This window comes from Colossoma macropomum, unplaced genomic scaffold (genome assembly GCF_904425465.1).
Source record: "Colossoma macropomum unplaced genomic scaffold, Colossoma_macropomum, whole genome shotgun sequence".
In the NCBI taxonomy this organism is placed as follows: Eukaryota; Metazoa; Chordata; class Actinopteri; order Characiformes; family Serrasalmidae; genus Colossoma; species Colossoma macropomum.
In genome coordinates, this window is record NW_023494809.1 from 13,971,367 (window position 1) to 14,259,724 (window position 288,358).

General features: G+C 38.5%; 7 protein-coding genes across 17 annotated transcripts; 4 read left to right on the top strand and 3 right to left on the bottom strand.

Annotated features, from left to right (window-relative positions):
- Positions 1-13,082: 13,082 nt before the first annotated feature.
- stx17 (syntaxin 17) lies at positions 13,083-35,594 on the top strand. Its single transcript, XM_036558045.1, has 8 exons — positions 13,083-13,214; positions 14,811-15,015; positions 15,251-15,316; positions 21,342-21,561; positions 22,522-22,631; positions 23,008-23,058; positions 30,015-30,101; positions 34,013-35,594. Exons 2-8 carry the CDS (start codon positions 14,893-14,895, stop codon positions 34,247-34,249), a joined length of 894 nt encoding a protein of 297 aa, XP_036413938.1. The 5' UTR covers positions 13,083-13,214; positions 14,811-14,892; the 3' UTR covers positions 34,250-35,594.
- A 7,828-nt stretch (positions 35,595-43,422) lies between these two features.
- Positions 43,423-67,599, bottom strand: erp44 (endoplasmic reticulum protein 44). 2 transcript variants are annotated; one of them, XM_036558042.1, is made up of 11 exons: positions 67,436-67,599; positions 58,170-58,242; positions 57,350-57,389; positions 56,498-56,613; positions 55,235-55,419; positions 54,965-55,080; positions 54,002-54,176; positions 53,092-53,203; positions 51,087-51,228; positions 49,797-49,899; positions 43,423-44,209 (listed from the first exon to the last, which is right to left on the bottom strand). In XM_036558042.1, exons 1-11 carry the CDS (start codon positions 67,490-67,492, stop codon positions 44,105-44,107), a joined length of 1,224 nt encoding a protein of 407 aa, XP_036413935.1. In that variant the 5' UTR covers positions 67,493-67,599; the 3' UTR covers positions 43,423-44,104. The 2 variants fall into 2 exon arrangements, with proteins under 2 accessions (XP_036413935.1, XP_036413934.1); XM_036558041.1 differs by having other exon boundaries at positions 43,423-44,212.
- invs (inversin) lies at positions 66,461-127,953 on the top strand. Of its 4 annotated transcripts, none has more exons than XM_036558031.1 (18): positions 66,461-66,609; positions 69,114-69,225; positions 87,968-88,073; positions 89,595-89,761; positions 93,712-93,885; positions 98,946-99,113; positions 102,084-102,264; positions 104,422-104,531; positions 105,383-105,554; positions 107,371-107,526; positions 108,576-108,805; positions 109,549-109,655; positions 110,431-110,640; positions 114,352-114,584; positions 115,398-116,076; positions 120,578-120,783; positions 123,207-123,314; positions 124,054-127,953. In XM_036558031.1, the coding sequence occupies exons 2-18, from the start codon at positions 69,223-69,225 to the stop codon at positions 124,170-124,172; spliced, it is 3,129 nt and encodes a 1,042-aa protein (XP_036413924.1). In that variant the 5' UTR covers positions 66,461-66,609; positions 69,114-69,222; the 3' UTR covers positions 124,173-127,953. The 4 variants fall into 4 exon arrangements, with proteins under 4 accessions (XP_036413924.1, XP_036413923.1, XP_036413925.1 ...); XM_036558030.1 differs by lacking the exon at positions 66,461-66,609 and adding an exon at positions 67,763-67,957; XM_036558032.1 differs by lacking the exon at positions 66,461-66,609 and adding an exon at positions 67,763-67,957 and having other exon boundaries at positions 89,598-89,761.
- On the bottom strand, positions 127,949-192,231 carry tex10 (testis expressed 10). Of its 4 annotated transcripts, none has more exons than XM_036558037.1 (16): positions 192,150-192,231; positions 189,886-190,080; positions 181,640-182,148; positions 172,470-172,679; positions 171,935-172,181; positions 170,447-170,559; positions 169,668-169,927; positions 160,703-160,841; positions 159,017-159,186; positions 157,568-157,745; positions 145,986-146,074; positions 143,628-143,761; positions 136,349-136,429; positions 136,067-136,236; positions 133,858-134,068; positions 128,063-128,173 (listed from the first exon to the last, which is right to left on the bottom strand). In XM_036558037.1, exons 2-16 carry the CDS (start codon positions 190,063-190,065, stop codon positions 128,063-128,065), a joined length of 2,802 nt encoding a protein of 933 aa, XP_036413930.1. In that variant the 5' UTR covers positions 190,066-190,080; positions 192,150-192,231. The 4 variants fall into 4 exon arrangements, with proteins under 4 accessions (XP_036413928.1, XP_036413930.1, XP_036413927.1 ...); XM_036558034.1 differs by lacking the exon at positions 192,150-192,231 and adding an exon at positions 190,856-191,084; XM_036558036.1 differs by lacking the exon at positions 192,150-192,231 and adding an exon at positions 190,852-191,084.
- On the top strand, positions 191,345-199,943 carry si:ch211-197h24.6. Its single transcript, XM_036558043.1, has 12 exons — positions 191,345-191,451; positions 191,932-191,995; positions 193,839-193,869; positions 195,129-195,206; positions 195,282-195,421; positions 195,895-196,020; positions 196,656-196,701; positions 196,904-196,978; positions 197,770-198,173; positions 198,408-198,512; positions 199,180-199,276; positions 199,604-199,943. The coding sequence occupies exons 2-12, from the start codon at positions 191,945-191,947 to the stop codon at positions 199,624-199,626; spliced, it is 1,176 nt and encodes a 391-aa protein (XP_036413936.1). The 5' UTR covers positions 191,345-191,451; positions 191,932-191,944; the 3' UTR covers positions 199,627-199,943.
- Positions 199,944-200,545: 602 nt separating this feature from the next.
- On the bottom strand, positions 200,546-202,930 carry rbm12ba (RNA binding motif protein 12Ba). Of its 2 annotated transcripts, none has more exons than XM_036558040.1 (2): positions 202,806-202,930; positions 200,546-202,533 (listed from the first exon to the last, which is right to left on the bottom strand). In XM_036558040.1, the coding sequence occupies exon 2, from the start codon at positions 202,500-202,502 to the stop codon at positions 200,874-200,876; it is 1,629 nt and encodes a 542-aa protein (XP_036413933.1). In that variant the 5' UTR covers positions 202,503-202,533; positions 202,806-202,930; the 3' UTR covers positions 200,546-200,873. The 2 variants fall into 2 exon arrangements, with proteins under 2 accessions (XP_036413933.1, XP_036413931.1); XM_036558038.1 differs by having other exon boundaries at positions 200,553-202,536.
- A 3,077-nt stretch (positions 202,931-206,007) lies between these two features.
- Positions 206,008-263,538, top strand: tmem67 (transmembrane protein 67). Of its 3 annotated transcripts, XM_036558715.1 has the most exons (28): positions 206,008-206,209; positions 208,609-208,697; positions 208,788-208,878; positions 227,166-227,265; positions 228,714-228,783; positions 229,164-229,235; positions 231,565-231,627; positions 235,845-235,999; positions 237,700-237,808; positions 238,309-238,395; positions 240,885-240,950; positions 241,028-241,184; positions 242,066-242,189; positions 245,263-245,368; positions 245,450-245,506; positions 245,593-245,691; positions 247,985-248,083; positions 248,900-248,986; positions 250,254-250,353; positions 250,709-250,848; positions 252,386-252,526; positions 254,565-254,642; positions 256,484-256,600; positions 256,708-256,824; positions 260,081-260,185; positions 260,285-260,387; positions 260,597-260,739; positions 263,144-263,538. In XM_036558715.1, the coding sequence occupies exons 1-28, from the start codon at positions 206,014-206,016 to the stop codon at positions 263,222-263,224; spliced, it is 2,952 nt and encodes a 983-aa protein (XP_036414608.1). In that variant the 5' UTR covers positions 206,008-206,013; the 3' UTR covers positions 263,225-263,538. The 3 variants fall into 3 exon arrangements, with proteins under 3 accessions (XP_036414608.1, XP_036414611.1, XP_036414609.1); XM_036558718.1 differs by lacking the exons at positions 206,008-206,209; positions 208,609-208,697; positions 208,788-208,878 and adding an exon at positions 216,238-216,316; XM_036558716.1 differs by lacking the exons at positions 206,008-206,209; positions 208,609-208,697; positions 208,788-208,878 and adding an exon at positions 222,405-222,502.
- The last annotated feature ends 24,820 nt before the right edge of the window (positions 263,539-288,358 follow it).

Consider the following 288,358-nt stretch of genomic DNA (forward strand, 5'->3'; position numbering starts at 1 on the left):
GCCTGTGTGCAGTATGTGTGTGTGTGTATGAGCATGTCTTCAGGTATTACTGTCCCCTGAGGTCCAATTATCCTCAACACCCTATGTGGTCCCACACATAACTTACATAACCTCTACATTCCTTTCAGTAACCCCCACTCCAAACCCCATTTGAAGGCTCCCTACATACGTACTTCATAACAGAGGCATAAGCATTCAAAACCACATTTTAAAAACAATACTTGAGTATATCTGAACAATGTAAGATGTTTAATGAAGTTCATTGTGTTGACATAAGGGCCCTTAAATTTAACAGATGGACATTTGTTCCATTTATAAAACTGTTATAAAGCATTCTCCCTGAATAATGGAACCTATTAAGCAGAGGCCAGATTAAGAATAACATATATACATTATTCAACTAACGAGTTTCAAAGTCAGAGTTGAAAACATATATTGGACTTTTGAATGACTTGTTTCGATTGCCCCTATACCTTAATTATATATTTTTTTTGATAAAGCTAGTGATTGAATATTCTATTTTGTTACTAACGAAACAATCATACCGTTACCGAAACTTTACCAAATGTTTCAGTAGTGACTGTTTTCAAACACAGCTTTGAACACACATAAAATATAAATAAAAATATAGAAGATTTTATATTAAAATACAGAAAAGTTACTTAAGTGCAGAAAATATTACACACTGATTTTCAGAATATGAGAGACGTTTACTTCAACACGATCTAACAGGCTAAAATGAGGGTCTGCTTATGGACTGAAACTTTTTGTGTTCCAATAGTGACATAAAAATGTGGGACAATATGTTTTTTCATTTAAAAATTAAACTTATGATAAATCTAAATTTTTCAACATCACTTTAAAAGAAACTATAATGATCTTTAAAAAACAATGAAAGATACTAAATTATTTCTACACGTTGGCATTCAGGGGTTGGGGTTTGGGACAGCCACATCCCAATAGAAAGTGCCCTGTAAACATTGATTTTGTGTATATTTACCTTGTTATACTCATTTAATGCCTTAGGTTTAATATCAAAACTATAGTCATTTGATAACATCATAACATAGTCCTTGTAAACATCTAAGATCTGAATACTTAATTTTTTTTAAATAGTTTTTTTTTTTACTCTGGGACCATAGTTTCATCTAGTTCAGTAGAATGATTAGTGTCTATCAGTTCTATGAAAGATGTTGATCCTCAAACTAGAAAGAATGTATCATTGTTGTTTAAGGGCCTCTTTCACAGGCGCCTTTAATTAGGCCTTTGGGAACTTGGGAACAATGCCTTCAGAACAGTGTCGTACAGTGCCCTTTATAATGTTTGGGTTTTTTCTATTTGCCTCTGCGCTCCACAGTTTTAAATTTGTACTCAAACAATTCACATGTGGTTAAAGTATGCATTCACAGATTTTAATAAAGGGTACATTTCAGTTTTACCATGTAGAAATTTCAGCACTTTGTCATGTATAGCACCGCCATTTTAATGTACCATAATGTTTGCAATATAGCACAGGGATGTATGGTACATTAGTCATGTTTAGTACTTTGTTGCATATCCTTTGCATGCAATGGCTGCTTGAAGTCTGAATCTTATAGACATCACCAGAAGTTGAACTTATCTGCACTGCAGAAAATGAGAAGTCAGCTCAACTTAAAATTAGAAGGTTACTGAGTACATACATATGTATATATGTACAGCATTAATTTTCAAAGTTAAAACAATATTTTTTACAGTATGTTAAATATTTAAGGACATAGAAATCAGAGGAATATCAGGAGCTTGCGAGTGGTGCAACGGACTAAGCATTCATCTCCACCTGGAGGTTTTAAATTTGAACCCCAATGTTACCATAGCCAATCATAACTTGGAGTCCAAAAGGAGAAAATGTCTGGTAGGATTTTCTGATGGAAAGAGTCCCAGTTAGTGGAGAAGCTGAGTGAAAAACATAGGTTTTGTATTGTTTACCTCACTGAAAAATAGATATTTTGAGTAATTTTTGACTAAAATAAGAAGTTTGAGTTGGGGAATGCTAGAGTCCTCAAATTCAACTCAAAAGAACAGTGTAATTAATAACCTCATCATCATCAAGTTGAACTCACTTTCATTTTAACAGTGCAGGTATGTTCTTCAGCTCCTACATGTTTCAGGGTATAGTCCATTTAAAATTTTTCTTCAGCATATGAAAGGCATGCTCAGTGGGATTCAGATCAGGTGACTGACTTAGCCAGTTAAGATTCTTCCAGTTTTTAGCTTTAAAATGAAGCACTGTCCAGTGAGTTGAGCTGATGTTCATGCTTCTGTACACCTCAGAATTCATTTTGCTACTCACATCAGCAGTCACATCATCAGTAAAGATAAATGAGCCAGTACATGTGGCAACAGCCATACAAGCCTAGGCCACAACACTCCCACCACCATGTTTTACAGATGAGGTGGTATGTTTTGGAACTTGTGCAGTTCTTTTTTTTACCACCACACAGCTCTTGCCCTCGCACTGATACAAATTAATCTTGGTCTCATCTGTCCTTTTCCAGAACTCTGCAGGCTCTTATAAGTACTTGCTTAGTAAACTGTAACCTGGCCATCCTGTTTTTGTGGCTAACCAGTGGTTTCCATCTTGCAATGGGGCCCGTTCATGAAATCTATGTATAACAATTGTTGTAATTTCTATACGGTAAAACTAAAACATCACTGTGCAAAGAAAAACATGTATCCCCATTTTTTTTTCATCAATTTTTACTTTCCCACATCATTTGAGCACATCAGTTGTCCTTTACATTTTGTGAAAAATTCATGATGAGTGGACCAATAGAAATGCTCCAAATGTATATATATATATATATATATATATACACACATACACACACATACACAGCAGAACTACTGGAGCTTTTAACCCCATGAAAGGCCAGAACCTACCTAGGGGCCCAAAGTTTTACTACACACTTTTATTACCTAAGAAAAACTCAACCAATTTGCACTGAAGTCCCTCTAATTACTGAAAAATAAGCCTTAGTATGTAATAAGCCTGGGATTGTAAAGGGATAACACAATGTCCACTCACTGTCCACACTACTAGACACACCTACTTTGTTTGTCCACCTTGTATATATAAAGTCAGAGACAGTAGCTTATCTGCTGTTGCACAGTTTGTGTTAGCCATCCACTAGTCCATCATCACTGACCACAAGATGCTGCCCACAGGATGCTATTGGCTGGATATTTTTGGTTGGTGGACTATTCTCAGGGCAGCAGTGACAGTGAGGTGTTTAAATATCCACTTGTACAACACACACTAACTGTGTGTGTTGTACAATAAGCTGTTCATGCAAAGGACAATAAGCTGTTCATGCATACTCTAGCATTGCTTTTTAAATACACTATTCAGTGCTAATACATGCATTACAAAGTCCCTATGAAGGTAGCCTTTAAATTTAATATTGGTTATCAGATCATTCATAACAGTTACTGAACACTTGAGCCTAACAACCAAATAATAAGCTTTCAGTGTTGTAGTGTAGTGTTGAGAGGGATGATGGTTTTGGGGGGATTCCATGAACAAGAGTGATCAGATCAGGGCCTCCAGCCCTTGTTAGGCCCTATCGATCCACACTGTGACATTTCACAGACGAGGTACACACACATACACACACCCACACACACACACACACACACACACACACACACACACACACACACACACACACATACATTACAAGCGCATGCATGCACACTGACACATCTGCTCTTTCTCTGTCTTTCTCCATCTCTGTCTCTGTCTTGATACATCAACAGCAAAGCTTCCCCACCCATGCACACACACAAAAACACACACAGTTGCATGCAAACATTTGGCCAAGTGCATGCTCTCACACACCCACTCAGTAAAATGTCATGGTGTTTTTCATCAGAGGTATCACTAACTATAATAGGCTGTGCATCTTAATGTGTGATCAACAACAATCGCGTGTGTTTAACCCTTTAAAGGGCACACTTAAGATTCAGTTTTCAGGCTTAAGACGCAGCAGGCGTATGCAAAAGTTTAAACACCCCCGGTCAAATCACAAGATTTGTTGATTTTCTAAGTGAAAATAACACATCCCCTGCATCTTCTGCAGTGCTAAATATCACATTCCTCTGCAAATTATAGTGCAAAATTTCTACTTATTTGATAAGTTTAAAATATTGTGTATATATATATATATATATAATATATAACTAAATATATACTTGGAAATGCAGAAGTGCAGCACCCGGACGCTTGACGTGTGCATAACAAAAACACAACTGGATGAGCGAGAAATCCGACCGGCACCCTCCGCATTAAAAGCTAGGTTAGGTCAGGGGTCAGCAACCCAAATGTTAAGAAGAGCCATTTTGTCCTTTCAACAAAAATCAAACCACCTTGGGAGCCACAACATCGTATGTCCAATATGTCTCAGTATGTGCTAATGTCCTAGTATAGGCTAAAAATATAAACGAAAACGCAGATTTACTTTGCTCTGCTTTAAACATTAGCTATGGCTGTTTTATTCCCATCTCCTCAGGGGAACTTTCCTCAAAAGTAGAACAGTTTAGAAAAGTAGAACCAACTGAGGTGCTTATAAATGCGAATAAGTCAGTTCATCTCCAAATGTTCATCTTAAATCTCTCTCTTTGCTTTTTTCGCTAGCAACTAGCTAGGTAAGACTCTCTGTGTTGCTATGTGACCTGCATTCTGCATGCCAGGGGTAAAGGGACCTGGATAAGAGCCATGCTATATGCAAGTTGTGTCACACTAAACTAAAATATTTTGGAAATGACAAACATGAGAAACCATATTACTTGTTTCCACCCATTTTCTGTCCAGTTGTACTTGCTGCCAACCAGAGGACCATCCAGCAAGCGTTGCCAAAGCTTCCACCCAACTCGGAAGTGAATTACAAATTCTATCGTAATTTTAATTGCCAAGGATTTGCATCCGTACTCAGTCGTTAAGAACCAGGGCTATTGCTCTATGTTGCACACTTTGAGCTGAGATACAGAGTTCCATCTCAAAGATATTTTACTAACACAGTGACCCCCACACTGCACAACAAAACCAAGACCGAAGTTATAAAATCACTGAAGAAAATGGGTAGGACAGCTGTAACATGTGCTGCGGGGACATCCATTACCACAGGATCTTATGTCACTGTAACAGCACATTTTTTGTCACAGATGAGTGACAGCCTGCCTCTCATGTGCTCCAAACAAGAGCACATAACACATAATAATCATTATGAATCATTACAAATACTTTGCTTTGAAAGTACCAAGTCCTCACACAGTATAGAAAAAAAAATGCTTCAAGATATATATCTGTATATATTACATATATACTAATGTATATTTATATAATGTATTAAGTCTTACCATTAATAACTGGGCAGCTTGGAAGCCTTTGCATTTTAGAACACTTACTGAATAATTCATTATAGCTATTGAATAATACACAGGCAATATATATATATGTATATATATATATATATATATATATATATATATATTTTCAAGAGCTATTATGAATTATGAAATCAGTAAGTGTTCTAAAATGCAAAGGCTTCCAAGCTGCCCAATTATTAATGGTAAGACTTAATACACTGAATATATATATACATTAGTATAATGTATATATTAGTGTACATTAGGTAAGACTTAATATACATTGAATACTAGTTACACCTCCCTTGTTTGTGCAATCATGTCCATTTTATAAGAAACGCATAATATGTAGGTGCACATACTGACTGTAGCCCCTCTGTTGCTACACAGTTTCCTCTACCATGACCATCAATGGAAAGGGACCACCACTGACCACATATCGTTTGGGTGGTGGCCTGGATTAGTTTTTACATATCTCAGTGTAACTGCTGACTTAAGTATGATCTGCCAGTCAGAAATCACCAACCAACAGTGGACGTGCGGTCAGAAACTAACCACTGATGAAGAGCCAGAAATGCATGAAAAGAGATGGGTCTCTAGCTGTATACCAACAAGATAGATGTTTCCAATAAAGTGGCCAGCATGGTCCAATAAACTGATTCACACATACCAGCAGTGTGTGGTCTCTGTGGTGGTACACAGGGCTGAGGGTGACTGATAAATTGTACTAAAAGGATTACAGTCAACAATTTTAAACCTACCAAGGGCACCTATATGGTAGATACTGTTCATCTGATAAAATAAGTAAATACAAAAGAGGCAAACCTTGTAAACCCATTAAGTCCATAAGATTAAACTGAAATAAAGCTAAATTAAAGGCCCAAGATAAAGTATACTTGAGTTCCCCCCAAAAACACATTAGCCTGAAAAATAATATCCCAAATGTACACAGCAACTTTATGCAACAAGTGCAATGCTCAGTAACAATAACAACACAGCACACGGCCATGTCTATTGGTGGACTTTTTTATTATATTGTTTTGAGTTTGATTCAAACTGGGCTAATATGACTAAGGTAAGATAATTATTATTGTCAGATAGCCTTTGCAAATTCCCACTGGATTCAAACCAGATTTGTCACTAATCACCAAAAGAGAAATACCACTATTTTTTCTAATTTTCTGCATAATTAAATGAGTATAGCGCCAAAAAAATTCATTCTGAATGATTTGACATAAAATATTCTGTACTTGAGTAACTAACCGAGTCAGAATTGTTTACACTGGTGGTGATAAGAACCAGACATCCCAAGCATTTAATACCTTTAATACTTCTAAAAGCTACCTCACAAAAACTTTTGTTGCCTATTGCCTGAGATGTTGTTTTATGATTAAAACATTTTTTATCAAATACATGCTGGTTGTAGATATATGTATATGTAAGGCAAAACAACACAGAAAGAAAGCATTTTTCGAGATTATCATTATCAACATTACATATAAAACTCGCAACACATTGCAAGACATTGTATCCCCCTGGTTCTGATCACCACCACTGTAATGAAATCTGAGTCAGTAGGTTTCAATACACCGTTTCACATCAAACCACTGTGAATGATTTCAGTTACAAAATGATTGAATTCTGCAGAAAGTTTGAAAAAGTGGGGAATTCCCCTTTAAAAAACATTACCTCACCATGTAAACCTAACCACTCGAATAAGGCCTCAGTTTGTAATGTAACATATTGACTATAATTCTATTATTATTATTACTATGTTATAATCTTCCAAAATGCTATATTCAGGCTTTGGAAGAAGTCACAGTTATTCTGACACAGAGGCAGGAGGAAGGCAGGCTGGTGAAGCTGTCAGTCAGGGAGCATTCGGATCGATTTGGAGTGACAGGTAGCAGATCCCCCTGGAGTCTTCATTAAGGCCTTCTATTAGAGCAGGATGGGAGGGGCTGATCCACACACACCAACTGTGTGTGTGTGTGAATGTTTGTGTGTGTGTGTGGGGCTCATGTAATATTGATCAGCTGTTAGTGAGTTTGTTGAGAGCGATCAGCAGGGCTGTACTCACACTGTGATGAGTAGCAGCCGAGCTTTAGCACAAGAATGAGTCTGAGCCCTCTCCATATGCAATAAAGAGAGAACACTGACATTAAAAACATAATGAAACTGTCATATAGGCACAAACAAAAGATTACCTCAGAATTAATCATTAATAACATTAAATGACCAAAAATGACAAAATAATTTTTAAAATGTAATGTTCTGAAAGGATTTTTTTCAAATTTCAAACAAAGCCTTTCAGAATGTTTTGATGTGAAATGGTTCAATGTAGATAAGCTTATCAACTTGGATTTTTTACAGTGCTGGTGATAGGAACCAGGGGTCAAATATAACCATTTTATTTACTATTCAAACAACCAGTGAACCTACATAATGTAATGTAATTTTTCTAAATAGGCTAAAAGCTTATAAAACAATGTCTCAGACAGCAGGCAGTATTTGCAACCATTTCAGGCAATAACTTTTTGTGAGGTAGCTTTTAAAGTCAATAAACTCTTTGTACGTCTGGTTCATATCACCACCAATGTGAACAATTCTGACTCTGTACGTTTCTCTAAAAAGGAGCATTTCACATCAAACAATTCTGAATGACTTTGACGATAATGATAACTCTGATTTTTGAAAAATCATTGACATTTCCTTTTAAATGAGTATGATAAGAAACTAGTGTGACTACTAAAATAGAAATGCTTCCATGTGGCATCAAGTAAATTAAAATAATTGTCAGAAATAAACATATACACAGTACTGCAGATCGTCAGGGACGGCCCTTCATTTACTTACATTCCTGCCAAATTATCAATAAATACAAGTCATTCATTTTCAGCATCAGGGAAAAAAACAGAACATTACACAGTCGCCTCAACTAAATATAATATTGTATCGACCTGCTACAGGCTGGTCTCTAGATGCTCGCAAGGCATGATCAATGCTGATGGCCACGTCAGGAGGATCATGGGTAGCGCACACCCTTTGGAAAACGGACTATTTGTGCTGTCTATGTTGTTGTCCATCCGCATTATTCTGTGTTGGGGGTTGTAGGTTGTTAGTGTGTTTTGTGTATCAGGGTTTGAGCTCCCCCATGAGTTCAGTGCTTTGCATGTGCTGTTCTGCTGGTGTTCAATAAAAGAACACTTCTCGCAGCACAGTCATGGCCTCCCCTGTGTTTTACTTTGCGCCGACACCACAAAATCTAATTTTTCAGTGTGTAGTGTGTCCACACTTTGCCTTCATATTTTTTGTCCAGCCTTCATTCTTTCCAGGAGACTTACTTTCAGTTTTGCAAGGAAATCTGCAGGGATATTTTCTCCACACCTCCAAAGTTCAGCCTTAGAAGTTGGTTGCATGCTTCACGTAATCCCAATTACAAATTTAGACTCACCATACTCCACATTTGAGATGTCCAGTGTTGGTGGTCTAGTGCAAATTTCCTTTTCTCAGTAACAGCTTTGTGGCAGCATCCTTTCAGACTCATAGTGTTGATTTGTCTTCTCAGAGTGAAAGGATAAATTGAAACACCTGTGGATTTTTTCAGATCTGAAGCAAGAGTGGAGCTTGATTTTCTCCTCTCTCAAAGGTGAATTTGGGGTTACTCGACATTTAACAACATTTAACATACCAATAGTAGAGCAAGAACCACTGATAGTTCACATGATGTAGGGAAGGAGAGAACACAATTCCCCCAGAACATTGATATTTCTCAGAGGTTCAAATTGCTGGGGTCAAATTGACCCCAAGAATAAAAGACGTCAGTAAATTTGAGGATGATCATTTTTTGAGCTTCAGTTTTTTGACTTTCCCTTTTGTTATGCAAGTAGATGATTTTATATCTAATCTCCTCTGTCAGATCTCCTGGAAAATGAATAATTAAATAACGAAACAAACACACAAAAAACACAACAAAAATATTAACTACAGTAGTATTCCCCCCATGTTACTCTACTCTTTACTACTTTCAATGATTTTCCCTCCCACGCTTTTCACTGCTGTAACTGTAATGTCAGTTGCGCTATGATATTTATGCTGTTCTCTGACAGATTGTATCTTTATCCCAAAAAGGGTTTCACTTGAGGGGGCGTGAAGTTAGATAAGGTTAATAGGATGGTCCCTCCTCAAAAGCTTGCGGTGCTACCCCTGCAGGCCGGGACTCCCCCAACGGGGCAGAAGAGAGTGAGGGGGCAGCACTAGTGTGAGCGGGGGTGGGGCGCTGACAGACCGAACCTGGATGAGCACGCCATGGCCTTTCTGATCAGACCTCTGTGGCACAAGCTGAGGTTGACGTCCTCAGACTGTCTCCTTAAAAGATCTTTTCGTTGCAGCCACAGGCACTTTCAGTTTTTCCATCCGCCTACTTCTTCGTTCTCTCTGTCTGTCTGTCTGTCTGTATCTCTCTCTTTCTGTTTGCTCTTTTGCTGTTTTGTTGATCTTTGGACAGGTTGTTTTTGTTCTATGTCACACATGAGACATAATTAATTAATTTATTTATTTGTTTCGTCTGGAGGCTGATATAGCTGTTTTGGGCAGGTTCTGATCACCTGATAAAGCGACAGTTCTGCTACTAATCACAGTTACACAAAGTTCTTCTTACCTCGAATAGAGTTAAAGGGGAATATCAACCAGGTTTGTTTACATCTTAACAATGCAGAGTTACATTGTTAAGATGTAAACAAAGTCATGCAAAGTGGTTTGATGTGAAAGGCTCTGCTCTAGAGAAACTTAGTGAGTCACAGTGGTGATGATGGGAACCAGACGTCCAAAGAGTTTAATGCCTTTAAAAGTTTCATGACAGAAATGTATTACATGAAAGAGTTATGAATACCCTGCCTGATGCCTAAGACATTGTTTTATGACAGTTTTGAGACTAAATTTTAGCTTAAAATGCATTTTTTCAATCCATTCATGGCAGAGAGCTGCATCCAAGGTGTTGTAGCCAAAAAAGTCCCCAACGAAAACTTATTGTTTCAGATTTACTACTATTTTACCATCATCAACATTACATATAAAAAAGATTTGTGTAGGTTCATTGGAGGTTTTGGATAGTAAATTAAATGACCAATTTGTGTTGTAAACGTTGTGATCTTTGGTTCCTATCACCTCCACTTTAAAGCCCTAAAACCAAAAACCAGCCAATTGGTTCCATCTTAGTGATTGAATTATGCAGAAATTCTGGAAAATGGGTGGAATTCCCCTGTAAGTAATCTTGAATAGACTTGCTTATGTGATATACTGTTGTATATTAAAATGGATAAAGGTACTTAATAGCGAGAATTCCCTACTTTTGTGCATTTGTAAGTTATTGTGCAAATGTTACTTAACACCTCATCACTGTCTGAGGCAAGCGTGAGATGATTTAGGTGTGAACTCGGCACGTTGCTAAAATTTGCAATTCACTTCCTCACTCTTTACATGTACAGTTTCGTGGTAGTTGCTACTGGCTTTACTACTCTTGGGGCAGTTGCAGCAGGACCTGTGGCACAGCGGCTAGGCCCCCAGGTAGAAAAAGACAAAATGGCGAAAGCCTATAGCATCCTTGCTGTTTAACATCATGAGGAGAAAGAGGCTGAATAGCTGAGCTGGCAAAGTAGAAACGTTTGGACAGCAAGATTACATAGGAAAAACTTTCAGCCATCTTCCTATAGATAATATTCGCAAAAAAAGCGTCCCTCAGCCATATTATTGACATTCTGTCAGCATGATGTGTTTGAGCAGTCAGTGCCCACTAATTAAATGAGGATATTTAAAAAAATATATTTTGATCTGTACAAAACTTTTGTTATCTTTGAGTCCCACAATACTGTATCCAGACTTCTATAATAATCCTTCTTTTTATTTTTGTAGTCTGAGAAAATCTTAGGTCTTGGTGACTCAAACTCAACTACTACAAAGTGTTGGTCTCGACTCAGATTCGATGTGTCCAGGTCTCGACCTTGACTGCAACATAAATTCACATTATGAAGTGTCTGATGAGGTCACATGCAAAAATGTCAAGGTCTCCTACTTAGGCCTTGACCACAGCAAAAACCTCACATGCAAATCATGCCCCTTGGCCCACCCACATGAATGTCTGTACCTATTTTGAATAACCTTTCAGTACAAACTACAGAGTGCCTGTGAAATAAATGAGTAATAATAGTGGTGCATCAGTCTGTTTGTAAACCATGAGTGTCTATGTGTCTATGGTGTAGGTGCAGTGGTTTGACACATACAAGGAGGTTTATGAAACCTATCTGCACTGTGGCTTCTCTTGTGTGGGTGATGCCTTTGTAGGTTACTTGCTTGCAAGTGGTGGTTGTGTACGTCTCTCTTTTCTTATATCTGTGTTTGTCTGCGTGTGTGTGTGTGTGTGTGTGTGTGTGTGTGTGTGTGGCTGGAAACTAAACCCATACTGCCAGAGCTTTTCAAGAAGCCCTAGGGAGCACCAGAAATAAAGTGTGCGTGTGAGAGAGGCAGAGAGAAATAGAGAGAGAGAAAGAGAGAGAGACTGAGAGAGCACAGCAGGTTTTGGTTGGAGCTCAGTTCACACATGTGGTTAATCTGCTGGTGTTCTCTTAAGCCGGAAACACTGATCACTAGGGCCCAGAGGGAGGAGCAGGTGTGTGTTTGTGTGAGAGTGTGTTTGCTTGCGTGTGTGTGCGTGTATGTGTGCGTATTCATAAAATCTGTGTCATTATTTCAAACCCTGCCATGATATTCAGTAGATATGTTTATTATTACAATGACATTTACTTTTATTAATGTTGACAGGGTACACAACAATATCTCACTTGTCTGGTATAAACAACAATACCGTAACTAATTTAATAGTTGACCTATAACTTTCTATCATGCATAACACTCTTTAATTAACTCCTCATACCCTGGTATAAAAATGTCTGTAAAAATAATAGTGATAATAACAATCTGCAATGCTGCTTAAAGGGCCTATATCATGGGAAACCAAAGTCCTCTCACTTTTATGAGATAAAAGAGTTTGATGTAGTACATAGCCATTTTTAATTCACTGATTTTGTGATGCCATGGAAAACAGAATATGTATATTGATTCACCTGTTGAACCTACAGCAGTTTACCAGTGCCCATTTATGTGGAAGATATAAGGAGTGTTTCAGCCAAACTGCATCTTGACTGAAGCACAATACAGGGCAGCCAATTAGAACAAAGATCATTTACGTATGGAATCTTTACATATAGCCTTAGAGTTAATTTAATCGTTTTATCTTTTATTAAATAAGTTTGTTTGAATATGTAAACAATTGTAAAATTTTAAAATGCATCTTTCACCTCCCAGTCCATACAGTCTACATGTGAAATGAAATGTCAAAAACCAGCATATTTACATGTAGCCACCTATACATCCTACAGCAATTTAGCCCCGCCCATTTTATTTACATATGTCAGTCTTTAAGGCACAGTAACAAAAACAGTTTAATTCTGAGGAATAAAGAGAGTTGGAAAAAAAGTCATGCACAAATGAATTATGACTGTTTTTTATACATAAAACCACAAGTGGATCTCGGGGGAGAAAATAAAGTAAAAGAAAAAAAAACAGTATGACGTGAGACTTTAAAACACTTTCTTCATTTTGGTTCCACAGCGGGATTCGTTCCTCTGTATTGCCGGACAGATTTCAGCGACGCACAAGGAAGAAGGTGAAAAATGTTTACAAACAGAAAGTTGCGGACGTCCACAGAAAATAATTAAATAAATTAGTTGTTTTGCGCCGAAATTGCCTGTTAGGTAAGAAAATGTGTTTCGGTAGTGCCAGAGGGGCAGAATGTTGTTTTATTTTCAGGTTAGATTCTCTTCTCTGTGAGGAATAGCACTCCAATGTAACAGCTACATTAGTTAGCAAGCTAAAATGAAATAGTTGTGGAATCAGCCCCAACAGCTGGACCGAAGTCACGTGCTTTGAACGTTATTGTTTATTAAAGATAGACATCTGAAGTGCTGTGATGTACTGTGAAATCATTAGAAGGGTTTAGACTTGGGGTCCCTAAAGAATGTTTTAGTAGAAAATATGTTATTCAGTTCTAATGGATTTCATAATCAGGATTTCTCAGTTAACTAGCTAGTTAGCTAGGTTAGCAAACTAACCTACGTTACTCAAACCCAGAGTTAAGTCTGTCCGACAGAAGGAAAGGTAGTGGACATATCTGTTGGACAGTCAGCGTTTTCGGCTAGTCGTCTAGGTTACTGACAAATTTAAGGAATCCAGTTTTGTGAAATACGTAGTCCCCTTCTAAAGGGGAATTCCACCGATTTTTCAAAATCTTTGTATAACTAAATGGTTAAGATGTAAACAAAGTCATTCAAAGTGATTTGATTTGAAATGCTCTGTTCTAGAGAAACTTCCCGAGTCAGAATTGTTCACAGTGATGGTGATAGGAACCAGACGTCTGAAGCGTTTAAAGTCTCTAAAAAGCTCCCTCACAGAAAGTTATTACATTTTATGGTTACGAAGATGCTGTCTGATGTCTGAGAAATTGTTTTAACGGAAGGATTTGGCCTAAAACATATATGTTTAAAAGCCAGTCGTAGCGGAGGGCTACATGCAGGACATTGTGAGGCAAACTAGTCCCCCTTCCAGATTTACCACTGTGATACTATTATCAAGATTACATATATCATAACAAACGTGAGGGTTCACTGGAGTTTTGGAATAGTAAATAAAATAGCAATTTTTATGTTGTGTACATATTGATCCCTCGTTTCTATCACTGCCACTGTAAAACATTGGCCAGTTTCACTACAATGAATCATTTCACAGCAACTTACTGACTAAATTATGTAGATGTTTGAAAAAAATAAGTGGAATTTCCCTTTAAGTAAGAACTTTGTCAAACATCCCTTTGTTGAACTAGTTGTAAATCTAGGAAATCTAACTGTTTTCAACTGGTAACTGGCTCTGTGCTTGTGAAAATAAAGGGACAATATTTTATCATGTGTCTCACAGCTCACTAACGCCAACGGGTTTTACCCAAACAGTCCATTTGCTCAGGGGCCCTAAGCAAATGCTTGATAGAAAGAAACCTGCTAATGGAGCTAGCTATAATTTTCCCTTCAGGAAAGAGAACCAGATGGAAAGAAATCAAATTATAGTCTGGTTAAAACAATCACTAAAGGTTGAGAACTTATAAAACTTTGAGACTTTGCATGAATCTTTTAAGGACTTTTAGCCTGATTATGTCACAGCTTATGATGAATAACAGTTAAAGTAACTGAGTGAACTGCTTCTCTTTTCATATTCACAGGACAATTCAGATGTGTATGCTAATGATCTGTCTCTTTCAGTGTCTCAAGCATTTTGCCTGGTCTTTTTCTCTTTCTTTCTAGCCAGTAGAGGTACAGTAAGTGTGTGCATATGGAAAGTGGACAATGATTGTGTTGTGGAGCCTGTAAAAGGTCATCATTTAACATGGCAGATGAGGTGGGCAAACTGCCACTCCGACGTCTGGAGCCCCCCATCCAGAAATTCATCAAAGTCGTGATTCCCACTGATCTGGAGCGCCTCCATCAGCACCAGCACAACATAGAAAAGGTAATCATATCTCCCTCGCACTAATGCCCGGTATACGTGGCCATTGCTTCTAAAACAAGACAAAATGTTCAGTGGTCAAAAAAAAGAAGAGGCTCTCTTTCAAGAGCAGGCAAGAGTACTTGGGATATGTGGTAGGTCATGTCTGCAGTTTACGGCCTAAATAATCAAAATCACCTGATGCATTTTTGTACAAGTGATTGTTTATTGGTGTGTTCACTATGGGTTCTCTGTTCAGTTCCAGAGAAGTGGCAAGTGGGACAGACTGCACCAGGAGCATATCAACGCCAGCCGGACTGTTCAGGTATGATTGCATAAGCACATTGCTTTTTCAGCACAACTACATAACACACAACAGCTCAATCACACAGCCTGCTCAATGCACCAACACAGTTTGGAGCAGCCAGAAAAGTTGCGATGTAAACTAAAAGATCGGCATAAGATCTGAGAAAAGCATTATTTAATGGGTTGACATATGTATTATTATTCCGAATTCAGTTCTGATCTTATAAGCAACTCTGAATCTAAGCCATTTTTCTCTACAGAAAAAATGAATGGCATTTTTGAAAATTGCCACAGTCACACCTTGTGGCAAACAGAACTGTTGCAAAGCCAATCCACAATGCCTATTGTTCCCAAATTACCCTGCTGTTGTAGATGTGACATAAGTTGGACATTACTGACCCCACTCCCACACCACAGCATGCAGCAGTGAGAAACATTTTCAGAAGTTAACAAGTGGTTGATGTCTACAGTGTGGAACTATTTTAATGTGGAAAATGAAAACAGCCTAACAGCAACTAACATTTGCAGTTCAAGCGTTTCACCTTGTTTAAGCTAGCCACCTTTCATTAACACACAGTTAAACTAGTCACCTTAAAATGTAAGTTCATGATTATTACAGACTTAGCCTGGTAAGGGATGCAGCACCTAAAGAGTTTTTTGCATATGTTAAAATAACAAAATATGAAAATGGTATATCCAAGACTTCATAATCCATGTCAGTCCAGATTATGTGATACTGTGCTTACTGTTGAACAATGATCATTTTGATTGAGAGATACTTGCACTTTTAAGTTTCCTGTGTTGGACCTAAGTTGGGCGGGGCTACTTGTAGAGTCTGATGCCAGGTTGTCCTCTCACCAGTCAGAATTAGGTCACATTTTGCATCAACTACTTTTTGCTACAGCCGCTTCCTACACAAACCAAAGTCTTAATCTGAGTGAGAAAACAGTACGCAGATAGAGCTTTTCCATCTCTCCCTTTTTTGGAAAGTTTGGAAAGTTCTTCCTGCATAATTTGTTGGCTAGTCAATGATTTAATGTCTATCATAACCAACTAGCCACAGTACTATTATATAAATGCTAACAGTGTTTGCGTGATGTTTTGGGCAAATTAACACCATTAACACTTACCACCACAGTTACCGTAGTCCCTTTGGTTACGTGTAGATGTACCTCCTTATTTTGATGTCACTTTGATTCTCAGGTTGATTCTCATTCTCAATTTCTGCCAAAAAAACAAATGCTTAAAAAAATGAACCAATCGTCAACTACTACTAAATGTCAGCTCTGTCTCTACAGTATCTGTGTGTATCCATTTTAGTCCTTTAACAAATATTCTATTTGCAGTCCAATGTGGTTAGACATTGTATTCTTTGTCATGTTGCCATCACCTTATGATGCTTCACCAAAGATGCAGACACATATTTGGAATCATATGACCACTAGTATGGCCTTCTCAGGCTATGGATATCTTGAGAAAAAGGACAGCATTGTTCGGCCATTAGCAAGTAGTATGAACTCTATGGACTGAATTCCTATTGTGCAAGCTGGATATAGAGCAAAGTTGTGTGATGTGCAGAAAGCCTCCAGACGTACAAGGCAGGAAAACAAGGTGTCTAACTCTCTCTTTCTAACTCTGCTGTCACAAAAGAAAAAGAAAGACTTTCATCTTTTCTTGATCGCTGTGGAGGTATTGTTGGTAACTTCGGTCCCTGGTGTGTTGCTTGGTGTGTGTGTGTGAGTATGTGATGTTACTGTGATGCCTTTTCTCTTAGAAATGGTCCAGACAGGCATGTAACTCAGTGTTAATGTCTCTTAGAATCTGCTCGAGGTGCTCAGGGGACTGTGTTTTGGGCTATGACCTTGGCACCTGGTCTTTTTTCCCCGGAGACCCCAGAGAGCTTTCCGGTGTCCATCACTGTAGGGTGTGTGCGCATGAATGTGTGTGTGTGTCAGTGTGACATAGATGGCTGACAATACACTGAGCCAAGGAAGATACAGTTTAAGTGCCTCTCCAGAGAGAGAGGGAGGAAATGGAGTTCTCATCACATACACACATAAAAGAAAAGGGGAGAGGAAAAGAAAGGGAAGTGTTGGGTTTTTACCTTTTGACCCCTGGTCGTGATTTTTGCCTATAAGTCTTTTTCTTAAGTGAGATATATAGTGACATATTTTTGTGAACACTATGGGTCAGATGTACATACGAGTGTAGGCACAGCATAACATATACCTCAAAGCAACCACAATATGATATGAGCAAAACAGGCTGTAAAAAACATTCTTTATTGCTGGTAATACTTTGTGTAGCCTTCCTTTGCAAAGAGAACACATCCCATGCGATGTGAGACCATTACTTTGTAAAAACTCTGCTTTTTAGCTCATCACACAGATTTTGTATGGGGTTTAGGTCAGGGGACTGGGATGGCATGGCAGAACCTTGATTCTATGATCAGTAAACCATTTTGTGTTGATGTTGAGGCATGCTTTGGTTCATTTTCCTGCTGGAAGATCCAGCCACAGCCCTGTTTAAGTTTCCTGGCTGAGGCAGTCAGGTTTTTTAATATCTGGTGGTCTGAAGAAGGTGTCCAAGGCCTTTGAAAAAAGAAACAGCATCACAGATCCACCACCATACTTCACAATGGGGATGAGGTACTTTTCTGCATGGCTATCTTTGTGTCCATGCCAAATCCACCTTTGGTGTTTGTTGTCATATGCACTATTTTGGTGTTATCTGACCAGAGAACATGGTCTGGCAAACTGTACTTGAGTTTGTTGGTCCTTCGCAGCAGAGGCTTTCTTTCCATTAAACTTGTGCTTATGTACGTGGCATCTGATTGTGGTTGGGAGATGTTCTGACACCAAGACCTAATTAATATCTGCAGTTCCCCAGCTGTGCTCCTTGGAGATTCTATGGCCACTTGAACCATCCTCTTAACTGTGCTTGGGGTCTCTACAGATATACATCGTCTTCCTGGCAGATTCTTAACATCTCCAGTTGCTTTAAACTTCTTAATTGTTGCCCTGATATGAAATGGGCATTTTCAACTGTTCAGCTATTTTCTTGTTGCCATTTTCAGATTTTTCCTGAACAACCCTCTTTTACACATCATTGCTGTATTCTGTATAGTGATGGATGTCATAGCTGAGTATTTAAGTGTTCCAAATTGCTCAGGTGAACTTTAAAACATAAAATATGAATGGGGCTATACTTCAGTTAGATTTCACTCATATGAATTTCTAGGGGTGCATTTTACATCATGAATGCATATTTTGCGCTAAATTTTCTGAAATATTGTCACTCTGTTGATAAATATTCTTTTAGCATGATATTGGAAGTGCAATATCTTATCAGCTGCAGTATCTGCACCCATTTTTGGTACAACCCACCATGTTTTGCCTGTTTCTCCCTCAGTGCATGAGGTAGAGAATTGCATTTGGCATGTTACCATCCCCTTAAACTACATGCTAAGGCTCATGCACCAGTTTTGTACAAACCGTGGGCAGAACGCTTGCAATTTGCACTTGAAACTGCCACGAAAAGCTTAGTACATCAGACCCTGAATGTACATTACGTTATTGAAGATATACAAAAGACAGAACTTTTGTTGGTCATTATAATAGGGCTTTGTTTGTCTTAGATTATGCACCACATGCTTATTCAGAGGCTTCAATGAGCGCACTGGAGTGTAACTGTTTGATTGGCCTGCTGCTGACCTTTGACCCTTGGTCTGAGGCTGATGAATTGATCTGTAATCCCCACAATGTTGCTCACACAGCCAGTATATGTGTGTAAAGAAGAAATAGCATGGAAGCATTTCTATAGCTGATGAGTTGACATTTTATGACCCCATTGTGGTTGATGGTGCACTCTCAGGAAAAAAGGTATTAAACTGTCACTGGGGCGGTATTCCTCTTGTCACTGGGGTGGTACCCTCAAAGGTACAAATTCAATACCTTTAGTTAGGGAGCATAATTGAACCACATTTAATTGCAATTATTTTTTTTTAAGTTGTTTTGACTCCACGTACCTTGTCTTTTCTCTAGCCTTTTTATTTTATTGTTCTGTTTTGAAACTTTAGGTCATGAATTGGTACAAATATGTACCTATTTTCTGGGAAAATACTTAAAATCAATGTTATTCCTTTGAGGGTACATTTGTGTTGTTTGTGCCTTGACAAACGAAAAGTATATCTGCACAGTATCTTTATTCTGACAGTGTGATGACTCACTGTCTTCTACATCGTTTTTTTTTTTCCCTTCAGTGCAACAAAAGAAATATCTTCACTGTTTCAGATCTACCCCGCGACCCAAAAGGATAAGCATATTAGAAAAGACATTAGAAAATGTGTTTTCTAATACACATTAGAAAACGTGTGTGTGTCACTAGGACTGTAGTCAAGATCACCAAGACTATGACTCGTTGAGATCAAGTCAAGACCAAGTCTAAAGAGGACCAAGACCAAGTCAAGGACAGTGAGAGTGAGACTGAGTCGAGATTTAGACCCAGTTTTGTTTTTTTGTTTTTAGCTTAATTGTATGGTGGAGTAATTTTAAATTGAGCAAGACTTCTACAGAGTCACAACAGAAGTGGAGTTTCATTTTCATGCTATAATGAAAATAACTACTTTCATTTCATGCTATAATGTTTAGATGAAATGATACAGTTGTATAATGATATAGTTATATAATGAATTACATTCAGGTTCCATTTATATTCTATATTGACAAGTGTATTGACAGAGTTGACAGAGAAAAATGGGTCTGTTTTTACACAAAACACAATGGCATGTACAAAAACAGCTTTAATATGATTTTATTTAAATCCTAATAAAATGTCTTCTCTTCAACTTAAAAACACAATGTGGCTTTTTTCCTGATCCAGTTGGCTAAATTAAACTCAAACAGACACAATTTTTTTTCAATGTTTTTGAGTTCCTTAAGTACTTCAGTTTGCATTGGTGATAATTAAAAGAAAGAAAATAGTAAGTAATGTAAGCTTTATTCAGCCAGTAGAAAAAAAGTCAGATTTGAATACTGCAGCACTAGTAGTCACTGATTATGCCAGGGCTCGGCAACCCAAATGAGAAAAGCCATTTTGTCCTTTCACCAAAAATCAAACCACCTTGGGAGCCACAACATTTTATGTCCATTTTGCCATCTTGACTGTAAATATGTCTCAGTATGCACTAATGTACTAGTACAGGCTAAAAATATAATATAAACGAAAACACAGACTTACTTTGCTCTGCTTTGAGCTTTAGCACAGCTATAGCTGCTTTTCTCACATCTCTGGCAGGAAACTTTTCTGCAAAAGTAGAATAATTTCTACTTAGAATGTCTCTCAACGTTTGAGTTTTTAAGAGCCATTTGATTTGCCTGAGGTGTCAGAATGTAACTGCTGCACCATTTAAGGTGGAACAGGACAATTCAAACAAGAAGCTGGTGACTTCAGCTTCGCGACTTTTTAGTGTTTGACAGTTTCTCGTTGCAGATTAAATGTATCAGGAAACCAACTGAGTTGCAGTTTGTAATTATGTAATTTTCCATTCCTCTCTAAATTATTAATGTTCGTCTTAAATCTTTCTCCTTGCCTTTGTCACTAGCTACTAGCTAGGCGAGACTATTGTCCAGGTCACCAGCAGTCTGTGCACTAATCTTCAGGGTTAAAGGGTAAATTGGCAGTTATAAATTAACTCCAGCGTTAAGACCATTTATTGTTAAAACTGTGTTAGAATGATCAGCAGAGCTTTATTTTACTGCAAAGGAGGATTATGTTTACCTAGAAGTCTAATTCTACTCTGGAGCCACAACAGTGCAGTAGAAGAGCCACATGCGGGTCCGGTGCTACGTGTTGCCGACCCCTGGATTAGGGCGTTGCTTACATCTTTAACCACTGGTTGCATTTCATACATTTTTCACAAGTTCAAGCTAGCTAACTTTCAAACCAGGTTTCAGATCTCAAAGCATTTGAATTTCGCAAGTGGGAAATCTGAGAAGGATATTGCCTTTTTCATGTTCCTTCTCTCTCTCCGTCTCTCTCTGCAGCAATTGCGCTCTAACCTGAAGGAGATGGAGAAGTTATGTGGGCGTGTCCACAGCACAGACGCCCCAGCGCTGGAGAAGCTTGTCCAGCCAATCAGAGAGCGTGCCTCAGCTGCTGCTCAGAACTTCCTTCGCCTTCACTCCGACTCGATCAGTCATTTAGGGCCATGCCCACAGCAGCCAGTCACTACTGAAGTGCACAGTGCCTCCAATACTGCTTACAGTGAGTACACGTGTGTGCAGAAGGGAACTCTCAGAGCCTTCTAGTCCTGCAGAGAAAGTCTAAATGTCTTCTATGAAATAAAAATGACATTTCTGCAATGTTTAGTTCAGTTTTATTTAATGTGATCATCGTACTTTAAACTCTGCAAATAATGTAGTACAACTCACTTATTTCATTGTTACGTTTTGGTTGGAAAAACCAAAACTGGCATATTGCTTAGTCAGGACTCTTTTTTCCCCTCTGTGGTTTCTGGGTAGATACAACCAAGGTCTAGGCCATCTGGAAGACTGAGGTACATCACTGACTATGAATATGAGTACAAGTCTAATCAGGTTTCAGTCCGATGCTAGAAAACATGCTAGAGGCAGCTCTGTGCAGGGTTCCCTGCTGAAAGAGTCAATGTAGAACTGCTACAAGGTAACATATATAGTTGCTGTCCACAGAAAAACCCATATCTCCAGAAAGGTAACAGAAGAGTGTCTTTACTTTTAATATAAATACATTTTGGAGCAGTGGTCTATTTATCATGAAACTTTTACACAATGTAAGGGGCAGCTGCTGTGTTCAGATGTTGTAGAAAAATAAAAATTGCAAAAAATTATGAAACTTATTTTTTGGACAATGACAATATGTCAATGTGTGTAACAATCTCCAAATAAAATATGGAATGTCTTTTACAAGCTTCCGATGTCCGTCTTTAATCTGGAACGGCCCATAAATGTTAACGTGAATCGCCGGTAGCTTAGTGCTAACATACTATAAGAATCCTGTATAGGTGGTATCAGCATTATCGTGGAGTTTTCCTCGTTTCAACATTTATGGCCTGAACTGAAGGCCTAGCAGTAATACTCATAGTTTGTCACTGAGTGTGATGATGTATGTGTTGGGGGAAACCATTGTGTACACTGTATAGAGGGTGAATTTTTTTTTTTTACTTAAGGAATTTGTGAAATGTTTCAGGTGATCCAGATGTGGGTAGGGCTGAGTCGCCGGTTACGCAAGCTCAACTTTTTCTACCTGCAATCCCACCTGAACAAAATGCTGCAGAGTCTTGGGACTCTTTGGAGGGGGTACTACACACACCCACACATCCACACTTACAAAGCTATGTAGTGCTGCAGAAAAACAATATTATTGCTGCTGCTCTATGAAAAACTTTTTTTGTTTGTATTTTTGTTAAAAATCATGAGCTCTTTATATTGTGGTCCTTAAAATCCATTAACAGCCATTCAGTTAGATGACTAGTTCAATCTAAAATGTTATTGTTGTTAACAGTGAATAAAAATTGTATAGCCAACAATTAGCATCACCAGTGACATCATGCTACCTGGTGGCTACTACATTCCAGTTATCATTAGCCACATTAGCATGTTTGGTCAAGCTTTTCCGTTAACATCTGTATCTCACTATAATGTTAATGTGTGCGTTTGTGTGTGGTCCCTCTAGGATCTATTGGAGTTGAATGGTTTAGTGAATGAATTCTCCTGTCTTGTGCATGTGAGTATCACACCCTTTAAATTGTGTGTCAGGATTTTTAAATAGGTGTGTGTGTGTTTTATAGAGTGTGTGCAATGTGTGTGTTTGTGCGAGGTGTGTGTGAGGGAGAGAGAAGCAGTTGATAAAGTGCAGTGACAGAAATGCTAAGGGTTTGCGAGGGCTGTCAGACAGACAGCCTGTTGTCTTCTTAGAGCCAACAAGGAGGTATTGATCCCATCATTGCCTGTGTGTGTATGAATGTGTGTGTGTGTGTGTGTGTGTGTGTGTGTGTGTGTGTGTGTGTGTCTGTGTCTGTGTGATTGAGCAGAGACACAGACGTCAGTGACAGACTGTCAGCCTTGCGCTAACCAGCAAGGATTAATGAGAATCTAGAAGATCTACCCACCATTATTACACACACACACACACACACACACACACACACACACACACACACACAACAAAACCTGTTTATAATGCAGTGTCAGGACGTGGGTTAATAGGACGTGTCCCATAAATACAGTATGTACCGCTATACCTTAATTATGTTTATTTTATTAAAACAAACGATTGAACATTCCATTTTATCACTACCAAACCAGTTAGAACATTATTGAAACTTTACCAGATGTTTCAGTAGAGTTTTGGTAGTGATGATTTTAGCTGAATTTGATTGTAACTCCAAAATGTTAGGTAATACATGACTAGCAAACACAACTTTGAACAGTTGTACACACATAAAATCAAATTTTTAATTAAAACACAAGAAAACTTTACTTATTTGCAGAAAATATGTGTTTTGGTAGCGACAGTTCTTAAATTTACACACTGAGTTTAAGACTCATTTACTTTAAAACAATGGGATCTAACTGTTTACCATGTGGCCATGAGGCACAGGGATGCAGTCTCACTTCCTGCTCTAAAGTGCAGGGGTGTGGCTAAATTGAGGCTCCCCCTATGGACTAAAACTCTTTGCATTTTTTGGGCCAGCATTTTTAAGGTTGAAGGTTTTTGATGAGTCTAAATCTTTAAGCCTCACTTTAAAAGAAATCCAAAAGATCTTAAAAGAAATCGACCCCCCAACCCAAAAAAATTATTAGAAAAAAAAAATGTTATGGCACCTTTTATACACATTTGATATTGTATGTTTTACTTTTTTCCAATATGTTATGTACTAAATTTTGTTTGGTCCCTGTAGGGGAAGGGGTTAACTATATAATCAACAGAAAATAATATATATATATATATATAATATATATATATATATATATATATATATATATATATATATATATATACACACACATTATGGTAAGCCAATATTTCATGAACTTTGACATATAAAGAATGAACTTTGATATATATGGAATGAACCTTGATATATATGGAATGAACATTGATATATACACCAATCAGGCATAACATTATGACCACCTCCTTTTTTCTACGCTCATTGTCCATTTTATCAGCTCCACTTACTATATAGGTGCACTTTGTAGTTCTACAATTACAGACACTAGTCCATCTGTTTCTCTGCATACTTTGTTTGTGTTTGGTAACCATCAGAAGAAAGAGTACGGCTAGGAGTGACCTACCTCAATTGTCAGTTGCTTTTCAAGTGATATCGGCCTCATCTGACTATTCTTCTGCACCATGTCAAATTATGTATATATTGAAGATCCACCCATCTGTGGCTTCACATCCTATATCAGCCACTCTGAGATCTCTCTATCTAAGGGATCACTGTGTATACATACTGGTCACTTTATCAGAATCCCCTTCCTTTAAGCTTCACCTGGAGTTTGTTAATGCCCATTTGTGTTAGCCATCCTCAAGCCCTTCAACAGTGACTCTCATTCAATATATATCAATGTTCATTCCATATTTCCTGTTTGGCTTATAATGTGTGTGTGTGTGTAATATATATATATATATATATATATATATATATATATATATATATATATATATATATTATTAAGAATGCATGCAAACTTTATACCTAACCTTAATCTTGACTTCGTTAACCAAAAGGAAAAGGTTTTGCTCTTTCACTTTACAAAAGCTAGAAAAACTTCTAGCTTTTGTAAAATATTACAATTACAGATCATTTTGTTGGTTCTGACTTTTTAGGCAGTTCTCTGGATTTTGCTGTGAAAATGTATGGAAAAAAAGTCACACACACACATGTTTGTCTTGCATTATTTGTGAGGACTTGATTTCCTGTATTACAGTAGCCAAGTAATACTACATCTAAACCTGACCATTACCTTAACCCCATTATCCAAAAGACAGTTTTCTCTTTAAGTTTTTCCCAAAAAAGTGATTTGTAGTGACAACAACATGTGCTTAAGTGAGGCTCAGCAGAATGTCCTTACTTGTGCAAAACTGTCATATTGTCCTATCATTGTGAGGACATGTGGTCCTCACAGGAATAGCAAGACGAGCACACCATCCTTACTCACATCGTAGAGATTTCCGTTTGAATTGAAGCTTTATGTTGGTTATGTCTGATGTGGGCTTTAGGAGGGGAAAGCTAGTGTGTTTTCCACGTATTGAGGCAAACACTCATGGTGAACGGTTAAATCATGGGATTAAAAGTCTGTCAGCTTCTGTTTATTCTGTCATAACTGAGTGGAAACTCGCTTTGAGGCTGACGTACAACACTGCGGCCGCTGACGACAAGCTAACGGATGCATTCGGAGATAATTTGTTAACATGGACATTCAGTAACCTCTTTTTTAAGATACAGTATTTATTTGCTGAGGCAATATACCCTATGTGCACACAGTTTGGAATCAGTTCATTCAATAACATAAGAAAAGCATGAAATTATTCTAATGTGGTAATCCTGTGCCACTTCACACGGTCGTTACAGCTGGAAACTAGAATAAAACCTACATAATTATATATGTGTTCAAATTGAGAATTGATTGTAGATGATTATAAAATACCTGAGACATTTAAATAGCATGAGGAACAATGTCATAAATAAAGTTCCAATTTAATAATATCCAAAATGCCTTGTATTTCAAGGGGCGATCAATTCGCATGGCAGATAACTTGATGAAACATTATTGTCAACAGATAGTTACAGTAGATTATTTAACATGTTAAAGAGGAAATCCACCGATTGCATAAATTGTAGTAAATTGATGTAAACAGTCTTTTTGTGAATTAAATGAAGTTATTAAAGGGGTATAACAACATTTTGCATTTTTTTTTGCATTATTAAGTGGTTAAGATGTAACAAGATCAAAGAGTGGTGTGATGTGAAATGTTTCATTACAGATACCATTGTCTGAAAAATGTAATGCTTCTAAAAACTACATCACAGAAAGTTAATACATGAAATGGTAACAAATACACTGTCTGATGCATGAGACATTGATTTATGGTAGTTTTGAGAGAGTATTTTGGCCTAAAATATATATATATATTTGAATCCGTTCATGGAAGAGAGGTACCTGCATGGCATTATAAGGCAAAGTTATAAGGCGCAGTGTATAATTCTCAAACTGTAAGTTTCTCTACAATGATGCAGTGATGCACATCAAACCACACCAAATGACTTTGTTTACATCTTAACTATTAATTTATGCAAAAAGTTAGAAAAAAATGATGGAATTCTTTCTAACCTACTTCTTGTCATTCTCAAAATACTTAAAAAAATTTACTAAAACATCTAAAAATACCTTTTGGTGTCAGGATTAAATTATTTAAATCTATATTGTATATTAAATAACAACTAGAAGCAATACCAGTTTTTTTTAAAACAAAAATTTTGACCCTAGAGGTTCTCCTGAGTGTTACTCAATCCAGACACTGCTGATCAACACACAGTCCTGAGAGAGAGAGAGAGAGAGAGAGAGAGAGAGAGAGAGAGAGAGAGAGAGAGAGAGAGAGAGAGAGAGAGAGAGGAGAGGGGACAAATTAGTTTTTGCTGCAGTACAGATTTTGTATTAGCTTGATTTAGTTGTGGTTACAGTATGGACAAAGTCATGTTATCGTTATTATTATGCCACAAGACACTTTTCTGAATATTCCATGAGCATCGTCAGTACTTCTAACATACGTAACAAATGCATCTATCATAAAAAAGACTTAGACCAAGACTTAGACTAGACTAGAAAGGCTGTAAACAACAACAACAACTAATGCAATTTAATATAATTGCTTAAACTGCAAGTATGTGATTGGATGTCAACCCATTAAGCCGTTATCTTTTATTTTCTTGTTCTTAATATTTGTTTTTAACCAATTGATTGATGTTTTTTCTTTCCTTCTTAAAGAGCTATTAGAATTGTATTTACTGTTGTTAAATGTAGCACTGCTGTTGCTGGGGCAATTTATCCATTCCAGCTTTACTTTCCATTCTCCAACCTCAGACAACACACTGTAATACGTATTGTGTGTCAGAGTTGTCTTTGAGTGATGTTGTATTTGTGCAATTTCGCCCACCCTTTGTTACGTCTTTAACACCTGCATGTATGAGTGTGATGTAGGTGTGTTTGGGTGGTACAAAACAGTTCAGTGATGTGTGTATTTAGGTGTTAGGACTGATGTTGGCATTTTTATGACAGAAAAGGTGGGTGTATGCGTGTATACACTGGTGTGTAAATTTGTAATGCATCTGTGGGTTCCTTTTCCAAGTTCTATCAGTCACTGTAAAATATTTTACCCATGGGGCTGTGCAGCAGAGAGAGATATTTACCAGCACAATGTTTATGCTTGCAGTTACACAGACACACACTGGTATTGGTCTCACAGTACTTGTGAGGACTTCTATTGATTTCTGTATCTGTCAAATAATACTACATCTAAACCTAACCCTAACCTTAAGCTCCGTAACTAAACGTAACACTAACCTTAAGCTCAGTAACTAAACCTAATCCTAACTTTAAAATCAGTAACTAAATCTAAACCTAACCCTAACCTTAACTTCAGTCACCAACCCTAACCTTAAGCTTAGTAAATAACCCTAAACCCAACCCTAACCTTAAGCTCAGTGACTAAACTTAAACATAACCCTACCCTAACTTCAGTTACCAAATCTAACTCTAACCCTAACCTTAACTTCAGATACCAATCCTAACTGTAACTTCAGTTACGAAACCTAAACCTAACCCTAACCTTAACCTCAACAATTAAACCTAAACCTAACCTTAACCTCACTAACTAAACCTTAACCTAACCTTAACCTCAGTAACTAAACCTAACCTTAACCTTAATAACTACACATAAACTTAACCATAACCTTAACTTCAGTTACCAAACCTAAACCTAACCCTAACTTTAGTTACCTACACCTAAACCTAACCCTAACATTAACATCAGTAACTAAACCTAAACCTAAAGTTAATGTCAGTCACTAAACTTAAACCTAACCCTAGCTATAACTTCAGTTACCAAACTTAAACCTAACCGTAAACTTAGATGCCTACACCTAAACCTAACCCTAACCTTAACATAAGTGACCAAACCTAAACCTAACCCTAACCTTAATCTTAGTATCCTAAAGGCACTCTCATTACTGTTTTAATTTTTGCAAAAATGTTGCATTTATGGTGAAACCAGCACATTTTCTAGTGATATTTTACCCAGGCAGAACATTATGTATAGAGCCATACTTTATGTAGAAACACAAGATCTGATAACTTGTGCCAATTATCCGTTTAACTAGCACAAACCTTTTGGGAATTACCAAAAAAGAAATCTGAAAGTAATGTTAGTATTTCTTTTTTTATTCAGACGTATTGTGATGCAAAACGGCAGTATGCCTCGTATTGGGAAATTTGCGTATCGTTCCACCTCTGCTCACCGCAAACACACCGCTTTACCAAACACACATCAATAATCTCTGAAATTCATATGAATATACACACACACACACACACACACACACACACACACACACACAATGAATAAGGGTGAGCACCAGGAATACCAGGATAGAGAGTTGATGCAGATTTCTCCAGCTGGCTCTGTGTGTGTGTGTTTGATTTCTGTGTGCAGTGCTTACTTTGAGCTCACACTGATTTAGACAGAGAGACAGCTGCCACTCTTTGAATATTTCATAAGCTTCCGACCGACCACCCAGTTGCCCCCGACGACAAGCCCCCAGCCCCCTGCCCCCTCAAACAAGAAGCTCTGCCCCCTCCTATCTCTCCTTCTGCCCCAGTACACAGCCTTACCCTACTCAAACCGCACCACCCATAAACGAGCAGCCTAATCCCACACTCAAATAAAAGTTTTGTTACTTAAAGGGGAATTCCACTGATTTTTCAAAATTTTGGCATAACTAAATCGATAAGCTGTAAACAGAGTCATTCAGAGTGGTCTGATGTGAAATGCTTCATTCTACAGAAACCCATACAGTCATAATTGTTCACAGTGGTGTTGATAGAAACCAGAAGTCTAAAGTGTTCAAGGCCTCTAAAAGCTCCCTAACAGAAAGTTATTACGTGAAATGGTTATGAATATGTTGCCTGGTGCCCAAAACATATTTTTAAAATCCATTCTTGGCGCAGAGGTACATGTAGGGTGTTATAAGGCAAAAGGGAAAAAAATCTTTTTTCAGTATCACTATTTTAACATTAACAACATTACCTATAAAACCTCAGAGACATGTGCAGGTTCACTGGTCATTTTAGATGTGGGTTTGCCCACTCAGTGTGCATATGCTGTTTCTCAGCCATTTCTAGGCCCAGATCAAAAGGCAGTTTTTAATAGGAAGTCCATATTAGTAAGTAGCTACTTTACCCACTCCATGGCCTTTTGAACACCCCATGCCTCTTGAAAATTTTTAACAGTTTGACCACTGGTCAAAATTCATATAAAAATGATATTTATAGCTTTTGTTAGCGGTGGCACTAACTGCAAGCTCTATCTCTTATCCTGTAAGTGTGTGCCTGTGGGTGACGTGTTACATGCCAGTGTGTAGCCAAAGTCCATAACTTTCTCTTCTCTTGTCTTAGGCTCAGCAGGAGAAGATTGACAGCATCGAGGCGAACGTTAGCGTAGCGGCAGCTAACGTGGAGGAGGGGACACAGAGCCTGGGGAAGGTAAGAGGGAGCGAGGGGAGTCCTGCTGGGGAATCGATTCCACTCTAGCCCCCTGCTTCAGCCAGGGCCTAGCCGCACCATCGGCCCATTGATCCACATCAGCGCGCAAGGAAACGGCAATTAAGAGCATAAGGAGAGCTAGTGAGGGAGAGGGAGAGAGGGAAAGAGACAGACAGACACAGAGAGAGAGAATGAGAGGGAAGGAGAGAGAGAGACAGTTAGCAGGGGTGGTAAAAGGCATGCAGCGGAGGGAATCGATGTGTGTTGTGTTGGCCCCTTGCAGAGAGTCGATGAGTGTGCGACTGTGTGAGTGAACAGAGGGCTTAAGGGTGTAAAAGAGAGTCTATAGCTGGCTTTTGAGCTCCAGCTGGGGGTTCAATATACACACACTCAAACACTCAGACACACTCACACACACACTGTGGAGTTCTGAGTAAAGGAAGGGTAAAGCGCAGAGGCAGGGTATATGGTTTGTGTGTGTGTTGTATTGATCTAGTTAGATTTGAAATGTTTCTGGGTGTACTTGATGCAGTTCCATTGAGCACTCTGTTTCTGTGTAGAAAGTGGCCTTACCAATGTCTTTACTGAAAAGAACAGAGGGAAGTCATCACACACACACACACACACACGCACACACGCACAAACTTGTTTTTATACTATGTCGGGGTCATACATATGTCCCATACATATCGCTACATGCATTTTCAAATTTTGTCAAAAAGTGAAAAATGGACAAAATGGACAAAAATATGAGGTTTTCTTCCGACAGCAGCGATATATACGCTACATATGGACTTTTTTTATTACTATATAGACAGTATTGTGCAAAAGTCTTAAGCACCTGACAAAAAGTCATTTATCAAAGCAGTATGCATTTCTTGCTCAGAAAAAAAAGAATAAAAACAAACAACCTTAATACAAAAAATATTGATTTTATGTCAATTGTATATCAATGCTTTCATTTAACCATTTCCAAACCTCTCCATGGTGAAGCCCAGTATTATATTTATCATCCAGTACTAGTTTAGCTGATCAGTGTTTCATTTTGTTAAATCAGGTGTGCTGATGGAACCAAACCTGTGCTCTTAAAACTAGCTCACAACATCTCAACATTTTTTACTTTTTACTGCATCAATGTTTGTATTTATCCTAATGTTATAGTATGTTGTAGCAAGCCACAAAACTTAGCATTTAGATAAATGGTTTACAAAAATTTGTTTGTGTTATATTGATGGGACATGTCGTTAAAAAAAAAAAAAAATATGTATGAGAAAAAAAAACATACATGAGACATTATCATTAGATAAAGGTACTTGCGTGTATATACATACATACATGTCACTGTTGTCGGAACATAACCTCGTATCTCCAAAATGATAACTTTACTGGTTCCATTGACTTACATTAAAAGTAAAGTATGTTTTTTCATATTCTTGTAAAGTTATCATTTTGGAGATACAAGGTTTGTTCTGAGAGTTGTGACATGTATGTATGTATGTATGTATATATCACTGTTGTCGGAAGAAAACCTTGTATCTCCAAAATGGTAACTTTACAGGAAAAGGAAAAAACATACTTTACTTATAATGTAAGTCAATGGAACCATGGTCCATTCATTATGAAATTTACACATAATGTAAAGGGCAACAGGTATTTTCAATGTCAAAAACTGAAAAACGTCAAAAATGGAGATGCGAGGTTTTCTTCTGACAACAGTGATATGCAAGTACCTTTATGTAATGATAATGTCCCATATATATGTAAGAACCTATGTGTAAAATGTGTGTGTATATATATATATATATATAAAATGACATGTCCCATCAATATAAAAAAAACAGATTTTTATAAACCCTTTATCTAGGCGGTAAGAGTGTTGTGGCTTGTTAAAACATACTATAACATTTGAATAAATACAAACAGACATTAATGCAGTAAAAAGTAAAAGTGTTGAGATGTTGTGAGCTAGTTTTAAGAGCACAGGGTTGGTTCCAGGTGTCTCCTTGATGCCCCCAGGTGCATAGATTTGTCTCATCAGCACACTGAAACACTGATCAGCTAAACTAGGTACTGGATGATAACTATAATACTGGGCTTCATCAAGGAGATTTTTGGAAATGGTTAAATGAAAGCATTGATATACAATTTACATAAAATCAGTAATTTTTGATTTAAGGTTGTTTGTTTTTATTCTTTTTTTTCTGAGCAAGAAATGCATACTGCCTCAATAAATTACTTTTTGTCAGTTGTTTAAGACTTTTGCACAGTACTGTACATATAGTAATAATAAGGTCCATATGAAGTGTATATATCGCTGCTGTCGTAAGAAAACCTTGTATCTCCATTTTTGTCATTTTTCACTTTTTGACATAATTTGAAATGCATGTTGCTCTTTACATTTTGTATAAATTTCAGGAAGAATGGACCACAAGAAATTAAATTACTTGGAAAAAAGAAGTCATCATTTTGGAGATACAAGGTTTTCTTCCAACAACAACGATATGTAATATGTTATAATAAGACAATATTTGCAAGCCTAATCCTAAACCTAATGCTAACTGTAACCTCGATAAGCCAAAAGAAATCATTTTACCCTTTCAGGTAGCTTTTATAAAAAAAACACATTTTACAAGGTCCTTACAAAATTGTCCTTGTAAATCTACCCTGACATTGTAGGGTAACCCTGTTTGCTGTTAATTTTTGTCATGAAATTATAGAAAAAACAAACACGCCCAGACTCTGCCTACTTCTTAGGATGCTGGCTCAGGACTATCAGGGCTACATCTCAATTCTTCATGCCATACCTATTCTTTCTTTCTCTCTCTCTCTCTCTCTCTCTCTCTCTCTCTCTCTCTCTCTCTCTCTCTCTCTCTGCTGGTGGCGTGGATAATTAAGCGCTTCTGAAGATGGTGAGATGAGAGAAAGAGAGAAAGATGAGAGGAGCAGAAAGGTGCCGTTTGATGGGCGGCCCTGCCTTTAAAGTTAACTATCTTAATAAAATCTGTGTTGTGTTGTGTTGTTTGTCCTTCCTCTAATTAAAGGGTGTTTTGGCTAAAGTAGCCTCACGTTTCACCCAGTATGCCCCAGTTTGATCTGCAGGCATCAATTTGGGAGCTGTTTTATTGTAATTGAAATAGTGTGTGTGCATTGTGTTATCAGAAAAAAACAGCATATGAACTGTCTGACAATCACATACAGTTTCTGGTTGACTTGTATTGATGCCCCCCACCCTAGCTCACACATACACACCTTTACATAACAGCTTACTTTCAGTTATTTTCTGGTGAACATGAATCACTCGTTTATTTATAGTACTGTGAAAAAGTCAGAGACCACCCTTCATGTATTAATTTCTAGTCAAAACAGCCATTAAGTGCAAGTAATTCAAGACACAAGATAATTCATTTGCATAATGAAGGGGACAGTCAAAAGAAAAATAAAGTGAAAAGAAAATAAGTGAGAAAAGAGAAAATGGGAGTTTTCAGGCTTTTTGCACATCACTGGTAAAAAGTTTGGAATCAATGTTTCAGTAATACAACACCAGTTTTGTATGATGCTCATTGCCTGTAAAACACTAAGTAACATTAGATTAAACACAACTAAACATTAAAGCAGTAAATTATGTATAAATAAATGAAGAAATAATAAATAGTAAATAAAAATGTTAGTGTTTTGTTTTTCAAACAGATAAACTTCCCCTTATCATTTTCTCAGATTTCTTTTGCAAAGTACTGTAACTTGACAAGAACTATTATTAATAGGTAATCACAGCATATCATTTAACAACCACAGTATATCATTTAAAATAATGATTCCACACTTTTGAACGGTAGTGTACTGTGATGTGTGCAGCCTGTAGTGTAGCATGTCTCATAATAACATTTCTTGTGTCCCTCTCTGCATCTCTGTAGGCGGCACGCTCAAGCCTGGCAGTGTTACCTGTAGCGGGGGCAGTGGTGGGGACTGTTTTGGCTGGTCCGTTGGGGCTTCTGGCTGGGTTTAAAGTGGCTGGGGTGGCGGCCGCTGTCGGGGGTGGTCTGCTGGGCTTTGCTGGGGGCAACCTCATCCAGCGCAAGAAGAAAGAAAGAGTGGAGCTCCACCTTCAACAGCTCAACAACACTAAAGATGGACATGAACATGTGCAATAACACACAAACACACCTGGAGTGTGTGGAGTCGCATACATACACAAACTAACTGCAGCACATTTTAACCCCTTAAACTGCACACTTCAGTTCTTCTCTTTCATAACAACATGATCCTGCATAATCATTTCATAATAGTTAGCAAATAATTGTAGTAGTCACTGAATAATAAGTCTTAAGGTTTACTTTTTTGGTGTATTTTATTTTCTTCTCCAAGTGCCACTTATGCCATTTTTGTGGTTTTATGTACCAAAAAAAACATTTTTGCATGACCATTTTCCAACTTCTCTATATCCCTTACAACTAAGCAGGCTGCTTTTTTCACGGTGCCTTTAAGGCTGATATATGAAAATGTCCTCTGCTCTGATCGGCTGCCCTGTTGTTCTTCATTCAAGAAGCAATTCAGACTGAAACACTTCTAGCTTTAGTGCAAATGGTTGGAGCTCAAGTGCTGTAGGTTGAATAGGCGGATATATGCAAATGTATTGGTTTTTCTGACATCACGAAAATTATTAATTCAAATTGGGACATTTTTGCAGCTTAATTTCCATATGTTGACCATATGAACTGGAGAATGATCAGTACTTTTTGAAACTGTAACAGTGTTTACATACTATCATACTGAACATCATTGTTTTTCCCATGATATTGGCACTTTAAGGCTAAGGTTAATTTAACTGTATGATAATCAGTGTAGTTTAAGGGGTTAAACTGCAAAACAACCTCTACACACATTTACACTGCAGAAAGTGGACTTGCTTTTGATTTTTACTGCTTATCTCTATTATACCGCCTTAAATAGTCGACCGTTTTTGCGCCAAAGCAAAAACCACCGCTCGTTTCTCTTTCTGCATCCTAACGGGTGTGTTTTAGTACCTCTGTATTGATGTGACTGTTGGTCAAAGCATTTGTGCGTTTACTGTGGCCATGGGCCACGTGATTTATCGGAGCACATTTTAAACGACAGTAAACAAAGTCCACGTCTCTTTTATTGATCCAGCGAGCTGTGGCAGTTTGCACAGATGCCAGGCTTTCACTGGGGTGTCTTGTGGGTCTTAGTGGGGTTATAAGTGATATGTATAAGACTGATCGTAAGACTGGGAGTGTACACTGTAATATGTGTGCCTGTGCGCTTATACGTAGGCAACACCGTAGTTTAAGTTAAAGAAATTATAATAATATTCTGTTTTTTTTGTCAGGTATTGTTGAGGAGGCAGAATGGTCTCCAGTCTCCTTTCTGATAGGACAGATTTTCTTCTAAGCACAAAGCTACAATAAAGGTGGTTTTTGGGGGAGGCTATTATTGGTTTCATTCTTGATCGAATAAATATGCAGCAAGTGAATCATCTTTAATTGGTCGGCTCCAATTGCATTTTAGAATGGCCATTCAGATAGGAACTGAGTTTGCTCTTGTATTATTCCACACTAACTCACCTACAGCCTAAAAAGTCATGTTTTGGATGAAGCAAATTGAACATGTAAAAAAAAAAAAAACGCATGCTATTTTAAAGAACTGCTCCAAGTAGGTTTTTTCTGTTATGAATTGTTAAAGTTTCCCCTATCAGGCTCTAAACTGCTTTCTAAATATTGAGTTAAACTGCTTAGATTTTCTAACTGACTGAAAATAAGCTTTTTGTGTTGGAAATAAGCTGAAATTCTAGCTGAGTATAAATTCAATACTAAGAATAATATTTTATTTCATTTCATGTTAATAAATTGCCACAAAAGGTTTCTTTACTGGAAGGGTATCAGAGCAGTATTATTCTTAGGGGCAGATTTACTAGAAGAGGTGCTGATAACAGTCTGTCAACTTTTTGCACTGGTGGGGGAGGCCAGTTTATACATGCAATTTTGTAATTAACTTGTGACCAATGCATTTTGTATGAAAACCCATTTCTGGTTATGTTTCAGTTTCAAATTGTGACTCAGTAAGTGAAAATAATGACTTTTCTCAAGATTTTGACATAGTAAGTCAAAAATAGTCATTACTTATGGAGAAAGTATGCAATTATTTTTGAGAAAATAAGACATTACTTCAATGTGACGAATCAGAAATTTAAAAAAAAAAGTAATTTTAACATCCTGTTTTGAAACTTATGTGTAGGTGAAGTGATTAGCTGAATTTAAGTTTTGTGTCGAGTGCATTTGGAAAATAACTGATATTGTAAAATCCACTGAGCACACCCTGGTTGTTTGGGGACTGTGTGATTTTAAACTTGTGTTGAGCATAACATCTCAGCAATTTTCAGTGCATCTAAGGCTGTGACATTTTTGCTGTAGAAGCCAGGGTGCACACAATATAGCGGGTAGCTTTAGTAATGCAGGGGTTGCACAGCCAAAAGAATTTAAATACATGCTTTTAGGAGTTGTTTAGAAAACTCAAATCAAATCAAACTATTATTTAAGCAAAACCTGTCTTATGACACTTTGATAGCATTGTGAAATTTATCTGAAGTGTTAGGAAATAGTAGTTTAAAACATTGTTTTCTTTTTAGACTTTTTATTTCCTTATCAAATTGAGAATAATGTGACATAGCAGGCTTTCATAAACGTTTTTGTTTTTCCATCAAAAGTGAAGAAAAGAGTTTGAAACACTCTCTCCAAGCATCAAAAATGAGACAAGCTTTTACATTTACAGCATTTAGCAGATGCTCTTTTCTCAGGCATTAAACAACACTTAGTCAGTATTTACTATCAGTCTTAGTTACTCCTCTCAGTATTTCGCGTTTTGAAAGGGAAACTCCTATAAATATGAAATGAAGCAAAAGCACAAAAGATCAGCGAACGCTCTTTTGATCTATATATGATTGCTGAAGGGCTGTTAAGCAAATCACAAACACCAAAAAAATAGGGTGTAAGGTGGTGCAAAACGTTAGCAAATAGCTAGTTTAAAAAATTTTGGAAGCAGTTAAACTCAAGATTTAAGGTTTGGTTTAGTATCTGATGGGGAAACGTGAAAAAGTAATAACTAAAAAACTTTGGAGCACAGTTTTGAAATTTTGCATGCTTGCAAGAATAAAATTTTAGTTTAAAGAGTTCAGCAAATAGTCATATGCAGAAGCTTGAACAAATTTTAGTGCACAATTTCTATATTATTTGCTAAGGTTAAGATATTGATAAGAAATAAAACATTAAATATAAAACGTGCCATAATATTTGCATTGGCCACGTTTTATGCTTTATTTTTTTCTAGTTTTAAATTAAACAAATAAATAGTAACGGTGGTTGAAACTGTGTACTTAATTTCACCTAGAAAATCAATGAAACGTAATTTGACCCCAACTTTTGCATATGACCATATTGGTACATGTTCAGATGTATACCATAATATCTGATTATACTGTTGAGTATGTGATCTCTGCAGACCCACAAATTATTGTACCATTACAATATTCAACAGTTCATGTGTCATTGCTGCTGTCCAGCCTACTATATTTCACATACTTCTGTGGTGTTTAGAAGATGGCTGGAATACGTCCTTTAAAACAGCTTTATGTAGATATTTTTATTTAAACTTAATGATCCTTATGAGATCTTTATTAATTCATTTGAAGATATTAATGCAGTGACCATGATGTGACCATAGTTCTTTTTCTTGTTTATATATCGACTTTCCATTTACTTTTCAAAGGAGCCATTGCCTTATGCAAAATTGCCAAAGTTTTTTTCTATTCCTCAATCATTTATCTTGTACTACCAACAACATCACTGAACTGTGGATCTAAAAGCTTGTTTAAGTTTACATGTAGCTTCCTTAAGGCTTTGACAGCAGAGGCCACCGAGAAGGCAAATCTAATACAGAAATCAATTCACTGTGGGGCCTCCTTGTGCACAAACAAGATTTAAATGTTATTTGATCAGAGTCCTGTAGGACTGCTGGAAAAGCTGAACAGTAACCTATTGTGCTTTATTGATTCTCATTTTTAGCCTTAACTACTGAGAATATAATATGTTATTCCCTATTGCACAACACTGGCTGGTTTGAGTGCTTATTTTTTCTTTGCTAAGCTGAGCTGCTGGCTGTAGAACACATAAGGATGCAATGATAACTGCAAATGGATTCTCAAGTAGTCAATATGGTGGATAATCCTGCACTGTCTGTCAAAGGTTTGGGGATACTTAGCTTTTCAAAAGCTTCTGTTAAGAAACTAAGTACAGAGCTCTTTGTCACTGTACTTAAGTATAATTCTGGAAGATTTGTACATAAGTATTATTTGAATTGAATACTTTTACTCAATTATATTTCCAAGAGACTGCTTACATTTTCATTTTGACCTTGAAAGTACTCATTACAAATCTCAAAGGAGAAAGTGTCCACAACTATGCTAATTTCTCTTTGTATGAGGACTAGAACTGCCAATTAGTCGCCACACTGCTGCGTCACACAACAAAGAAAACTTTTAATTTTTATTGAAAACATTTGGGAATGGGATTTGGTAGGCACAGAGTTAAGGCGGAGATGTTTGTTTTTTTCTGTGTTACAACAAAAATATCCATATGAATAGATACAGTCAGGTCCATAAATATTTGGATGTCAACAAAGTTGTTATTTACATTGCTTTCTGACACAGCAAATTGTGGAAAGTGCAGAATTTCAGCTTTAATTTTAGGGTATGCACATTAAAATCAGGTGCGCAGTGTAGGAATTACTACCATTTTCATACATAACCCCCCATTTGTAGGGGCTCAAAAGTAATTAGACAATTGCTCAGCTGTTCCATTGCAAGGTGTGTCATTCCCTTATTTCACTTTCAAGTAAGCAGATAAGAGTTGATGTCAAGTGTGGTATTTGCATTTGGAATCTGTTGCTGTTAACTCCCAATATGAAGTCCAAAGAGCTCTCACTGCCAGTAAATCAAGCCATCATTACATCAAAACATCAAAACTAACCCATCAGAGAGATAGTAAAAACACCAGGTGTGGCCAAATCAACTATTTGGTCCATTCTTAAAAAGAAAGAACACGCTGGTGAGCTCAGAAACAACCAAAAGGCCCAGAAGACCATGGAAAACAACTGTGGTGGACAATAGTTGGCCAGATCAAGATCACCCTCCAGGAGGTAGGCTTATCTGTGTCGAAGTCAGCAATCAAGAGAAGACTTTACCAGCGTAAACACAGAGGGTTTACCACAAGATGTAAACCATTGATAAACCTCAAAAACAGGAAGATCAGATTAGAATTTGGAACAACATCTTATGAACAGATGAGACCAAGATCAACGAGATGAGGAAATGAAGAAGGAAAGAAACTGTTCATGATCCAATGCATAGCACCTCATCATCTATGGCTGCCAGTGGAACTGGTTCCCTTGTATTTATTGATGAGGTGACTACTGACAAAAGCAGCAGGATGAATTCTCATTGAACAGCACTTGGATGGACAGTGACCCAAAGCATACTGCGAAAGCAACCCAAGGCTTTTTTAGGGCAAAGAAGTGGAATGTTCTGCGATGGCCAATTCAATCAGCTGACCTTAATTTCACTTACTGAAGGCTAAACTGGAGGTCAATGAACAAGCAGGAACTGAAGATAGTAGCAGAGCATTACCAGGGAATTATCAAAAATGACAATTTATGTTTACTTTTGAGCACCTACAAATAGGAGGCTGTGTGTGAAAATGGTTGTAATTCCTTTAGTATAAATTTGGATATAAATACCCTCAAATTAAAGCTGAACGTCTGCTCTCATTTAGCTCGTATTCATTGTTTATTGTTTAACTCCAATATGCTGTCTCAGACAGATAAAATGATAGTAAAATAACAGAGTTTCTCAATATGGCTTTTAACCCAAGCTTGTATTAAATATGATTTGATTTTTATTTACTGATCATCCTAACATATGGTATGCCTGAGATATAAAACCCCTTCTTTTTTACTTGTTACATTCAGAGAAGTCCTAATGATTTCTGGGAACTAAAAATGCATGTCTGTAATTTTCAGTTCATTTTCATTCAAATGAATCATGCTTGTTTTTAAACTCTGTAAGAATTACAGTACTACTCTTCTTTAATTGTTAAGCATAAAATGAAAACAAAAAGGTTAAATTCTTGAAATGCTGAGCATTGATGATATGTTGGTAAATATAGCTAAGCAAGCTTTCTTATTGGTTAGGACTTCAGGAGCTAAAGAGAAGTCCTAATGTGTTTGAATAACCAATCACAAAGTGAGAGATAAATCAACCTATCATGTATCGATTTCCAGTTGTCTGAACCAATTTTATGAGGGAAAAAAAATGTCATTTTAGGCTTTCTGGAAGTCTTAGAAACGTCACTGACTGAATATGAATAGTAGTTTAATCAGAGGTTTGTTAGAAATGGAAAACAGCGGCGGCAGCTCTATACCAGACCTCTATACTTAAAAAATCACTTTGGAAACATATCGCTGTTGTTGAAAGAAAACCTACTTTACTTTTAATGTAAGTCAGTGGAACCACACCTTTTTTCCCCCGCAGGTCATTTTGGGCCATTTCTTTTGGTCCATTCTTCATGAAATTTATACACAATGTAGAGGGCAACAGGTATTTTCAAATTATGTCAAAAACTAAAAAAGGACAAAAATTGAGATACGAGGTTTTCCTCCAACAGCAGCGATATGCTAATGTGTCTGTTACATCTTTGAGTAAAACATAGAATGTGTTTTAGAAGCCTCAGATGTCTGTGTTTAATCTTTTTCCAACCCATTTTAAACAGTGCAGTAGTTGCATTCTGGTGCCAATGAATTTTCCATTCCACCTGGTCCCTAAATGTGCCTGATGTAACTGCTTCACCATGTAAGGTGGAATGGAAAATCGAATATGAAGCTATCTTCAGCCTTGTCAGAAATTGTTAATGCGAATCGCCGCTAGCTTAGCACTAACAAACTAGTAGAATCCTATTCGGTCGTTAGCGGAAGTTAGCATCATTGTTAAGGTGGGCTTTGGGCGAGTTTTAACATATATTGCCTGAAAAGAAGGCCTAGCTTTAATAGTTATGGTTCACCACTGATATTTTTTAAAGAGGAATAAAATGTGTTTTCCATTATACATCAGCTGTTATTTGCAAAAACGTATCAAAAATTGTTACAAATGAATATTTCTAACATTCAAATTTTGAAGTGAAACTCGTACATTAATAATACTCATATCAGTTTAGTTTCACTGTATTTCTTTCTTCCGTGGTTCATTATTGATCAAGTTTTCTTTGTTACTTTGCAGTAACATTAATAAGCTGTTCAAATTTCACAATTTTTCTGTGAAAACCACAAAACTGAACAGGCAGCTAACAGTGAAATTTCTATCTTGGGAATATTAACACACACCACATTTTTTTGCCCTAACTCACACCTTTTAGCTGTTTAAAGCTTTTAATAAGTGCTTCAACCAAAATACTTTTTTTCATACCAAGAAAGACACTTTGATGAACATAAAGCTTTATGTTTTACAAAAAATACCCAAAATATTAGCAAATGTTTTACTTACTTACCAACAGTAACTATAACAGAAGAAAATTAAATTCAGCTTCTTCTATTACTGTTTAACTTCATCACGTGTAAAGCACTTTTAGCTGCCACTGGCATATACAATCACAGAAAAAAAGGCATGAAACTGGGGTGGTACCCTCAAGGGTACATCTGAGTACCTTTGGTCAGGGAGCATAGTCGTACCATAATCCATTGAAATTTGAGTCGAGTTGTTTTGACTCCACAGGGCCTGTCTTGTCTCTAGACTTTATTTTATTGTTCTGTTTTAAAGCATTAGGTTATGAAAAGGTACAAATATGTACTTTTTGACTGGGAAAAACTTATTTAAGGTACACAGTTGGGCCTTAAAACCACTGTTGTACCTTTGAGGGTACATTTACATTGTACATTAATGAACTAAAAACGTACCTGCACAGCACCTTTATTTCTAACAGTGTAGTGCTGTACAAATAAATTATTACTGATTTTACTTACTACTTTATTTACTTAATCAAAAAGTAACCATGAAAATTGAACACTACTCCAAAAATGTCAAAAGAAAGCAGGGTCACCTATCTCTTGACAGGTAGGCCATTATTTCAACACTTGGATGTTTTCTTTTGAAAGCGAGAGATATTTATTTTGATTTTTTTTTTTGACATGCAAAGCAGCACATGACCCCAGCCTGGGGGCATGTTGTTTTTTGGGGGGTATTTAGGGGAGAGCCCCATAGAGACACAAGGCCTGGACTGAGCTACAAAAGCCAGCCCCCACGCCTTCCTCCTAACAAGCGCAGGACTTCCCCTGCGCCCCAGTGAGAGTGTGTATGTGTAAGTGCAGACGAGTGACTGCGTGAGATAACACGTGTGTCTCTGACTGCTTGGAAGGGGGAAAGTCCCAGCCAAAACACTGGACCAGGTCACGTCCGTGTCCCAGACACCACACACTTTCCATGTTCACACTTACATGCGCGCGCTTGATGGAAAAGGTGGCAGACCATCTAGCACTCTGTGGCGTGCATATGATATCATCACAAGTTGTGATGTCATGGGTTTCTGATGTGGGCAGGATGATGTCAAGAAACATCCGTAAGGCTATTCATTTAAACGCCCACTTCTTGTGATTTCCACTTTCCCTTAAAGTGGTCGTCGGATATGAATCTCACCAAATAAGAGGAAAAAAAAAGTCCAACTTCGAAAACGTTCCTCAATGTACCTACAAGTGCTGGGTAAAGCATGAGTCATTGTTTCCTAGTCGACTTCCTGCCACGCTTAGGTTCACTCCTTGTTCTTTAACCTTAAACCTAAATTGCTTTTGGGGAGCAAAAAGAAAACCTTGCCAAACGTGCTAGCCCATGACAACTATGTTACTGTGCCAAAGTTTGGACTCAATGTTTTTAATAATATAAAATAAATGAAGTTGCAGATACATGTGTAACTTTGCTGTCCAAATGAAACCTTTTATCCACATAACTGCAGACCACTTCTATTGTTCCATTTATCCTGACAGTTCTATATTTAAATACATATTGTCAAAATTATTCTATATAAAATAAATTACTTTTAGAATTAATATAAGTGATTTTGAAACTTTTGAATGGTAGTGTATTTGTAAACAGCTTGTTTAAAGAAAAATGTATTAAGACAGTAAGCAAGAAAAAAAAGTCTTTATATATAAATACCCTTCATATAAAACACGACACATTTAAATCTTGTAAAATCTTTTCTTTAATTTACCTTCCTGGTTTCCATTCCCCCTCTGAGATGACCAATTTACAAACAACCTGTCCCTCTAAACCCCACCCCTGAGAAAACCCCACCCTCTAACCACTGATCACTGTGGAATGGGCTGATATGAGACTACCAAATCTGGATCGTAACGAGTGAAGTCTGGAACCCCACAGTACACAAGAATACAGACTAATAAACACACGTACCAAGGCACTCTCACGCACTCTCACGCACTACTGAGGACTGAAGTTGGGGACCACAGGTTGACTGCAGAGTCATCTGGAAGCTAAATTTTCCATGATTTCACATGTCGGCACAGGAGATCCAAACTGGTTTGAGCGTGTGGACCCCAACAGGGGGGACCATCAATATTTCTGTATTTCTCTTCCTACAAAAAAAAAAAGTGGATAAACAAAAACCTAAGGGTCGACAAAAAAAAAAATCCATATTTAATTTAGACGAGACTGACCCGCAGAGCACATACATATTTACAAGCTCCAAAAGTAAAAGTAAAAACAATCTTCCACTTTCTTTCCCTGTCCCACCAAAAAATCTTCAGATATTCTCCTTCTCTCACTTTTTTTTTTATCCAAAATAAAACTTATGAAAATAGAGGTGATGCAGCAGCAGTGCTGGCTGCGTGGGTTCTGGGCTGGGTGATGATACGGTAGCATTGCTGTTGTTAGTTGGAGGTCACAGTTCGTCCCTGTCCCTGAGGATGGTATAACGTGTCTCGCTGGGGGCCAGCTTCTGGAAGGAACTTTCTGGAGGACTACTGGCTGCTTCTTTGTTCTCCTCCTGCTGGAAGATGAACATCATATATGCACAAAACATCAATTGCTTGAAGGTAGTTCAACACTTAGAAAGGCTACGCTACCATTACAAGCTTTACACTATGTCCTAACAGTAGGGCTGTGCAATAAATTGTATTTTTATCAGTATCGCAATATGAGTTTTCACGATAAACACATTATTAAGGGTTGTGATGACAGAACAGATCATATGACCAAAATAGTAGTAATGAGAATTGTCACAACAAATGTTCATTATTATAATACTCCAAAACAGGAGTGCTTGAACCTGATTATGTTGCAGTGTTGTTAAGGTGAGGCAGAGATAGCATGGCTGTATCACTAACTAGGCTAACTTTCTAGATTAAGAAACCATGAAAACGTATTTCTCTGACAACGTTTGACCAACATGTTGGCACACTGTCCACTGGTATTACCTCATGTAGAAGACAATGAGTCCTCACCAGCATCTCACGTAACACTTGTTAGCTTTGTTATCTCTTTAGCTCATCTGTAGACGCAGCCTCTATTACTCATCAAACACGAAAAACCTATGGTTCTTCCTTGGCTGTTTTTGAATAATAAAACATGTTTCTCTGCCAGCCCCTGCATTTTGTGGAACACCAGTGCTAGAAAGATAAGCCTACATTATTTTCAGTCTTATTTTCTTACAGTTACCCAGTTAAAAAGTTCACAAACTCTTACAAAAACTCAAATATGAAAATTAGCCAGAATGCACATCCCTAACATCAAGTTAGAAAATTGTGCAGTGTATGTGTGATGCCCAGATCCAATCTCTCTGCCTCGACAGTACAGATTACAAATAGCACAGGAATGAAAAAACAACAAAAGTAACATTTTTTTCCCACTGAACGTAATAAAAATTAACAATAAATCAAGTGAAAACTTTACCTATTTTAAAAATGTTTTTGACCAGTTAATAATATTATTAATTTTGGAAGAGCATGGATTATGAACTCATTTTGACTAGCTCTGACCAGTTACTAACATTTCATTTCAGTTCATTTTTGTAGAATCAGGGATTAAAAACATAATTCTTCATTCAAGTTTTCCTCTGCAAGAAAACAAAGTCAACGTGTTAATTTGCCAACTTTGTAGCCTTTTTGACCACAGATGTACGGCAGCCCTTTGACCACTGCTGACCGAATCTTTCTTTTTTTTCTTCTGTTTTTGCCCCAGTAGCACCAGGATAATGTGGGGACCCTCCTTCTCTATTTAGCTATTTATTATTTGTACTCTTTTATACTTTTTAATTGATTTATTATTTTATTTTCTCCTCTTATTTTCCTTTGTCCCCCCCATTCTCGTGAATAAATTACAGATCCGTCAACTAATGCTCCTGGTGTAATTACACAGCTTAAGCTTAACTGATAATAATGGTTTTGTCATTGTTGCTTGCTCACGTCGCTGGGTGTTTTACTTGTTTCACACGTTACCGCTTGCACGCTTTGGCCATTCATACATACTGCGCTTACACTGCACAGCGGTATAGCATGCAAGTTCTACAAACATGCTTCTACCAAATGGTTAGACCATGATACTTCTGAAAACCTTGACACTTCTGTTTAACCTTGACAGCTTTCTGGCTTGTGATTGGGCAATTGTTTCAAGCCTGGTAGATCTGCCGGAAGTTGTTTACGCAGCAAAAAAATGTTCAGCTAGGATGTTAATTCCTTGATTAATGATTCATGTTCGTGTCTGTGTGAACACATCTGACACCAAGCATGCACACATGCATGTTCAATAAAGTGAACTGCAAACTAGGAGAGTGGCAGTGGTTAGCATGAGCTATTAGCATGGCAAGCATGACAAGACCTCTGCTCACCACAGAACATCGACTGTGGCTAACCAAAGCACTGACACAAGTTGAGCAGCTGGTGCTGAAGGGACAGAAAAGGTGAAATTAAACCCGTTTTTGGTGTTTGGAACTGCAGCTTGATCAGCTAAATGGACATTAGCTTAGCGAGGAGGCTACAGACCTGAACAGCCCAAACACTTCCGCACAGGGTTAATTTTGACTAAGCGGCGCTCTGCTGAAGTTTAGCCAATAAAAACGAACGTCGGAGAGAGCTAAAATTGAGCACAGCCTTGGTTCCAGCTAACTGATGCTAAAATGACACCCATTTAGAGGATTTCTAAGAGCGTGAAGTTGATTGACTAGGAAGAAACTGAAATCGATCATGTACTGTGGCGTGTAGCCATTGCTGAGCTACAATCATGCTTAAGTCCACTGCGCTCCAATCCTGAAAGTTCCAAACACTTGAAACAATTGTTTTCAATGGAGATACACTAGCGCCAATGCACAACGACTCCAAGCACTGGTCAGTTTCTCAGTGTATCACAGTGCTCCACTCAGCACTTTGTCGTTACTATGTTAAATTAAAGCTACATTGAGATCACAGAAAGCCACAGGAGATAACGTGGCTAAAATCTACACACAGAAAGGCAGTCAGTTTTTTTTAGATAAACAGATGTCAGCTAACATTACAGCTTGGTTTTTTCAGCACACTAACAGAGAGCTGTTAGGGAAGTAGTGAACTGATGCCAAGCGTGATTCATGATGATGAATGTTTTGTTTCATTAAATGTAAGTAATTAAATGTTACCAGCAAATATCATATGTTTAAATTACTGTCCCTCCCACTCGTGTGCAAAGCTGAAGTGATCAGCAAAAGAGTTAGTTTTGCTTCTCCAGAATTGTGTTTATATTTCATATCACACACCATATACACTCCTGTATATATATAAATATATATCTTTAGGCACCTCACGATTCGATTCGAACACGATTCAGAGGGCTGCGATGCAATTATAAAACGATTAGCGATGCATCCTTTTTTTCTATACACCATTTCTATTTTCCTACTGTCTGAGGACTTGGTAGTTTTAAAACAAAGTATTTGTAATGATCCATAATGCATTTACGCCCAATATCCTTTTTAATAAAACAAATGGAAGTGATGTGGCAAGTGAACTAGAAGGCTCTCATTCACTGCTCGTTTGGAGATGCTGCTGCCACTCATCTGCGTTAAAATGCGCCGTCTCGTGATGGGGGGGTGGGGGGTGCGAAAGACTGCAGGTCACGTAGCAACAAGGTTTTGCCAAGCTAGTAGCGAACGAAAAGGAAAAGAGAAAGACAGACGAACATTTGGAGATTAATGGACTTATTCGCATTTATAAGCATTTATTACATTCGGCGCCTCAGTCAGAATTTAAGGTGGAACCGGAAAGTTCAGCAAGAAGCTGGCGAATGAGAAGCGACTTCAGCCTCATAAAACAGCCAAACCCTGAGAGACATTTCACAAGAAACTATTCAACTTTTGAGGAAAAGTTTTCTGGCGGAGATGGAAGAAAAGCAGCTATAGCTGAAGCTTAAAGCAGAGCAGAGTAAATCTGCATTTTCATTTATATTGTTTAGTCTATACTAGAGCATTATCACATACTGACACATACTGGACATTAAATATTGTGGCTCCCAAGCTGGTTTGATTTTTGTTGAGAGGACAAAATGGCTCTTCTTATCATTTGTGTTGTGATACCTGACCTAATCTGGCTTTTAATGCAGAGGCTGCCGGTCGGATTTCTCACTTATCCCGCTGTGTTTTTGTTATGTGCCGCCACAGACTGTCCGGGCGCTGCACTTACCCACTTCCAAGTTCCGCCCTTTGCGTTCTGTGAACATTACGTTATAAATTAAATATTTAGAAAATCGATTTTTGACATTTATGAATCGATTCAGAATCGTCTACGTCTGCATCGCGATGCATCTAAGAATCGATTTTTTCCCGCACCCCTAAGATATAGATATATATATATATATATATATATATACACACATATATATACACACACACACAAACAAGGTGATGGCTGTAGTGAGCTTCACCCTGCGGTAGGCATCACATGACCACGGTAATGCGATCGTCACAGCTCTAGTCACATGGCTGCATACTGGCTATATATCCAACCTAGAACCAAATACACATCTGATTTCAGCCACAACCATACATTCAGAACTTACAGAACTCAACCATGCTCAAATCGACCCAAGTCTCAATAGTCCTCCAAGTTGGTGTTTTGAGGACTCTCCAGTCTAAGTGTATGCAATTCCACAGATGTCAGTGAATTCAGCACTGGCATTTCATTTACATATTAGTCCTAATTAAATGAAGTCTTCATCCGTTCCATTAGGCCCGGGTGCTTTTTCCAGAGCTTTTGACAGAATGATGTGCTGAGCTTCAGTTTGACGTCTGGTCTCACCAAATAGCTTTCTTTGATCGCACCAAAGAAGATGCAAATGACTGCAAAATATCATCTAAAGGGGTGCAGGTACTACAGATAGCGATTATAACCCTTTGATGACGGTTCAAATAGGAAGCTATCTAATAGTCACTGAAAGAAAAACCCACGTGTGTTTATGCTTTAATGCATGAAAGGTCAGTCCATTTTGTAATTTGTAACCCTTAGAAGTTGGTTATCGCTTGCGATAAAAGCATGTTGTAATTTTTAGAATATTTCTTACTCATAGCTCATGACTATCAATTTCCATGGAACTTCTAGAAAAGTGCAGATTGTAAAATTTAAGTCTATAATTTTTTTAATTTATAACATTTGTGTTTGTGAGTAGAAGAGGTATTTAGTTTGAATTTGACTGAAGTTAGTGTTGTGTTGTCTTCTTTTGAGGACAAAAAACTATCCTTTGGCATGTTCTTGTCATTTCCTGACCTCGAAACAATGTCGTAAAATGACGAAACTGCAGACTATGATATGTTACAGAATGCAAATATGCTTCTTGGCTAAGTAGTTATGTAAAAATGTAATTGCAAAATTACATTTGGTTGCTGTCGGGGCAAAACCTCTCTCCGTGTTTTTCTATAATTTATTTCTTTTAACAGATAATTTGAAAATAACAGCTGGTCTTTACCTTGTGTTAAAATGTCATGATGAATGGGCCATCAGAAATGGTAAAATTTATTTGGAAAGGAATCTTATTCTATTGAGTCACATTCAAAGTTGTTTTTTCATTCTCCTGTAAAGTTAATTAAGTTCGGAATATGAGATTTTGTCCCGACAGTGACCATACAGTAGAACAGCAAGAGACAACAACAATTTTAGATTTCTAAAGGTTAATGAATAATGTAATGTATAAAAACAAAATGTATAACAATACAATGTAAGACCTTATGCATAACACAATACACATCAGACCCTCAGGTCAACCCCCATTGGTAGAGAGATGGCACTGTTTCGTCATCGGGCCAATATCCAAGCCAGAATTTTCTGCAGATATCAGCCCGACAACAACGACATGTATCAAGGCAAAAAGAACAAATCAGATCCAATCCTGTAACAAATGTAGCTTAAACTCTAGCCCTCACTTATACTATGTGTTGTGATGTTAGCTGTGTATTTCATCCTGTGAGCTTACAGACTGTTTGAGTAGTTTAAACATCATAGCCCACTTTTACAAGCTCACCTAAAGTGAATTAGCTTAGAAAAATACTTGAAAGAAAATTTGGTATTGTGCCACCTCTACCCTTCAGTTAACCCATCCAAGCCTGGTTTATCTCTGACCTGTCCTGGGGTGCTATCTGTGGGGTCAGGACCATGGTGGAATTCTCTATGCAACTTTCCAGAGTGAAGGTCCAACACAAACTGCCTCAGTTTTCCAGGAACCCTAAAAAACACATGGGACAGACAAACATGCACAATCATGTCTTTGTCTGAAAGCCAGTTAGACGAGCAAACAGACAAAAATAAAAGTAAACTTGATGAGCGGCTTTATTGCTTAGATAAGTGATCGGGTAAGAGCTGGGGAAAGCTGGGCAGTCTCCAGAACCACGCGTCTCTAACGAGATAATGACATTGTCTGTCTTGCCGCAGACGCCATGGTAACTCAAACTCCTGGCCAGTCAAACATCAAAGACTGGAAAGATGTGGGCTGATAACACTGTGATTGGATAATGGAATACATAACACAGCGATTGGTTAATAAAACACGGCGTGTGCTGAATTACAATGCTTTCTGGAGCAGCACTGCCTTTAGAGTATAAATATAACATAAATGGCACAAATACTCAGCCCAAATATCTTACATATAGTCAGGTTTTCCATTTGAAAATGTCAGTTGCTCTTTACATTTCATTATGAATGAGCCAATAGAAATGGTCCAAAATTACTTAGACTAAAATTAGGGCTGGGTAGTATAACAATATTTATCGTTACTGTGACAAATTACATCACAATGTCACAATAAGCTTTTCTGAGAATATCGTGGATTTCATTAGTACTTATAAACATTTCCCAACTGCATGTCTGATTACAATAAGAGTATATTTAGTCCTGTTTAACTGGATTTAGTGCAGCACAGTGTGAAATGTTGAATATAAATCATTAAATACATAGACTTTGATAGTATTTTATAAATGTGACACTACTTTATCTTTTCCAATTGATCACATGATATGATATATTTTTTCTGACATCATGTATCATGAAAAGTTCTGAAAGTGTCATGATATTAAATTTTTTCATATTGGCCACCTCAAACTAAAATCTCATTACACTGACATACATTAAAGTTAAGACCGTTTCCATTTCAGAGATACAAGTTTTGCTACAAGAGAATTAATATACTTCTGCAGTAATGACATGGATTTACACATGAACGTGTGTGTGTGGGTGTATAAAATATATATATATTAGATGGTTTGAGGGTGAAGGCATAATTAGTGTTTAATTGTTAGGTGTCTGGTACAGCAGATAACCCATGGGGACGTGAAGGGGGGGCCGTAATTATTCTCTAAATGATACTGACTCATGCATAAGCATACATAAGCTTAATTAAAATATGTGGATACTTACGAGAGGTCGGCGAAATCTGGGAAGACATACATGTGGCGGAAACTATCAATGGCAATGACAGGGCAGTCGGCAGGAGTCTTCTGGATGTGCAACAGAGGATGCCGGAACTTATCACAATCAGCATGCAAGAAATTTATAGAGCCTGAGAGTGACAGAGAGAGACAGAGAGAACACACTGTTAAAAAACATATAGGCAAAATAATACTGTCTATTTACAGATGAGTGACAATCTAAAGCAAAAACTAACAAAGTCTTTTAGGCTACATTTACACAGCAGGGAAAAGTGGCCTAAATCGGATCTTTTTCTTCATCTGTGTGCCAGTGTGAACAGTCAAAAACGCACTGAATCTGACATACTGAAATCAGATACGTATCCGATATGCGGCAATGCGACTCAGTCTGAACAGCCAGATCGGTATTCCTGCGACTTTTACCTCAATCCAACCCGATATTCGTCATAATTTTGCGCTGCTGAGACCTCATAAACATTTAGGCTGATGTTTCCGTACCAAAAATTAGACAAAACTTATCTAAACCGCTCTGTATTCGAAGAGATTTTGAAAGAAATGGCCGAACGCGACCGCAGAAGAGCGAGGCTACAGCGTCAAATAACAGTTAAAAGTCTGAAAGCAGAGTTTAAAGAATCCTATGACATGAACCAAAGAAGTGACCATGGATGAATAATGTGTCCTTTTTATGGTGAGCTAGAACACATCCTGGGTGAGGAGCCGAGCTGTCAGCCATCGGAAGTTCATGATTGCTCCTGTGATGCTGGCGAAGATGAAACTGAAAGCTCTGGGAGCGACTGCCGTTCGTTCGTCAGTCATCATGATTGTTTACCTCTGGATGAACGAGTCATGTGAAGCAACATGAAGCACTGTTCTTTTGCGCATGCGAGTCAGTTTAGGAGCTGATCTGTTCAGACTAATGTCACATATAGGTCACATTTAAAAAGATAATGTGAACAGCCAAACAAAAAAAACAGATTTGGTGAGAAAATCAGATTTGGGCCACTTTTACCTGCTGTGAGAACGTAGCCTTAAGTAAGCTGCTGGACCACCACGATCTACCAGAACAATGCAAAATAGAGGACTCGTGTACTTCTGCCACCTCTGCTAAAGCCTAAGAACGGGTCTACATTACACGATTCTTTGGCCGATTTTAAGCCCGATCTGCCCCCAGCTCTCACTGTATCAACGTTTCTCAGCCCCATATTAATCCCCAGTGTGCACTTTCGCTGCACAGAAAAGCACAAACTGGTCTGTTCCTGTAAATTTAGCTTTGTTGTGTCATGTGATTTCTGAGGACATGTGGGAGTTTAAGTTCTTATTTGTAGCCCAAACTCATGGAGTGTGTTATACTCTCTCTTTGCCTTGTGGTCTAGTGTGAGTGCCCTAACGATAAAAAGACAAGAAATTCAGAGTCAAACTGAAGTTAAGTTTGTGATGCTCTCCGTTTTAGAAATCTGGTAAGATTTTTAAAGTCGTGTTGTGTACGCCCAGCCTAAGTCAGTTAAAGTCTGAAATGAGTTTTCAACTAATTCTGCAGGAAGATCCATATATACAGGTTTGTGTTTTGTAATTTACCGTTAGCAGAATGGTGAAGTTACTTGCTCTCTACACAGGAAAACATGGTTTAAGCCCAGCGCAGTGAAGCTCTTGTTGGGCTTCTAATACTACATTCTCCAATCTAATGACGTCACTTTGGCGCTGCGTTAGCTAATTTGATCCAGTCAGTCATCGCAAGAACAGCATTCAGAAACTGTTATTAACGATAAATAATACATAACACAGCAGAATTTTTTTTTGTGTCAGCCTAAAGGTGTTAACTGTTGTAACGCTAGGATTATAAATCAACTTTTTTTTTTCCCTTATAACCTCTGCCTGCTGTCTGAGCCCTGTGCATTTGCACCCCTCTCTCCATGCCCATGGTTTGACCCTTGAACCTGTGACCCCGTGTGTGCCCTCCTCTCCATGCCTGCTGTTTGACCACTGTGTGTACACACCCTTCTCGCTGATCAGCTGGCGAGCCACCTCGTGTTGGAACTTCTCCAGACTGTCCGTGTCATCCTTCTGATGGAAGAGAATTAGGAATGGAATGCCCTCTTCTGTCAGCTCCTGCAAACATACACAAAAAACTCAGTTTACTACCGAGGTTAAATATATCTTGCAGACTTTTTAAAGAGGTATGTGACTTGAGTTGATCTGTGGGTTGTCTAGAAGTGTGTCTCCCTATCCACTTGCTAAGTGACACCAAAAAGAAGCTTAAAGCTGTATGCTGGATCTAAGAAAATGTGCTAAATCTGAAGAAAGTCACATATTAGGAGTGTAAACACTGTGATTCAACTTCAGGCTTGCGGCGACTGATGATGGTATCAGGAATCGCTGATAGACTGCATCTACTGTGACTGCTACCAAGCCAGATGATTTGAATGTCTGAAAACACACTGTCTGTGGCTTTATAATGGACAAAATGAAAGCATGTGCAATTTGTTTTCTTTTAACATGAAGTCCATGTCCTGTATCAGTCCTGATACATGTCCGGCTTCAGAACATTCCATGTCAGTTTCAGGCAGTGTGAGGTACCACTTGTTAAACTGTGGTGAAACTGTCGATTTCATAATTTCCTGAAGTATCGCAATTAAGTCAAATGGTTGAGATGTACATCCCTACCACAACCCACCAATGCTGCACACACACAAACACAGCGTTAAGAGTGTGGGAAAAGTACACTAAAGAAAAAGGGCCTTTTCTCATGCTAATGAATCACTGTACAGCTGGACAGCTAACAAGCATGAAATGTTTAACATGAGAAAGAACCGATGGAAAAAAATAACACACTGTACAAACTAAACCCTAAAAATACATGTTAACAAGTGTGACCAAAAAGAGAGAAAGATACAGAAGGGATTTTACCTCTCCATTCTCAAAAGTGATCTCTCGGACGAGGGGTACACACTTGTCCTGTGCCCAGGCGTAAATGAGGTCAAAATTTGTTAGTGAACCCAGGTAGACCATGTCAGGAACACTCTCTCCTATTGGCTTGTAGATAACATTATCACCACTGAACCTCTCAGGCTTAGACACCTCACTGAAAGAGAAAAAAAGAACAAAAAAGGCAATAAATATTCTACCAATCACATCTAGGGCCATCGCAATTACTTCATTAAATAAATTAAAAGAAAAAAATTATTGGTTATAATTTTCCAATGTTTTGTTAGAAAATTTGCATGATGATAGAGCACTAGGAGAATTTAAAATGTGATTCTCCATGTGATGTGATGATCTGATTACCCAAGTGCATGTAAACACATTGATCAGATTACTGACAAAATCAGATTTTCTGCAGTTATCGGATTTTTAAGTGCATGTAAACACACTCATCATAACAAGTAAAATGTAAAACACAAGCCATAATTTTTGCACATGCCAAATTTTATGTTAATTTTTTCTTGATACGTTAAAATCAGAAAATAAATGGTAATTGTGCATTAAAATGTGCAGACGTGTGTTCCTTGTTAAGGATGTGTACTTATTTTTACTTAGACAATCAACAAAAACGTAAATTTGACCAGATGTGCTCAAACTTTATATTAAAATGTATATAGCTTTTAACTTAATTTTTTATTATTCAATAAAGCACTACTGGGTCCATATTCAGCTTTTCAGAACAGAAATGCTGTTCTAGTATCTGTTACTGTCCATAAGGTCAGAGTAAACTAGAAGAGATTCTGATCGTAAATCAGATAGTTATTTTAGCCATATTACCAAGCTCAATTCGTACCAACATAATCGTAATATGGTATAGCATCCAAATCATGCAACCCTACTGATCTTTTAGCTTTCATCAAGAAAAAAATTATATCTGCGCTCTCTTACCCAAACGCTGCCATGAAGACACAGTCATCTCTCAGGATGTTGGCTACTTTTTCGTAAGTATGGTAATTGTCCGAGTTCTTCTGCTCAAAGTAGCCTATAATGGTTCGTCTCGTTCTCTGTGTATGGGAGGGGGGGGGGAATCTGGTTGGTGTTGCATTTATGCAGTAAAAATCAGCTACTGGTGTTCACTTTTTAATAGGAGTTCAATTTTATTCGAGCGGGAATAGGCAGCTCCTGGAGCGCATGTGTGTGTGAGTGGTGTCAACTCACATCTATTTTGTTGACCTCCTCCAGGCTCTGGATCTCTGAGATAGGGTCCACTTGCTGCTGGCGGATGAAGTCGGCGATGGCAGTCACTGATCTCTGACCTCTGTATTCCCTTTTCATCATCATGCCATTTCTAAAGAGCTTCAGAGTGGGGTACTTGCTTATCCTGTAGCGCTGTGCTATATCAGCTAGAGAGGAAACATTTGCACATTACACCAACATTCAATTCAACTTAACTTCTATAGCACTTGCACAGTGAAAAAGTTTGTGTCCCAAAACAGTTGTCCAGAAATGTGGATCCAGATCTGTAACAAGTGTTGTGTCATGTTTTCCTGCCAAGGTGCTCAAGAGTACTGTTGGACCACCGGGTTGAAAGGAGACAGTGGCAGGTCTCATATGCACTGGAGGAAGTGGCACAATCACCTCATGTACTATACTGTTTGTGTTGACTTGTGACAAACACAAAGGTAGTGACCTACATTGGGAATTGGTAATAAGAAAAATAAAAAAGGGACAATAAAATGGTCTTCTACCCATGTTTGCTTTGTGTGACTAAACAAGGACACATGACGATTTATCAAGGAGACATGTATTTAGCTTTGTTCAGTTGTTTGTATATAGGAAATTTCAGAGAAAGGGCTGAACTGCTGTGGGATCTTTGAGGCTGAATGCATAGTATGAGAGAAAAAGAAAAGAGAAATTGAGAAATGGGGGAGGGGGCAAGAGAAAGAAGAGGGAAAAAACATGAAAGCAAACCCCATACCGGGGGTTAAATACTGCAAAGCTCATGGGGTGGAATCTAGCGCGCTCTCTCTCTCTCTCTCGCGCGCGCGCGCTCTCTCGCTCTCTCTCTCTCTCTCTCTCTCTCTCTCTCTCTCTCTCTCTCTCTCTCTCTCTCTCTCTCTCTCTCTCTCTCTCTCTCTCGCGCGCGCGCTCTCTCTCTCTCTCTCTCTCTCTCTCTCTCGTGCGCGCGCGCGCTCTCTCTCTCTCTCTCTCACGCGCTCTCTCTCTCTCTCTCACGCGCTCTCTCTCTCTCTCTCTCTCACGCGCTCTCTCTCTCTCTCACACACAGACACACAGACACACACACAGTTGGGTATCTTTGAGCTGCGTTTGCTTCACAGAAGATGCAGTTTTGTCATTAAACCATCAAACACTTTACAGGTCATCAATAATTCTGTTTAATTTATATGAAAGGCTAAGCTGATGTGTGTGTGTGTGTGTGTGTGTGTGTGTGTGTGTGTGTGTGCGTGTGAGTATACTCACTATGCTGGTCGCAGTCCACCCGGGCAAACACCACCTGTGTTGCCTCTGGAAACTCCTCCCTCACCACATTAGAAGCTTCTTCAAAGATAGGGTGCAGCATCTGACTGAACCGACACCTAAACACACACACACACACACACTTTAGACCATCAAAGCTTTGGACAAACGAGAAATACATATACATGCTCATAAGCACAGCATAAGAAGCAATTATCTACACCCACACACATATTTGTATTACTATACTTGTCAGGGTCTAAATAAACCTAACACTGACCCAAAACCAAACCCTTATGAAAACAGTACCTTTAAAGCGATACACAATTTTCATCTTACCCTAAATGTAGTGGATCAGCCAAGACATGAATTCATTAGTTTGGTGCCAGAACTATGAGGCTAATGTGGCAAACAAATAAGAGAAGCTTATGGCTACCAATTAGCACCACGCATACTGCATGCATAAATCATCACATTCGCTTCAAAAGGAGTTGTTCAGTAATCTTGAGTAGAATTGCTTGTGTGTGTGTGCCTAAATAGACAAAGGGGCAGACAAAATTCAGGCTTCAGAGTAGCTGCTGCTATTTGTTTTTAGCCATGCCATATACTTTAGTCCATTTTTAAAGAAAGACGATCTGTAATATATTTTCTTTACTGGTCAAACTGCACTTTTGGCTAAACTATTGCTTTAAACTTAAGCTGAAACCTACCTTCAGCCATAACCCATAAATAAAACCTTCTTAATTTCTTCTAAAACTGGAATTGTTTGGGCCTAGTTATATTTGGAATATGAGAAGTACAGAAGGAAGTGCACAGTCAGACACACAAACTCAAGTAACTTGGGGATGAACTCACCAGTCTGCATAGAAGTTGACTAAAGCCACCCCGGCATTATCTGTGGAAGAACAAGTTTAATTTGAGTTAAACTGCTGTAGTGACAGAGTGCCACAAAACAACCTGCTGATTTGCTACGTCTAACAACCGCATGTGAGTGACTTGCATACACAATGAAGCTGTAAAAATGCAACAATTCTAAATTTCTTCCATCATTTTAAAAGGTTACAAGGTTTAAAACAAATTAAATAAAACAATAAAATTACACATTAATTTCTTTCCAAAATAAAATTCTCAGTTTATTTTTAAACAGAAAAACAGTGGTACATTGGCTGCTGTCATGTTTGTATAATATCAGCATATTTTTAAACATAATTCTCAATCATACCAAATCAGAGATGTGAATTTTGGCAAATTCTAGTCAGTGATTAATAGTTACCTGGTAAGCCTATAATTAAGAACATGACTCATCAAATATCAGTGATAAAATAGACTGTTCTGGTTCTAAAACATGACTGTTTGAGCCACATTTTTAAAGCCATAATTAAACCAGGCATAGCCAGGCATAAGTGTGTACATGAAGTACATGAAATATCCCCTACATAAGAACCCTGTTCTGTTTAAAACGAGGTGTTGACAACTTTTAATATGTTCTTGATTACATGACAGAAAACTAAAAGGTTGACGAAATGCCTGGATATATTTATTTTAATGTGCTGTTAAAAGTGCTATAGCATGTTCTAGCAAGTTCTAAAGTTATGTTTATCACTCATAACTAGCTGAAGTTAAGACAACCACAATTTACACTCTTGAACCACACACACACATAGGCCAAACTTACTAAGTATGTCATCGATGTTTCCTGCATCCAGACTGGTAATCTCTCCCCGCACTGGAGTGTACAGTCCGGTTACCTGGCAAGCAAAGACAAAACACAGGAAATGACATCTTCCCTAGCCTTATAATTATAATGTTCGACTGCAGCACTTCTGCTTTTGTGACAATCTTAGAGTGTACAAAATTAAACATCTACTTGAGCTGGATCATGCTAATACAAGTTGCTGGCTATTCTTGTTCGGTGCTAAAAGGCTCACAAAGGGTTCTCATGTAAAGGTAAATGTAAAGACGAAATATTTGATATTTGATATCACATATCAAAATACCAAAAAATGCACTGAATCTTGTACTCAACTCAACATCATATATCCTAAATCAAATCACAAGCAGGCTTGTGCATCATACAGCAGCGACATCAAAACATCCATTGTGGGTTGAGAGTCGGACTGCATTCCACAACGTGGGTGTCTTTGCTGAATTTGTAGACAAGATGATATTTTATTAATATATTGATAAAGCAAAATATGCTTTTCTAGAACAATGAGTAACTGCATGTTTCACTACAAAGAGAGCATAATTAGGCCTGTTTAACTGGATATAGTGCAGTTCACAGATTTAAAATAGCTCATTTTACAGCTCAGTGGAAGAAATACTGGGTCAATATTGGCAGTTTCGATAGTCTCGTATAATAGTCACTATACTCATAGTAACAGTATTTTTAAATTTGGCACTACTGGTGCATTTAGTCTGTTCTAAATTATCAAACAAAATATTTAAAAAAATATCAAAACAAAATATTGTGATGTGCATCCTATATCATTTTGCAAATGTTATTTTTGTTTACTCATGATAGTTTTTAGTTAAAAGTTTTTGCTGCACTAAATCCAATTAAATAGGACTAATTATGCTGTCTTTGTGATCAAAAATGCATTTTTAAGTACTGACTATATTGACAATATTCTCAGAAAAGCATACTGCGATGTACTTTATCACAATAACGATAAATATTGTCATACTGACCAGCCCTACGCACTACAAAACTACCATTCTGAACAAAAAAAAAATAAAAAATTTAACATGTATACATAGGAAGAAAAATTAACACTTTCAGTCAGTAGTAAAAGCCACTTTCAACCATTACTCTGATTAAATAAGTAAAAATAAGCATTCTGATTTAAAGTGGAGTTCAAATAAGCTATTACGCTCACTTGGAAAAAGAAACACTGTGCATCCAACAATAAAGAACACCTTGTGTATCTTTTGCATGGTGTTAGAAAAGACGAACTACATGGTGAAACTGATAAAATAATTTAACTGTTGCCAATAAGGACGTGCACCCGTTCTAACTCACTTAAATGAGTGGCTTTCTTTTTTTAGGCCTCATACCAGGCTCCTTAGTGGAATATATTATAGCCCGTTACCATCACCTCATTCAATGACCTACTATTATTAGAGGATCAGTACCACAAAGAAATTCGTATGTGTATGTCAGGCGCAGGTACACCACATGCAAATCTACCACTGTGACCCATGAATTTTATGTCTTCCCATGCAAATTATTGATGAATGAAAGAAAAGTTAAGCCATCTCACAGCTTATGTGTTGCCCATTTGTGTTAATTTATCTTTCTTAAATTTGCTGACCACTTGTATATAGAGATGAAACGATATTAAAATTTCATATCACGATTATCATGACCAAAATTATCACGATTATCGGTATTATCGCGATATTGTTCAAATGTGTTGAAAAGTAAAATAAATAAAAAAATAAATACTGATACACAAACTGAAACTTGTTTCACCAACTTTTATATTAACACAAATAGAATTGGCAGCAATATGCACTTTTTGTTTGCATAAACATAAAAAAATATGGTCAATACATTTTTAGTATTACTTTTGTATTACTTACAATACTTGTAATACTCTGTTAACAAAAGAATAGCAAGTGTATTATTATTACTGTTATTATTCTTATTATTACTGTTGTAATTATTTTTTTATTATTATTATTGTTATTATTATTATTATTATTATTAATTACAATAACTAGGGATTTCCCTGCATAGAGAATTAAATCTCGACCAACTCTGAGGTGGGTCTTAATGGAAAATTACTACTTCTAAGAAGTGTTGCAGTCGGGGGATTTCTGTCCGAACTGCAATTGCAGCATTATTGTGCCGTTGTGGCGCTGAACCCCTAATCAATACAGTGCACCAGGAAAAACAGCCAAAATCACAGAGGAATTACATGACCGCGCTGTGAGCTGCAGACAGTGTAGAACTCACACAGTGCGTCTCCACCTGTTGAGCTGCTTCTCTAAAAGCATTTTAAAACTAAAACATAACTTAAAATTAACATGCATCTGTGCTGCGGCAGAAACACTCCTAAAGTTTAATCTCTGAAACTGCTTTTCCTAAAAGCGGCACACAGCGTTTACTCAAGGTCCCGTCTCAAAGCACACTATCTTCCCTATGTAGTGCACTTTGTGGATCATGAAATAGCAAATCCTTCACCCAAAGAGTGCATGAAATGTTCGACTAAGTCATCTATAATCAACATTAACAACAGGTTACAAATTCCCTATTTAAAACTCAACTGCTTGTTAATGATGTTCGTGTTTGAACAGTAGCGCCCTCCGTAGGGGACACTGAGTGATTTGAGACGGTGTTATTCTCTTCTCAGACAGTAAACACTGCAAGCGAGAAGAGAAAGGGGAGCTGTGCAGATTGAACTTCTGCAGCGTCTTGTTAACTCAGAGCTCATTTTGGAGACTCTGCTCCACAGAAATGTGTTAAAAGCTTTAGTATTGATTCACAGTACTCAAAGCTTCATTTTTTATTATTAACGAACCATAAACATAAGTTAAACCACACAAACCGTGACATTTCTTCTATTTCGAAGTCTCCACAGACTTCTCCGTTAAAGTTAACCTTGCATTCTTGCAAGTAGCGGGTGGTGGTTGCGAAGATGACTCGGTAAGGTTTGATGTGTTGCCCCCTTTCGCCGCTATTTTCTTTCGGCCTGTTCTGCAGACAGGGTAGTCATCTTCAATTAGCTTTCCTTCTGCACCATTATAAACCCAAAACATGACCAAACGTCAGACTTGGTCTTCTTAGAAGGCTGAAATATCTCGGAATCTCCGAGTTTTTCCACACAGCGGTAATCGACCGCGGTTTTAACGATACTTTAAAGTTCAAACGGTACTACTAACCGTCATTAATTCTACCGCGGTTTACCGTGAAACCGGTAACCGTTTCAACTCTACTTGTATAAAGCATCAGACAACTTAAAAACCACTGTGCTCTCCCTTACTTTTACTATCATTACAGAATTATTACAAAAATAAACAACAAAGCAATTAGAAGCTAAATTCACAATTATCAGTCAGTTTAATTTGACAGTTGTCACCTATAAGTGGCCAAATGCTCATTGTTTCGCAAGCACTGTAACATCATCCCTGAGCTGATGCCTTTCAGAAGTGTTGTAGATGATGAATGTCTAAGAAGATAAGTCCACAGACGGTGTGTGCAATCAAGTAACATCCGACTTAAGAATATGGTTTAAGTACACTAACGTATAAAGTTACTTTCAAATGTACAAATGTAGTCAATTTCATTGGACCAAACCACTCTGTGAAACTCTTTACTCTTCTATCCTCTGAACCCACTTCCTGAATTACACCAAGTTCAAAAATAACTTATTTTCTAACCTACCCAAAAGCAGCTCCTCTAAATGAGTGTGTAAGCTTGCCAGATTCTAGAAGAAACCTAGGATCCTGGTGAGTGAAGTGAAAACTCTAAACTAGGTTTAGTTTGCACTTCGCAAACATAGCAATATTTGCATTTCAGTTCAGAACTCAACAGGCACAAGGAAAAGCTACATTTTTAAAATCTAACAACATCCTTAGAAACACAGAGAGAGCAGTATGATTACTCCACTCTTCGGAAATCAGCTCAAAGTTGGTGCAAATTCCAGGGCCAAGCTATAACATAGCTGCTACTGTCAACCTTGAAGTATTCGTATGAGACCACTTCATAGTACTGCAAACCATTTCTATAAGATCACATTTGTTTCCTTAGTATAACAGTTGATGTTTCCTAGTTTTGGATACAGTGAAGTTTTGCATCAGTTAAGCTCCTCATTTAAATAACACTTTGGTTTGATTTACCTGGAATTCGAATGCAGGCATAATGTGTGAGGATGTGTGCAATGGATGACAGGTACTTTTCTAAACAAGATAGTTTGCTTAAGGATAGGTCCAAATTTGCTTAAGGAAAGTCTGCATGTTGGGCAGACTATCTGGCTGGGTGGCTGAATCTCCACTTACATACCAAACTGGTAACCATCACACTACAAATCCTAATCATTAAGGTAATTCAATGAATTAGCAAGTATAGCATAGCAGTTCATTATAATTCAACATGCACAATGGCCAAAAGTATGTGGACACCATTTCAAATTTGTAGATTTGTTTATTTCAGTCACATCCACCACTAAGAGGTGTATACAATCAGCATATGGCCATACAACCTCCACTGACAAGCATTAGGATTAGAATGGGTTTTAATGAATCTCAGAGACTTTCGACATGGATGCATCATACAGATGCAACCTCTCTGTCAAGTCAGTTAGCACTGCTATATCCAGCAACTGTAAGTTCTGTTATGAAGCCGAGTCATCTAGAAGGCCTAAGATCACCATGTGCAATGCCAAGACTCAAGCAGTAGATACGTTCTCAGGAGTGAAGGATCACACTTCACCATCTTGCAGTCTGACGGACTAATCTGGGTTTGGTGGATGCTGGACAATGCTACCTGCACAAATGAACAGTGCAAACTTGATAGTTTGGTAGACAAGGAATAATGATCTGGGGCTGCTTTTCATGGTTTAGGCTGGTCCCCTTAGTTCCAGCAAAGGGAAACCATAAAACATGGAAAAAAACAACTTTATGGCAACAGTTTGGAGAAGGCCCTTCCCTGTTTCAGCATGACCACAAAGCAAAGTCCATAAAGAAATGGACTGTAGAATCTGGTGTAAAAGAACTTGACTGGCCTGCACAGAGCACTGACCTCAGTCTCATTCAGCACCTTTGGGATGAACTGGAACACCAAGTGTGAACCAGGCCGTACTGCCCAACATCAGTAACGCTCTTGTGGCTAAACTGAAGTGAATCTCTATATTCCAAAACCTAGTGGAAAGCCTTCTCAAACAGGTTGAAGCTGTATAAACGCGATAAAACGATAACGATAATTATCACGATATAACTTCCTCGATAGAGCGATATGACATGTTCGATAAATGTTCGATATAATACACCATTCTCACACTTCCACGTTCTAGCGAAAGCCTTGGTGGCGTTTTCTACTACAAGGAAAGCGACACTACTCTGCTGTCGCCAGGAGAGGGCGCACTTCCGAGTTTTTCTACATGATTTGAGAGGGAGGAGGCCACGAGTAAGATGAGTCTTTAGCAACGGCTGAAACGCGGAGTTATACATTCCCTGTTTGAGTGGAGCGACCGGCGATCTGATCTCCTGTGACCGAGTCTGAGTGAGGAGGTCAGTGGTGTAACTGTACTGTCCTACAGTGAACTCACCTCTTTCCGTACATCCTAACAACTTTAGCAGCGATAAATCAAAATCCTCACAACTACAGCGCTGTTGCAGCGCTCAGTCATATTTAGTATTAGTGCATTCCCAAGCAACAAAAGTGAAAGAAAGAAGTGAGTTCATGTAAATTACAGCCCTGATTTAAACGAAAGTAAACTGAGGAAGCTGTGAGGCATTGGAGAGCGGGAGAGCGCTAGTTTTCCAGGCTAGCTGTTTTTAGCAGCTGGCTAACTTGAAGCAGCGCTCCGTCACTGCACAACACGGAGAATTGATGATACTGTAGATCAGACAAGACACAAAAGCACCGCTTTCAGTTTAAATGTACCTAAAAGGAGGACTCTGTTTGTCTGGCGTTGATATTTTGTGGTTCACCCCTTAAACTACTACGATAGTATAGAGAAATCCAGTCGTTGCTAGCTGGTGTCTGAATACTGTGATATCATTTGTAGCGGGGTAGCCGAGCGCTCGTCACCAGCTAAAATAATCTGTTTTCTTTCTTAAATTATGACTATACAAAATAGCCATGCTTTTCCAGCTGGTAAAAACAGCTCACCAGACACTTTCTCCCACTCTCCCATGACAGATCTGTGAAATGTTCCACTGTTTGGCGAGTGTTTGTTTTGATCCGACCATAAAGGATAGTTTAAAACAGCAGTTAACCACCCAGGAGCAAAAATCAGCCTTCAAACTTGAAAGAAATAATGATTAGACATTTATCGCGGTATGTATCGATATCGAACGATATGAATTTTGCTTATCGTGATAACATTTTTGGCCATATCGCCCAGCTCTAGCTCATGAGCACATACGGATGTGATGTTTGGGTATTATGTATTTATCTATGACCTATGTGAAACAAGGCCAAGTGCCTCAATGTGTTCCTAAGCTGAGAGTGAGACTGCTAACCCTGTAAGAAAAGGCCTACCAAAAAGCATCTAAACAATCAGAAAAAACAGATTCTAACACACAAACAGTCTGCGAGCCATATGGCCAGCCCAGCCATAGTGTTGGCAGGCAGTGAACAGCACTGCTTAAATTCATCAGCTAATCTCACAGTGCGCTCAACCCTCCTACTGTCACCAAAACATAACACAACTACATATGAGCTGATCCCTGGCCTAATCCACAATCCGTATAACATGGCACACTTCCACAACCAGTCCCCTCAAGATATTCACACAGCAAGAAGGGCAACAATCCTCCATCTCAAACTGCCACTGTCCGCATAAACATAAGGTAAAAGCATAATAAGGGTGGTTAATGAGTTGTTACTGAAATCAGGCGTGGGTGGTATACCGGTTCATCCAGTATACTGGTTGAAATTCTTCCTCAGTTTTCATCACCATTATACCTGTATGCTACAAATAAGCAATGTCACATACAAGCAGTGCACACCATGCTAACCTTAGCCTGTTTAGCCAAAAGGCTGAATTTCAGTCACAGTTTCAAGTAAAAATGAAAATGCTGCCTAGTCTGTTGCATCTGAAGTAGTCCACTTTGTTTTCAAGACAGTGGACGTAAAGGAATTGCCAGTTTTCAAAGTTAACCTTAGTCTATCACAAACACCAGAGTACTTCCCCTTGTACCGTCAACTCGGTCAGCTGCATCAGACGAAGCTGCTGTGGACCAGCTGGTACCGACCTATGAAGGTGTAACAACTCCAGCAGTCTCTGATGGTTGGAGACAGAAATGTACGGGACGCACGTATGAGACAAATGACTTGAGAAACAAATAGCAAGTGAATAAGAAGCCAACTTCAGCTTTGCAGAAAGTAAGACTTGAATGCAACACAAAGCATATCAGAAAGCAATCTCATCCTTGGTTTATCTATATATTGTTCAGTACGAGGGGGGCTGTGGGACCGAAAAAGCTCTGTGAAATATGCAGGCCAAAAAGTTTTAACAAAAGACTGCAAGGTAGTGATATGGGTGGTATCCTCTCATTCCAATGCAAAAGTAACACCACTGTGATCATCTGTCCCAGAATCAGATTTGTCTCTTATTTACAATGACCTTGCTAACAGGGACAAATCTTAGATCAACACTTCTCTTAGAAACTTTATGGTCCTAGTCTCTTGCAGTATCATCACTACTTATAGTGCAATGTATTCATTCTACTTGCTGTTTTGTTATTTTTCTGCAAAGACGTCAAGCAGCAAGCGTAAAAGTGATACTGTGTACAGTACAGATGGGCAGGGAGTGGTTCCATAGGTGTCAGTGATAACACAAGCAAGCAAGCATGCAAGCACGTCCAACAGGTCAGCGTTTCTGGTGTTCTAGCCAGCACTTGTCCATCCTTAATGGTTGAGATGAAAATGGTAAGAGGCAGAGAGTTACTGATAATGAGAGACTTCCATGCCCACCGTTCAGACCAACAAAAAGCCAGTACACATGTATACAGATACACAGCAAAAAAGGGATATTGTGAATCCTCATGTTTCACATCATATGTTTTAAATAACCAAATTAAATAAACGTATTCTACAGCATGCTTCAAATGAATAGGAGCCTTTAAAACTGTACTGCATTGGCAGCAAGGCCCATGCTGACTTTACTTCACGCTGCAAAGAGCAAGCAAGTTCCGGGTTGCCAGCCAATAGGATTCGGCCACAACAGAGAACTCCACCAATAGGCGTCTTCTTTGCGGGCACGAAAGGCATCCCAAAATAACCCCATATAAACTTGTTATGCTGAATTGTACATTTGATAGTTACACAGTTACTGTTGTAGCGAATACTGGAAAAAATTACAGAACCTAACAGTTAAAATGACTTTCTCCGCTGAATGAAGAAGACGCCCGGAAGAAAGTTTTATAGTTGCTGTTTCTGCCAGGTAATGTTTCTCGGCTAAATGCCGACACTCAGTTTTCGTTCTTGCTGACATTTTCGCCCTGTATGGCAGAAGCAGCAAGACATTAATGAACGTTTACTGCCTTTAAACCCACTTAGTTTACTATTAGAAATATCTACTTCGTTAATGCAGTCTTGTCTTGAGCCGGCGTAGCTAACTGGGTTACATGTTACTGATTTTCATCCTCGAAAACGGCTTCGGTTTTGCAAATACTCTACCACTGCAAGGTAACAGCAAGTCCCTGTTTATTTGCTAGCGACACAATTGGAATAAATTACAAACGTTTTGAAAAATAATGCTCCTACTTCACTTTAAACCAATACGAATAGCTAAACAATTTAGCTAGCAAGCTAGCTTAGCTAGTTAGCTAGCCAATGTCCCGCCTCTTTGTGAAACTTGCGTTAAGTTACTCATAGACAGAATCAATATTAGTTGGATAAGTGACTTCACTAACGCTAGCTATCTTGCTGGCTTTAAATGCCTTAGCAAGTAAGTTATCCGCCACAGTCCACTGTGGCTAAGTTAACTGGTTAGCAAAACTGAATAATGCTTACTGCAGCTAATTTACTAGCAGAAGACCTTCAAAGACCGCGAGAAATTATATGCAGCCCATGAGCTGAAGGATGTTACTTTGCAGCTAAGCTGTATAAAAAACGCCAGTTTACATTAAATCGCTGTTACTTCGCACCAAGCCTTGACATCCATCTAACTCTTGGCTAGCGTTCGATGCTAGCTCGCTAGCATGACTTTCTACAGAAAAAGAAGTCGCTATACTCGCCAAAGTGCACTTTATTTTGCTGCAACTTACCAGGAGTAAGGTAAAGTAGTGGAGTTCGTGGGCGGGCATAAATGAAGTTAATTTCATCGTACAGTGGAGCTGATTGAGGTTATGATGTTCCTAAATGTTCCCAGTCTCTCGACACCACCTCCTCTCCTCTGCTGCAAGGAAACGGCGGACGGTTCGCACAGCCGACTTCGGCACGAAGCGTGAACCCCCCCCGGCTGCGCGAACGTAATTATGGGAAGTGAAGTCAGTCAAACACGGTTTCTCAGTCGACGAGGCGAAATGAAAACTACAAATACCAGACAACATCGCGACGCGGATCTTGTAGTTCTAGCTACGGTCCTTGTAGTTTTTAAACATGCGAGTCTCCAGATGTGTTTGCGGCAAGAAGAAAAGTTTCAGTTGTCTGTATTTGACTGTATCACTTTTTCAGAACTGCGAGAAAACTGTTATACAGTGCCGAGCTTGCGATTCTTTTACAGCTCGCCGTGTAGTGCGTGATATCCAATGGCGATAATTAACGGACTGTATTGCATCTTGAATGAGGTGAGTTGCATCACCGTTCTGGGAGTTATGCTCTTTTCAAGACGAACTTTCTGTTGACTTCTTTGTTGACGTTTATTGACATTTTCAGATTAAAAAGTTGTGTAAGTTTCAGAATCCGTGTTTACGGAGCTGCCTGTGAACGGTTATTGTGCAAGGCTGCTAATTTTCCTAGCTAAAGCTGTGATTCATTGTGGACTTAACAGCAAAACAACAACATCCGTGAAAACGAAGCCCGAATTCAGTAAATGTTAGTAGACGTATAGAATATAGTGATTATTTTCATATAGACTGTAAATTTTAATGTGTTACATCTGATTAGTAGTAGCAATGATGTAACGTAGATATTTTTGGGACATCAGCTGATGTGAGAGAGAGATGGGTGATATGGGACACGTTATAGGCCCTGCAAAAGATATTCTTTAGTTGAATTTCCCCCTAAACCTTACTTTTTTCTGATTTATTGGGCCTATTTACAGCATTTTGCTTATTTAGAAAGAATGTGCTACCTAGCATGGCTCAGAATACCTGAATCCACTGTAATCCACAGAACCTCAGGAAGATTAGAATGAAGTAATTAATTGCTGCTTTATTTGTAAAGTGTGTACTTTTTGTAAAAAGAGTACTTTCTTTTCTAGCTGTATACCTTTTTGCAGTAATGTACTGTTATACTTATGTACTATAAAATAATAATGACATGACTGTCTGTTGGCAATGTTCAGTCTTACAATTCTCTTAGAATTTACTGCTTTCTTTTCTTGCATTTATTGACCTCTTAAACCCTAAGGGCTTGTATATGGGCCCACAACTTACATTAGTTTCATTGTAGGTACTAAATATTTCATAACAGTTACAGAATAATAAGTCTTTTATTTAAATAACTGAATAGTAAGCCATGGTCCAAGCAGTAACAAAGGAAAAAATATTCAGTGCACATTGAAGAAAAAAATGAAATTGTTTTATCACTAATTATGAGGACGTCCAATATAATTTTGACCCTAAATGCCCTTTAATGGTCAAGCAGAGCACTGTAATTTGTGACCATTCATTTGTGAAAGCACAATGCAGTCAGTCTGATCTGGCATGCGGCTTTTGGCAGGCTAGTTCGGAGCAGGTGGTTGGTGCTCGGTGTGTGAGTGATCCGCTCTCTCTCCCGCAGGACAGTGCAACAGAGCTGCCAGGGGCACCTGCAGCGATTCTTGGCCCAGCGAGGGTGCTTTGAGTTGGACAACATCTGCTGAGGCCTCCCCTTTTTTCTGGACAACACCATGGTAAGAGCCAAACACCATCAAGCTCAGTTGGGGCTTTTGAAGAAATGGTCTGTAAGGGATGGTTTTTCCATCCAACTGAGTCAAACAAAAATTTAAACTATGTTCTAAATTAACTATTCAAACTGAATATGTTTTGTTAACTGTGAATAAGGGGAGTCATTTATTAAAATAAGCCTGCAAAGGAATAAGATACCCACCTAAAGGTGGCCACAGAAGGTGTGGCCTAAAGATCAGTGCCAGACTCCCTAACTTATGCAGTGATACATTGCGGACTACATAACAACAGCGTGTTTAATGAGCAACCCTAGGATTGTAGTGATCAGTGTCATATAAGTTGTTGACTCACACCTCAGATTGTTTAACACTCTGATAAGTAGCGTATTCAGGTTTTATTGGATATCAGGTACTATGGGACAGGATTCAGGTTTGATCCTTGCTCCTCATGGACACAGTTGGACACATGGGGAGGGGAAGTGGGTGGCATGGTTACGTGATTGAGAATAGAGCTGTCATAATTACTCAGTCAAACTCCATTTAGAAAATAACTGAATAAAATTTACCTTTTTGATTAACTGTTAATGACTAGTCAGCAATTTCCATGATAGCGATGCATTTTAAAATCTCCTACTGGTCTTTCAACCATTAATATGCATTTTTGCCAAATGGTGTTTTTATTTTTTAATATTATGACTTTTTAAAGCCTTCCTTGTTTATCCACTTTCCAACAAAGTATTCTGCAATCTTTGAAAAGTGATGCATGGTTTGTTAAGTCCATTTTCATTGTTTGGCCTAACTCTGATTAGCCAACTAATTGTTAAATTCTAATATAATCTGTACTGACAGTGCAAATCAATAATTTAACATTCTCACAACTTGCTGGTGACTCTGCACAGTCATACGCGTCTGAGGATTCATAGGTGGATCTTTGGAGAAATATCTATGGCACTGGATAGACTATGACTAAATTTAGAGATGTGTATGTGTAATCGAGCACTCTGTTAACCATTCCAGGTGCCACTACTCAAATACTGAGATCACTGTTTGGCTATTCGTTATGCATCATCATGGAACATTAGGGAGAAAATATACAGGCGAACAATTTAGTGAAACACATTCATTTAAGTTTTAACAGGAATGTAAAGTGTGACGGTTTTGCTGACACGTCCAATTAAGAAAGTATATTGTATTATGCTTTGCTACAGTGAAGCATTAGTACCTTAAAGTCAACTTAAAATCTAACATTTCTTATCTTGTTAGTTCATGTCCCTGGTGATATTAAGCATCATACCATACCATTTAAAAGACAAAATGTTTGTTTTCCTGTAACCTTTGATTGAAAACAACTTCGAAAACACTGGGCACCTGGTTTATTGTTTTCTGCCTGCTTGAGAAGCAGATGGAACCATCATAATAACGACGATTTACAGTTAAATTTTTAATTTGGTCGTTTGATGCATTCAAGTCTAACGCATCTAATTTGGCTAATGGCCATCTGGCTTACTAGTTGCCTTTGCTCAACGCTAGTTCTGCTGACATTAAATAACATAGTGCGCTTTTCTGGGCTCGTGCAAATCTCTGCACAAAATCATTTGGAGAATCAAAGCTGATATTTGTCTCGTTGATTGTGAAGAACGCACACAAAGACTAAATTGTAATAGCATAAGTATTAGTTTCCTAATTATATCATGTCACCTTAGTGAACTCTCTGCATTGGTATAATTCTAAGACTAGAAACTAAAACATCAACATACCATTCTAGTTTACATTGTGGAGCATGTTCTGGTCATGTAATAGCCCTAGAACCCTGGAAGCATAAAGAATTTGCTAAATTGTTGTTAGCATTAGCTGCAAGTGTTACTAAAGACAGAGGAGATAGCCCTTGAGCACCTTAAGGCTTTTGAAGTACCAGGAAAGCGGAATATAGTGTGGTAGGCGTATTAAAGTGCCTGTCAAAATAGCACCACCATTGCCACCATTGTAGGAGCATCAGGATGCTGGGAACTAAAGAGTTTTCTGCATTGCCATGTACTGGGATTCCATTCTGACTATTACCATGGTATTAATATTGGATGAAGTGTGGGCTAAGTGAGTGTTTCTTTGGGAAGTTTAGCTGTCTCCAGGGTTAAACAGGCTGTTAATAATTAATGAGCTGATGATTTTTCTATGGTTGTGTAAGCAAGTTAATAGAATAATGCAATAACACACTTACTGACTGTGTAGATAGAAGAATGTGTAAGCATGTGTTTGGAAAATAATATGATTTATATGTGTGTAACGGGTCATGAATAACACGCTCAAACACACATACACCCTGCACAGTGACTATCTTCAGGTGTAGCTGTTGCATATCCTTCTAGATTAGCCCTCTGACCATCTCTCTTCTTGCTGTCATTGATTTTCTGTTTGTTTTTCAATCACATTATTTCCCGTGTGCGGTGCTGCAGCCCCCGGCTAAATGGCCCTTCACTTTCTAATTGGACATTTAATTAGATCACAGATTTGGCCCAATTAGGTGCTGTTGGGGGTAAGGGGTTTGCCTGGGGGTTGTGTGCATTAGCGCATGTGTCCCTCTATGTGTGTTTCTGCATGTGTGGACAGAAGAGTGGAAACAAAAAGAGAAATGTCTCACTCTAGGCTGGCTCATTATAGATGGTAGACAGGGGGTTTGCCATATTATCCCTCCCTCCCAACCAAAGCTCCTAGTGGCCTGTTCAAGCAGCCGCCTCGTTGTTGGCCATGGGGGATGGTCTAAGTGCAGCCAGAGTTAAAATCAATGCAGCGCTACCTCCTTCCTATCACGCTTCCTTCGTTATAGATCAGCCATTGATTGTGTTCCGTCATTGAGATTTGAGGCTCTGTCAATCATAGTGGTTAAACAAATGCAATAACGCACACAGCTGTCATATAAGTGGATTGGCTTTCATGCTACAAGGAAGCAGGTTTAGGCTTTGTTCTCACTGCTGGGAAAATCAAGTTTATTTCTTAGATCTGGCTTTTTAAACTGGCTGTTCAAATTTCAAGTTACAAGTTATAACAAGCTGTACCAGTAATATTCAGAGGCAGACTTCCAAGTTCAAATCTTTAATGAAGCATTCACTGTAAACTACAGCATACAAAGTAACATATCCAGATATCCGACTTGAATAAGAATTGGAGCCACCTGCAAACGCGGTTTGAATATGACTTTTTATTATTTTATGTGGCTTTTGCTGTTCAAACTGCAGAAAATCTGTCCTGCTCAAATCGGATATGCCGAAAAATCAGATTTGAGCTGCCTGTCTGAATAGGGGCCTAGTATTTTTAGAACATATTTTGAGTGTGGCCTAAAAATTTAATTAGTGTTTTTACAGATTGTGTCACTTAGGACTTGTTCAGATAGGCAGCTCAAATCAGATTTTTTTGGATTGGAGCAGGATAGATTTTCTGCAGTCTGACTGGCTAAAAGCCACATGAAATTTTTTTGATATGTGATTCAGATAAGGTTATGTTTGACTGGTCAGATCAGATTTCTTGTGCTTTTTAGTCATTCGGGGCATGGCTGTTTAGCACAAAAAAAGTCAGTGGTGCATGCTCACATTTTACAGCTTAGACACAGAGAGTCAAAGCTTTTAACAGCCATTTATGTAATATATGCTTTATATGTTATATAATATACTTCTAGTGCATATATCCACTTCAAATTTACACACATACTGTCTTTTGAGTTTGTGTTTAAAAATATGCACAAAGAATTACTAATTACCTAAGCTTAAATAAACATATGTTAAAAAGTGTAATTTATATTGAAAAAAGGATTCTGACACCACAAAGTAATACCGTTAGTGCTTTTCACTGTGAGTATGATATTCTTTGGATCATACGCACAACTCTTTTTCTCCAAACATGATGAGGTAAATTTTTGCCAGAGAGTTCTATTTTTGTTTTGTCTGACCAAAAAAAGGTTTATGATTTGTGTAAATGCTCATGTGCAAATTTTAGACAAGCATGTGTTCTTATCTTTTAATGGAGGAGTTTTGTGTGGGATGTAGTAATGGAGGTGATTCTGGTGCAGTTCATTGTTTATTGTTGTCTGTGTAACTTTAGTTTCTGCTGCTTTCAGGTAGTCCTGCAACTCTGTGACTGCTGGCTTCTCTCCTCTTTACCATTTGTATGAGAAATCTTGCATGACGCAGCAATCCGGGGACAATTAGTTGTGGTGCTGTGAACTTTTAAATTGCATATTATTGAGTCACTTGTACTGACAGGGATATTTAAGATTTTTGCTCCAGCTCTGTAGCTTTTTGTCATTGAATATTGTTGTCCCTAAGAACTTTAGGAAGCTCTTTTACTTTCACGCACTGCTTGTTGTGTTAAATCTTCACAACCAGTGACCACGATTTTTGGTTGTGCTAATGAATACATTTCCTTTTTCAGATTTATGAGTAAATGTCAAAAGACATGGTCTTGAAAATTGAAAGGTATGTATGCACTGGAACTATATTGGTAACACTTTACATTAAGGGTCGCTAATTAATCATTAAATATATAATAATCAACTATCAGTTTCCCATTATTTAGTTATTAGTTAACTCTTCATTAAGCATTAGCTATTACGTAGTAATTGATTAAGCACTTATCAATTAGTAATTAAGTACACTGTTAGTTGATAAGTTAGTCGTTAGTTTGTGGCTTACTTACTCATTATCTGTGTGCTAACTGCTGCTTATTACATTGTTAATTAACTAATAAGTATTTTTCTTCATATAAAGAAGTAACGTGATAACTTACTAGCACCTATGTGTTAATCCCGCTAATTATCTGTTAATTAACTTTCCATCACCTCCATATATTCAGTTGCTTCACTTTTCTTACTTTGGTTCTTGTTCATTAAAGATGCTTATGGTCACATCTGACCGTAAGATGAGCGCACAGAAATTCATGGACGGTTTTGTTATTCATCACGTTCATCTTGGCATATCTGTACTCATATCTGGTAGGAGTGCATGTAAATTTGGGCATAAATGCTGGATATGTGGCTAATTAACCAAAACTATTATCAACATAATCTGTAATTGCAAAAATAAGAACAACAATAGAAAATATCAATAATACTAATTTGTGTGCATGACAGTCCGGTACAAAAGTAGATGTACTTACTCTACATGCACATTGATATAAACAAGTGCTGCAACTATTTCATGTTCCATTTAAAGACACATTACACTGTGCTTTTGTTGTCATACACTGCAATAATACAGCGTTTATTTTAGGGAATTAATTACACTAAACAATCACTCTACTATGTTAACGACACTGAGAGTATTTAGTTTTATTTCACATTTTATTTTTTCCAGTTGTTTTCATTTTAATACTATTAAGTTTGGTCAGCAGGGGAGGAGTGCACTCACTGCTGGACATCAAACTCCGCCCATGAGCACGGCCATTAGCTTTCATGCCAAACACTGCCGTTTTATTGGCTGGCTACTGAAACATCTGCATGAATTAGTGTGTGCTTCATGTAAATGATATGTAAATGAGGTGCTGGTAGGCTGGTTTCATGCACTGAAGCTGATTTATCATTTATGCTCAAATCTCCACTTGTTTCCACATCGTACAAAATTGTTATGAATCAGACGCAGAGCAGTTCATACCGTATAAAAGGCAAGAAAAAGGTGTTTTTTTACGTAACTTTGATGATTAATGGCCATTAGATCTTTACATTTTGACCATTAATTACTTCTTAAATTCCACTTAATCAACCATTCATTGCTTCTTAAATTCCTCTTACTTAACCATTAATTACTGCTTTGGTGTCCCTCCAAGTAAAGTGACAACACAAAATCAGTAATTAATGGTTAAGTAAGAGGAATTTAAGAAGTAATTAATGGTCAAAATGTAAAGATCTAATGGCAATCTTGTCATGATAGTGCACGAAAACTAACATATGTCTGTTGTAGCTCAGTATTTGAGCATTATAGTTCACTGCTAATGCTTAATCCGGACGTAATCGCGACTCTTTGTGAAAAGGGCCCATGGCCATTAGATCTTTACAATAAAATGGTAAAATTGTACAATTAAATTCCTCTTACTTAACCATTAATTACTGCTTTTGTGTCCCTCCAAGTAAAGTGACAACACAAAAGCAGTAATTAATGATTAAGTAAGAGGAATTTAAGAAGCAATCAATTGTTGATTAAGTGGAATTTAAGAAGCAATGAATATGTTAGTTTTTGTGCACTATCATGACAAAAGGAAGTGAATGGAAGCACTGATTTAACTGTAAACACAGCTAAAATGCTGTGTGTGGTGTAGCCCTGCTTACTGCTGCTGCAGCTGCTCACATCAAGCAGTGTCTCTGTAGTTGTACAACATGCCAGTGATTTCTGTAATATTTTTGTTTTCAAAAGAAATTAAAGTTCTTCTGTGTAGTATGAATTTGGTAGACGTTGTTTAGCTGTAGCTAGCTAGCAACGCTAGAAGCCATTTCTAACTGCAGCTGTACTCCCAAAATAAGGAAGCTAGTTAGCTTTCATTAGCTGCTGCCACCAGCCGTCTGTGACACATTTAGCTACATGATGGCAGCGACTTCTGGCATAAAAACAAACAAAAACTTTTACATGTAAAGTCTATTTGATAGACATCGTTTAAACTGTATTAGCTTACGGTAGGCTAGCAGGCTACAGTCGCTAATTAGCTAGCCTACCATTAGCAGTTTGAGGAGCACCAGCTTCGTATGAGCATCAAACTTTAAAGCTAAGTTAGCTCTAACACTAGCTATGTTAGCGATGTGCCAAACAGCATTATTCTTATAGTTTCATGGCAATTTTTGAAGCAGCACTTTCACTGCTCAGTCAAAAACGCGACTCCTAGCTGAAAAAAAACATCTGAAAAAGCTGCTTCATGTTAGCCGGGCTAGTTTGGTTAGCAGTAGCTAAGTCTATAACATTCATGCTACATATAAAAGTTCTTCTTTCTTTTGAAAACAGAATATTACCGAAATCGCTGGCATGTTATACAAAGACACAGAGACAGCTTGATGTGAAGCAGCTGCAGCAGAACTGCAGTAAAAACAACATAACCTACAGCATTTTAGCTCTGTTTACAGTTAAATCAGAGCTTCCGTCCACTTCTTACTCTCACTGTCACAACCGTGCAGGAAAACTAAAATACAGCTGTTGTAGCTCAGTGTTTGAGCGTTACAGTTCACTACTAAACATTTTGACATCGCGTCTGCAGTAGCTATATGGAGAGGAAGTGAGTTTTACCCTGCTAATGCTTAAACCGGAAGTAATCACGAATGTGATTTCTTGTGAAAAGGGCCCATTAATCATCAAAGTTACGTAAAAAAGAACACCTTTTTCTTGCCTTTTATACGTTATGAACTGCTCTGCGTCTGATTCATAACAATTTTGTACGATGTGGAAACAAGTGGAGATTTGAGCATAAATGATAAATCAGCTTCAGTGCATGAAACCAGCCTACCAGCACCTCATTTACATATCATTTACATGAAGCACACACTAATTCATGCAGATGTTTCAGTAGCCAGCCAATAAAACGGCAGTGTTTGGCATGAAAGCTAATGGCCGTGCTCATGGGCGGAGTTTGATGTCCAGCAGTGAGTGCACTCCTCCCCTGCTGACCAAACTTAATAGTATTAAAATGAAAACAACTGGAAAAAATAAAATGTGAAATAAAACTAAATATTCTCAGTGTCGTTAACATAGTAGAGTGATTGTTTAGTGTAATTAATTCCCTAAAATAAACGCTGTATTATTGCAGTGTATGACAACAAAAGCACAGTGTAATGTGTCTTTAAATGGAACATGAAATAGTTGCAGCACTTGTTTATATCAATGTGCATGTAGAGTAAGTACATCTACTTTTGTACCGGACTGTCATGCACACAAATTAGTATTATTGATATTTTCTATTGTTGTTCTTATTTTTGCAATTACAGATTATGTTGATAATAGTTTTGGTTAATTAGCCACATATCCAGCATTTATGCCCAAATTTACATGCACTCCTACCAGATATGAGTACAGATATGCCAAGATGAACGTGATGAATAACAAAACCGTCCATGAATTTCTGTGCGCTCATCTTACGGTCAGATGTGACCATAAGCATCTTTAATGAACCAAAGTGAGAAAAGTGAAGGAACTGAATATATGGAGGTGATGGAAAGTTAATTAACAGATAATTAGCGGGATTAACACATAAGTACTAGTAAGTTATCACGTTAGTTCTTTATATGAAGAAAAATACTTATTAGTTAATTAACAATGTAATAAGCAGCAGTTAGCACACAGATAATGAGTAAATAAGCCACAAACTAACGACAAACTAACTTATCAACTAACAGTGTACTTAATTACTAATTGATAAGTGCTTAATCAATTACTAAGTAATAGCTAATGCTTAATGAAGAGTTAACTGATTACTAAATAATGGGAAACTAATAGTTGATTATTATATATTTAATGATTGATTAGCGACCCTTAATGTAAAGTGTTACCATATTAAATAACGAAAACAAAAATGTCCAAATACTAGGGTTCCCTCACAGTTATAAAAATGCATTAGTGAATCAGTAATGTGACATGGTTAAAGATTGGCCTGCATTGTTTTGACTAAAACAATTGTGTTGGGTCATGTTTATGTTGGGTAATGTCAGTCCCTTGATTCATTAAAGCACCTGCAGAAACACTCATCTGATGTCAGTAAAGAAACACTTTGATGGTTTAGAGTGCCTATTGCATGTTGCTGCCTCCTGCTATGTAAATATTGCAAAATATAGCAATATCCTAATAATTATTAGCAAAGAACATATATTGCAGCCTTAGACAAACGTTTTGTGGTTTTGTTGTAGAATAACAGCACGTTTTGTGTTCACCACACACATTTTAGAGAAGCATAAGTGCTGGGCCAGATTGCCTAGCATGAAAGCATATGGTTGTTTATGGTTCCTACATTCAGTGCTGCGACACACATCACTTTCAATGATATCACCCATGATCTCCTCTGACATGCATTACTCAGTCTTACCTGCGGCCATTTTCACTTCCTTTTGCTCTTTTCATGGGTTTCTGATTTCAGTCTCATTTTCAACCTGTACAGTACTTGCTTTTTTTAAAACATAAATTGAAAACTAGATAGAAACCCAAAACTTCTCACTTCCTTTGATAGTCTCCATATTTGCCTTAGCAGTGTGCTGTACTGACACTGTAAGGCATACTTTCATCTTAAAGCAGCGGCGAACTGTGGCTATAGTGCTAGGCCTTCGGTTCCATAAATGTCAAAATTCAGTCGAAAAAACAAGAAAACCCACCTCTATGATAAGTCTAATTTCTACTAGCGCCCTAATGAGGTTCCTATAATAGAATGTAGCCGTAAGTTAACACTAGTACAGACAATATTAAGCACAGATATCTACAGTTTGTAAAAGACATTCATAAATATTCATTTAGTCATTTGCAGGCAGGTTTGGTAGGTTCCACAAGATCTAAAACCAAATAATGATTCAGTTTGCCATACAAATGGGTGAAACTACCCATCACATATTCTCAAACAGCCTAAACTGAGAACTCTTTGTTAACAAACACATATTTGATGGCATGGGGCACAGTTCCTACATGTATTTTCTCTTGTTCTGGCTGCTGCTGATTCTAAGTCAAAAGTATTTGAAGTTTCTCATAAGTTAGAGATGTGCTTGAGCTTTAAGCTTCTTCAGTTTTAATCTGGAGCAACAATGCTCAGTGCACTAGATGGTACATTTCAAATTCAGGCTGGGTGAGTTTACAGTTTATCCAAGGATGGAACCTAAAGTTGAACATATCAAAAACTCAGAAAAGAAGGCGGTCACACAAAATCCAGAATTTTTTCAAGGAACTAACATCGGGTGCCACAAGTTTAATTTCACCTACTTGTTTGCTTGGTTGAGGGAAAAACCCAAGGGTCTTTCTAAAAGTCTAAAAGTAGATAAAATATAATGTTTTTAGCTATTCAATGTGCTTTCATCCACTTTTTGCAGAAAACAATGTCTTATTGTCTCAGAAACCTCATAAGCAAGTCTATTTGGGATTACTTAGCAAGGTTTGAGGCAAATGTGTGATAATTTAGACATGCAGTTTGAACGGTGCTAATTGGTGTGTGATTTAAGCCTACATTACTTGTTGGCTACATTACTTTATTGTAGATCCACTGCAGAACTAAAGAAGCAAACATCTGACACCAAGCATATCAGCTGCGTTTGGGTTAAGGGAAAACTGTGAATTAGATTTTTTGCCAAACCATTACTATAAGTAAAGTATTTAAGAATATTACTGAGATGAATAATTATAAAAATTAATATTATCAAGGGTTACACAAAAGAATGTTTCCCCTTAAATTTTTTACATTATTATGTAAGTTTGTCACAGTATTTGTCACAAGTGTACAATTGTACCTTATCAAATACTAGTCTGTTATAGGTTGCATAAAACATCTTAACCAATTTCTCATTATAATGTGAAGCTTTATAATTTTATCATACACCACTGTGGCAAGTAAGAACAAGACTTGATCTCGGTGGTAACAGGCAGTGAGGAATAAGGCCTCAGTGCTATTGGAGAGCCCCAGACGTGCCTCAGAAAACACACAAGGGATCCACAATTATATGCCCAAACATATGTTTCACAGAGACAGCACTAGAGTATATCACGTGCTTGGTTTCACCTGGCTTCCTCGCAGCAGTGCTAAAGTGTCACCTGAGACACATTACAGCATTATCACTCTCTCCCCTAAACAGAGCTCTATGCATGTTGATACAGACGATGAACAGCTAAATGTTTGGAAAGCAAAGTTATTACTAGCAGTAGTGAAAATGGTGAGATTTTATATGAATAATTTCTCACTCATAGCTCATTGAAGAATGCAGATAAATTCTGTCGCAAATACTAGTTCTAAACCTTCAATTATTACCACATTTGTGTTTGTAAGTAGAAAAGATATAGATATATTTTACTGTGATCTGAATTTATTGGAAGGTTGTCTTGTTTTCCTCATATTGTTGTCAGTTTTTAACATCAAAACAGATGAAAACATTGTGCAACTACAAGATTTAACCTGGCGTACATAATTTTGATAGAATCTCTATGTAAATCTGTTTGTAAGTATTGTGTTGTTACTTTTGTAAGCACATTTAAATAGAATAGCAAAGAACAGAAACTTTAGACTTATGTTTAATTTTGTCATGTTTAAGAAGTCTGTTTGATCTGATTGACAGCTTTGGAGTGGTTTAATTGCATTACTTAACCCAGTGGAGGCCACACCTCTTTTACCTGAGGGGCCTGTTTGTCGCAATGCATTATGGGAAGCCATGACTAATGAGGCGCATGGCGATCATGTTGCTCAGAATCTATTTCTCAGTGGATCAGATCCTCCAAGGAGGGAATGCTAAAGATTGGTCCTTTGAGATCAAGGTGGATGCTCATTGCTCAGATTTTAGTTCTCATGTGATTAGGCATCTGTGTGGGTTTAGGGCTACTAAACCCCTGGGCTAGACACAGAAAACTACTAAAAGTGCTCAGGCAGTGACAGGTGGTTTAAGCTATGTGCTGCCAAAAGTGACATAAGCACACAGCAAAAATGACAATTTGTTTGATCTGTATATACACACACACATATATATATATCTGTATACACACACACACACACACACACATATACACACATTTATATATATATATATATGTATATATATATATATATATATATATATATATATATAAACTCTATATCAATTTATTATGTACACCTCTTTGTCCATTCAGCGCTAGTTACCATATAGGTGCACTTTGTAGTGCTACTATTACAGATTGTAGTCCATCTGTAGTCCATACTTTGTTAGCCCCCTTTCACCCTGCTCTTCAATGGTCAGGACCCCCACAGGACCAATTTGGGTAGTGGACCAATTTCAGTACTGCAGTGACACGGACGTGGTGGTAGCATGTTAGTGTGTGTTGGGCTGGTGTGAGTGGATCAGACATAAGAGTTTTTAAACACTTACTGTCCACTCTGTTAGACACACCTACTTGTTGGTCCACCTTCTAGATGTAAAATCAGAGATATTAGCGGTGCACTTTGTGTTAGTCATCCTCTAGTCCAGGGGTCAGCAACATGTGGTGCCACGTACTGCTCTTTCAGCAGAATTACATTTGTAGGTAAAAATAAAATAATCCTCTTTTGCAGTAATATAATGCTTTGCAGAAAAATAAAGCTTTGCTGAGCATTCTAACACAGTTAAAAAAACAGATTTTTATCAATAAATGGTCTCAAACGCTAGAATCAACCGTAAAACTGCTAATTCACCAACCTTTACCAACCCTGAAGATTAGCGTGCTGGTGACATAGCAATGTAGATAACAATGTTGGCTAGCTAATAGCTAATGAAATGGCAAAGAAGAAAAAGATTTAAGACGAGCATCGAGAATTTAGAGACTTATTTGCATGTATATGTGCTCTAGCTGGTTTCCCACAAGAAAGTAAAACCTGCAAAAAAGAGAATGTTGAGACACCATTCTGCTTTTACCGAAGAAGTATCCTTCCAAAGATCTGAAGAAAAGCTGAGCTAAACCTTAAAGGAGAGCAAAGTATGTCCACATTAAAATGGACAAACACACACACACACACACACACACACACGCACACACACACACATATAATAAATTTGTTGGTCCTCATTTTTATCTATTTTTTGCATACAAGAAGGTAATTTTTTTTTCTCACAATGAGCAAAAAGACACACACACACACACACACACACACACACACACACACACACACACACACAGATAATCCTCTCCACTCAACTTCTGACCCTACAGTGGTTCTTCATTATTCTCTCTTTCTCTCTAAATCCTGACTCAGCTGGTTGATCCTTAAGATGCTGGTGGGGAGTCACTTGGCAGAGCCAGACAGCCTGGATGGTTGCCACACATACACACACACATGGTCGTACACGTACACCATGCCTCCTTCTTTTGTCTGCCGATCATGTGAATCTGTTGTGCAAAATTTTGCCTTTGTTTAGATAGTGTTGCTTCTAAAACATGAAAAGGTTTCATGTTAAGGCTAAGTGTTGCTCTTGGTATGGAAAGGTGCAAAAAAAGATTTATGAATATTTTAAACTGGTAATGAAGTAATTCACACTCGTTTACAGATAACTTTCATTAGAGGAGACAGTTGTATTGTTTCCTAATTGTTGGTCTATTAAATGGAATAGGCTAATGGTGAAAATTGCTTGATTATTTACAAAGACGTCTTGGTGTTTATGGACACGGCATGGCAGATTAGAAGCGCATACTGCCAAGCTTTTCATTTATATGTGAGTTTGTGTGTGTGTGTGTGTGTATTGCAGCCTGAAGGAAATTGGGAAAAGCTTGTGGTCGATATGAACGAAGTCTCCATAAAAAGCTTGTCACGGAAAATCACTTCCCACGCAATGGCAGGCACACACACCTAACTAACACACACACACACACACACACACACACACACACACAGCTCATTCTTCACACACTCACCTCTCTCTCAGAGGTATCCCCTGCTGTCTTTTTTCCACGCCATGATTCCAAAAGCCCAGAGCATGTGTTTGTGTGTGCGTCTGTGATGTCTTATTTCCTCAGTGAAAGAATTCAAAGTCACATAAAGCTGAATTATAGTGTATCAGACATCATTTAAAGGCTTTCATCAGAAATCACACACGCACACGCTACTGAAGTAGCTATAACTCTGAAGAGTTTTATGAGTCGGCATTAACTGCAAGTAACTAACCCCAATTACCCCCTCATGAGGAGCGTGAGAACAGTGTGGCTAATTACTTTAGTGTGTGTCAGAGAAAATGAGGGAAAGAGAGAGCGAGAGAGTGCCAAAAGGAAATCAAATGGATGAATATGTCTGAACTTTTTGTTAATGTTTAGAACAAGACGTTGGTGGGTTTAATGTTGCTGGCCCGGTTGAAGGCAAATATGTTTAAATGTTTTTTGTTTGTTCTAACTTCAGTTAAGAGTAATTTCAAGTTGGGTTCAGTACATTCCTAATTAATCAAATTCAGAATCATTTTCAAATTTTGCCTTTTGAGATGATTTACAATGGGTACAGTACTTTTCTAATTATTCCATTTCAAAATAATTTAGGTTATGTTCAGTTTTTCTTAATTATTAATCCAAATCATCACCATTTAGGCTGAATACAGTACTTTCCTAATTAATCCAACTCAAGATCATTTATATTTGGTTCGGTACTTTCCTAATGTGACAAATCAACAGAAACCAGATGCTCACGGATAAAAAGGACAATATCAGGTTTACTTTCAGAATCGCAATCCAGAAACGTAGTCCAGTAACAGGCACGGGTCAAATCCAGCAAACCCAGCAGAAGTGTTATGATGAGCATAACACCAGACAAACAAACACAAAGGGGTAAGGCAAAAGACGTAGTTGTAGAGGCAGGCAAAAGGTCAAAACACGAATCAAAACACAGTCCAGCAAAAGTATAAAGGGATCGAGCAAAAAGGCAGAGTCAAAAAACCAAGCAAACGGTCAAAAACAGGATACAAACAATAATGAAGAACGCTCAGTAGTTTACGGAGAAGTAATACCTCGCAACTAGACATAACTAAAGCCCGGGCTTATGAACTAAACTACGAGTCATATGACTGCACACACAGGTGATACACATTAGTATTCGGGTGACTGAGAGCGCTGATAGGAGCGTGATAGAGAGTCAGAAGTCATGTGATTCCCCGAAGCATTCTGGGTAATGGAGTCCGAGCCGTATTTCGGTTCTGAGGGAAGTATCTCAGTCATGTGATCTCCCAGAGGAGTCTGGGAGATGGAGTCCATGTTTCTATGAGAACATGCCGGATGCGTGACACCTAATTAAAGCAATTCAAGATAATACTGGTTCAGTACTTTCACAATTAATTTAAGATAATTTAGTCTGGATTCAGTACTTTCCTAATAATCTAATTCGAGAACATTTGAGTTCAGTACTTGTGAACAACTTTTTTTTTTTTTTACTACTAAACAAAAAACAAGATGTACAACGATAACACAAATACAAATAAATGCCCCCCGATCTACCTCCCTCGCCCTGTCCACCCTCAGTTGGTATCCACACAACAAAGTTTACATAGAAAGAAAAGATAAAGATAAAGAAAAGTTCAACTCAAGATCATTTAAGTTGGGATCAGTTCCTTCCTGATTAATCCAATTCGAGATCATTTACTTTGGGTTTAGTACTTTCATAAAGAATCCAACTCAAGATCGTTTAGGTTGTGTTCAGTCCTTTCCCAGTCCAATTTAAGATAATTTTGGTCATTATCTTATAGGGGTGGGAATCTCTAGACACCTCACGATTTGATTTGATTACGATTCAGAGGGCTGCGATGTGATTATAAAACGATTATCGATGCATCTCAATGCATCTTTTTTTTCTATATAGCATTTATATTTTCTCACTGTGTGAGCTCAAGTTTCGAGTTCAAGTTTCAAGTTTATTTGTCATTTGCACAACATGTCAGGACATTTATGCATTGAAATGCGTGTGGTGAGGCTCAGGTAATCACTCTACAGAAAGTAAATAAGTAAAAATAAAAATACAAGAAAAACCAACTGAAATATATTAAATATACACAGAATATACACAGAATATATACAGAATATAGAGACAGTATACATTTTAAAGTGACTAAGTGACTCGGTGTTATTGTTATTTAAAGTGACTTGGAACTTTTAAAGCAAAGTATTTGTAATGATCCATAATGAATTTACTTCCAATATGTTTTTTTATAAAACAAATGGAAGTGATGTGGCAAGTGAACTGGAAGGCTCTCTCATTCAGTGCTCTTGTTTGGAGCACGAGATGCTGCTGCCACTCATCTGCGATAAAATGTGCAGTTACGGTGAAATAAGATCCAGTGGTGATGGATGTCCACGCAGCACATGTTACAGCTATTCTACCCGTTTTCTTTAGTGATTTTATAACTTCGTTGTAGAGACGGGGGCAGGGATCGCTGTGTCAGTAAAATATCTTCTAGAGGGGACGTGTGCAACATAGCGCGAAAGCCCTGTTTCGCAACGACTGAGAACCGGCATGCAGACTGCAGGTCACATAGAAGCGATGTGTTATTCGCATTTATAAGCAGCATAGTTGGTTTCCTGGTATGTTAAATCTGCAACAAGAGACTGTCACACACTAAAAAGTGGTGAAGCTGAAGTCAGCTTCTCTTTCGAATTGTCCCGTTCCACCTTAAATGGTGCCGCATTTACATTCGGCGCCTCAGTTAGAATTTAAGGTAGAACGGGTAAATTAAACACAAATTTTGGGTTGGGTTTAGTACTTTTCTAATTTATCCAGTTCAAGACCATTTACATTTGCTGTAGTACTTTCCTCATTAATTAATTTAAGGTAATATAAGTTTGGTTCAGTACTTTTATAAGTTATTCAAGATATTTCACCTTGATTTCAGTACTTTCCTGATAATCCAATTTGAGATCACTTAGGTTGGATGTAGTATTTGTTTCTAATGAATCTAATTCTAGCATAGAAAAAACAAAACCACCTACACAGTTTAATTTTTGTTTATTTAAGGCAGGCTTTTTTTCCAGAATGGGTGTGGGGTAAGTGTCATATGTGATGACCAACGCATAGGCTATAGCCCTCTGCTACTGACTCACTATGCTTCAGTGCCCAAGCATGGATTCAAACTAGAAGCAGCAGCAGATTTCCTCTTGCCCGTTGAGTCGCTAACTGCAGAGTTACCAGACCTGCCCCAGTCTGTGTACACACTCTCAGTACTTCACTGGAATCATTCAGTGTGTGTGTGTGTGTGTGTGTGTGTGTGTGTGAGCAGGCAAGTGAAATAGATTTTTTTTAATACTCTTGCATTATTAATAATCATGAATAATAAATGAGGTGGGTGGGGATCTGCCCCCTACCTACTACTTCCTGTCTGAGGATTACCAGGCTCTTCCTGTCTGAGGATTTAGGCTGTCTCAGCTGTGTGTATGTTGGTTCATGAGTGTTCTCGGTCATACCTCCTTAACAAAAACAGAACCATTATCAAAGTCATTAAACTTGCACTGTAGTATTTGGCTTTAGAGTGGAATGTGTGAAATCTGATGCTAATTGCTTGTGTGTATGTGCGTGCATGTGTGTTGGTTCCTAAATGTTTGCTGCCAGACACCCTGTCCAAAAATAGAAGCATTATTATAGGGCCTGTTTACACTTTGCATTTAAATGCGTTTTGGTGAAGAAATTACTTTCGGATCTTGCTTGATTGCATGAAAAGCCAGGTGTAAACATCCTCGGGATGCATTGTGATTGGATTACCATCAGATCACTCAAACCACATTAGATTAGAGATGGATCTTGACCACATGAGTGTAAATAGAATGTGTTTTTTTGTTAGCCATATACAGTGATTGGAAATACTACTGCTGAACACTGACTAGAAAGTGAGAGAATAAACAATAAAATGTAAGGTGGAGGGCACGCAAGTCTGAAGTTACACCTAAACAAAGACCCTTCATGCTCTCTGGGCTGATAAAAGTGTCCAAGCCAAGCTTGTCAACTCATATCATTACAGGGAAAAGAGCAAACTAAACTAAAACATTAACAATGCAAATTTTTATGCAGGATAAGTAAAATCGGATTTCTTCTAGTCACACTGGGGACACATAGTAATCCAGCCAAGGCTTTATCCAGATATAATCAAGACATAAAACACATGTTAATGCAAGATGAAAAAAGGCTTAAAGTCTTAAAATTTGCATGGTAGTATTTGCCTTTAGAGTGGAAAGTGTGAAATCTGATGCTAAGTGCTTGTATGTGTGTGTGTGTGTGTGTGTTCTTTTCATTCAGGACAAAACTGTTCTGACTGTGTAGGAGAGCCATATAAAAATGAGCTAATATACAATGAACAGTAATTCCCTGACTTCATAAAGTGTTTCAGAACTAAAGCTCTGTTTCCTTTGTAAAAACTGATTTCTTTTTGGCTACTGAGGTCAGTTTAGCGAAAGGGTTTTTCAATTTCATATTACATGGAGGCACACTCTATGTTGCTACAATACAATCCACAATTTTAGCCCTCTCAATCAAATATAATTTTAAAGTGGCGTTTTAAGTAGCACCTTCAGCACCTTTAGCAGACTATGGTGGACGGTACTCACAGAAGGCCTAATCAACAAGCAGGAAGTTATTAAGCGCAATAGCAATGTGAAAAATACCTTGACAGTTCCCCTCGAGAGCCTCCACTGTAACAAAAATCTGCAGATTGAACCATTGACTGTCTTGACATATATGTATGAGATATATGGTGTATGCATTCATTGAAATCACTAATGAAAAATGGAAACTGCATTCACTCTATGGAAATCACATTATTTTCATGTTCAGGTTCATGTTCACCTTGCATTCACACAATAAAAAATGATGTTATTGAATTATTGAAAATTACAAATACATTCTGATGAAGCTTATATGGCCACTTATGTAGCTCTAACAAAGCTCTACCTCTGTTTTTTAAATGGAAAAATCTTTCTTTACAGTCACATTTGAGCAAATAAGACAATCGTTTAATCACAATTAACTTTACAAAATAATGAGATTAATCACGATTAATTATTTTAATCATTTGACAGCCCTACCTACATGTAAAAAAAGTACTGCATGCCCAGGCACTGTATAAAAACAAGTGTGTTTGTGTGTGTTCAAGGCAACCCAGCAGTCCCTGAAGTCGTCCGGATCCACCACTTTAAGCTCTCAGGTGCATGCAGCAGCTGTAAATGGAGACAGGAGCTCCTTACAGAAGCTGATAACAGGTACTCACATATACAGTTGTGTGCAAAAGTTTGGGCATCCCTGGTCAAATGACGTTTTGTAGATTTTCTTAGTGAGATAAGTACACATCCTCTATAGAGAACATACATATGCACTTTTAAACACACAGTTGCTGTTTATTTGCTGAAATTAAGATATTGGGAAAAAATAAAGTCTAAGATGTGGCCTGAGCAAAATTTATGGCACATTTCAGATTTCTTTTTTTTCCAATTTGTTAAACTCAAATAAATAGAAATTGTGCACAAAATATTCATATTGTTAATTTTATAAGTTTGTTGTTCACCTATAAAATTGCCAAAATATGTAATTTGAACAGAAGTGTTCAAACTTTGCATACGACTGTAGTACCTTGGACAAACTGATAAAGGTATATACTAGATAAAGATATAGGTAAAAAAAATGCATGAGTGCATCATGATGCTTCAGTCTGAAGGCAGTGATTCAACTGCATTGATTATGGAATGTAAATGAAGTACACTACAGTTCAAAAGTTTGGAATTATTATCAACAGTATTGAACCAGACAAGTGCATAACATGATTCTAATAGGTTAGTCCTGGGTTAGTTTGCAAGTTTTTTAATAATTAATAAGACAATTGAAAGCTTAAAACATTTTAAATACAGTCGTATCCAAAAGTTTGATCACCCCAGTCAAATTACATATTTTTGCTGAGTTAAATGTATTGGAAAAAGGCAAAACATAAAATATAAAACATGCCATAACTTTTATGAATGTCACATATTGTGTTACATACTACATATTATGTATATGTTACTTTTTTTTACCTATATGTTCAATTCAACAAGTAAGCAGTAAATGTTTGTTAAAATGTGTATAAATGTGTTCCTTGTAGATGATCTGCTAACTTAGAAAATCTACAAGGTGTGTAATTTGATTAGCACCTACATTTTTGCATGTGACTGTACTACAGAATGATGAACAGAGCCGTAGATGATACTGAAATGACTGATAAAGCTGTATAGCCCTGAGAAGTCACAATAAAATTGATATCTAGAATTAATCATAGAATTAAAAAATGGAGATCTGACATCAAAGCAGATGTCTTCATGGAAAAATTAATGTAAATAGGTCTTGTTCACAAAAATTCTTGAAATAATGAATGAAACGTATACCTTTTGGTGAATATTTTGTAAAATGTAATTCCACATAAGTTATAACAGTACATAAAATAACAAAATTTGTTAATACTGATATATATGTTGATTCCAAACTTTTGAACGCTAATGAGTGTGCTCATTTTTTGCCAAAATAAAATGATCAGGCTATTTTCAAGTGTAAAAGCATAATGATAATGCATATGCTTGTTTTGGACCAAAATAAAATTATTATTATGGCTTTTTTCAAGTGTAAAAATACAATAAAAAAGCTTCAGTATTCCACTAATGTGTAAACAGTTCCTCCTGTAACGTTTGTGTATTTTATAAATTGTAAATTGAATTGAATTATGGTGAAACTTGAGTTGATGCTTTGAATCTCTGCAGCAGAGCCATGTCTGAGAGACAGTGAAGACCAATTTGGGAGGACCCCACTGATGTACTGCGTTCTGGCTGACCGCTTGGACTGTGCTGAGACATTACTGAAGGCGGGAGCTTCCGTCAACAAAGCTGACCACAGCAAGAGAACCGCACTGCACCTTGCTGCACAGAAGGTGACGTACATAAGCAAGCACAGACACATTCTGCCTCCTTTTACACCCACGTTTCATTCCCACCATCCTTTTGATTAGTAGGGGTCCAAGCACCAAAGTCACTGAAACCGTCTTGTATTTGTTAGGATACTTGTTGACACAACCCACGGCACACTGGCCTACTGAATGACTGATGCTGAAGAACTCTTTGAATGAGGGCCTACTGCCCCCTAGTGTTTACATTGTTCTACCTCTCTTTTGGGTCTCTAAGAGTTGTAATGAGTGTCACCACCTCACAATAGCCAGTTTTGACATGTCTAGGTGTCAGCAACATTACAGGTTGGGGGCTAGTGAAGATTATAAATAAAACTTATAATATGACATCTGGAAGTCATATTATGGGGAGGGCATTGAAGGGGTGGGGGGGAGGCAGAGAGAGAGAAAAAGAAAGAGAAAGAGAGACATGGTGAAGGGGAGGGGTTGATGTGTACCACTCTGACATCTAGATCAATAAGTGCTGTAGCTCAGGGATTAACACACTAATTGGGCTGAGAATAGAGACTGAGAACCCTGACACACACGCACACACTTCTCTCCTCAGAATGTTTTACATAGCACTAAGCAGGCTAGAGAGTATACCTAGTCAGAAGGGAGGTATGTTACACACTCTTATGCAAATAAACATACACAAACATTACATACAGTACTATGCAAAAGTCAGATACCCTTTGTTTATTGAATTTACAGTAAAAACAGTATGAATTAGTATGAGTTCATATTCATTTCAGTGTCAGAAAGAAAAGCAGAAAACGTTTAACAGAAGGCATCAACAGTTAAATATAATATCAGCTTTTTCAGGTTTTGAGTATGTCCACACTTTGCCTTTATTACAGCTTTCATTGTTTTTGGGAGATTGCTTTTAAAAGAAATCTGTAGGGATATGTTTCCACACTTCCAAAGTTCAGTCTTAGACGTTTTTCTTTTCTGCTTTTCACGATCCAAGAAATTTCAATTGCAAATTTAGACTTATCAGTCCATAAAACTTACACCACATCTCAGTTGTCTGGTTTCGGTGTTCTGCAAATGTTTTTCTTCTTTTGTCCATTTCCTTTTCTTAGTACTAGCTTTTGGACAGCTACACATACTTTCAGACCCATAGAATAAGTTATCACAGTGGAAGAATAAGCAAAAACACCTGGACAGAAAGATGAAAGCTTTAAGTGCAGTTTGTCTGATGGGGACAGTTATGATAATCTGCCATGTGTTGCACAGTTGTTAGGGGTCCCATTTTCTTTTTAGCTTTTACCAATTTTTTGAACTCCAGTTTTGGCAGCTCCTGTTTTTTCCCACTTATTCTAAGTTTTCTTCCCTCTTCTGTATGCAAGTGTATTGTCCCATATCTCATCTCTTCAGAAATATCTGCTGAAAAGGTTGCCCTTAATGGCCATTTTGACTATAAATTAAAAAAATAAATGAAATGCAGTCTCTTTTGCACTTGTGCACATTGAGAATTGCTGAATGAAGTTCATTTTCAGTTCCTTTTCTGTAGCATTTTGTTTACTCTGCTCACTAATTATGTGTAACAGTGCTAGACACACCCACACAAAATTAAAAAAGTGCCTATTCCAAACCGCTTACATATGCATACATATGAAATACACTGGAAAAAAGCATTCAACATATATAATGGAATTAATAGGCAATTAAAGGCCATTAATGAGCCGAGTGTACACTCACATATGTGTATCTGCGCGTATGATATAAATCATAGGCATCTCCACGTACACATGCTTATTTATACATAATCAAATAGCATAATTGAAAACATATGTTTAATTACAAGTAAAAAAAGCAGTTGCAGACAAAATACCTGCTTATTTTAAACATTCTAAGAGCTAGAGGTAAACTCTCTTAGTATTGCGATAATAATTAAAGGTCTTTTATCCAAAAATTGGTAATAATTATCTGGATTTAAAAAACTGAATATGAAATGATTTTCTCTGCAGGGATGTTTTTCCACTCCTCCAAAGTTCAGTCTTAGAAGTTGGTCACATTTTCTGCTTTTCAGAATTAAAGTAATACCAATCACATTCAGTGATGTTGAGGTCTGGTCTCTGGACTGGGCTTATCTGACATTTAAGTGACATTGTACTTAGTATGTATTAAATTGACTATAATTTTCTTTAATCCTAAACCAGGTCCTAACCCTAACACTAACCTTAATTTCAATCTAAAACCTAAACTTAAACTTCACACTGGTCCTAATCCAAACCCTAACCCTAGATAATCAATTAAGGCTTAGATAGTTTGTACAGATTGTCTACTGGGAGCTATCCAAATAAAGTGGGACCTGATTATCTCCTGAAAAGTCTCTGACTTTTTTTTTTATTTTATATGTAATCTAATAGACATTATATAAAATATAAACTCTATAGACTTAAAAAAAACAGTGATCTTCAGTATGACTGGGTAAAGGGTTTGATAACGATATAAATGCTAATGCAGATTTTAACACTTGACTTTAGTACTGATGCTTAAGTGAATTTCTTTAAATTACTAACCAAAAGTGTGTGTGGCTTAAGCCAGAAATGAATCTGAGGGGCTGAAAGTGAGTGTATTTAATGACCACAGTGGATTTCAGACTAATTCTGTATTATTTGATCTGCGATAAAACCAAATAAGTTTAAACATGCAGAAATTTATTTGGCAAATACAGACAAAAATATTCTATCAACATGTTCTCAAAACTATGTGACTTAGGCACTTGTTCCAGAGAACCCAGAGTGCCTCTGAGAGAATCAGCCTGCACCCATCTGTCATTAATCATTTTTGCTCAGAACAGAGGGAAGATATTAAAATATTGTAATAATATCACATATTTTAGAAATACATTGCTAATAATTGATAATTACATACAGGCAGTGGATTTTTTTCTTTATGATTATCAGCGGCCCTTTTTTCAAAACAGCCTAAAAAGTGGTTTGTTCTTTGTGTACCTTCAGAATTTCCTCCTGTTTTATGAAGATACTTCTAATTGTATTTAACGTCCTGTGTGTTAGTTTTTTGCAAAGTACAGGGTGGTAACGAGACTGCAGTAAGGTATTTCTGTCCGTTGGTTTTAGTGTTTCAATCCATATCAAATGTAATGGAATCAGCAATCAACAACCAAAAGTGTTAGTCATGTTCTGATCCACATCAAATAAAAAAAACACACATCAGTATAACAGCTTTAGAATGCAATATGTTGTACAAAGGTTATCATTGTAAATGTGTTTTTGTGAAAAAAACAAACAAGCTCAGAGCAAATGTTGCTACCCTATAATCTTAAAAATAAAGGTGCTAGAAAGGATTCTTTGGAGTGATGTCATAGAAGAACCACTTTCGGTTCCCTAGAGAATCTTTCAATTGATGGGTTTTAAATGAGTAACAGACAGACAGACAAGGAAAATGACAAAAAAGAAGAAAATCAAGGAAAGGGGCTTTAAAATGTAATGCTACATTGTGTGTGTGAGCTATTATTTATTGATTTTTTTCCCTTCCCTTCCAATATTATGAGCAGCCATAATTGTACATAATAATATTCTAAAGATGTAAAGTACAAAGTAATAAAGTAAAAAAATCTACACTCATAGTCTTTAGATGAATGTGGCTTCCAAAATGATGAAGCTTAAAAGTTATAGAGCCAGATTCCCAGACCCACATTGAGTTTAATCCTAGACTAAAAGGAATTTCCAATAGTGAAACACCACTGACACTTCAGTTTAGTCCAAGACTAGGCTTAATCCATGTCTGGGAATCCGGCACATAACATCTGATAAAATCTTTCAGATATAAAGTAAGGTCCTCCCCAACAGGCCTAATGTCATATTCACCATAATTAGACAAAAGCTCAGTTAGTGAGTCAGTACCCACTATGATGGTCATGTGGGTTGACATGCCAAACTTCTTGTATGTGCGTGTCTGTTTTTCAGGGCAATGTTCGTTTCATGAAGTTGCTGCTGTCACGGCATGCTGATTGGCTGTTAAAGGATCTGGAGGAAATGACACCGCTGCACTTGGCCACAAGGCACTCCAGCTCCAAACCGCTCTCGCTTCTCCTCAAGCATATGGCACCTGGAGAGGTGGACACTCAGGACAGGAACAAAGTAATACAAACTCACACAACGTACACTGCCGAGTAAGGGTTGACCAATTATCGGCATGGCCCAACTTTTGTCATTTTTCTGATAATCAAAATCAGGAATTTACCTTGTTTTCTTGCTGATAAAAAGCTCTTATGTGATGCATGCACATCTATAACGCAACCACTGCTGACAGACTCTCCGGGCTAAATGTCCTGCCCACAGCCTTCCTGGATTGGTCAAAACAAGTCCCACACACAATGCTATGAATTGGCTAAATCCGGAATCACGTATTACGTGAAACCAAACACTCCTTTTTGGCACCTCCATGTTAGTAAGATACCCAGGCAACGAGCTGCATGTTTACTGTATAGTAGCAGATCTTTATAGTAACAGACAATGATTAACAATGAAATAATGATTAGTAATAATGAGAGAAACATTCAGTAGGCTTTGGCACTGGTGCCATCTAAATACAGCTGCACATCTCACTTCTTAGCTTGAATCAAAACCTGTCTCATTTGATCTTAAAATTGGTTATGCGCTTGACGGGGGAGCTATTTATTTACTTAATTATTTTTCATTTGAATGGTTTTAACCCCTTAACAAGCCATTATTACACACTTCTGTAACCGAAGAATAGCTCCTTTAGTTTGCACTAAAGTCCTTGTAGTTACTGAATAATAAGCCTTTGTATGAAATAATCCTGGAACAGTAAGGGATTAAAGAGCTATTAAATTGTAATTAAATTGTAACATAAAAATGCCATTTATAAATTTGTTCCCTTATTTTCTCTTAGCAAATCAACAAACCGTTGAATTTGACTATATATTTAAACTTTTGCATACATGTATGTTTAATGTTAGTGTTTCATTAAGCATTATGATCTAGGGCTAGCCCAAATTTGAATAGTTCTGTGGGCTCTTACAGCCAAATTAGTCAGGTGTGGGGTGAAGTTTACTTTAGACACTCTAGCCAGCGACCCTTTAGGCCACAGGCCATGACTGACTTAACTCAACTTGGCCTGCATTTCGCCGGCAGTGCTGCTTTTCATGATGAAATGAAAAAAAAAGGCAAACTATGCGAATAAAAACTAGAAGAAGTAAATAAAAACAGCTAAAACTAAATCTAAAACAGTCATTTTAATGCATTACACACTTTGCGTCTAGATACGTGACTAATAAACACTGTACACTGTTTACTGTACAAGTGATTGAAGCAGCTAAAAAAGCCTGTATTTGACCTAGAGTGCTAAAATGGTGGATTCTATCAAAGCAACACACAGCATGCGAGCAGATGTGCTTCAGTCTGACTGTTTATACACAGTTGCCAACTACTGCACATATTTTGGACTGTAGTAACGAACATAGGTCAAATCACAGTTATTATGAAATGTAGGTATAATTGTTTTTAAGGGTGATCTTGAGAAGATGCATTAATGTATTTGAAGCCTATGAAATGATGAAATGCTATAATCCAACAATAAACAAGAGTTTCCAGAACTGTTATGGGACTCCTAACAACCATGCAAGACATACTAGACCACCAAAACTGTCACCATCAGAGAAACAGTACTTAAAGGTTTCATCTTTAATATGTAGAAGAAAGTCAACCTTCATTCTTACTTCAGATCTGAAAAATCCACAGGCTCTATAGTATGAGTCTGTAAGGATGTGTAGCCGCCAAGAAGCCATCACTATGGATAAAGAGAAGATGAATATTTGCAAATCAAGCAATTTTGCAAATCAAGATGCTGCTGATGTTCTCAGAACAATAGAATGACCACCCCAGAGCCCAGAACAGAATATTGTTGAATGTGTTTGGGATCCGTTACTTGGATCGTAAGAAACAGAAAAAGCAACCAACTTCTCAGACTAGACTTTGGAGGTGTGGAAAAATATCCCTACAGATTTCTTTGAAAAACTGAAAGCAAGTCCACTGAAAAGGTGGATACACTAAATGCTAAAAAGATTTATATTTTTAGAATGAGCGTTCGAGTACCCATTCAGAAATGCTAAATGAAATGCTGCTCTGGCCAGCCCTATAACATTCACTTAATGTTCATTTTGTGTAGGCATTGCGTTCCTATAATTTTTCACATTATCAACTTCAAATTTATGGCATGAATATCAGATCCATATATTGGTTACCCTTTTCTTGTCTACTGATATTGCAATCGGTCTAGGAAAATGCAAATCAGTCATCCCTCACTGCCAGCAACTCCACATACAAATGTTGTTGGTAGGAGCCAGAGGTGAATATGAGGTCAACTCGCATGTGTGTTCGTGTGTCTGGCTAAATGGGTGTGTGTGCAGTAAAACAGCAGGAGTTTGCCGTACTCTCTGATGTTGCTCTTGAGGATATGAGGCCCATTTAAATAGTCTAATAAAATATATTTTCTCAGAGCCACTGCCTAACAGAGAGCTCGCCAGGCGCCTGCTAGGCTTAGGGTCTCCGTTTTAACCTTGTGTGTGTGTGTATATGTGTGTGTATGTATGTGTGTGAGGTCACTCTTTGGTACGGGTGTTTCCAAGGATGAACCCCTCAAATCAGTTGACTATGTTGGTGCTCAACAAACAGTTTTTTTTTCCATGCAAAGGACAGAAATGGTATCATGGTAACCGTAGATGTTGTTTCATTGTCCACAGTAATAGTGCTATTGAAGGTTTGCAGCCGTAGTAATTAGCTGTAATAGTGGTAGCAGTATTAGTAATTCGGAGAGCACGTCCCGGTGGGGGAAAACAAACCTGTGTTTAACCAAACTGTTTACAGTAATGCAATCCAGACTGATTTCCACTCAAAGGCTTGTTTTGCGGAAAACATAAAGATGGGAATGTTTCTATGTTAGCAATTTTGGGAAAATTCAGAGCTAAATCGGTGCTTTTATCACATACCACAGAGAAAATGGTGCACGGATTTCTAAAATAGCCTTTGTATAGCTTATTAAAACATTGACTTTATACAGTACTGTACAAACGTCAGAGACCATGTTTCGTTTGTTTAATATCCAGGCAAAACAGCAATTAAGGATAAGTTATTCAAAAGAAATTTCTGAGGAAATTAGATACACGACAGTGCACTTATATATGGAGGTTGAAAGTCAAAGGAATGTAAAAAAAACAAAAGTTTCCAAAAATATTAAAAATGCGGGAGTCTCTTTTGAGACTATGCAAGACGTCACCATTAGGCAAACAGTACTTTCATCGTTTTGAAACAGATGTTTCTGTCTATCATTCCACTGTGAGAAGACAACTCAACACTGTGGGTTTGAAAGGATGTGTAGCTGTCAAGAAGCTGTCACCGTGGTAAAAGAAAAGAAGAAAATTTGAATAATTATGTACTATAAAATGTGGTATATCATTTTCTGTTAAATATATTTTCAGCTTTTTTTTTCACATAATGGTCATTTTGACTAGAAATTAAAAATGCATGTGAAGTCTCTGACTTTTGCACAGTACTGGGGTGTAATGATTCACAAAATAGTCTTGAAAAATCTATCTAATTCCTTTCACCACCACTATGAACAATACTGACTCGGAAAGTTTCTTTGGAACTTTAACATCAGATCACTCCAAATGACTTTGTTAACATGTTTACCACTGAATTATGCACAAATTAATAGATAAGATAATAGATAATATAGATAATAAAATGGGTTATAGCACTTTCTGTACCTTTTCAGAGGTAATTGCTGCTTTTCTCAGAGCCTCATGCTTTCCTGGGAAACACTGGTATCAAGCCATCCAGATTAACAGACCACATGCAGCTTTATTCACTTTGGCTCCAATTACTGTAAACATTCACCCCAGTCTACTTTCTGATGAGCCGCGCACATACAGCGGCTCCTCATACTCGCCATCATTTACCATCTCATTCCACAGACAAGCACTGTTATTAAGGCTTTTAAGAGTGTGTGCGTGTGTTGCGGTTACATGAGCGTTCCCCTGGCTACATGGAGGAGTTGAGGATGTTGTTCTTAAGCTCTTATCTGGATCTGTTGGTTTTGTAAAAATGTGATAAGCAGAATCGTGAGTTCTCATGATAATGCTGCTTTCCCAACCAATTGCAAAAAATAGTTCTACTTTGTCTGGCCTTATGTGCCTGCTGGCTGTTTGTTGACAGATTTTCAATTTGTGAGATATGAGGTCTTTCAACTTGTTGGTCAGTTAATGTTAACATGATGTGACAAGACAGAAGCTTTCTTTAACTTCAGCATCACACAGCTGTTCGCTGGCGGTGACACTACATTGAAAAAAGTGTTGCTTTGAATTGATTTGATTTAAATCTGTGCATTGGTTCGTAATAGTTCGTAATCTTTGAGTGTACTTGAAACTTGCTGAATTTTCCTAGAAAAAGCAGTCCCTTTTGACACTTTTTTGTAAAGCCTTCTTTTCTCTTTAATTGCTGTACCTAAATATATGTATTTATTACACCTCCTAAAGAAAACAATGAGAAAAGTACATTTTATCATATATAAATCCAAAACAGTTCATTTTCTTGGACGTTTTTATGCAGTTTCAATCAGAACAAGCTACAGATGTCATGTAAATAAAATAAGTTTGCTACATTGACACAGTCTTTTTCACTAATTATATATTTTTTTGGTGTAATACATTTTTATGTATTGAGTCCTTAAACAACATAGATTTGTATTGAATTAATTTTGGTTTGCATTGACTTGCTTGACTTTTCTGTGACTATTACAACTAACCCCTCAGCCTGTTACAGTCAGCCCCCGTAAGTTTGTAGTCCTACCACTTTTGGCTGAATTGTTCATAAACATTAGGTGCAGGATAATTGTATAAGAACTACTAATCTTGCTCAAATACTTCAAAATTACTTATTAGTGGAAAAAAAAACAAAGTGTTAGGATCTGCCCTTGCCTGACTTTTCTAATGTTCTGCTCAACCATTTGGTAGAGCACATTTTGAGTCACTGTATATGCCACAAAGTGCCATCTATTCCATTGCTTTTTTCTTGGTGAGGACATTAAAGGGCTAATGTAACTTAGTGAGAAAAAGGCACAGATTAAATAAGCTTTGATATTGATTGTAGTGTGTGGATATGTTTGTGTGTCTCCACAGCAGACAGCGTTGCACTGGAGTGCATTCTACAACCACCCTGAGCATGTGAAGCTGCTGATCAAACACGACTCAAACATTGGAATCCCTGACAGCGAAGGCAAAATCCCTCTGCACTGGGCTGCTCACAACAAACACCCTAATGCCACACACACTGTGCGCTGCATTCTGGTGAGAACACACACACCCGTTTTTTAGACATGCAGACAATCTGTATCTGCACACTGTGCACGGGCAGTTTGGTGCCTGCAACATCTGCTCATTGTACCCACAGAATATCATCAAAAGTTTATTCATTTGTATTAAATTGTGTTTTTATATAAACAAACAAACAGACTAATATTCATTTTTTTTATAAATAAAATCAACTTCCAGAGCCCAAAACCTTGAGCCTAGTTAATCATAATAGTCCTAAAAGAAACATTTGTTGAATTATCAAGTGTACACAATTTTCCACATACCTCAGATGTTGATCAGCCAAAACATGCTTTAGTACAGATTTTCTTAGAGATCAAGACTCAGAAGTAAATCCTGCTGACAGTGTACTAGCGAGACTGGTGTTTAAAGAGACATATGAGGAGCGGGGATCAAAACTATAAAGCATACTTTACTTATAGCTGTACAGAAGCATTTTTTCTGATGTGGAACAAAATCACACTCTCCGCTGTAGCACTACTCGATCCAAGGTAACTAATTTTAACCTAGCTAGCTAATGTACGTCATTTAAAATTAGCTATATTTCAACTGTTAAGGTACATTGCACTCATTTACACTGACACTACTACTATGTAGGTTACTCATTATGATACTGTATCGGTATCAGCACTGAAAAACATGTACTCTTACTCAGTCTGAAAAAAATGGTATTAAAGCATCCCTAGTTTGAATGTTGGCTCACATATCTTGTCTATCAGTTTTGTTTCGAAAAGAAAATGTGGCTGGTGGATTTGGTCAGAAAACACCTCTAATACAGTAGATTCAAAACTGAAAAAAATATTAACATGAATTAAAATACTGTAGATAAAAGGACAAAGCATTAATCTGAATATGTCAGTCACCACAGTGCAATGGAAATACATTCTCTGTGTCCAACGAAAAAAACTCCAAAACGGTAACTTAAAAGGAGAGGCCAACAACATTGTTTACTTTTAATGTAAGTTAATGTAAAGACATTTTATTCCAAACACTATTGGAGCATTTCTATAGGCCCATTCATCATGAAATTTTCACACAAAATATAGAGATGCACTATATAGACAAAAGTGTGAGGACACCTACACATTGCACCTACAGGAGCTTTTCATAGCATTAATATGGAGTTGAAATCTGTCTTTGTCCAAAATGTCTTTGTGTACTGAAGTATTAAGATTTCCCTTCAATGGAACTAAGGGCCTAGGCCAACCCCTGAAAAACAACTCTGAACTCTGAAAAACAAACAAACTCCACCAAACTTTACAATTAGCACAATGCAGTCAGGCAGGAAAAACGTTCTCCTGGCATTCACCAAACCCATACTCGTCCATCAGACTGCCAGATAGAGAAGCGTCATATCTGGCGTTACATCACTCCCCCTGACGCTTGGCATTGTACATTTAGATCTTAGGTTTATGTGTAGCTGCACAGTCTTGGAAACTTATTTTGTGAAGGTCCTTCCAAGCAGTTCTTTTGCTGATGTTGATACCAGAGGCAATTTGGAACTCTTTAGTGAATGATTCAACAGGTACTCTGCGTCCCTGCTCTGTGAGTTTGCGTGGTCTACCGCTTCGTGGCTAGGTTGTTGTTGCTTCTACATGCTTCCATTTCACAATAACCGCACTTACAGAAAAGGACAGGGGCAGATCTAGCAGGACAGAAATTTCACAAACTGGCTTGTGCCAGAGGTGACATCCTATGATAGTGCCACATTTAAAGTCACTGAGCTCATCAGTATGAACCATTCTACTACCAGTGTTTGTCTATCGAGACTGCAAGGTTATATGCTTAATTTTATCCACCTGTTAGTAATGGGTGTGACTGAAACACCTCAACTCAAAAATTAGAAGGGGTGTCCCAATATAGTGTATTTCTAAAAGAAGATACTTGTATTGCATTTGTCCATGATTATCTGCTTGCAGTTACAAAATGAGAAGTGTTTTAGCTTGACCAAAATTTCTTGAGTAATCTACAGTCTAATTAGTAATTTAATTAAATCAAGTTGTGAGGCACCAATAGCACCCTGTGCTGATAATGACACTTGATGATAATTGATCATGCTAAATAAACGCAACACACTAGTAGGCCAGCCACAATAAATTTTTGCACCATAACATTTTGTCTTTTTTCCAACAATGTAGGCTTATAAATATTAACAGTGTAGACCAGGGGTGTCCAATCTTATCCACAAAGGGCCGGTGTGGGTGCAGGTTTTCGTTCCACACAAGAAGAGCACACCTGATTTCACTCATTTAATCAGTCAGTCTCAGTCTTTAAACAACTGAGCATGTGTCCTCCTGCTTTGTTGCAGTTGAAACCTCCAGCCACAGATAAGATTGGACACTCCTTGTATAAACTCATAAAAATGCTATGTTCAATGATTATGTCTAAACACACCTGGCAATATTCATGGCAATCACTGCTAACATTCAGAGCTACATAGATAAATTTGATTAAAACAGGAAAAAACTAGAGTATAGGCTATTGAAAACAGTAATAATTTAATGATAATATGACTATAAGAAAAGTTTGGAAGTCAGTGTTTTTAAGAATATAAAACCAATGTGTAAAATGATGCTAATATGTAGAAAAAAACTAGAAATTTTTAATAAAATCATAAATGTAAGCGATTCCAAAGTTTTGAACAGTAATATAGCTGTGTCACTTGTGCACACAGTTAAGTAACATTCCACAAAAAAGAATCCACAATTTACTGGATGACCTTCTTTAATGTCCCTTCTGTGTGAGCACTGCTTAGCTGGAAAGCACAAACCAGCAGTAAATTAAAGGTAACATGACTTTGCCTTTGGGATAAGGAAATGAATTCCAAAAATGTTACTCCCTATTTATAAAAGTAGCACGGATTTCTTTTTTATTCTTTTTGCCAGCTACAGAGTGTCTGCCTAAAAACACAGCTCCCTCTCAGCTTACTGTGTGTCCGTATTGTAGGAAGCCGCTCCCACTGAGTCTCTGTTGAACTGGCAAGACTATGAGGGTCGCACACCGCTACACTTCGCAGTGGCTGATGGGAATGAGGCGGTGGTTGAGGTTCTGACATCATACGACGGCTGCAACGTTACAGCTTATGACAATCTGTTCAGAACACCCCTGCACTGGGCAGCGCTGTTGGGTACGCAGCCTTTTAAGTGGATTGTTTTAAAGGGCCCATTTTGTGATGTTTACTATAGCCCATTTTATTATGTTTATCATGTAAACACTGTTAATGTTGTAAATGTCCTGTAAATGTCCTGTTCACTTACCAGTCAATACATTCCAAATATGGAAGCTAATCTGCAAAACCAGACTATTTTTGAATGTCACAACCATGACCATATTGACACATGCCTATTTAGCATGCCCCACCCATTCACATGGAATCAGGAGCATTGCTACTGCAGCTGGTCTGTGGCTGAGATATTGGAGTTTTAAAGTGTGGGAGGAAAATATTAAACATTGTTCTGTTCCTGGCTGTTGGAAAGCAAATGTATCATTGCAATTTTCCAAATGATCCAAACATCCAAAAAAAGTAGCAGAAATTTATTTTTTTCCAAAGTCCCTAAGGAATTTCAGCCTAGTTTGTTCCATACATTGAGGCACAATATACACTGGTGAGCCAAAACATTATGACCACTCACAAATGACGAGTGGTGTTGATTATCTCATAACAATGCCACATGTCAAGGTCTAGGATACTTAAGACAGTAAGCAAACTGTCGGCTTATATAGTCAGCGTATTGGATGTGGGAGAAATGGGCAGGCATGAAGACCTGAGCAACTTTGAGAAGGGCCAAATCGTTATGACCAGACAACTAAGTTGGAGCATCTCTGAAACTGTGAGGCTTGTGGGGAGCTCCCAGTCGGCAGTGGGGAGCCCTTACTGACAGTAGCCTGAGGAGTGACAAACCACAAATCGGTGACAAGGTCTTGGGTGCCCTCATTGATAAGCAAGGGCAGTGAAGGCTATCCAGTCTGGTTCAAACCAACAGAATAGCTATTGTGGCACAAGTCAGAAAAATTCTTGATCATGGTTTCGGGAGGATTGTGTCACAACACAGTGCATCACACCCTGCTGCATGTGGAGTGCCCATGCTAACCCCTGCAATGGACACGCGAGCTGAAACTGGACCTTGGAACAATGAAAGAAGGTGGCCAGGTGAGATGAGTCCCATTTTCTGTAACATCATGTGGTTATATGTGTGAACTGTTTACCTGGGGTTGTGATGGCACCAAGACACACAGTGAGAAGATGACCAGCTTCTCACTGTGAAAAAAGTGAGAGTGTTCTGCTGGGAAACCCTGGGTCCTGGCATTCATGCAGGTGTCAATTTGACACATGCTGCCTAAACATCATTGTGAACCAGGCACACCCCTTCATGGTAATGGTATTCCCTGATCCAGTGGGCTCTGTCAGCAAGATAATACACCCTGCCACATTGCACACATTGTTCAGGAATGGTTTGAGGAACATGACGAAGAGTTCAAGGTGTTGCCCAGGCTTCCGCCAATCTATGGTGGCTCCACCTTGCAATTTAAAGGATCTGTTGCCAACGTCCTGGTGCCGGATACCACAGGGCATCTTCGGAGGTCTTGTAGAATCCATGCCGTCTTCAGGTTGGAGCTGTTTTGGAAGCACGTGGAGGACTAACAGCATATTATGCACATGGTCATAATGCTTTGGCTCATTGCTCATACATGTTGTTTCAGTCTTTAAAGCACAGCAACAAAAATCTGTTTTTTTCTTAGAGAACAAGTGGCTTGAAAATCTAGTCACGAATTATTATGACTGTGTTTTTGGTATGTAAAACATGTAAATGTTATAAGCCTACTAAAGAGCAAAACAGAAAAATGCAGAACATTGGCACTTTAAACTGTGTCTGTGTGGTCATTTTTCACAGTAGTTAGCACTTTTATTGTCATATACATGGTCTCAACTCCATCTGTCATGAGTTATGCAATGGCATCTGGATCCAGTAGAATTTCACTGTCGAATTAAGTGCAGCCATCTCAGATTCGCTGTGCCCATCCATGCGTGATGGAAGAAAGTTTGACTCACAGCATATATAACCATATATTTGAAAAAACTTCTCTTTATTCAGACTACAGAGACTGATTGTATTTTAGTGGTGTAATATGGCCAGACATTACTTTCACCTGGTGTTTTCTGGCCACCTTTACATCAGCAGCACTGATTGAGCAGTGTTTTCTGGCCACCTTTACATCAGCAGCACTGATTGAGTTGACTTGCATGAGTGTAAACCTCATTGTATTGAATGGTTGTGTTTTTAAGGCCACGCACGGATTGTTCACATGCTGCTTGAGAGGAACAAGTCAGGCATGATTCCATCAGACAGCCAGGGAGCCACACCACTGCACTATGGAGCTCAGAGCAACTATGCTGTAAGACATACATGTGTATAAGATGCATTTCACATTTTCAAACTTAAACATGAACAAACCACTTCTTACATATAGTGTTGTGCAAATGTTCATTTATTTCATTTATTTCTATATATATATATATATATATATATATATAAAATATTTACCAGATAATTTCCCAGAAGCTTCAAAAACTAAATATTATTTCATTTGTTTTTGCCTTTATTATAGCTTATAGATATTTTTCTACACCTCAAAAGTTCAGTCTTAGAGGTTTTTTGTGTTTCCTGTTTCTTAAGTAATCCAAACACATTCAGTGATGTTGAGGTCTGCACTCTGGGGTGGTCAATCCGTTGTTCTGAAAACACCAGCAGCTTCTTTGTTTGATTTGCAAATGTTCTTCCTTTTTATCTATGTTCTTTTCTCAGTAATGGCTTCTTAATGGCTACACATCCTTTCAGACCCATAGCATTGTGTTGTCTTCTTACAATGGAACGATGGACATAACACTTTAAGATTGTTTCAGATCTGAAGCAAGAGTTGAGTCTCTCAGAGATGAAAGCTTTAAGTACTGTTTTACTGATGGTGGCAGTTTTGGTGGTCTACCATAGTCTTGCATGGTTTTTAATCATTTTTATGAACTCCAGTTTTTGAAGCTCCTATTTTTCCACTTCTCCTTTGACTTTCCCCTTTCTTATGCAAGTATATCATCATATATATAATCTCCTCAGAAATATCTGCTGAACAAGGAGTAACGTGCATAATGGCAGTTTTGACTGAAAGTTAATTTTAAAAAAGAGTGGTCTCTGAGTTTTGCACAGGCCTATAATCAGAGATTATTTTCATTTTCAACACCCCCTCCCCAATAGGACACGGTGGCAGTGTTTTTGAAGCACCCCTCAGTCCGAGATGAGCCTGATCTGGAGGGCAGGACAGCTTTTATGTGGGCTGCTGGGAAGGGCAGCGATGATGTCATCAAAACCATGCTGGAACTTAAGGAAGAACTGGACATAAACATGGCTGATAAGTATGGAGGAACAGGTGAGAGTAGAAAAGCACCTCTGCATACGTAGTTTAGGGCTGAACGATATTGGAGATTATTTTAGGCTTTTGCTATAAATATTGCAATATTTGAAAAGGAATTAAAAATTTACCCAGATGAGGTATTCCCAAACATGGCTAAATATCACAAAGCAATATAAAAGGTACATTTAGAGGAGGAGTTAAAGCAGTAGTTCAGTATTCTTTGAAGAGCATTACCAGGGGTGACCAGTCTTGCCTGCAAAGTGCTAGTGTGGCTGCAGGATTTCATTCTGACTAAGGCTGTAATGGTCATAAAGCTGACAAGTAAATAATTGCAGTTAATGGTTTAATTGTCTTTTTAATTCATTGTGTGCAACGATTAAAGAAGCCTTCTCTTATTCCTAGATATGTTTACTCAAACAATTGTCTTCAAATGTCTTCTTGAGAGTTAAAATGTACACAAAAAATATTCATTCTGCCAGCATACATGCTAGAATTATCTACATTATTTAACAAATAAACAAACATTACTTGCACTACTCCTTAAACAGCTTAGAGCACAACGTTAGAAATTTTCATGAGTTCCACAAGTATCACAGTGAATGCATTTACACATTCAATTCACATTCTGTTAGTTGCAGCATATTATGACCATGAAATTTAAGGACTGTGGAAAATGATTGCAGTCAACTTGAATAATTGCAATCATGACAAACTGTTCTTTTGTTCCTTGTCTCATATGCTTTATATCATGACATAGTACAATGTTGGATACATTTCCAGTTTAATTGGACGAGTTAACTTCTCATTAGGCAGTGATTTCTCAGTCCGCTTGGCAGATAAGGGGAGTAAACAACAGTCATGCTAATATTTGGGGCGCTAGGTTCATAGGTTTGGTCACATTTCATGTTTTGTTGATTTTTAAGTGATAATAACACATTCTCTACAGCAGGGTTTCTCAACCTGTGGACCACAGACCACCATCAGACCGTAAAGCACCCTGCGTTGGTCCACGCGTCTGTACTCTGAAGAAGAAGTAGTTCATAGTGGGCCAGTAACCTCACGTTTTTGTCATAATTTGAAAATGCCTGTTGGTCTTTACATTGTATATAAACTTCATGAAGAAAAGAAATGGCCCAAAATGACTTGGAAAGATGCATGGTTCCATTGTCTTACATTAAAAGTGTAGTAGGTTTTTTCCTTTTCCTGTGAGGTGATCATTTTGGAGATATGAGTTTTTTTTCCGACAACAGCGACATATCAAGTTAAGTTTATTATAATTATCTTTGATTGTGATGATGCTAATCCAAAATCTGGTGAGTGGACTGTGGTTTGGCCATTTTAAAGTAATCACAATAACCCTCGAAATTAAGGAGAAATCTCAAGAACAAAGGCAGTGGAGTATTTTCAGTGCAAACGCAATGTACTGCAGCTGCAAATCACAGTCCACATCTAGCTCATACATTACTGTTCTTTTTGCCTTTTCCCCCTTTTTTAACATCTTGGCAAATATATGTGTTTTTTAATGTTTTTTTAACATCACTGCAAATTTTGGTTTCTGTGATTGAATTGAACTGGACAATCTGATCTTTTTCAGACCCTGATTCTCAGGATTTCAGTATAAGCGCTTAAGAAAAAGAAAATTGTATTTAAAAAGTTGATTTTAGTTTTCCTGCAGGCTGCTAAGCTTTGTAGTTATAAACAGGTGGGCCTTGGGTGGAAAAGGTTGAGAACCCCTGCACTACAGAGAACACACTTCAGTACAATTACTGTTTATTTGCTGAATTTAACATATTGGTTAACAATGATATATTTGTGTGGCATGTTTGTGTAGCGCTTCATGCGGCAGCACTCTCAGGCCATGTTTCCACTGTGCGGTTGTTGCTGGAAAAGGGAGCCATGGTGGACCCTCTGGATGTCATGAAACACACTCCCCTGTTCCGTGCCTGTGAGATGGGCCACCGTGATGTCATTCTTACACTCATTAAAGGTCTATATGTGTACTAAAACACAAATTGAGCAATTTGGTGGCTGTAGAGGTCACAGTTAAATGCATACCTTACCTAGTGATTCATGACCTCATTTCCTTGCCTCTACTTTTTTGTCTGCTTTATTGTTACCGTTCAAAATTTCATCATTTTCAATAATCTAAAACCAATTTGTTAAAGATACATGTATAAAATGATTCTATTATTGTGCTAGTTCTCCAAACTGTAAAAAAAGTCTTAGGCATAGCACTGTGTTAAAACTACCTACACCATGTGGAGGTTGTCCTTTACCCTGATAAGCTCTTGCTAAGAGCTGTTTACCTACTTCAAAGTCTTGCTATATTGTAGCCACTAAGATGGTGAACAATTTAAAGCTGCACTATGTAAGATTTTTTTTTTTTGTAAAAATGAAGGATTTAAAATTTAGAAACGTTCAAATTTCATTAGTGTTACGTCATACGCCTCTACATATTAACATCACACACACAGGCTCAGAAAGAAGTTCTGGCTCAGTGTTTAGGTCTCAAATGCATAATCATAAGTATACTCAAGAAATTATGATAAAAATTGTAAATATTTCACTTACACCCTCAGAAGACACGTCCTTCTCCAAGTTTTGGCTGAGTTCCATTTGAGTTCTCTTTGACTCAACAGATTCATCCATTCAGGGAAGGGGTCCAAATTCTACTTGAACCTGTTTCACTACATAAAATATCTGATTCATTTTATACCACATTATAGTATACTATTTATCAGTTTCCCTAAAAATCTTTCCAAAAAACTTGACATATTAAATAAGACATTTTAATATGTAGCTGATAGTATTTCAATCTACACTGTTATTATTGCATAAAACAACAGCAATTGTTAATATGACAAGTCATATTACAACAGTGACATTTTATTGTGTTATTTTGTTAAGGTTTCTGACAGTTTTACACTATCATGGCTTTGCAGAACAGTTGTTGTTAAATAATGACTCAAGGTATAAATATGTAAAGAAACACCAACATGTAAGGGTTAACGCCTGTGCCTGTGTCTTATTTTTCAGGTGGGGCGCGTGTTGACTTGGTGGACATAGATGGCCACTCTGCACTGCACTGGGCAGCGCTGGGCGGCAATGCGGAGGTGTGCGAGGTACTGATGGAGAACGGGATCAGTCCAAACTTGCAAGATCAGGCCGGCAGAACACCACTGCAGTGTGCTGCCTACGCCGGCTACATCAACTGCATGGCCCTGCTCATTCAACACAACGCTGACCCCAACATCCAGGACAAGGAGGTAGACCTCTGAGCCATGCACAAACACTGCAGACTAGTCTCTAGTAGTCAGCTTTCCTTGTCTGAAGGATTTAGAGCTTACTGCAAAAACAATACAGGGTGTCAAGAAATTCAGAGAGATGTAGATTTTATAACCGATTTCACAAAGCTTCACAAATGTAATATCTTCTGATATTTTTTTATTGAATTTTCTCAAAAATTCACGCTGCACACTCTTGTTTGACTGTGTTTGAGCATATTCTAACACACAAAATGCCTTTTCATTTCTAGTGAACGCCATACTTCAACCTGAAGAAAACATTAAAAATTAAACTTGGTTAGTTTTTACACATTTTGTTCCAATTTGAGATCATTTGAGGGAGAATTGGCTATGTTATTAGACTACGAAATGATGTCAGTTTTTTTGGGACACCCTGTATAACTAAAAAAAAATTCCAGTAGTACTTGTGAAGTATTGATAATCCAAAATAATATTCAGGCATAACAACAATGTGCAGTTACCCAAGTGTTTTTCAACACTCACTCTAACCTTAAACTTAACCACAGGCCAAAAGTTAACCATAACCCTTGTGCTAATCCTAACCCATGTCTTAGGCTGTCAATACAGAGTTTCATCAAATCAATTCAAGTAAATGACGATAAGCTATAGCACACTATCAAAATGTGATCCGTAATGCGCAATTGCTTTAAGGTACTTTGAGGTAGATCATAGTGAACAGATGATTTCTGTTTTTGTTTGGTAAGGGGAGGACTGCGCTACACTGGTCATGCAACAATGGTTATCTGGATGCTGTAAAGCTTCTTCTGGGATGTGGAGCTTTCCCCAACCATATGGAGCATACAGAAGAGAGGTAATACACAGCACTATGCTTACGCATGCACAGATTTATTATGTATTGCTCAGTGGCAAACCATGACTATTCAAGCTAGGCTCTTAGTTTGGGCCATAAATGTCAAAACATCTCTACAATAATGTTAATTTCTGCTAGTGTCCGATTCTACTAGTATTTCTAATAGTATGTTTGTCCTAAGCTAACACTGATGATTAAACACAGACATTTGAAGCTTGCAAAATACATTCCATATGCTTACTCAGAAGCTTGTAACAGACATTAACATATATTTTCCTTGTATGTGTCAATTTTACAGCAACTCTTTCAGTCCTTTTTTACTCCAAGAGCTGCCGTAGGGCTGCTGCTGTTTCTAACAAACAACTAAAACTTGGTTAGAATCCAACTCCCATTCACAGTTAGTGATTTTTTTTTCATAAAATTTACAGCCATTGAGGGCTAACAAAACAAAAATGCAGAGAAACAGAGAGACTGTAGTCTGTAATGAAGAACCAGAAAGTGCACCTACATGTTAAAAGGATCTGATAAAATGGACAATGAAGTGGCCGGTCAGTGTATATGTATCTGAGGCAAGTATATGATGATATGATTTAGCTATACATTTAGCACAGTGCTAATTGGTGGGCTATAAGCTTCCATTACTTGTCCCAGTACTTGCATTTGGGGTTAGAGGACAATTGTGAAAATTAGATTTTTGGCCAAACTATTCCTTTAGTGTATTGTAAAACATTATATGCAATAATGAAACGGTGCCCACATGGGGATGTGTGTATAGGTACACTCCTCTGGACTATGCTTTGCTGGGAGAGCATCAAGAGGTCACTCAGTTCCTGCTGGAGCACGGAGCCATGTCCATTGCTGCCATCCAGGACATTGCTGCCTCCACCATTCAGGCCCTCTACAAAGGCTACAAGGTCCGCCGAGCCTTCAGGGAGCGCAAAAACCTCCTCATGAGACATGAGCAGCTCCGCAAAGATGCAGCCAAGTGAGACCCGCACACATACACACAGACCTGGCAAGATTTAAAGAAATGCTTTAACCAGAAATCAAATTTAAATTTTATTATCCCTCAACCTAAGGACATGCTTGATGTCCAAAGGAGGGGGGAAACTTTGGGAGGAATTCAAACATAAAATTAGGTAAACAAAGTGCACCTGCAGTTACAGCTACCATATTGACATAAAAATATTTTGTGCATTTAGTGCAAATTTTATGAACTTCATATTGGTGGGTGAGGGTGGGGGAGATATGACTAAAAATTAATATCATGATACTTCAAAATTGAGCGGCACGGTGGCGCAGTGGGTAGCGCTGTCGCCTCACAGCAAGAAGGGCCTGGGTTTGATTCCTGGCCGGGTGACCAGGGTCATTTCTGTGTGGAGTGTATGTTCTCCCCGTGTCTGCGTGGGTTTCCTCCGGGTACTCCGGTTTCCTCCCACAGTCCAAAAACATGCAGTCAGGCCAATTGGACGTGCTAAATTGCCCCTAGGTGTGAGTGTGTGTGTGAATGTGTATGTCTGTCTGTCTGTCTGCCCTGCGATGGACTGGTGACCCGTCCAGGGTGTATCCTGCCTTCTGCCCAATGACAGCTGGGATAGGCTCCAGCACCCCACCGCGACCCAGAAGGATAACGGTTTAGATGATGGATGGATGGATGGATACTTCAAAATTTTCATGATACACAATATACATCACAATATTTAGTTTTTTTCTGAGATGTAATAGGTTGGAACAGACAAAATAGAGCATGTAGGGCCAAATATCAAATACTATAGTATTGCCTATAAACTTACAAGTACAGTTTTTTGTACTTGTAAGTTTTTTATTCAGTGTTTTACAAACTGTAAGTACTGATGATATCCACAATATTCTCTGAAAAGTATATTGTGATGTAATTTATTATGAAGTAGTTAATCAGACTGATGTTCGTAACATACAAACAAACTTAGTTTGTCACTCCTTGGAGTAAAAAGTTAAAGAAAAACAGAAACTATTGCTATGGGAAATTTTTGAAAAAGTATCTCTCAAATATATTCACAAATAATGAAGACTATACATTTTGTGACAGTCGCCCCCAAAAAAAAGTTTGCATAATTTCAAAAAGTGACACCGCCACCCCTCCACCGCCCCTTTGCACCAACGCTTATTGCGATCCAATATGTGGTGATTTGCCAAATCACTGTCTGTATCATCACGTTTGCCATATTTTCCTATTTCTCTCACATCAGTGGTGTTCACACTGTATGACAAACTGTTACCTATAGAAATGTGCAAAAGTACATTGCATAGCTAAATGCTTTAGAAGCAGCCATCTTCTTCACTTTTATTCTTTTTTTTGTACGTAATTTGGCTGAACCATCAGTTTAAGAGGACATGACAAAGGTTTTAGCTACATTTCAATTTGTAAAGGAGCGGAAAGAATGATGTGTTAAATGCTAGAACAGATAGTAGACTGCTTAACATGATTAATGGTTTGTATATATGGATATTGGATCGAGTTTAATATGCGAATATTTGCTCGGCGCATGCTCATTAATCTGCCTGTCTGATGCGCAGTATGATCAAGTGTTACCATCAATTTCTTACTGCCAATAGAGAGAGCAAGAGAGAGCGGTAGGGAGAGAGAGAAACTGATAGAAAGAGAGAGAGAGATTCTCTCCTATTAACTGGGTAGCGTTCAGCTGCTTCATGTGACATTTAGAATCTGTCAGCCTACAGGATGAATGAATACACACACACACACACACACACACACACACACACACAAAAATTTTCTCTTTCTACACACACACACACACACACACACACACACACACACACTACTGAGCACAGTCTCCAGCTTCTCTTTCAAAGGAATTAGCTCTCCATCATATAAAGCATCTGAAATTTTCGAAGTGTCGTTAAAGATAATTGAAGGGGTCATATCATGGAAAAACTATTTTTCCTTGCTTTCGTGTTCTGTGTAAAATTTCACCCTTCACTCTCCAGTCTAGTTCATGCATGGAAGCTAAGCTGCAACAACAGTCCTTTTTGGATTTGTGGTTATATGAATGTCACAGCCATGAATACATTTAAATATGGCCGCCCATTCAGTGATAAAGATTGCAGCAAATGACTCATTGCAGCCTTCCAAAGTATTGCAGTGAAGTAAATTTTTTCCAACGTATATAAGTATTTAACAGATTGACTGCTTTTTGATGAGTGTTAAAACAGGGCACTCAGTTCATATACATCAGTCTTACAAGCACAGTAACAATAACAGCTTGTTTAATTCTAAGATATAAGAGAGACTGAAAACATATAATGCATTATATGGCCAAAAGTATGTAGACAGCTATTGTGTATTATTGCGTTCAGGTGTTTAAGCCACACCCATGTGGCCGCAGGAATGTGCAATCTCCATAGACAAACACTGGCAGTAGAATGGGTCGTACTGAAGAGCTCAGTGACTTTAAACATGGCACTGTCATAGGATAGCACCTTTGCCACAAGTCGGTTCGTGAAATTTCCGCCCTGCTAGATCTGCCCCAGTCAACTGTAAGTGCTATTATTATGAAATGGAAGCATCAAGGAGCAACAACAGCTCATTCACAAAGTGACACACCATGCAAACTCACAAAGTGGAGCCACCAAGTGGTGTAGTACGTAGTACATAAAAATTGCCTATCCTCTGTTGCATCTGGAAGCAATATCAGCAGAAGAACTGTGTTTCAGGGCCTTCATGAAATGGGCTACTTTGGTCAAGCAGCTAAATACAAGCCTAAGAGTGTGTAAAGTATGCTGCTATCAGACTGTGGAGCAGTTGAAATGGGTTCTCTGAAGTGTTGAATCATATTTCACTATCTGGCAGTCTGATGGCAGTCTGGGTTTGCAGATGCCAGGAGAAAGCTACCTGCTGCAGTGCATAGTGTCAGCAGTAAAGTTCCTGTTCCAGCATGACTGTGCCCCTGTGCACAAAGCGAGGTTTATGAAGACGTGGTGTGCAGACACTGGAGAGGAGGAACGCCAGTGGTCTGCACAGAGCCCATTGAACACTTTTAGGATGACCTGGAACATTGTTTGTGAGGCAGGCCTTCATGTCCAACATCAGTGCCTGAACTCACAAATGCTCTGTTGACTAAACGGGCACAGATTCCCACAGATACCCACAGATACTCCAAAATCTTGTGGAAAGCCTTGCTATAAGACTGAAGACTGTCATAGCTGCAAAGAAGGGGGCAACTCTATATTTATATCCTTGGTTTTGAATTGGGATCTTCAACAATCTCATATAGATGTGTTGGTCAGGTGTCCACATATGTTTGGCCATGTAGTATAATTACTACCATTTTGATACCACACCAGCGTTATTAAGCTGACTTCAGGGCAAAAATACAAAATAAATATAGAATATGGTTGAATTTAGCATTAGCGTTATGCTTTAGGTTTGTAACATTTTTTTTACTTTTTAGAAGCATCTATCAAAAGTGGTGCATCAAGAATGGTTAAGGCAGAAGTAGGGGTTAGGTACAAGTTAGGTTTAGGGAAAAGGTAAAGATTATGCTTGGAATAGTAAAATAGTTTGGAACACTAACATTTAAGGCAGTGCTTGGTCCTCACAAGTATAATAAAAGTTGAGTGTGTGTGTGTGTGTTTATGTGAATATATGTATGTTTTCTGTTTAAACTGTTGATCGGAGGTTTCCATCTGTTTGTAGGAAGAGGGAAGAGGAGCGTCGGCGTGAGGCAGAACAGCAGCTTTCGTTGGCTGAAGCAGAACTGCAAGAACAGATGTCATTCGTGCAAGTGGGAGGCAAAAGACCATCACTGGTAGAGACAGAGCACAACATAGAGGTTCAGGAACCGGTGATGCCTAAAGGTCTCAAACCTAGAAAACCATCAAAAGTACATCATAGCCAAATCAGGACAGACAAAAAGCAAAAACATAAAGGTATGTAGTTTGCACACATTATGCTTATAGTACATGTGTAACTGTTGGTACATTTACATTCATAGTTAAAAGGAATCTTTCAATAAATGGAATATTTTCAATAAAACAGTTTGGTTACAGATTGATGTATAATCATTCTAATAGGCTAGTCCTGTGCAATTTCATAGGTTTCAAGTAATTCATAGGATGCTATGATTCAAAAAAAGACATTTTAGAATGATGAATGGAGCTGTAGATGATGCTAACATGACTGAAAGTGGTATGGTCGAAGTAGTGGGCAGTATGGCCAAAGATGTATATCATAGGAGAATTAATACTTGTGATGGTTTTGGTGTATATATCACAGTATATACTGTGTAGATTTTCAAATAATTTCATTTTTGGGTGTTTAAGTAAACCAATTTTGTAAGTTAACAGTGGCTTATTATACTGGAACATCCCTTCATTTTTTTAAGAGACATTTTAACAACTAATGTAAATCTAAAATAATATTATTGTGCAAAACAGTAAAAACAAAACTGAACAATACATAGATAAACCTATGTAAACATTGCATTCTAACATTAGCCAAGCAGGCCTGACAAAAAAAAAAAGAGTGCCAAATTTTGGTTCACATCTGAATTTTTACACTTTAAAAAAAAAAAAAACAATAAAGTTTGTAAGGTAAAACATCAAATCTTCTGTTTTTGTACTGTTTTCAATTTAATACAAATCAAATTGAATTTACTAATCACTGCTTTGTGTTTTAGTAATTCCAAACTTTTTAGCTGTGTTACACATATGTGATAAGACCATTTACATTTGCTTTTTCAGAGCACAGGCCAGAGACTGAAACACCAGAAACCCCTCACCTCTCAGTGACTCTAACCCCACCAGTAACCTCTCTGGGTGTAAAACACAGTTCAGACACAAAGACAGTGGTTTGTGAGTCTGAAGAGTGTATAACCAGGCGTGAGCGTCATTCTCCTGCTGGTTCCAGCAGGCCGGGCAGTGCCAGGCCAGCACACACAGGGTCCCAGTCAGCACCTGGACCCACAGAAACCACCCTAGCTCCCAGAAATACTGCCCACTCCAGACCCAGGACTTCGGGGAGTCACTCCAGAGCTTCTTCAGCAGCCTGTTCAAAAGCACCTCATACTGCATCCACCGAGAGCTCCACAGAAACCCACTCCAAACCTGTATCCAGAAGGAGCTGTTCAGCTGCAGCTGTCCAGCAACCCAGCAGCTTGGGTTTTACGGAGAAGCCATACAGGACCAAGAGACAGAAGGAGAGAAGGACTGATAAAGAGAAGGAGAAAGACACAGGGACTGAGAGAGAAGGAGAAAAAGTTGTGGAAAGAGATAAAAACAAAGGCACAAGACCTGAAACAGAGAAAGGGAGACGGAAAGAGAGTGAGAAAAAGAAACAAGTAGAAAAAGAAAGGGAACATAAGAGAAAAAGTCTCTACCAAAAGAATCAGGCAGCAAGGATAATACAGACAGCATGGAGGAGGTATGTTTTATTTACAAATTTTATATATCAACCATTTGTAAAGATTTAAAGGAATAGAGAAAAAAATCTAATTTATATCATTTTTTTTTATTTACACACACCCAAATTAAGTATATTAGACTTCACTAGTCTACTATGTTTGCTGTTTAAAATTTGCTTTGTTAATTTTGCACCGAAGCTACAAGGTGAATGTGGCTAACAAGTAAACAAAAGCCACCAATTTGCGTTGTACAAACAGTTATTAATTAATCTCAAATAGAGTTATTTATGTGGTTTACGACACTATATAAAATTGTTTGCAAAGACATCTGTCAAACTACATGTTCAGTTGATTTTCTAAGTGAAATTAAGTTAACTCATTCTCTTTGGGGAACAAACTTAAATATAGCATTTTTCTGCACATTTTAGTTAACAATTTCTGTTTATTTGCCAGGTTTGCCACGAAAAAAAAAATTCTAATTGCCATAACTTTTGTACATGGCTATTTTTTCCCCCAAAACTAAGGAAGCAAACTTTGGAGACCAAACATGTCTTGGCTGACTGACTACATTTAGAGTAAGGGGAACACTGTGAAAATGAAATTTTTCATGAAATATTCTTTCAGCGAAAGTTAGACAGTAGGAATTGATCCATAAAGAAACCTTACTTAAAGACAGAATTAAGACAGTATAGCTTAGACAAAGTATGAGTGTGGTTATGTGCCTGGTGCTGTGGATATACTCTTATAATGTGAGTGCCCATATGTTTCCCACATGTGCCCTCTTTAACTGTGGTCTGGCACCCTGCCCACCTGCACAACACTTTGGACGGGGTTTTAGCCGAGGAGGGGTCTGTCTGTGTATATGTGTATATTTGGTATATGGTTAAGTGGCTAAAAGTTTAAGCTGTTAGGCTAAGCTGTGCTTACTGATGGCTTTATCAAAACACTTCTTTAAGTACCCCTTGAGCACACCAGAAACAAAAATATGCCCCCACACAATTGATTAGAACAAACAGTTTATCACCAAATACATGTTAAACCATAAATCGAACAATAGCAGTGCTAAGGAGAACATAGTGGAGCTGATTATGCTAGTGGTAGTGTAGCAGGGTTAAAATTTAACATGTTGGATTCTTTCTGTCACTCCAACACCAGCCACTCACTCAACTTCACTCACTCAGATTTGAGTCTTTATGCTCTAAATTTGCAGAGGCTGAACCTGAATTCTCTAACATAAGCGGAAATGGCAGTCCTCTGCTTTTTTTCTGGAAAAGCACAAGGCCTAATTTGGTAAATCTATTTAGACCTTGTAAGTTCTGAGCCAAGCTTGACGCCAGCACAGTCTGGATATTTGTTGGCTTGCCAGTTAATCAAATGTGTGCTACTTTGTCCGGCTTCAGTTCATTTTTCTTGTATAAAACAATGGAAACTGCTATCAGTAAAGCTGATTTGACATGAGTAAGCCTGCTTTGGCTAGCTAAGTAAAGTCTTGGAGATTCAGCAGTTGTTTAGATTGTCAATAAAGTATTTATGATGGGCCAAGGTCTGAGAAATGACACTCCATGCTATTTTCAGTTATTTTACTTATTTTAAAAGAACAGTATACAGGGATGTATTAGTCGATTATCATATACTTCTTCTACAATATTTAATCTTTTCATATCGTTTCTGTTTGATGATGTAAGAAAATGAGTAACATTATCTGTCCACTATGTCCTCAAAATAGCAATCTGTTCAGGGTATTCAGTATTTCCTCTGCTTACTCCCATTCACCCCTGGGGAGGGTCTCTGGTTGCGGATTGTCTACTTCTTGGACAGCTCTACACATCATATTTGACAGTTTATTAAATAGATGTGGAACATAAATCCAATAGCATTGTAATTGTAATCTGCACCATTATTTATCTATTTTTAGCTAAAAGCTAACTGCTAACTGATGTCCAGACATCTCAAACAAGTCATTAGCATTAGTGTAGGTAGCACATTTAGGTCTGTAACTTTTGGTATATAAACTCACCGAGCACTTTATTAGGAACACTATACTAATACTGGGTAGAGCCTTCCTTTGCTCTCAAAACAGCCAGAATTCTTCGTGGCATGAATTCCACAAGATGTTGGAAACATGCCTTTGAGATTCTTGTCCGTGTTGACATGAATGCAACAGCTCTTGATTTTTCAGGTGCACTTTCATGCTGCAAATTACCTGTTTTACCACATCCCAAAGGTATTCTGTTGGATTCAGATCTGGAGAGTGGGAAGGCCTCTGAAGAACACTGGACTCATTGTCATGTTCATGGAACCAGTTTGAGACAACCGTTGCTTTGTGACATGGTGCATAATTATGCTGGAAGTTGCCATTAGAAGATGGGTAAAATGTGACCATGGCAGGAAGGTGCACATGGTCAGCAACATTACTCATATAGGCTGTGGTGTTCAAGCAATGATTGATTGGTATTAACGGGTCCAAACTGTGCCAAGAAAACATTCCCCACACCCTTACACCACCTCCATCAGCCTGGACTGTTGACACAAGGCAGGTTGGATTTGTGGATTTATGCTACTGGTGCCAAATTCTAACCCTGCCATCTGTATGCCTCAGCAGAAATCAAGATTCATCAGACCAGGGTACATTTTTTCCAGTCTTCAACTGTCTAGTTTTGGTGAGCCTGTGCTCACTGCAGCCTCAGTTTTCTGTTTCTTGGCTGACAGAAGTGGAACCCACGTGGTCTTCTGCTGTTGTAGCCCATCCATCTCGAGGTTCGACTTGTTGTGCATTCTGAGATTTTCTGTTCACCACAATTGAGTGGTTATCTGAGGTGCCGTAGCATTTCTGTCAGCTCGAACCAGTCTGGCAATTCTCCCTTGACCCCCCTTTTATTAAGATGCCGTTTGCGTCTGCATAACAGCCGCTCATTGGATGTTTTTGCCTTATTGCACCATTCTAAGTAAACTCTAGACACTATTTTGCATGAAAATCCCAGGAGATCAGCAGTTTCATTAATACTCAAACAAGCCCATCTGGCACCAACAATCATGCCATGGTCAGAATCACAGAGACCACATTTTTTCCCTATTCTGATGGTTGACGTGAACAATACCTGAATCTGTTCGTCAGTATCTGCATAATTATATGCACTGCACTGCTGCCACATTATGGGTTGATTAGATAATTGCATGAATGAATAGGTGTACAGGTGTTCCTAAAAAGTGCTAGGTGAGTGTAAGCATTTAATTAAAAGTACATACAAGTATAAAACTAAGCTGCTATGTGGCACCCCATGAAAAGCTTTTTCATGCGTGTAAACTTTGTACTGTGGGAACACATTGAATTAATAACAATTTACATAATCATTTTGTTGTTGTTATGAAAAGTTTTTATGTTGTGACTTTAACAAAACAAAAACAAAGAGACAAACAAGTGGGCAACAGACAATCAAAACAAAACAAGGGACAGATACAGGTTTTCATATGCATATTAAACATAAGACTACAATAATGACATTTAAAAACGATTTTATTGGTGAATCACCATTGGCATTGTACAACCGAAAAAATTCCAAAAAAGTTGCGACACTGTGCAAAATGTAAATGAAAACGTGCAAATCATTTAAACTCTGTATTTGTTTGAAAATATTACAAAGACAACATATCAAATGTTGAAATTGGGTTTCTGTTTACTGTTTTTTGAAAAAGATATGCCCATTTTGATTTTAATGGTAGCAACACATTCCAAAAAAGTTGGGACGGGGCAACAAAAGACTGGTAAAGTTGTGTAATGCTAAAAAAAACAGTAGTCAACCAGTACTAGCTAGCCATGATCTTTGGGCACTCAGGTGGCACTGCATTAAAAACAGACATGATTCTGTAGTGGAAATCACTTGCATGGACTCAGGAACACTTCTGAAGACCAGTGTCTGTGAACACAGTTTATCACTGCATCCTTAAATGCAAGTTAAAACTCTGCTATGCAAAGAAGAAATCATATATAAATAGGACCCAGAAACACAGGTGAAATCATATATCAAGTAAGAATTGGAAAACATTTCACTTTCTAAACTACAGCAATTGGTCTCCTCAGTTCCCAAACGCTCACAGAGTTTTGTTAATAGAAGGCTTGATGCGACACAGTGGTAAACATGCCCCTGTCCCAACTTTTTTGGAACGTGTTGCTGTCATCAAATTCTAAATGTGCATATATTTTTCAAAAAACAGCAAAATTTTTGTTTTAGCATTTGATATGTTGTCTTTGTACTATTTTTTTTTAAAATAAATATAGTGTTTAAATGATATGCACATCATTGCATTTTGTTTTCATTTACATTTTGCACAGCATCCTAACTTTTTTGGAAATGGGGTTGTAGTTTAGTCCAAGACTAGGCTTAATTCATGTCAAAACAAGAGCGCATAGCCCAGATTCAGTCCACTGTGTTACTTGCTTTGCAGAATGACTACATTTGTATTTGTTGATGCGCTTGTGTGGGCAAAGTTTTCTTAAATTTGTCCCCCTATTCTTTTTTTCAGGTCCTCTGTTCAGAGACGCCTGAGGGAAGTGCTATGTGGAGGTGTAAAAAGGGCAGAGCCTGCAGAGGTCATTGCCATTCTGATTCAGATTTTATGGGACCAACCAGTCCGTATTGATCTCACTGACCAGAAAACCATTTCTGTAGTGCAGTCACCGTCTATCAAGGCTGCGGGGAAGAAAAGCTCAGTGCTACAAAATATCTATGGTGAGTCTCCGTATGTGGTCAGTATCACAGTATGTATGCTGAATCAAGATGTGAATCCTTACATCAGAATATCTATGATTAAGTATTTATTTGTTTAGAGATAATATCAGTGGATGCGTTCTTTGATAGAAAAAATACTAGCAAAGAAGGAGCACTTGTTCTTGCTCTATTAAAAAAGAATGTTAAATAATTGATCATGCACTGAAAGTACTCTTGTCTCTCACCTCAGAATTTAAAGAACTTCACATACTTGCTACAAGCCAATGCTTATGTATTTCATGAAAAATTTAATCGCCAATTCCTTGCAGTGAGGTTATGTCAGAGTAATTTAGCCAGTGGTCTGTTGGGCACTTTGTAGCTGGACAAAATGAACTTGAAGTTAATCAGTGGTCACATGATGCTGATGACTTTGGTATGAGAATGATGACCTTGGTGAAAAGAGGGGACCAAAAGAAAAATTTGTATTTTTTAAAATATCCTTTTTGAATATACAGTTCATTTCCGACAACAGTCTTTTTCAATATAGAAGTTATTTAAGAAAAGCAACCAGTATTGTTTGCCAAAGCATTTTTGGTCTATTTTCCTATGCCACAGGCAAATTCTTCTTCAATTCTTGAGAAATTACTGCAAGTAATCTATATAGTTAAAATCATTTTTTAAAATTTGGATGTTTATGACACAAATATTGCAAATATTACCAGAATACAGGCAAGCGATAATGACAAGGAATTTAGCATACTGTTGTCAAACACTGAGCCACCCACAGTCAGGCAATGCTGTGTTTTTTTTTTAAATAATTGTCTGACCTGTCACTGAGGCTATCTGACCTATTTCCTATATTACACATTGTGTGACCCTTTGTCCCTCCTCTGTTGTCCATGAGTGACTTGAGTTCCAGCTTTTTTTTTTTTTCCTATGATCTATACCATTTCAAATTATTTAATTTAGGGCACCTGAATAAAGAAATTGAATAGAAAACAGTATTAATTTGCATGAATGTTTAATTTATATGTCAAAATATTTGTAGCCTCTAATAATAATACTAATAACAGTTTAAACAAAGCAGTAGCATCTGCCTTTGAACTGGTGAGTGCAAATGATTATTAGACACGACAGAACAGATCAAATGTGGATGTCATTCTGCTGAGCTACAAAATGTGCATACAAACTCATCTTCAGCAAGATAGCTGAAATGTTGCTTAATTCTAGCTAATGATTGCTACAGCTAGCGCTAACATGACTACACCAATGCTAGCTTGTCAGTATCTTTATAATGAAAATCTAAGTAAATTATATATATATAATATATATATAATTATATATATATATATAATATATATATAATTATATGTAAATTATATACTTAATATCTTATGTAATAAGTTAAAGAAGGCCTTTTGACCCAGGTCTAGGGGGTCTTCTAACCCTAACGGTCTAAATTTACACTTTCACTGCAAAAAGTACAAAAAATCTAAATATATCATGTAGTACTTTATGGAAAACATTTGAGTGGAAAAACACAGCAAAATAACGCCCCAAAGCACACATACTTATCAATCAAAGAAGCTGCTGGTGTTCTAAAAACAATGGATTGGCCACCTCAGAGTCTAGACCTCAGTATCATAGTAAGTGTGAACTACTTGGATTGTGAGAAGCACAAAATGTAATCTTCTAAGGCTGAACTTTGGTGATGTGGAAAACTATACCCGCAGACTTCTTTGAAAAACTGAAAGTAGGTCTCCTGAAAATGATGGTAGCTATTCTATAATCTGAACAATTTGATTTTTTTCTGAAAAAATGGAGAACTTGTACTTTAAAATTAAATAAATGAAAGGGTGGTGTCTGACTTTCTACCATATAATTGCTCATAAGTCAGGACATTACTCATTTTGCGAAGAGTAGGAATATGATGCTTAATGAAAAATCTCTGCCCTGTGTACTGTGCTAAAGAGCATGTGTAGGTTGATTTCTGAGACCAATCTTTAGACGTTCCATAAATACAGTCCAGGTGTTGCATTTTGATGCAGCATTCCACCATCTTATAATCTCACACACTTTCATATCAGTAGATAAGGTAGAGTTTCGACCCAGTTAATGCAACTGACCTTCACAGACATGAACAGGTGATGATGGCTGAGCAAGGTAGAGACACACACACACTTTCTCTCTGCCCCTCTTCCCTGACAGTCGCTCTGCTTTGAAAAGTTCATCGCTGTCAGATGGAATGTCGAGCTGTCTTCTTGTGCACACACACCTTCCCAGTCTAGCACAACTCTAACGCTCAGTCAAATTGGGAACACACACATACACAAACATGGATCTTCTTCTGTATTTGCATAATGCCTCACAAGTGTGCCACATGTAAGTGCATTTGCGTAAGACCTTTTTTATATGGCCCCATATCTGGACTTTATCCTATACAGGTGGAGCCCAGGCCAAAAGGGGGCGCTCTCTCAGAACCGTGTCTGCTCTTAATACACACAGCCAGAGTCAACTATTGCTGGACCTATCACTCAAGACCAACAAACAACGTGAGTGGAAATTTACATAAGTACACAAGTACACAAAATATAACAGTCTCTGTTTTCAAGCAACTGTGGCGATGAGTTTTCTTCCTAAAGTAGTCTTTGCCAGTTCCACCCACAAGCTTGGTCTCCCCCAGTTACATGATGCTACCAAGCTGCGAGGTAAAAGGCTAGCACATGCTTTCTCTGAGAAATGTGTATTGCCACTGCATCTTTTCAAACTGAACATCATTGGATAGTGCATCACATTTGGAGGAGAATGCTAACAGCCAATGCTGTTATGTCAGCTGTGTTATGTGTAATGAATATGAATATCTGATGAAGCTGACAGGTTTATTGCTATTATTGATGGAGAAGATGTAATAGAAGTAACCAGCAAGATCTGAGGTTTAACAGTATTTATGAATTTGGGCTCACTATTTCCTGAACAACAGGTTGCCCTTTTTTGTGTTATAACTACTTAATAGTAATTTGTAAGATTGTTATGACTGAATGAATGACCTTTCATAAACTCCATGTAAACCATTCACAAACCCTTCATAAGGGTTGTATTATTGTAAAGTGGTACTGGTTATCTGCATAGCCAAAACAGTTAAAATGCCCATTTTTGCTGCCCAGATGTCATTGTGGCTGATAATGAGGCTCATTCTTTTCTCACTATCTATATCATTTTTTGAAACAGCTTCATTTGATGTGAATATGTTATGACTTACAGGCTTTCTGTGTATGTTTGTTCTCCCCTCAGTGAGCGGTATGGAGTGTGTGCACGTGCTGGACTCTTTGAGCCAAGCCAAGCAGTTTTCCTATCACTTACGGCCTCAGAGTACCAGCAGCCAGAGCAGTCACAACAGAACCAAGGAATGAAAGACCCTCCCCCATCGTACACACATCACACAGTGTACCCAGTAACTGGACTACATACACTAAACATATACACAAAACGACTGAGCAACCCATTACCACATTCCGCTACTACAAACTGAAACCAACAACTGACATGCAAACATTAAACCCACAAAATGATCCTGAAAATCATACATACCTGCTTATTTATATATCTGGGACAGGAAACAGGTTCTTGGGCCGGATGTTGAAGGACAGACCTCAATGTTATGTCAAGTTACCTAAACCCTTTACAAATTGCAAAAGCAGACATTTGAACAAGAACTGTGATGCACTTTTATTTAAAACTGTAATGAAAAAATAGCTTTCAGTACTCCATGTTTCCAGCTACTGTTATAGAATGTATCAACTGTTAATCATTAATCACAATTTTGATATCACAGAAGGCTGCGATATGCAAATAAGTTAACTGTGTGCTGTGAACATCCTGACCAAACACAATTCAGTTCCACAATTCCACAAGGTATCCAACAGTATTGATTCACCACTGCATTTGTAATATAAAGTACTGTGCAAAAGTCAGAGCCCACCTTTCATTTAATTAATTTCAAAACAGCAGAGTTATTCATTTTTCAGGAGACATTTCTGACAATATAAGCCACTTGCATAAGGAATGGGAAGGTCATAGAAAAGTAACTGAAAAAAAAACAGGAATTCCTAAAACTCAAAAAGCGCCACAGTCACCAACAATTAAACAGTACTTGAAGCATTCACCTTTGAGGAGATCAAGCTCCACTCTTGCTTCAGATCTGAAAAAATCCACAGGAGTTTCTGTTCATCCTTCCACTGTGAGAAGACAACTCAACACTACGGGTCTGAAAGGATGTGTAGTTGTCAAGAAGTGGTTACTGAGAAAAGGAAATAGATAAAAGAGGAAAATTTGCAAATCTAAACAAAGAAGCTGCTGGTGTTCTCAGAACAACTGGACTGAACAGCCCAGAGTCCAGACCTCAACATCACTGAATGTGTTTAGGTTTGGAGAAATATCCCTAAAGATATATTTGGAAACTGAAAACAAGTCTCCCAAAAACAAATGGAAGCTATAATAAAGGCAAAGGACACACTAAACACTGTTTTATAGATGTATGTAAATAAAGTTGTTGAGGCTTCTGTTTAATTTTCTGTGAGACGTTTTCTGTTTTTGTTCCCGACAATGAAAAATGAATAACTTGTACATAGAAATTAAAAAGTAAAGGGTGGTCTCTGATTTCTGCACAATAAAATATTGCAAGGTGTATCGCAATCACAGTATGGAGCAATGGACAAGTAAGCTATGCACCCAGTCATCCAGCTATTAAATTTTTAAATTGCATGTGCAAACAGACATATACTGATCACATTTTCAGTGTTACTCTTAACCAACTGAGACTAAGATGGAACATGGCCAGCATCCAGATTTCTATGCCAAACCTCTGTTGCCACTGACGACCACATAGGTTAAAGGTTAAGCCCACAAACACAGCATATGCATGAGATAACCTTTCGTTCTGTCATCGTCAGGTTATACACCTGTCCTAGAGGTGACATACTCCTGATATAACAAGTCCACCTGCATGGGAGCGCTCACTACACACCAAGATGCTAAAACACGACCTGCAGGCTATGCATACAATTGGAAACAGGCGGAATATAATAACCACCAGTGGAAGTCACGCCAGTTTCTTGCTCTACAATAGATACTTCGCAAAACCTTTTTTTTAAATTTAATATTTGAAATTGCATGCAGCCTTGCTTGTATCTTGGCTCCATGTTCACTGAGAACACAAAATGTGTCTCATATGTTTTATTTATATCTTTAATTCTATTTACACATATTGTTCACATTTTCATTCTGTGCCCTTATTTATTCTACATATGCTTCTTTTTTGTTTATCGTCTTTTTATTATTCGAGGACAGGTACTGCATTTTAAGAGCTTTTTGTAATGTTGGTTTTTCATATGTGCCATAATGGTGAATGATATACAAGGATAAGTACAGACTTTTAAAGGAATACTCCAGCAGGATTCAATCTAATCTCCATATGTTGCATCTGTATCATACTGTCAGTTACCACAGACAAGCGTTTTTACATGTGTTCCTGTACATAGTAAAGGGATTGAAGACCTGTTGACTGAAAACATAGTAGAAGTCAATCACTTATAATATAAAAAAAACTGACATGAAAAAGAGGCCTAAAGACCCAAATAGAATACAGGACATTCAAAAATACAATCCATATGGTTGCCAGGAGTGGAATTGACTTGAGGGTACTTAATAATATAATAATAAAAATAAATACATGAAAAACATGACCCACATTTACAATAGAATGCTTCAGCTTCACCTGGGCATTGACTTAAATTGTATATGTGTTTTTTATATTATTGTCTATGGTTATCATACATTGGAGTATTTTTAAGAGCTTTTTATCATGTTGGTTTTCCCAATACTGCCTTTTAAAAGAATACTCCAGTAGTATTCAACAGGATCTCTATATGTTGCTTCTTGTATGGACATAGACAATAATTTTGACGTTTCCCTGTACATAATAAATGGACTGAAATATTGACTCAAAAAGGTGCTAAAGCATTTGCCCATTCGCTTCTCTTATTAAAAAAAACTGACACGAAAAAGGCTTAAAGACCCAAACAGGATACAAGATATTCTGGAGAAACACTATCCATATGGTCACATTTGATGGCTTGACAGCACATAATAATAATCATAAACTTGAAATGCACATATAATAGAAGGCTTCATATATACAAAAAGAGAACTCAGAACTGCTAATAGAATGGATCACTCTAGGGCAGCTGCACATGAGTCTAAGATACCCAATGCCCAATGTCCGCTAGAGGGTTATAAAGCCCCCCTGCGCTGGGCTGTGGAGCAGTGGAACTGCATTCTCTAAAGTGATGGAGCAACATTCATTACCTTTTGGGATGAGTTGGAGTGATCCAGATCTAATCCTCGAACATTAGTGTTTGACCTCACAAATGCTCTTGTGGCTGAATGCAAACAAATCCTCACAGCAGTGTACCAACATTTAGAGTAACGCCTTCCCAGAAGACTGCAGCAAAGGGAGATGGGCAGGTGTCTAAAAACTTTTGGACATACAGTGTGCATGTTGTAAATGTGTTTCGAGACAGCTTTGCTGTTCTGTTTCTAAGCACAGGTAAATTATCTGTGGTAATTAAACATTAGGGCATTTCTTTAAGAGCTTATTATCAGGTTGATTTTCCAGATGTGTGTCATAAGGGTGCCCAATACACATGGATGTGTACAACATTTTGTGGTCTTTTTCTATTGGCCATTTTTTGACATACATGCCATAGTGAAACAGTGCAAGATACCTCATACTGGACGTAAAGGAAAGGAACCGTTGGTGTTTGAGCTGGAAGCTTTGTAGGCCTTCAGCAAAGCAGCCACCATGGATAATATGAAAGGCTCAGTCACTCACAACACTTCCACAAGACCAAAAACATGCCACTTCATCAACCTCATAACAGTTTTAAGGTTTTCATCTGGTCAATAAACATTTCTAGTCAGTCTACAGCAACCCCCTTAAAGCAACCATTTTTTTTGTCATTGTATACTCTGAGGATCATTAAAAGGAAACTGCTGGGAAGGTTTGGTCGTTGAGCTGTTGCTAAGCAATCATTAGCACGTCGCTTGTGTATTACTATTTTAACCTGTATGAGTAAACACTTATTTTTTTGCTAATAAAGAAAAAAAGAAAGAAATCAGGAACGCTGTATTGAAGTAATTATCACAACAGGTTTATTTTTTTTCCCTATGTTTAAAAAAAATGTGAAAATCAGAAGAGTAGAATAAAGAGACTGAGAGGAAAAACACTGAATCCCAGTGCTGCTTAGTAGATGTCCCTGGTGGCCATGTTGGCTCGGTGAGTGGACATGGTCACACTGTAGCAGTAAAGCAGGTCGGTCAGCCACTGCTCCCGAGTCTCACCGCCAGAGAAGCGCTGTGAAAAACACACAACACCATTTCAGACACTGAATTCAGTTCAATTACTACAATTTTTGTGCAATTTTTGTAATGTATTTAAATTTGTTGTTTAAAGTGGGATGTTTTGGTGCAGTTAGCTCTGATTAAGGTTGATTTAGACTTCCATAAACATATCCGAAAAAAGATAGAGATGCAGAGAAGGGCTTTAAAAGTAATCACAGCAAACAAAAGATGCAGCACCTTAAGTCTCAACTACATATTTTGTGAGTCTACGGTGCAGTGCGTGAAGCAAATGCTAATTAGTTGAGCAGGGAACTGGTGTTGGAGTTGTGTCCAAGATTCAAAACCATATGATAAAAACATTAATAAAAACCTTGCTAAAAATATTGCTAAAATGTAGAGATGTAACGATACACAAATTGCACAATACATATTGTCATTTTTGCATCACAATGTGATACATTTTCAATGCAGAATTACAAAAGAAACTTTCGTTTTGGTTCTGTTTTTTTTGGTAATTCCTTTTTTTTTTTGAATTCCCAATGTCCCAAAAACAACACTGATTGTTAAAGGGACAACTACAATAAGTATTTTGTTTCAAAAATAATATAACCAAAGTGCAAGATAAATATTTTGGTAAGCATGTATTTTTATGGCTCATAATAATAAAAGCAAACAAAAAAATGTGTAGACTATAAGGCTACATCTCTAAATGGGCTTTATAATGTCAGTAACTTGCATTTCTGCGTGTGAAAGAAGGAATCTTCTAACATGGCTCAACTGCAGATTCCAGGATTCTCTACAACCAAGTAGTGGTGCAAATTGGAAGCTATACGGATTGAGCTATTTCTTTTGCCAGTTCAGGAGCAGCTGTTTAAATTCTGTGCGAAGAAGTAGCCGCTGCGTCTTGTGTATTCTCCTCGAGGCTGAAGTTGGCTTCCTGTTTGCCAACTTGTTATTCAGATTTTCCGTTCCACCTTAAATGGGCCATCAACAACATGTAACTGCTGTGTGATTGAAAGTGGAATGGAAAATTAAAAAGCTGGCAAATAAGAAGCTAAATTTGGCTTCACGTTTTCTTCTTGCTCCAGTAACTGACACATTTGGGTGATGTCACAAATTAGTTAGTACACTTAAGGTATTAACTATTAAGGTATCTGATGCCTGTGTTAAGAAATGTCAGCACGCTGTCACTGTTTAAGCTACCACAAGTAATAAGCTACCAGAAGTTATACTTTCAATAAGCTCAGTATAATACAAGTCCACTAATGTGAGAAATAGCAGATATATTTCAGCTTCTAAAGCTAAGAAGTTACACAACAGGTACAACCAAACAGCTTCAGTAAACACATGCCTGTGTAACAGAAAAGTAGGTTACAGGTACAGGTGACAAAGTTGTACATGTTGTGGTGTACCTAGCACCAAGTGCAGTAAGCAACTTTTCTCCAGTACATTAATTCCCTCTATTAACTGGTATTTTGATTTATGGTTATGCTCTGCATGCCACAAAGGCAAGAAAACAGGTAGTTACTATGTAATGTTTCCACAGTATTAGAGGACTTATCTGTAAACATACCACTTAATATGGAATAAATTACTGGAGTAAAGGTACTTACTCTGTCTTGCTCTGTACTTCTCTACTGCATATGCATATATTTACTGAAGCAGTTTGTGGTACCACTATTTTGTAACTTATATATACCTTTAAAATTAGTTACTCTGTACTTACATACTGAACTTGCAAAGTATGCACCAAGTATTTATTGTAAGTACGACATTCACCCTTTATCTACTACTGCCTAAAAGCACTTTTGGACCGCTTCTATTTGCCCTTTCAATATTTCAGAAAATAATAAGGGCAGCTGGTGGTTTCAAGTGATGTAAAAATAATAATAATTAAAATCAGCAAATTTGGAGATGCAAGTAGTGTACCTGAATAGGATCCCTATTTGCCTTTAAGTGTAACTACTGAGCAAATCAGCTGTTTTTGTTTTAGTGTCCAAATCATAATATGGAATTCTGGAGTGATTTTGGGACACTATAATCTATAACTCCATTTCCAAAAAAGTTGGGATGCTGTGTAAAATGTAAATAAAAACAAAATGCAATGATATGCAAATCATGTAAACCCTATATTTCCTTGAAAGTAGTACAGAAACAACAAATCAAATGTTGAAACTGAGAAATGTTATGTTTTTTTGAAAAACATATGTCCATTCTGAATTTGATGCCAACAACACGTTCCAAAAAAGTTGGGACGGGGGCATGTTTACCACTGTGTTTCATCACCTCTTCTTTTAACAACACTCTGTAAGCGTTTGGGAACTGAGGAGAACAACTGCTGTAGTTTTGAAAGTTTGAATATTTTCCCATTCTTGTTTGATACAGGATTTCAGCTGCTCAACAGTTTGGGGTCTCCTTTGTTGTATTTTTCATTTCATAATGCGCCAAATGTTTTCAGTGGTGACAGGTCTGGACTGCAGGCAGGTCAGTTTAACACCCGGACTCTTTCAATACAGAGCCATGCTGTTGTAATACATGCAGAATGTGCTTTTACGTTGACTTGCTAAAATAATCAAGGCCTTCCCTGAAAAAGACAGCATATGTTGCCAAAATATGTATATATCGTTCAGTATTAATGGTGCCTTCACAGATGGCACCTATGCCATGTGCACTAATGCACCTCTATAGCATCATGAATATTAGCTTTTGATTACTAGCCTAGTGGCCTTTAGCCCGGAGGACACAGTGTCCATGATTTCCAAAAAGGCTAGCAAAAACTGTTTTTTGGCCTTGTCCCTTGCATACAGAGATTTCTCCAGATTCTCTGAATCTTTTAATGTTACTATGTACCGTAGATAATGAAATCTCCAAGTTCTTTGCTATTTTATGTTGAGAAACGTTACACTTGAATTGTTGCACTATTTGATCGTGCAGTCTTTCACAGAGTGGTGAGCCCCTCCTCATCTTTACTTCTGAAAGACTCAGCCTCTCTGGGATGCTCTTTTTATACCCAATCATGTTATGGACCTGTTGCCAATTAACCACCAGGTGTTTTAAGCATTACACAATTTTACCAGCCTTTTGTTGCTCCTGTACCAACTATTTTGGAATGTGCTGTTGGCATAAAACTCAAAATGGGCATATATTTTTCAAAAAACAATAAAATTTGTCAGTTTCAGCATTTTATTTTTTTTTGTCTTTGTACTGTTTTCAATGAAATATAGGGTTTAAATTATTTGCACATAATTGTATTTTGTTTTTATTTACATTTTGCACAGCGTCCCAACTTTTTTGGAAATGGGATTGTACTACAATGCACTCATCATTTGTAGTGAACACTGTAGACCACATCATCAACTGGGTGTGTACCAATGTACACTGCAAGTGTCTTGTCGCTAAGCAACTATCTGCTGGGCCGCTGAGACAAAAATTAAAAATTTTCAAAAACTCTCAAAACACTGTTTAAAAAAAAACAAAAAAAAAACAGCAGCTCTGTATAAATAAAAAACAAAGACCCTAATGCTGTTCATCATACAACAAGAATACTGACTGCTGACCTGCTGACTTATGCACCAAGAATTGAATGTGAAGTTTTATTTAATTATTTTATCTTTGCCCTGTGCACTTTTCAACATGTCACCTGTGTGTACTACGAATAAGAAGCTAACTTCAGTCTTGCAGTTTACTGATACTGATGCAGGATGATGATGAGAAAGAGTCTATATTAATTTATTTGATCCATGCATTTTTCCTACTATTTAGTAAACTGAATAGTTTACTGTAGCGCAGTACTGATGAGGGGGTAGGGATCCATTTCAGTCAAAATGAAGGTTTTACCAACAGAGACTGTATCACTAAGGTTACCAGAATTTATCTGGAATTTGGTTACCTATTCAGAGAAAAAGGAATTCCATTCTTGGAAACAAAATATCCTGGATATAAGTGCATTTTTTAATTCAAAGTTTGAACTGTATCTTTTTGTCAAACCATTTATATACAAAGAACAGGAGTGATTAGTTCAGATTACCCTCAACAGTCGCTGTTGATGACCTGTTTAGGCACTAGCACTTCAATGTGTTACCTGAAAGGATAAACATCTGTCTAACTTAGACTGCATCATGAGCACAGCTACCCATCTAACAAATTCAGTAAAAAATTGAGGCACTGATGAAATGTCCAGGTATTTTACAGGGCTAAGGTAGCAACCACATACTCCAAAATGGATCAAAACTAAATAGAAGGTGTCCTCTTCTATTATGACAATGAATATTTAGCTTCTTCTATCCATTCTCTCTTTACTACAGTGCAACATAATACATTTCCAGGGAAGGAAACAAACTGCTGTTTCTAGGTTTCTTCTGTGTACATACCTAAATTAGTTTTTACTCAGGTGAAAGATGTTCAGTTATTGTACCAGATTTGTACAAATTTGGTTTCTCCTTGTTTTAAAAGTAGCAGCAATTTTGTTCAACTGGTTGCAAGGAAGTCTTAAAATGGTTGACAGCTTGTAAGTGTAAAGACATGCCATTAAGAAGTGGTTAAGTGAAGGAAGAAAATGTGTATTTAATAGTTTTAAATGTTTAAAGACTTTGAGTACAATTATTATTAATTTTAAATGATTGTATTGACATATACAGTGATTCTATATTATGGTGCCATGCCTGCTATGTCTTATCTGCTGCCTAATATTGGATTTGTTTAGGTCAGGAACCACAATGTAAATAATTATTTAGACTTTGTGTTATCCCTGACTGTTTCTGTTTTTAATATATGCATTGCCTCTTTTGAAGTGTGGTGAATGCTGTTTAAAAATATGAAATGGTCTAATAAAAAAAAATCATTCAATAAATCAAAGTTAGCATGATAAGCGATTATAGCTGACTAATTTGACAGTTAATTGATCTTACCATTGAATAGCCTACTTCATAATGTAGCTCACAGAGCCACACTGCTGAAGGGACACAGTGCACATTCACTCTCCTGTTTGCTAAGCCAGTTAGCCTATCACAGAAACGTACGCTAAATATTACATGCAGCATCATCAGACTCTCATAGCTGACAGCTACCCCGATGCCTGATTTTTACCATAAAGCATAACTGATGCTTTATAAATAACTGGGTTGGTCAGAAGGGTGGCCATGCTTCATTACTTTATTCCTTCCACTCCTCAACTTTGCCTCTGGCTAGGTCTCCCCGATCACACAATGCTACCAGGGCGAACTGCCACTAATGGAACATCACTGCAGCATCAACGCACTTGGAGGAGAATGCTAAATGTCAGTTCTGTTGCATGAGCTAACAGATGTCCACATTGGCTTGCATTGTGCTGAGTGATGGGGGAGACTTAAGATCTCTTGAAGAATGCTTCCTATTGTACATTTACATTTACATTTACGGCATTTGGCAGATGCTCTCATCCAGAGCGACTTACAATTTGATCATTTTACACAGGTAGGCGAAGGTAGTATTAGGAGTCTTGCCCAAGGACTTTTAATGATATAGTGTAGGGTGCTTGCCCAGGCAGGGGATCAAACCCCAGTCTGCAGCGTAAAAGGCAAAGGTGTTAACTACTACATTATACCAACCACTACATGTACATGTCAAAGTTATGTCCAAGCACACTGGATCTGCAGAGCACATCTGTAAACATGCAGATGCAGAAGTATACATCAGCCTTTAAGCGCACAGCTGTACTACCGTCAGGTCCTGTATGATGGTTTGCAGCAGGACGCTGTTGGCAGCCATGTGGTTGCGGAGCTGCGTGTGCTGTAGGAGCAGAGAGAGGATCTGAGCCAGTAGGGGGAGCTCCGACTCGGACAGCTCACACACACGCAGAGACTGCAGCACCAACCGCAGCAGCCGAGGCACCGTGCTCAGCGCAGCGAAACATGCTTCCCAAACTGCATCCCTGTGGAGCAGACCAGAACATTTGTAAAAAAAAATAAAAATAAAAATAAAAAAAAAAGGGTCAAAACAACAGCTAGATTTCAGGATGAGCATTGAATAGCCTTTTTGTTCAACATCTTGCAGCACTTCGCCACATCTGTCATCCAGGTAATTGTGCGCTCAGTCAGGACGACCGGAATCGAATATACGCAACTGTCCCTTTATTCAAAATGTAGTCAATCAGCCAAGACGTTTTGTGTTTAAAGTTTGCTTCTTCAGTTTGGCACTGGAGGTACAAGGCCAACGTAACAAGATGTTTATACAGTTCTTTACGGCAAGATTCAGGCATACAGTTTACATGATGCTAACTGATGGGGTATAAAGTAGGCATGGGTGATATCTAAAAACCATTAGAACAATATGTTCAACTATATCGCCCCTTTCGATATGATATGAGTGGCTGGCGTTAATTGTACCACTCTCATCTACAGAATCTGGTAAGAGAGCATTCATGTAAAACTTATGAAAATTATTCTCATGGAACAACTTTCAGCTGAGTGCTTAAATACAACAACTCTTACCTTTGAGTCAGTTGAAAATACTTTTAAACAATTTGGTCAATGAGAGTTGTATATGTAATACTATGTAATTTCTGCCTGTGTTATTTATTTTGTTTGTTCTAATTGTCTAGTTGATTTTGATATTTTGTTTTTGTTATTATTAATGTTTACCATATTATTGTAAGGTATTTTTAATATATGTTGTACAGTGCCCCACTGTAAGTGAGACCTAGGTCTCAGTGGGCTAACCTGCCCCTGTATAAATAAAAGTGATAATGATAATACTAAAAAGTATATGCTCTTGCTAAACATTGACTGTCTTACTAAAATTCTTTACTAAAAATCACACATTACATTATAGATTTAATTTTTAATATTTAATAATGTTACTGCAGAAGTGCATTCATGAGCTTCTTCTGGTACAGATTCAAGGCGACTTGCAGGCAACTAACCATCGGGACACTGTACATGAAATACTGCAAATTTTTTATGACCGTAAATCACAAGCGGCCGAGACAGTTGGGAATTCATAATAACTCAATATTTTAAGGTTATTAAACATTGTGCATATATATTATTTAACATCATTTGGTACCTTTGTCTGATTCTGTTTCCCAGCCGTAGACGGGGATCAGAAGGACTTTCTCTACTTTTAAAGTTCCAGGGCTAGAGCTAACTTAGCTGCTCTATGGTAATATCCATTCACTTTAGCATGGCTGTTTTACTGCAGTAAGTGTTACTGAACCAAGCTAAGGTTTCAAAGCATATAAGTTTGAGTTCTTGCTGCTTATCTGCTCCATACAGTCATATGCAAAAGTTTCAGCACCCCGGTAAAATGACATTTTGCTGATTTTCAAAGTAACACAAACTCTATAGAGAACACACTTTTGCACATTTTAATGCTTTATTACTATTTATTTGCTGAATTTTACATAATGGGGAAAAAATAAAACATAAATACAAGTATGTTATGGCACATTTTATAATTTAAAAATAAATAAATAAATAAAAAAATTGTGCACAAAAAACGCAGAAAAAAAAATCATACAGTCATACATTTTTTTTTTGTTACTTTTTTGCAACTTGACAACTCCACTTACCTTTGCATTGTATTGAAGTTTCCTGATGAATGGACAATTAGAAAGAAAGAACTTGGAAAGAAATTTTGAATTACAATTTGAGATTGTTTTTTCTTTCTGCTGTAATGTCACCATTTTAGGTTTTGTTTCGACAGCAGCAGTATTTAAATTTGTTCCCCGTAGAGGATGTTTTTTATGTGTTTATCATGTAATTTAACCAGAAATGTTACAAATTTTGCATACAACTGTATAAATATGTATAAAAATCTGATTCTAATACAGAAAATGTATAATGTGGGTCTTAATCTTCCATATAGGTTAATTATTAAATGAAATGTCTGTGATTATTATGTGCATAAGTGGACGTGGGTGCGGACAAACCTTTTTCGGGCGCTTTGCTCAAGCTGCAGCAGCAGACTGAGCATGCTCAGACAGCAGTCGGACAGGAAGTGGAGGAGTGTGTCGCTGGGCAGGAAGTTGAGGTCCAGCAGGCGTGGAACACACCTTAGAACTGCAGCACACACACAGTCTGGCACCACCACCAGCCCACACTGTAGATGAGCATACAGACAGTCAGTTAAAAGAGTCAAAACAGACACTGTGTGGAACATTTTAGACATCCTTTGATGTCATTATCAACCAGTCATTCACAGTTTCACTCACAAGGTTCTTGGCAATGGCATTCTGTAGTATTTCAAAGCACTGTGTCCGCGAGCCCAAAGTTCCCAAGCAGTGACACACCTCCTGTAGAAAGACACAGTGGAGACATAATTAGCATTAATCATGAACCGTAAACTTTTTAGCTTGTAAGGACAAATACAGTAAAGATAAAAACATAAGCCTGCGTTTTAGGCATGCACTTTTGTGCAATGCTGATTGGTGTACAGAAGTGTTTTTGGCAGCTTCTATGATCCTCATAGTTCCAGTGTAGATTTGGGGGAAAAAAATCTAATTTTAACCAATATTGCGACTGCAATTTAAATTTGATTATTTTCTATGACTTAAGCCCCAGAACTTTGCTTTGCCAAGAAGACCACTACATCTATTCAGCTATTCTCAACAACATGACAAATATTGGGACCCAACTTTGTGGATATACAAACAATGATGCCTGGTTGAATAATTTAGCAATAGAACACTCGAGGTCATGTGTTATCGCAAAATAACATCACGGCTGTGATGATCTACGGCACTTGCCTTCGTGATGACACATAACCCTGTGTGTTCTATTGCTTTTATACAACAGTTAAATAAATCAAATAAGAAATAAATAAATTGGGCAGTGAACGTGGCATTTAATATGTTTTAATGTTAGCAATTCCTTCTGCCAAATTATAGTTCCTTAACAAGCAGCTTGTTGCTATGTCAGAATAATGAACTCTGCTCACTCGCTGCACCGCCAGCAGTTCATTCTCCAGCTCCTTACACTAAATTCCAAAACTGTCATTACCACTGAGCAAGCAAGTCGACAGCTGTTACAGAAGAACGGTGTAGTCTCATCTTCAGAGTCTGACCAAATCGGCTGTAGGTCAAATGTTGTCTTTAAAGTATCCATTTTCTGTTTGTGCGCAAAGTAAGAAGTAAAACGTTCAAATGACTTTAGCGTCTCCTACAGCTGTGAAAGTAATTTCTTAGCAACTAAGTTTTTAAAATTTCTAAAATTTAAAAGTTAAGATGTTGAATAATGTAGGATATGCAGTGGTATGCAAATGTTGTATAGTACTCTTGGTTAAGTGACATGTTTTGTTGACTTTCTAAGTGAAAATAAGTTAACACATTCTCCAGCAAACATAAATGACATTTTTGCACATTTTAATTGCAAAATTTCAACATACTTGCTTAGTTTAACATACTTTGCATAACAGACCACATTTCCTGTTTTTTTTTTCCTGTTTTTTTCTTTTTTCCCAGTATGTTAAAAGGTAGCAAATAAACAATTGCAGTCGTTCAAATTGCGATATTGATGCAAAAATTGATAAACGGTTCAGCCCTACTATAGCGCTATTTAAAAAAGTCAGATGGAAACAGATGTACTGAATGTAGACACATCTAGCACAGCACAGAAACCTCTGACAAAAGAAAAGCCTTCAGAGAACAAAAGGCTACCTACACAACAGCTCACAGTGACGGGCTTAAAGGGTTACCTAGTCACTGATACCCGTTTGTGGTAATGAAAGTTGATGTTGGACAGATTAGCAATGGCGCGTCGCTCTCTCAACTGATATTTTATGAGCACAAACAATAAATAAGTGTGTGTGTGTGTACGTGTGAAATCAAAGTGCTAATAGCATTAGAGAGGATTGGATTAAACAGATGAAGGCAGATGCGAATGTCATTCAGAGCAGGTTATTATCAGACATTAATCAAACTAACCATGTTAACACACATTACACACAGTTTAGATTAGATACGTCTGATTGGCAATAAAGGAGTGGACCCCCAGCAGACACACAGACACACACACACACACACACACCTGCTATTTTAAAACCTAATTAGATCCTAATTACCCAGCTTAAAACCTGAAAAACAGCGTAAAGCAACGATTTCTTTAAGTGTTCATTTACCCCATTAGACTCAGGGTGTCATCTCGAAATGTGTGAAAATTAAAAAAACAGAGATAATATACATACAAATGCATGAAAGAAAATATTCCAAATTTTCAGCACTGTAAAAAAAAAAAAAATAATAAAAAATATTTTCTTGCTTTCCATCTCTATTGATTTTCAAATTTTATATTAATTATTTCTTACTCAAAGATCTTGGAAACAAAACAGAGCAATTCTGTTGAAAGTTCGGATACTAAGATTTCAATCAACAGCAAATTTATTGTTTGGGAGCAGTTTTTTTATTACTACATTTGAATTCAATGAGAAACAGTGCACATAGAAACAAAAAAGATCTTTTAAATTTTTTGTCGCATTTTCGTAATTTCTTGACATTGAAAAGTCGGAAGTGCAGACCTGAACCTGTTGAGATAGAATGTAAATCGAATGTAATTCATTACTCAACTCTCTATTTAATTAACTAATGCAATATTTAATTGTGTTTAAACAGCACAGCAAATCAACAGTGATAACTCTAGACTTCGAAAAGTAAACCAACAAAATAAAACAGATTTTCAGATGGTTCTTTTTATTATTTAGCTTTCACATTTTTAAACTGTGAACAAGATAGAATTCAAAAAGCAGGAAGATGTGGTTACGTAAAGTGATATCTAATTACTTAATGCAATCGAGTAGCCTAAGCTATAATTCCTATTAGCATTAGTCATAGCCTGTTAGCTAATAGTGATGATCTTATGAAATGAATGCAAGTGAAAAAAATGATTTAAAGAGGTGTTTCATGCTTTTTTATATAACAAAACCATTTGGAGGCACACTTGCTTTAGAAAAAAATTATATTATTGACATGCTAAACAAAGGCTCAATTCACTGATGTGGGTGTAAACACGTCCTCATTGATTAAACCAAAAGTCACAATGTTCACTGACCACTGACTTGATTAACAACTAAACTCTACCAAGTTGCCCTTATTGCAATTATGATTATTTATCTTAGCTCACTGAAACAAGCAGATAATTTTTTTCTTTCAACTTTCAATCAATACCACATTAGTGTTAGTAAGTAGAAGAGGAGATGATTTATTTTGATTTCAATTTAATGAAGTTACTGTTGTGTGCACGGTCTTGTTTGACAGAAAGAAATGGAAAAAAGAAAAGACAAAAGTGCACAACTTAATCCGCTAACAGAGAATGTAAATGTATTTATTTATTTATCTACTTATTTATTACACATACTGTAAAAAAAGTGTTGAAGTACTGTGAAATTACTGGTTAATACCCACTTATTGTTTTTTTTTAAAGGTTACATGGATGTAAATAAACTATACATATACTGTATTTTAATGCTGCTGCTGTCAATTTACAGAAACAAATTGTACATTCAAAAAATAAACGATCACCTTTATTTCACATTTGCTTTTATTTTATTGGTTGTTGCTGTTATTATTATAGTAAAATACTGCATATCAAAATACCTAGTTGAAACTGCTGAATTACAGTAAAAAGCTGTATTATTAAGAAATCAAATGACTGAAATTCTACAGATTTTTACCATCACTGATAAAATTTCTTTTACTCTTAATTAATAGTTTTATTTTCTGGCACACCTTTTTACCACTTTTTACAGGCTTTTTTTCTCAATTCATTAATTAAGTTGATATGTTATTACATTTAAACAGTATAGCACGACAACAGTAATACCTTTAGACTTCCAAAGGTTAAACAAATTAAAACATATATTTTAAAATATACATTTAAAATCCATAATGCTTAGGTAACTACGTAATTAAATATGTAACTGTGTCCTTACATTTGAATATTATAGCTAAAGACTTGTAAGGCTCAAACTAAACAAATAAACAAGATCGGAACTGGCCAAGATTGGAAGCACTCCAAATACAGAATTTATTATTTTGATTTTGGTTGATCTGTGTTGCAATTTTATAATGTAAATAATGTGAATCGGGGAGGTGAATGTGTTTGAATGCTGCTGCTAAATAATCATGCTAAATAGCCAGTCGCTTTTACTTTTGATTTAGCACTTTATTTGATTCACAAATTTACCATAACATTTTGTCCCACAAAAAAAAATGTTGGAAATGTAGCTAATAGAAAGTACTAATGCTTTAAAGTGTTTTAGGTTGTGTTTAGGATTCAAATAAAAAACTAAATATTTTACTGTTTTTATTTTTAACCGGATGACCAAAAGATACACACGTTGTAATGTATTATTTCATCTCCATAAAGTAAAGCTGTGGCTTCCTGAAAAGTTTAGCGAAAGTTTTTCAAGAGAGATGCTATGAGGGTATTTCTCAGAAAACGATAAAAAAATAAAACACTAAATTAGTCTGCACTTGATATTGAAAGTGTTTGTGTGTGCCTGTGTGTAGAATCACATGCTTTTCCTCATTAAGGCCCATTATTCTCCATCAGTCTCACCTGTTGGCATTAACTCCCCTCCCCGCGTCACCCCTCATTACCATATCCGCGCCGATTCTAGCCACACGCGCACGCTGATTGACTCGGACATAGAAATGAAAGTCTAGGCGTAATTGTACAGAAGAATTAGCAAGCTGTGTGTATATATGTGTGTGTGAGTGAGAGAGAGAGTTGGGGGAGAGAGAAAGGAGGGGATTGAGACAGAGTCCCTAGCCTGAGGGCACGGTTTTGTTGGGTTTTAATTTCCGTGTAAAATGTCAGGCAGTGATGGTGTCCGCTGGCTGGCATTAGCATTTCGCTTTAGCCGCCGGCGCTCTGATAACCAGCCCTTATTGAAATATGGAGCCACCTACACCGGTACGCCGCGATAAACCTTCCCCCCACCTTGCAGAAACTAGCCCTCTCCAGAGGGAACTAAAAACACTTGCGTGCATGTGGAATACAAACGCAAGGTGGTCAGAGAACGGCAATAATCACACGGTGTGTTTGTGGGGGAGACCATGGGTGGTTAAGGTAATTAACAGAAGTGAGAGGTCAACAAGCATGAGAGCTTTTTAAGGATATGGTTGAGAATATGATTGACAGAAATGAGGACTTGATTTGCTAACTGCTGAAGTGAGGAAGGAAAACATTTCTGATAGAAGGAAAGAGGAAGACTATCACCTCAGCCTAATGGTTTAGAAATATGATGTATTTTTTATTTTGTTTGGAGCGATCACAATTAATGAATTAAAAATGTATTTTGTTGGTTTTCTAAATGAAAATAAGTTAACACATCCCCTGTAGGGAACAAACTTAAGGCATTTATTTCTGCTAATTTGAGTACACAGTTACTATTTTTTGTTTAAAAAACAAAAACAAAATATAAAATGTGCTATAACCTTTGCACAGGCTACATGCTATGCTTTATTTTTCCTAACATGTATCCAAATATATCCAAACTAAACAATAATTGTGTATAAAAATTTGCAGAAGTGTGTTCTCTGTTGAGGATGTGTGCTTATTTTCACTGAGATAATCAACATGTAATTTGACCTGGGGCGCCCATACCTCTGCAACGAGACCTTCTCAAAGGATCATCGAAGACTAGTTGGCGGTATTTAGGGTTTTCTGATAACAGTCAAATCGCAGACCGAAAATTCTCCACAACAGGGAGCTATTAGCACTCAATTTGATTTTGTGTGCGTCACTGAAAAGGAGGAAACCCACACCAGCACCACATTAAGATGCTCGTATGTTTGCAGTTAGAAATTGCTTGTATATAAAATAGCACATAGAGCCTAGCAAAAAGGCCAACAGGCTCCTTCAATAATATGCAGTGTCAAGCTTTGAGTTAAATTATTTTCTGAATGATGGTAAGACTGTAAAACTACAACGTTACATCTGTCAAATAAGTATGTATACCTCTGTTAGCTCAGCATAACATCTCAAATTCCATAAATGCAGCAGAAATTGACAAGAGTTGTGGCTACTTATAAAATGAAGGTTTTAGCACACTGCTATATAATGATGTGGGTGGTTGTGCCACATTCATAATTACATGATTATTTTGTAAACCAACTTTCCTGCTGTTTTCCAAAGAAGACCAGGAAAGCTTTCCACAAGATTTTGGACTTGGCTGCAGACTTGGCAGTCCAATTCTTTATTGACCTCATTTTGGGCACCGGGGCACAGTCATGTTGAAAAGTAAACGGCTTTCCCAAACTCATCCCCAGTGTTACTGTACACTGTAGCATTAAAGTGTCCTTCACTGGAACAAAGGGACCCAGCCCAAATCCTGGAGAACAGTGTCAGACCATTATCCCACCTCGATCAAACTTTACACAGTCGGCACTAAGCATTCACATAGCCAGTTTTTCTGGAATCCACCATCCATAATCACACATTAGACTGCCACGGTGATTCAACACTCCAGTGTGTTTCCACAGCAGGTGTGCTTTATACCACTTTAGCTGACACTTTGTTTGGGTGCATAAAGGCTTGTGTGCGGCTGCTTGGCCATGGAAACCTAACACATGAAGCTCAGTTCTTGTGCTGATGTTGATTCCAAAAGCAGTTTGGAAATGTTGCAACCGAAAACACATGACTACGTGCTATGCACTTCAGGATTCCCATTCGGTGAGCTTTTGTGGCTACCATTTTGAGGCTGAGCTGCTGTGCTCCTAGATGACAAACTCCACAATAACAGCACTTACAGTTGACCAGTGTAGCACTAGCAGGGCAGAAATCTGACCAACTGACTTGAATTTGGCATCCGATGACAACGCCATGTTGGAATTGAAGTCAGTGAGCTCCTCCGTGTATCTGGAGTCTACAGACATTGCACCTGTTAGCAATCCACTAATTAAAAGGGTTTTCAGAGAGTCCTTCTTTGGAATTGGAATAATAACTGGTAGATTATTTGATTTCTTCTACAATCGAAAGCCCTAATTTTTTTCACTTCATGATTTTTCCCTTCTCGCCAAATGACACAGTGCAGTCTTAATGGCAGCAGGGATGGGCTGGCCATCAGTGGGTGAGAGAGAGAGAGAGAGAGAGAGACTGTGTGTGTGTGTGTGTGTGTGTGTGTGTGTGTGTGTGTGTGTGTGTGTGTGTGTGTGTGTGTGTGTGTGTATGTATGCTGTGGCCGATTCGGCATGCTGAGCTGGCACTGAGTAGGAACAATTAATCCCGGCCTTGACTGACCAGTGTGGAGTATCAGAGGGATTATGAGAGAGGGGCTCATTGAAATGATGGAAAAATAAAGGGAGAGAGAGAGAGAGAGAGAGAGAGAGAGAGAGAGAGAGAGAGAGAGAGAGAGAGAGAGAGAGAGGGAGGGAGAGAGAGAGAGAGAGAGAGAGAGAGAGAGAGAGAGAGAGAGAGGGAGAGAGAGAGAGAGAGAGAGAGAGAGAGAAACAGAGAGAGAGAGAGGGAGAGAGAGAGGGGGAACACAATGTTCACCTCAACCACGTCCCAGTGGTGTGTGAACTGCTCAAGTGGGGTGCTGAACACACTGAGGGGTGAGAGAGCTGAGGAGGCCAGCAGGCCTTCTTCATCTGCCTGCTGGAGCACTCTCAGACTTTCAGAGGAGAAACCTGAGAGAGAGAGAGAGAGAGAGAGAGAGAGATAAGTAGAGGCACAGGCCACATATGATGTTAATTGTTTTCAGAAAATAAACAGTAATTGTGCATTAAAATGTGCAGAAGTGTGTTCTCTGTTGAGGATGCATTAACTTTTCACATTAACTTTAATTTTCACTTGGGAAAATGAACGAAACATGTAATTTGACCAGGGCAAATTACATTTAAAATACTATTTAATTGGGCAGCAAGCATTTATTTGCTCAGAAAAAAAATACTTAATTTACAATAAATACAAATTATATTAATACAACAAGAAGTGATTTTATGTATATCAATATGTTTAGCCATTTCCAAACCTCTCCTCACAGTATCCTGGTATTATGTGTAATTATCATGAAATACCTACTTTAGTTAATCAGTGCTTCAGTTTGTTAAATCAAATGTGCTGGTGAAGAAATTTAACAAATCCTTGTGATATCTGTCCAGCAGAAATCTGGAACCAAACTTGGTCTTCCAACTTCATGATTTTTTACTCAAGACATTTTGTTACCTTTTATGATACATATATATTAGGGGTGGATAAGAAGGCAAAAATATTATATCATGATACTTAGTATATCATGATATTTAGTTTTGCTCATACTTTTATTAAAATGTAACGTACACAAAAGACCCTCTAGTGATATACATATATAGATATATATATATATATATATATATACACACACACACCATAATAATAATGCTACAATGATTTTCATTCAATGTTTTATAAACTGCACTGAAATATATCTAATTAAACAGGCCTAATTATGCTTACTTTCTAATAATACGTAGTCAGAGTTCTTTAAGTACTGACAATGTGCTCAGAAAAGCGTTATCACAATAACAGCAAAAAATCATCATATTGCCCACCCTACTTTGTTTGGTTCATTCATCATGAAATTAACACACAATGTGAAAGGCAACAAGTATTTTTAAATTATGTCAAAAACTGAATAACGACAAAAATAGATATACAAGGTTTTGTTCCAACAGCAGTGATACATACACACATATACTTTGTGCACTGGGGCACAGTCATGCTGGAACAGAAAAGGGTCTTCCCCAAACGGTTCACACAAAGTTGGAAGCATACAATTGTCCAAAATGTCTTGGTATGCTGAAGCATTAAAATTTCCCTTCACAGGGACTGAGGGGCCTAGGTCAACCCCTGAACAAGAACCCCATAGCATTATCCCTCCTCCACCAAACTTTACAGTTGGCACAATGCAGTCAGGCAATTAATGTTCTCCTGGCATTTGCCAAACCCAGACTCGTCCATCAGACTGCCATCTAACGCTTGGCATTGTGCTTGGTGATATAAGGCTTGCAAGTTGCTGTTCGGCGATAGAAACCCATGCCATGAAGCTCCTGGCGCACAGTTTTTGTGTTGATGTTAATGCTAGAAAAGGTTTGGAACTCTGCAGTTACTGAGTCAGCAGAGCGTTGGTGACTTTTATCCACTATGTGCCTCAGCACTCAGCGACCTGCTCTGTAACTTTATGTGGTCTGCTACTTCATGGCTGAGTTGCTGTGGTTCCTAAATGCTTTTCAATAATACCACTCACAGTTGATCGTGGAATGTCGATGAGGGAATAAATTTCAAACTGACTTGTTGCAACAGTGGCATCATATTACAGTACCGTGTTCGAATTCGGTGAGCACTTTAGAGTGACCCATTCCTTCACTAATGTTTGTAATTGTTTGTGCTGATTTTATACACCTGTGGCAATGGGACTAAATGAAACACCTGAATTCAATGATTAAGAGGTGTGTCCCAATACTTTTGACCATATATAGAGAGTGTGTCTGTGTGTGTGTGTTTTTACACACACATCTCAGCACTGTCATATCAAAACCTCCTAACTGTATTTTGGTTTTTATTTCTTTAAACCATTTAGAAACATGAACATTTGATAAATATATGAGGTTTTGATAAAGCAGTGATGTACATACTTCTGTCTGAATCTCTCCCTCTCTATTTATCTAGAGAAAGAAAAAATGAAAAAGATTTCAGCCTGAATGTTCAGAGTATTCAGGTGTACACCTGGATGCATTTTACAAAGTGTGTCTGCACTCAAGTTTGTTTCTTAATTCACTTTTTGGCACAACTATTAATGAAACAACTGCCAAGAGACTCCCAACAATTTATGACTGAGTTTGTGTTTGTGTCTGTGTGTGCGTATGTGTGCACCTGTCAGAGTGGAGAAGAGGAAACTAAGGTAATCCACGTCCCTCACTGGCACATCCTGTGAACTGCTCAACCAGCCACTTAGAGGAGACCTGCAGAAGACCACACAGACACACACATAAATTACTGCGCAGTGGTCCAGCACTGATCTGCTCTCCCATTACAATGTGCCACACTGTACCTGTGTGCATGCGCGTGCAGTGAGAATGTCACTCTAAAAATACCAGAAACCTGAGCTGGGCCATTTCCTCTCAGAACAATCCTCTACCTCACACACACACTCAGCCTTAATATAAAAACGTTCACACACGGCCGCCTCCCTATGACTTCAGACACAAATCAATGCATAGAATCCTTATCCTCATGTTACCTCTGGAGCAGTGGTCAGAACTATTTATAATAGGCATAACCTCAACCTCGTCTGGCAGGTAAAGGGAGTCATGGCCTCAATCTCTCTTTTAGGGCCTAAAATTCATTAGTTTCATCTCATTTTAAATGTTTATAGTGTAGTGTATTTACTACATTAACATAATCTCTGAGCACAGCATTTTAATAGCCTTCATTGCTAGTGCTAAAAAGCCTGCTTTGTTAACTTTTATCTGATACCAAAGAAAAAGGCTAACTTATCGACTATTTTCCAGCTAATGGCAAAGCTTCAGCCCCCAGTCTCTCAAAAACAAAGTTTTAACAAATGTTAAGTGTCCTTATATGGCCAAAAGTACGTGGACACCTGACCACAGGGGCGTCGCCATTTATTTAAGTTGGAAAAGATTTGTGCTTAATACACTATAAAGAAACAGATGTTCTGTTTGCCAACTTCAGCCATTTTTGATACATTTTCTGCCTAGTGGTACTCATTAGGGGCCATTAAAAACATCCTGCTGGTGAAGCATACTCCCAGACCCTTATTCATAAATCTCTAGTGACGTCTCTGCCTGACCATCACACCTATACAAGCCTGCTGGACATCCCATTCAAAAACCATGGGCATTAATATAGAGTTTGCCCCCACCCCAGCTAAACCAGCCTCAAATCTTGTAAAAAGCGTTTCCACAAGATTTTAGAGTGTGTCTGTGGGAATTTGTTCCCATTCAGTCAAAAGGCTTGGCTGACGTCATCTTCCATTTCTTGATTTGCATTACAATTAGGGGTGGGGGGGGGGATCTATTCTTAGATGCATTGCGATGCGGACGTGGACGACTCTGAATCGATTCACAAATGTCAAAAATCTATTTTCTAAATTTTAATTGATTACATAATGTTGACGGAACACAAAATGCGGAACTTTGCAAAGTGCGGAAGTGCAGCGCCCGACAGTCTGTGGCGGGCACACTACATTAAAAGCTAGTAAGGGGCCGGCAACCCAAATGTTAATGAGTCATTTTGTCTTTTGAACAAAAATCAAACCACCTTGGGAGCCACAACATTTTAATTCCATTTTACCATCTTGGCTGTGCATGTGTCTCAGTACGTGCTGTTGTCCTAGCATAGGCTAAAAATGTAATACAAATAAAAACACAAACTTACTTTGCTCTGCTTTAAGCTTTAGCTCAGCTGTAGCCAATTTTCTTGCGTCACCAGCTGGAAACTTTTCCACAAAAGTAGAACAGTTTCTTGTAAAATATTACATGTTCCCACCCATTTTCCACCCATTGCAGTTGCTGCCAACCAGAGGACCAGAGGACCATCGATCAAGTGATGTCAGAGCTTCCACCCAACTCAGACAGGACGAAGTGAATTACAAGCTCTATTGCAACTTTTATTGCCAAGGATTTGCATCCGTTCTCAGTCATTGAAAACCAGGGCTTTCACGGTATGTTGCACACTTTGGAGCCGAGATACAGCGTGCCGTCTTGAAGATATTTTACTGACACAGCAACCCCCACACTCTACAACGACACCAAACCGTTAAAAGTTACAGAATACGCTGTAATCTGCTGCGTGGACACCCATTGCCACAAGATCTTATTTCACCATAACTGCACATTTTATCGCAGATGAGTGGCAGCTCATGTGCTCTAAACAAGAGTAGTGAATGAGAGCCTTCCAGTTGCCACATCACTTCCATTTGATTTATTAATAAAAGATACTGGAAGTAAATTCATTATGGATCATTACAAATACTGTGCTTTAAAAGTTCCAAGTTGTCACACAGTGAGAAAAAAAGAAAAAAGAAAAAAAGACGCATTGATAATCTTTTATAATCGCATCGCAGCCCTCTGAATTGTAATCGAATCGAATTGTGAGGTGCCTAGAGATTCCCACCCCTAACTACAATACAGTAAAACTTTAAATACCAAGAATAGTCAAAATCTTAAAAACTGCTCTTGATTTGCCCCAAACAATGAGTAAGCGTCAGCTGATGACCTGCTAAAGAGAATGAAATGAAGTCCCAAAATTCATTGCCATGTTATCACCACAGCTGGTATGTGGGTCAGTCCCATAACTAAGTTTTGCACCTTAAACTGATCTTGAATGAATAAAAAAGGTGCATTTCTTATAACTTACACTTTTTGGATTTTAGATGTTGGCTTATTGCTAGTGAAATAAGATGGGCCCAGAGTACAGTGCAATGGCAATAAAATAGCACATCTAGGTGCATTGTTCACTCTCATGTTCTTTCAAGTAAATTTATCAAGAACATTCGTCCCACTGTCTCAGCTCAGTGCCTACCATTTTTTGGCCACAAAAAATATTTTTTAACAAGCCACGAAACAAATCAAGCTGGTAATTATTGCCAAAGTTCCTGTGTGCTTCTCAAAGCAAACCAAGGTCAACTGTCATAATGTTCCTTCCATATTAATTGGCTGCTGTTTTGGCTTGAGGAGAAAATTAAGCAACACTAAATTTTACAGTCATGTCAATCAAGCCTCAGGTGTCTTGAGTTCCCTAGAACACCGCTTGCTCAGCTCTGTCCTGCACTCTCTCAGAGCGTTAATGCTAAGCTGAACCGCAGGGGAAGGAGCTGGGGAACACTCAGCATCTCGTTCTGACTAAACACTGGGAATGTCCTGATCAAGTTTTTGTCCCAATCCTAACAAGATTCAATTGATACTGAGCATCCACCATTACTGAGTCTTATATGTTGGCAGATAACATTGCCAACAGGGCACATTTACTGTACAGTGATGTTAGTAAACCCAATAAGATATGCTAGGCTAGGCTAGGCCAACTGCTTTAAAAGTCTAGACTAACATCACACATATTTAATATATACTGTGTGGCACACTACTGATTTTGGACGATTTTGAGAAGCTTGTACATAAAACACGAAAAGAACAGTCTACTACATCCCCTTTGCTTTGAAAATGGCATTATTCTGTACAATACTGGAAGAAGTTCTTTTCATTCACATGGAGCTAGTTTTGCATTTTGATGAAAGGTGACTAGCTTAACCTCAGTCAAAACAGATATGACAACTGGCTGTTGGGCTGTCATCTCTTTCCACTTTGCTATTTCCACACTGCAGACATTCAAAGGGCTCATATCATGGAAAACTGCATTTTACTCCCTTTTCTTCAAATAAGAGAGATTGATGCAGTGGGTAAACATTGTTTAAGCTCCAAAATGTACACTCCCTATTCCATACAGTCCAAAAAACAGCCCATTTTGAATTCACTGTTTCAGTGAGGTCATGAATAGAAACACATTTACATATATCCACATATTTAACCTACAGCAGTTTAGCCCCACCACACTCATTCAGAAGTTACACGGAGTGCTTTCTTAAACGAGACACAATACAGGACAGCCAATCAGATCAGAGGTCATTTACATAAATCAAGTCTTAACAATGTAAAGTCATGTAAAGTCATGTAAAATGACTGTTTTGGGCATATAAAACCACACAAACGTTAGAAGCGGACAAAGTAATGTCCGTTATGTGACCACTATGACAATGGTATAAAAGGTTACAGCTTTAAGAAAGAATCAGAACTGCATCAAACTTGATGTGATCTTAAATCAGAAACCGTACTGTACAATCTTATGCAAAAGTTTGAGAACCCTCAGTCAAAGGTAATAAGCCCTCCGGACAAAAAATTAGTCTCCTTGTGTGTTTAAGGTGGCAACTAATTTTTTGTCCAGGTAGTATGTGAATAAAAATCGCTTTGCTTCCAGATAAGAATTGCTTCTAGAAGTCAACAGAGGTCCTTCACAACCAATTTCTGAAAGAACGCTCCGCAGGGAAGCGGATCACAAGTCATGAAACACATCGGCGGTCCCTGTCCAGTCAGTTTCGTCTACGTTTCTAGTTTCAAACTTCCTGTAGACTGGCATTTTTGCCACTGCTGGTTGACCCTTATGACTGTATGCTTCGATACCCCTGCAGGGTAAGGAGCTGCTTCCTTCACCCTATGGCCTTTGGCACGCCCAAATGCAATCACTCCTTTTTGCCAATCATTAACATCTGCTTTGCGACCCATTTTCCACACATAAAACGAGACTGTACCACCTGTTCTCAATCTATGAATCCCGTCGCACACCCCACAGGTATTTATAGCCTGTTCATCCTTGTGCAATACCATCTGCAGGAGCCTGAAGTTAATTGAGTTGATAAGCTAACACATCCTCCACAGGGACCAGCATAAATGTGGCTTTTTTTGCAACGTTTAATGCTCAATTTCTAATGATTTGCATGATTTGAAAAAAACATATTTGAAAAAATAAATCTTTCTCTCTATGAAAATTCAGGAAATAAGCAGTACCGGTGCATATTCTCACTTAGAAAACGAAAAAGTAACCAGGGTGCCAAAACTTTTACATACAACTGTATCAAATGGTCTCAGAGGTAGTTGAGCATTTTCCCTATTTGATAGGTGGGGAGGGGTGGTGGGGTGAAAGGTGAAACATGATATTATTTGTTAATATTATTTTTGTCTGCCCACTGGTGCACCATGATGCAATCAAAAGTCAGATGTTTTCAAGTCAGATACATTTTGATGGAAGATAACAGGGAAAAACAGGAATTCTGCCTTTTAAATAGTATTATAATTTCTGCTTAATGTGACATGAACTAACATAACTAAGGTGTTAAAAAAAGCTTTTCTTTTTTTTATTTCAGGTTGACTTTAATACAGCCCAAAGCAATCCAATAAAATAAGCTTTGATCAGACTTAAGACGTCACCAAGCTGGTGGTTTCATGTCCATATCTGCGTATTTGCTGTCAGACTGAAGTGCCAATGGCGAGATAATGTAAGAACTTTCCTCTTCAGAGTCATACTTTTGTGTAAATGAAATGGGACCTGAGGCTGCTGGGGTGCGTATGTATGCCCATGCGAATGTGTGGCGGCCATTCAAGGACAATCTGTTGATTCTCATGCTGTTTCCCCTCAAACCGCATTATTTGTGACTTGCTGATGTGGGTCAGTGTCGGGCCGATAAATCACTTTCATTCAGTTTCTCTTGTGATGGTAGGACAAGCATGCGGACGGTTTACATAACGTTCTGACTGGCAAATATCCCATCAGTCATCAGGGGAGGGGTGGGGGGTCATAAAAGAACCTCTTACGCATGCACACACTCACATACACACACAGTCCCTGGGTAAGTCATCAGTCTCTCACACAAATTTGTTCAGTTAACCAAAAGACTGCGCAATGTGCACAGATAATGAGTTCTGTTTATTGAACGACAGATTTGATCGTAAAATGGGCACACAATAATTTTTATATAAAATGTACACAAACAAGCTTGCGCTCCTGTCTTTGTGATGCTTTTCCACTGACGTCTGTGTTACTGTAGCTAAAATGCAGCTGCTACACCTGACCCCAACCTCAACCTCAGGAACCAATAGGAAACAAAGAGCCAAATACATGGACACTAGCAGGGTTGGACTGGGAACTGAATTCAGCCTTGGACTTTTGTCTAGACCAGCCCACTACACCCAAATCTCTGCAATTTCGGTGGATTTTTCAGAACTGTCTCCATCATCTGTGCACTGGGAGAGCATTAGCAAAGCGACATTAGTGAGATCTTACAGGCTGATTAATGGGGCGGTTAAAGTGGCAGCTACATGTATACAACACTTTATGCATACATATCTCTACACATTAGCATCAAATCATTACTTTATGCCAATGAAGCACAATTATATGAGATTCTACAAAGGAGTCAAGAAATTTGTTCAATTATTCTACTCTATTTCTATATGTTAAAACAATTCAAACAATCCCAATCCACATTTTACTGATTTTGTGTACATGCTATGTATAAAAAACTATGTTTTTTTGGCTTTTGCTAATTCTTAGATGTGTCTCTTTTTCCTCCCAAAAGACTGGACTTAATGAATGACCAATTGAGTTCATCTGCACACCAACAACAAGCGATTATTGCTTCATACTTAGTCAACTGTGAAAAATCCTTCTTTTGAACATCAACTGTGATCAGATATTGCAAAAGCAGGGCCGCAAGCTGGATATACTGCCTGCGTTCGGCACGTATATCATCTATTGGAAACAGCTGACAAACTTAAATATTCAGCAGAAAACATGACGTCTGAACACACAGGTGTAGCGGGCGGACCAAAAAGGACAAGTGTAGTGGAAATGGGGCAGACTCAGATTAGTAGATTGTGTGAGCATGCACACATTTCATGTAACAATAAATCAATACTGCAATTACAATGTTGGCCAAAAGTTTTTTGGGAAAGTTGCTTAGATACTTTTAGATTTCAAAAATAGTATGTTAATATGGTGCTTAATATGTTAAGTATCAAGTAAGACAAAAAATATGTTAGGTGGCTGGTTAGCTTATCTGTATAAATCGTGGATATTTTAGACAGTTACTTTATTTATTCAATTTCCAGGCAAAACAGCCATGAAAATATTTATTTTACAGCAGATATTTCTGAAGAAATTAAATAAGATAATCTGCCTGTATAATGAAGGATAAAGTAAAACGAAAATAAGTGAGACACAGAAGTGCAAGACCTGGTGACCAACAAAACTGTCAACACCAGATAAACAGGATCTAAAGCTTTCATCTTTCAGAGAAAATTGAGCTCCACTCTCCACTGGTTCAGATCTGAAAAAAAAACACAGGTGTTTCTGTCCATTCTTCCACTGTGAGCAGACAAATCAACACTATGGGTCTGAAAGGATGTGTAGCTTTCAAGAACCTGTTACTGAGTATAGAAAAAAAGGCAAAACAGAAGAAAATTTGCAGATCAAACAAGGAAGCTGCTGATATTCTCATAACAATAGATTGGCCACCCCAGAGTCCAGACCTCAACATCACTGACAGTGTATGCTATTTCTTGCACGTGAGAAGCTGTCAACTTTTAAGACTAAACTTTGGCAAAAAAGGAAAAATATCCCTGCAGATTTCTTTGAAAAATTGAAAGCAAGAGTCTCTAAAAGAATGGAAGCTGTAATGAAGACAAAGGATGGACATGAAATACTGGAAAAAGTGATCATCATATATAATTATATTATACTATAACTGAAAAGTGGTCTCTGACTTTTGCACAGTACTGTACATGTTGCTACAAAGTCATATGCATTAGCGCGTTTTATGTCACGGAAAAGGCACTAAGCATTGAACACAGAACTACTGCTACTCAAGTTATTCTCAGCAGTTTGAAGTATCAAGTTTTCTGTGTTTCTTTCTAGTAATATGGCGGTCAGTGTAAGACAGGGGGTCTGATTTACCCAGGACACACTATAAATCACCAATCCCTAGTGTGTCTCAGTATGTGAAAGTGCTAGCTGCTATGAAAAGAGCAATGCTGCCCCCTATTGGCTAACCAGAACTCTACCCGTAGCAGTTACCTCCGGTGCCCTCTTCTCTATCTGTCTCTCTATCCTTCCTCCTGTTGAGCAAACAGAGAGCCCAGAGGAACCAAAGTGTACGAAACACACACACGCACAGACTTGGACGCTATGTCACACAATCACTGTGTGTTCTCACACAGTGCTCCCGTTAGGATTTGAAGGAAAACCACAAATAAAAGAGTGGCTTTAGGCTAGTGTCTAAAAACCACAGTGGTGCCACAGCATGTCTCACAGATGCAGTGTCTTTCTCTCTCTCTCTCATTCTCACACAAACACACACACACACCCACACACACACCCACACACACGCATACAGCCCTGAGGCCCACAGCATGAGATGAAGTTCACAATATCACCTGTCAATCATTCGCTGCTCAATTCAACATCCATAAAACCCGAAATAACACATTTAAAAACAGCACCTTCAATTTAGCAGTCTTTGAGAAATATGAAGATATCGAAGACATAAATCTTCATGTTTGTGTGTACAGGGGCTGCCAATTGGTGTCAGAAATTTAATTAAAAATCTCCCCCAATTTCTGTCAAATATTCACATACAGTACTGTGCAAAAGTCAGAGAGATCACCTTTTAATTAATGTAATGTCTAGTCAAAATGGCCATTAAGTACAAGTCATTTTTCAGGGTCAGGAAAAAAGCAGGAAAAAATTTAACAAAATTACACATAAGCCTCAACAACAGTAAGAAATTTACTATATAAAGGCAATTCACTTTTTGCTTTTATTACAGGAGTCTTTTCAGGTGACTTGCTTTCAGGATATTTTTCCACATCTCCAAAGCACAGTCTTAGACGTCAGTTGACCTTCTGCTTCTTACAATCCACATAATTCCAAATACTATTCTCTATTTTCTTCTTGTATTTTCTTATTTCCAGTTTAAAGCTACTTCTGCAGTAAGAGACTTTCTTTGCTCTTGCTTTCGTTTACACAGCCACTCACGGAGTGTGATATCACTCACCTGGGAGATTTCATGGAGAATTCCTTTTCTCTGTAACAGTTCTTGACAGCTACACAACCTTTCCGACTTAAAGTGTTGTCTTCTCACAGTGGAAGGATGAACAGAAGCACCTGTGGATTTTTCATATCTGAAGCAGCTTGATTTTCTCCTCTCTCTCAAAGATGAAAGCTTTAAGCACTGTTTATCTGACAGTGACAATTATGGTGGTCTACCAGGTTGTTGTTGAGTCTGTTTCACTTTGCCCTTCATTATGTAAGTGGATTATCATCTATCTGATCCCCGCAGAAATATCTCCTGGGCCATTTTACATGCACATGAGAAAGAACTGTTTAAGGCAGCTAAGGTGTGTTTGGGTAGTTACTTGTGTGAATGTTAGTGTCTCTTTAAAGAGGAACATAATAATGTCAGTGAGATCTTTAGGAACAGCTTCTGTTGGAGGACACAGCTGTGACTGAGTGGTTTTAAGATTAGAAGGATGGAAAATTTAATGTGGCAGTAGGGTGCAGAGTGGACAAATGATATACGGATATATTTAATATTATACTTAGTGTTGGAGCGTTTGTGTAGTTTCTTGTTAAATATACGTTCGTTTCCTGTTTTTTTTCCCCTGACACTGAAAATTGAATAACTTGTACTTAAGCGTTGTTTTGACTGGAAATTAAATAATTCAAGGGTGGTCTCTGACTTTTGCACAGTTTTATATAGTCAAAATATTGCAAGAAGATAGCTTAACTGCAGTTAACACCATTTTCTATGACTATGTTTTGGTACCTAAATCTCAAAGTGAGCAATATGGCAATATTTTATCGTATTTTTTTAAAAAAGTAAAACTAAAACTATAGTATATGTATGGTATATGGATACTGTCAGTACTTAAAAGAATACTCATCAACTGCACATTTGGTTAGAAAGATCTCAGTTAACTGGATTCACTGCGGTGCAGTATGTAAAACGTTACATAAAATCATAGTGCTTGAAGTTTTTGGTGGTATTTTTAACATGTGGCACTGCTGGTACATTCTGTCTTTTCAAACATATCAAACCTTATAAAAATAAAACATTGTAATATATTTTGTGTACCATGAAAATATTAAGTACCATCATACTACATTGTTGCCATATTGCCCACCCCTAATTTTAAATTTCAAGCATTCTTTAAAGCTCACAATGTTATAAACCAGTGGTTCTCCATTTGAAGGTTCAAGATGGTTGTTTAGGCTTATTCTTTTCAGATCTTTCACGGGGTTGTCATGCTCTGCGAGTGGCTGTGAAAATGAAAGGAAGAGCAAAGAAAGTCTCTAACTAGCCACTGCAGAGGTAGCTTTAAACATTCAAACTGACATTTTCTATTTTTTCACTGAATTTGCCAAATATTAACAGCGCTGATATGTACGAACTGTTCAGGGCCATGTATCTGGGATACACAATATTTTGTTTGTTAATAAATATCATAATATCGGCTTTTACAATACTGATATTGCAGAAGGCTACAAAAAATACCAGATGAGTTTGTAACTGTTTCTGCACAAGACTCAACAAACATCAATTATGTGGCTTAGGATTACACAGGCCACGTGTTATTAATACATTAATACTGCAATGGCAATATGTAGCAGTACTGTATTGTACAATCCCTCTGTGTACGTGTGTATGTGTGGGTACAGGTAGAGTCTGTACATGTAATAAAGTGGATAATAAAAGTGAAGGTAACATACAGTACCTACTGCTGTATGACCTCGGCTTCACTAAACAATGACTAGTGCTATGTTACGCTTCATTACGGCAAATTGCTGCTAATGGCAAACGGTCACGGCCAATCAGACTTAAGAGGGGGAACTAGCCAGCCTCTGATCATGTTCTATAGTGCTAGGCCCAGCTCTGATTGGCTAAATTGTTTGATTCTATTAAAAGCGTAAACTCGCCGACTGCCGTCTCCTCCTGGTCGCCACGAGCGACAGACAGATGTTCTAAGCGCAGATAGTCACACCTGTCTGAGTTTGTGCATGTGTACACATCTTGTGACTGTGTGGACATGTGTAGCAAATCCCCAAGACAAAATGGGGATGACTGTCAGTAACATGGATTCAGGAAGGATCTCCAGAGCTAGCTGAGCATTTTCTCTGGGTAGGTGGGAGTGGTGAACATGATGTTGTAGGTTCATATTAATTTTCCCTGCCTACCTTGTTTGGCATGGATCAATCAAATTCTTCCATTAGCTTGGTTGGTTTTGACAGGTGTGAACACTCCACTAGTGCACAGGTACAGGCCAAAATATTGGGTCTCGGTCTTCAATAGCACCTTGGTTCAGTTCATGGTGTGCACCACACAAGCATCAGAGAGGTATTCAGTTTTTAACTTTGGGACATTCTTGTAAGCAATTTATACTTGTTAACTGCACTTTTAAAATGTGGAAACATATACCAGCTCAGCTTGGGCGCCTGACATCCCGCTTATTGACAGCAGTGCACGTCACACTAGCGTGGTGCTACACAGCATGTATTTTCCAAGGAGTGCCCCACCATACTGGATTAACAGAATTATGCAAAGAAACAGAAGGACAGTGTGTAAATGTAGAACTACAAAATGTACCTAAATGGTAAGTGGACCTGATAAAATAAACAAGGCAGGTGTGCCTAATAAAGTGACCAGTGACTAAAGTGATCAGTGAGATTTAAAGAGAAGGAACACTAGTGAACTTTAAACATAGACAACACATCACAAAGCAACCAAGTCTTTGGCGTATGGTTAAACTGAAGAGCAGAGTTAAGCCCTCATGTTACAGGCTGCACATCACAGTGTTTGTCCTGACAGAGATGTGTGTGTTTAAGTGCTATACCTCAGGTGTACGGTGCGGATGAGCGTGGCGGCTAGGCTCGTTGAGACTCTGCCAGCGTTGCAAACTTGACTGAGGCAGGCCAGGACATCAGTGGGAAAAGCAGGCAGGAAGTAGAGAATCTGAACCAATCGCTGCTGCTGCTCCACCGGCAATACCACAACACAGCCCTCGTGAGGATCTACACACACACACACACACACACACACACACACACACACACACACACACACACACACACACACGTTAATATTCAGTTCAAAGATTAAATGCGGAATATTCAGTGAAAAGAAAGGAAAGAGCTCCCCTGTCTGGTAGCTTTGCAAAACTACTACTATTAGTAAGTAGAAGGAAGTGTGTGTGTGTGTGTCTGTGTGTGTATAAAGCTAAGAGAGAGAGTGTTCTCCCCCTGTAAGTGATCACAGAGAGACAGACATTATTAGCTGCTGACGCACTCTGCTGATGTCACCAGGGCTCTGGCATACAATGGAGTGCTGTGCTCTCGAAACATGAAACTACAGACAGCTTATATCACCCAGACACACACACATTCAGAGGGAGACACAGACACTCGGACTCTCACACACACTCTGAGCAAGATACCAACACTGAGACTCAGACTTGCTCTCTCTCACAGACATACATGCACACACACTATGACAAGGGGCCCATATGTATTATACTGTCATAGTCCAAAAAAAAAAACCTCAAATTCAATTTTCATTTTACTACATAATTGAACACAGCAGCTGCCCTGTACATTGTGTTAAAATTTCATTCTGAATCAAATCACTTGGAATAGAATATCTTTACATTAGAAGTTAACAACGTTTTTGCCTTTCCATGTAAGGTTTCTATTTTGGAGATGTGTTTTTATTTCTATTTTTTGGACAGCAATATATGCAAAAGCCTAAATGAAATAATCATAATAATAACAAAAATAATAATATTTCAGAACTGCAACATCTGAACATGGTGTACGTACTTCTCTTATTGTTTACTTTAGAAGGCTTAGCTGTAACACTGCGTTATAACAAACCCCACCATGTAAAGGCTGTACTTTAACCTGGCTAGCTATCACTGCAAGTGGATTACACGCTTTAAAATGGTGCCACCACAGCGATGAATAAAACAATATAGGTGTAAATTCTGTGACTTACACACAACTCAGTTGTGAAAAACAAAAAGTTACTTTTATGATACAAAACAGTCATCAGGTCTTGAGAAACATCTATCTGACTGTTGTCAAAATTTTCAGTTGGAAGTTGCTATGAGAATACAAGGAGATGATTAAAAGCACGTTCCACCTGAAGCTGTTCAACTACATGATATATCTATGTGACACGAAACCACTGTACGTGCTTGGAAGGGTAAAAAAAAAGAGAGAAAAAGAAAAAATAATTTAAAAGAGAGAGAGCAAATTAAGAGTGTCTGGAGGGTGTATGTGATTACCATAAAGGCTGCATGCATGTGTCTGCAGACTGAGCAGCAGGTCTTTGTGGCCCCATGCTGCGGCTGACTGCACTGTCTGCAGGAGCTGCCCTGAAAGTTGGGGATTACGACTGCCCAACTGCACTAACTGTACGGGCAATGAAGCCAACCAACGAGCCAAAATCCTGCTCCTGAGAGAGAGAGAGTGAGAGATTGACACTTGAGAAAAATGCTATAGAGTAAATATATAAAGATTAAATATATAAAGTATATAGTAAAATGCAGGTGTGTCTATTCTTACCTGCAAATGGCCGGTGTCACTGCAGGTTTTCACTCCAAACAAGCAGAACACCTGATTCCAGTTCTTTAATCAACTGGTTTCAGTCAAACAACTGATTGTGTGATCTCCTGCTTTGCAGGAATGAAAACTGCAGTTACACCAGCCCTTTGCGAAAAAGACTGGATACCCCTGATCTAACAGCACAAACACCACTAAACTAAAAAACACAACTAACTAATGCAAATTTGAGGCCTACTTTGTAATTCATGTTCAAATACAGGTGGACAATATGGTAATATTTTACAATTATCATGAATATCATCAATATCCTGGATATTGTCAGTATTTAAAGAACACGGACCAAATCCATGTTTTGTTAAAAAGAGAGTACAATTAATCCTGTTTAACTGGATTAGGCGCAGCCGGAATGTAATATGCTAAACAAAAAGTACTGTACTCAGGGTTATTGATGGCACTGCTAGTGCACTGCGTGTATCAATATATCGTGATACTCATCGTGAAATGTAAAAATGTCTTTAAATATAGTGATATAATATTTTTACCACAACGCCCGCCCCTTTGTTCAAGCTCCACTTATGATATCTCTGGTCCTGGTACTGGAGCTGCTTATGGTTCAGTCACTGCTCACATTATTGTGGGGGTGATATGAACATAACTAGTACTTCTATTTAAAAGGAAACTGTGAAGAACTTTCATAATTGATAAAGCATCCTTAACAGTACAGCACTTCCTATAACTGTCACCAGTCGTGTAAGGAAATACAGTACTATGGTATGTTGTGGATTTTGTCAGGACAACTTACATCTAAAGTAAAAATAAATCAGCTCCATACACTGGTAGCGGCAGAAAATGAATACGCAATTTCATTGAAGATTAAGGCTTCACAAAACAAGAAAAGCATTAAATCAGAGTTAGTCCCAGGGAGTAACTAAAAATCACAAAAAAAAACAACAAAAAAACCTTTTCTACATCTCTACTAAACTTTTCCCAACACTTTCTTTGCCCCTCCCATTTTAGACACCAATACTTCTTCAATACTATAACCCTACTAGTCATTAAGTCTAATCAGCATTTTGGACCATATGCAGCTTTATCTTAAAAATTCTTCAGTCTCATTCACTAGCTTCCAACATCTCATTTTCAAAAAAGCTTGGCTTATTTCCAACTGATGTATAAAAACAAAGAACAGTTCACTGAGGCCAAGATTTTAATGTTTAGACTGTCTAAATTCCATTTAAATATCCAAGCTGCTCACCTCATAATCTTATAGACTCTGCCTTACAAAGAACACAGAAACCTACTTCACAGAAACATTGAATATTATAGAGAATTATAGGAAATATAGAAAATCCTCCAAGGGTACCCTCTCTATACCTGAGATGTTCAAAAACAGTGTGTGTGCATACCTGGCGATATGAGGCTGCTTCTGATGTTCCTGTATGTAGAGTTGGCTAAAGAAACGCAGCAGAAGGGTGCGGACAGTCAGGCCCAAGTTCTTCTGCTGATACTGAATATAGACAGCCTGCAGCAGCTCCTCCGTCACCACTAGAGAGACACACAAGCGCAATTTACATCCAACACTTCACAAATCCATTAGCTGATGGTAAAACACAAAGTTAAGAACTATAATAACGACTTCCGGTTGGCTATGGGCTTGAGAATGGCCGTGTAACTCGAGGGCTCCCCGACAATTTGAAAATACAACATGGAAAAAGTGACCTTCGAATTATGAATAAGGGCGTTGTCACCAGAAGCAGGAGTACTGTGCATTCGACCCAGAATACTGAAACAATGATGCAACAAACTAGCCGAAGCAGTTCTCCAGAACTTGAGCAACATGGCGCCAATGGGTCAAACTTGAGAAAATACTGGATGAAATTAGAGACTTTAGACGCGACAACAATCAACAGCACGCTGATATTAAACAGGAGCTAACCAAGACGAACAGGAGACTGGATGAGGCATTGAGGAAAGTGAACAAAGAATGTGCACTGTAGAAACTGTATTAAACGGGTGCTAAAACAGCAAGCTAATCTTGAAGCAAAACTGACTGACCAAGAAGGGTGCTCGCGCAGGGACAACATTAGAATCTATGGCATCCCTGAAGATGTGGAAGGAGGCTGCATGGTGAGTTTCTTAGAGACCCTCCTGAAAAACCAACTTGACCTTCCAGACGACACAGAAATGAAACCTCGCTCAATCGTTGCAAAATTTCTGAGTTATTGAATGAAGGAAGATGTACTTCGGAGAGCCAGGCAAAAGAAAGAAAATTTTCTACAACAACAGAAGCAACTATGTTGACCACGACTACCCCCTGAAATCCTCAAAAAATGCACGGAATATGCCAAGGAAGAGGAAGGGTGCTGAAAGTCAGGAAAATAAAGTTTAAAACACCCTTTCCAGCTAAACTGTGAGTCTTCTACAAGGATGGGTCTCAGCAGTGCAGCGGAGGCCACAAAGGATATGATCAAGCGAGTATTTCAAGTAAAGGTGGTGGAATCACCCCCTGCACTGAAGGATGATATTGAAAGCCTGTCTTTCTGGCAATTCATTGAGAAACGGAGTGGCCAAGGGAAAGGTAGACTACAGAACCAATCGGAGGAAGATCCACTTCCCCATTACAAAGAGAAACTGCAGAGTTTCAGACGGAGGTCACCACTGCGTGAGTGACTGAGTTATACTCCTGTGCGTTGGTTTTCCCACTTGACAGTACATATGTCGGGATTTTCTCTTTTCGTGGTAAAAACTGGACAGTTGAACAGTAAAGTTGTGCTGTTCTCCTCAAGGGTCCTCTCTCTAACAATTGTCCTACACCAAACACTCAGAAGGTTCTTTTAAAACCAACCTCAACACTGGAAGTCATTGTGTTGACAGAGATTGTGTGGTTAACGATGTTCTCATTTATGTCTTTGTTAGGTTATATTGCTTTATTGTTCATGAAAGCTAAAGGGGAGATGCTTAATAGTTTATTTTGACAAAAACAGTGTTTCAGAGAAGGGGTGTTTACGATATTATAGAGGACACTTAATGACTAACACAGAATTGAAAGTCATTTCTTTTAATGTTAATGGAGTACTCAACCTTACTAAGAGGAGCAAAATTTTGACCAAAATGAAGAAAGAAGGAGCATCAATTGTTTTTTGCAGGAAACCCACTTGAGTGCTTCTGAACATGAGAAACTAAAACGAATGGGATTTTCAAAAATCTCTTTTTCCTCATATAAATCTGGTCACAGGAGGGGTGTGGCTATATTAATATCTCACCATATCCCCATTGAACAATTTACGGAAATTAAAGACAAGGAAGGGAGGTTCATTTTACTTTCTGGAAGAATAGAGGGTGTTGAATTAACATTATTGAACGTATATGCTCCCCCGGGTAGCAACCTTAAGTTTTACCAGAAAATGTCTGGACTAATGGCTGATGCATCAGGTATTTTGATATGTGGAGGAGGCTGGAATATTCATCTCAATCCGAAATTTGATTTGACAAACACATTCCAAAGAATAACACTACTGCACAAAAAAAAAGAAAATGTTAATGGAGGAAACTGGAATAGTGGATCTTTGGAGGGACTGTTATCCAACTGGGCGTGACTACACTCATTATTCATTCCCCAACTTGGTGTATTCAAGAATTGATTACTTTTTTATTTATAAAAGAGACAGACACAAAATACTACGATGTGATATAGGTAATATTGACCTCTGATCATGCACCGATTTCATTGTCTACACTGCTTAATAATAGACCTAGAAATAGAACATGGAGAATAAACGCAAGTATTCTCAACAGTCCCCAGTTCAAAGAGCAAATGAAACAAGAAATAAAAATACTTCTAGAAGAAAATGATAATGGTGAAGTTGAACCTGAGATCTTATGGCATGCTTTAAAGGCAGTTATTAGAGGCAATATTATTAGTTACTGTGCTCTTAAAAAAAGATACAGCAAATGAAACTAGTAGAATTGAATGTTAAAAGATTTAGAGATTAAACAAAGAAAAACAAGACCCATATATCATGTCAGAAATTTTTAAAATTAGGAATGAAATAAATATATTATACACTCAAGAAATAGAAAAAAAGATTTACTAGTCAGAAATATTATGAATCAGGGAACAAACTACAAAAACACCGGGCAGACAATACTATATATAAAATAAGAGACCCCAAATCGAAAAATGTGCTATACAAATGGGATGAAATTCAAACCTCCTTTAAAAAAATACTGTGAAAAACTATATACACAACCACATTCCGAGGATGGGGAACAGATTGACGCATTCCTTAACTCCTGCCAACTACCTACTCTAACAGAAGAACAAAACAGAGATTTAAAAGCTAAGATAACAGCAGAGGAGCTAAATGCAGCTATTTCACGTCTTAGGTCAAATAAATCTCCCAGTACAGATGGATTTACAGCTGAATGGAGTTTTTCGGGCAGAGTTATTACCAAATCTTCTTTCAGCTTGCAATTATGCATTGACTCAAGGGAAAATGCCCCCATCATGGAGTGAGGCAATTATTACTGTTATCCCTAAGGAAGGAAAAGATGTACTCGAATGCGGATCATATTGACCAATTTCAGTTCTTAACGTGGATTATAAATTATATGCAAGTGTTGTAGCCAAACAACTTGAGAAGATTCTCCCCCAGATTATAAGTTATGACCGAACAGGGTTTATTCAACATAGACAAACACATGATAATATAAGACGTACCTTGCATATTGTTAATTATATAAAACAGCACAATCTGGAAGCCTCTCTGATAAGTCTAGATGCAGAAAAAGCTTTTGACCCAGTAAGTTGGAAGTATCTAGTCTTAAATAGGTTTGGGTTTCATGAAGAAGTTATCCAAAGTATCCAAGCACTGTATAATAGACCAACCAAATAAAAATAAATGGTAATTTGTCCGATACTATTATTTTGGAACATGGAACGAGACAAAGTTGCCCTCTGTCTTCCTCTCTTTTTGCTTTGTACATAGAGCCTTTGGCCCAATGGATACGACAAGAGCCCTTGATAAAAGGTATTACCATAAAGGGTGATGAACACAAACTGGCGCTATATACAGACGATGTCTTATTGTTTTTGAGTGAGCCCTCTGGTTCATTCACTGAGTCAATGAAAGTGATCGAACTTTACAGTGTATTCTCAGGATACAAGTTAAATGTTCAGAAAACTCAAGTTTTGACGTTTAATTATAATCCCCCAAAGTACCTTAGACAAAAATATCATTTTAGGTGGGATTACAATTCATTAAAATATTTAGGAGTTAATCTACCCAAAGACCTTTCTAAATTGTCAGAGATTAATTTTGGACCCCTTATTGCTAAGATTAAAACTGATATTCAAAGATGGAGCTTGATTCCTTTTCTTAGCCCCAACTCAAGGGTTGAATCTATAAAAATGAATGTGCTTCCATGTCTCTTTTTTCTATTTCAAGCACTCCCCATCGAAATCCCTCCCATTTTTTCAGAATGGGATAAAATCATTTCAAGGTACATATGGTAGGGACGGAAGCCAAGAATAAGATTTCGGACTTTGCAGCTTCCAAAGGACAGTGGAGGCATGGGTTTATCCAATTTCAAAAAGTACTACTTTGCAGCTCAGACAAGACCCTTAATTCTCACATGCAACCCTGCTTACTAAGCAAGATGGATGGATATAAAATCGTCACTGATAAAGAATCCCCCTATCCAGGCAATAATAGGAAACAGTGAGACATCATAGAAAATCTCTGGATTAAAAACCCAATTAAAAATTTGGACTAAAGTAGTAAAAGAATACAATTTAAGTGAAATGCTGAAAGTAATTAGATGGTGCACCTATGACTCTGAGTTCATACCAAATAAGCTGGATAGTAGGTTCAAAATTTGGCTGACAAAGGGTATAACAGTGTATTGCAATATTATGGAATGAAGCAGATTGAGAGATTTTCAGTCTCTAAAATAAACATATAACCTTGAAAATCAGGACTTTTACCGTTATCTTCAATTACGACATAATTTTGATAAAACAATTAAAGATGATATACTCAACAGTATTAATGATGAAATACTAAATTTGTTTATCAGAGCTTATCAGTCTGAGGCTCACAAAAGAATCATATCCAAAATGTATAAAGGCTTAAGTGTAAAGGATGGAAGTTCAACAGAGTATGTAAAGCAAAAAATGAGAAAAAGAGACCAGTATTACCATTTCAAGAGAAATATGGATTAAGATATGTGAACTTCAGTGGAAATGTACTAATTCACATATTTGGAGAGAATTTGGGTGGAAGTGTGCTACTCGATTTTTTATTACCCTGTAGCAGGACGTGTGGGGAGCGGGAAGCCGGTCACTGGCATGTATTTTGGGAATGCTCAATATTAAGATGTTTTTGGACAGAGTTGCACAAAGTACTGAAAAATATATTTAGTTTAGAATTTCCCTGTAAATTTGATACACTTTTTCTAGGGGTACTGGGTTTTGATGTGGCAAGATCGGACAAATATTTATGGAATATTCTATTAATTGCAAATAAAAAAGTTATAACAAGGAAGTGGCTGTCTCCTGATCCTCCTACACTGGATGACTGGATAAACCTGGTCAATGAAATATATCTAATGGAAAAAATTACTTTTTCTATTAGTCTGAAGATGACAAAATTTGTAAAATTCTGGTTAAAATGGGTCAACTATATAAAGTCTGTAAGACTAGAGTTTGTAGAGGTACAATGTGAGTGAGTACTCCCTTACTTTTTTTTTTCCCTCCCCCTTCTCCTTACCTGACCCTTTTATTTTATTACCCCAAGGCATCTTCTCAGGTTTTAATGTATATAGTTATTTGTTTACTTTTACAGAATGTCAAAAAGAAGGGGAAAAAAAGATTTTTTAAAGAATAAAAAAGACGGAGAGATATAGATCACAAGGTGTATGTAAAGATATATAATTGGAAATTAACATGTGCATGGAATTGTATGTTGTCATCGCATGCTTTCGAATGTCTCCCCTGGAAAAAATACAATAAAAACAAAAACACTATAATAACGACAAGATGTACACAATTTCCTATAAAGCTAGGTATCATTATTATTAAGTGCCGTCAGGTCATGTCTGACTCCTGGCGGCCACATGGAAAGTGTTTCTCCAGAATATCTTGTCATCTGTTTGGGTCTTCATGCTTTTCAATGGCTCGTTCATGATTCCTCTGATCTATCTTGTTGCTGGTCATCCTCTTCTTCTTTTACCTTCAACTCTTATAAGCATAATGATCTTTTCTAATGAACTGGTTCTTCTCAGACTAGGTCCAAAACTAGAGAGCTTCAGTTTGGTTATCTGGGCCTTGAGTGAGAGGTGAGGCTTGATTTGCTCGAGGATCCATTTGTTTGTTTTCTTTTCCATTCAGCGTACTCTCAAAAGTCTTCACCAACACCTAAATTCAAAGGCATCTGTATTTTTCCTGTCTTGCCTGTTTACTGTCCATCTTTCACATCCATAAAGAACCACAGAGAATACTAAAGACTGGACAATTCTGATCTTTGTTTGCAGAGGCAAATCACTCAAGTTCTTAAAGTCTTCAACCTCCTTCGTTTTGCTGAGTGCCAATCTGTGTCGCATTTCTTGAGTGTTGGATCCTCTGTTATTGATAATTGTTCCAAGTAGGCAAAAGCTGTCCACCATTTCCACATCTTCTCCATCAATGGTCAAGTTTGCAGTCTTTCTCGTTGTCATAACTTAAGTCTCTTCATTTTAAGCTATCTTTTCCCATTCTTTAACCTTCCTTACAAGAGCTTGCAGGTCTTCCAGATTTTCCTGTAGAGCTGTTTTAGCAGCATGTAGCATTCTACTATAGTAGCTTAGCAGGTTGCAGCTTCACCACAACATAGGCTCATTCTGGCTCACTGAAGTTTTACTGATGCAATTTTTTAGGATGAAGACTCAAATTTGAGCAGGTAAACCTGTATATTTGTGTGTGGAGCTGTTAGCTTAAGCTATATGTAACACATATCAACATTAGCACCAGAAGCAGTAGCTTAGTGAAAAGGCCTAAACAGCTTTCCACACGAGCATGAAGGTATATTCCGGCTCACTGAAGCCTTACTGATAAAATAAAGACTCAAATCTGGGCATGTAAACCTATGTTTTTATGTGTGGAAGTTTAACTTAAGCTACTTTCAGTTAATATCGTTGTTAGCACCAGAGACTAACATCAGAAACTGATGTTGCACTGAGGCAAATCTGAGTGAGTGAAATCGAGGGACTGGTGCCAGAGTGACAGAAAGACTGAATCTTTCTGGTTATTAAACTTACAAGGGAACTTTATTTCTGCTGTCTCTTCTTTTTATACACAGAGACCGGACAGGATGTAGAAACGGAGTGGCAAGGCAGCACTTAAAATTTGCATAGTCATGCATACATAGACCTTTGCATTCTTACTGATTGTTTAGGTTTAGGGATGCTCCTATGCTATTTTTGTAGTTTGTTGGGCATAACAGTAAATAAAATATTTACAATTTATTATTCAATATTTTTGTATTTTAAATTATGACTTTAAGGGTACTTTAACAAGATGGCTACAACTGTTTTTAGCTATGCAATGTACTTTTGCCCATTCTTTTGTCTATTTATATATAGAGCTGGGCGATATGGCCAAAAATGTTATCACGATAAACAAAATTCATATCGTTCGATATCGATATCGTGTTTTAAACTATCCTTTATGTTCAGAACATGACGAACACTCGCCAAACAGTGGAACATTTCACAAATCTGTCATGGGAGAGTGGGAGAAAGTGTCTGGTGAGCTGTTTTTGCCAGCTGGAAAAGCATGGCTATTTTGTAATAGTCACAATTTAAGAAAGAAAACAGATTATTTTTAGCTCGGCTACCCCGTTACAAATGACATAACAGTATTCAAACACCAGCTAGCAACGACTGGATTTCTCTATACTATCGTAGTAGTTTAAGGGTTGAACCGCAAAATATCAATGCCAGACAAACAGATTCCTCCTTTTAGGTAGGTTTAAACTGAACGCGGTGATTTCGTGTCTTGTTTGATCTTGAGTATCATCAATTCTCCGTGTTTTGCCGGAGCGCTGCTTCAAGTTAGCCAGCTGCTAAAAACAGCTAGCCTGGAAAGATAGCGCTCTCCAATGCCTCACAGCTTCCTCAGTTTACTTTCGTATAAATCAGGGCTGTAATTTACATGAACTCACTTCTTCCTTTCACTTTCGTTGCTTGGGAATGCACTCATACTAAATTATGACTGTCCGAGTGCTGCAACAGCGCTGTAGTTGTGAGGATTGTGATTGTGAATTAACGCTGCTAAAGTTGGTTAGGATGTACAGAAAGAGGTGAGTTCGCTGTAGGACAATATAGTTACACCACTGATCTCGTCACTCACACTCGGTCACAGGAGAACAGGTCGCCGGTCGCTCCACTCAAACAGGGAATGTATAACTCCGCGTTTCAGCCATTGCTAAAGACTCATCTTACTCGTGGCCCCCTCCCTCTCTAATCATGTTGAAAAACTCGGAAGTGCGCCCTCTCCTGGCGACAGCGGAGTAGTGACGCTTTCCTTGCAGTAGAAAACGCCACGAAGGCTTTCGCTAGAACGTGGAAGTGTGAGAATGGTGTATTATATCGAACATGTCGTATCGCTCTATCGAGGAAAAGTTATATCGCGATAATTATCATTATCATTTTAGCGCCCAGCCCTGTTTATATAGATAACAGATGTACTACTGTGGGGCTTCTGAGTGGTGCAACCATCTAAGCCAAAAGTCTTCAAATCCATTTGAAGCTCTGGATTTTGCAGTCACTGGTAGCTGTGACACTAGGTGGCCAAGCAGTTACATCAACAGTTTACTCAACTGTGAATACAAAATCCAGAACTGGAAAGTGGATTTAAGATCTTGATTTAAAGACCTCTCGTTCTTATAAAAAGGAGATTGAGAGTTTGATCCGTGGTGATGCCCCAGCCACCTGTAACCAGGAGTCTAACAGATCATAATTTGCCTCACTCTATTTGGGTTCTCTCAACTGCCAATTCAGAGGAAGTATGTGCTAGATTTCACCATCACAGCTTCATATGACAGGAGGAGACCTAGCTAGCGGCAGGGAAACGGTTATGACTCAAGTGCAGGAATCCAAAAAAAAAAAATAAAAAAATAAATAAAATGATCATCCATGGTCAGCAACTACATGAGCAAGTCTATTTGTGATTCAACTCAACAAGATTTGATGCAAGGGTGTGATGATTTATGCAAAGGTGTGATAATTTAGACAGATTGCATGATGCTAAATGATTCCTGTGAGCTTCCACCTGATGCAGCTATATGTGTCAGAGTGCAAAACTATAGAAGCATTATAATCTGAGAGTCTCACCACGGCTTCTCTGGGTGACGATCATCCTCCAGACCACCTCCAGCAGAGCAGCCAGGTGCTTAGAGCTCAGCTTGCCCCCACTGGACAGAGTGTCTGTGACAAAAGCTCGGATTGGCCCAAGCCAGTCGGCGTCCTGGCCAGCGACGTGGTCCCGTCCCCTCAGGCTTAGCGTCACCATCACCTGACACAGCATGACATTCAGAGCCAGTGGTTCCACATTTCCCCCAGCAACAGCACAACCCACCACCTGCTGCCGGCTCCTACACCAAAACAGATTCAGCTTCTGTTAGGCTGAGCTTATGATAGGTATCAGGGCATCAGACCAAGTATAAACCAAAACACAGTATATACTATATATATATATATATATATATATATATATATATATATATATATACACACATATATATATATATACACATATATATATATATATATATATATATATATATATATATATATATATATATATATATATAAAAACACAAAGTAGTCTTCTATCAGAACGCAAGATACTTTCCCCACCAAAGCACCTGGATTAATAGATGTAGTAAGTGTGAGGGTCACTGGAAGGCTATTCTGTTTTCAAATTTGTTATCAAATTTATTGAATATTATCAAATATTTGTTGCAGCCTTAACAAAAAACTGTATTTACATCCTTTCTAACCTTTATAAGACAAGGAAAACAAACAAAACAGAACCCAAGTTAAGGCTTTGGGCTTTTGAAACTCAGGCTTGCAGCAATACAGCTGTTGGAAAAACTAAAAAAAATTCTCACCTCTTCACGTCAGTTTTCTTCTTGTGTCGGACCACTTCCAGCTGACTGTATGGAAAGTTCTTCATGAAGTGCTGCGTGAAGTCGCTCAGATATGAGTTCCGAAACCAGGCGTCCTACATAGAAAGAGACGGACTTCACATGATTGTGTGTGCATGCAGCGCATGTTTTTTCCATCCTTTGTATGCTGTCAAAAGTATGGGGATATCTTGACTTCCATTGCTTCACTTTCAGTGTTACTTTTGAATTAACTAAGAAAAAAAAAGGTTCTGTTAACCTTTGTTACCATAAAACGGCTATGTGCTTTTTTCTTTGGAAACTTTGCCACACTCAGCTTCATGTTCATCAAAGTGACTTTCCAGGTACGCTTTACCTAAATAATGGGGACTTTAAGAAATGGCAGCAGCAGGTAAAAAGTGTGCTGATCTGCATGTGTGCATACAGAGTTGGGCAAAATACTTTAAGAAAACAGTAATGGCTAAATACTGAGTAACGCATTCAGTGTATTCCGTTGCAATATAAAAGAACAACATATTCAAAATTCATTTAGAATATATTTAGAATAAATACTGCTAAGGCACATGGTTGGCAGTTTTCTTCATGTAATTCTTCTGTCAATATATATATATATATATATATGGAATAGTTGTTTTTTCTTAATTTACAAGGTTCCTTTTTTCCTTTCACCTGCATTAGCTCACCGCTGCTCCCATAATCCCTCGAGGAGCATAAGTCCAGAACAACACTGATGCTAACAGTTTGAGTGCTTAAAAGTGCTAAGAATTTTATATGTGTAAGCTTTGTCATTTGTCCCAAAGTAGGACTGTCAGTTGTCAGTTTTTGCAAGAAAACAGACAGCTTTCCACTTAAGTATTGCAAACTAACAAAGAAATCATGCTCATGTATTAAAAACACTAGGTGTCCCCAAACGTTTGACAGGTAACATAATGTGAAACACCCCGTTCTAGAGAAACTTATGACAAGACGTCTGAATAGTTTAGTGCCTCAAAGAGCTACATCATATAACGGTATTTCATTAAACGGTTTCAAATATGCTAGTTAATGCCTGAGACACTGTTTTACAAAAGTTTTCAGATAAGATTTTGGCCTAAAATATATTTATAAAAACACATTCATTGCGGGGAAGCGCATAGATTGCGCTGTAAGGCAGAACAGCACCCAAAGAAAACTTATTTTACCATCAACAACATTGTATATAAAAGCTCAGAAAACATGTAGATTCACTGGATAGCATCATTTTGGACAACAAATAACAGACAACAAATAATAGACATGACAATCACTGGTTCCAATAACCACCACTGAAAAGAAATCAGAGTTGGTAGTTTTCTCTAGACTGGAGCATTTCACAACAAATTACTCTGAAAGGCATTGCTTACATCTTAACCACTGAATTAAAAAGAGCAAAATCGGTAGAATTCCCTTTTGAACTGGATCTGGTAGTACTGTGGTGGTTGTGTGGGTACGTACAAGCATATCCTGCTGGTCCCTCTGAGGTACCAGTCGGCGCAGAAGCTGCAGTATTGTGAGGATCTGGAACATGAGCGCCATGGCCTCCTCTGTAAGCAGGTGGCTGCTGTCAGCCTGGGCTCTGTCTCCACCCATGGCCTCCACCCACACCTCCAAAAGCAGTGGCACCAGAGTCCCTGCAAAGCCCTGTACTGTCTCTGCTGAGCACAGACCCTCACTCAGTCCAGCCCCAGGCTCTGAATCTGGCCTGCAAAGAAACAGCATAATCAGCGACTGAAGGACAAAGATCCAAATCAAACACTGAAACATTCATTCTCATCCTCCAATATGTAGCACTGAAGAAAAAAGCAGAATCATGTGGAGGCAACATCCAAAGCCATATGTGGGTGTGTAGTGGTTACAAAAGGACCGATATGGAGTCAATAAAGACTAAAATAAATGGTTATGTAGTAATCTGATGTAGTTTACTGGGGGAATCCAATGCACTATAAATGTCAGCTTTGTATGCAACTGATAACATTACACCTAAGCGGACCTTAGCCGATAGGTGGAATGCAGCGTGGGCTTGGCCCCGGAATTCTCAAACACTCTGATTCCTCCTTTACTGAAGATCTGCTCCTCCCAGCTGACTTCCACTGGTGTGACAACTCCTTTCTCTCCGCTCCACAACCCAATTCCACCACCACATGCCACTCCATCTTCCGTAGGCCTCTCCTCCACCACAGCCTGAAGAAAGTGGCCTAACCTGAAGACACCAAAATTTCACACACAGACACAGACACAGACACACACACACAGACACACACACACACATTAAAGCCTAGAACCATGTTGGCTTAAAGTGATAGCTAAGTAAAAAACAAACAAACCAAAAAAAAATTCCCTTTGCCTAAAATGTAGTTGATTAAAAAAATATGTTTGGGGTGCAAAGTAAGGCTAATGTAGCTATCAAATAATGAAAGTTTATACCATTTAGCACTGTACAAACTGCATAGAGTGAGGGCAAGTCAACAACCACTTACCACACTGATCAGCGCCTAGCTTCCCAAAAGCATCTTAGTTTTAAGATCATCTTAACTATTAGAGAGAGTGTTCAGTTTGATGCTCCCTCCACCGTTTAGGAATCATCTCTGTGCTAAGAAGCTTATTTTCTTATGTATGAATAGGGATGGGGGGAAAAATCGATTCTTAGATGCACTGCGATGCGGACATAAACATTTCTGAATCGATTCGCAAATGTCAAAAATCGATTTTCTAAATTTTAAATTATAACCTAATGTTGACAGTGTTGGAAGTGCAGCGTCCGGACAGTCTCTGGCATGCACATAACAAAAACACCACTGGATGAGCGAGAACTCTGCATTAAAAGCTAGGTCAGGTCAGGAGTCAACAACCCAAATGTTAAGAAGAGCCATTTTGTCCTTTCAACAAAAATCAGACCACCTTGGGAGCAACAACATTTTACGTCCCATATGTCTCAGTATGTGCTAATGTCCTAGTATAGACTAAAAAATATAAATGAAAATGCAGACTTATTTTACTCTGCTTTAAGCTTTAGCTTTAGCCGCTTTCCTCCCATTTCCGATAGGAAAGTTTTCCTCAAAAGTAGAGCAGCTTATTGTAAAATGTCTCTCAACGTTCGACTGTTTTACGAGGCCGAAGTCAGCTTCTTATACGCCAGCTTCTTGTTTGAATTTTTCCATTCCACCTTAAATTCTGACTGAGGCGCCGAATGTAAATGCGGCACCATTTAAGGTGGAACGGGAGAAATAGAAAGAGAAGCTTCATCTTCGCAACTTTTTAGTGTTTGAGAGTCTTTCATTGCAGATTTAACATACTAGGAAACCACCTGCAGTGCTTATAAATGTGAGCAAGTCCATTCATCTCCAAATGTTCATCTTACATACATCTCTTTGCCTTTTCGTTAGCTGCTAGCTAGGCAAGAGTGTGTTGCTATGTGACCTGCAGTCTGCACACCAGTTCTCAGTCATTGAGAACCAGGGCTTTCGCGCTATGTTGCACACGTTCCGTCTTGAAGATATTTTACTGACACAGCGATGCCCACTCTCTGCAACGAGACCAAAACCGAAGTTATAAAATCACTAAAGAAAACAAGTAGGACAGCTGTAACATGTGCTGCGTGGACATCCATTGCCACTGGATCTTATGTCACCATAACAACGCATTTTATCACAGATGAGCGGCAGCCAGAGTCTCATGTGCTCTAAACAAAAGCAGTGAATGAGAGCCTTCTAGTTCACTTGCTTCCATTTGTTTTATCAATAAAAGATATTGGAAGTAGAGCTGGGCGATATGGCCAAAAATGTTATCACGATAAACAAAATTCATATCGTTCGATATCGATACATACCGCGATAAATGTCAAATCATTATTTCTTTCAAGTTTGAAGGCTGATTTTTGCTCCTGGGTAGTTAATTGCTGTTTTATCCTTTATGGTCAGAACACGACGAACACTCGCCAAACAGTGGAACATTTCACAAATCTGTCATGGGAGAGTGGGAGAAAGTGTCTGGTGAGCTGTTTTTGCCAGCTGGAAAAGCATGGCTATTTTGTAATAGTCACAATTTAAGAAAGAAAACAGATTATTTTTAGCTGGTGACGAGCGCTCGGCTACCCCGTTACAAATGACATCACAGTATTCAAACACCAGCTAGCGACGACTGGATTTCTCTATACTATCGTAGTAGTTTAAGTGGTGAACCGCAAAATATCTAACACCAGACAAACGGAGCAGTGCTTTTGTGTCGTGTTTGATCTACAGTATTATCAATTCTCCGTGTTGTGGAGTGACGGAGCGCTGCTTCAAGTTAGCCAGCTGCTGAAAACAGCTAGCCTGGAAAGCTAGCGCTCTCCCGCTCTCCAATGCCTCACAGCTTCCTCGGTTTACTTTTGTTTAAATCAGGGCTGTAATTTACATGAACCCACTTCTTTCTTTCACTTTCGTTGCTCGGGAATGCACTAATACTACCGTATGACTGTCCGAGCGCTGTAACAGTTCTGGAGTTGTGAGGATTGTGATTGTGATTTAACGCCGCTAAAGTTGGTTAGGATGTTAGGAAAGAGGTGAGTTCGCTGTAGGACAGTATAATAACACCACTGATCTCGTCACTCACACTCGGTCACAGGAGAACAGATCGGCGGTCGCTCCACTCAGACAGGGAATGTATAACTCCGCGTTTCAGCCATTGCTAAAGACTCATCTTACTCGTGGCCCCCTCCCTCTCTAATCATGTAGAAAAACTCGGAAGTGCGCCCTCTCCTGGCGACAGCAGAGTAGTGTCGCTTTCCTTGCAGTAGAAAATACCACCAAGGCTTTCGCTAGAACGTGCAAGTGTGAGAGTGATGTATTATATCGAACATTTATCGAACATGACGTATCGCTCTATCAAGGAAAAGTTATATCGCGATAATTATCGCCCAGCTCTAATTGGAAGTAAATTCATTACGGATCATTACAAATACTTTGCTTTAAAAGTACCAAGTCGTAACACAGTGAGAAAATAGAAATCCTGTATAGAAAAAAAAAAAAGATGCAGCAAGATGCATCGATAATCGTTTTATAATCGCAACCGCAGCCCTCTGAATCATAATCTAATCGAATCGTGAGGTGCCTAGAGATTCCCACCCCTAATTATGAAATAGACTTGCTTAGAAAACACTTAACCAAGTCCAGCAGACATACCAACCCAAGTCTATTTAACAACCAGATGTGGTCTGAGGTAGAGCTGGGCGATATGGCCAAAAACGTTCTCACGATAAACAAAATTCATATCGTTAGATATCGATACATATCGCGATAAATGTCAACTCATGATTTCTTTCATGTTTGAAGGCTGATTTTGCTCCTGGGTGGTTAATTGTCGTTTTAAACTATCACTTATGGTCCAATCATGACAAACACTCTACAAACAGTGGAACATTTCACTAATCTGTCATGGGACAGTGGGAGAAAGTTTCTGAGCTGTTTTTATCAGCTGGAAAAGCACAGCTGCAATTTTTGTAATAGTCATGATTTAAGAAAGAAAACAGATTATTTTTAGCTGTCTGGTGACGAGCACTCGGCTACCCCGTTACAAATGCTAAACAAGTGGCCAACAACAGTGCTAAACTCTTTAGTTTCTCAACAACGTCAACTCGGTTCGGTAGGTCACTGCTGTCACTCCTACCACATCCATGTCAGAGCATATCACAGTATTCAGACACCAGCTAGCGACGACTGGGTTTCTCTATGCTACTGTAGTAGTTTAAGGGGTGAACCGCAGTATATCTGACGTTCGCTGTGTAAAAGCATTATCTGCAGTGTGAATCTCTCACACCAGACAAACAGAGTCCTCCTTTTAGGTATGTTTATAATAAAAGCGGTGATTTTGTGTCTTGTTTGATCTACCGTATCATCAATCCACCGTGTTTTGCCGGAACGCTGCTTCAAGTTAGCCAGCAGCTAAAAACAGCTAGCCTGGAAAGATAACGTTAGTGCTCTCCCGCTCTCCAATGCCTCACAGCTTCCTCAGTTTACTTTCGAACATGAACCCACTTCTTTCTTTCACTTTCACAGGAGAACAGATCACCGATAACATCCACTCAGACAGGGAATGTATAACTCCGCGTTTCAGCCGTTGCTAAAGCATATTTGGCGACCCTTTTTTTTACTCGTGGCCCCCTCCCTCTCTAATCAAGTCAAAAAACTCGGAAGTGCGCCCTCTCCTGGCGACAGCAGAGTAGTGTCGCTTTCCTTGCAGTAGAAAACGCCACCAGGGCTTTCGCTAAAAGGGAAATGTGTGAGGGAAATGTGTGTATATTTAAGCATGATGTTTGTACAGCTGCACAAATGGTGAAGTATATGCTGCTATTTCTTGATAGCCACATCTACCTTGAACACCCAGTGCAAAACTAGAGAAGCAAACTTTGGACTACTTTTGAGCTAAGAGAAATGTACATATGTGATTTATGTAGATAGCGCTGTTGCCTCACAGCAAGAAGGGCCAGGGTTCAATTCCCGGCCGGACGACCAGGGACCCCTTCTGTGTGGAGTTTGCATGTTCTCCCCATGTCTGCATGGGTTTCCTCCAGGTACTGCAGTTTCCTCCCACAGTCCAAAGACATGTGGCTAAGCCAACTGCTTATGCTAAATTGCCGCTAGGCGTGTGTATAAGTGTATAGGTCTGTCTGTCTGGCCTGCGACAGACTGGTGACCTGTCCAAGGTGTTTCCTGCCTGCCGCCCAATAACCACTGGGATAGGCTCCAGCTCCCCCACGACCCAGAAAGATAAGCGGCTAAGAAAATGGGTGTGTGATTGTTAGCTATCATTGTAATTATTTGCTAAACTAGCCCTTCTAATTAAAAATTCAGCTACATTAAGGTGATTGTACATTGATATAGGTGTTGAATTGGGCTGCAACAAACAACTAATTTGATAGTCAAATAATCTATCGATTACTGAAATGAATAATTGATTATTCGGATTATGAATAACTACATTACCAAATAACTCTTATCCAGCTACCAGCTTTTAAATTTAGCTTGAGATTGTTTTATGCACTTGCAAACTAACAATGAAGACAACAAATATTAAATAACTTACTCAAAAATTCACAGTTTTAATGAACTTTCCTGCTTATACAAAAGATAAAATATTTTTTCCTGTCAAAATTTAAAACCAATGGATGTGCAAAGTAAATTTTACAATCACAGGTCTGTTTTGAAATTGAGGGATGTCAACATCTCTCCGTGCTTTTGAGAGAGGCTCACTCTCCTCTGAGGGCAGATATTCCGCTGCAGAGAAGATGCACTCTGGTGGAGTGGAGGGTAAAGTGGCAAACGTCTGTGGCAAACTTGTTCTCTATCCACAGTTAAATGGATGATTGTGTAAACATTTCATTTCAGCGGTTACCCTTCATCCAGCTGCCCTGTATGTTTGCTGAGAACATGATCTCCTGAAACTGTTTGCAAGTGGAGCCGAACGTTCGCAGAGAACAGAAAACTGTTGCCAGTCGTTTTCCTGTGTTTACTGAATTTGAACGTACCAGTGGCCTAGGGCTGGGCGATAAAACGATAACGATAAGTATCGCGATATAACTTTTCCTCGACAGAGCGATAAGACAGGTTCGATAAATGTTCGATATAATACACCATTCTCACACTTCCACGTTTTAGCGAAAGCCCTGGTGGCGTTTTCTACTGCAAGGAAAGTGACACTACTCTGCTGTCGCCAGGAGAGGGCACACTTCTGAATTTTTCGACTTGATTAGAGAGGGAGGGGGCCACGAGTAAAAAAAGGGTCGCCAAATATACTTTAGCAACGGCTGAAACGCGGAGTTATACATTCCCTATCTGAGTGGATGTTATTGGCGATCTGTTCTTCTGTGACCGAGTGTGAGTGACAAGGTCAGTGGTGTAACTGTACTGTCCTACAGCGAACTCACCTCTTTCCATGCATCCTGACAACTTTAGCGGTGTTAAATCACGTCTGCAGCGCCGTGTTACAGCGCGAAACCGTCATATTTTAGTATTAGTGCATTCTCGAGCAACGAAAGTAAAAGAAAGAAGTGGGTTCATGTTCGAAAGTAAACTGAGGAAGCTGTGAGGCATTGGAGAGCGGGAGAGCGCTATCTTTCCAGGCTAGCTGTTTTTAGCTGCTGGCTAACTTGAAGCAGCTCTCCGGCAAAACACGGAGAATTGATGATACTCAAGATCAAACAAGACACAAAATCACCGCTTTCATTTTAAACATACCTAAAAGGAGGACTCTGTTTGTCTGGTGCGAGAGATTCACACTGCAGATAATGCTTTTACACAGCGAACGTCAGATATACTGCGGTTCACCCCTTAAACTACTGCGATAGAGAAATCCAGTCGTCGCTAGCTGGTGTCTGAATACTGTGATATGCTCTGACATGGATGTGGTAGGAGTGACAGCAGTGACCTACCGAACCGAGTTGACGTTGTTGAGAAACTAAAGAGTTTAGCACTGTTGTTGGCCACTTGTTTAGCATTTGTAATGGGGTAGCCAAGTGCTCGTCACCAGACAGCTAAAAATAATGTTTTTTTTATTCTTAAATCATGACTATTACAAAAATTGCAGCTGTGCATTTCAAGCTGATAAAAACAGCTCAGAAACTTTCTCCCACTCTTCCAAGACAGATTTGTGAAATGTTCCGTTTGCCGAGCGTTTGTCATGATCGGACCATAAGTGATGGTTTAAAACCACAGTTAACCACCCAGGAGCAAAATCAGCCTTCAAACGTGAAAGAAATCATGATTTGACATTTATCGTGATATGTATCGATATCGAACGATACGAATTTTGTTTATCGTGATAACGTTTTTGGCCATATCGCCCAGCTCTACAGTGGCCTTGACAATGATACGATGTTCAAAACTGTAAATGTTATCTGGAAAGTGAACAGGGTTACTGTGAATAATAGCTACTTGCTTCTCTGTTCCAACTCCATTAACGATTCAAGAGAACATGCATTTCGAAATAAAAAATGTTACAGCTCATAACACGAAGTAGGACAGCTAAGTAGCTAGTTAGCACAACAATCGCTGAGTCTCAAACCACTCACTTCTGTACTTCAAATACTACACTAATGAGTGCACTTCTAATGGTATATGCGCTATTTTAACACATTATTTAGTGTGTCAGTATGTTGTTTGGGACGAGGCGTATCTTACCAAGATGAGTCTTCTTCATCCAGTGAGGCGACACATTTCCTCTTCAGAAGCTCCAAGGATGTGCTCTCATGCCAGCTAAGGTGTTTAGTGTGAAGTGCTCGCACACTTTTGAGAATTTTGTTCCTGAGGCTGCCGTCGTTCTATGGTTAACTCTCCAGTAAGAGGTAATGTCAAACATTCCTAGTGAGCGCAAAAATGCGCAATGACCTCACCAACTAATCGACTACTTAATTAGTTGCCAATTTGGTCGTCGATTGTAGTCGCCTAAGTCGAATAATCATTGCACCCCTATTGGGCACACACAGCTTGTACACCGATCAGCCAAAACATAATGACCACCTGCCTAATATACTGTTGGCCATCTGCATGCCACCAAAACAGCTCTGCTGAAGCATGGACTTTTCAAGACCTCTGAGGGTGTCCTATGGTATCTGGCACCAAGACATCAGCAGCAGATCCTTTTAGTTGCAAGATGGAGCCACCGCAGATCAGATTTCTTGTTTAGGCACATCCTAAACTTGGGAAATTTGAAGGCCACGGCAACACTTTGAACGCTTCTTCATGTTCCTTAAATGATTCCCAAACAATGTGTGCAGAGTGGCAGGACATATTCTCGTGAAAGCGGCCACTGCCACTGGGGAATACCATTGCCATGGAGAGGTGTACCTGGTCCACAATGATGTTTAGGTACGTGGCACATATCTAATTGAGGCCCACATGAATGCCTGGACCCAGGGTTTCCAAGCAGAACACTGCCCAGAGCATCACACACCCTCAACCGTCTTGTCTTCTTCCCACAGTGCATCCTGATGCCATCACTTCCCCAGGTAAAGTCACTCACATACCTGGCTGTCCACATGATGTAAAAGAAAACGTGACTCATCAGAACAGGTCACCTTCCTCCATTGCTCCAAAATCCAGTTCCAATGCTCACGTGCCCATCGTAGGCACTTTTGATGGTGGACAGGGGTTTGCATGGGCACTCCAACCAGTCTGCAGCTACAAAGCCCCATGCTTAGCAGTTCTATAACACAATACTCCTGAATTAAAAATTCTGGTGACTTGCGTGACAACACAGTGGTGCAGTGGATAGCACTCACAGCAAGAAGGGTCTGGGTTTGATTCCCGGCTGGGCGACCAGAATCCTTTCTGAGTTTGTATGTTCTACCCGTGTCTGTGTGGGTTTCCTCCGGGTACTCCGGGTTCCTCCCAAAAACGTATCGATGAGTCTTGTTGCCAGTTGTTTGTCCCTCCTTAGTCCACTTGTGCTCACCACTGCTGACTGGGAGCACGCCACACGCCTTGCCATTTCGGAGATGCTCCAACCCAGTCATCTGGCCAATTTAGCCCTTGTCAAAGTCGCTGAAGTCTTCATGCCTGTTCATTTCTCCAGCATCCAGCACATTGATCATGAGAACCGAGTGTTCACTTCCTGTCTAAGTTATCCCAGACCCTGACATGCGTTGTTATGAGATAATCAGCGGTATTCGCTTCATTCATGATCATTGGCGTCTCTATAGAAAATGCCTGCCAACAGAATGAGACACTCTGGAGAATATGAACCTAATGTTCAACATGTCCAAGCATTAGCTAGAGCAGGATAAAGCCCTCCAGCACTGGTTGGTGGTGCAGTGCAGCTGCATTCTCTGGAGTGATGGAGCACCATCCAATATCTTTAGGATTAGACAGAGTGATGCAGAACTAATCATCCAGCATCAGTACCTGAATGCCCTTGTGGCTGAATGCAATCAAATCCTCACAGCAATGTTCAAATATCTAGTGGAAAATCTTTTTAAAAGAGGAAAGACCATTACTGCAGCAAAGGGAGACTAATAAGATCCTTGATTTCAGAAGAAACATTGAATGAGAAGGTGTCTAACTTTTGAACATATATTTTCATTTTGCTCAGTGCATTATTTGCAATGCATGTTGTATGTTTTGTTGCTCTAATCAGCTTGCAGCAAAACATAATGAAAAATAAATAAAAAAGAAATCTGTTTTCTGTTACCTGAGCAGGACAGTGAGTCTCCACTGCTGTGCTGTTACAGAGCGGCTGGTTGTAATGGACAGAGCGTAGTTCCTCTTCCCTGTTCTGTCCCCCTTAGTCCCACCTAATCGCCTCTGTGAGATAAGCTCCAGGAAGTTGGTCAGCAGCACCGTGTGCCTCTGGGACAGCAGGGTAGGATAGTGTTCCAGCAGCACATCAAGCACCCGCAGGGCGTCCTCCTGGATGCCCGCTGAGATGTGGGTCATGGCACATGTGAGGTGGGCACTAAGGAGGGGGAAGAAGGGCGCCACACGTTCGGCAGGGATGCACTGAGCCACAAAACGGAGGAGACGCACCGCCGCCGCCCGCACTGCAGCATCCTTGTCTGTGAAGAGCGCAGCCACTTCGGTCAGCACAACAGACGCGTGCTGCTCTACCAAAGAAGGGTTTGCAGAAAGCAGCTCCCGCAATCCCACCAGAGCCCCCTGCTTCACATTGCTGTTGTAGTGGTGCAGCTGGGACAGCAGGTCCTGAAAGACAGAATATTAGGATGGCTTTACAGGCTGAAACTTTCATGCAACTTTAGTGTTTCGAAACCTACATGAAACTAAATCCGTCTTGTGGTGCATAACATAAAGCGTCCTGCAACTCATTTGATACTCAGCCGCAGCCATGAAACAAGTGGTTTTTTTTTTTACCAGAAGAATGGACAAAAATATAAAGCAGAAGATGGTTTATTGGGCAGCTGAAAAAGAGATCCTCCTGATCAACCTTATGCAAGGTTGGTAGTTTTTTTTGTCAGTAATCTGAGCCACGACAACAAACAAGAATTTCTGAAAGCTAAAGTTTCTGTAACCCAGTTAATGGTAACAGCTGTTAAATGGTTGCTTGTGCCAGCATTTATTCTTCTTTATCTTGCTATTATTGTGATTTACATTGTTAGATATTTCAAATTACCCTTACTTGATGCCCCCTAATTTTACACAGAGCTCAGATTCATTCGAGTTAGGAAGGATGAAAATTAGTGCTTCTAGAACAGAATGAGTGAGTCATCAAGTAGGCTACAATAGTAATGGCTATTTCAACATTAATTTTTAAAAGCTTAGCTTACAATCATTTGCTAAGCCTATGAAAAACCTCAAATATATAGTGAAAATAAATAAATATAAAACAGCAATGACAGCTGAAAAAAATATACAAAGATGATAAATATCTGTAAATTACACCTCATGGATGACTTTATACAGCGGAGGCATTGTGGTATGTCAAAAAATAAGAGCTGTCAATTTGTCAATCTATTGAAACAATCAATTATGTTGCGTGCAACTTAGCTTTTGAATGTAGCTTTTGGATTGCTACATGTAACTGTCAAGTTGCACAAAAATTGTGTTGCAGGAAATTCACAGCATAAATCTAGCTGCATGAAAATGTCACCATACAAAGCTAGCATGTTAAAAGGCATGTTATCAAGGAAAACCAAATTCTCCTCACCTATTTGAAATTAGAAATCAATACAGTATGTAAACACTGTTAAAGTTTCAAGATATAAAATTATGCATATCTGGAAACTAGGCTGCTGAAAACGGCCTGTTTTGAATTCACTGTTTTTGTGAGGTCATCATTATAAGCAATGTTTCTGTAAGAACTGTTTTTGAACAAGGCACAATACAAGTCAGTCGATAACTGCCTAACTCTAAATTAAGTTTAAACAGTATTCTGAACCCTGAATGGTATTTTTTGCCACAGCCTCCTCATATTCCCCAAACAGCTTTTTTACTCTTCATTAGGGCTGCAACAAATGACTAATTTGATAGCCAAGTAATCTATCGATTACTGAAATGAATAATCGATTATTCGGATTATGAATCACTATTTCCAAATAACACTTATGTAGCCATCAACTTCTAAAATTAGTTGTTTTTTTTTTGTTTTATGCATTTGCTAACTAACAACTAAGACAATAAAGATGAATAACTTATTTAAAAATTCACTGTTTTAATAAACTTTCCTGCTAATACAACAGATAAATAAAACTCCAATATCTTTTTCTTGTCAAAATTTAAAAGCAAGGATGTGCAAAGTAGCAGCAAAAAATAACAAAACTAAATCCGTTTTCCTTTAAACAAGTAAAGAGAGCAGATACTCCCCCCCTGCAGAGGAGACGTGCTCTGATGGAGCGGATGGGAAACTTTTCTATGTTCAGTTGTACAGTTAAATTTGAACGACTTTGTGTAAACATTTAATTTCAGCAGCAAACCTCCATCCAGCTGCCTTGTATGTCCGCTAGGGGTGCAACGATTATTCGACTTAGTCGACTAAAATCGATGACCAAATTAGCTGGCAACTAATTTAATAGTCGATTAGTTGGTGACGTCATTACACGTCTTTCTCACGCTTACTAGGAACGTTTTGATACCGTTCACTGGAGAGTTAACAACAGCGTGATGGCTGCCTCAAGAACAAAATCCTCAAAAGTGTGGGAGCTAAACTCAGAAAAAAGGTCAGTTGTCCTATTTGTAAAGCCGACCTTAGCTGGCATGAGAGCACATACTCCATGCTGGAGCACCTGAAAAGGAACCTTGTCGGCTCACTGGATGAAGACGGTTCATCTTGGTAAGATACGCCCTGTCCCAAACCGCACACTAGCTCACTAAATAGTGTGTAAAAATTGCGCATATACCATTAGAAGTGCACTCATTAGTGTAGTATGTGAAGTACAGAAGCGAACAGGTTAGCCTACGCAGATGTTAAAAGCCGTCCTACTTCATGTTATGAGCTGTAACATTTGTATTTTGAAATGCGTGTTCTCTGGAATCATTAATGGGGTTGGAACAGAGAAGCAAGTAACTGTTATTCACAGCGACCCTGTTCACTTTCCAGATAACTTTTATAGTTTCAACACTGCATCGTTGTCTTAACATCGAGGCCACCGGTGTGTTCAAATTGGGCAAACACAGGAAAACAACTGCGAACAGTTTTCTGTTTTCCGCGAACATTTAGCACCACTGGCTAACAGTTTAAGGAGGTAGTTCTCTGTGAACACACAGGGCAGCTGGACAAAGGGTTACCGCTGAAATGAAGCGTTTACACAAAATCGTTCACATTTAACAGTTTATAGAGAAGTCTGCCACAAACATTCGCCACTTTCCCCTCCGCTCCATCAGAGCGCATCTTCCCTGCTGTATCTACTCTCAGAGGAGATCAGGCCTCTCACAAGGGCACACAGAGATGCTGACTTTCCTCCATTCAATAAAGATCTATGATTGTAGAATTTAGTTGTAACTGTGTGTAGACAGACAGCAGAATGCACAGACTGCAATTTAAATTTAAATTGATTTCAATTTAGATTGATTTTTTATTTACTTGATTAAAGGAAAACTCATTTAGTTTTGTTATATTTTGCTACTTTGCACATCCTTGGTTATAAATTTCAACAGGAAAAACATATTGGAGTTTTATTTTTTTATCTTTTGTGTTAGCAGGAAAGTTCATTTAAACAGTGAATTTTTTTAAATGAAATAATAAGTGATCATAAATTTGACATTTTCTGTCTCACTGAAACATGGGTCAGACAGGATGAATATTCAGCACTAAATGAAGCCACCCCTATAGGCTATAATTATGTACACAGCCCAAGTTTATCAGGCAAAGGAGGTGGATTATGTGTAATCTACCAAAATACCCTAGATATCAGTCAGAAACAATGTGACACTTTCACTTCTTTTGAAGTTCTTTCCATCAACATTACAAATCCGGCCACAAAAAAGAATGCATTTTCATTATTTAACATTTACAGACCACCAGGGCCCTACACAGAATTTTTAAAATAATTTTGTGATTTCGCTGCAAACCTAGCTGTGTGCAATGATAAAGTAATAATTGTAGGAGATTTTAATATATTTATTTTGAGAAGGCAGATGACCCACTAAAAAAGGCATTTACTTCAATCCTAGACTCTGTTGATATTACCCAAAATGTAACAGGGCCTATGCACTACTGTAGTCACACTTTAGATCTAGTTCTGACACTTGGACTTGACATAGACAGGCTTAGTATCCTACCGCTAACCTCAGTAATCTCTGACCATTACTTAATTTCTTATGAGCTACGTCTTAGCCATAATATATGTACGCCCCCTCGTTATTCTACAAAGCGCTCAATAAAACCATTTACCACCCTGCAATTCATAGAAAACCTCCCAGAACTAACAACCCTAGTCTCCACTCCATCAGACCCAATGGAGCTAGATGTATTAACCGACTATTTAGAAAATACCTTCTGATCTACTTTAGAAAATGTGGTGCCACTTAAAATAGAAAGGATAAGACAGAAAAAGCTCGCCCCATGGTACGATGATAAAACCCGTACCTTAAAACAAACAGTACGGAAATTAGAGCGGAAATGGCGATCAACCAAGCTAGCAGTGTTCCACTTTGCCTGGAAGGAAAGCCTTATAGAGTATAGAAATGCTCTCACTAAAGCTCGCTCAGCATATCTGGCCTCGCTGATCGAGAATAATAAATATAATCCTAGAGTACTGTTTAGTGTGATTTCCAGAATTACAAAAAATCAGGCAGGCACTGAACCACAAATTCCGGCGACTCTCACCAATGATGTTTTTATGGACTTTTTTAATAATAAAATTGAAAATATTAGACAACAAATTCAACCCACAGTATTAAATTCAACCTGGCTGTCATCTAATGTGGCTGATATAACACATAACGTAGTTGCAGAGGAAAGGCTGGAAACTTTCTACCCACTCCCACAGTTAGAACTAGAGAAGATTATCTCCTCTGCAAATTGTACAACCTGCACACCCCTCAAAATTACTCAAAGTACTACTACCAATTATCATTAATCCTCTTTTAACTATAGTAAACTCGTCCCTTAGCCTGGGCCATGTACCCAGAGCTTTTAAACTAGCAGTTATTAAGCCTCTGATCAAGAAACCAAACCTTGATGCTAGCGTATTGTCTAATTACAGGCCTATTTCTAACCTACCATTTATATCTAAGATCTTAGAAAAAGCTGTAGCCCAACAACTTCGTTCATATCTACATAAGAACCACATATATGAAAAATTCCAATCTGGATTCAGGCCACATCACAGCACTGAGACAGCTCTAGTTAAGATAACAAATGATCTTCTTCTTGCCTCTGATCAAGGCTACGTATCCCTGTTGGTACTACTTGACCTCAGCGCAGCTTTCGATACGATAGACCACAATATTCTCCTAGAAAGGTTAGAAAACATGGTTGGAATCACAGGGACAGCCCTATCGTGGTTCAAATCTTACTTAACGGAACGTTATCAGTTCGTAAAGGTAAATGATTCATCTTCCAATTATTCAAAAGTAAGAGTTGGAATTCCGCAAGGCTCTATTTTAGGACCATTATTATTTACATTATACATGTTACTGTTAGGCACAGTTATAAGTAACCATGGCATTAACTTTCACTGTTACGCAGACGATACGCAATTGTACATATCAGCCAAGCCTGATGACAAATACAGGTTAAAGAAAAGAGAGGACTGTGTAAAAGACGTAAGAGGCTGGATGTTACGTAACTTCCTCCTTCTAAACAGTCACAAAACAGAGGTTCTCCTTCTGGGTCCAAAAGTGGCAAGAAATAAATTATCAGATTTAATTTTAAATCTTGCTGACTTTCCAGTTATACCTGGTTCAGCAGCAAAAAATCTTGGCATCATAATTGATCCAGATTTATCATTTGATCAACACATAGGCAGTATCACTAGGACAGCTTTTTTACATCTTCGCAACATCGCCAAAATAAGAAATGCCTTATCGCTGCACGATGCAGAAACATTAGTACATGCCTTTATTACTTCAAGGCTAGACTATTGTAATGCACTACTGTCAGGATGCAGCAGCAAGAATTTAAGTAAACTTCAACTAGTTCAAAATGCTGCAGCCAGGGTCCTCACTAAAACTAGAAAATTTGATCATATCAGTCCAGTTCTATCATCACTCCATTGGCTGCCTGTTAAATTCCGTATTGATTACAAAGTTCTTTTATTGACGTATAAAGCCCTACATGGGCTCGCTCCTGAGTACCTGCAAGACCTTATTTCCCATTATGAGCCACCACGATTACTCAGATCACAAAGTGCTGGCTTTTTAATAGTTCCCAAAACTCAGAAGGTTTCAGCTGGGGGAAGAGCCTTTTCTTATAAAGCCCCCAAACTCTGGAATGATCTTCCAGAAAATGTTCGGGACTCAGACTCAGTCGCAATCTTCAAATCTAGGCTGAAAACTCACTTGTTTAGTTTAGCTTTTGGTAGTTAATGTTCCCCCTTAGATAAAGGCAGCAGATCCAGGGGTCCATGGACACAGGGAATTATAGTAAACTGAGACGCTGGTGCTGTTGTCCCGCCGCTCGCACGCGATCACTCAGGTTTGTGGACGGTGGAGCGGAGGGATGCCAAATTGTTTCAGGGTGCTCCCGTGTCTGTGTGTCCTTTTGGTTCTCTCCTTTTAGTTAAGCTGTTATAGTCAGATTTGCCGGAGTCATTAGCCACACTCTGAAAATGTTCACATTCTCTGTTTTACATACACTCGAACAGAACAAAACTAATTCCATTTCCCTACCTTTTTCCGAGTAAACGACTGCCCACCTGCCGGACGGACACTGATGGATGATTGTCTGCGGAGCTCTCCTGCTACCCGCTTCAGACCAGTTGCCTACGCCCCAGTTGCTGCCACTTGCCCAGCTACCACCACTTGACTTGGACTAGCTGCCCACTCCCACTCTACACTGAAGTTTTCATGGACTCCTAACTAGTCTACTACTACTACTACTACTACTACTACTACTACTATTACTACTATTATTACTACTACTACTATTAATATTTGTAGTATAATAATTTTGTAGGTAGTTTGACCAGAGGAGGATGGGTCCCCCCATGTGAGCCTTGGTTCCTCCCAAGGTTTTTTCCTCAGCTCTGAGGGAGTTTTCCCTTGCCACTGTCGCCCCTGGCTTGCTCACTTGGAGGATTTACATTTCATGTTAAAACTTTGCCTTTAATAGATTTCTGTGAACATCAAACATCAAACATCAGTTGTAAAAAGCGATATACAAATAAATGTGACTTGACTTGAATTTTTTAATGTTATTCATCTTTATTGTCTTCATTGTTAGTTAGTAAATGCATAAAACAACCTCAAGCTAAACTTAAAAGCTAATAGCTACATGAAAGTTATTTGGTAATGTAGTGATTCATAATCAGAATAATCGATTATTCGTTTCAGTAAACGATAGATTATTCGCCTATCAAATCAGTTGTTTGTCGCAGCCCTAATGTCCGCTGAAAACTAACTTTACCTCCTTAAACTGTTTGCGAGCGGAGCCAAACGTTTGCTGAATTTGACCACACCGGTGACCTCGACGGTTAAGAAAACGATGCTGTGTTTAAAAGTGTAAACGTTATCTGGATAGTAAACAGGGTCATTGTAAATAATAGTTACTTGCTTTTCTGTTCCAACTCCATTAACGATTCCAGAGAACGTGCAATTCAAAAAAGAAAATGTTACAGCTCAACTCGTAACATGAAGTAGGACGGCTTTTGGCATTAACATTAGCTAACTAGCCAGCTCACTAGCACAACTATTGCCGCGTCCCAAACTGCACACTTCTGTACTTCATACACTACACTAATGAGTGCACTTCTAATGGTATATGCGCTATTTTTACACATTATTTAGTGTGCTAGTATGCGGTTTGGGACGCGGCGTATCTTACCGAGATAAATCTTCGTCTTTCTTTCTCAGATGCTCCATCATGGAGGATGTGCTCCCGTGCCAGCTAAGGTCAGCTTAACAAATAGCACAACTGAAAACCCAGGATTTTGTTTTTAACTCTCCAGTGAGCAGTAATGTCAAAGCATTCCTAGTGAGCACAAGAAAGACGTGTAATGACAACTAATCGACTATTAAATTATTAAAGACTATTAAAATGCCAACTAATTTGGTCACTGATTTTTGGTCAACTAAGTCGAATAGTCATTGCACCACTCTACATAATTTCAACACTGAAATAGCTAGCCAGCTCATCCTCCCATTTGGCTGGTTTGTGCTGTTACAAGTGAATGGCTAGATCTTTTCACTCTCCCTGACTTTTAAGTAAAGGCAAACTAGCATCAAAATTTTACAAGAGACGCAAAAACAGAGTGAGTGAGAGAGGCAGACAGTGACAGAAAAACACAACAGGCTTAAATGAAAAGAAAACAAGTGTAACTATACCTTAATGCTGAGCTGTCGGTGTGTGGTGGGTCCACTGTCATCGCGCTTCAGCTGCTCTGGTAAATGGATGCTCTTCGATTTGAAGTTGACGTTAGTTGCATTCTCAGCCTTGGGCTTCTTCTTGCCAATTTTTAGTTTGACTTTGTGAAAATCATCTTGTCTTTTCCTCTTCTTGGTCATTTTTTTAGTACTAGCCTATATCACAAGAGAGAAAAAACAGTTTTTCTAACTTTTTGAAATGATCAAATTTTGAAATTTCAGTTTGATGTAGTATTTAACCACTGGTAAGGTCTTACATATCTGCACAGACCACACATGGAAACTAAGCTCAAACAGCCAGTTTGAAATCAGGTTTTTGTTATGTCACAAAAATCAGTGTGCTTACATATATCCGTTTTTTCAACCTACAGCAGTTTAGCCCCGCCCATTCACTATCAAGTTATAAGGACTGTTTCAGTCTGGACTGCTTTTTTAATTAGGCACAATACAGAGCAACTAATCAGAACAGAGATCAACGAACTGTATTCAATTCTAACATGAATGAAGCATTTCGTTTTTAAAATGCAAATTTTCATGCACTGTTTTTAGTAAAGAGGTCAAGCAACGAGACAACGATGTAATAGAGGGTTTGTTTTTCATTTTGGCACGTATTCTGCATGTCACCATGGAAAAGTCAAGTCATGTGCGTATTGCATTTCAAGTTTTTCCCCTGAAAGTTAGTGACTGCTTTTTAATTTGGCACGAATTCCTTTCCATACAAAATGGAATAGATCAAAAATGAAGGGGAAAATCTCTGATCCATCCCCGGTGAGGCAGGTGTGTAGCTACATGCTAAATCTAACGTTACATACACTAGCTATATAGACGAAGTTTATTCGTAAGTTAGCTAGTTAGATATTTCCTCTCTCGAAGCTACGCAAACCAATGCATCTTATCTCCACCATTAAACATTAAATATTCACCTACTCACGTGTTTTGGTATTAGGAGCAAAACCAAGCAAGGCCCAGTTTAATTTCAAATGAATTTCATCTAAATGTGTTGTCTGCGACCGATTGTTCATTAGGGGTCCTTCACGAATGCTGGACCAGTCGCACATGTGCCTGAGTGTAATATTTACTATAATGTTTTAAATGCTGACCGGGCACATATATCATTACTAAAATAATTAGTGAATATTGAGCACAGAATGATCGATATAGTTGGGGGGAAATGTTATATAAAATAATAGCGGAGATCTTTGTCTTGCTTTGATGCAAATTCAAAATAAGAGTATTGATTTGGATGACCATTTCTGTTTTGATGTTTGTCCACTGTCATACCTCTCCACATCAGAAGCTGACCAACAACAAATTAATATATACAAATAAAGAAAATCTTATGTGGAATTAAAAGAACATACATATATTAATTCTCTAATCAGACAGCAGCCATGAGACTTTAATTTTGAAAGTGCCAGATGTCAGTATTCCGCCTGCCTCCGTGATTTTGCACAGAACGGCGAATCTGTGAACGTTGTGTTTTGTCCGTTTGGAATATCATCTGATTGTTTTGGCACAAAAATTGAGGTAAAGTGTAGCACGTTGTCAGCCATGTCTTACACTGCTCACCGAAAAATATACAGCTGTAGTGTAAATCGGTAACTGTTTATGTTATATGAGGTAAATGCTAATACAATTTAAGCTAAATTGTTACGTTGACGGTAGCTTAGCTAGGTTAGCTTAGTAATGTTCGCTGTTGGTTAAGAAACAATAGAACTCAAATGGTTGTATCTCTAAATTCTAGCTACGTTTTATCTACAAGAATTTACGTAAATAAATTGGTAAAGGTTTTGCTACATAATGTCTTCCACTAGGTCATTAGCTACATTCACATTACTATGCTTGTTGCTGTTTGCAAGCGTTAGCTAGCTGTATTTGCTAACCTATCTTAGACCGTATGTGCATTCAAAACCTGACAGAATTGAATAGCTGATCGCTAACTGATTTTTTTTCAATCGAAATTTAATCGCTAAACATAAGGTTAAGAACGTGTTTTTTCCACTCTAGGGTTTCTGACAAAATGGAAGGCCCACAGAATCCTCAGAAGAAAGTGAAAAACCCTGGCATGAAGGTGAGCTAATGCTAGCTAAAGCCTTTTGTCCTTGAAGTAGGAGCTAACCTAGCTAACCTGTCGTTACTGTAGCACATTAGCTCGTGACAGTACGTTGACCCTTTAATACCTCACACAGTCCAGACAGGCTTCGGAAAAGCTGGCCACAATATACCTTTATGCTGTAACAGCAGTTCCACCCCTTGTGGGTAAATTATTGTCCTATGGATCTCATCCCGAATGTTGAGTGAGTTGGCCAAGTGACTCATCAGTTCAGTCAATAACCTGACGATTTTACCCCGTAGTATGTTGTTTGGTACTAGGTTATTTTCGGTTATGTATGGTAAGTATGATCCTGCAATATGGTTTCTTCTCTTTTGCTGTTAACTGTTTGCACACGCTGAACAGTGCGATATGATTGCTTTCCTCCAATTTTGAAATGGAGCAGTGTGTTTCTTCTTAAAGCTTATATCAACTTAATGATGTTTTAAAGAGTTCAAGAAGAAATATACATAAAGATAACTATTATCTGAAAGAAATGGTATAGGAGCTACACTACATGGCCAAAAGTATGTGAACACTCGAACATCATATTCTTATGTGCTCTTTTAACATCTCTTACCAAAACCATGGATGTTGATATGGAGGTGCCCTCTCTTTGTTGCTGTAACAGTCTTCACTCTTCTGGAAAGGCTTTCCAGTAGATTTTGCTGCAGGGATTCACTTCCATTCAGCCACATGAACAATAATGAGGTTGGGCACTGATGTTGGGTGAAAAAAATGGTTCATAGTCGTCCCATAATTCCTCTTCCACCAAACTTTACAGTTAACACTGTGTGGGCACTATAGTAGCATTCTCCTGGCATGTGACAAGCCTAAATGCATCTTTCAAAACTACCAGATGGTGAATCCTGATTCATCACTCCAGGGAATGCACTTCTAGTGCTCCAGAGTCCAGGGGTGGTGTGCTTTACACCACTCCAGCCAAGGCTTGCCATTTATTGTACACAGTGATTAGGCTTATGTGCGGCTGCTTGACCACTGCGGTTGCTTTGGAAACCCAATCTATGAAGCACCTAAAAAGTTCTTGTGTTGGTGTTTGTTCCAGAGGTAGTTATTAGAGATTGCTGTAACAAAGAATGGGTGCTCTTTATGGTTCTTGAGATGATGCCTGAAAGCCACTGAGCTTCAGTATGACAGTGTTTGAAATTGGAGATTGGAAAGCTGTATGCTTGATTTCATTGACTTAATAGCAATGGATGAGTCTGAAGTAGCCAAACAAGCTAATTAGAATTATCCATCTACTTTTGGCCATATAGTTTGTCAGAAAATTTAAAACGAATGTCTCATAGGATTACTCCTCATTAACACAAATCTATGACAATTGGTTTGCCTGTGCCCTGAGTTGTCCTCTTGCCAACTTTCCTAGTGACTTTTGTGACTTTTTTCATTTGCTGTAAACACCAGTGCATTAGCACTACAAAACTGTAAAGCTGCTGCACATATGGCACAGTTTCATGCCTGCTTTGAGCTTCAGTAAATAGTCTTTGACTGCCTCTTGCCATTTTTATGTCTCTGCCTAAACTATCCCCCAGCTGTACTGAGCAGTGGGGGAGAGATGCGTTACTTTTCTTCCAGTGCACATCTGTGGCAACCTGGGAGAGTGTCTGATTTGAAGAGGCCCTTGGGTGGCTCAAACATGCATTCCTATCCAAGGATTGTCTGCTCCTCTGCTGATGGAGAGCAACGAAGAGTTGGATGGATCATAGAGTGTGGGGTATTGTTCCCCACCTCACATACTATTCTATCTCTAACTCCTCTTTATCTCTCTTTTTCCGATGGTTTTACTTGTCATCTATGACAGAAAAAGCAGCAATTCCACAGTGGTGACATAGGTAAGTCCTGCCCTCAGCAACCAGTTCTGTTCTTTGACCTTCAGCACTTTCTGGCATTGGTGATGTCATCACCATGTGCCACCACTGGGGTCTTTCACAGCTTTGGAGCTTTACAATATAGCATGCAAGCATAGCTCCTATAGCTGTGATAGGATTTAACACCTTTTTTTTGAAGCTTGGAGATAAATTATTTTGTGTACTTCATTTATCTTCATACAATTGGTATTGGAATCTACTCTGAACAACATTAGAAACTTCAACATAATGTCCTGTATCAACTATTGTAGACTTTTTCTTGGAATAATTGGGCTGTTGCTTATTGTTTTCAGCCCAAGTCAGCTGGAGAACGATATTCAGTTTTGCAGCACATTGTAGTGAGGTACCTGACCTTGGTCATTCTCAACAACAGTCAGTTGTTGACAGTTGGCTGAATGTAGGTCATGGTTGTAAACCAGGTGGACTTGGCTTTGGATTAAATGCCCTCTTGGCTTTGAGCTTTCTTGCTAAGCCTGTTAAGTTTGGTCCATTACAACAAGAATGCTAAAACTAAGAAAAGCTTTCTATGGAAGAACATAATGTAGGGGCATAGTGTGGATCAAGCAGGCCTCATTTCCATGCAAGTCTGCCTTCATATATGGCTGGCATTAATCTATAGAGTTTAGGTGATAGATGTGACTGGGTTTGGTGGCCAAACCACTGTCCAAACAAATCACAACATTTATGAAAGCTAAGCTTAGCTTGAAGGAAAGGAAGTGCCTTACATGCCTAGAGCTCAGTTGCCCTGTGGACCACTCTGTCTATGCCTTAACACAACCTGGCAAAAAACGGAGTGTCTTGCATGTGGAAAAGAACATGACTGTTATGGTCATTTTGACTTTCAGCATGGCCAAGAAGAATAGGATCCTCTCAAATGTGCCACAGTGAGTGTTGCTTTGACCAATGAAATCCACCAGGACTCATTGGCAGCTGTGTTCTGGCAGATTATTTTGAACAGAGACTGTTAAGTTTTTACATGTTGTTCAGTGCTCAAATTCAAGACGTGGCTCATTTGTTTGACCACAGCTTTTCTATCTTGTTGTTTTAAGCCTGTTGGGATTAACAATATGCTTATTTGCTCTACTGGGCATGAGGGCACAGAGAGCGTTTAGCCCAGTTTCAGTGGATTGAAAAGATCAATGTTTTCCCTTATCTGAGGGTTCTGTAGTACCCCACTGTATGAAATTTAGACATTTCCTTCTAATTTTTCTCTCTTATGTCAGTGTTCACCAAGAATGGATCCATTCAGACTATTCCCGCCCTGAGCAAACGTCTGAAAACTGTCACAGACCCAATTATTGGTATGTAGCTCCATCTTAAAATGCACTTATTATAGAAAAATGTGAGTACTGATTGATGGATGTCTTTGTGCACAGGCTTGCAGTATGTATGGGAGTATCGCAGCCCCACCAAATCAGTGCCTCCTCATTATCAGTGTAAATTGTGCAAGGTCCAGCGGCTGCAGAATGAGATGGCAGCTCATATTACCGGATGGAAGCATTGCTTCAGATACATGGTAAGATCTATGTGTTTCATTTAATTGCAATTTATATGTCAACTGTTCTTTTCCTCTGCATTAAATCCCACAAGGTAGTTCTTGGTAGTAATTCATGCTGGTGGTTGTTGGAGAAACATATGATCAAGCATCATACCTTTACACTATACATAGCAATTCTAACAAAATACTATAAGTTAGAAGAGACACAACACTCCAGTAGTGCCACAATAAAACTGCTATCGCAAACTTTTAAGTCAAGGCTGCCCAAACTTGGTCCTGTTGGTGTGAATGTTTCATTTTGGCCACTGCAATGATATGTTTTTACAATATGTAACTCTGTATTCTTAGTTTACTTTCAAAATTGTATTTAAACAACAAAATGTGATATAAAATATTTATTTAAATTTGCTTTGAATCATACAAATAGACTTGGGCAACCTGCTTGTATGTTGTATGATTGACTGTTACGTTTTTTTTCTGCCCCACAATAGAAACGTAGTCACCCAGATAAAGTGCCTCATGATGAAGAGGCTGCAACTAAAGACCCAGCCATCAGAAAAGCCATTAAAGCATCTGCTGCTGAGGTGGAAAAAGCAGAAGGCAGAGGTCAAATCAGGGTAAGATGTATAGAATATAAAAGGCAGTACTTCTATACCCCCAGTAGGCATTCCTTACCTACATATACACATGCTCAGTAGAACATGGATAGGAAAGGCAACATATGTTTTGTGTAGAAAAACATAAGGTTACCAGATATGATTAGTGGTTAATAGTAGGGATGCACAAAAATAGTCAGAACAAAATCGCCACATTCTTGTGAAAACAAAATTGGCAGATTTGTTTTGATGTATTTCAGTATTATGACAAAAATAACCTGGCTCACTACTGTATTTAAATGGCAAATGCTAGCAAAAATGTCATAGCAAGACCCCTTGTGCTTAATAGCCAATTGCCTTGTACCTTTGATGTAGCGTTTTATTTGGTTCAGGTTATTTTAAATAGGAAACTGATTGGTTTATTTATTATTATACTCTAATTTAAAATGCTCACATGCTAAGCCCGAGTTTCTGGTTTATAAAAAAAAGTCTAAAAAAAAATCTAAATCGGCCATAAAATTTCAAACTCCATTGGCAGCATTTCCAGAGACACATGCATTCTGTGGCCAGCTTGTAGGAAACCTATCACGTAATGATTTCAGATGATATCGCTCCATGTGCTCATTCAATTACACACAATTATGTGTTCTCTCTAGGTTGTCATCAAGGAGCCTGGTGAACTTCCAGCATTTCAGAACATGAGTGAGTCCTACCTCCCTCACCTGCACTTGATGGCCGTTTATACTACACAACTTAATTAGCATACATAACTTTGCAACGATGCAGTGATTCAAATTATTTGTACTTTTTCATCTTTTATAGATTAATTTACTGGGTTCAGGACTGAGCTGCCGCTGAATGCTACAGTTCTCAGTTCACTTTATGCTGTTTGTGTGTTTTTCAGAGTCCGCGCATCCTAGTGCGGGGGGACCAGGTGCTGCAGGTCTCCTTGGGCCTGCTCCAAGAGGTCTTCATCCAGGTTAGTTTGTGCATGTTCCTATGATTTTGGAAACCTAACAAAGTCATCATGGAATTATGTAGTTTTACACATTTAGTGTCTTTGATATAGAATTATAGCATTTGGCATGCACATTTATCCAGAGCAACTCACAAAAGTGCTTTGTTTTCTTGGGGGACAAACATATCCTTATATTAGTGCAAATATGCCAGAGTATGAAGCTATGCCCACTTTATAAGCCTTATTATTCAGTTTCAGTTGTTTTGCTTTGGACTGTTCATATTCAGATTAAACTGTTCTCATTAAGCTTTATAGTCACACATCAGCTATTATCCAATGTAAGACTACGTATAAAAGTGGTTCAGATCTGATTTAAAAAGATTAGATTTTCTGGTTGAAAAATATGTGATGAGATCTGTCACATGTAAGTGGTGTACCAGTCTGAAGTAGCGCGAAGCAGGTTTTTTTTTATTTTTGCGGTTAATTTTTTGTGACGCGTTTTTAAATCTAAACCACATTCATATGTGGGCCTAGACCATATACCATTCTGATTGCATGATTGTGTGAATGATCAGATTTGTACAGCTTAAGCCGTATAATTTGAATCTTAAGGTATCTTCAAGCTAAGGCACTGCTAGAAACGAGAATCTGCTTTTATACATTCATATCAAGCTTTTCAAAGTAAACATACTAATCATGTATTAACAGTTCATGTACTTCTGTTCAGTGTTTTATAAAAGCTGTAAGCTGACCCCAGATCAAGCTTCTTACTGTGAGAAGTTTGATAAAAAAATGTTTTTTCTGTATCTTAGGTGGCCCGTTTGGTGGTGGTTTTTCTGACCCCACATTCCCTGGTGATTTCCCACCTCGGGGTGGACTGATGTCTGATTTCCCCCCAAGCATGCAAGGTGGTCTGACTGATGGTCCCATAAGAAGGGGGCCAACTGATATGGGTAGACTTCCCAGCCCTGGTCGATATGGTAATTCCATGCCAGGTCCTGACAGGCTTATGGGCAGCCCAGAGAGTATGCAGCGTTTCCCCAACAGTGGACCAATGCGCATGGGCTCAGATGGCTTTGGAATGGGCCCACGCAATGAGGGCATGGGCAGACCTTTTCTCAGTGACCTCCCTATGAACAGCGGCGGTGACAGAATGATGGGAGGACCCAAATCACCAGAGCCCAGCAACACGCTTGCAACACTTCTCAGATATCTGGTACAATTTTTTTATGTTTTATGTTATGGACAATTTAAAAGTTACAGTGTCTGATGAAGCTGCCAAACTGCAATTTTGTCCAGTAGCTGATGCTAAGGAGCTACGGTAGTACTGGTAATATGTTACATTTTCAAGAGGCACTTGGTAATGCTCAGTACTGTTTTTTCCAGCCTGATACACAGTTTGACAGCATTAAACTTTGGGATTTATTCAGTTTTGCATATGTATTTTTAGGACACTTTCCGTATTGAAAATGAAGATGATGCTCAAATTGTGCTGAAGGTCACACAGAAGCTCACAGATGTCTTAATGGAATACCGCCTCCGGAGCATCTCTTCGGTAATAACCTCAACAGTGACATGAGCACAGTTCAGTAAAATAGTGAAGTTTTCCCTTTAAGTGAGACAAAAAATAAACAAAATATCAGATGTAAACTACTGTAGCAAAACATGCACAATTATGCATTATTAGAATAAGTAAAACTTATTTGACAAGTTCTCTAACAGACAGTGGTCACTAAAGGAGTGGTAGAGTAACTATTACTTAATGATTTGCTTTTGTGACCGTTTATCCTTCTCCCAGAGATTTTAACTTTATCCATTTATTAATTGAATGTCATTTGGGATCATTTCAAGTGGTCTATCATACATAAAAGTTTTCATTCTTATTCCTGAGAGTTTGGTATTTTTAGCAGAGATGCAATGATGTGAATTTTGACTTTGAACAGCTGTATGTAAACAGTTAATTTTTCTTTTAAAAAGAGTTTCAAAAAGTTTGCTGTGTATCTGTACAACGAGGCTTTGTAATCTGCTGTGTTGGCCATAAAATCAGATGCAAGTATTGACCCACTTCTGCTTGGAACAATTACCAGTAATCATGCATCATGAGTAATGGTATTGCTCTATTGATTGGTGTAACACCAATCAAGTTTGCCTACACTGAATTCCTTTTAATTGCTCTTTAAAATCCTTTGAATTCCTCTCTTTGCTTGTAAAATGTTTTCTAGGTGCCCAGTTCTGCCCCATCAAGTTCTCTAGGAAACATAAACTACTCTTCACGCCTGCCGCCAAATGGCAACAACAGATTCTCTGGGAGCATGACGGGTAAAACAGCTGCACAAACATTACTTGCATAACTGCTCATACACTCAGCTACTCCGTCATGTTCAGCTTGTGTTTGTGAAGGTTGTCAACCATGACTGAGCACAAAAGTAGTAAATATACTCAAGGACCCTAAAAAGGAATTGAAGACTTAAACAGAGGAACTTTATAAGAACATCCAAGCAAATCTATAATGACTGCACTGGTTCATTACTTTAACTCCTTGCAACAAATGGAACATTCTTGACATGGGGACATGCAACAGTGTGTTTTGATTTACACAGCTGGCATAAGAGTACATAATCACATGCTCTTGTCTTCTTCTTATAGGCCCTTCAAGATTCTACAACTGAGCAGCTCAAGTGGTCATGCCTGTTTGTGGCTCTCTGCATGTGTTCCCATTCCACATTCACCAAACCTGTTCATGTACTTTTCAGTACAAATTTTAATTTCTTTTTTTAGGACCAAATTACCTACCAGCCTCTGAATTAAGCTTTTATGTTTACTGTCCTCACTTCTCCTGGAACTATTCAAACACCATTTATCGGGATGATGCAGGAATTTACTGACTTTATTGATTGGTTATAAAATTACTTAAAGGTTATAATGTATATTTGTAAGGTGTTTTGAAGATGTTTTCTACAGTGATCTCAATAAAAATTTAAAATAATCTTTCCTGTGTGGTGTCATGGCTCATACTGAATGCAGCATTTTGGCATAGAGTCAGAGCATTCTGTATAGTTGAGATTTACTGAACAGTTGTACATGTAGAAATCACCTCACATCCTGCTTTACCTCAACCAGTTGCCTCAGCCTTGATATGCAAATTAGTCAGTTCTGTAGTTACTTTTGCATGAATGTATGTGACTCAACAGGATGTTGATGAGACAGGATGAGCTCTGAGCTGCAGAGCAGGCTTAGATAGGAGTAACTATTACTTAATGATTTGCTTTTGTGACAGTTTATCCTTCTGGAGATTTTAACTTATCCATTATTAATTGAATGTCATTTGGGATCATTTCAAGTGGTCCATCATATATCGAAGTTTTCATTCTTATTCCTGAGAGTTTGGTAGTTTGCTTAGTAACAAACATCCAAAATCAGCCTTTCTGTAAATCATTAGTGGGTTATTAGCTTTTCATCTTCAAAAAAGCATCAATACTTATTGACATGCTATTACACCTGTTGAAAAATTTGTTTAGGGAAACAGCTATTTGTCAACAGGCTCATTGTGTTACTGGTCAAGATTGAACAGCAGGTTCTTAATATCAGGAAAGTTTATTAAACAAATGTACAACTATTAACACTACGTAATAAACAAAGAGGGAAGTTGTAGAGTAATATGGTCTGAAGCTATTACACTGGCAATCACTGCAATTTTTTTCCCACCTGCCCAACAAGTCTGGGATGGATTCTGTATTTCCCATGTAAGATGACATTTCTTTTGTATATTTACATTTGAACAGATGCAATGTAATCCAAGTAGGGTGCATTGTATGCATCTGTAAGTCATATGTACAGATCACTATTAAGCCAGGCAAAATTTTGGCTGCCCTCCTGCAAAGACAATGTAATGTGAAATGTTCTGAAGGCTCTTGGTTCAATGTGTTTCCTGCAGGATACTTCTCATCTGCTGTGGGGAAATGCAGGTAAGCAATATTTTTTGTCCCAAGAAGATGTCCCCATGTAGACTGTGAGCTTCTTTGGCGGTCTGTTCACAACTAAATTCAACAAGTGCCTCCCCAGTGCCATTCCCATTGCCATCCTTAAGCAGCATAATGTCATCTTCACTGATGTGGAACAAACAGAAAAAGTCCTTTACTTCAATTTTCCTCACGTCAGCTGGGAAGTTTCGTGCATAAATACAAGACGGAGCAGTCCAGTCTTTTTCTGGAAGATGTGATCTCTTTGTTTCTTTAAGTCTTTCCTTGTACATTAACTCTTTCATTTTATCCCTAGTGATTGATGACACAACAAGTGTTTTTGAGCCATTAGGGCTACCATCCATGTTCATAGCTGAAGCATAATCTTCTGGATGTGTAAATATGATGAAAGCAGTGGATGTTCGTTCTCCCCACTTGTTTAGCAGATGGATGATTTTGTTGTTTGGAAGGTGAAAACAAGAAAACAGTTCCTTTATCTCAGTTTTGGTAGTCCTGGAAGAAAGGTTCTTTACCATTACGCAGTACTCTGTAGTCAGGGGAGGAGAGTCAAAGCGGTATCGCTTTGGAGATCTTGATAGTGACCGGTCTTCTGGCACTCTTTTGACCGGGGAGGTCTGAAACAAATGTCCATCAGGAGAGATTCTGTCAGGTTCCGAGGACATGGAACACTGGCCATATTCGTACAGCTTCGTTGCATATATCCACATCCTCTCATGCGCCATCCTGATCTCCACACAGGAGTCCTCCAGGGTCCTGTGGCTGTACTTCAGACCCTCCTCAGCCTCTTCCAAACTAGCCACCTTCACTAGGCAGCAATAGTCCCGGCCTAGAAAAACACTGGGTATGACCTCTAGCACAGACAGGCCCTCAAGGATCCGGTGCACCTCATTTTTGGTCACATGGTTAGGAAGTCCATAAAGACGAAGATAACCCGGCTCATGAGACTTGATCTCTCTTCTACTGCTCTCAGGCTCTCCAATATGTACGATCATCGGCTGTGCGATGCTTTGCTTTCCTTTGTTAATATGGCGTGTTTGGTCCATTCCTTGTATCATTTGGTTTCCAGACTGATGTGGCCGGGGCGAAGCTGGTAGCTGATGGGTGCTAGCTGGAAGCGACTGGCTTTGGCTTTCTTGGCTGTTTGACTGAATTCCTTGAAAGGCAGCCATTATTCCCAGTAATAGAGCAGTCCCCAATTCTGGCAATGCCGCTGCCTGCGGGTCTGCCACAACCTTTTCCACATCTGGCTTCTTTCTTTCCATCTGTGCAGCCTTCTTGTCCACAACCGAGCGTTTCCTTTTCCTTAATCGTGACTCGATTTTACGCTTAAACTCTGCTAAGCTGCTAACATGAAGGGTGATCGATGATCCTTTAAGTAGTTCTCCATTACGTTCCATAGCCAGCTGGCCATCTTTCTCTGTAGTAAATATGATAAAGGCTTCCCCTCTCCTGCCTCCAATGATATGCACACCGCCTTCAGGAATGTGTAGGCCATGAAAGAATGCGCGAATGTCCTCAGAGCCTGCTTCAGCGTTCAGGCCCAACAGACGCCGCACTGTCACCATGGCGGGAACTGCCTCGCTGAACACGTGATACCTGCTGAGAAAAAAACGACACAAAAAATAAAACTGAGAAAACTTAAATACAAAAAAACGCCCCGTTACAGTTTTATGTAGCGTACGAGGACGTAAAGCCCTGTTTTTCTGCATCACAGTCGGAGAAAACCGAACGCAACCCCCAAAAGTCTCTCTCTCTCGCTCTCTCTGCTTTGTTCTGCAGCTGGCCGGAGTTGAAGTAGCAGGCTTCTCTCTCACAGAAATGAAGGAGGAAAAAAAGTTTTACTCCCATGTCCACCACAATGAACTTACCTTTCACGTTTTCGTGAAAGACGAGACTGACTTTAAATCACGGCTTTACTGGAAATATTTGTTTACTTCTACACCGTCACCACGATCCTCAACCAAACGCCTCGTGCTGCGGAGAGAGACAGAAGAGCTCTGCCCGCAACTTTTAAAGGGGCGGGGCAGGATGAGTTTTCGGCAGCCAATAGGAACAGGCAAGGCTTTGAAAGGGGCGACGCTTCCTGTAGTTGCCTATAGGAAGAGGCGAGCAAAAGGCGCGTAAGAGGAATTAATAGAAATATTTTTATTGTAAATTGTTTTTATTGCATAATATACAAAATAACAATAATTATTACTTCATTCTATGTATATATATATATATATATATATATATGTGTGTGTGTGTGTGTGTGTGTGTATGTGTGTGTGTGTGTGTGTGTACATATATTGTATACAAAATATTTTTATAGTAATAGAAAAAATATAGTATAAAACATAAATAAATAAATAAATACATATTACAAAATATAAAAACTTGTTACAATAAACATCTCTTATAAATATATTTACATTTATATTTAGATTTATATTTGCTGCTCAATTCTCTTCTACTTCAGTACTCCAGAAATTGGTTGTATCTGTACTTAAATGTAGCTAAATTCTTTGTATTAGGCAAATAAAGATTCTGATTCTGATGTGCTGTATTGCATGCCTACTGGCTCAGGTTATCAGATATACTAAGGATACAATGTGTCTGCAAATCATTGTAATAGCTCTTTGTGATAGTTGTAGTTGTAGCAGATATCTAGAAACAAGCAGCCTATTTAAAAATTCCTATATAGTTCAGAGTTCAGCATGATTGATATGCCTTACGTCTTGTGCTCATGGTGATTGTCCTATGCAATGAATAAGCTGAAGCAGACTGTTAGAGGAGGTGAGAATGGACTCAATAATAGCAATGTAGCACTAGATCAAAGTTAACTGAGCCCATATTATTAGCACCTTAATTATCTATTGAGCCATTCTTGCCAATGGGCTCGGTGTTGAGATGGTGTCAAAGAATTTGAATGGATTCAACAGAGCCTTCTGCCCAATTTCCGCCGGGATAGGCTCCAGCAGCCCCCGTTACCCAGAAGGATAATCAGCATAGATAATGTGTGTGTGTGTTTATGTGTCTGTGTGTGTGGATTCAACAGTGTTGACAGTTGAGCCCTGTATACTTATGGCAGAGGGGTGGGGGTGTGTGTTTGGGGGGACGGGGGGGTATGCAAAAGGAAATAACTGAGTTTCTCTGCATTCATCCCAACAGTCTTCTGACTGTTTATCTCCAAACTGTTGTAACTACACCTACTCCTCAATCTCTGTAAGCAGATCAACCACTATTGCAAATCAGTCAAACCAGTGTGGTATAGAAACCAAAGGACTTCTGCACAGGGCTTCCAGAAAATGAAATTTATAGACTGCTCAAAGATAAAATTAAAATTAAAAGTAAAAATAAAATAAAATACAAAATATATAGTATATACAAAGTATAAATAAAGTACCATTTTATTTGAGTGAAAGTGCAGATATTCTACCTACATGTCTACTTGAGTAAAGTCACACTAATTATTAAACAGGTTTTTTTTTGTTACTGTGCTTATATATATATATATATATATATATATATATATATATATATATAAATATATATATATATTTATATATATATATATATATGACTCTGTTCTGGCTGCAGGCTAAGACACTCTTAACTTCTGCATGAACTCATGAACTTGCAGGACTAACCTGCTGTAGGCTGCGTAGTTTTATACATGTAAATACATGTAAATAAAATGGGCCTCATTCACCAACTGTTCTTAAGAAGAAATTTCTACGTAAAACCCACTTACACAGTTTTCATCAAGATTCTGACATTCACCAGTGTTTTCTTATTTGGGATTTGTTCTTAGGTAAGAACAGAGTCTGTGCACACACAAGATCAGAAAGTTGTGAACAATTCTGTGGTTTAAGATGAAGAATCCACCTCCCGTCACAAACCAGGGGGCTAGCCGTATGTCTGGAGAATTGAAGTTTATTTCTCATGTGCAGGTAGCAGACACAACAAACAATGGACTGACACACTTTTATAGCTGGACTGATGCCAAGATTAGACCCAACCTATACATCCCAAGTGACAGGTGAGACAGACGCGGCCATGTTTGGCATAAGCAAAAATAGGAAGAACAGAATGTTCTAAATACAGTCACAGTACCAGCACACAAAATACTGAATATAATGAGATATAACACAGCACTAAACACATTACATTTCTTTTGGATTTTTTGTCTGATGTCCCCTGTCTAGGCAAGCACTGTGCACTATATCAATAAGAGTCCTTGGGCAAGACTTCTAACACTACCTTCACCTACCTGTGTAAAAATGATCAAACTGTAAGTTGCTCTGGATAAGGGCATCTGCCAAATGCCATAAATCTGTGGGTTTATGTACCAAAAAGCAAAAACAGTCTGGGCTGAAGTACTCCTTATAACTTCCGTATGAATGGCCAGAGCTAAGCTGTTGTAGGCTGAATAGCTGGATATATGTAAATGAGTTTTGTGACATCACAAGAATACTGAATTAAAAGCGGGCTATTTATGAACTCAGCTTCCATGCATGGTCTGTACAGACTGGGGAGTGAATTGTATATTTTGAAAAGTAAACCGTGGTTACATACTACACCAAACTTTTATTTTACATTTTTTTTCTTGATATTGTCCTTTTAATGTGCAACGAATTCAAAATGTGCTGTTTTTGCAGCCATATTTTCCTTTTCTTTTTTTACGCAATATACAGTCTGTTTTGTAACACAGTGTGGGGTGGAAAAAATAAATGAGAAAGGACATTTGTAAACCATACACAAATTTAAGTTATCTTCACCTGATTTAGTTAACTTACTGCCACAAAAAATAACTACATACTCGGTTCAGTTCGCCATAAAACCCCAAAACAAATAAAGTCTGTTAAATATAAGGTTCTTTACTGGCGTGACGACAAAAGCTAGGGTTACACATTTGTGAGTTTGAGAATATTAAATAATAAGAAGATAGGAAATTAGTTATAATGTCTGTAAAATAACGGTTGAGGTATAAACACTCCAATGACGCAACTGAAGGGAAAAGAAAAAAAAACCAAAAATGGGTTTGAACGCGTGTTTGTGGACTACAGGAAGAGGCGGGGAATTGCTGTCTGCACCATGGCGACGGGGACGCTACATTCACAGCTCGTCTTCGGCTGCTTTTTCGTATTATTGTTGAAATCAAACCTCCTTACCTGTGAACAGTTTTCTATCGCTTTCGCGAAGCCGTCGGACTGCGGTGCTGGAGGCTATTTCGATATTTCGAGTTTGTCTTGTGCGAAATGTGGAGCGGATCAAATCAGCGGAAAATCAGGTAACACCAGCTAGCAAAGCATTGCCACTGTCTGGCTATCAAGCTGTCTACTAATGTCAGGTCTTGCTTTTTGGTAGCTAGCTAGCTGTAACGAAGTAAATTCTGGTAAGTGAAGCTTCTATCCATTGCAACTGTTAATAAATCTAAGCGTCAGGCATCAACCTCACATTTCGTTGTTGGCTAACGTTAGCCTAACGGTCCTTATTGTATACGTTGTATACAGGTTAGCGGCGCTAGCTAGCTAGCTAGCCTCTCTAACTCAGTTTTGATAAGAGGTTTGGTCATTATAAGCCACAACTTTAACTTACTGCTGTACATTAAAACACATGCACAGCATTTACGTTAGCATTTTTATGCAACAGTAATGAAACCCTATTAATATATTGCCGAAAAAACGTTCACTCAGGAATTTGAGTTCAAAAGTGCACTCTAAATGACTCTGTTTACGTCTCAACAAGGACTAAATTATTTAGAAATTTAAAAAAAATTCCCCTTTAAATTTCGCAAGGACTAGTTTTTGTCAAGCTGCAGTAGCGTATAACATTAGACAATTTAATTATAATTACAGTTGTGAAATATTTGATGTTAGTATGGGGAATAAAGTGCCTGATGTCTGAGACATTGCTTTTACGATAGTTTTGTAAATGGTGATGAGATGCATGCAGGGAAAAGTAGAACCCAAAGAAAAGGGCTTTCACGTTTATCACTATTTTACCATGATCAACATACATATAAAACCTCAAGACACGTGTAGGTTAACTGATGGTTTTGGATAGTAAATAAAATGGCAACATGTGTGTTGTAGACCAGTGTTTCTGAACCCTGGTCCTGGAGGCCCACTGCGCTGCACCTTTTACTGTTGTAGACATCACAACCCCTTGTTTTTATCAGCACCACTGTAAAGAAATCTGAGTCAGTAGGCTTCTCTACAATAAATTATTTCACATTAAGCCACTTTGAATGACTTTGTTTACCCCTTGACAATTTAATTCCTGCCACAAATATTGTATCTTAAGTTTCCTTCTTTACATTTGCCTATTGCACTGACTAAAATCACTAGGACTTCTATTATTATTATTATTATTATTATTATTATTATTTATTTCTTTTTTAATTATATGTTAATGTTAGTGTGACAGTAGTAGCAGTAATGGTAGTATATACCACAAATTTGGGGTAAAACAGATTTATATCAGACCTAAATCAGATATACACTCACTTTCTGCTAATGTTAAAAAACACCCACACTGTACATCCACTCATTGGGCCTCATTCACCAATATGTTCTTAAGTTTTTTTTCTAAAATTTGTTATTGGGAAAGTCCTAAGAAAAAGTCTACATCAGGTTCATGATGTGTTCTTAAACCACAGAATTGTTCACACCTTTGTGCTCTTGATCGTGCGCAGATTCTGTTCTTACCTAAGAACAAATTCTAAATAAGAAAACATTGGTGAATGTCAGAATCTTTGTGAAAACTGCGCAAGTGGGAACGGTTGGTGAATGAGGCCCATTGAACACGTTATTAGAAACACCTTCACTCCCAGAGCTACTCTATGTAGCTGTACAATTATATTCATCTTTGATCAGTTTCTGACACAGGAATGCTGCCCACAAGATGTGTGTAACATTCTTCCAACAGTGACTGGATACATCAGTGTAAGGGGACCCCCACTTATTATTTTGCTGGTGACTCATTCTCAGCACAGCAGTGACACTGACATAGTAGTGGCATGGTAGTGTGTTGGTACTGGTATGATTGTATCAGGCTCAGCGTTGATACGATAGGAGTTTCTAATGAAATGGCTGTTGAGTATACAGTTGTGCACAGAAGTTTGGGCACCCCTGGTCAAATGACATTTTGTTGATATTCTAAGTGAAAATAAGTTAACACATCCTCTAGAGAAAACACACTTCTGCACATTTTAATGCTCAGTTACTGTTTATTTGTTGAATTTAACATATTGGGGGAAAAACATAAAACATAAAATGCAAAGTTCGGCACTTCTTATATCCTATGTTTTTTTATTTCCAATATGATTCTAATATGCTAACCTGCAATTAATAAACATTGTATATCAAAATTTGCTGAAAAATATCATATTTATGTTTGTTTTCTGTAGAAAATGTGTTAACATATTTTTGCTTAGAAAATTAACAAAACGTGTAATTTGATTTCAAACTTTTTCACATGTAACATTACTTAGCAATTTGTAATTAGAGATACAGGACAGAAATAGATGTGTTTGTTTTCTTCTAACTTAACTAGACTAAGACTTAGCTAAGCTTATTTCAAAGCAATCAAATATATGTGACATTTTACACGTTAATATGCTTTTTGCTTGCATGTTTGGATTGCCAGTTTATTGCTTTATATTTTCTTATGTTTTCTCTGAAACAGGGTTAAACTGCGAGTGCCAAACAGGTTTCAAAGTACTGACCAACAACGGAGCATCAATCACTTGTCAAAAGTGTCCTGTCTCCAAACCGGTATCAGTTCGTCTGTTCAACGTTCACATAAACTAACAAGTACCCATGATATACACTCAAACAGTTACAATATCCGGCTGTGTTCCGCAGAGTGTTACTCAGGATGGCTATGAGTGTATCCGATGTCCAGGCAGCGTGGGTGAGGATGGTAAATGTCAGTGCCCTACAGGCAGCATTCTGGGTGAGTAATTTAGGTTGGCTTTACACTGTGAGACTTCCATGCAACTTTAGTAAACCTACACAAAATCAAAATGCGCTTGAGTTGCATAATATAAAGTATTCTGAGTAGTATTAGAAACCACTACATGTCAAAATGGTAGACATGTTGGAAATATACAAAGAATTTAGAAGAATACCCTTGATGTAAGGTGTGGGGAAAATTATATGAATATATATATATGAAATGTAAATTTTATGTAAAATTTAAAGTATGAAAAGGTCGTATGTCATTAAGGAAAACAATAAAACGTATGGAAAATAAATGTGTCAGGTACGGAACCTAGGATGATTTGTGGTATGTTTATTTTTTTAATCATTTTGTGGTATAGTTATTTTTTAAAAGTTCCCAGGTTTTGTCCTATCATGGAAGATTTTTTTAAATGGGTGTGCTCTGCTGTGTGACTGCTGGGGAAAAAGTTGTAAACAATTTACATGAGTTAATGGTATGACTGGTATGTATGATGTAATGGCATGTTGTGTGGTGTGTATTGACAGGGTCTCTCACCTCTAAGCGTGACTAATTATTGGACAGGTGTTGGAGCTCTTTCATCATTGACATGTACTGGATTCTAATACCACTGTCCTGCAAAACAGTTGAACAGTCACCATTTTCTTAGTTTTATGAAACAGCCAGTCAAAACGCATGTTATAATGCTTTTCATAGTCTGATTTTACCTGGACAAGAAAATCAAACAGAAGATTGTATATTAGGCAGTTGAAAAGGAGAAATCACTTATAAAAGTGATGCAGAAACATAACACACATATACTCACATATGGTTCTGGAATGAAATGATCAGTAAGTTTTCATGCATTTCATTAATTTAAACAGGAAAACTTATCAATCCAGTAAAATGATACATATATGTAATGCATACACCCAAATGAGTCTGCATTACGTATATATGTTGTTCTCCTGGATTAGTTTAGAGTTGAAAGCACATTTCAGACTTCTAATTGTCTTGGACTTTAGGCTAAAATCCTTTTGCATTGAGTGACCCTAGACCTAATTTAAGTTTATTTTATTAAAACAAGCAGTTGAACATTCCATTTTGTCATTCCCAATACAATAATAGTGCCTCTGAAATGTTTTGCTTGAATTTTATCTAATTTTGAACATAACTCATAAGCCAGTACATGACTAGCAAACACAGCTTTGAACAGTTGTACATACATAAAATCATAATATTTTTCTATAAAACACAAAAAAGTTTACTTAATGGCAAAACAGGTTTAGGTAGTTTAAGTAGTGACAGTTCTTAAGGTTACACACTGATTTTCAGACTTTGGGACACATTTACTTCAAAACAATGGGATTTATCTTGTGGCCATGAGGGACAGTGATGCAGTCTTACTTCCTGCTCTAAAATGCAGGATGTAGCTTAAAAAGGCTCTGCCCATGGATTGAAACTCTTTATTTTTTCATTTAAAATTTATTTAAGAAAAAACTTTAATTAAAAAAAACAAACTCATGATTAGCAGAAATCTTCCAAGAAATCTAAAACATCTTTTTAAAAAACAACGTTTAATTAAATTCAGTGTTAGGGTTTTGGACGGACACCTCCCAGTAGAAAGTACCCTATAAATGCTGATTTTGTATATATTTCGCTTATTACTATTTCTTGAGTTTAACTATAACATAACATAATCTTGTAAATATTTAAGGTATGAGTACTTCATTTTTTAATAGTTTTTTTTTACTGTGAGGCCATAGTTTGAACTAATTTGTTAAAATTGTCTATAAACAACTGAAAAAGAACAAATGTTGAGTTTTATAGAGCAATAAAAAGAATATTATTGAAAGGAGGAATAGTTCAGTTAAAAAATCAGATTTACACAATTTTTCCTTGCCCCAAATGTTGCTCAGTCAGAGCTGATGTAGCTAACAAGTAACATATGCTTATACAAGCCAGTCATTATAGCTTTGTGCAAGGGCAGAGCTAAATCAACCCACTTGCTTATGTTGACACTGTATGACATACTGTTATCTGTATAAATGATCAGTGCAGGCAAAAATCATGCTTTAGGATGGCTGCTAATATTGTAGCTGTGTGATCTAGTTTTAGACATTTTTATAGGTAATGGTATGTTAATAGTAGTAGTAATAGTGTATGCTATAAGCTTTCATTGCATTCCATTAGCCTTGTAGCTTCAGGTACATCATAAATAGATAAAGATAAATCAATAAAAATGGCAGCACAATGCTTCTTCCTGTCTATGGTCATATAGAGATCATTTAAGTCAGTAGTCAGTAACAGTCAGAGTTAGTCTTAGTTCAGGCTGTCACAGAGAGACTGGACGTTACAGAGATGTATGGAAGGAGGTATCTTTGGCTAATGATTGCCTTGGTTTAGCCTTTAGCAAAGCAGCCCATTAACCAAGTTAGTGTGTCCACTGGCCTCACCTGCAGTGCGCTTCCATCGGTCAGTTGCATCAAACAGACAGTGTGAATGTTACATTTACTGAATAAAAAAATTACATATCTTGTATACTGCTTATACGCTCGATTTTATTTATATATGAATTAAGTGTTTAGTAATAGTCAAATAATGTTAACTTTCTACTCAGCAACAAAATACATACATATTAAAATGCTTCTGCCTGGCTTAGTCTGACCTTACTGTAATCTAAAAATATACATATAACCATTCATGATGCAGACATTTCCTGTGCAAGTGAGAAAAGAAATACATAGTGTCTGCCATTGCGGTTTAGTGCTGGCTTGCCAAGGCCTTGTCTTGAGCTTAGACTTCAACCCCTTTAGGGGTGAAGAACATCACTTTCCAAGTATCAATGCCACTGTATCCATAATTGGTAAAGTTTTGGTTCGTAAGTATTCATAAGCTTTATGCTGACTGTTTTGAAGTGTCTGTGTAACCCAGTGTCAGATGATATGATATTTCACGAGTGTAGGGGATGCAGGAATGAGACAAATGACTTGAAAAAATCAGATGTGAAACAATATTTAGCATCATTTTGCTGCGCCAGAGAAGCTGCTGCGTGCTTACACGTGTGCATCACAGGTTTATGTATATATTCTTCTGTGATTATTATTGTGTTCAAGTGTTTCAGCCACACTTACTGCTAACAAAATGAAGCACATAGCCATGCCATCTCAATACACATATACTGGCAATAGAATGGGTTGTACTGAAGAGCTCAGTAACTTTAAATGTGGCATTGTCACTGGATGCCACATTTGCACAAGTCAGTTTGTGAAATTTCTGCCCAGGTCAACCCTAAGTGCTATTATTGTGAAATCGAAGTGCCAACCATGATGATGCAGACCATGCAAATTCACAGAGCAGGGCCACAGAGTGCTTAGTTCCATGACTGTGCTCCTGTAGAGAAAGTGAGGTCCATAAAGACATGGTTTGAAGAGTTTGTTGTGGAGTATACCAGTTTAGAAGACTGAATTAGTTAGTGAACATTAATTAGTTCTTCCTATTTTTTATTTCCTTTATCAAATTAAGAATGACATGATGAGTTTTCAAGAAACCTTTTTTTCATCAAAGTTGTGTATGTTTTTTTTTTCTCTGTCTGTCAGCAGCAACAGTGGCAGTTGTGATAGTGCCAAAAATAAGAGACGTTTTTACAGTTGTCAAACAGCACAGTCAGTATTTACTAGTGGTCTAATCAGCATAATCTGCAGAAGTGCATTGTTATAATAATCTCCTCCCAGTGTTTTGTGCTTTGAGAGGGAATCTCCTTTAAGTACATACACATTGAGGCAAAAGCACAAAAGAACAGTGACTGTCCCTTTAATTGCTAAAGAAACTTTGCTCCTTTTTTAGTAAATTGCAATAGTGGCTTTTTAACAGCAAAACAAGGTTTGCGCTGATCTACCACAGCCAGTCCTGGCTGACTGACCACATTTGGGAGGAGAGAAGGGAAAAAAAAATGATTGTCGCCCAAACTGTTGGTCGCTTATTGCCTATGCCCGTTTCTGAGCTGATTCCAAGCATAAATCAGATGAGTTCCTGAAAATAAAAATCCTAGAGAGAAATTCCTTGTCTATAAATTTAATCCCTGCATAGTGCATCACTGTCTGTGAAGTCAGTTTGCGTTTTCAGTTTGAAAAAAACAGTGTTTGGTCTTTGCAATCGCTGCCATTTTCTCTCATTCATGTCTAGTAGGAATAAATATCTAGGAACCAAAAAGGGGGTACACCATTTAACTCAGCCAGAATTAAAGCATGTACCACCCCACTCAGTTCTCATTGATTAATTGACATAATGACTGTTTAATTTGCATAAAGTTAAGCTTTGCCAGCGAGAGCAGCCATGTCAGAATATTTCCAGGTCACATGGTTTTGGCGAGTGGAAGGGGGATTTATTCCCCCCTTAAGCAGATAAGAGAGACTCAAGCCCTGAAATTCTGCCTATTTGACCAAACTATAGCAATTACTTTCCCCTCATTGAGATTACCTGTTTGTTCAGATAGCTGCCCATCTTTCTGCGCAGGCTGCTGTTGTTGCCCCGGGTGATGGAGTCTGGGAAAAGCATTTGAAGCAAGACTTAAGCAGACAGGATCTGTACTCCTGTTCACCCCAATGATCTTGGTTTACCTTAAAAATGGTCTTTGCCTATATAATCTTTGACTTTGTCTCCACCCACTTTATGTCTCAAACGTTTGTGCTGCCTGTAACCAGAAATTACCAGCTCTCATTGAAAATGAATTATTCTTTCTGCTTTGTCGCATCGAGTTCTAAAGTGAGGCCATGCATTTGCGGAAAATGCATATGTAGAGTGAAAGTTGTTCAGTGGTTAAGAAATCCAGATGAGGAACTAGTAGGTTTTGTGGTCCTTTTCTCATGCTCAGTACACCACTAAATATCTATGATGACGCACACCATCAGTGATTTGTTTAAATAATAACAAAATTCTCTTGTATATGGTATTATATAAGAGAAATAGATATAAGAGATTTTATTTCAAGTGATGTTTCAAAAGTGATGTTCAAGTGTGTTTCAAAATTACTTAGAAAAAAGTCTTGTTCCAGTACAGTGGAGGAAATAAGTATTTGATCCCCCACTGACTTTAAAAGTTTTAATACAAAAAAATAAATTAAACGTCTCATAATTTTATGCCAGCTTTATTTTAACAGTGACACATAGAATATCAAAAGAAAAACTGAGAAAATTACATGAAATGAGAAATAAAAATTAATTTGAATTTCATTGAAGGAAATAAGTATTTGACCCCCTAGTAAAACATCATTTAATACTTGGTGGCAAAACCCTTGTTGGCAAGCACAGCAGTCAGACGTTTCTTGTAGTTTTATAAGGTTTGCACACACTTCAGGAGTAATTTTGGCCCACTCCTCTCTGCAGATCATCTCCAAATCCTTAAGGTTTTTAGGCATATATTTGGAAATGCGAAGCTTCAGCTCTCTCCATAGATTTTCTATGGGATTGAGGTCAAGAGACTGGCTAGGCCATTCCATGACCTTGATATGCTTCTTATGGAGCCACTCCTTTGTTTCCTTGGCTGTATGTTTTGGGTCGTTGTCGTGCTGGAAGACCCATCCACGACCCATTTTCAGTGCCCTGGCGGAGGCAAGGAGGTTGTCACCCAGGATTTTGCGATACATGGCCCCGTTCATCTTCCCGTTGATGCGGTGAAGTTGGCCTGTGCCCTTAGAAGAAAAACACCCCCAAAACATAATACTTCCACCAACATGCTTGACGGTGGGGATGGTGTTCTTAGGGTCATATTCTGTATTTTTCTTCCTCCAAACACGTCGCGTTGAGTTGAGGCCAAAGAGCTCAATTTTGGTCTCATCTGACCACAGCACTTTCTCCCAGTCTCTCTCGGAGTCATTAATATGTTTATTGGCAAACTTGAGGCGGGCCTGGACGTGAGCCTTCTTGAGCATAGGAACCTGGTGTGCACTGCAGGATTTTAAACCATTACGTCTCAGTGTATTACCAATGTTTTTTTTGGAGACTGTGGTCCCAGCTGCCTTGAGATCATTAACCAGCTCCTCCCGTGTAGTTCTTGGCTGATTTTTAGCCTTTCTCATGATCAGTGAGACTCCATGAGGTGATATCTTGCATGGAGCTCCAGGCCTAGGTCGATTGACACTTCTTCCACTTCCGAATAATTGCACCAACAGTTGTCACCTTCTCATCCAGCTTCTTACTTATGGCTTTGTAGCCCATTCCAGCCTTGTATAGGTCAACAATTTTGTCCCTGACATCTTTAGACAGCTCTTTAGTCTTGCCCATGGTGGAGATGTTGGAGTGTCACTGAGTCTGTTGGCAGGTGGCCTTTTATACAGGTGACAATTTGGGACAGGTGTCTCTCATGGTAACGACTTCACTGAGATTAGGGTGTGTCAGTGGTCTGTGGGAGCCAACATTAGTCATGGTTTTTAGGGGATCAAATACTTATTTCCCTCAATGAAATGCAAATTATTTTTTATTTAAATATTATTTAATTTTCTAGATTTTCTTTTTGATATTCCATCTCTCACTGTTAAAATGAAGCTACCATAAAAATCATAGACTGTTTAATTATTTGTCAGAGTACAAACTTTCAAAATCAGTGGGGGATCAAATACTTATTTCCTCCACTGTATGTTTTTTCCTTTTCCTGTAAAGTTAGCATTTTGGAGATACAAGGTATTCTACCAACAACAGCTATATATATATATATATATATATATATCTTGATGCATCTTTTTTCCTATACAGGATTTCTTTTTTCTTACTGTGTGAGGACTTGGCACTTTTAAAGCAAAGTATTTGTAAGTATTACTTCCAGTATCTTTTATTAATAAATCAAATGGAAGTCATGTGGCAAGTCAACTGGAAGGCTCTCATTCACTGCTCTTGTTTGGAGCACGAGACGCAGGCTGCCACTCATCTGCAATAAAATGCGCAGTTACGGTGAAATAAGATCCTGTGGCAGTGGGTGTCCACGCAGCAGATCACAGCTATTCTATCCGTTTTCTTCAGTGATTCCATAACTCCGGTTTTGGTCTCGTTGTAGAGAGTGGGGGGTCGCTGTGTCAGTAAAATATATTTGAGACGGGACACTGTATCTTGGCTCCAAAGTGTGCAACATAGAGCAAAAGCCCTTGTTCTCAACGACTGATAATGGACACACATCCTTGGCAGTAAAAGCTGCGATAGAATTTGTAATTTGCTTCCGAGTTGGGTGAAGCTTTGACATTGCTTGCTAATTCACCACTCTATAACCCTGAAGGCTGGTGTGCAGTCAGTGTATGTATGGAGTGGATTCTTCAAGAGACTTTTACTTTGACGATGGTGTCATCGGCTTCGTATCACAGTTCAGGAAGTATACTAGCAGAAAATGAGGGAAGAGCCTCATGGTGTTCCATGTATCATAATCCTTGTTCATCTGTTACATTTTGTGCCTTGAGGATGCACTGCTGGTATGTTAGTTTGTCAACATAAATCTTAATTCATATTTTGTTTGTATTAGCAACATTAGATGGTATTTCATGCACTGTTAATGGCATGTTCCAGCTCTTAGTGTATCAGGATGTATGCAGTAATCCATTGTCTCCAGTTAAAATTCATGTTTATTTAAACAACAGAAGGCATAAAATAGCATGGCAGTGGGTTAGTGTCATTGTATAGCAAGTTGTGTTCTCACGTTAGTACTCATACCCTGGTGATGTATTTTTTTGTAGTTTTACCCTACTTCCAGTCAACCATTAAAAGAGACGAACTGGGCTTCCTCTTTAGCGTGGTGATTGGGAGAGGAGTTGTCTATCTGCTGACTTATGCAGGGCATATAAGGGTGGCAGAATAGTAAAACGGCAACATCTTAACCGGCTGATATACAACAGAGGAGGTTAGTGTCCTCACTACAGTACAGTGCGGAGGAGATACATGCAAAATAACCAGGCTTCTATGACATTATGGAAAAACAGAAGCCGGGATCCCAGAGGAGTCTCATCACGCGGTCTTGTTGGTCAGCAATTTCAGAACATTCTCGTGGCTCCTCTGCCAGTTCCACTGCTGCCATAGCTTTTGCAGATGCAGAAGAGGCCAAAGCTAAAGCACAATATGCAGATTAAGATGCAAAAAGCCCGCTTGGATGCAGAGAGAATATGCTTAGATGCGCAACTTGATGTCCTAAACGCCGAGAAAACAGCAGCAGCTGCTGTTGCAAAGGCCGAAGCATTGGCAATGGCTCTTGTGCATGGCAAAGAATCAAGCTGTGAGCAAAAAAGTGATGCAGGACTTGGTTCTTATGATTATGTTCAGCGAACTAAGGATTACATTCAAAAGCAGACCCGACTACGTGCTGACACACAGGCAGATCCAGTCACAATATCAGGAGAGCAACTGCCAGCTCAGCCATCTGTATTATATGAAAATACTGAGGCCAACCCTGATGTTGACACACATTTTCCCCGTGCACACACAGTCACTGCAGAGGAACAAGTTACCTACTTTAATGCAAACGCTGTGAAGTCATTACAAATCACAGAACGTTCAGGCTTCAGTGAACAAAGTCACAATGCTTATTCAGGCCATGGCAGGCCACCCAAGTATGCCATGATGTAGTGCCGCCAGCAGGTTCAGCACCATTGCCTCAGACTTACCCACACGTCAACTCATGCCCACCTTCACCTATAAAACATTCTCAGGTCCTTGACAACACCCCGCAGGCTCACTATGGGGACGATCAGAATATTTCTGATCTTGTTAGGTTCATGGCACGCAGAGAAGTAATAGCTACAGGCCTATTGCAGTTTGACGATCGGCCAGAAAATTATAGAATTGGAAAGCGTCATTTCTAAACACCACTGCAGGTCTCAACCTTTCTGCTAAAGAAGAGATAGATCTCTTAGTTAAGTGGTTGGGTGCAGAGTCAAGAGAACAAGCAAAGCGAATGAGAACTGTACGTGTCTATAGCCCAGAAAAGGGACTTCAGATAATATGGCAGCGGCTAGACAAATGCTTCGGAGCTCCAGAACTCATTGAGAGCGCACTACTCAAAAGAGTTGATAGTTTACCAAAGATTTCGAACAAAGACTGGAAGAAACTGAGAGAACTGGGAGACATGCTGATGGAACTTCAAGCAGCCAAATCAGAGGGAACGCTTCCCGGCCTTGCCAGCTTAGATACAGCACAGGGTGTATCCAGCATAGTACAAAAACTGCTCTTTAATCTGCAAGAGAGATGGATGATGCTGGGCTACATGTTCAAACAACAGAATGGAGTCTCTTTTCCTCCATTTTCTGTTCTCGTCAGTTTCATATCGGATCAAGCCAAGATGCGTAATGACCCTAGTTTCCTTCTACTTCCGTGTTCAGACTCCACAAAATCAGAATACTCCAGAATCGCAAACAGAGCATCTGTTTCAGTCCTCAAGATGGACATCTGTCTGGATAAAACAGCAAATGAAGGTGTGCAGAAGGCTAACATTGATCCAGCAAAGCTGTGTCCTATTCATAAGAAGCCACACCCCTTACATAAATGTCGTGCATTTAGAGAGATGTCTTTGGAAGACAGGAAAGCTTTCCTGAAACAGAATGGCATTTGTTTTAAATGCATAGCTTCAACGACACACCTAGCAAGGAGCTGTGGAAGCCTTGTGAAGTGCAATGAGTGTGGTAGTGAATGGCGTCACTCGGCCCTACACCCAGGACCTACTCCTGCGTCTGTGAAGGCTCTCACCCCTACTGGAGATCAAGGCGGGGAGAGAAGTGATTCTTCTAAAGAAGAAGCATCAACCAATTGCACTGAAGTCTGCGGGGATAATCTGAGTGGTAAATCGTGTTCCAAGATTTCCCTAGTAAAAATATTCCCAACTGGTCACCAAGAAGAATCAATCAAAGTTTATGCTGTCATTGATGACCAGAGTAATCGTTCTTTGGTAAGATCAGAGTTCTTTGATGTTTTCAAGATAGACAATCAGAGTCTCCATACCTTCTGAAAACTTGTGCGGGTATAACAGAGACGAGTGGGAGACGTACTTATGGCTTTCAAGTGAGTTCCATAGACGGTAATGTCACTCTCTCACTTCCAACTTTGATAGAGTGTAACGACATCCCTAACAACCGATCAGAGATCCCCACACCACAAGCTGCATTACATTACTCACACTTACAGCCTATAGCAAGACAGATCCCGGAGCTTGACCAAGAAGCTCCAATCATGATTCTACTCGGCAGGGATATCATCAGAATTCATAAGGTGAGAGAACAGATAAATGGACCACACAATGCACCTTATGCCGAAAGACTGGACCTTGGTTGGGTCCTAGTTGGTGATGTTTGTTTGGGCAAGGTCCATAAGCCACTCAGTTTCAATGTCTTCTTTACCACCACCCTCGAGAATGGCAGGCAGTCACTCTTTAGGCCTTGTCCTAACACTTACCAAGTGAAGGAGAGAGTCTGTAAACTGAAGGACTCAGGAGTGTGCACTGCAGTTCCTGCTAAGAACACGTCACAAGTCAGGAGCAGACATCATATTGGAGATGATGTCTTCAAGAGAACGGAACATGATGAAAAACCAGCCTTTTCCATTGAAGACCTGACCTTCCTCCATGTCATGAAACAAGGCCTTTATAAAAATGAGGAGAAGAGTTGGGTAGCACCTCTTCCCTTCAAGCCTCAAAGACGGCGTCTACCCAATAACAGAGAACAGGCCTTCAATCGCTTTCTCCTGCAGTTGCAATTTATGGCCTCAGACAAGCGGCGAGAGAGGGTGAGGCGGAGTTTGGAGCCGATACCCTGGAATTTGTGGAAAGGGACTTCTATGTCGACGATGGTTTAAAATCACTGCCTACTGCTGCAGCTGCCGTCGACCTCCTTAAAAGAACACAAAGGATGCTAGCTTGTTCTAACCTGAGGTTGCACAAGATTACCTCAAACTGTGGAGAAGTCATAAGCGCCTTCCCTCCAGAAGATCATGCTAGTGGTTTGAGAAACCTAGATCTGGGTAGTGACACAATGCCGGTTCAACGAACTCTTGGAGTCGTCCGGGATCTTAAGAGTGACACATTTACTTTCCAAGTGTCCAGCGACAAGAAACCATTCACGCGACGTGGAATCCTTTCTACTGTAAACAGCCTTTTCAATCCCCTTGGGTTCGCTGCCCCAGTCATTATCCAAGGCAAAGCTCTACTTAGAAACCTTACAGCAGACACTCAAGACTGGAATGAACCTCTACTTCTGGATAAACAAGAACTGTAGGAACAGTGGAAAGACTCCCTGCAAGAGCTCCAAAATCTTCACATTCCCAGAACTTACATGCAAGCTTCCCCTTCTGCTGCTCTAAAACGAGAGCTCTGCATCTTCTCGGATGCCTCTGTCTTGGCAATAGGTGCAGTGGCATATCTAAAGATTTTAGACTCAGATGGAAATCGCCAGACAGGCTTCATCCTTAGTAAAGCTAAGCTTGCCCCACGTCCCGATTGAACTATACCCCGCTTTGAACTTTGTGCTGCGGTATTAGCTGTGGATGTGGCTGAAGTTATAACATCAGATGTCGACATTGAATTTAACAAAGTCACCTTTTTTACTGACAGCAAAATAGTCCTTAGCTACATCAACAATGAAAAACGTAGATTCTATGTGTTTGTGAGCAACAGAGTCCAAAGAATTAGAAGAAGCACCTAGCCTCAACAGTGGTGCTACGTGCCAAGCAATTGGAATCCAGCTGATCTAGCAACAAGAGGTGTCCCTGCAGCCTGCCTTCGGGACACCACATGGCTCACAGGCCCTGCATTCTTGACTCAGCCAGACGCGACATCTTGCAGCGAAGACACATTCGACCTGGTGAATCCTGACGAAGATGTAGATGTGCGTCCTGAAGTAACAACATTCAGCACTATTGCCAAAGAACATAATCTTGGCGCAGGACGCTTTGAGCGCTTTTCCATCTGGAAGTCATTACTTCGGAGTGTCGCATGTCTGATACACATTGCTCGCTCTTTCAAAAAAGATTGCCCCAGAGAGTCAAGAGATTGTAAAGGCTGGCACCTCTGCAGTGGAGCCTGCACTGCCGATGAGCTTGCACATGCCAAGAATGCCATAATTAAAGCCGTACAGGCAGAAGTTTATAGGAGAGAACTTCAGTGCGTTAGAAATGGTGAGAACCTCCCTAAAGGTAGCCCTCTACTTACTCTGAATCCTGTCATGGGAGAGGATGGCCTCCTGAGAGTTGGAGGGCGTATTTCCCAAGCAAGTGTCATGTACGATGAAAGGAGCCCTGTAATTATCCCTGGACGACATCACCTTGCAGTTCTGATTATAAGACACTATCACGAGCAATGTCACCATCAGGGGCGGCATTTTACGGAAGGTGCTGTGCAGGAGGATGCATGTGCTCTCTTATCTACAAGTGTGTTACTTGCCGGAGGCTCTGTGGTGAGACTGGAATACAGAAAATGGCAGACCTTACCCGCGGACAGAGTAAGCATGGAACCTCCATTTACATACGTGGGAGTTGACATGTTTGGGCCCTGGACCATTTCTACTCGCCGCACTAGAGGAGGCCATGCTAATGACAAGAGATGGGCAGTACTGTTCACTTGCTTGAGCGTCAGAGTAATCCAAATTGAAATCATCGAGAGTATGGACACTTCTTCTTTCATAAATGCCATGAGACGCTTCATTGCTCTTCGCGGTCCGGTGAAGCAGATGCACTCTGATCGGGGAACCAATTTTATAGGAGCGTGTAGGAAGTTGAACATCTCTTCCAACTTAGATGAGAGCAAATTGTCTAAGTTTCTCACGGAGCAAGGATGCTCTTGGATCTTTAACCTGCCCCATATGGGGGGGTGCATGGGAGCAGATGATTGGCATTACCCGAAAAATTCTGGACTCTATGATGCTTCAAATGCAACCTGCGAGAATGACCCATGAAGTTCTGAGTACATTTATGGCTGAGGTGACTGCCATTGTGAATTCCAGGCCTCTGATACCTATCTCCACGGATCCTGAGGATCCTGTCATTCTAACGCCTGCAACTCTACTCACGCAAAAGACCGGTCCATGTCCGGTTCCCCCAGGTCAGTTTGATGGTACTGACCTCTATAGACGCCATTGGAAGCAAGTACAAAACACCTTTTGGGACAGATGGCAAAAGCAATACCTGTCTACACTTCAACCAAGAAAGAAGTGGCACAACGACGAGCAGAACATTACAGAGGGAACTGTGGTGCTTATGAAAGACTGTCAGTACAAACGAAACGACTGGCCGTTGGGCTGCATCACCAAAGTATTCCCAAGTGAAGATGGACAAGTTTGCAAGGTAGAGATCAAGGTTGCAGATAAAGCAGGGACAAAGCTGTTACTAAGACCTATCACACAAGTCGTGACACTGCTTCCTGCTGAGTAATGAAGGACTGTTGATGTTTTGTTAAGTTGTGTTGAGCTAAGATAGTGGTATATTAAGATACCAGGAGGGGAGTGTGCAGTCAGTGTATGTATGGAGTGGATTCTTCAAGAGACTTTTACTTTGACGATGATGTCATCGGCTTTGTATCACAGTTCAGGAAGTATACTAGCAGAAAATGAGGGAAGAGCCTCATGGTGTTCCATGAATCATAATCCTTGTTCATCTGTTACATTTTTTGCCTTGAGGATGCACTGCTGGTATGTTAGTTTGTCAACATAAATCTTAATTCATATTTTGTTTGTATTAGCAACATTAGATGGTATTTCATGCACTGTTAATGGCATGTTCCAGCTCTTAGTGTATCAGGATGTATGCAGTAATCCATTGTCTCCAGTTAAAATTCATGTTTATTTAAACAACAGAAGGCATAAAATAGCATGGCAGTGGGTTAGTTTCATTGTATAGCAATTTGTGTTCTCACGTTAGTACTCATACCCTGGTGATGTATTTTTTTGTAGTTTTACCCTACGTCCAGTCAACCATTAAAAGAGACGAACTGGGCTTCCTCTTCAGCGTGGTGATTGGGAGAGGAGTTGTCTATCTGCTGACTTATGCAGGGCGTATAAGGGTGGCAGAATAGCTGGCGTGCAGACTGTAGGTTACATAGCAACACAGACAGTCTCGCCTAGCTAAAGAAAAGGCAAAGAGAAAGATTTAAGACGAACATTTGGAGATGAATGGACTTATTTGCATTTATAAGCAGCGCAGTTGGTTTCCTGGAACGTTAGATCTGCAAGGAGAAACTGACAAACACAAAGTTGCAAAGCTGAAGCTTCTGTTTTGAATCTTCCTGGTCCACCTTAAATGGTGCCGCATTTACATTCTGGTGCCTCGGCAGAATTTAAGGTGGAACGGGAAAATTCGAACAAGAAGCTGGCAAATGAGAAGCTGACGTCAGCCTTGTAAAACAGTCAAACTTTGAGAGACATTTTACAAGAAACTGATCTACTTTTGAGGAAAACTTTCCTATCGGAAATGGGAGGAAAGCGGCTAAAGCTTAAAGCAGAGCAAAGTAAATCTGCGTTTTCGTTTTTAGCCTAGCTTTAGCCCAAGGTGGTCTGATTTTTGTTGAAAGGACAAAATGGCTCTTTTTAACATTTGGGTTGTCGACTCCTGACCTAATCTAGCTTTTAATGCAGAGGGTGCTGGTCGGATTTCTCGCTCATCCAGTTGTGTTTTTCTGTCAACGTTATCAATTAAAATTTAGAAAATAGATTTTTTCCCCCACCCCTAATACACACACACACACACACACATATATATATATATATATATATATATGGTAAGTATACTCAAATACTATAATACCATGTACTGGGATATGTAGATGAAGTATAATTGAGAACAGCTACAACTACACTGACAACCTGACATGCATTGTTTTAATTAGTCTTAATCAATTAAGAACAAAATACAATTTTGATTTGTTATGTAAAATGTTATTCTTATAGTTTTATTTACTTTTTGTCACTGTATGAAAGCATTTGTTAAATATGTAAATGCAAGGACAATTTTTGAATGTTGAATTGTCTACTATATAAAAAATATTGAAGCAAGCTTCTTCAGATAGAACAAAAACAATTTCTTTCGTATGAATAATTTGCAGTCAAAAGTAATAAAGCACAAGATATTGCAACATGTCATATTGCAATACTTAGTATATCACAATTCTTTAAAGCAGCACTATGTAGGATTTAGGGATTTGAACCTCTCTGGTGGAAATATGTAATTGCACACAATGTGCAGAATAAGATTTTATAATGTCGGTTGTGCTTCGGACCCCCAGAAGCGGATGAATCAGATTTTGAAAGAGTATGTAAAGAAACTTGGTGAAGGGCGTGTCTTCCGAGGCTGTAAGTGAATGATCTACTATTGTCAACATATCTTTGTTGATTTTGCATTTGAGACCTAAACATCAAGCTAGATCTTCTTTTTGAGCCTGTACAGACATATGACATGGTCCAAAAAACTCCAACAAAATCCATCCTGGTACCTCTGACTTTTAAATGATTTCAGGCTTTACAGGATGGCTCGCAGAAGCACACACACTCCATATTTTACTGTGTTCTTTTTTCCTCCATACTCAGTAATGATACTTCTTTTAGTTTTATTTAAGCAATAGAACACGAGAGGGAGTGTGTTATCGCTAATTATCATCATAGCCGTGATGTTATCGCTAATTATCATCACAGCCGTGATGTTATTTGCGATAACACACAAACTCGAGTGTTCTATTGCTTTTATACAACAGTTAAATAAATAAAGTAAGAAATAAATAAATTGGGCCATTAGTGTGGCATTTAATGTTAGCAATTCCTTCTGCCAAATTATAGTTCCTTAACAAGTAGCTTGTTGCTACGTCAGAGTAATGAACTCCGCTCACTCGCTGCACAGTATGCTGTATATTAAGCATCGCCTTTTGAAGTACTGACTGAGCCATAAAACTGCCACAGTATCAAGTTTAACTCAGTGTTGTCAATTTTTGCTAGATCAGTATTAATGTTGTTTTGTTCCATCCAGTCTGTAAAGCATCTTACAGCCCATTTTGTTTGGCGAATGGTATTGGGTTAATTTCTGGCTATTTCCATGTTGTTTAGGTGTTCTTCTGTCACAGCTGCTGACTGAAAAGCTTGCTCAGTGGTAACGACAGTTTGGGAACTGAACCAATCAGCTTGCATGGCCGGAACTAACTGTTGTATAACAAAAAATAATATATAGTGCTGCATTAAATATCGCTTATTGTGAGTCTGGTATTGTGATGATATCATAGCGGGTGGCCTGCAGACCTGCTTGTGACAGGCCTAGCTTCTGGCATAACAGTATAGCCACCTTGAATACACTTTGGGGTTCTTCATACCTAGAGGAACTTGGTATGCCTGGGACTACGGATTTTAACACTTAACTGATTAACTGTTAACCAACAAAAACAAACAAAAAACAATTGTATTGTTCTCTTGAGGACACGAGAGCACAACTTGTTCCAGTAGCCCTACTTAGTAATACACAACTCTGGGTTTTCTAGAGTCGGTTGACTCCTGTTGACTCCACTTAATTTGACCAGGTAGCGCCAGGAGCCGGCAATAAAGGGATATAGCAGAGATTAAACCATCCTAAATGTACTTTACAGCACTATCACACTGTCGCTAGACATGCTGCAGTAGTTGGTTGAGATTGTGTTGTCATGCACACAGCGCATGAGTGTTTGGTTGCTGTGGGTCTGTGTTGATGAGTTTAATTCCCCCACTTATAACTTGATAAGACAATGTTTTGTTAATGTGGGCCAAGGATATTCAGCTAAAACTTGTGAACATCGAGTTACATCAGATTTCTTGCTTAGAAAGGTCCAGATAAACAAACGAACATGTGAATGGTGATAATGGTTACATTAGTAGTTAGTCCAGCCAGTTAATATAAAAAGGTACATCAGACAACAAATCAAATGTTTAAACTGAGAAATTTTATTGTTTTTTGCAAAATATATGCCCGATTTGAATTTCATGCCAACAACACGTTCCAAAAAAGTTGGGACGGGGGCATGTTTACCACTGTGTTTCATCACTTCTTCTTTTAACAACACTCTGTAAGTGTTTGGGAACTGAGGAGACCAACTGCTGTAGTTTTAAAAGTAAAATGTTATCCCATTTGTGCTTAATATAGGATTTCAGCTGCTCAACAGTTCAGGGTGTACTTTGTCGTTTTTTTCATTTTATAGTGTGCCAGATTTTTTTGGTGGTGACAGGTCTGGACTGCAGGCAGGTCAGTTTAGCACCTGGACTCTTAATACAGAGCCATGGTGTTGTAATACATGCAGAATGTGGTTTGACATTGTCTTGCTGAAATAAGCAAGGCCTTCCTTGAAAAAGATGGATGGCAGCATATGTTGCCAAAACATGTATATATTGTTAAGGATTAATGGTGCCTTCACAGATGGCACGTCACCCATGTCATGTGCACTAATGCACCCCTGTACCATCATGAATACTGGCTTTTGAACTGTGCACTGACAACAAGCTGAGTGGTCTTTAGCCCAGAGGACATAGTGTCCATAATTTCCAGAAATAATTTCAAATGTTGATTTGAAATTCTTTCTGGAATTGATTTGACACTTTTCCACTTTCCCTCAATCCATTGTAAATAAGCCTGGGCCCAGAGAAGGTGGCAGGAGTATTCTAACCAAAATATCTTTCTAAATCTCTGTTGATATCTCTATGTCAAGTTCCTCCCCCCCACTGTTGTTTCAATAAAGTTAGAGGCTACAAATTGTATGAATTAAGCAGAGAGTACACCACAACAATGCATTTCTTAGACTGTGGACTGGTTTTCAGTATGATATCTAAAGCCACCAGGTGTTTTTTAAGCATTACACAACTTTACCAGCCTTTTGTTGCCCCCGTCCCAACTTTTTTGGAACGTGTTGCTGGCATCAAATTCAAAATTTATATATATTTAAAAAAAAAAAAAACAATAACATTTTTCACATTTTTCTCAGTTTCAACATTTGATATGTTGTCTTTGTACTATTTTCAATGAAATATTTACATTTTTCACAGCGTCCCAACTTTTTTGGAAATGGGGTTGTAATTAAAAATGAAATAAAATTCAAACAAAAAATGTATAAAGGCTTTTCTTAATGAGGATTTCATGCTCTTGCACTGTCAGGGAATAAACACTCTGGTAGATCTTTCATGTTGAGCTTTGGGTTTATTTTGTTCATCCTCAGAACTGGATTTTGTTGGTAGTTTAACTCTGATGGATCGTTTTGTTTCACAGTGGCACTTGATACAAACTCTGAATGGATATTTCAGCTCTGGTAAGAAGACCATAGATAATTAATCAGTATATTCATCATTGTTTTGTCAGTGGAAAGAAATGTAAATGGGACTCTTCTAGAAGAAGCTGTATGTGAGGCCTGCAGTGGAACAGTGCCTGCTTTATCTGCCCCGGATGCCAAAGGCAGCAGGTAAGCCTTCCTTCTCTAGGCTTTACTGACTTCTCTACTATTATATTCAACTGAGTGAAGCTTTATCGCTCTCACATCAAAACATGGTATTTCCAATTTTTGGGTTCTAAAAGAAATGTAGGCAATGCAATAAACCATTAATAGTACCCATTTTTCAACTCTAATTAGTAAAATTAAAATGTGTTTTAAATGTATTTCTTTCCCTGTCAACAGCCATATCCATCATGTTACTAGGGTTTAAAAATCTTTGTAAAATGGCGTCATTTCTGGCAAAAAACTGTAATCACATAAATTTTGCTTTATCAAATATAAAGAAAGCACTTAAAGAAACGGCCAACTGCTAGGTTAATTAAAAAGTGAGCATAATTAGTAGTTTTTAAGTAGATTTAGAATGGCATGATGTGTAAAAATAATTTATATTTATATAAATATATTATAGATGTGGCACCACTGGTTGTGTAACGTAGGAGGCGTTAAGGCAGGATGCAAGTGTGAGTTGCTTTTATTTAAATGATATTTAACAAAAACACAGTGGCAGAGGTTAGTGGAACAGATAAATCCATGACGAGATAAAACAGAACTAAACCAAAACCTACAATCCAAGAAACAGGCAACAGCAAGGTGTATAGACAATGCAAGACAAAAGGACTGCGCAAACACAGGGGTATAAATACTAACAGAGAAAACGAGAAACACCTGAGACCAATGAGAGGGCAGGGCTAAGAGATAAGGAACACATGAAGACAGGGCAGGACAGAGGTGGAGCTAACATAACAACAAAAGCACATGTCGCAAGAAAACAAAGGTACATGGCAGACATACAAAAACACAGCACTGGGAAACCAAGAAAAAGGCAAAAACAGAGAAAGACCAGGACAAAGAGTGAATGGAAGGTCACGTGACATGATAAATAAAATATTGCGCATTGTGAACATTTCTTGAAATATTATGATATTATATTTTTCATCTTGGCCACCTGTAGTAGGACATGTTTCCTTCAAGAATTTCATGTATTTTACCAACTGTGCACACATGCTTTATTTGGCTTCCTTTTTCTTTTTGTGGCCTATTGAAAAGAAGGATGGCTTGCTTACTTGATTTTTTTTCTTTCAAAAACTTTGTCATTATGGTTTTTGCACCTGTTTAATATTTATCTGCTGAAAAGTCTGATAGGAAAATAAATGTTGATAATTTTGTGAAATATTACTGATAAATAGTCTACATTTGCAAGCTTTTAAATCTGTATATATCTGTCTAATCAGTCAACACACACACACACACACACACACACACAGAAAAAACACATGTAATTGATTGTATATTTATATATTTTTAAATTATGTACATTATATTAGAAATTAGTGCTACTGCTAGTACAATATTATCGATTTACCTACATTTATTTTCTCTCTCTTTAGTGAGCCTTAATCTCGTGTGTGTCTGTCTAGGTGCGTGAGATGTCAGGAGTCCTTCATCAGCACGTCTCAGTCATGCATGTGTGGGTCTCCCAATATCCTGGTGAGAAATTTAAATCCTAATATATAGATAACATCAAGATAATATTTATCCTTATTTATCATTTATTTCATTTAAACCCGTCCGCATACATTGGACAGACAGAAAAATGAAAGGCATCAGGGTTGTTTTTTCTGCTGCATGGAAATCCTGGGCATTTTCTTCTGGATCTATTGAAGTGGTTTGAGGGATCGGATAGCAGTCTGTCTGCAATGCGTCTTAGTTGCATTTATACTAAATTTTTTCAGGATCAGGTAACTATCCAAACAGCCTGGGACGCATGAAGTGGCTAAGCATAAACAGGCTTGACCTTGCAGCTGGATTTCGATTTAAGAGAATGTGGGAGTGCTGTCATATCAGGATTGATGTTTTTTTGTGTGCAGGCTGGAGGAATGTGCTTCCCTTCCAGCAGCCTGCCCGCTTCGGTCGTGCCCACCGTCAGCTTTGCTCAGCTGGTAAGTGCCTGATATTGAATGGTACCAGTGGAAAATTTGGACACACTGAATGTATGTTTTTCATAATAATATTGAAGGTATGATTAACCAAGGATAAAATCAAATTTACAGTTTTCCTCTAACCTCAAACGTAGTCAATTGGGCAAAACATATTGGGTGTCCAGAGATTGCTTTCTTAGTTTTGCACTGGCACTATTTTGGGTGACATAGATTCTCATTAACTAGCCACATTAGCTTCTTTTACTCCAGTGCAGAGGCAAAAAGAAGCACTTTGGAATAAGGGCACTTTCATATGATAATCATTTTGTGGTTAGCTCACCTCAAACATATTGCCCAGAACAAGTTTGAAAACCATCCACCTCAAACCATGGATTCACCTGCATTTGTGTATGCAAACATGTATCTCAGTTTAAAACATCAATACTTGTGACAAACATATGCATATGTGTTACCTTGTAGCAGTTTCACAGTGACTCTTTTACTAGTAAGTTCTGGTATAGAGCTGCCTCCCCTGTTTTCCAACTCTAACAACCCCATTTATTAGGCTGCTGCTGGTTTCAGTCAGTGACACATCTAGGACTTCCAGAAGGCTTAGAGTGATGTTCTTCTTGGTTCTACCCATTAGAAGTCAAAACATGATTGGTTGATTTCTCTGTCATGTCGTAATTATGCGGATGTCTAATCTAATGCAATGGGACTCCTCTTCAGGTCGTGAAGTCCTAACTGATGGGTGAGCAAGCTTAGCTATTTCTACCTATATACCTTGGAGAATAACAACTCCCGATTGGCCAGTTTTCCACTTTTCCAGTTCAAGAATTTAACCCTTTTGTGCAGGACGCTGCAAACTCAGCAGCTAAAACTCACTGCTTTTGAGCTCTTCCACACTGCTTTTGAAGATGCAGCCTCACAGAATACGAAGCACAAAACAAGTGGGCAGAATGTCTTCAAGTGCAAATAATATCTCCTTTGCTCCTCACAGATAGGACAAGTGATGACACTGGAGAGGCTACTCATCATTTTGGAAAAGAGAAAAGTGATCTGAAGGGCTTCATTAATTCATTCAGAAGCTGAAACTTTAGGTTCTTCCACATAGGTTTTAACCCGATGTTCCTATCCCAGTTTGAGCTGCTGTTGAAGATTCTGGTTCTTTTTGACGTTTGTGATCATGTGATCTGACATCTTGGTTGTTGTCATGCCAACGCCAGAGGCAACCACGATTGATCATAGAGTTCATGTCGCTAGCTAAAGTTTGTGAAAAATGAACAGAGATTGAAATAATGTTGCTTTATCATCGTCGTCCAAAAAAATTGTGTTTTGGTATGTTAGTAACTTAGATACATGTGATTGAATTCATTTAGTCTGATCTGAATAAATTGCACAAATAAATCGTGCTAAGTGTAAAGGCCTTAATACTTGTAGCTTTTAAATACAAGTATGATTCTGTTAAATTAATTTAAAAAAAATTACAGACATGGATTTTTAGTTCCCAGAAATCATAAGGCTTTCTCTGAAGGCCTTCTCTGAAGAACACTGGATTCATTGTTATGAAACCAGTTTGAGATGACTTTTGCTTTGTGGCATGATGCATTATCATGCTGGAAGTAGCCATTAGAACATTGGTTAAATGTGGCCATGAAGGGATGCACACTGTCAGCAACAATACTCAAATAGGCTGTGGCATTCAAGCGATGATTGGTATTAAAGGGCCCAAAGTGTGCCAAGAAAACATTCCCCATACTACGGAAATCCCAGGAGATCAGCAGTTATAGAAATACTCAAACCAGCCCATCTGGAGCCAACAATTATCCGTGGTAAAAATCACTGAGATCACATTTTCTCCCCATTCTGATGGTTGAACATTATCTAAAGCTACTATCCCATATCTGCATCATTTTATGCACTGCACTGCTGCCATATGATTGGTTGATTAGACAATTGCATGAATGAGTAGGTGCCCAGGTGTTTTTTAATAAAGTGCTTGGTAAGTGTATTTCTAAGACACATAAGAACAGTTAGAAGAACGCAAGTCAAGTCCCAGATTGATGTCTTTGATGTCCCCATCCATTGCATGTATTTATTTAAATTCATCACCAGCCCACCTGATGAATTAAATGCAAAAGGAATAACCAAACTAGGATCATAACTGCAATTAATACTGGGTGGCCACATATGAGGTTAAGAAATAGTGAGCGGACACATTAACATACATAAAACGATAACAAAGCCATGGAAATGACTAGACAGGGGCTTTAAGACTTTTGCACAGTACTGTATGTTTGCTCAGTGATTTGAAATGCTGCTTAGTAATCAAATAACCTTTGTGGTTTAGGGCCTTGCTGTTCCGTCTACATGGTTCTCTGACTTCCTGTATTTCTCTGCAGCTGCATGTCTGGTAAGTGTGCATAAACACACACACACACACACACACATGCAAATTTTAGTTTCATAAAAACGACTACTTTCATTTTGTTTTCACAAAGTCGGTCTTTACTATGTATTAATTTGCTAGATTATTTTACCATGTTGGTGAATTAGTGATTTTTGATAGCAAAGCAGTGCATCAGACTTCAGTAATACTATCAAACATGACCATTGTACTAGTCCTGAGATTACATAATATGCATTCTTATATCTCTGCATCACATTTACCACATCCTTCCTGCCCTGCTGGCTTATTATTAAAAAAGGTGCTGGAACTTATTTCTGAGCATTGTCACAATGTTCCAGTTCACCTTTGTGGCCTGATTTATTCACATTGATATAATTGACATTTTTATGACAAAAAAAATCTAATTTCCATAATTTTATCCAGCCCCAAATGTAGTTGATCAACTTCATGGTGTCTGATATCTGCTTTTTTAGTTTTGCATAAGTGTCAGCCTCTAGTGATGATAATCCATACTGTATAAATTGACTGATAACTTTATAGTAGTTGATTTTCCTTACTGTGATATGTTCCTTTAGTAATTACTTATTACTTGATGCAGAATCTGAAACTTTATTTTTTTTTACTTCATTTGACTGTTAAACATCTGTGGAAGACACGTCCTTTAAACTTTTAAGCAGCTTGCAATCACCAGATTCATCTGCTTGGGGAAGGACTCAGAAGCACAACTGATATTACAGAATGTTCTTCCGCACATTGCATGCCATTACACATTTCCACCAGAGAGGTCCCCAAAATCCCCAAACATTACATAGTGTAGCTTTAATCAGAATCAGAATCAGAATCAAGCTTTATTGGCCAGGTATGCTTACACATACAAGGAATTTGGTTTTGCTTACAGGAGCTCACAGTGCACAGTATCAGACAAACATTTACATGTAGTGAATAAAATAAAATAAAATACATATAAAATAGAATAGAATAAAATACAATAAAATAAAATAGAATACATGAAAAATAAAATAAAACATGCATTCCTACCATCACTCACTCATACACACACACACACACACACACAGTCATACCTGTAACCAAAGTATGGGTCTAAAGTTAAAGTGCTGAGTGCAGCAGCAGTTAAAGGGTGTATAGTGGCAAAGAAAGGGATCAATGAGGTGACAGTCAGATAAGTGGGGTAATATGGCAGGTAAGTAAGATGCTAGAAGAAACACTGGTCTGAGATGGTAGTTTCAGTGGATGGAGTTGAGTTTGTATATATACCAGTGTTTTAGAAGTGCAGTTTAGAAGCTGGAATATTTTAATGTGTAATATTTGAACTGTTTAAGAAAGTTATACTCCAGGTGAAGTACCTTCAATGCTTTTTCCCCCACATGGAAACTTAGCTACAGTCCCTTGGGTGGCGATCTGATTATTACAGCAGACACTTTTTAAAATTTGGTGAGTGATGCTCATAGGAAATAGGAAGAAAAATACAAGCTGTGATGCCTTTTTTCTGAATAACACTGAACAGAGAAATGTTCCTCAGTCAATATATTGTCATTTGACACTCACAGTTACAAAGAAAAAAACAAATTAGTTAACCAGATAACGTTAACATTTTATTGAACTATACATTCCCTCCAAAACCACCTCAAATCGGGGCTGCCCATACCTGCCTGACTTTTGTTCCACTCCCCTGAAGAAAATAGCAAGCCGGCAGCCTGGTGTGATGGCGGCTTTATGTTGATTTTGAATTTCTATTAGGTGAGCTCATTACTAAGGGAGGGTCTGGACTGAATTATAAGACTGAGTGAGTGCTAAACTTAAATGTTTTCAGCACAGGGCTAAAGATGTGTGGTTTGTGGTAAAGTGCTAGCTAAGGAATGCAGACCCAGCCATCACATTAAGTGACTAGACTTACTATTTGATTATTTATCTGTAATTTCTGTAGTTTTGTACTGGTGTTTACCGTGGGGGATGGAAAGGGGGGATTCGCGAAATACTTCTAACCCTAAAAAAGGAGCGCACTCTGAAAAAAGTCTCAGAAACCACATAAGCAAGTTACAGAAATTGCACATGTAATCTGTCCATGTGACGCGCATACATGTGAAGTCACACCTGTTGTCTGAATGTGCCATTACTACAGCTCAAGCTCAAGTGAAGCCCCAGAGGGGATCAAAGGAACACAACTGGCAACTTTGGCAGCAGAACTTGCCTGAAAATCATTATGAGCTGATTCATTTCTCTTTTCAAACCTTCAAAAACTGTGGACAGAGCTGTTCTTGGCCTTAGCAATGTAATACTTTACGATACTTAATATGTCAAAAAGTTATACTATGCTGTAAACCACATTTGCAAGTGTGCGCAACCTTAATGAAAACCTGGATGCAGTCTGAACAAGTTCAGAGAAGTTTTGGAGATGTAATTTTACTGACATGCTTTGGGCTATTTGGGGACTATTGAGTTCTAGTGTTTGTTAGCAACGTTCGCCCCATAGCTCACTGAACTAAAGAATGCTTGGGCTTTGGGCTCCTAACATTTGTTTACCTGATTGACTACATCTGAAAGTGGAAAACTTGGTAAATTTGACTTAGCCAATTCCCAAATTTGGTCCCTATTCCTATTTCTTTAAAAACAGGCCCATTGTGTCTAAACGTACTGTCTTGTTGGGCCAAAATGCAATGCACTATATTTTAAGAATACATTTTTTTAAAGGAAAATGAGAATTTAAAAGTTATATATTGTATAATGTGTTTGTTTTCTTATTGTGAGAAGGGGTTGGGTTAGGGTAATTTTCTGACAGTCTGAATCAAACATCCTCATTGACCAACAATGGTCTGCGGGCCACACTTTGGGCACCCTGCTTTAGGCTATAGGACATTGTGAAAAAAATACAGAGCATGGATCAGAAGATGACTGCATCGCATTTTGAATGTTAGAATCAATTGCAGTTGAATAAAATTAGGGATGCATTAAGATCAGTTCTTTCAAACAGAGTACATGTTTTTTGGTACTTGCCGATACTGATACCATACTGAGTAACCTACTTAGAATGAAATAGTTGTTTGTATAAATGAGTGCAATATACCTGTGTAATGTGTAATGTAACAGTTAAATTGTTCAAAAGCACTTCTGTACAGCTATAAGTACAGTATGTTTCATAGTTTCGTTCTCATGCTCTCTTTCTCAACAACAGTCTCTATAGCGCAGTGAGAACAGGAATCACATCCAAGGCTAATCTGAGGAGCTCACTTGTCGAGTTTTATGTCTCGTTGGAGTCTTTTGCTTGGCTGGTTAAGCTGTAGTTGAATGTCCTCTAAAGCCAGGCATACACTGTGCAATTTTAGAAAGGCTACCTAGTAATAACACACACTTTACGTATGAATAGATCATTGTGATGAACAAAGCCTTACATGCTTACACTGTACATAAACGTTTGGTCCGAATGACATGGTGCGAGAATCACAGCCCCTACAGACATACCTGTGCCACAGTGTTCACTGAAACTAAAAGCAGGCAGTGATGTACATGACTCTCCACAATCTATTTTACAAAAACAATTGCCTCACAACTCTATTCAGTCAAACAGAGTAAAGTTGGTATATATGGATGTTGGTACCACAAATGTTGACTTTTTGTTTGGCTCTGTTTTCTTAGCCTCTGTGTGTTCACCCATATTGGGGAAGTGCTTGTGATTGTGTTTGTGCATGCTTTAAAATGGGCCAAAATCACACATTGTATACCTGACTGGAACATCCCAACGTGGAATGTTTAAAATGACCATTGACTTTGTGTATGACCTCCACGGCATGTGCACTTTTCACGGTGCAAGCAGACTCTCACTTACTGCCAGAGTTATACAGTCATTTGTCATTTGTTCATTAGCGTACACTGGGCTCACGTCACCTGACATCAGATGGTATTGACAGTATACAGATGGTATGCAAGTAAAGGAGCATGGTATCAATCAATACTGATGCATCCCTAATTAGAACAGTAATTAAGTAAAAGGTGCATTTTTGGCCAAAAATAAAAGTCTTAAGCTATTGTGAAAAGTAAAAAAAAACCTTGTGTGTTTTCACTGTCTACTGTGTAAATACTTCTTCTGAATTGTACCAAAATTATAGTCAAGTGGTGGTGAATTTAAGATCTATCATTGTGAGGTAAGAGATTTACACCTCTAGTAAAAGCATGTGACTTAACACTGATTTTGATTTGTCCTGTAGTCTTTTACCAATCTGACAGCCTGTCAGACTCTGGGGAATATGTGTGTATTGAACATGCACTCCACGAGCACTATTAGCAACGATGCCTGCGGCCTCTACAACACCATCTACAGAGCCACTGCAGCCCAGGGCAACAACCAGGACATCCCCTACTGGTATATACATGCACCACAGATACACTGCTTAGTATGCACTGCCACTGTAGAAATACTCATTTGTTGTGGCAACAACAAATTCATGTAATAAAAGTTATGATTTTTTATTAGTACCATCCAAGTTTTACATGTTAATGCATTAACCTCTAGCCCTCTACTTGCCATTTCGCCATCAGAATAGAAATGGACTTTTTTATTTTTTTAATATTTTTAATTAATATAATCAAAGGGAAAACATTTTTCCTGTAAATCTGTGTTGATCTGCTAGTGAGCAATGAGGGGTGAATGCAGAGGGGTGAGAACGTCCTGCTGTGAAAACAATTCACACCTCTCCACAAAGACGGCAGTGCCGAGATAAAACAGACAGCCGCTCTCTCCATATTGATCAGTCCTGTACAGCTGCCACAATAAAAAACGTAAACGCAGTGAACGTATTTTTAAAAATGATGATTTGCTTGCTCAACTATGAAGATGTTAATGGAGTTTTTTTTCTGGTTTTGTAAATCAAACACATTTCCATCATAAAAATGTATTCCATCAGTTAGTTATTGAAGAGTTTAACTGTTGCACCTCCTTCAGAACATTTAGCATAGTAGCATTTTATAGCACTGTAAAAAGGGGTTATTGTGATAAATCATTAATGCCAGAAATGTTTTAACGTCATTAAAGCATTTCTCTGGTTGCACCCTTCAAACCATTCATAGTAGTCTGAAGGCTGAACAATCCACAGGCTGAAACCGAGCTGTTAGTTGGCTGCTTGTTGCTATATTTATAGATAGTGTGCTTATAGCCTTCTCATTCAAATTCAGTTATTAAATCACTTTTCAGCACCTTCTGCAGACTATGATGGATAGTGTTCGTGGGAAACCTATGGATAAATTAACAAGCAGCAAATGTATGAGCAAAGTGGAAAGCTCCAGTTCTCCTTAAGAACCTCCACTGTAACAAAAATCCATGAGCTATATGAACGATAAAGAGAAGAGAATTACAGTGCCAGAGGAGTTAGGTCCATTACTGTGTAGATAGACAGTTGTATGCAAAAGTTTGAATACCCCTTTCTAATGACATATTTTGTTGATTTTTATAAGTAAAAAGTTAACACATCTTCTACAGGGAACAAAGTTTAACATATTGAAAAAAGATAAAAAGCATGCCATAATTTTTGCACAGACCACATTTTAAGTTTCTTGTTTGTCCAGTATGTTAAATAATAAACAAATAAATAGTAATTGTGCATTCAAATGTGCAGAGGTATGTGTCCCAAAGTCTAAATATCATAGTTAACATTTTTATGTAAAGTTTCAGTAGGTTATGATTGTTTTGTTTGTGACAAAATAGAATGTGCAATCATTTATTTTAATAAAACAAACAATTAATTGGGTCATTCTAAGCAAAAGATTTTTTGTCTAAAGTCCAAGTCAGTTAAAAGTCTGAAATGTGTTTTGAACTTTGAATTTAATTAATTGGTAGAATGATCTATATGCACTTATTAGTTGGAACATGCAGCTACGGTTGCTCTCAGTGGACATTAGTGATGAATACTAGAAAGTGAGTTCACTAAAGTCATAGACATTGGAGGATGGCTTCCCCTTTTAAGTCCTCTCAGTCTTTCTTCTTCATGTTTTTAGGATGTTTCTCCTAATGCTGTCATTCTCGGCTTGATCTTAGGGACTAAACCTGCTGTTTTTTTTTATTTTCAGGAGGACTAACATGCCCTGGCTGTATTACGGAGACCAGCCAGGATTGGCATCAAGAGTTCTACAGTCTGAGCCACTGCCAGTAGGCTTCAGCTTCAAAGGTAGAAATAAGGTAAGAGAAGATCATGTGCTAAACAGCATTTCCTTACCTTTTATGTACAGTTTGAAAACCTCAGTCCAAATCAACAAACTTAAATATGGCGTTTTCCTGCACATTTTTATGCACGTTTGCCAAGTTCAACATAATAAAAAAAAAGCATAAACTATTAAAACATTCACAAGAAATAAGCAGACATCCTCTCTAGAGAACACACTTCTGCATATTTTAATGCACAATTACTGTTTATTTGCTATATTTAAAATATTGAAAAACCTAAAAATAAATAAATAAATAAGAAAAATTTAGTCGTTCAAAGTTATGGAAGTTTCTTTTTTTGCAATATGTTCAACTCAGCAAGAAAAGAGAAATTGTGCACTAAATTTGACCTGCTTTAGAGGTGTTCAAACTTGCATATGACTGTATGTGGCCAAGCAATATTTGCTGAGCTATGTGCTTCTACAATAAAACATAGCTCGGTGGAGGAGATTGTGGATGTGTGTGTTTGTCCTCAGAACACTAATATCGAGCTGCTGGCTGCAGTGTACACGGCGCAGGGAGAGTTTATCAGATGGGAAAATGTCGGCGGAGGGAACCTGCAGGTAAACCAGCACTCCGATCACACACCTCATGAACTGTGGACATTTATACCAAATAAATCCTTCACTCAATACAGTGAAAAATGTTGAAAGTCAGAGGTAGAGTATGTTTATTAGCATAATGAGGTAGGGGTAGCATAATGTAGCATAATGAGGTAGGGGTTATTTATATGGAATATGGTTATATGGAATATTGATGAAACACCTGTCAGAATGAAACATTATCTGTTATAGCATCTGTTTAAACAGTAGGGTATTACAAACAATAGAAAGAGTAAGAGGAAAGCTGGATTAGCATAAGCTAACACATTTTGGTTTTTTGCTTAAGTGTTGGCATTTAAGCATTGAAGCAAGGCTAATAACTGTTGTGTACACATTTTTGCTTCAAATGAAAGCGTAAATTTTGTTTACACCTGGAAGGGTTGTTAGATTCAGTGGGTTCAGCTGGAGATAAAGTGCATTTGATAGATAAATACATGTACACTTCAGACATACACAGCATGCACGGATGTTTAGTTCACATTTCACACATATACACCTACACTTCAGAGTCTGCATGAGTTCAGCTTGAGGTCAGCAGCAAGAGCTCTCTGAGCCAATTACCATATATAGTACACACACACACACACACACACACACACACATTTGCATAGCAACAGGGACTTTTTTGTATACATTACTCTATGTACATAAGTCTGTCTTAAGAATGTAGCTTTAGACAGCAGCTATAGGAGGGTATTACACTCACTAGGTTCCATGCTGTTATATTGGCAACTTCAGATTGCTGTACAGTAAAGACACTGACCATTCACCAACAATTCTTAAGAAGAAATTTCTTCTTAAACCCACATATGCAGTTTTTACGAAGATTCTGACATTCACCAGTGTTTTCTTGTTTGGTATTTGTTCTTAGGTAGGAACAGAATCTACACAGAATACAGAGCACAGAGGTGTTGACAGATGTTTTGAATAAATAATCTTTATCTTCTGATAATGCTAACAAGTAGTGTTTATTAACCAAAGAATAGTAATCTTCACACTGTAAAGTAGGCCTTAGCTTCCATGAGAACTTGGACTCAGGATGCCCCCTGTTGGTAAAAGGGGCCTCCTGAAGCTTGTGAAAATCTGCTGTGTGAGCAAGAAGTATTGTCCTTGAGATAAGAACCAGCCCTGGAACAGGTGAACTTACAATGAAACCAGTCAAAGGTAATGTCCTTGGGAACTGGAACGTTCTGGTACAGCTAAGATAAGATATTAAAAAATAAAAAACATATATCATGTATGATTGGAAATAAGGGTTCCCAAGTGCAAATGTGACGGTTCCCATGTATATGTAAGGTTTGGAAATGATGAGAACTAAGATGGTATAGAATTCCATAGAAAAGGAGGGGCGATTACTTCATCGCCTCAAACAGGATATAAAAGTGGGTGTTTTTGACATGTTCTTTGCATTGTGGTTGTCCGGGAACCATCTTGCCATCCAAGCTCAATGAAGAAGAAGGCCTTTTCCTTCCTTCCACAAGAACTCAGCGACTGAAGTCTTTTTATTTTACTTTGCTTTTTACACTTTGACATTTTTCTTATTTTGTTAGAGGAAGTTATATTGCGGTTAGCTCTTAAGGTAACAGTATTAGAACACGCTAGGAGAATCCATCTCTGTCCACGGGCCTTGAGCACAGAAGAGAGGCTTTTGGGCCCGACAGTGTGAACAGTCAAGAACAAACTAAAGAAGAAACTTAGGAAGATATTGAAAAATTCTGCCACTGCCAGTAGCTACTACAATAGCAGTCGGTGGAACGTTTCATCAAGAGTTCATTTTTCCCATGTTTGGCTGTCAGCTGGATGTTAATTTGTATGAAAGCTGTGGATGCTGTACAGCTCATTGTTGAAGTCCAGGTGCACCCAGTATTATACAACAAAAGCTAAAGTAGAGAATAGAGAGAATTCTCCTGACTTTCGTTCTTCTTGAATGAACAATCAGCAACTCTAAAGCTCTCCTCTGTTAATCACCCTAATTGGCCCTAATTCTGTCACTATGGCAGTGTTTCAATGGCAGCATTCTGTCGACGTTTGTGTCCCGCTATGAGGCATGGAACATCGTTTGTTATTTATTTATTATTTTTCAACTTCATGATGTAAACACAGCATTTTGCTACAAAGCATTCTACAAGGTGAATCTCATGAAATATCTGTCAAATTGAAGTCAAAATTTGGAGATGATGTTATGGAAACACAAGCTGACCAAAAGCACATTCTGCTTGACAATGTTTAACTACATAAAATATCCATGTTACATTTTACGCACAAAATCTTTTTTTTTTTTTGGCTAAAAAATGGCCATACTTTATTGAAATTTCTTATAATCCATTGTAAGTAATTCCAACATTGCAAAGTTGATTTTGCTATATTGTCACCCTCATATTTCTGCATTTTTATACCAATGTAATATGTTAATATGTTGGTGGCCCATGTTGGCTCTTTATCACTTGTAGCTCTGTCCAGACACGCTAATCAGACAGCAGGCTGCTTACATCTTTGGGATGGCCTACAAGCAGAATGTGAGTATCTGTTGCAACTGTCTGTAAATATTGAGTGTGATTTGTATGTTTTTACTGAGCATGTTCCTTCTCCTCAGTGCGTCCTCTCTGTGTCTGACCTCCTGGCTGGTCAGTCGGAGCCTCTGTTCTATGATATCTTCCTGGTTCAACAGAAGGCTCAGGGAGATAGGCGACTACTGGCAGTGCCTATACTAAACCTCAACCTGCAGTTCAACGGCCAGTTTGTCAACCAAGGTAACATACAGTTCACTGCCATTCAAAAGTCAGAGATCTGTTGTTGTATTAACATCTTTATTATTTTACTTAATAAAAACCTACACAATGTAGATTGAAATTGTGTAATCTAGGCTCCCAATTTTCAGATATGTGGCATTCTGGATTAAGGCCCAACCGATAATAATATTCCATGACTGATACTGTACCAAGGGGCTAAAAATTCATACAACCAGTAATATAGGCTGATGTTGATTTTATATTGATATGATTGTCAGTTACCTGTGAATTGGGATATGACTGTCAGTTGTTTATGGTCATGCTTACTAAACTCAAACAGCAGAAACTCACACTACCTGTTTCAATACGATTTTTAACATGACTTGGTCAACATTGCCTCAAGATTGAATCCCCAACGCTGTCTTAAGGGCCATTCCTTTACTATATTAGCTCAAGTGAAGTTTGAGACCTTAAAGAAATGAGAGATAGAGTCAGCAAAAGTGTTCACTTTGGCAGCAGAACGTCCCAGAATATTATTGGGATCTAGCGCATTTTCCTTTTCAAATCCCCTCCAAAATGGCTGACAGTGCTATTTATAAACTGTGGCAATAAAATACTTTAAAACTTCAGAAAAACTTCAGAAAAATTCAGTTTGACTAAAGAGTAGTGTTGATTATTCTTTCTAAGATTACAATATAAATTTTAAAAGGCTGCATCTCTTTAGTTAGAAATAAAAAATATAAAGCATTAATAAGTGGTTGCATTCCATAAAGGGTTCATTGCAAAGGTGTAGCCTTGTGTATAGAGTATAGCGCATTGTTTGACATCTATGAATTCAACATAATTTTCCTATAGATTGTTCACTTCTAATTTTTATTTAAAATTTTTAATTTTGATATTAGCCACAAACACAAATAGGTGGTACCTCACACGGAGGCTGATGCTGATTGACACCTTGAGTGGAAGAGAGAAGAGTCTGAGTTCCACCCCCAGAGTCATACGCATAGCTTCGAGCTTAAAGATAAGGTAATGTACACTATGTACACATTCATTACAAGGGCATTTGGACACCATTTCAGTTGTAAAGTATCAGAACTTAATGAACTTATTAGGTTTTAATTGACTCGTTAGGGCTGGATTCTTCAAACATTATGCTAACTCAACAACCAAGGGCTCCTCTAAGCAGCTGACTGATGATCTGAAAATGAAGCTAATTTATGTCTACAAAGCAGGATAAGGCTATAAAAATATATCAAAGCTCATCCAGCTTGCAGTTTTCCCTGTTTTGAAATCATCTTCATTTAAATCATCCGATATCGATTCATATAGACCCAAGATCAATCTTTAAAATTAGCCTATTTTTCCCGTGTATGCGTAAATCTTTAACCCCCTTTAATCTCGCGTGACCAGCCACTGTTTTTTCGCGCAACGAGATCTTGCCTGCACATCAGTTAAGCATGGCTGGAGCTCAAGTGCAGGCGCCCCAGAACCTGAAAGCAGATGTCTGGTAACATTTTGGATTCTAAAACCATCACGGTAGGAAAGAGCTGGACAAAAGCAAAGCCGTATGTATGCTATGCAACATGGAGGTGAAATATTGTAGGAATGCCACAAATCTGAAACCTAACACGACATCACCCTGATATTCAAAAACACGCTAGACTCCAAACAACCTGCACTAGAGAAGGCATTTGTGAAATTACCTTCAAGTCCTTGCCCGTGCCAAAAAATTACTAAGGCTCTGGTAACTTCTACATGTAAGGATATATGTCCATACAGCGTTGTTAAAAACGATGGCTTCTGTAGCCTTATTAATGTTTTGGAGCCACGTTTATATTTGACCCACACGTAAACATTTGAGTGAAGTTGCTATTCCAAACCTGTACGCAGATGTGAAACATTGCGTCACAACTTCACTTAAGTCGACAGAGAGAGTCACCCTAACCTTTCATAGCTGGACATCCAGAGCAATGGATTTGTACCTAACAATTACAGCTCACTATATCGGCGACAAATGGAGGCTCATGTCTCATGTTTTACAGACAAGGGCAATTGAAATCAGTCACATGGCCAGGAATCTAGCTGAACTATTGTCTGAGGCGATACAAGAGTGAGAACTTGTAAACAAAGATCCAGCTATCAAGACAGACAGTGCTCCAAACCTGACCTGTGAATTAACTTACACATTGGCTGTTTCGCTCACACACTCAATTTAGCCTCACAGACAACTCTCAAAATTCCACCTGTTGCGCATTTGCTTGGCTGAGTGAGGCGCATTGCATAATTTTTCATCGGAGCACTACGGCAAGCCACAAACTCAGAAAGAAGATACTGGGGCTGCCTGAAACAAGTTGGTGATTGACGTGGCAGCTCCTTGGAATAGCGCACTGGAGATGCTAGAACGCTTCCTGGAGCAGCAACCGGCGATCTCAGCAACTCTGCTGTCACCAGTAGTACTTCTTGTGCAATTACAATGTTAGTTATCTGAAAATCTCTTTTCATATCCAAACAAAACCTGTTACTGTAACTGAAATATTCCTAAATTAATCATTATCGAATTGAATTGAATTGAATCGGAAATCGAATAGAATTGTCACATGGTGAATCGGAATCGAATCGATTTAGGAAATCAGTGGTGCTACCCAGCCCTAGGTAAAGCTGCTTGAATGATGGCCAGAAAGGCAAAGCAAAACCCCCTATGACAGCAAAGGAGGAGCAGGAAGCTTTAGCTGACACAGCTGGCATAGTGGTGGGGCACTGTTCAACTGTGCAGCATTGCTTGCACAAACATAATCTGCCTGGAGTCTTTGACTCATCAGAAACAAACCTTTTTAGAGAGAAAAAAGAGCAGCATTTGATGAAAGGAACACCTTGCCAACTGTTAAGCATGGGATTGGAACTGTTGTGCTTTGGGGTTGTGTGGCCATATTGCACAGGCAGATAGTAGAATCAATTTCACAGCAAATTCCAGAAGTAATCTGAAGCTGAAAAGGGACTGGCTTCTACAACAGGACAAAATCCACTATGAACTACTTCAAGAAATGAAAGCTTTTGGAATGGTCCTCTCAATCCTCTCAAACTTGAAAATCTGTGGGTAGATCTTATACATGCTGTGCATACAAGATGGCCCAAGAATATCACAAAACTAGAAGCATACTGCAAGGAAGAGTGGGTGAAAATTCCTAGAACAAGAATGGAAAGACTCCTGTCTGGCTAGAAAAAGTGTTTGCAAGCTGTCATATCTTCAAAAGGAACAAGAAATCTGACTTAGCAGGGAATCACTTACACATCCCCTATTACTATTACTATTGACTATTTTACTTTTTTCTATTTTTAGTCTCTTCCGTAAATACATACATACAATTTCTCTCAATCCAAAATGTCATGCAAACCCGTCAGTGTGGTTAATCTTTAATTTTCACAGGTAAGATATACACCGACCAGCCACTTCATTAAGTACACCTGCTTGTATCTATACTCTTTGTCGATTTTATCAGGTCCACTTATCACATAGGTAAACTTCGTAGTTCTACAATTACAAACTGTAGTTCATATGTTTCTCTGCATACTTTGTTAGCCATCTTTCACCCTGTTCTTCAGTGGTCATGACCCCCACATGACCACCACAGAGCAGGTATTATTTAGGTGGTGGATACTTTTCAGCACTGCAGTCACACTGATGTAGTGGTGGCGTGTTAGTGTGTGTTGCACTGGTGTAAGTGGATCAGACACAGCAGTGCTACTGGAGGTTTTAAATACTCTCCACAGGTGGACTACAGTCTGTAATTGTAGAACTACAAAGTATGGTAAGTGGTGCTGATAGTGGACAAGGAGTGTAGATACAAGAAGGTGTACATAATAGAGTGGCCTATCAGTGAATGTTTACAAATAGGTGTAAATAAATACAAATATAATATTTTATAATAATATCTTGTAGCTTCAGTGCTAAACTAGATAAGCAAAAATTGAGGTACGTCAGACTCAAAACATGTCCTGGTAAAACGACTACATTTGTGGTAAGGGGAAAACAGAGTAAATTAGGTTTTTTTTTTTGCCAGACTGTTCCTTTAATAAAAAAATATTGTTTTACATCTTATAGGTTTCAACTGGTGCCAAACACCCAGAAAGGAGAGGTATACCCCCCTCTGATAACTGTGTCCTACTCTGATATTCTCATCACTGACCCAGGGAAACAAACTGTAACCGTAAGTATATGTATACGGTGTGGGTATGTATCTGCACACAGTTTAGAAGATAATCTTGATGTGTTTATGTGTATGTTCTAGGTGTCATTCTCTGTGGAGTATGAAATGGACCAAAATGAAGCTCGGGTCAAAACTGATGTGAGTGCTGAGATGAGGATAAGTTTAGCTTCTTCAACTGGATCAAGATCTTCTCCTTTATGGAAGTTTTATTTGAATGTGTCCAGATTGCTCTGGGTGTACTGGGTGGAGTGGCCGTTGTGTACTCTCTGTTGAAGACAGCAAGCTGGAAAAGAAGAATTGCCTCTCCTCTCATTGATTTTCCGGCAAGTGTACACATACAGATACATCAAAGGACACACTGACCACATTTACACCTGGTAATTTTAGGTGACTAGCATCTTGTATTGTAACCTGAAAAGATTTTTAAACACTCTGCATCTCTGGCTTGTCAAACTGAAATCAGATTTCTATGTGGCGTGTAAAATAACATGCGAATCAGCTCATACACAACAACCAATTGTTTGTGTTTCAGTTCGCTTTTCTGTTCTTTTCAAGAGAAAATCACACACTGGCACAGCATTGTCCATTTCATTAGACCAGCAGCCAATAACAGCAAATGAACATGGCTTTTAAGAATGATTAGATTCCTGTAGTAGCTATCAACGTCATGAACCACAGTACATTGATGGTGTAAAATGTTGAGGCAAAGGCACTGCTTTCTTTCTTGCTTACACCTTTACATCTAATATTTCTCATTTCGAGATTTCTATAAGAATTTTATAAGATTATTTAACTTAATTCTAGACATTTCTAAATGAAGTAGTTTTATGAATTTATCTCACTATATTGGCAGGTCATTTTGCTTGTTTTAAGGCAAATGCTTCTAACAATCTAAATAGTCTGCCAATATAGTGAGATATTTTAATTCAGAGTAAAGTAGAAGAGCAGTGAGATTATAATTATATGAACAGAGAGAGAGAGAGAGAGAGAGAGAGAGATAGTAGCAAAATATTTGCAATGATCCAAAATGAATTCACTTCCAATATATTTTATTAATAAATCATGGAAGTGATGTGGCAAGTCAACTGGAAGGCTCTCATTCACTGCTCTTGTTTGGAGCACATGAGACGCAGGCTGCCACTCATCTGTGATAAAATGCGCAGTTATGGTGAAATAAGATCCTGTGGCAGTGGGGGTCCACGCAGCAGATCACAGCTATTCTATCCATTTTCTTCAGTAATTCCATAACTGACGGGATGCTGTATCTCGGCCCCAAAGTGTGCAGCATAGCGCGAAAGCCCTGGTTCTCAACTGATAACGGACACAAATCCTTGGCAATAAAAGCTGCTAACATGCTGAAATGGCTTGCTAATCCACCACCCTATAACCCTGAAGGCTGGCGTGTAGACTGCAGGTCACATATCAACACAGACAGTCTCGCCTAGCTAGTTGCTAACGAAAAGGCAAAGAGAAAGATTTAAGACAAACATTTGGAGACGAATGGATTTATTCGCATTTATAAGCAGCGCAGTTGGTTTCCTGGAACGTTAAATCTGCAAGGAGAAACTGACAAACACTGAAAAGTTGCAAAGCTGAAGCTTCTCTTTCGAATCTGGTCCACCTTAAATGGCGCTGCATTTACATTCTGGCGCCTCGGCAGAATTTAAGGTGGAACGGGAAAATTCGAACAAGAAGCTGGCAAATGAGAAGCTGGCAAATGAGAAGCTGACGTCAGCCTTGTAAAACAGTCAAACTTTGAGAGACATTTTACAAGAAACTGATCTACTTTTGAGGAAAACTTTCCTATCGGAAATGGGAGGAAAGCGGCTAAAGCTTAAAGCAGAGCAAAGTAAATCTGCGTTTTCGTTTATATTTTTTAGCAGGTACTAGGAATTTAGCACATATTGAGACATATTGGACATAAAATGTTGTGGCTCCCAAGGTGGTCTGATTTTTGTTGAAAGGACAAAATGGCTCTTTTTAACATTTGGGTTGTCGACTCCTGACCTAACCTAGCTTTTAATGCAGAGGGTGCCGGTCAGATTTCTTGCTCATCCAGTTGTGTTTTTGTTATGTGCCGCCACAGACTGTCCGGGCACTGCACTTCTGCACTTCCAAGTTCCACCTTTCACATTCTGTCAACATTATGTTATCAATTAAAATTTAGAAAATCGATTTTTGACATTTGTGAAACGATTCAGAATTGTCCACATCCGCATCGCGATGCATCTAAGAATCGACCCCCCCTCCCACCCCTAGGTCTTTCAATATTAACTTGTACAGCATATCTAATTTTCTTGGGGTCCTTGGTTCATGGGGCCCTAGGCAGCTGCATACATTTGGCTAGTGCAATTTTCATTGTGTAAATTGATTTACGTTAGCTTTTGTTACTTGTTAGCTCCAATGGCCTTGTAGCTTTGGTGAAAAAACTAAAGAAGCAAACTTTGGACACTGAACATGTTTTGGCTGATTGACTGTATTCGGGGCAACTTTTAACTATTGCTTAAATGTTTCCTTTGCATTTTGACATACCACAGTATATAGTTGGAATATATCATACGGCAGTAATTAGAATGCACTTTACTTTTTATTCAGACTTTTCTTCTTTTTTTCCAGACCATTCTGAAGTTCTTGCTGATCTATGCTGGAGATTTGGCAAACGTTTTCTTCATCATCACTGTGGGAACAGGACTCTACTGGCTCATCTTCTACAAGGTCAGTATTTTGCAGGTGTTTCCTAAACCCTCTAAACACTAAGAGTGAGTTTCTACAATAGAAAAAGACAAAACTAAAAGATTAATTGCCAAAATCAATCACCTTTACTGCCCGGTCAGAAGCATCTATACTTTATGCTTTTGCTCATTTAAGACACTCAAGGTCAATATTAGACACATGAGTAAGCAGTGTTCCTTGTAGGACTTGCAGTATTCAGTATTTCATTAAAAAGGCTTTGGGAGTGGTGTTAAAAAAATGTGGAACAATGGATGGAATATGATAGGGTAACTCCTAACTGCCTATTATTCAACGTTTCTGCATAAGGTTCGATGCATGGTTTTAGCTCTTTCTCCTTTCTCTGGAATGGAGCATTTCACGTTAAACCATTCTGATTGACTTTCTTTTCATCTTAGTGATTGAATTATGCAAAAATTTTTAATTGTCAGAATCTTTGGTACCTGTGGTAAAGATGAACAAAAAATGCTATGTTTGAAAACATGATACATCATACAGTGATGTAACATTTTTTGAAGAAAACATAAAAACAAGCTTTCTTAAAAATATATACTGAATGTAATATAGCTTATAGTGCAAATCAAATGTATTTTAGTCTCTTTCCTTTCCTCTGGATTTTGTCCAGACAATGAAGACAAGTCTGTTTCAGTAGTTTAATCTTAATGATCATTTTTTGTGTTCTCCATCCAGGTCTTGTCTCTGTGGTCACACTTCACATTCATGTTTTTATGTGATAGAATAAGTAGGCTATGAGAACTGTCACCCAGAGTTTAACCATATGTATGTGTATCTGTTTTGCAGGCTCAGCAGTTTGCGTCTGTGTTGTTGCCGTTACCATCTCAAGAGGAACGCTTTGTGACGTACGTTGGCTGTGCTTTTGCACTTAAGGTAATTCATAAATGGCAACATAAAAGACGGAAGAGTGCATGTTAGTTTTACCAGCTCTTCATACTGTCCTTACATGAAGCGCTACTCAAATGAAAATTACATATTATACACCACAAAAACAGAAAACTTGTGGAATTAATGTTTCAAATCTACATTGACAGTTATAAACATATCTTTAATTAAGACTAAGGGCCACATTTAATAAAAGAGGCATTAATTTCTGAACGAATATACTGACTTTTTTTATAGCTTGTAAGGGAGGCTAATTTTACAAGTTTCTCTCTAGGACTTTTATGCAAATGAACACAACCTTTGTAATTAACATATGATGGGCGCAATATAACCATGTGTTTGACTTTGCATTTATTAGTGCAGTATGTGCATTGTTTGGGACACTGCCAAAAAGTTGTGATTCTAATTATTTTACACTATATGGCCAAAAGTATGTGGACATGCTTCCTAATTATTGAACTCAGTGTGTTTCAGCCACACTCATTGCTAACAGGTATATAATATTAAGCACACAGCCATGCACTTTCCATAGACAAACAATGGCAGTAGAATGGACCGTACTAAAGAGCTCAATGACTTTAACACTGGCACTGACATAGTATGCCACCTTTTCTACAAGACAGTTCAAATTTTTGTCCTGCTAGAGCTGCACCAGTCAACTGTGAGTGCTATTATTGTAAAATGGAAGCGTCTAGGAGCAACAACAGCTCTGCCACACCAAATGTACGTAGACCATGCAAACTCACAGAGTGGAGCCACAGAGTGCTGTAGCGCATAGCATGTACAAATTGCCAAAATCACCAATATGCTGTTGTACTACATATAATATTTATTGTGAAAACACTACAAATATTGAATTAACAAAGTTAGCACAGTTACTTAATTCACAGCCTTTATAGTCCAAAAGCTGCAATTTTTCCCTTCTTTTGTTGGAATGACTGTGTCTGGTCAGCGGCATGTATTGGTCAATAGTAAGACTGCTGGATAAATCATATTTTCATTGTTATTGCAGTATGAGGGTTTAAGCACATTCAGTGAAAAAAGAATATTTGTGGTCACGCACTGATGTTGGACGAGAAGATCTGGCCCACAATCAAATTTTGTATTTTTTGCTATTTGTTTAGTTACCTGTTTTCACAGAAAAAAATATCAGTATCTGTATTTGCTGCACACCCAGTCAGAGACACTATTCTAATTTATTGCGTCTTGTATTTTCTTCGGCTTTATTACACATGCACTTTTCCATGCTCTGCAGGCGGTGCATTTCCTTCATAAGCTTTTGGTGCAGTTGTCAGTGGATATATTCTTTATAGACTGGGAGAGACCTCGAAGCAAGACCAGTAAATGTGTGGAAGGTAATTAATGTCTTCAGTATTATCTTTCCTTCAATGATGTTCCAAGTTATGCCACAGTATCTTTACTCTTTTAACCCCTTATACCCTGAGGACCTGTATATGAAGTTATATTTCAGTTCATTACTTTTATAGCTACTTAAGTATTAGTTTTGCAGTAATTACTGATTTGTCGTAGTTACCGAAGGACATGTATTAGGATTAGTAGCTTAATAATAAGTGTAATTCAGGGGTTAATTATGCCATATTGATTGTTACAGTGTTTCTAATCTTATTTTTTCTGCCATATTTATTGTTCATGTACTCAGCTGTATTTGAATTACTCAGCACTGTTGGGGATGTTATTGTGTGATTTCAGGCTCTGGCGAGGGAAAGCCCCCAGCAGCCCCTGTCAGCATCTGGAGGACATACTTTGTGGCGAATGAGTGGAACGAGATCCAGACCATCCGAAAGATCAGCCCCACCTTCCAGATCATCGCCGTTCTCTTCTTCCTGGAGGTAAGAATCAAGTTGGGGGCAGAGCTTCTGCAGGGTATCTCTGTGGGGGATTGTTTTCATAAAAAGTGTGAAGAAATTATGTAAAAGCTATAAATGATGCAAATATTAATATAAATGATACCTTAAATGGCTGTAAATTTAAACAAGCACATTGTGTTTTGTTTGTTTTATGGGATTTTTGAATTTTGATCAACAAATTTTGACAAGCAAAAATCAACTCATGCCTCTTTGGATTTGAGGTTTAAATAAGAGATACGAGTAGGTCTTTTCTTTTAATTTTTTGTTAGATTTGGCTAAAGGTAGATTTGTGAAGAGATGGGAAAATGCATATTTTCTGAAAAATGGCTAGATGTTGTTGCAGGCTTCTACACTGTAAAAGTCATTTGCACAATGAGTGTTAATGTTAAAAAAGATAAGTCTGTAAAAAAGATAAGTCTGTAAAAAAATAAGTCAACACAGAAGCCTACAGAAAATGACTTTAATGCCTTTCTGTGCTAAAGCTAATATATAGATAACATTTTAGTGGCCTCATCTACTGAAATGAAAAGTTTGTTTTGCATACACATGCACTGCTTTGTAAATTTAGCTTTTGTGTAGCCTTAAAGGGCTTTCCAACCTAACACTAGTAAATATGTTATTTGTCATGTTATTCTTTAGTATTCTTTAACATAGCTCTTTATCCTTCAGCCTCATCGATTAGACAGAATTCACGTTTTTATGGTGTTTCCATGTTTTCGATCATCAGTGTTCTCTTACTACAGTACACAACGTGGTATGCAAATACTACAAACATGAGGAATCCCTCTGGTGTCAACCAATCCTGACTGCTAGCCTAATTGCTAATAAATACGACCAAGCTAGTTATAGTGTAACACTTATCTGAGTTTTCAAACAAAATTGCAAACAGAACAGCGATTCTGTCTTTATTCAGCACAAAACAGACTGGAAACAATTTTTTACCCTTTTCAGCCAGAGAAAAGAAGCCAAACTGAAGTAAAGTAGAACTTTCATTTTTAGCTTGTTGCCCTTCTTATCTGACAAGTCATTTTTGTCATTTGAGTAATCCATTCTCTGAAGACCATTTCCACAGTTACATGGTAGCAATAAGATATTTGATTTCTTATCAATCACCAGCTAGCTGAAAAAAAATCCACCACAAAGCAGCTATATTTTTTCAAAAGTTCCTTCCACCTTCAAGATACACCATCAGATGGGGGGTTACTTAGTCTTTAAACTGGAAAATCTCACACTAGAGCCTACTGACGATGTAGAATGCATGTTTACAACAGATAGGCCTATAGCGGTGCTTACATTTTTCATTTTAGCCAGAGTATCTTTTGATTGAGAGCATTAAAATATCTCTTAGTAAAAGGTCTTAAAAAAGCATTCAGTTTAATCCGCTGATACCTGCACCCAGATACTCTGTACTGGACCTTTATGTGCTGTAACTTATTTCTGTCCTAGATGTGTGTCTGTTTGCAACTTTGTACTCTTTACACTGGTGAGATGAAGTGTGTGTATATGTGTGTCTGTGCAGGTGGTGGGTTTCTCCAGCCTGGCTTTGAGAGACAACTCTTCAGAGCTTCTGCGCTCTGCTGAGGCGTACACACCTGCCTATAGCCGCATACTGCGCTATGGTCTTGCCTCTGCTATGTGGCTCTGCATCAGCTTCATACAGGTACACCATACATCTACTACAAACTACTCCAAGTCTGCTTCATAAAACTTTCATATTGCTGCTGTCGGAGGAAAACCTTGTATCTCCAAAATGATAACTTTACAGGAGAAGGAAAAAAAACTACTTTACTTTTAATGTAAGTCAATGGAACCACACTTTTTTCAAAGTGATTTTGGGTCGTTTCTTTTACTCTATTCATCATGAAATTTACATACAATGTAAAAGACAACATGCGTTTTCAAATTATGTCAAAAACTGAAAAACGTCAAAAATGGAGATGCAAGGTTTTCTTCTGACAACAACGATATGATGTGGAAACAAGCAAAGATTTACCAGTACCTCATTTACATGAAGTACGCCCAAATTCATGCAGACGTTTTGGTGGGGAGCCAATAAAATGACAGCATTCAGCAGTTTGTGAGGCAATGACTCCGCTCATAGGCGGAGTTTATTGACCAGACTTTATTATGACAATTAAAAAGAATAAAATGTTAAATACACAAAGATTTAAGTGTAGTGTGTTTATTTTCCTAAAATAACATATTTAAATGCTGTATTGTTGCAGTGTGTGAGATGCTCCTGCGCTAGCTGTGTTTTGTATTTTGTATTTCTTAGGCAGTGTCAGTAGTGTTAAAAAAAAAAGCACAGTGTAATTTGTCTGCACATGGAATAGTGGAAGCATTTGTTTATTACAACGTGCATGTAAGATAAGTACATCCCCTTGTTGATGACATGTACCTCCAGGTTTTGATGATATTCATAAAAGTTTTGGCTACTTATCTGTAAATCAGTGCTAACAGTATATCAATTCAGGCTGTTAAACTATTATGCTCAAATTTACACACACTCCTACTAGACATGACATGCCACAGGTGAAACTAATGAATAGCCATCTGTTTTTCAGCTGTCAGCTGAAATTTGCATGCACTCGTATTACGATTAGATTTAACCCTAACTTACATGAATAAGAGCCAATGAAACACTATAGAATTTCTCTACATCCCCCTACACACACATCCTGAGAGAGAATTATATAGATTCTGGATTTCTAGAAAAAGTCACATTTTAGACTACTTTATATCATGTTAAGTAATTATTAATATGTAATTTAAAAGATCTGAATGGTTTTGGTAATACCACAGAATGTCAAAGAATCAATAAGGAGATCTGGCGACAGTTGCAGAACTGTCGGATTTATGTGGACTGATGCAAATTCATGTGATCTAAATATAAATTCTTGTGATTAGAATATGTTCCAGACAGTAGCACCAGACTGGAAAATAACACAGTTGTCACTAAACTTCCTTAGTCAAGCACCTTTTGAAGGTCAGCTTGCCCTGGCTATTTCCTGTTTTTGTCAAGTAATATGAGAAGTACGAGGTCAGATTGGGGGTGTTAGGCATCTGCTGTCCATTAATGTCATGAAAGTTCTGTCAAATCATGACAAAACATGACCAGTTAATAGTCAGAGTTTGTTTTCTTTTGGTCTTTGAAGCCAAAAGTATTGTCAAAGTATTAAGATGTGATCTTGTAACGAGATAGCTATGTCTGGGGACAACATGTTAAACTTTTGCTGGATTGCCCCTCTAAAACCCGCCCCCAAATCCTCCAATCTGAGCTCTTTTTTTCCCCCCAATTTTCTCCCCAATGTAGTCATATCCAGTTCCACCCACTAGTTAGGACCCCCCCAATTACACAATACTACCAACGCTAGGAGGGCGAAAGCTAACACTGGTTTTCCCTGAGACCTGTGAAGCGCCACCGTATCTTTCGTCATTGTTTCCAGTTCTGTTTTTTCAGTTAACAGACGCCTGCGCTGACTAGCATTGTGCTGAGTGATGGGGGGAGAAGAGGGACCATCCTACCCACCCAAAGAGAGAGAATTGTTACCTGGCAAGCCTAAAATCAAAGATGCGACCCATCACTCAACGGCACTCAAACCTTTGTGCAATAAAAATTGTGTAATAGATATATGTATTACTAAGGCTGAAATCATTAATATCTGTCTAACAACTTATACTGTGTTTCTGTTCTGTAGCTGATATTCTCAGTGTTCCATGAGCGTTTTGTTGAAGACAAGATCCGCCAGTTTGTGGACCTGTGCTCCATCAGCAATGTGAGTCTATGGAGCAGCTGTGCTCACTGTGTGAGTGTGTGTGTGTGTGTGTGTGTGTGTGTGTTTTTTTCATACAATTTCTTGCATATAGTATGGCTCCTGTCCAGGTTACTTTTCCCCTGGCGTGCAGACTGCAGGTCACCTAGCAACGCAGTCTTGCCTAGAAAGTCTAATGAAAAGGCACAGATTTAAGAACAACATTTGTAGACGAATGGACTTATTTGCAATTATAAGCAACGCAGTTGGTTTCCTGGTACGTTAAATCTTCAACGAGAGACTATCAAACACTAAAAAGTTGCGAGGTCAGCTTCTCTTTTGAATTTTCCTGGTCCACCTTAAAGGGTGAAAAAAAAAGGAAAGCGGCTGTAGCTAAAGCTTAAAGCAGAGCAAAGTAAATCTGCGTTTTCGTTTATATTTTTTAGCCTATACTAGGACAATATCTAGCACATACTGAGACATATTGGACATTAAATGTTGTGACTCCCAAGGTGGTCTGATTTTTGTTGAAAGGACAAAATGGCTCTTCTTAACATTTGGGTTGTCGACTCCTGACCTAACCTAGCTTTTAATGCAGAGGGTGCCGGTCAGATTTCTCGCTCACCCAGTTGTGTTTTTGTTATGCGCACATCACAGACTGTCCGGGCGCTGCACCTCCGAACTTCCAAGTTCCGTCTTTTACGTTCCGTCAACATTACGTTATAAATTAAATATTTAGAAAATCGATTTTTGACATTTGTGAAACGATTCAGAAGCGCCCACGTCCGCTTCGCGATGCATCTAAGAATCGATTTTTCCCCCCACCCCTTCCCCGCTTATACTATAAGTATGTGGACACCTGACCATCACATCTGTATGAGCTTGTTGGACATCCCATTCCAAAACCATGGGCATTAACATGGAGTCCTATGACAGTGCGACGTTTATTAAAGCCACTGAGCTCTTCAGTACGACCCATTCTACTGCCAGTATTTGTCTGTGGAGATTGCATGGGTTTGTGCTTCCCTGTTAGAAAGGACTGTGGCTGAAACACCTGAACTCCACATACTTTTGGCTATATACTGTGTTATTATTACATATAGGCACTTACATATATGTAATATAAAGGGGACATGCATATATGCAGGTGGGGCATATTGACTTCTCTATGTAATATATGTGGATCATTCTACTGAACTGGTTCAGAGTTGAAAACACACTTTAACTAACATGGGATTTAAAATAAAATGTTTTGCTTTGAGTGACCCTATACATTAACTTTGTTTATTTTATTAAGGTTAGTTATTAAACATTCTGTTTTGTTACTACCTAAAAAATCATACCACTACTGAAACTTTACCAAATGTTTCAGTAGTGACAATTTTAGCCAGTACATGACCAGCAAACCGAGTTTTGAACAGTTGTACACACAATTATAGTATTTTTCATTAAACACAGAAAGATTTACTTAATGTCAAAATGTGGCAATGAGAGACATGGATGAAGTCTTACTTTCTGCTCTATGATGCAGTGGTGTGGCTAAAATAAGGCTCCACCTATGGACCTAAACTCTTTGTGTTTCAGCAGTTGAAAACGTGGGTCATCATTTCTTGAATTTTTTTTTATTTAAAAATTCAACTCATGATAAATCTAAATCTTTCAACTTCACTTTAAAAGAAATAAAAAAAAAGATCTTGTTAAAAAAAGTTTTCACATGTTAATTTAGGGGTTAGGGTAAGTTTTACTGTGAGACTGCAGACTCCCAACTAATTTGGGAGAATTTGCAGTTTAGTTCCTACAGTAAGCTGTCCTCTCTAGCTTTGTCAGCTTGTTTCAGTTACCATGTTTGTGTATGTGTATTTTAGATATCAGTGCTGCTGCTTTCTCACCGATGTTTTGGCTACTACATCCACGGGCGTTCCGTTCACGGCCATGCCGACACAAACATGGAGGAGATGAACTCTAACCTGAAAAGAGAGGCGGTGAGGTGCTGCTCATGACTCACAATGCTGCAGATTTTGTTTGTGTGCGGTGCCAACATGCTCTCCATGTGTGTTTGTGTGCATGTGTGTTTGGGTTTTTTCCACAGGAGAATCTGTGTGGGCAGAGAGGATTGTTGCCAAATTCTGATGTTCAGACATTTCAGATTTCTATAACTAGCCGCCTGAGGGTGCAGTACGATCACATCCTGGAGCCGCTCAGTAGAGTAAGCGCACTTTCAAACTACTTTTGTTTATTCACTTCTTCAGAATGTTCGTTAGATATATAAAGCACTGCTTTTGACAGTGATTGTTCACACTTGTCAAAACCAAACTTAAGAAAAGGTTTGATTGGTCCAGACAAGTTAGGTGTAAAAGTGGCTTAAGGTTCACTGTTGGTGGGAACACATTTTTACCATGGTTCACACCAAACGAGAGAATTCAGTATTAGAGAATGCTTTTCTCTTTTTCTAGCAGCACACCAGCACTGTACTGTCTGCATAATCTGCCTGTTGTAACATCTGAGTCCTTGACGCTCATCATTCTTGTAGCATGAGCTGCTGCTAATAAAGGTAGACGAGAAATAAAATAATAGCAAAGATATGCATTTGATTTTGGCAGGGGTGTGAAGAGTACTAAAAATTCCTACTCAAGTACAAGTACTGTTACTGCAGTGATAATTTACTCAAGTACAAGTAAAAGTATTAGTAAATAAATTACTCAAGTAAGAATAAATGAGTAGTTAATTAAAAAACTACTTAAGTACTGAGTTTTTCGCATTTCCGCTGTCACAACCTGAGCATATTTCTGAGCTGACTCAGCTACATCATTGGAAATAATCTGTACAGAAAAACACTAAAGCTAAATTCTGAGAGCTGAGACTGATCACAGTCTCACACCTTTCTGTGAACTGTGTAAGGAACAAAGTTTAAACTGCATGCATTTCATGGTTAGATGATTATATAAGACATTCTAGTTTATCTGTTTCCAATAAAGTATTTTAGAATCCCTGAAAGGCTGTGCAGAGGTTGTTACTGTTTAATTAAGTTCATTTAAGAGAAAAAAAATATGAGTAGATTTCCTAATTAATTATATAATTTTAGTGAGAGTCATGCTGCCCATCAGCTCCCTGGACTCTAGCTTACGTTAATAGGTGTGAACCTCTACAGACAGTAAACACATTCACAGCCTTCAAACTGTATATTTTCACTGATATCTGTTCTACCATTAAAATCAGCAGCAACATCTTTGCTTTGATTATTTACTGTAATATATTTCACTGGTAATCATGCTGATCACCTCATACAGAATCAGAGATTATTACTGCATTTCACAGTTAAACAGCTACACAGCCTCTCACAGTTAAGATTAACATCAAGGGGGGGGGGGCAGAGAGAGGAACAGAGAGAGAGAGAGGAACAGAGAGAGAGAGAGAGAGAGAGTGGGGAGGTGGGGAGGGATCAGATCAGGCCAGTCAACGACAGCGTGACACAATCACTGTCCAGAGTGAATCTGTATTAGACTTGATTACCTGTATAAACGGGTAAACTGTAGGCTGTGGGCGACACCTGTTAACTAAAGTAGCTGACAGACACTTGTAATAAAATATATGCAATAGATTTCTATATATATATATATATATATATATATATATATATATATTTCTATACAGGTTTTTTGAAAATACAGATACAGAATACAGATGACCGTTTGGATGCGGTCTATTCCTTGTGTGTGCTGGTTCATTTCTCCTCTGCCCTCCTCCACTAAACTGGACATCTCTGTAGTGTTTTTCCTGCCGGAGCTGCTGTTTTTTCATTGGTGAATCTTTTAAATTTATCCGTTCTTTAATCATTCTTACTGGTTTCTGAGCTGATACGCTCATAATTTATTTTTACTCTGTAATGTTATGAAAATTAAACTAGCGAAGTAAATGTATTTCATTGAAAATTAACTCAAGTAAGAGTAAAAGTACTATGATTTAATTTTACTCTCATAAAGTACCGTAACAGGGAAAACTGTACTCAGTTACAGTAACGAGAGTAAATGTAATTTGTTACTTACACCTCTGGATTTTGGCAAATGGATTGTGGAACCTTTTTGGCCAACCACTGATTGATTTAAATTCAGATGTGCAAACCAATCATAAAGAAGCTGATATCAAGTCAGGTTTATTATTATGTCTTTGACTGTACACATACATTGTGATGTGCAAGCATCTCTATTTTCTGTTTTTCTCCTTTTGTGTTGGCAAATGTGAGGGTAACAAAGCACATGCCTGCAGAATTTCGGTCCAGTAAACACTGACTTTAACAAAAAATATCACAAAAAAACAACACTGATGCAGACTTTAACAAACAGGTGTGAAAACAACCTTAGATCGCCTGGTTTTATTTTGTATGCCACAAACCCCACACCATGTTCAGTCTGTGTATTCAAAACATTCTCTTAAACACAAAAATGCAAGTTTGGCGATGCTGTACCCAACACTGCAGTCAGCATGCTATAATTAAAGGGTTGTGGTAATGATCCTAGCTCTAACCCCTACAATTCCCTTCTGTACTTGCCCTCTGTTTGAGCTCTTTTTTTCCCCCAATTTTCCCTCAATTTGACTTGAAGGAGAAAGTCTATAAAAACAGTAGTGCCATACTCCAAGATGCACCAGTTTTTCCTAAAACCCAATGACCTCATCAACTACATAACAGATAGTCTTATGCAAAGTTTGAATGCCCTCGGTCAAAAGTATGTTTTGTTGATTTTGCAAGTGAAAATGAGTTAAAACATCCACTAAAGGGAACAGTCTTACTTTTCTGCATGTTTTAGTACTTAATTTCTATTTATTTGCGGAGTTTGACACATTTTGTTTTGTTTTTTGTTTGTTTTGTTTTTTTACGTATTTTCATTTAGATGATCAACATGACATGTAATTTAACCAGGGTTGCCAAAACATTTTGTACATATTTACATGCTTTCAGCTAACATTACACAGCCATGTGTGTTGCTTGTACACGATGATTGAAATTGCTTTCTGAAATGATTATTAAAGCAATTAAAAGGAAGCGCCAGCTAACATTAACAAAAGTTAGCTGATCCTACCCTGATAGTAGAGCAGTAAACGCTAGCTAACATTAACTAAAATTAGCTTAGCCTACTCTGATAGTAGAGCAGTAAACGCAAGCTAACATTAACTAAAATTAGCTTAGGCTACTCTGATAGTAGAGCAAATCAGTAGCTGGCTAACTTTTACCCGTCAACCCATTCACTGTTCACTACATAGAGTTTGCTGTATAGTCAACTGAATGGAGAATGATGATGAAACAGCTGAAAGATTTAACGTTGAGAATTTGAACAGCACTACAACATGGCTGATATTATGCAGTGCTCCATACCAGTAATAGGGAACAATTTTGAATGCAACTTTCAAATTGGAATTACATTGGTGTAAATAAATAGATTACTGACACCTCCGTCTTGTCCACACAGAGAAACGGGCCTTCGCGATTGGTCGATGCCTCAGCCAATCCGTTTGAGCAGAGCACAAAAGCATATCACACCATGAACCGCTTCCTTGGCTCTGTTATCGATCATGTGAGTTCAGTTTATGATGATTTTTTGAACTGCATAAATGTAAACGGTACATATGCCACTGCATTTGGGGTGGTTCTTCTGTTATTTCTATTTTGTTAGGCTCATCGTGAGATGGATTATATTGTGAAAGACAAGTTGCTGTTTGAGAGACTCATTGGAATGGAGTTTATTGAACCCATGGACAAAAGCATCTTTTATAATGGTAAACTCAATGATATACATTGTATATAATGACTTATATATCTATATATATAAGTAATTTGCTTTTATTCCAAACTCTAAACTTTTGAATGCTAGCGCTTTTGTAATTTGTGTTTGGAATGCTTTAATCATTAGAAAATGCTTGGTTTTGTACTTTGTTGCTTGTTGAAGTCAGTCACTGTGGACATGTCATATGTTTATCTCCATCAGATGACTCTTACTCTTTTGCTGATGTGCTGTTTTATGGGAACGAGTCGACACTTTTAATCTTTGACACTCTGTTCTTCTGTGTGGTGGACCTGGGCAGCCAGAACTTTGTACTGGCAGCTGTACTCACGTATCTACAGCAGCTGGTCAGTATCTGTGTGTGTGTGTATGTGTGTGTGTGCACAGGTGCTCGTGTGCCTTCAGATTTTGTCTATGAATGACTCACAGTAGAATGTTCACATCAACTAATACAACCCTATTTCCAAGAAAGTTGAGGCGCTGTGCAAAATGTAAACAAAAATAGAATGCAATGATGTGCTAATATAAACCCTATATTAAATTTAAAATAATACAAAGACAACATATCAAATGTTGAAACTGAGAAATGTTATTGTTTATTGAAAAAATTATGCCCATTTTAAATTTGATGCCAACAACACATTCCAAAAAAGTTGTGACAGAGGCAACAAAAGACTGGTAAAGTTGTGTAATACTAAAAATACATGTATTGTAAAATCTCACAACTAATTAGGTTCATTGGCAACATATCAGTAACAAGATTGGGTATAAAAAGAGCATCCCAGAGAGGCTGAGTCTTTCAGAAGTAAAGATGGGGAGAGGTTCACCACTCTGTGGGAGATTGTGCAGGCAACAATTCAAGAATAACATTTCTCAACATAAAATAGCAAAGAACTTGGAGATTTCATGATCTAATGTACACAATATCATTAAAAGATTCAGAGAATCTGGAGAAATCTCTATATGCAAGGGACAAGGTTGACAGCAAATACTGGCAGGCTATGATCTTTAGGCCCTCAGGCGGCACTGCATTAAAAACACACAAAATTCTGTAGTGAACATCACTACACGGGATCAGGAACACTTCTGAAATCATTTTCTGTGAACATAGTTCATCACTGCATCCACAAATACAAGTTAAAACTACCATGCAAAGAAGAAACCATATATAAACAGGTTTCAGAAACGCTGCCGCCTTCTCTGGGCCTGCGCTCTTTTAAGAAGGACTGAGACGAAGTGGAAAAGTGTCTTGTGGTCCTACAAATCTAAAATTCTTTTTGGACATTATGGGCGATGCGTCCCCAGGACTAAAGAGGAGAAAGACCATCCAGCTTGTTATCAGCGCACAGTTCAAAAGCCAGCATCTGTGATGGTGTGGTTGTGCATTAGTGCACAAGGCTTTAACGACCTGCACATCTGTGAAGGCAGTATTAATGCTGAATGATATGATATATACAGTCAGAGCAGTCGGGTCTGGAGGTTAGGGAACCAGCCTTGTGATCGGAAGTGCCCTTGAGCAAGGCATCTAACCCCCGACTGCTCCCCAGGCACTGCAGATAGGGCTGCCCACCGCTCCGGGCAAGTGTGCTCACTGCCCCCTAGTGTGTGTGTGTATGTGTGCTCAATAGTGTGTATGTGGTGTTTCACTGCACGGATGGGTCAAATGCGGAGGTGAAATTTCCCCGTTGTGGGACTAATAAGGGTCACTTAACTAACTTAACTATACAGGTTATGGATGTGGTAAAAATGACTGTCACAATTTTTTTAAATGTGTTGCTGGCATCAAATTCAAAATGTGCATATATTTTTCAAAAATGAATACAATTTCTCAATGTCAATATTTGATATGTTGTCTTAGTACTATTTTCAATTAAATATTTAAATTAAATAAATAGGGTTTAAATGATTTGCACATTATTGCATTCTGTGTTTATTTACATTTTATACAGCATCCCAATTTTTGGAAACGGGGTTGTGTACAAATCACTGAGAAAGGGAAACTATTTTTTGTACAGTTTTCTTAAATGTCAATAATCATGATAAGTCAGGTGAAAAATCTGATTTACACCGTTTTCCCTTTTATCCCAAATGTATGTAAATATATGAGTGTGTGGTGGAAATTTTCAGACTCTGTCATACAGCTTTACGTATTAAGCCTTGCACACATATGCTCAAAGTTTAAGTTGGGCTTCATGTTAAAGTTTTAAATGCAAAACCAACATTATACTGATGAAGGTATGATAAAATTCACTTACATCCTCAGAAGACATGTCCTTCACAAGGTTTTGACCGAGTTCTCTTTGAGTACTCTTTTGACGCGCTTGCAATAATCAGATTCATCCGCTCAGGGAAGGAGTCTGAATCAAACCAACGTTACAAAATGTTCTTCCAGTTGCGTGCAATTGCACATTTCCACCACAGAGGTCTCGAAATCCCCAAATCTTATGTAGTGTAGCTTTTAGTATTGCTTCAAGGTGTTTGTTACTTTATCAATAACAGCATCTTATACAATATCAGAAACCACATAAACACATCTATATGAGAAAACTTAACAATTCAACATGATTTATATGATTGATAGCTCCAGTGTAAAACTAAAGTAGCAAACTTTAGACACGAAACCTGTCTTGCCTGATCAAATACATATGAGCGTCCATGGAGAATTGTATGCATTTGATTTTTTGGCAAACTGTTGTCTTTCTCAGCCTGACCTTGTTTTGATGTGATTGCTTTGTTTGTGCATTCTCTCAGATCTTCAGGCTGATTCGAAATGGTTTGGGACGCAGGAACCTGGCCATAAAAACTCTGGTTGACAAAAGATTCCTCATCTAGTTTCTGGATTTAAATTTTTCTGCTCCATATTGTCTTAATGCAGTTTTCACTGTGATGTCTATATTGCTAATTTTGATTGTCAAAGCTAGTTTTTTGAAGCCTGTTTTTACATGATTTGGTACTATTTGCTTTGTTTTTCTTTCTGTAAATACTGTAGTTCAGTATTTTTGCGCAGAACATGAGATTAAGTATTTTTGTACATTTCAATTTCTACATTGACTGATTTGTATAAATGTTATACTGTTTAGAGGTGTGAAAACATTTTTGATCTATGAATTTTGAGACTTGGCCTAGATAATTTTGATCTTACTCTTTTTTCAGTTTTTGAATGTGTATATTGTGTATATGGAAAAACAATGCCAAATACAAAGTTTGTGTTTAAACTAGGGTCAACATCCTGCACTGAAGTATCCTTTTGGGAATTCCCTCATTTTTACCCTGATTTCTTGACTCTGACTCGACTACTGCAAAGGCTTGGTCTTGACTCATACTTCCCTAACAATCTTGACCACAACACTACTAATCGATGTCTGCCCTACACAATGTGTAAAAAAAGACTGGAGAGAAATAAAATAAACTAAAATGCATGAAAAATGCATTTGTAGCACAAATTAGATGCTATGCAAACAAATGAAAAAGTGAAAAGTTACAACACTCAGAATATTAAGCTTTTAAGGGTAACAGTGAAGCAGTTACTCTGACAATCAATATAAAGGGTAAACATAAAGTAAAAAATTACTTTATTTACAAAGAGTTTAACAAAAAGATCAACAAAACCATCCTATATCTCTAAAATAATGACTTCACAGGAGAAGGAAAAAGACATGCTCAACTTTTAATGATAGTTAATGTAACAAGGTTCTATTACAAGTAACTAAGTACTAACCATACCTACTATCAACGTCCTCACATTATTTTTTTACTTTTTGACTCAGATCACATGCCTGTCCTTCCAGAGTGAGGCTTGTGACACTGCCACATGAAAGGTCTTTTATAGGAAATATATATGTAGCACATTACTTCAAAGAAAGTGTTTAAAACTTAAATGTCTTGCAAGGATAAACTTCCTGTGTGCTAACATTTAAAATTGGTGAGTTTTGCTATTCGAGGTCAGGTAAAAAGGGGACCAGAATAAAATTGTTTGCTGAACCATCATAGCACTGTTCCTTTAAGAACCTTCCTGGAAATGCTAGGGGTGGAGCTCCTGGGAGAAAAAAAAACAGGAGGAGCATTTCCTGGTTAAAAAGAGAGAGAGGAGGAAGGAGAGAGACAAGATGGCGGTGTAAGAAAGAGGAAAGTTTGGTGTGTTTTGTGAGTACTGAAGGGATTAACAAACAAAAGCCACCAACATTTCCTCTTATTCCTCTACTTATGGCCTGGCAGACCGGTGGACCAAGCATGTTCAAAAAAGGATTAAAAAGGACTCTAAGAAAAGTGGATTAATCCTCAGGGATCTGAAAGAAGCTTGGGGATAGGCCTGCCATTGCCGGTGAGATCCAGCTGGTTTACGTTTTTTGTTCGTTTTTTGCAATGAATTGCTAAGGACTTGAAATTTTGATTAAGCATTTTTTGATTTTTTGCATTTTGGACTTGTTGGACTGTGGAGAAACTGGGAGAGGGGCATGGAATGTTGTTAAAATTTGATGGTGTGAGGGTTCTGTTTGTGCATTATAAATTGTGTATGTTTTGGCAGATACCTTTAAATATATAAAGCATTTCTGGGTGCCAGGTTAAACAGGGTCTATTTTGGGTTTTTTGTGGGCTTGACTTTGTTGGTTTTTACTACATTAGCTCTTAATCATAAGCTGTGTATCCTCGGACTATAAATGTAACCCCTAAACTTATAATAAGTCAAGGTGATTGTTACAGAGTGGTGGCCCGTACGGGGACTATACAGCGCAGGAGACATAGGGCTACATAGTATCTTTAATTTGGGTAACAACAAGCTATGGCTGACAGTATGGATCCCCAGACAGAGGAAGGCCAGGCTGACACACCAAACTTCAACTCTAGGCCCTTTGTGACATTCAGGGAACCTGTGGCTGAAATCTCTTCTCTTTTGAGCGAGATGTATTTAAAGGAACAGGAAGACTCTGATACTGATGAAGATGTAAACACCACAGGTGCAGGTATCATGGATAGTAGTGGGGTACAAAATATCAAGGACGCTATTAAGGGCTTACAAGATCGGGTAGACTCCTTAGAGGGAGACTTTAGAGCTTCTTTGGAGAGTGCTGTGAATCGAGAGCAAAGTCTTAGAGACTATGTGGATCAGAGGTTTGCAGATGTCGAGCTGTTCCTAAAAACATCCCTGAAACAGTTGGAGCAGGGTGTGGTTGAATGTATGTTGCGTAGGGATGCCCAATGGAAAAGAGAGCTTAGCAAATTAAAACGCACCAGCACCCCTACCAGTCAAACCTCCTTTTTTTATCCTCCCTCAAATGTTAGTGACATCATGGCTCAAACGGCAGGAAATGTGTCTGGCACCCCTTCTCTCTATGCTAAGCCTCCTGTTCGCTTAGAATTTCCAACATTTGGTGAATCTCGGGACACTACTGATGTACTCAATTTCATTGAGCACTGTGAGAACTTTTTATCACTGAGGCCAATGACTGATGGTGAACTAACAGCCACTTTGTCAACCGTGTTGAGAGGCCCTGCTAGGAGTTGGTGGATGGCCGAAAAGTCAAGGGTTCATAATTGGACTGAATTTAAGAATGCCTTTTTGACAGCGTTTTTACCCACAGACTACCTGACTGAGGTGGAAGAACAATTGCGCATAAGAGTCCAGGCCCCTGACCAATGTCTAAGAGACTTTGTTTATGACTATAGGGCATTGTGTCTGAAATGGAAACCAGAAATGCAGGAAAGTGAACTGGTCAGACGTATAATGAACAACTGCAATTCGGCTCTAGTTAGCAGTTTAAGGGGGACAGTTCACTCTGTGGAACAACTGGTTAAAGTTGGGTCCATGGTGGAGCGGGACTGGGCAGCCAAGAAAGATTACTGGGCCAGAGTGAACAGCCAAGCCTCCCAGGAAAAAGCCAAAAAGAAACCAGCCAGCAAAAGCTCCAGTGGCTACGGTCCCGAAAACAGGGGGAATCAACATGTGGTTTTAACCAAAGCCGAGATTCCAGCCCTGTTGGTGGTTCCAATTGAAACACGGGGACTTCAAGGGGAAGCGGTACTGGATACAGGCTGCACCTTTACTTTGATGCAAAAGAGTCTGTGGCAGAAGATAGTCAAAGTTGGGGAAAAACTGAGTACTGGAGATCCTTTGAACTTTGTTTTAGCCGATGGCAAAGCGCACAGGGCGGAAGGAAAAGCGCAATTGGCTTACACCTGGCATGGAGGTGTTTGGAGTTTGGACACCTACATCATGGCAGATGATAACCTAGCCTTTCCACTTATTTTGGGGCTAGATTTTTTAAGGAAAACACGAGTTCAAATCAACCTAGGGGAACATGTCTATGGGGTGCAAATTCATGGAAGATGGACCTTTTTTCCATTTTTGAATCGCACCCCAGGCAACCTGACCTGGTCACCAGCAGAAGAACCTAGGAGGAATGTGAATTTGTATGTAGCTATGACTTCTCCTTTGCTTTCCTGGTATTCAGAAGCAGCTGGTACAGCTGAGGCCCATGAGGCTCTCTTGCAAACCCATCCTCCAGAGATGCAGGAACTGTTCCGGGCGTGGCCTTCGGTGTGTTCGCCAAAGATAGGAAGGACCACCATAATACAGCATTACATACACACATGTGATCAAATCCCAGTTCGTTCAAAGGCATATCGGGTGTCACCACTGAAGAAGAACATTATTGAGGATCAGGTAAAGCAGATGCTTGAAGACGAAGTCATAGAGCCATCTCAGTCTGCCTGGGCCTCTCCGGTGGTGCTGGTGAAAAAACCTGATGGATCCTATCGCTTTTGTATTGATTACAGAAGGTTGAACACTAAGACTCCTCAGGATGCTTACCCAATGCCAATAATTCATGACATCCTGGAGTCACTACATGGGGCAGTGTGTTTCAGTACTCTGGATCTCCAGTCTGGTTACTGGCAGGTGGCTATGGATCCAGAGAGTAAGGCCAAGACCGCGGTAATCACACCCATGGGACTTTACCAATTTAAGGCCATGCCTTTTGGGTTAAAAAATGCAGCAGCGACATTCCAACGTCTGATGGAAAGGGTTTTGGGGGAATTACGAGGACGCATCTGTTTTGTCTACATTGACGACATCATTGTCTACTCCTCCAGTCATGAGCAGCACTCAAAAGATCTCCATGCAGTGTTCTCCAGACTGCATGCTGCGAACCTAACCTTGAACCTGAGAAAATGCTGCTTCTTCAAGAAACAGATCAGGTTTCTGGGACACATTGTCTCAGAAAAAGGGGTGGAACTTGACCCAGAAAAGACCATAGCAGTGTTTAAATATCCCATCCCAAAAGATATCAAGTCTCTACAAAGGTTCCTGGGCCTGGTGGGGTGGTATCACAAATTAAATACCTCGCTTTGCCGACCTCGCTGCTCCCTTAAACAACCTAAAGCGGAAAGCGGTCAAGTGGGAGTGGACAGATGAATGCCAGAAGAGTTTTGACCATCTGAAGCAGGCCTTGAAATCTCCGCCTGTCTTGGCTCAGCCAGACCTAACTTTGCCATTTCAGGTCCATACTGACGCCAGTGATGTAGGGTTAGGAGCGGTTCTAACCCAGCAAACTTCCGAGGGTGAGAAGGTAATAGCATATGCCTCCAGAGTACTGCGAGGGGCAGAGCACAATTACTCCACATCAGAAAAAGAGTGCCTGGCAGTCGTCTGGGCCGTGGAGAAATGGTACCATTACCTGGAAGGGGCCAAGTTTGAAGTCTATACTGACCATAGTGCTTTATCTTGGGCATTCAATTGTCCCAAGACTAGCTCCCGGCTGACCCGCTGGACCCTAAGGTTGCAGCAGTTTAACTTTGAAGTTTATTACCGAAAAGGTTGCATGAACATTGTACCAGATGCACTGTCTCGGGCAGTGGAGAACGAGCAATCCCAAGTGATGGCCTCATATGTACCCGTTCACCCAAACATATGCACCTCGGATCTGCCCTCCTCGCTGGCTGAAATTGCACAGGCACAAGCTCAAGACCAGGAAGTCAGAGAGATCCGAGCAAAGGAAACGACCAGGGGAAAACAGATGGGGCGTATTAGATGGGAGGTACTCCAGGATGTCCTCTATAGGACTGTGCCAATTAAAGGGGTGGGGCTGAAATATCAATTGGTAGTGCCCAGGGAGCTGACCAATGTTTTCCTCCACTACTTCCACAACAATCCTCTAGGGGCTCACTTGGGCAGGCTCAAGACACTGTTGCGGATTTTAGAAGTTGCATGGTGGCCTACGGTCCGGAAGGAGGTGTGGCAACATGTCCAAAAGTGTACGATCTGTCAACAGTACAAACCTGACAATCAGAAACCGGCAGGGTGGTTACAGGCAACAGAAGTGGAGGAAGCAGCATATATGCTTGGATTAGACTTTATGGGTCCTTTTCCCAGGAGCAAGAGAGGCAACAGTTACCTGTTGGTAGTGGTGGATTACTACACCAAGTGGTTGGAGCTATTCCCTTTGAGGGACAGTAAAACCCATCGGCTTTGTCAGTTGCTAAGGGACGAGATCTTCACCAGATGGGGGGTTCCCAAATACCTGGTTTCAGACCGAGGCTCTCAATTCACCAGTCAGCTCCTCACAGACCTCTGCCAGAAATGGGGAGTCATACAGAAGATGACCACCAGCTATCATCCCCAGACCAATCTCACAGAAAGAATTAATCGAACCCTAAAGACCATGATAGCCTCTTTTGTGGGAGAACATCATGAGGAATGGGATAAGTGGTTGATGGAGTTCCGATTCGCAATTAACAGCTCCCGCCACGAAACCACTGGGCGGACTCCAGCAGAACTGGCCCTTGGAAGACAACTAAAAGGCCCATTAGAGAGGCTTATTCATCAAGCTCCAGTGCTGGATCCACAGCAACCACAATATTCAGTACTGGAACGACAACATCTGATGGCACAGGAGGTAAGGCGGAGAGTAGGAGTGGCCAAACACAGACAAGCCAGATACTACAATGCCCATAGGAGACCTGCGCAATTTCTTGTGGGAGATCTGGTCTGGGTTAGGGCACACCCTCAGTCCAAAGCCTCTGACAAATTTTCGTCAAAGCTAGAACCTAAGTGGACAGGTCCGGCTAAAGTGATGAAAATACTTGGTCCTGTTAATTATAGGCTTAAATGGCAAGACAACTCAGATAAGTTAGATACTGTAAATGTGGGTAATCTAAAGCCTTATTTTGGGGGCTAAGACCCTCAATACCTCCAGTTTGCGTCTGTGACACTGCCACATGAAAGGTCTTTTATAGGAAATATATATGTAGCACATTACTTCAAAGAAAGTGTTTAAAACTTAAATGTCTTGCAAGGATAAACTTCCTGTGTGCTAACATTTAAAATTGGTGAGTTTTGCTATTCGAGGTCAGGTAAAAAGGGGACCAGAATAAAATTGTTTGCTGAACCATCATAGCACTGTTCCTTTAAGAACCTTCCTGGAAATGCTAGGGGTGGAGCTCCTGGGAGAAAAAAAAACAGGAGGAGCATTTCCTGGTTAAAAAGAGAGAGAGGAGGAAGGAGAGAGACAAGATGGCGGTGTAAGAAAGAGGAAAGTTTGGTGTGTTTTGTGAGTACTGAAGGGATTAACAAACAAAAGCCACCAACATTTCCTCTTATTCCTCTACTTATGGCCTGGCAGACCGGTGGACCAAGCATGTTCAAAAAAGGATTAAAAAGGACTCTAAGAAAAGTGGATTAATCCTCAGGGATCTGAAAGAAGCTTGGGGATAGGCCTGCCATTGCCGGTGAGATCCAGCTGGTTTACGTTTTTTGTTTGTTTTTTGCAATGCATTGCTAAGGACTTGAATTTTTGATTAAGCATTTTTTGATTTTTTGCATTTTGGACTTGTTGGACTGTGGAGAAACTGGGAGAGGGGCATGGAATGTTGTTAAAATTTGATGGTGTGAGGGTTCTGTTTGTGCATTATAAATTGTGTATGTTTTGGCAGATACCTTTAAATATATAAAGCATTTCTGGGTGCCAGGTTAAACAGGGTCTATTTTGGGTTTTTTGTGGGCTTGACTTTGTTGGTTTTTACTACATTAGCTCTTAATCATAAGCTGTGTATCCTCGGACTATAAATGTAACCCCTAAATTTATAATAAGTCAAGGTGATTGTTACAGGCTTACCTGCCATTAAAGGGGAATTTGACTTAATTTTCAAAATTTCTGCATAATTAAATCGTTAAAGTTGTCGCACAGTGTCGTGCAGAGTGTCTCGAGTGTATCATTTTAATTAAGCAATAGAACACGAGAGGGAATGTGTTATCGCGAAATAACATAACGGCTGTGATTTGCCGTAGTTCATCACAGCCGTGATCTTATACGCGATAACACACGACCTCGAGTGTTCTATTGCTTTTATACAACAGTTAAATGAATAAAGTAATAAATAAATAAATTGGGCCGTGAACGTAGAATTTAATGTTTTAATTTTAGCAATTCCTTCCGCCAAATTATAGTTCTTTAACAAGCAGCTTGTTGCTACGTCAGAGTAACGAACACTGCTCAATCGCTGCACAGCCAGCAGTTTGTTCTCCAGCTCCTTACACTAAATTCCGAAACTGTCATTAGCACTGAGCAAGCTTTGTATATTTTTATTGGGGAAGGTTTATGGCTCAGTCCGATTTGGTCAGACTCTGAAGATGAGACTACACGTTTGGCGAATGGTATTCGGTTCATGTCTGGCTGATTCCAGGTTGTTTAGGTGCGACTGAAAAGCTTGCTCAGTGGTAATGACAAGTTTCGGAATTTAGTGTAGTCTCATCTTCAGAGTCTGACTAAATCGGTCATGAGCACGAGGTCAAATGTAATCTTAAAAGTATCCATTTTTTGTTTGCAGCAAAGTAAGAAGTACAAACGTTCAAATGGCTTGAGCGTCTCCTACAGCTGTCAAATTCAGCAAATCAACAGAGCATTAAAGTGTGTAAAGTATGTTTTCTGTAGAGGATATGTACTTTTCTTCACTTGTTTTTCAAAAGCAGTGTTCTGCCAAAAACTAACTTTCCAAAGGCTCCACTTTATGGGAGGCAAATCCAGCCAAAAAAGAAAATTTAAAATTAAAATTGGTCTGACTGAACGTCAGACCAAACGGCCTCAGAAAAAAATGGAAATGTCATACTGGCATTTACTTATATTGGCATAAATCGAGATACATAATAGTTATCTAAGTTATACGAACCACTATATTCTCGACCAGGCTTGCGTTTGGTCTGATACCTTTTCTCTGAGGCCGTTTGGTCTGACGGTGTTTGTGCTGACGTTCGGTTTCACCAGATCACGTCAAGTCATGACAATGGTTTTTCTCGAGACTCGAAGTCGTTTAGCTTGAGGAGTGATGCGGTTCTGACTCGGAGGTCTAAGGATGTCCTAAAATGTACCCTGTAGCCCCGCCTAGTGCTAATTAACATATATTTGCATGTTGGTCAGTTTCAAAACGAAAACGAAAAGTGGAAAATGGAAATTAAATCTCCAGCAGGTGGCGCTGATGTTTGTTTGCATTTGCCTTTTCATTCTGACGCCTAAAGCGCGTCCACGCCGAAAAGTCAATCACAAACTGTCACTTTGCTGTTGATTTATCCATTTTGCATTTTCATTTTAATTTTGTCAGATATGCAGCCGATTGCTATGAAAAAGAAATAAGAACATAAACATTGCATTTTGGTTTTAGTTTTGACATGTTTTCTGCATATCATGAAGCAAAGCCAAAGCCAAAGTGAAGCTTGGATTTTCTTTTCTCTATTAGCTTTTCATTTTAGATTTGGCCATGAAAAACCAGAATAACGACTAAAATGAAATGACAAATAGCTGTTTTACATTTTTATTTTTGCCACAAATGGCTCGTGCTCATGTGAAAAATGAAATTGCAAATGTAGGTATTTCATTTCATTTTCAATTTTGGCAGGATATTTGCACAGATGTTTGGAAAACGAAATGGCAAAAAGAGGTTTGCATTTACATTTTATGGTTTTAATTTTAATTTCTTTTTTGGCTGGATTTGCCTCCCATACCACTTCTAGGATTCCACTGTAACACTACACTCCACTGGTAAGATTCTCAGTGAAGCGGATCCACTGGCTGTATAGAAAAATGGATAAACTCTTTCAGTGAAGGTGCATCTGACTTTGTGAAAAACACTGTTTGTCAGAGAATCAGAGAACTCTACTGTGGCCATGTCTCTGCAAAAGTCAAGCTTCACTCTAAGTCTGCTCAGTGAGGTTTGTCTTCGGAATAAAGGCAGTGACTCTGATGAGGTGTATTTGCCACATTTGCCTTTTCTACAGCAGATACCATAGATTCCTTTCCAAACAGATTTCCCATTTCTTTCCTTGGGAGTTGTGGTCACACCCACCAGCCAATCAGCACAATCACCAACCTCCACCTCCCAGCAGTGCTTTCCAGAGCTAAAACCTACAGAGCGTACAGCAGCTGCACTGGAACTGAACCTCTCTGGGTTATCTGGTAGCTGCTGATAGTCATCTCTGTATCTCAGGGTGGTCAGGTCCTCATACACGTATAGGTTTGGGTGGGCCGTGTTTGGGTCCAGAATCACAGGAGCTGCAAATTAAACATGACATTTAAATTCAAGTTAGATATGAATAGCTTCCTATTCTACATCTACTCGTATTTTACTTAAACTCTTTGTTTCCACCTGTAAAATCTATTTGAGTTTATGTAGGGGTTGGTGATACGGTAAGAACCTAACTAATTGTAGCCTAATTGTAACCTAACTAACATTGTAGCGTGTTCACAAAATGTTCAGGCTGTTAAATTCACAGTGATGGTTTCCAAATGTTTATCTTATGGATTATTTTGCAAGGACTTTCTGGGTTTTCTCAGAAGTAGTTCAGCAATCTGCTGCTGACGTCGCTACGCCTAGAGCAAACTGTTAGCCAAAAACATTCCAGCCATGAGGTGTGGTTGTGGCAAAATACAGCCTTTAATAAAGCACATCAACTTGTGTGAGAAAGCTGTCTTCTTCAGTAACGCAGACCACTACAATAAGTATCACAATATTTAGATCCAGCAGTGCCACATTTAAAAGACATGTTTAAAAAACATTTCATTACACTACACAACATTACACTAAATCCAATTAACTAAGCCTAATCATCCTCTTTGTAATGTGGCCAGCACTGACTTATAACAGCAAATATTTTAAAACATCATATTCCATAGGTAGAGATTTCAAAGGAACCTGATGTTTGTTACAAAAGTGTGAAAAAGACCACCCTTATTTGTTAAAATTCCAGTTATTCCAAGTTATTTATTTATCAGGAAATATTTCTGAGGAGATTAGATATATTATATATTCCAGAAAAAAGGTGAGAAAACAGGAGTTTCCAAAAGTGGAGATCAAAATAATATTAGAAGAAAACTGGAAGGGCAAATTCGATTTGATTAATATGATTCAGACTTTTTAAAAATGTGAGTTCTTACACAGTAGTGGAATACAGACAGAAAGTTTTAATGGGAGATTATACCTTTTGAAAAACAATTATATTTGGTCATAAATGAGCACATGGTTTACTAAATATTATCATAATCAATTATAAATATATCTGACATGCCAAAATAAATGGATTATTACTAGGCAACTTCTAGATGCCTAAAAATATTGTAACCCAGACTACTCACTATATTGAACAATGTCCTGCATGTTCTCCCACACTCTGAACTTGTTCCTTTGTCTTTGTCACGTTGAGCTGCAGATGGTTCAGCTCGCACCATGAGACAAAGTCCTTCACCATCGCCCTGTACTTGTCCTCATCACCCCTGCTGATGCATCCAACTGTTGCAGAGTCATCAGAAACTTCTGAAGGTGGCAGGTCTCTGTTCAGTAGCTGAAGTCTTTGGTGTAGAGGGTGAAGAGGAAGGGAGAGAGGACAGTTCCCTGTGGGGCTCTAATGTTGCTGACCACTCTAAAACTGAAGAGGCACCCACAGGAAGCCAAGGGAATACAACTTTTGTACATTCATTAAGATTATCACTGGTTCCGTGGTCATAACATATGATTACGTTCATCCTTGTCTTAGAATAACTGCAAATGACGAATCATGATGCATAGCTTAGAGCTCTTACTTACCCTCTTATCATGAGCTGCTTCATCAGCTGGAATAAACCTGTGGTTCTTGTGTTTTCTTGAAGTCTGGCGAATTACACACGCAAGCTGCCCATCATACTTACAGAAGAGTTTGAGCTGCTCCCTGTGTAAAATGCAGAGATGTGTAGACTCTGCTTTAACTGTCTTGTCGCTCTCTTCTGAGAAAGACCCGCAGAGGTTCTTCAAAACGAGGTTACAAATAGGCTCGGAGGAACTCCCCCTACACAGAGGGCACTCTCTACCTTTCTTCGTCCTCCATATGGAAAGCCAATAGTGCCAAAACGCCTAAAGACTTTTCACCTACAGACGGCAATATCATCATTGTACAGACGTAAAAGAAATATTTGTACATACAGAAATAATGTGTGCACATGCAAAATATTTCCGTGTGCAGACGGCAAACATGATCGTATACAGACGAAAAATTGATACCTGTACAAGTGTATTTTTTTTATCATGTTCAGGAGAAATTTATTTACTTGTAATAGGGGCAGGAACATACGTGTCTCAAGCAGAGAATTTGTAGAGATGAAAATTACCACTCTGCAATGTCTTCCGGGTTTCTCAAATGCAAGAGGGCGCTCCCAAGTGAGTCCAAAATGAATGGGTTGATATGGAGCATTTGAGCAAAATCATAGTTTATAAATGCTTAAACATTTTTCATGTAAAAGAATGCAATCATTTCCTGAACACTGAATATCATAAAACATTTTAACACTACTGTTATATTTTAAGAGCTTTTAAACTCGAGTTAAAGCAGTTTAAAACGGAACCTCATTTATGTTCATGACGTCTATGAGCGTGAACAGCCAATGAGCTGCTCCGCTCACCAATCATCACGCTCTAGCACTAATACTCGCCTTCTGCTGCCCAAAACCCGTTTGCTGTAGAAAAAAGGAAATATATGGGTAAGATTTCTTTCTTTTTTTAGTGAAATATATCCTTCTACTTTCTAAAATTAAAGAAACGTTCTGGGCGAGTGATTAGAAACTATTTTAACTTTTTTAGCCGTTGAGCGCCATTTACTCTCATTCATTGAGGACTCACTCGTGGGCGCCCTCTGCTGTTTAGCAGTCCTGTTTTTGATAAAACAGGGGAATAGGAAGTGGCCAGGCCCCTCATAAACCAGCTTTGTCTTAACACCATTTTAAAGGTGCATATCTAAAAATTATCTACACTATGTCCCAAAGTGTGCTGTTGACCCCCAGTGGGCCGCCAATGTATTACAACTCCACATAGAGGATATAAGACCTCTTACACTGACACGATCATCATCTTCTGAGATGGCCTCTGGCAGATAAGTTTTACAAAAAAGTCTGTTTTTTCATATTACAGTATTCTTATTTTTGCTTTTATTTTCTTTGTGTATTGGTTTAAATACATAATTGTATTAGTAATATTGTAAAGAAAGTCAACCATGTTCAGTAGCCTAATGCACAAGACAAACCTTGAAATAGGTGGAATAAAAATGGCTCTCATGCTGTACATACAGTAAACATTTAAATAACAGGCATCAATTAAAAAAAAATGAATTTTTACACTCCAGATTGTTAAAATAGCTTAGACAGACAAACATGCACATACAAATGCTACATTTGTTGCACAATTTCTCTCTTTTTAAGAATATTCTAATAAACTCTAAACAAAGCTATGCTTTTTAAGTTAATTTAACATACCAGACGTTAATCTTAGTTTTCAAAAGAAGTTTCTGCGTGTGTTTCTTCCCAGATGAAAAAAAGACCATTAGAACAATTAGGATTAAAACCTGATGGTTTTGCTTTCTAATGGGAATTGGCTTAATTGTTACCATTAGAGACCACTAGTTTCCTTCAGGACAGGTTAGATCCCATTAGGAAACCATCAAATGCCTCTAAAATCAGTCCCTGTTAAACCTTTAGAATCCTTTACACTGTGATATCAACCCATCAGGAAAACACTGAATACCATTAATTTCTATCGGACACCACCAGGAACCAATAGAATAGACTATGTGATGTTTTCAGCAGAGTTGACCATTGAATTCCTGTTTCCTGAATTCCTGTAAACACCAACTGTCCTAAAAGTGGCTGGTAGTTTCACAGTGGTTCATCAGCTTCATGATATGTGCTACTTCAGAATAGGCATTGATTATTCAGTTCCTTCCAAACATACTGGATCCCCTGGTAAACATCAGCAAAACAAAGTTCACCTAAGCAATTAGGAACACTTAAATGGTCAGCCATGACTTCCTGTTTCAGTGGGGTATAAATATGAGGTGAAATACATCCAGATTCCCTCAGTCACCCATTGCTATGACAAAGACCAAAGAATACAACAGTGATGTATGATAAAAGGTTGTTGAGCTGTACAAATCAGGAAATGACTACAAGAAAAGAGCTACACAGTTTTAAATGCCTATTTCCACTATCAGAGCAATAAATAAGATGTTTAAAGCAGCTGGAGATGTTCAGAATCTGCTGCAAAGAGGACACATGTCTATACTGACCGCACACATGATGAGGAGGATGGTTCAAGTGGCAAAAGAATCTCCACGGATCACAGCTAGATAATTGCAGAACTTAGTTAGGTTGTGGGGTCTGAACATCTCCCAAACTACAATAAGACGCCACCCACATGACCACCAGTCATTTGGGAGGTTGCAAGAAAAAGTCTTTCCTATGAAGGGCCAGCAAACTCAAGCCCCTACAGTTTGTCAAATCAGTGGGTCCATGTTCTATGGTCAAATGAGACCAAAAATAAGACCAAACACCAGAGGTGGAGTTAGACACACAGACAGCCATGCAGAAAAGTACCTCAACCCCCCCTGTGAAGTATGGTGGTGGATCTGTGATGTTGGGGGGCTGTTTTTTTCCCCAAAAGGCCCTGAGCATCTTGTTCGGATACATGGAATCACAGACTCCATCAAGTACCAGCAGATATTAAAATCAAATCCTGACTGCCTCAGCCAGGAAGCCTAAACTGGGTCCTGGTTGGATCTTCCAGCAGCAACAATAATCCAAAGCACACCTCAAATTAACACAAAAAATGGTTCACTGACCACAGAATCAAGGATTTGGAATGGTCACCCCAGTCCTTGGCCCTAAACTATGTAGAAAAATTGTGTGATGAGTTGATGAGGAGAATCAACAAATATTTGGAGAAGTTTGTGGAGAGGTTCTTTATAAAGGAATGGTCTGACATCCCTCACCATGTGTTATACAGTCTCATTAAGCATTACAGGAGAAGACTTTGCAAAAAGCTGTTATCTTTGCAAAGGGAGGCTGCACATAGTGGTACACTTAGGGATGCCAACAATTGTGGCACACAGATTTTAGAAAATATGTATTTTTCATATAAAAGTTGGGCTTAATGAACTAAATCTGATATATAGTTATATGCGGTAATTTGCAGTAGTTTAAATGTAACATTTTCTGCTTTTTATGCACAATTTTTGTTTATTTGATTATGGTTTGTTTGTTTGCTGTATTGTATATTTATAAAATTGTTGCGAATCCATTTGATAAACACACACACACACCCACCCTAATTCCTGGGTCACGGGGGGGAGCTGGAACCTATCCCAGCCTTCACTGGGCGGAAGGCAGGACACACCCTGGACAGGTCGCCAGTCCATCGCAGAGCAGACAGACAGACATACATACATTTACACATGTATATGTATATGACTGCATGTCTTTGGACTGTGGGAGGAAACAGTGCCCAGAGGAAACCCACACAGATGGGGAGAACATGCAAACTCCCATTTTTTTTTATTATTATTAGTCTGAAATTAAGAACTGTTGATTTGCACTTCATAGGATACGAGACGTGACTTTCTGTTGATCATGCATGAAGGGGGTAGGTGAGCCATGTTTTTTTGTATTTGTCGGAGACGCTTAGGATTTTTAGATTGGGGACTTACTGTACACTAAAAAATAGCTGTTAATTATTTGATTTATCCTTCAACTTACTTCATAAATTATTTATCCAGTTGTTTAGTAATGTATTGCTTTACATTTGAAACTAACAGAGGGACAATAGGTGGCACTAAAACTGAATCACCCCAACGTACTTTACCATTCACTAGATGTTTTTTTACTTTGTGCCATGGCAGCAAGAAGACGACTTCAGGCTCTTCAGGGCAACTTTAACAGACTTATTGGTCACCATCTTCAGAGAGAGGAAAATGCAGATGTGAGAGATATGCCAAGTCGACAAAGCTTGATAGACCGGTAAGATATTTTGGTCTTACTGATGGAACGTTATCTTGAATTACGAGCTAACTGCGTTAGGTTAATGCTAGTTAGTGGAAACCAATAATCGTCCATGTGAGAAATTGGCATAGTTCTAGCTAAGCTAACAGGGAGACAAATTGCAGGGATATAAGTTATTATTTAATTTACATTTTTAATGCTGATCATTCAGAAATGATAAATAACTTTTGCTCTGTTTAACAGAGCAAAATTTCATCCTTACAACTTCTGGAACGATGCTAAATTGAACTGAGTTTCACTCTGGAAGAGAATTTACTGCAAGTAATTTAACACTTATCCCGTTTAGGCTATATTAATTTAATAATATTACAAAGACAAGAATATTTCATATGGACATCATAAGGAAAATATCAAATTCATCATTTTAAACGTAATGTCTTTTACACTTAATCCTCCAACTAATCAGAAACGCTAAACGTTAGGGCGTTAAACAGTTTCACACGAACAAAGGTTTTGTTTTTATGTAACGAAAGGCTCTAAAGGTTTTAAGTCTCGAGTCCGATTAGAGTCACTAGTCAAGATGTGGTCTACGTGCCACTCCAGTGTCCGTCTCTGTGTGAACTAATTGGGAAGCTCATCATCCGTGCTATAGAAAGGCTAGAGAGACAGCTTAGATTGGAAAGACGATTGAAGAATGACAACAGTGTGTTTATTGGATATTTTTTGGGTCTTTTTGCTCTAGTTAAATATACTCCATTTAGTAAAGTATCAGTAACCTTATCGACTGACTTTGAATTGTGGTGTGGTTGTTGCTGTCCTCTTCCTCTTCTCAGCCAACCTTTAGCACATATGATACAGCATAAAAGCTTTATCTAATAGCGCTAACTAAACTTCCTATTATACCTGTAGACTTAAGGTGTTTCGGAGGGAAGCAGACAACAGCACTTCTCATTCAGCAAGATGCCGCTCTGAGAGGATGTGCACTGTAAGGCTTGCCTTACTTCAAGACCCATCCATCCATCCATCCATCATCTAAACCGCTTATCCTTCGGGGTCGCGGTGGGGTGCTGGAGCCTATCCCAGCTGTCATTGGGCGGAAGGCAGGATACACCCTGGACAGGTCGCCAGTCCATCGCAGGGCAGACAGACAGACAAACACATTCACACACACACTCACACCTAGGGGCAATTCAGCATGTCCAATTGGCCTGACTGCATGTTTTTGGACTGTGGGAGGAAACCGGAGTACCCGGAGGAAACCCACGCAGACACGGGGAGAACATGCAAACTCCACACAGAAATGACCCTGGTCACCCGGCCGGGAATCGAACCCAGGGCATTCTTGCTGTGAGGCGACAGCGCTACCCACTGCGCCACCGTGCCGCCCTACTTCAAGACCCACATGAGGAAATTCTTATTCCAAAATGTAAGTATATTCATGGCATTGATTATTGCAAGGCAACATAAGTCACTTGAGGTAATTCCAACAACAAAACAAATGTCTTTTTAGTAAGTAATGTATTTACTTAGCTGTCCATTCTCGTTATCATTCATTCATTAAATTGGAGAAACATAATATATCGCTGCTGTTTGAAGAAAACCTTGTATCTCAATTTTTGTCATTTTTCAGTTTTTGACATAATTTGAAAATGCCTGTTGCCTTTTACATTGTGTGCAAATTTAACGATGAATGGACCAAAAGAAACAGCCCAAAATGACTTGGACAAAAGTCTGGTTCCATTGACTTAAATTAAAAGTAAAGTAGGTTTTTCCTTTTCCTGTAAAGTTTTCATTTTGTAGATACAAGGTTTTGTTCCAACAACAGTGATATATTGTGAAATTTTGAAAACCCCAGAACCCCTTGTGAATACCCTGGCCCAACACCCCTGGCGGACATTAACTAAGTAGTCACCCTATACAGTTGGGTTGATAGGAATCCCTACACAGACATCTACAGATAGATTTCATCACAATATGTCAGTAACATAGGTAAAACATAGAAAATGATGCTAGCCTAAGGAGTTAATCAGTGAATATTCTGAGCAATGCTAAATGATGATTCTCAATGACGATTATGTCACTAGATCACATCCAAAGAGTGAAGAACAAGGAGTTTCCAAAACAGGACTTCATTGTTACCAACATGATTAACTGCAAAACCTGGCAGACTACCAAAACTTTCATCATTAGATGTTTTGAAGACTTGTTTCTTTACCCTTTTTGTCTGAGCCTAAATTCTGCTTTGCTTTCTTTCTCCAACAGATACTTCTGCAATTAAAAAGATTGTTGTGCCATATGCCATGACAGAGAGATTTCCAGCAGAGTTAGAGAGACATTTCCTAAGCTAGAGGATAAGGCTTTTGAAATATGCAGGGTTGACTAGCGGTGGAGAATCCAGAGAGTTGAACTCAGTGCTCAGTGTCCGGCTGTTATTAAGGCATGCCCAGAGTTCTCTCGTTCAGCAGTTTACATTCGCTTTAAGGTATAACCTAGAATGCATTGTTTTATAAAACTGCTTCTAATTGTCATTTCAATAGCTAACATTTTTTCAGGTAAGTTGGCTAAGCATTCACTCACCCTTTTACTTGTCTTGACAGATAGCTGCAACAGAAGAGAGCAGTGATCCAGTAAACATCAGTGATCCAGTGAGTAACCATTTATCTAAGGTTTAGTTCATCATGCTGTCAAATGAAGAACAAACAGAAAATTACTTGGTACTATTTAGAAACGTTTACAATTCACCATCACCTTGTGTTTTTTTCACTGTGGGATTCATAGAAAATGTATTTAGATGAATTTGTCAGTAAGTTTTTTTTAAATTTACTGTTGTGCTGGGTGAAACATGATAGAATGACCCGGACGCTCATAAACAGGCACAGGTCCAAAAGACAACAAATACAAAAACACAAACATAACACCAGGCAAACAGGCCAAAAGGGTTCAAGCAAAAAAGGCAAAGTCAAAATACAGAAAATCAGTCAGAACCAGGGCATCACAACAAAGAAATAAAACACACCTGTGAGGTGTTGCTCCTGGAAAGAAGCAACACCACAGACAGCTGAACTAAAAGCCCAGTTGTAACGGTTTCACAGAATTCAGACGCTCGCGGATAAAGCAAGAGAAGTAAGCTTTAATGTTGAAGTCACAATCCAAAGTCGTCGTCAAAAAACAGGCAAAAAGGTCAAAACACATAGAACAGATATCCAGAGCAATCAATCCAAAGGGCAAATCCAAAAAAACAGAGTCGAAAAGAACGGGCAATACAGGTCATGCACAAATCAGGATCACAGATAGAATGCTCAGTAGACTGCAAAAATGAAACAATACCTCGCAAATAACTAACTCTAAAGCCCGGGGTTATAAGCTAAACTGAGGAAGTCACATGATCAAAATACACAGGTGTAACACATCAGAATTCGGGCGATCGAGAACACTGATAGGAGCGTGTGGGGCGATCAGAAGTCAGCTGATCTCCCTGTGTATTCTGGGAGATGGAGTCCGTGTGTGTATTGGGGTTTGTAGGAAGCGTCAAAGTCATGTGATCTCCCAGAGGATTCTGGGAGATCGAGTCCGTTTCTTCTGCTTCGCTCGTGACATTCGTGACACCAGTGAAGAGCTGATGAGAGAGAGAAAACAGTACTTGTTATGAGATCTTACTAGGCTATGTTTACACAGCAGGTAAAAGTGGCCCAAATCTGATTTTCTAACCAAATCCGATTTTTTTGTTTGGCTGTTCACATTATCTTTTAAATGTGATCTGTATGCGACATCAATCTGAACCGATAACGCTCCTAAACCGACCCGCATGCGCAAAAGAACAGTGCTTCACGTGGCGGCTCGTCCAGAGGTAAACAGTCATGACGGCCAGCGAACGTCAGTCGCTCCCGGAGCTTTCAGTTTCGTCTTCGCCAGCATCACAGGAGCGAGTATAAAGTTCCAGTGGTTGACAGTTGGACTCGTCACCCACAATATGTTCGAGTTCGCCGTAAAAAGGGCGCGGCCACTTCTTTGGTTCGAGTCCTCGGATTCTTTAAACCGTTCTCTGACGCTGCAGCCTCGGTCTCCCTCGGCCGCTTCGTTCGAAACCTCTTCAAACACGGAGCGGTTTGATGAGTCTCTTCTATTTTTTGGGTACAGAAACATTAGACTAAATATTTATGAGTCTAAGCAGCGCGACATTATGACGAATGTCGAGTTGGATTGACGTAAAAGTCGCATGAATTCCGATCTGGCTGTTCAGACTGAGTCGCATTGCCGCAGATCGGATACGGATCGGATTTCAGTACCACATATGAAAGCGCCTCAAATTGGAATTGAAAATGTCATATTCAAATGCGTTTTTGCTGTTCACACAGCCACACAAATGACACATCTGTGTCACATTTGAGGAAAAGGATCAGATTTGGGCTACTTTTACCTGCTGTGTAAACGTAGCCTTAGATAGAGAGTACTTAACATTGTTATGTTGGATATTAAAAACTGCGAAAATTGTCTTCAGAAAATGCTACAAAAAGTTGTTTTTGTCTTTTGATGCATAGTGCTTGTTTCAGTGCCATCATGTCTCTTTCAATGTGATAAAGAATTTCCTGTGCTTTTTTCATATTAGGTCATACTAACAGAGTCAGAATGTGTTCCCATAACCATAAATAACACTGTGAGCTCAGGTTCCTTTTTTAGTTTAAGAAACCTAAGTAAAAGCTTACACAAAGATTCATTTTTGTGTGCATTCAGATATGAGGTTGCTTTACAATACTTACAGACATATCAATAATACAGGTGGTAATGTCTATGCTTTTCCTTTGAATGTAATGCAAATGCTATGCATCTGTGTTAAACAACTTTACACTTTGTGTTGTGGATTAGATTTTGACTGAAAATAATTGCTACCCATCCGTCTGCACTTAATCACCCATAATGACAAAGTGAAAACATGTTTTTAGAGTTTTCTCCACAAATGTTTGATGGGTTTAAGTCAGGACTTCAAGTGGACATTCAAGGACATTTAATAATTTGCCTTGAAGCTAATGCAGTGTTGTTTGGGGCTGTATGTTGTGGGTCATTGTCTTTTTGAAAAGTGAACTGTCACCCCAGTCTGAGATTATGTGCACTCTGGAGGAGTTTTTCTTTTAGAATGTTCCTGTATTTTGCTGCATTCATCCGCCCCACAATTGTTAGTCCCCCTGTCCCTGCTGCTAAGAATCACCTCCATAGCATGGTGGTGCCACCAACATGATTCATGGTGCATGAGTATGGACCTGCATCAGTAGGGATGGTATAAGCCAAATGATGTGCAGTGCCTGTTTTTGCCAGGCATAGTGCTTGCAGTTCTGCCCAAAGAACTTACATCTCATCAGACCAGAGAATCTTCTTCCTCATGTGGCATGAGTCCTTCACATGCCGTTTAGCAAACTGGTTTATGGAATGCAGCAGAGATGGTTGTCCATCCAACAGGTTCTCTCATCTCTGCACAGGATTTTTGGAGCTCTGTAAGACTGAAAGCTGGGTTCTTTTTTACCTCCCCAATCAAGGCCCTTCTTCCCCTGATGCCCAGTTTGGCTGGACAGCCAAATCTAGGAGGGTTCAGATTGTGCCAAGCTTCTTCCATTTCAGAATTACTGTAGTCAACTGTGGTCCTTGCCCTGATCTATGCCTTGATCCACTCATACCAGCGCAACACACACTAACACACCACCACTCAATGCAGTGCTGAGAATGACTCACCACCCAAATAATACCTGTCTGTGGTGGTCCTGTGGGGGTCCTGACGATTGAAGAACAGGACAAAAGGGTGCATCATACATATTATGAAGAATATGTATATATCATTGCTGCTCAGACATTTATTTTACATTGCACCTTTTACATTTTAATAATAGGACATGAGACAAAGACAGACAGAGTTGGAGAGACAGTAGTGAATAGAAGGAAACATATTGGGAATATATCTGAACCAGCAGAAGGTTTTTTACACCCAGATGGGAGACTCCTGAGGAGAAAATTCTTGGCATCACAGATATTTCGGGCATGTTTTCAGTGGCAATTTATGACCTTACCAATTCAGTTGCTTTTCCCTAACTGTTGTGTTTTCAACACTGGTAAGTGCGCTCAACATGTATTTTTTTCAATTTTGTAGGACCTGGTGGGTGTTGGTCAGTCCTGTACTTTGTATGTTCTCTGTCTAGCGATGAAGTTCAGGTAATGGCCCTTTCTGGTTCTTTTAGCAGGCATATCCCGTCATTGTCCTTGAGATCTACCTAACTGGAGAGTTCAGATCTAACACACCTGGCTTTAATATTTGGATGTCTTTAACAGCTTTCATTACTTGTGCCCTCCTGCTTCTAGAATCTCTCTATCCCCTGGCAGTTTGTCCCCTACTGCTCGTAGAATCTCTCTATCCCCTGGCAGTTTGTCCCCTCCTGCTTGTAGAATCTCTCTGTCCCCTGGCAGTGTGTCCCCTACTGTTTGTAGAATCTCTCTATCCCACTAAGGTCTGAATAAGACTGGAATGCCTTGTAAATTTTAATTTCAAGAGTGGTTTCATGAAGCAGTTTTAATATGATACTGATATACGTGCTACATGAAGGGTTTTTTGTTAATATGTACAGTATACCAATGGAATGCTTTCCAGAAGATGAGAAAAACCTTGCTTTGGACTCCAGTTGTGAGAGTTTAAATATGATGTTTGTAAACATTCATTTTTAAGGCTGTAGGTGAAAATGGAACAAAGTTGTTGTTAATTTAGAGGCTGGTAAAGAACAGTTTAATCATTACTGTTGATTTGCAGAACTTGATCATCTGTGTAATGTTACAGGTCCCAGGCTTGGGACCCGTGGGACAGACTTTGCCCCTGAAAAACAGGGTTGAAAGGATGAGACAGAAGACGTGGCTTGCTTTCACGAATGCCTCTCTGGTCTCGGTTTATTTAAACAATTCTCGTTCTAAAAATATATCTGCCTATTTTTCTTTTGTTCTTTGCCCAGCAAACCTCACAATTCAGTCCAAAACATACAAATACTTAGCTTGCTTTCTCACATGTTAAAATAGGCTGAACAAGTCCCTATCAGAGGGAGATAGCTGTATACTACAGTCCCATTTAGGCATGTTTGTCCAGTAGCAGAATAAAGCATCCTCAATTCACATTTTTTTTTTAGGTTTGAAGGAGACAATATTCTTAAAATACAACAGGATGTCCATGTGCTAAAAGAATGGCTAAAGCTCGTATATGTAGTCTATAACATTACATATTATGTACCGAAGACAGAGATACAGACAAGGCTCACTTAATAACTGTGGTACATGGGACTCAACAAAGAAAAACATGTTCAAAGTGCTAATAACTGGCGCTATCAAATCTCTCAGAACATCTCTTGCATGTAAACACATTTTGATACTCATCCACACTGTCAAAATAAAATCATAGAACTTCCTCAAACAAGTTTCATCATTAAATTAAGCTAAACACAAGCAACTAAAAAGTATGTCCGCCATTTTACAACTTAGAATCGGCAAGTCTACATCTCTATAACCTACTAAACCTCGACTCAATGCACGTAAGTTGGCACAAATGTACTAATATATGTATCTGTATGCTGTACTAACTAGTTCAGGAGAATTTTAGTGTATTTTTAATACAGTGCTCACCTGAAAAACAGGGTTGAAAGGATGAGACAGAAGACGTGGCCTGCTTTCACGAATGCCACTCTGGTCTGAGAGGAAATTTGAAGACTACCGTAGATAATCACAGCACAGCCAGCGCTACACTGCCCCCTTCTGGTAGCATCAGAGAATAGCAGGGATACCCGCATTCTATTACCAAGCTTAGAATTTAAGTGCATTGAGAAGAGGATTAAAAAGGTAGATTTAACAAAATTTAACTAATAATAATAATAATAATAATAATAATAATAATAATAATAATAATATAAAGAAAACATACTAACACAAAAGTGCCCACACTTTGTGGGTGTCACAGTAACATAAAATGCATATTTTCCAGCTGTACAAAATGGAAGCTACAGGATTACAGGGATGATGATTAGTGTGTGTCTCGTCCATGGACACATTTTTTTTTTCTACGAGAACGTACAACATTCTTGCTGGAAGATCTAATGGCCCTGTCACCCTCAAAGAGATACATAATATGGAATTCTGTGAGAGACTAGAAAAGGTACAGATTGTTAGATTAGCAAAAATGTTTCTGAAATGTACTAGGTAAACACTGTTTTCACAATAGTAAATTACTTGTTTTTAACAAACTACTTTCAGTATGGGGGAATAAGTGTACAGCACATCAACCAGTTCTCATGAAGTTTAAACCAGACATTGATATTAACTTAATAAAATTACACAGCTAACCTTCCTATCCATAAAACGTTGTTTCTAATAAAGTGGACTGACGCAAAAAAAAGTACTGAACACAATTCATATTTAATTATTGGTAGAAAAGACTTTGTTTGCAATGTCAGCTTCAAAACCTTTTTAATACAAATAAAAAAGCCTATCCATACTTGACACAATGCGCCATATCAAGGACCTTTTTCAAAGGGACAGTCTGGTCCAGGAGGCTGCCCAGGATTATTTTGAAGGAAGAGTCAAATTAGGATTTGAACAGTAAGAATAGTAATTCTGAAAAACAAAGAGTGCTTTGTAAAGATGTTAAAAGTGTTAAAAAAATTGATTTGTTTTTTTTATTTATTTATTTTTGTTTTGTTTTTTTCCCATATTATTTAAGATTCTTGAAAGGATTGCAGACTCTTGGGCTGGCAGAAGCTGTTCGATGTCATCCCTCAAAATTTCAAGAGCTATTTCTGAAAAGTGACAGATCCCTGAAAAGTGACAGATCCCTGAAAGCCCTCGAACACTGTTCAAGCCAGTTTGGTCACTCCTTGGAAGCAACAAAAGGCGGGCAGAGAATCAAGTGATGTGCTTCTGGAGGGACTGGCTCATTAATGTGGAGGGTAAGTTGCAATTGCAATGACATGAAATACTTTCTGAATAGGTAAATAATGCGTGTAAAGTTATATCACTATGCACTTTGTAGGTTTGCCATAACTGACTTGCAGCCCATCTGTTGCTTTACAATTTATCCATCCCTCTTCTCTATTTTACTCATCAATTAAAAGAAACCACTGTAGGACCACTGCTAACTAGACATTGAGTGGCAGATCATTCTTGGCACAGCACTGACACTGACATGGTAGTAGCATGTTATAGTGTGTTTAGCTGATCAAGTTTATCAGGCACAGCAGCATTGGTGGGATATTTAAACACCTCAGTATCACAGCTCTGTTGAAAATAGTCTGACAACCAAAGAAATACAGCCAGCTGTAATGTTGCGGTCTGAAATTAAACACTAATGAAGGGCTAGCGGCAACATAAACCAAGTGGGTGTGTCTAAAAGTGGACATGATGTGTATATATTGTAAGCCCTGCAACACCTGGGCTCTGTTTCACATATACACTCCAAATTTTGCCAGATTTGTTACCGGAGTAACAGTGCCTTGACCTGCAAATTCACGGGCTTATAGCTTAATATATATATATATATATATATATATATATATATATATATATATATATATATATACACACACATCATTATCTGTTTCCACAAACACAAACCAACATGCCACTACCATATTTTATGTAGTTAAATACTGCGAAGTAGAACATGATTTTGGTCATCATCTAA

Coding starts and splice junctions, on each gene's coding strand:
- stx17 (XM_036558045.1), top strand. CDS start 14,893: ATGGCAGATGAGGTGGGCAAACTGCCACTCCGACGTCTGGAGCCCCCC. Junction 15,317..21,341: donor ACGCCAGCCGGACTGTTCAG/GTATGATTGCAT, acceptor CTCTCTCTGCAG/CAATTGCGCTCTAACCTGAA. Junction 21,562..22,521: donor TGCCTCCAATACTGCTTACA/GTGAGTACACGT, acceptor GAAATGTTTCAG/GTGATCCAGATGTGGGTAGG.
- erp44 (XM_036558041.1), bottom strand. CDS start 67,492: ATGAAATTAACTTCATTTATGCCCGCCCACGAACTCCACTACTTTACC. Junction 56,614..57,349: donor GTCAACTTCTATGCAGACTG/GTGAGTTCATCC, acceptor GTGTGTGTTTAG/GTGTCGGTTCAGTCAGATGC. Junction 55,420..56,497: donor GGTGGACTGCGACCAGCATA/GTGAGTATACTC, acceptor TTTCCTCTCTAG/CTGATATAGCACAGCGCTAC.
- invs (XM_036558031.1), top strand. Junction 120,784..123,206: donor AGTGCTACAAAATATCTATG/GTGAGTCTCCGT, acceptor TATCCTATACAG/GTGGAGCCCAGGCCAAAAGG. Junction 123,315..124,053: donor ACTCAAGACCAACAAACAAC/GTGAGTGGAAAT, acceptor TTCTCCCCTCAG/TGAGCGGTATGGAGTGTGTG.
- tex10 (XM_036558035.1), bottom strand. CDS start 190,065: ATGACCAAGAAGAGGAAAAGACAAGATGATTTTCACAAAGTCAAACTA. Junction 182,149..189,885: donor ACCGACAGCTCAGCATTAAG/GTATAGTTACAC, acceptor TCTGTCTTTCAG/GACCTGCTGTCCCAGCTGCA. Junction 170,560..171,934: donor GGGACCAGCAGGATATGCTT/GTACGTACCCAC, acceptor CTTTCTATGTAG/GACGCCTGGTTTCGGAACTC.
- si:ch211-197h24.6 (XM_036558043.1), top strand. CDS start 191,945: ATGGAAGGCCCACAGAATCCTCAGAAGAAAGTGAAAAACCCTGGCATG. Junction 196,021..196,655: donor AAGGCAGAGGTCAAATCAGG/GTAAGATGTATA, acceptor TGTTCTCTCTAG/GTTGTCATCAAGGAGCCTGG. Junction 196,979..197,769: donor TCCAAGAGGTCTTCATCCAG/GTTAGTTTGTGC, acceptor TCTGTATCTTAG/GTGGCCCGTTTGGTGGTGGT.
- rbm12ba (XM_036558040.1), bottom strand. CDS start 202,502: ATGGTGACAGTGCGGCGTCTGTTGGGCCTGAACGCTGAAGCAGGCTCT.
- tmem67 (XM_036558715.1), top strand. CDS start 206,014: ATGGCGACGGGGACGCTACATTCACAGCTCGTCTTCGGCTGCTTTTTC. Junction 237,809..238,308: donor GCTTCAAAGGTAGAAATAAG/GTAAGAGAAGAT, acceptor GTTTGTCCTCAG/AACACTAATATCGAGCTGCT. Junction 240,951..241,027: donor GGATGGCCTACAAGCAGAAT/GTGAGTATCTGT, acceptor CCTTCTCCTCAG/TGCGTCCTCTCTGTGTCTGA.